We start from the raw sequence: 288,358 nt of genomic DNA, 5'->3' as shown, positions 1-288,358 counted from the left end.
AGTTATCTCTTGCTTGTTGTCTCAAGGACAACTGCGACTTCAGTCGTCGTCAAAGCCAGGATACATCAAGTCAAGGTCCTCTCAATATTCATGTGCCATTCGATTATTCAGGTGTGCTACTGTCATAATTCTGCTGAGAGAACATCTCTGTGGAGTGTCTACTGAGTGATGTATCACTTGTCAACATTAAAAATCATCGCCACAGCCATCATACTTCCCGCATCATGTGGGAGCAGTGGTGCACAGGTGCGGAGGCTTATAAGAATTCATGTTCCCTCAACCCTCTTTCGATGTATCCTGGCTGAGTGCTGTCATGGCACCTGTCATCTCTTGTGTCAAACTTCATTAAAGGGAATGTTGGGTGGACACAGCAAGCTTCAAGTGGCTCTGGATGTCAACATCACTTCTCCCTGAGGGCCATCTAGATGCTACAAAAATACTTACCTTGCCACCATCACCCTTATGTGTCCATCCTTTCTGCATAATAGCACCCCTGAAAGCCCCGTCACATGCCCTAATATATGCCAATAGTCAAGTCAGTGATGTTGTATACGTTCCTATATGCCGTGTATTTTAGCGCCCAATACAAATTTCAGCAGTCTATTGAATAGAATATATGTACTGGCCTGCATGAATGGGTGATTCCTACAGTATGGCTCTTCCATACATAAAAATCTAGCACTTCCTTGGAGCAGCCAAAGTCATAAAGGCTTGCAAAGAAAGTTGTCGGAGGCACAGTAGCAACCTCAGTGATCTATCTGCCGTACACCCTCTTATGAAAAGATGATATCTCTACACCGTCTAAACAACGCACTGGGATACAAACTAACATTATTTATGAACAGGGTTTAAAATTGGGGTCTTGCATTGGCATGGACTAATGATGACTTGCAAACTCAACAATATTCATAGAGCTTCTTGCCTCCGATGCTGGTGCAGTGCCTAGCAGATGGCGGAAAAAGTTGAGAACACGCGAATATTGGCGGAAAACACAACTCATGCTTTCACAGAAACTGAAGGACCAAGCATATAGCTTCAAGAGAAATAGTTGCTTCTATGCTACAGTAGTTTATATTCCTCATCTATCTATCCGCCCGTCCGTCCGTCCGTCCGTCTGTCTGTCTGTCTATCTATCTATCTATCTATTGGGGTATTGCTCCAGGGCTGGACCTTAAAGCACTGAGTATAAGCATAGCATTTTCCATACTCAGCTTAGAAAACTAAAAGTAAGTAAAGCGATACTGACTTGATTCGCTATTGACCTATTTGTTGTGTGTGTGTGCCTTTATGTGCCGGACTTCCTTCAGTTTTGAGCTTCCAGGACCTCAAATGAACCTGTGCATCTATTTTTGCGCTCCTTTGTGCATCTTGAGAGTATTAACTTACTGAAACATTACACAGTATTCAAAATAAAACGGTGATCAAGCTAAAGAGGACACATGCGCCGTGTTTTACTTCCATGGGTCACATTATTTCAGTGCGATGTATCTATTTTCCCTAGACTTATTGGTGCCACTCAATCTCTCCTCAACTGCGGCTGGATTCCGATATTGATTCTAGTTTCCTCACTGATCTCCCATATAAATCTATCCAGCCAACGTCCTATCCATGTGAAAGTGAACACTTGTCTGAAAATGACTTGATGGATGGCTGAACGTGTTTTTGTAGTACTGAAGCAAAGACTCATGACATGAATATTTAAACTAGTGAGACATCTTCCAATGAATTCAAATCAGTGATGGAGTGTCTCATTTCCTACTTTGTTTCCTGTCGTACTGAAGTAAGCAGTCAATGGCGACACCAACTTCCCACGGCTGAACTGGCAGCGTCGTTCGCTGATTTAGAAAGAGCAGTTATGGATTATGATCTAATTTAAATTCAGCAGACGGAACATTAAATTAAAGCAGGCTTCATATCCAAGGCCCTCTTCTACCTCTTATTATTTACTGGCTGTTCCCTTTGGTTGTCATCTGGAGGCAGAGTTATGGTTGTCCAGGTTGAACCGCTGCCCGCTACTGTAAAACACAATCTGACTCAGACTTGAGCCGAGTATATTCAATCACCGTCGCCAGCAGAAAGTGATTACACTTATTCACTGTTATTATAAACCTAATTTTGCGTGTCAAAAAGAGATATTGGGTGGAAGATGAGCTGATACATTTCAAAAACGGAAGGGCATTCGGATTGCAAAGGCTTCAGATGATGTATTGGGGACAGTATGCTACATGGTGTGACACCCAAATAATATTCTGCTTGCTGGTGGTGCAAAAAAAATACAGTGAAATGATGTTACTTTTTTAGGTATCAAGATTTTAGTTAAATCCTTCCACACTTAAATATAATAAAGTGCCTTTATCAATTGATGATGTAATACTGAAATGTGTATCAGCGATTTCATTCAAGACAGTCAGTTTGAAATTCGCTGCTTTAGAAACTCCAGGTTTATGGCTCATGGATCAAAGATAGATCTGGTGATCGAGCAGCCGACATGCTGGTACTCATGAGCACCACGTCAAAATCGATTGAAAACCTGAAACATATTTCATATAATCCAATCATAATTTTCTGCTGATCTGAAACCAAGAGCTCAGCAGGCTGGAATACCAGGGTCCCCAGGTCAACTGAGGGACATTCTTACAAGATGCCCCAGAGCAGCAGTTCTGCTTTAAGCCTCTTCCAGATGTTGGAGCTTGTCACCATATCTACAGTAGATCGCTCCATTCTTTGTCTTTCTGAACTTCTGATCAGTGGTTGCCTGAGCTAGTCAGCCTCCCCCTCACAACCAGTCACTCCCAATACAAACCTCAGCATCTTCAACTGTGGCACTTCCATCTCAGCATCTCGCTCTCTTCTCAGAGCTGCTGCCTCTAGAACATAAGCCACGACAGGCCTCACAACTGTCCTGTAAAGCTTCCCATTATCTCCTCCTACTCCGCTCTCACAGATCACCCCTGACAGTTGCCTCTGTTGGCCCAACCTTGCCTGCACTTTCCTCCTCACATCCATTCATTTCTGCCCCTGTAACTCTTGAGTCAAAGAGAAAGAAAGTCAGACTAGATTAAATATCCTTTAGTAGTCCTGAAGATGGAAAATCCCCCTCCCAAAAAATAAAATAAACATCAAAATAAAGTTGGAAGTAAACATATAGAATTTTTAATCATTGCTAAATTCTTTTTATGCTTTTTATCTGTTGACTTTACTTCTATTTTATCCTGTTTCCAGAGGCACAAGTTAGACCTTATCAAAGACCTAATAAAAGAGCGCAGCTCGGTTAACACTGCTTTTCAATATTCAACCACTTCTATATTTGATGATTTTATCAAGGTTGCAGAGTTGCACATATGGTAATGACCTGTCTGTATTTTGAAATATGCGTGGGTTCTATACCATGCAACTATTTATCTTTTCCATGGTGCAAGGCTAATGACACATTAGGTTGTATGGCAAGGATGGATTGACCCTCACACACTGGATGATCGACAGCTTGGAAGCAGAAGATATAAATATTTCAAGCACATTACAAAGTACTCTTGAAAACTGCAGACGGAGCGAAAAAAAATATGACGTAATGCTTTTATTGGAAAAGGTACATTTGTGCAGTGCTTCAAAATGACTGTGGTTTACGTGTCAAAACCAAATTAGTTTTCAAGGCAGTATTGGAGAGAAGCACCGTCGTCTCACAGTCTGAAAGACCTGGCTCGGTTTCATCTGTCATCTCCACTGAGATAATATTCTGGCAATATCTTGTCCAATCAGGACGCAAACCCGTGACAGCCACTTGATTTCAATCAGCGGTTCATTTACAAGACATGCAAACATTTTATCGGTGACCTGCTGAGAACAGAGAGTCGGATAGGTTTGATGGTAAACTTGATGAACAGTGACAATGCTACGACACAGAGAAGGCGGTGATGTGTGTCACCACAAAGGCTTGACAGGAGATGAAAAGAAACATCCATGCGAGGAAACAATGTTCGATGGAGGAAGGCAAACACCAGCAAGAAACTTTTATAAACTCGCTCTATGTGTATCACAGATCCGCCCTGTTACACATTAATAATACACGTCTCTTGTGCTTATTTAATTCATTACATGGCTTTGTCTTTGATGCCACTGGTATTAAATTTAGAACCATTATGGATGAAACATATTTCATGTGCACCCTCAGAGTTTTTTTTTTTTAGCAATAATTTCACTGTCTTTCTTGTCCATTGGCTCATCCGCGTCTGACAGATTCAGTTTCCACCAAACCGGAGCTCTTCCTTTGATCTCCTGATACTTTCACAGGGTTTTAGTCATTTAATCTTTCATAAATGGGAAATGGTTCCTAATCAGGTTTTAGCTTGAATGTGTGTTAATTTGCAAGACATGTTTTGCTCAAGTTTTAGAGATGCTAATACGCGTTCAAGGGTGCGTGTGGGGAAACAGGAGTTCTGGCAGGCTTATGTATTGTCCTGGAAGAAACACTGTGTTTTCATCAGACTGGTTATAATGAAGAATGATGAAGTACATACTCACAAGAGAGGCAATATAGGGATCGACTATACTCTAGGGACTCTGTTACACAATGGACCAAAACACAGACCAAGTTGACGGTTGAACAACGTGTCTATTGACTGAGTGATCCTTAAGAAAAAAATGACATGCAACACCAGCCGCTGCTTTTAATCCTTGGTGGCTAAATTTAGAGTGGTTATTGTTGTAGCTCCTTTGCCACAGACTCCACATCACAGCATCACTTTTCCTAGTCATCTTTCGGCAAATTTTCTTGCATCCATTTTTTTTTGCAATTTATAAGTTAAAAGAGCCCTATTGTGTTTTTCATCCTTTCTTTCTTCATTGTTTAATTCTCACATCAAAATACAAATTGAAATTGTATTTACCAAGTTTACAAAAATAGCTGCCTCCCTCAAAAACAAACAAACAAACAAAAAAAGCAAACCAAAATAAATGTTTTTACATACTGTAGACAGAGTGGCATTAGTGATAGGCAGATGATGTTTCATGAAACAGTATTGCAGGGTTGATGATACAGTGTCCTGATTTTCAGAGGGCACAAGATGGTGGTCTTGGTTCAGAAATGATGTGAGAGTTCGTTGAATTAGCTGTTCAGATCCAGACATTTTACAGCAGACATCTGGTGGTGTTTCATGAAACCTCATCACTAAGTGGCATCATAAATATTTCCAAAAAAGGCCAGCTCTTGGTGGTGATGGGCTTATGAGGCTTCATGAAACAGCGTCCTAATTTTCAGAATCCACTAGGTGGAACTCTCTGATTTAAAATCTTTATATTTCAACGAAACCTCAGGTTATTAATATTCTGAGAGTGTTACCTTCAGAGCTCTGAAAATGAGGACTGCGTTTCATGAAGCCTCACTGGCTCAACAGAAAGTCTTGGAGTTAGCCTGGGTCTTCCTTGTGCTTATATTGTATTTTTCATGGCAACATGGTTTCCTCCCACTGTTCAAAAACAGGCAGTGGTTAATTGGTGTATATTATGTATACAGTAAGTTAGTTTGCATGTTGAAACAGACAATTCAGGCACACAACCCCATTTCACCGGCTTTGCCAATTGCAGTACATTGTTTTCCCTCAGTATCATCATACAGCGCCCCCTAAGGAATCACTGCATTAAGGAATAAGTTGAATAAAATGACTGAATTAATTAATATAGTTCATTTTGCTTTCAATATGTCCCATTGATTTTTCAATTCTGTTCCAAAAGAGATAACATGGAACACTCCGTCCTGGCTGCAATTTATGAACATCCACAGCGTATGCATCATCAGTTTTTATCGGCGGAAAATTTAAACCCGTGTTCAGCGGCAAAGTTTTATGTGTTTTACCCCTGAGAGCCATAAAACACCTTGCGAGATGAGAAGTCGGGGGGTGGGGTGGGAAAGCAAAATCCTCGCCACCTGTTTGCGACATGTAATCACTTTAAGGAGGCACACCAGACGCTTCCTGTAAAACATCTACTCTATCATCCGAGTATTAATAAAGAAGGTGTTAGTGTTTCATTTCACTGCCGCGAGTGCGAAGGCGGGGCTGAACCGGTCCTAATGAGAAGCTGCGGCGACATTCTGGCTCTTCTGTTTTTCCACTCAGGTCCCATTTTTTATTCATTTAGAGAAGCCTAGAGTCCCAGTACAGCCCTTAGCTTTTGAAGAGGGGAAAACAAATCAACACATTTCCACCTGTCAGGGATGAGAAGCCTCTCCGGCGTGCAGTCTTTAACACTTGTCAAACTTCAGTGTAAAGACACGTCTCAGCGTGTGACATAAATCCCAGAATTTTTGGAGAGGAACAAGTGGGAAAAAATGAAACCGTTTTTCTCGGGTCAGTCCACATATGTTGTTGAAACAATCCAGAACCAATTCTTGGTCGTTCGAGCCGAATTGTGAAGCCAATATCAGTCGTTCACTGACTCGTAAATGTGTTTGTTTCACTGTATTTCAGACACTACTGACTACATACGTGCATCTTCAGTTAATAACCGTTTAGTCCTTTTCAGGGTTGGGGGAGTGCTGGAGCCTATCCCAGCTGTCATTGGGTGAAAGGCAGGCTGGACAGGTTGCCAGTCCACTTAGCGGCAATTTTAAGTTAAGCTAGCATGTCTTTGAGCTGTGGGAGGAATCTGGAGTACCTGGAGAAAACCCATACAGGTACAGGGAGAACATGCAAAATCCACCCAGAAAGGTCCAGAGCTGGATTGGAACTCTTAACCTTGTGGCTGAGAGGCAGCAGTGCTGACCATTGCCCCTCTGTGCTACGTGCCGATTACATTCACACTATTTTGTCAACTATATTTCAAGTACTTTGCAGTTTACATTTAAGCGTGCTAAGCAGGAACTATGAACCCAGATGTAGTTACTACTGTAGCTTCAATCTAAGCAATATCTGTGGCCATGTGGCACTGGTCAAGGAGACCAGGGAGGCTGTAGCTTCGTACCGGGAGCATAACAGAGACCTGGAGAGCAAATATGACTCCGATCCTGAGGTGGAGTATAAGTACGGGGTGGAGGCAGGGTCAAAATGGTGACAGAGAGCGACTGTGGAAACTCAAAAGCAGAAATGTTGGAAGGCCAAAGCTGTGGGAGAAAATGTAAACAATGTTGCTTCTGAGATAAAGATCGGACTAACATTTGTAAAAGTTCTGCAATTCAATATGGCTGCCTCATGGTGATGTCAAAATACACACATTTTTACATCTCATTTTCTCATTTTCAAGCTGCAGCATTTAGAAATAGTGATGCCAAAAAAAAAAAAAATCTTGATAAACTCTAAGTTGTCAAACATTTCCACTTCAACAAGCTCACACACATTCAGCGTTTCACTTCCTAACCTACCCGTTGCCAGTGTAAGATGTCGCTTCCAAACATTTGTTATGAGCCACAACGCCTTGTTTGAATTTCACAGATCAAAAGTGAGATCGACTGAGGCATGAAGTCGTTCCGAGCTGTTTAGCAGCCCATAAAAAGTGATGCCTTTAAAACAAAGTGTACTGCCATCGACTATCAAGGGTAATGTGTTTTCTAAAAGGTGATTCGGTGGTGCAGAGAGGGAAGCTGTTGGGGGAATGAGATGGGAAGAGACAGCAGTTCAGAATGATATTCGGTTGATACAAAGCATCCACACAAACAGACAATAAACTGCTCCAGGTTTGTTCCTACAATTGATTTAATGCAATAATTAATAAGTAATTACGTGTCCATGTTAGTCCAGGAATTATTATCACCGTTTTATAAGAGGAAATTTTCCAAACTGTTAAGTATTTTGGGGGTTATCCAGGCCCTCACTGTCTCCATGGCAACAGAGAAATGAGCTCAAACATTTGTTCTGGATGCCGTGTTGATTTGTTTCCCACCTCTTCGTTGGACCTTCTTACTCAAACTCTGCTGGGTTTGTGGCCGAGTGGGTCGCCTGCCTGACTCAAACAGATTTGATGAAAAGATATCGTATCAAATATCCAACTGATCAGATCCACGTTGTAGACTTTAAAGGGAACAAGAAGGAAAAGCACCCATCGAGAACAGACCTCCATCCAGCAGCTCATTCCCACCCTTGATGTGATTTTCAGCCAATATTCTTCTCCTACATCATCTTTATCCTCAAAAGATTCCTGGTTGCAAATGGAACACAAATCCATAATAATAATAATAATAACAATAATAATAATAATAATAATAATAATAATAATAATAATAATAATAATAATAATAATAATAATAAAAAGCCAAATGTTTGTGAGAAATTTGATGAAATATTTTAGTCACTTAGAAACCTACTGAAAAATGGCAGGTGAATACAAACATTGGCTACAACACTTGCCTCAAGATAAGGCCATGGAAAAATCTTGGACTGAAGGCCGGTCAGTCATTTAAGTGACGCCCTGTGCGCTGTTGGGAATTACGTGTTATGGTTTTTATTTCTTCAGCTTCAAACTGTTTGTTGTACGTCTGCTTCAGCCAGTGATTTTCTGCGATTCCCACGGCGACTTTGAACAGCCTCGGACAGAACAGGCTGCCGTGTTGTGCGCCAGTACGGAGAGTAATCACAGAGGCAATGGGTTTTTCCAGCTGAGAAAAATAGGCAATAGACGAAGGGATCGATGTGCCAAGCGCACTGTGCCCGGCCATTTTAGTCGAAGAAAGAGCGTATTTGTGAACACTAAACTGTATCAGGATGGAGTCTTGGCTTAGTGACCCTCTGTGAATGACTGCTCTGTTGCTTGTGAGCTGTTCTTCATATGGAAGTCAGATATTCACCACAAGAAATCATGGAGAAATAAGGGACTTGCTTCCACCTGAGTAAAATTTGACCATATAAACCTAAATCATATGAATGTGGCTGAACTTAAATTAGCACTTGTTGCTACAGTGCTTTGCTCAAAGGCAGCTTCCACATCTATTAATGACAGTAGCAGCTTGTATAACCCGTGCAACTGTAGCCAAATGCTCTCCATTATCTGAGCAGCATGGGTTGCTGCTCACATCCGCATGCATACATACATACTGTAAGTCAATATTTAAATTTATATGAACATGTTGGTCTATTTTTGTTCAAGTACTCTTCGCCAACAGTGGTTCTGTAGTTGTTTTCTTGTGAACGTACTTCACCTCTGATTGCATTGGTTCACTGAAACACTTGGAAAATCTGTTCTTTCTCAGTCTCTCCTGATTTTAGAGTTCGATTTTTTTGCTTAAAATGACCATTTCCTTGTCGTACATTTCAGATTGGGAGTTTGTTTAAAATAGTGATGCCGTATTTGAGCCAAAATAATTTCTTGTGGACTGACACTATAACTAGGCTGTAAGAGAATCCTCAGGTCTGGGATATGTTTGAATTTGTCCCGCTGTTCGGCTCAGAAAACAGTGAGGGCTGACAATGTTTTCTTAGTGTGTAGGAAGAGCCGATGGCTCCCTACTTGACCTGTGACATAGAACTGAATGTAACCAATCATGAAGCGATCTGACAGAGAAACAGGGAGACTGACCCAAGTGCAGGGTTGTTGTCAATGTCAACAGGAGACTCGAACAATGAGGTTAGCAGTTAACAAGAGGTTTAATACAAATAACACAAATCATACAGGAACAATAATGGAAAACTGAGGGCGTCGACACTGGAAGGACAAACACGAAAGGAAGGGATTAAAACCTGAAACAGAAAAGCAGGCGAATGACTTCAAAACCTGAAAACGGGGACAACTGAAAATGCGCTCAGAAAAACAATACTCACGAGGCTACAATAAACAGAGAGTGCTCGGTAGTGGTTCAACAAACACACTCACACAAGGAAATAAATACCACACGGTAAAACTGAAAAGGCGAGTAAACAAACACGTACACAAGTCAATGAGAAAGAACCGTCGAGGAGAGAAATGAGACAGGCGATTAGATCAAGGAAGAGTACGTGGAGAACGGAGGGTAGAGAGAGAACTTTACCATCGAACACGAAGTGACCATCTGGCAGATCAGACTGGAACTCCTGGATAGAAATCCTTTCCGGTGTAATGAGCGGAATGAGAACCTGCTGCGCTGCCATTAAGCTGGATGGAGTGAGGAACAGACAAGAAACAAGGAACTGGGAAAACAGGACGTAACAAAATTAAAGTACACAGAAACTCAAAACGTAACAGTTTTGACATTTACTGACTTGATGATCGTAGCGCTAGCTATCGTCATAGTGTCATAGTGACTCTTAGCAGATAAAAAAGATGAAAAAAAAAAGTTTTAGGTGCGCAACCTCCTTAAGAAATTGTTAAAAATGTCCAAGAATGAGGCAAAAAGACATACTCAGATGTCTGTATCTTTGTCTTTGTGGGGACCAGTCATTGACAAAATGGTTTACCGAGGTTCTCATCTATAATCCAACCATCAAAAGGAAATAAATAAAAAGCCGAACTTAACCATCACTTTAAACCAGACTTAAACACAATTACGATAGCCTTAAACCTCAAACTGTTACCGGCCAAAATGTCCTCACAAGATCAGTGTCATGTCAGGGGCAAATTCAGGACAAAAACAGCTTCCAATTCTTCTTATTATTATTACAAAATTAAGAAGTTAGTTTAAATCAGTACGGTTCATAACTGTCCAAGAAAGCAGATGCCCTCACTGCCCCTAAGAGGGAGTAAGATATGAGTCAATATTCACTTATGGATCGTTTATAAATATTATATAACTCCATGTGTCGCTTGCAGACACTTGGCAACTTCTTGTTGTTTGTTTTTCACACGTTTTATGTGAGATATTTTTAAACGTGTAGGAGTGCGGCCAGTTAAAGTAGCTGCGACTGGACCACGTCCTTCTTGTTGAAGGTTTTCCTGTGATGTTGTGATGATATAAATATAACATACGTTGACAGAGGAAGTGACATCTCTCTAAGCGCCAACACAAGAAACAATCTTTTCCCCGGCTATTCACATGGGCTTCATGAATGTGCGGAGGTGAACATCTTTCTGAGTTGTGTAATCATGCGGAAGTATTTTTATTTTGCAACACGTAGGAAAACTAAGCCAGATAAAAAAACACACCATCTGTTTTTAGGCTGTTTATTATATCGTCCCCATATACTTTAAAAACACTGCAGATGGTCCTGAGGCATTAAAAATACATTCCAAATACTTGGCCAAACACAATGAACGTTTCCGTTTTCTAAAGCTGACCATGTTTAAACAGTTTAAATAGGAACTTGATTTGTCTCTTGTAATACGAGCTGTGTGCTTCAACTAAGTTGGAAGTGAAGTAGTCAATGTAAAGCTCATTCACGACGGGCTGCTGTCCATCCTTTGAATGGCTGTTTTCGTGGACATATCACCCCATCTTTTTACAAAAGTTTATTTAACAGACAGACATATAATGGCTGGTAAAAACATGAGCAGTTTTTAGCCACTTTAATAGGTATCAGATGGTTGTCATGCTTAACAGAAACTGAGAAAGCTGGGTCAAAGTTTGTTCTGCGTTTTGGGCATTGAAGACCTTCCAGCTCAGATGAGCTCATGAGGACTGTCTCTAGTAAATATGTTTTAAAGTGAAGTGAGAAAAAACATGTTTGCGTGGATCAGCAAACCAGCGTCTCCAGTGATTCAGCGCTAGAATGTCAGAAGAAAGTGCCACTGAAGCAAATATGAATATACATATTTTATGTATGTGTGAACTAAACAAATAGGCATTTCTTTTCACACATAGTGAAAAGAGCATTCGACTTAGAACGCTCCATAGATGATTGAAGTGGCTTCATTTTCTCCGGCAACATTATCATGCTTAACACATTCCGAGTCCTTTTTCTTTCTCTTTATTTACAATCCTATCTGAGGCTGTAATCTCCTCTGATCAGCTGTAATCATGGCCTGTTGAGAAAGTTTCATTTGGTTTCCAACTCAACTTGTAATTATCTTCTATCCAATCAGAAGTCAATGATTCACTTCTTAGCCATCAATCCGGGTGCATTACTTGAAACGAGTGAGTAAAGAAAAGCTGCGACGCAACACTTGAACAAATGAATCACTTAAAACATATTTTGAGCAAAAATGAGTTTCATAGGGAGGTTTCCTACAACACACACATCCACCCAGGCATTGGCCCCAAATGAACCTTTGAAGGAACTTGTTGGTTCTTCATGAGGACAATGCATTGTAAAATAATGCACCGTCATCCCTTGCTACATCCCATTTTGCGTTCCTTGATATATACTGGATGACCTTGGATCATACTTGCTGGATATTTTAGTCAGTTACCAAATTCAGTTTTACATTTTTTATTGTTTTTGGCCCAACAATTTTTCCTCTCCCAGATAAGTAATTGCAATCCAATTGAAAATGACAGGTGACAGCAGATCTAAGCTGACTTTCAAATGAAGCACCTTCTGTGGCATACAACGTAACACAGGTTGGGATGAAGCCATGGGTTGGCCCTCCTTTCACTCTTTCACTCTTTCATATATATCCCCTCAAATGATCATGAAAGCGCAGAACCATATAAGGTGCCTCATGTACTAGGTGACATCTTGGTCGTAGTTGTGATGAGCGCTCCTAAGAGTCCCATCGCCCCCACCCCACCTTCTGGAACGGCACAGGGAAACAAACCTTTGAGTTGTTTCAGTCACTCTTGGGTCTTTGCCCAGTCTTGCACACCTGTTGTTGGATCAATCCATCCAGCTCGTCCAAACTGTGTACTGCTGAAAACATCCGCTGGCTAGTCTTTCTTGTATTCTGGCTCGCTCTACCCACAGTCCCTGAACAATGACGAAATTCAAGGTCTTGCATTCCTGGAATGAATCATCATCATGGCTAAAAGACTTTTAAAACTCCAGTGAAAGCGAAAAACAGCTGCCACAAACCCAAATGAGAGTCAGAAGCAGTGACATGCTCGGCGTGACACAGAAAGAGTCACAGAGGGGGACCCCGCTTCCTTCTTTGGTCCCTGTCTCACTTCTTCCTCACCACCCACATCCCAAACACTCTTCTGAATAAATCTTGCTCACATTTAGCACCTCATTACACATGAGTTGTGCAGAGGACACTTCATAGTACATCAGCCCCATTTCGAAGGATTAAGTCGCACTCAGCCACCCACGTGCCCCGAACCCTCAGGTCTGCTTTTACCCCCACCTCGTCCTGTCGAAAAGTCATGCTCCGTTTCATGGCTGAGGTGCTCTTTAGCATTCTCTGTCTGCTTCCTGGCCTGGAAGATGTGAGAAGAGGGGGACATGAGTAATAACTAAAACCCCAATTTCCTTGTCAGGGATCGCTTTAAAGCTCACAGCACGAGAGGAGTGTGGCTGTATCATTAAGTGAATCTGGGTCTAGTGCAATCTCCCCCTGGCTGCATAAATGAAACTTCTCCTAATGGCCCAGAGAGCCATTTTGAGCTAACAAATATATTGTCTCTGTCAAGGGAAATTTGAGAGAGTCTATTTATTTTCTGATGATCATACCACTGTAACTCTGCGGGGAAACTCTTCCCTTTGATGACACAATTGTGACCATATTATAGTGTTTTACCTTCCGGTTCCTTTCCCCAATTCCATGTCAAGACTCTCATTTTATCTGCTCTTTGTCCCCAAGATGGCCTCGTCTAGCTTCAGTTACAAGCTGCTACTGAGCTCCAGTTTTCATTGGATGTGTCAAGATTTGTAATCACACCATTACATACTTGAAGACGTGCCTTCACTTTAAGTCAAAACAGAAGGAGATGGAAATAGTGTACCATACTACACAATATGTATGCATACAGCATGTTGGTGGTGGTTTCACTAGAGGAGCTGATGGTTCTGATAGGCTCCTTATGGGTCAACGTTTGGTAAGAGTGGGCGAGAGATGTGCTTCGGAAGTCATGAATAAAATTTAAACATTCTAAAATGGAACAGAGCTCAACACAAATGTCTATTGAAACCAGTAAGAAGCCTGGGTTTTGGACAATTTTAAGCTGAGAGGGAGATTTCTCATTGAAGCCAGTGAGGAGAGAATGACAGTAATCTCGACTGGGAAAGATAGATGCATCTATAAGATATTCAAAGTTGGCCTGTGGGAGCATTGGTTGGAGTTTTTATTTCAACAGGAAGCAGCTGGGCTGAAAGGAAACTAGTAAATGGAAAACAAAAGATCCCTAAGATGAAGCTTGCGGCGCGCCACAATGCAACTTTACAGAAGTTCTCCAGAGTCGACAGAAAAGTTTCAAATTAACATTCCAAAGTAAATCTGTGTTTAAAGCTCCATTACCCTTTGGCACATAAAAAAAGTGTGGCAAAAATTAAAAATCTGGCAAAAACTAAAACAGGCAAAATTGGATCCACAAGCACATTGTTAAAGACTGTATTTAGAAATGTAACTAAATATTGCGACAGCAATATTGAATACTATACTATCTAATATTAAATACTATATATATATATATATATATATATATATATATATATATATATATATATATGTGTGTGTGTGTGTGTGTGTGTGTGTGTGTGTGTGTGTGTGTGTGTGTGTGTGTGTGTACATTTTTTTCCCTCAGCAATCTTCAAAGATGAGGATTAAAGGCTCTTAACATCTCTGACACTCACTCCCTCCATCACCATGAACGTGTGCTGATTAACCCTAGTTGTGCAGATATCTTCTCCTCAGAATCTGGTTCTCCTTCCTTAGCACCCACTCAAATGTATACATTTGCTGGTGTCAAATTAGGTGCCTAAAACAGAGTCATCTGAAGCTACCGTTTCTATAACTCGCTCCAAAAGGTTACAGCAAACACACACTCAGTGATGTGCTCTGTGTTGTTGTGAGTTCATGCTGGATGTTCCAGCATGTGGCTCCTGTGTGCACTTTTTCAAATCCCAGTGGTCTTGACACCACTGTTCACTGTTCCTCCATTATCAACACCGTATTCTTGGCTCACAGCAAAAAACAACTTTTAACTTTCTCGGAGGAAAAAAATCCAGCCGGTTATATTGTCGTCATCCATGTGATGGCTGTCATCTGAAGAGCCTTTTAACCTTCATAAATGAGCATCAGTACTGTGGAATGTGTGGATTTGTAATGATGTTTTTCAACTTCGATGGATATTGATTTAAGTTTAGCATGTCACTTGTCTCTGCATACAAAATACATCACTGGACAAAGCGGTGAAGCAGACAGAGGAGCTGATTGGAATGACTGATCAATATGCACCGTGTCACTCTGCATTTCTTTTGTCGTCTGCCGCCTCATCAGTGGATGTTTTTTGAGAGAAAATTCAACGTAAAACAAATTGGTTATTTCATCAAAAAACATTAGTCCTCTTTATACTTCATGTCTTACTAACGGAAGAGTGTCAGCTTTGACTGTTTTCATCGACAATAACACAAAAATAATATTCCCTCATCACTCGAAGAGATATATTAGAGTTTATTTATATTCATCAGAGAAGTGTTCTCCAACTCAATAGACTGCCCCAAGTACAAGATGTTGTCTGTCGCTCTCTCTTCTTCCTTTGCTATTGCTTGTCATAGCACGTCACAGCCGCGTAGTTTTTCCATCCATTCAGAAGACAATGCAGCTTCAGAGGCAGACAATAGATTTGCATGAAAGAGGTGATGAGGAAAGAGAAGGAAATATATAAGGAAAATGCAGGGAAAATGGGAGAAACGTTCTGAAATATGACAATAAGACCACAAAATTAAATAATCAAGTATATTGTCTGGTGTGTTTTCGGGTAAAATAAGTTATAATTTCAATTACTATACTGTACTATACTATACTATACTCTCTAGCGTGTCCTGGGTTGCCACCGTGTCCGAAACAACTGCCCCATGTGGCCTCCGGGACATTTCCAGATGCCTACCTCATTTGGCGCCTCTCAGTTCAGAGGAGCAGCAGTTCTACTTTGAGCCTCTCCCGGATGTCTTTGCACCTTTGAGACTCTGCAAATAAAGTTATTTTGGCCCCTTGCATCTGCAATCTTGACCATCGATGAACTTCAATAGACAGCCCCTGCCTTCTGGCTCAGCTCTCTCTTCACTACAGACTACAGAATTTTTTATCCACTACTGAACCACAAAGCTGCCGATTTGTGGGGGTGAAAAGGTTAGTACAAATCCTTTATTACTAAAAGAAGCAATTGCATTTCTGCACCCTGTCTCTGAACTCAAGCTTGGCATTGGCAAATATATCATTTAAGCACATGCATGTCTCATTCAAACCCTTCATTGGAGTGGCACTTGCACATGGCAGATGGAGAGAAGTGGATTTACCCGACACATGATATGCTTTATAGCTCGAATAAGTCAGAGAAGAGAAATACCCCTCGTGTGCAATTATGACAATTCTGCAAAAAAGGGTAGGCCAGTTTGTCATCTGCTATCTAAATGCTGTCTTTTTCCGCTTCATACAGAGGGCAATTTGTAAGCTGCATTTGACATTCAAAAACATTATGCAAAATAAATGCTTTTTCTGTGTGCGATCTGAAAACGTCATGAAAAATGGATGCATGTTCCGTCTTCTCATGCAATCTGACATAAAAAAAATTAAATAAAGAAAATAAATGTCTTGTTTTGGAACACACAATGTTTTCATTTATTTCACTAGCAAGAGATCAATTCTATAAAATTTCATTTCATTTCAAAAGCAGTTCCACTTCCCTCACTCTCAAACTGCAGACCTTCAGTAGCATTTCTCCTATTCATCTGTAAGTGGAGAAGGGGGTTCTGGGGCAAGCAGAACACGCAGTAAAACACATCATTTATACATTAATTGTCAGTCAGTAAAACCCACAAAATGGTGTGCATTACGCTGTCAACCAGAAAACAAACCATCAAGGTCTGAGTGTTTGGCAATTTACTAAAACTAGTACTCCCTTCCTAACTCTCCCTCTGGAGACTGTCGCCAAGGCAACAGTGATTCTGTTGGCTGGGGAACAAGCGTTCAAACTCAGCCATTTCTTTTCTTCCAATGCAACGTTTCCCGGTTTATTTCTACTTTCTGTTTCAGGATTCTTCTCACATCTTACCAGGGCTTTCTTTAAAATCGGAGGTGCTGAGCAAGTTCCCGTCTGACGGAACCTTTCCAGCTGTGCTGCCGTTGTTTGACTGACCACTTCAAACCGCGATTGTTTTATTCGCTACCAATACGCTTTATGAAAATATGAATGGTTACGCAAGTAATGATCATGGTGAGGAACAGAGTGAAGACAGAAGGCGACGCTCTCAGCTTTGACTTGACCTCACACAGGGACATTTTGAGTCATGAATGAAGGAGAAAGATCAGACAACCATCAGGAGTATGTTCTTTATTTTAGGTGCCTCACTTCTCTCAGAGGGAGCTGTGCGACCAGCCAATAGCGCTGAAGCTTTTTCATCAGGAAAAGTGCCGGTGCGTCAATGAACTTCTAAAGATTTCCGCTTGCTGCAGTCTTTTGATCTAAGGCCAATAAAATCTTGTTACATAATGATTTTCTCCAATTTAAACGTCGTTTATCTTTTGTACTCAAATACCGAATCAAAGTTTGATGTGTTTTCTCACATTTCTTCATCACAGATTGAGGCTTATTATCAGTCTTCTGTGTTGTTTGACTTCACATTTGAATCCCAGATGAATCATTTAAGGTTATGGAAAAGGAAAAGCACTTACTAGTGGTCTCAGTTGGTAGAACAAAGAAATGACCTGTTGGCATGCTGGGGAGAGGTTTGGCAGTCCATGACTTTACATGAAATCGGTCAGTGGCAATGATCTGCAGCAGAATCAATATCAAGAAAGAAAAAGCTGACCTTGCCAGATGTGAGGGAGACTGGAGAGTTTATATTTGTGCTTTCATGCGGAGTGGTGGGTTGGGCGTAATTTTAATGGCAGCGTCAATACAAAATTGTCTATTGTCAGTCAAGCAGATTTACTAAACTTCAGAACATACTCACAGCTCTGTGCCTGGAAACACGATTATTCTGCAGAACATCTTAACAATGAAGGTGGAGATGGTGGAAGCCACAAAGAAGTTCATCAAAAACCATAACGTTTCTGATTTATGGTGATGTTCTCTTACATTAGGACTTTTTGCCAAACATTTTCTTCCTTTTTGATGGAGTAACATCCATTTTTGTTAGAAGTATTCCGTTTCCCCTGGCAGTCCCGATCTTGATCATCCTCTCTGGGGGAGGTCTTACACTGAAGAACTCCTCGGGCAAAACGGTCTCTGAGTAACCGGCCTTCTGAGGCATACACAACTTTTTCCTGCCCATTTTTTTTTTTTTTGTATCACTATTCTCCATAAATCAACGCACAATATGAGAACTCAAATCGCTTACTAAGAGCTGTTTTGCTCAATGAAAAGCTTGTTCCTACTGAACAAACAAAGGAAACATAAGAATGAGGATTGGAATCATTTGACTCAATTGGAGAATTGAAAGCCTAATGTGTCCAAATGCAGGCTGACGACTGGGCGATCGCCAATAACTCACTCACCCAACTCACTTAGCAACCATGCTAATGGTTGAACAAACGATCAAAACTCCATGCATGAATGCAACAGAAAAATATTGGCTATATTGGAGATACTCGGCTACATGCTGGCTTAGTCGGACTAAGTAGGACTAAGCAGTGTACATGCATTTTCAACTCTCTGTGCCGTAAACATGCTCAATATGTGACGCTGCTAAAGCACTGACACTCTATACTTCGCTGAAAACACCTGTTGCATCGCATAGTTCCAGTAGTGAAAGTGCAGCATTAAAAGTGTAGAGCTGCAGCTGGGTGTTACTGCTCTATTCATAGCCTTTCAGTTTTTGACAGTGGATCGACAAACTGTGTCCATCTCGAGTGGAGTGGATCGTTCAGGGATGACGTGTGTCAATGAAAGATAATGTTGATCCGTAAAATTGATACACCATCCCCCAGCCCCACTGCCCAATCGGAAAGGCGCCCCCTCATCTTTAATAATAATAATAATAATAATAATAATAATAATAACAACAACAACAACAACAACAACAACAACAACAACAATAATAATAATAATAATAATAATAATAATAATAATAATAATAATATGTTAAATGTTCATGCCACACCCCCAAAAGGATGAAGACGTGTATTGAAGGAATTTATTGAAGTATATTTTTGCTCAAAAGGTAAAGTCGTAAGTGAGTTGGTGGTGCACCACAAAGATGCATCAATTACATTCTTGTATTTAAAATGGAGATCAATGACTGTTACAGACTGTTCAGCAGATATGCATTTTGATCAGCCCTGGACTCAAACTACGTTTACGTTTTTGAGTGTGAACTGGCCCAGGCGGGTCCTAAATGTGTTGGAACCACACTGAGACAAATGTACAGTGCAACGGTGGGAGTGAAAATGTGCAACTCACTAACAAAGGAAATGGAAAACCTAAACAACATATTGAGACTTTTATAGATACAACACACACACAGTGAGCAGAAAAACACAAAGTAAACTATTGAGGTCGTCAAAACGAATGCACAAGTATAAAGTGACAGAAACAGAGAGAAAACCAAGAAGCCACGCGGAGGAGGGAGAACAAAGGGAATCGAAATACATAAACTCAGAGAACCAGGGTTTAGAAATAGGTGAACAGAAGATCATTTAAATGACGGATAAATGTACGACGAGCCGAGAGACACGGACAGAGCGAATTACAAGTGGGGACAAAAGGCGTCGATCTGGCACATGTTGCTGGAGTCCAGGTTGATATCCAGACTGTTCACCGGAGCTTCAGCCGAAGGACAGTTCATTCAGATAATATTCTGAAAAACAAATACATACATAAACAAAGGAAACAATAACTTATATTTGCCTTCTCCACAGCTCTCTAGCATTTACTAAACCATGTCGGGCGATACACAACCCACGCACTGCATCCAAGTTACTATTATCTCTTCACAAGGAGAAACAGGTTTGCTACCGGTTTCATTACGGGTCTGACCTTAATTTTACATTTGCTATGCAAAAGAATGATCCCTTTGCCGCTTGTCACTTTTATATTTCATGCTCTCAATTAAGGTAATTTGGCTACTCATTATCCTATTAACCCTTTTAACTCAAACGACTTGGATTTTTTTGAACGAATAACATGCAGTAAAGGTTTGCTGCATGCATTATGCAAATTGATACCAATAACACTCCAACTGCAGCACACGTCGCGTGCATGTATGGAAATGACATCCAATCTAGGGCGACACACACCTGCAGTAATAGCTATATTACGGCCTTTAATAACCTGTCTGCTGTGGGCAGCTACCGTCGGCACTTGTGCTGTGATACCAATGACTGTGGAGAGAAAAAAAAATGTGCAGTCGAAAAAGACAAATGTCGTATGTTGCATTCATGCCGAGTCATCAGAAATGCCATAATGACCCAATTTTGGACAGCGGCCTGCGTGCGCCACACAAGACAATATCACAGTGAAGCTGAAACTTGAGGGATTTCTGCGTTTTAGCCTCCATGATATCGTGATTGGGAGGCTCATAAAACAAACAACAGAGGTGAAAATACACAACTATGATGAGGGAAACACTCACAGTCCAACTCACATGCCACAAACATAATAGCAGACAGATGTGCGCATGAATTATTCATCCTCTGCAGGAGGTTTGCTTCAATTTCATGAGTAATTGTTTTGTTTTGTTTTCGTTGCTTAACTGCACATCGAGGATTTTAATGATCCCACTATTTAGATGGAATGAGGGATAGAGTTCATTATATATATATATATATATATATATATATAAAGTCACGTGTATCTGCTGTTTATATATATATATATATATATATATATATATATATATATATATATATATATATATATATATATATATATACACTCTCTATCCCTTATTCCATCTAAATATAATATATATAATGGAATAATAATATATAATATAAGTAGTGGATTTATATAATTTATATAATCCTCATATAAGAAAATATATTTTTTAATGAAAGATGTGAATCCATTTTAATTCTGCTCGGTTGAATCAATAAATTCCAGCTTCCTTTTTATGATGATTATGATGATTTTTTTTTCTCTCTATACATCACCCATAAATAACAAAAAGTTTTTTTTCAATGGTATCTGCATCTGCCGCTAATTCTGCATTATTTATTTGTTTGTTTGTTTGATTCCCACTCTCTGCTTCCTGTGTGACCATTTTCTCTCGCTGCTTCTATTCACTCCAAGGCTTTGATAGAAACACACCCCCAGATTTTACTGAGATTGAAGTGTATCTGCTGGTGTGAAGTAACAACTACATGAGGGTCCATATTTGCAGCTTGGCTTGTTTAAATGCATCGATGTTCCCTGACGCAATTTTGTAGCAATGTCGCTTGAAGGGTTAAATGGTGTCCCTACTGCACATGGATCAGAAATTGAACCATTTAACCTGCTTTAGCTCCTCACTCTCCCTCCATATGCAAATATAAAAAAAAAAAATCCTGAGAGGAATCCCCGCTTGAAAAGGGAGAACATGCAGCCCTTCACTGAAAGGTCACAGGTCGGCCCCGGACAGGAATAGAAATGGATATCACCGCTGCCTTTAATTGCCTAAGGGCCACGATGATCTCCATCTCCAGCTATGCATCATTCGACAATTCATTCATTAATTCTAGATATGAAATACTTGTTATTAGTAGGCCAGAACATATAAACTCTTCACCCCCACCCCTTGACATGGCGAGATTCAAATTTTCACATTTTTAATATGTGCTAAAACAGCAGCGCTCACTAGCATAGCAAGTGTTTTTGTATCTCTTACTTCTTATTTTTCTGCCACTGGCACAAGTATATGTGAAATGAAATAGAGTTGAATTTTTCTCTTGCCATAGTAGTTTTCCTTGGAGTGCATCATCTTAAACTACCTTCCGCTTGACTCACACTGTCTATAAGAAACTAAGATTTTCTCCAAGAACATCAATAGACAATTAACCAACTCCATTCAATGCCTCGGGTCCAACTGTGACCCTTTAACCTGCCGTGGAATTGTCCCTGGCAACACTTGGAATCCCATCACTCTCTAAGCTCTGTCAGAGCTCCACACCTACTTTTCTTTCTGTATCTGCAATGGCCACTGCAGTGTTTACAGCATTGGTGGAGGAGGCTGGTACAGGAATAAAGTTGAAAGAAGACATAAACACACACAAGAAATACTGTCATATTGTCGCATGAGATGCTTAACAAAACCCCTACTAAATCCTATTGTTCACTCACTTCTCTTTGTTGGGAGGAAAATGAATCTTCATTCACCACAGTGGTGCAAATAAAGGTTGCCTAATCTAATCTCGGTGGCCATATTAAAATGACGTACATGCAGCAGTAGGGGACAGAGCCTGCCTGATGAACCAAGAAGAAACGGACACTACATTACCAAAAGTATTTGATGTCTTGGCCTGACCACAGGTGTATAAAACCAAACACCTGCAGACTGCTTCAGGAGCTCAGTGAATTCCAGCGTGGACCTGTCATAGGATGACACCTGTGCAACAAATCCAGTTGTGAAATGTCCTCACTCCGAAATATTCCGCAGTCAACTATCAACTTGACAAAACAAGAAGAGTTTGGGAGCACCAGCCGCTCAGCCACCAAGTGGTCGGCCATGTCACCTGACGGAGAGGGGTCAGTGGATGCTGAGGCGTATAGTGCAAAGAGGACGCTACATAGCTTCAGACCTCATGTGGCCTTCAGATTAGACCAAGCACAGTACACAGAGAGCTTCGTGGAATGGGTTTCTATGGCCGAGCAGCTGCATCCAAGACGTACATCACCAAGTGCAATGCAAAGCGCTGGGTGCAGTGGTGTAAAGTAGCCCCCACTGGACTACAGAGCAGTGGAGACACCTTCTCTGGAGTGATGAATCACACTTGTCCATCTGGCAATCTGATGGGCCAGTTCTGATTTGGAGGTTGCCAGGTGAATGGTACATTTCGGACTGCTTTGGGCAAGTGTGAAATTTGGTGGAGGCGGAATGATGGTGCGTTTTTGAGGAGTTGGGCTCGACCCCTTTCAACGAACTTTGAATGCTTCAGGATAGCAAAACATTCTGGACAGTTCCATGCTGCCAACCTTGTGGGAACAGTTTGGAGCGGGCCTTTTCCTCTTCCAACAGGACTGTGCACCAGTGCACAAAGCAAGGTCCATACAGGCATGCACGGATGAACTTGTCTAGCCTGACCTGAAACCAATAGGACTCCTTTGGGATGAATTAGAGCAGAGACTTCTCGATCAGTGTGTGACCTCACCAATGCGCTTTTTGGAAGCATGGTCAAAAATTACCATCAACACACTCCTCAACCTTGTGAACAGCCTTTCCAGAACAGTTGAAGCTGTAATAGCCAATAATAATAGTCCCCAAACTAGCTAAGAACTAGTCTGACTAGTTTATAACCATTTGAATCTCAGTATGTTCAAACCAGTATCATCCACAAAATACATCAAAATATCCTCAATAAAACAGCGGCAGCCTATGACTTAACATCAAGTACATTTCCTTACTGTGCTCTCATGCTGTGTCATTGTTTGGAGCCAACGGGTCATTGCCTCGGTCATAAAAGCTCCAACATGCTGTAATGGACTGTAATAAATTAAAGCAATTTTACCAACTTTCAACCAATCATCTAAATGTGGATGATGTTCCCGGCAAAGTAAGCGCTATCCACTCATTCATTACAGTAGTCCACACTCCCGTCATCTGGACTGGGCAGAGAAAAGGTTCATTAAATCACATTTCCAAATATTGGATCACATTTCTCTTGCAACTGGCTGAGCAAGGAGGAGAAGCTACGTGACGTGATTTACAAGTAGGCTGCTGGGAAGCAAATGATTTTGAGGAAGATACAGACAGATTGGGAGATGTAATTCCAACGGCCTTCTGAGTGATTAGCTGAATATTTTAAGAGCGCTGCGTATCTGATAGACTCATTTCAAAGCACGTTTTTTAAGTGGACAACGATCGAAAATATATTTTTCCATCCAGAAGCAGATGAAGATTTTTTTTGGAGGTGAGGACGGGGCTGAAATATCACTTTTTAAATAGCATTTACAAATTGACTGAAGTAAAAATGATCTTAAATATTGCACGATTGAAATGATAACAGTTCTGAAGAAGCATTCAGCTTTTTTTTGTGTTGTCTTTTTGGATGTGCCACTTGTGTTTCATTGTCTGACTGTTCAGTAGAGTGTGCAGATTGTGGTCTTTTGCTTTTCTCAGCTGTAACACTGGGATCAGAACTGCTCTGCTGCTGCTAGTCCTGCAACTACATAATATATTGCCATGTTGAACTTTCCAGCCCGACAAATGGTTTTTAGACAGCAGCTGATGCAATGATTTCACAGCAGGGCAATGGTTTTCTCTGATCTAAAAACTTTCTTTGGACCATGTAGAGCATTTTTTTGTGTGTCCGACAAACGCTCAGAAACTCAGTGACATCACTGAAGACTGAATGTATATTATAGTTACATTTGAATCATATTTGTTTTTAATTAACTTGTGTTGCCACTGGATTAGCATCAGGGACCCTGTTTCTTTAGATTAGTAAATAAATAACAAAAATGTTTTTTTTTCTTCATAGTTTTGTTTATTATTCTTTATTTCTTCTTTTTTTTTTTTTACCGGAAAATATGTTCCAATGGAACTAACTGTATTCGCTTTTTGTATTCACATTTTACTGTCCAGTTACTCTGCATTCATTTCCAAAATATCTGTAAAAATGTTATGTCATATTATGACACAGCAAGGACTGTGTAATACTGGCGTAATGATATGATAAATTGTGATGTATTTCAACATTGTTGGTTCGTAAGTGCCATTTCCCATCCATTGAAAAGATGCTTTGGTCATGAATACGGTCCAGTCAGTCTTCAGTTATGTTTCAGATTCAGCCATTGTAGCCTGGCTGAGCTTACCCCAGGCGTGAATGCATACAGGATTATTAAATATGAATTTTCAGCATTCTAGATGTCACTGCAGCCTCATTTCATGAAGTATCACAATGCTTGAGTGTGTTGTGGCGTGAGGAGCATCAGGATGTCAACCTCACCTCAACCTCCGTTGCTAAGAGTAGAATTAAAGGAGCGGCATCCCATGGCTTACCTTACCCCAACCTCCATGGCAGAAAAGGCTTCAACAGACAACCTAACATGCGATGCTGAACGCTGCCTTTGTTGTCATTGTAGGACACAAAAGGCAACTTTCCCTTCGTCAATATATTACGCCATGGGTGCTGTGTCTGTGTGGTCACATCGAATACGTCCACCTAGCTTCCCATTTACATCCAGCTAATTTGGACAGTAGGTGGCACTAGCGATCCAGAACATTCTCACGCAACAGTGAAGCAAAAGATTAGTGAAGTTCTTGATGCACTACTAGCTTTAACCGAGAGTGACAGGTTTTTCAAACTGTCCCGTGTATTTTGCACAGAACACAAATACTATGCAACAATAAAGCTCGAAGAAACTTAAAGAGCTTTTTCTCAGTTAAGTCTTTGAAAGAATATTGATTATTCTACAAGGCTGTATCGAGGAACAAAACGCAACTTTGACCGCTATAAAGCTTAACTCCTCGTCCTAGGAATCAGTCTCTTCGATGGTTGTTCAATGTCACCTTGCGTAAATACTTTGAGACAGCGTTGGATATTTTGAGACGCCTTAAGACGATGAAACTGAGGTGACACTGTGTCATAAAATCCTCAAGCAAAAACATTCTTTGTCATTTATGTTTGCTGCAAAGATGAATGCTCAAATGCTTTGAAAGAAATTCAATTTATGAATTCATGTGAATCTACAGCGAAGTTGTTGACGGCTATTGTTAGTTCTGTTTACAGTCGGCTCGGTCATGCTTCCTCCTCATCGATGATCCTAATCCTAGCTGAGTAGCACACAGTGAAGATATTTCAGTAGCTCTCCCTTTTTTTTATATAACTAACAATTTTGGGTCACGACTCAAAGAAGAAGATTAAGCATTGCAAGCGTTTTATCTTGGTGACTTATGTGAGGACGTTCATTTGCCTTGAGCAATGACTCAGAGCTTCTGAGAGTAAAAGGAGGAGTTTAGGGTAATATGCATGTCGCAGGGCACCCACATAGAGAAGGGAGAGATTTCATCAACATTCCTACTTGGGAATGTCTTTCTCAGAGAGAAGTGTGCAAACTGGGATTACCTTTGACCCGGGATTTGGGATTAAAAGGGGAGTCGGCTGCGACTTCTCGCAGCGTTTCCTGTCAGTTTGCCACAGCACATCAGTCACCTTACACTACTCGAGCCCCCTCTGCTCATTTACCACATCCATGAGCTTCAATGTTTCGCCATTGCCACCGTCACTCGTCAAACACACTCTCTCCTCTCCAGGTGTCTACAGCTTTGACACTTGGAGAGGACATTTGAGGTCCATGGAGACTAAAAATGTCACAAAGAAAAACATCTCATTCTCGATGATTCTCAGAAAGTACTCACTCAAGAATCGCTGTACTATAAGTCCAGTGTACAAGACTTGGTGTCATGGCTCCGCTTCCAGGCTCCGAGTCCTGGTTTTGCTTCTCTCCCTCTGTTCCTTTGGCACACGGCTGGAGCCGATTACCCCCTGATTACTGTCTTCAAGAACACCTGGGCTCCAGCAACGTGTGCCAGATCGTTGTCTTTGTTTCCTGCCAGTTCTCCTAGTCCCTGTGTGTTTCCACGTTCCCTGTGATGTTTCCTGTGATTTTGGACTCCTCTCGTTCCCCTGTGGTAACTCCTGGTTCTCGTGTCACTCCCTGTGTTTGGCTTCTTGTTCTGTGTGTTAGCTAGCTCGTTTAACTCCTGGTTCTTATTGTTTCGGTCTCTTATGCTAGCTAGCTCATTTAACTCCCGGTTCGGTGACGGTTCTCGTATCTCTCCCTGTGTTCGGCTCCTCTTGTTCTGTGTGCTAGCTAGCTCGTTTAACTCCTGGTTCTCGTGTCTCTCCCTGTGTTCGGCTTCTCCTGTTCTGTTAGCTAGCTTTTTGGATTTCTCTGTGTTGAACTGAAGTGCCTGAGTTAGTGTTTTCTTCCTGTTTTTTCCGTGTGCTCCCTGGTTTCTTTTGTAGTTTTCTCCCGGTTCGGTGACGCTTTCTGTTTTGACTTTACTCATGTTTGTGCACTTCTGTTAGTTTCGTTACTGTTTTTACATTCTGCGTTTGCTCTGTTTCTTCCCGGTTCGGTGACGCTTTCTGTTCTGTTTTAGTTTGTTTAATTATTAAGTGTTTATAATTCCCTCCTGCCTCCTGTGCCTATAACCACTTGCACTTGGGTCCTACACCACGTACTCTATACGTGGCTTTAGCTCCCTCGTCCCTTCGTACCCGTGACACTTGGGTTGAAATGTCACACACGTTTAGTGCAAAGCCAGTATTTTGAATAGGTCACTCTACAAAGCTGGTGCCTATTTTGTTCAGTCCATTTCATGATCTTTCAAAAAAGCAAAAAAAGCGAAACTTTTACTTGACGTAATGTCATCACAATCTAAATGTAGTATGTAGTAAATATAAACAATTTTAGTACAGATGGGCTATGAGGCTTCATGAAACAGCGTCCCTGTTTTCATAGCCCACTAGGTGGCACAGCTCTAAAATCTTTGGATTTCAACACCAATTTTAACTAAGCCACACATTATTTTTAATCTGAGAGCGCCACCTACTGAGTTCTGAAAATGAGCGCCCGGTTTAATGAAACCTCACCAACCCATCACTAATTTTGACCAAGGCCAATATCCTCTTTCAGGAAAGAGCTGCACAAAGTATCATGAAACAATATTACAGCGTTAATGAAACAGATGCAACTAGATGGCACTCTTGAAATAGAAATGATGTGAGCAAAACGCTGAAATTCAGGAGGCCGTCTCATGAAACCGCAAGGACAAAAGGATATTTATTTATTCATTGAAAGACAGCTGAAAGTGACGGCTTTTTGATAGATGACAATGTGTTAAACAAATGTAAGGACTGGGGTACACACGAAGCGCTTGAACTTAACAAAAGGAATTACCATCATTTACACGTTTTTCTTTTCACATCAAAACAAACCAGAGCTTAAACAAGCCACACTTGAATCCCCACAAGCCCAAAATAAACCTTTCATATCATTTCCAAGGTATTGTGATTAACGTGAGATCAAACAGCGTTGAAGCCGTGAGCCTGATTCTAGATATTAATAAGTAGGTGAAGCAACTGCCTGCAGCTTCCATTACACCTTGTACCTTAATTTTATACGGTGGCACTAAAGTGTGTAACAGCTACATATTTTAGGCTTGCACTGGGCTTATTATATATGCTGCACTTTTTCAAAATTTAAAGCAAATATGTGCCTCGCTTTACAAGCAGGAGATGTGTAAGTCATCGCTGAAGTAACGCGACAAGACAGAGTGAAGGCTGGCAATGAATTGTAGAGCGACGATACATTGAGGAAAACCTTGTGGATTAGATTGACAGCTATTACAGCTGGAGAACCCTTTTAAGGCGAACATGGTTAAATATTCAACTTTACTCTCACATCATCTCGGAGGGCTTCGCTTTTCCTTATTCCACTGGCCGTCAAGGAGTTTATCTGCTTTCAACAACTAGCTATTAGGCTTCTTCTTTTGTAGCAGAGCACTCACATCGCAGATGCACTAATAAACCTGTCAGAAAGTTTTTATTTGAACCTTCACTGGGAGATACTTTCCTGTCTATTATGTGTCCTTGAGTGGGTTTTGCAAAAGAAACATGGCATTTGTAACACCATGTAAGAGATGCGTTTATTGGCCCCAGGGTGGCATTCTATTGGAAAAACAAAAAAACAAAACCAGAAAGCATGTCTTCACTTCAAAACTGTGAGAAAGTCGCTGATATATATATATATATATATATATATGTATGTATGTGTATATATATGTATGTGTATATATGTATAAAAGTGTGTTTTTTCGTTACCGTATAAACACTGAGGGAATTGCTTTGTTCTGCTAATGCAAGTGAAACTTCAAGCACTGAAGGGAATCACCTGAGACACAAACAGGTAAACAAAATTAGGACTTTCAAAAGAATAATTTTCATCACTCCAAAAGGGGATGCAAACACGTGCAACGTCCTCTGTGATGTTCCAGTCCCAGAACACATGGATTGATCCTTTCCATGGAATTCGTCTGTTGTTGTGCTACTGTGACTTTGAACCATCATCTCTGGATGTGCAGTGACTCTTCTATTCCACCCACTCTTCATGAATTGAGGGACTGTTCGCATTTCACTGACAGAAGCGTATGTGCTCTATACGTAATGAAGTGAACACAGCTGAAGGCCAGTTTAGGTTGAGTATAATACATGGTGGTGAGGCAACATATTGTGAAGCTGTGACCCCAGCAAATATGTCAGTTTTTGGCATCTGTAAATCTATATTCTGCTTTGAGATGAAAAACCACAGTGTCTACTGTGTTTTGAGTGCAATGTGACACTAGCCACTGAGATGGTTCATGTGAAAATCAACCCCCAAAAACATCACATCCGGTAGATAAGTGCAGATTTAGTTTGGTCCTCGACTGAAACTGTATTAAAAACATCCCAGATTTAAACAAATGAAAGCAAGGTTTGTTGGTACTAATACATAGGCAAACCTGTACGCAGTCACAAAAGTACCAAAAATCATTTTGCGCCTTTCAATGGGGCACAGTAAGCACACCCTAGTTAGTACCTCTGGTAGGAGGAAGTGCAATATTAATGTGATGCAATGCAAAGCTTCTGCATGCAGAAATCGTGTCTTATTTCACAACATTTGAATGCATGCATATTTATAAGCATATTTATGCGCGCCATGAAGGATTCCACAGGCCGGTAGGAGTCATTGCTTCAGTTCCTTATATATTTTTATATACATTCCGTTATTTTCTTGACTCTGCAGTGGCATGGACTGCGGAGCGGGATTGTCCAGTTGCTGTTAGTAGCTTGTGAATGTGTGTGAATGGTCGAAGCTAAGTCAGTTTTCCCCAGGGCAGTTGTTGCTACAGGTTTCGCTTACCGCTACTGCTGTCGATGTGATATGAATATATGAATAAATGAATGAATGAATGAACGATTCTGTATATACTTTGGGTATCATGATTAAAAAAAAAAAAAGCTTTTTAAGTGTAAGCCCTGATTATATTTTTTACTATGAGTCAACTACTTTTTAAGAATCAGAATCAGAATCAGATTTATTGCCATGGTCAGTGGGGACCCCACCAACTAGGAAAGTGCTTTGGAATAAAATAAAATAAAATAAAAAAAAAAAGGCTGTTCATGAATTCAGATGCTGTCCAAGGTGCTGAACACAGTCTGAAGCCCATATGGATGGTTCAGCGTTTTAATTTTTTTTTTTAATTTTTTGAATGTAATGCTTTGACACATCCATCTTGACACATCTTGTGACCCTTAAGTCAAATAGGTTGCCCGCCCTTTGCTCGACACTCATGCATCATTGGTGCTCGTATTAGTTTGGATCCCTTCAACTGTTTTCTACGTTCCTTCCCTACGACGCTCAGAGAACTGCAGTGCCCATGCAAGCAGGCTTTGTTCGTGTCTTTGTAATCCGTACGTTTAAGGCTAAATTTAAACACTGATCTCAATTTTGCATGGCACAAAACTTCATTGCTCTCACTGTGGGACTTGTTCCCTTTGGCTCTGCACCACCTGGAACGTCTGAGATGACCCAGTATCCATTTGTTCCTGTAGTGGCTCCATCGCAGCAGTCTCCCCCCGGAGTCAAACATCTATGAATAATGTGATGAAGCCCGTTGCATTAATGTAACAGCACGGCCCCTAAAGGAGTGTGTGGTAGCAGGTGATTGTTTGCAGCCTCTACGGGGCTGTCAGTAAACATGTGCCCCCTGTTGCGTTGGGCATTTTAGCAGGCGCAACCTCCCATTGCCCACACCCCTCACCCTCTATCCTGGGAAATTATGGATGAGCTTTCGCTAACCCCAAAGCAGCATGTTAGTTTTTATGCCACCTCTGGCTACAAGTGATTTATGAGCACACATCAACATGAGCATTGCTTAGAATACAGTGACATTTAAAATATGAAAGTGATGAGATGTGCATCGTGGGTAATTGAACACATTAAAATATTGATACTGTGGTATTAGGCGTGGATTCCTCGCTGGGAATACCTGTAGGCTATAGCATGCTAGATTTAAGTTCAGCCGATGACTGGCAGGTTTTTATTTTCCGTGTCTCATTCAGATGTGAGTCCATGTCCGGATTTGGTTTTATATTTGGGCCATCATTCCGGGAATTTCACCCAAAGTTTGAAGTGTATCCAAATGAGCCGCTGTCTCTTGTGACACGAGCGGGCCAGGGGAAATGATTCGGAATACATCGGTCGGGCCACATGCCTGAAAAACTGATCCATGAAAGCAAAGTTGCTGGTTTCACTCTTCAGAAGAAGCGCGACACAAGTCCAGGTTCAGTAACCAGCACTGTGAAAAGCCAGACAGTATTAATTAGACTCAAATAAAAACCACACGTAACTCGTCACTTAACACTGAAACATCCACATTTTTTCATAGACTGACAATAGATTATGTTCCTTATAATCCTCTCATGGTCACCAATGAGCCCTCATAGTTTAGATTTAGTGACATCCATCATTATGACCGAATCCACTTCACCATTCAAACCACCCTGTTTAGTCTTAATAGTCTCTTGCAAGAATGTACGGTGGCAAATGAGACCAAAATAAAGAGTTACGAATGACCACGTTCTACGACTGTGCAACTGTGACCTCTTGTCTTGGGCTTTGTTTGGTGTGTGATAACAGCTACGCAGGAGAAGAGAGGCCTTTGTTCTTCATCAAATTACTCCCTGGGGATTGAATCCTATGGTTATATCACTTATGGACACTCTGACACGCAGTGGACAGAAGAGATGAAAAACTGATTTGCCTAAAACACATAACACACACACTCTAAAATGACATCATCATCACCACCACCGTCCTCCATCACCATGATCACCATTGGAACCACCATCATGTCAACATTGTCACCATCATACAAACATGATGCAATGCTGAAGAGGACTAACCACCACTCAGTGCTGTTCAGGGTTGTGGGGAGTCATGGAGCCTAACCCAGCAGGCAGTGAGCAATACACCCTGGACAGTCACCAGTCCACCACTACCACCCGTAGAAAACCCACGTGCACACAGGGAGAACATGCAAAGTCCATGCAGAAAGGTGGTCCGATCGAACACGCAACCTTCTTGCTGCAAGGTGACAGTGCTAACCTCTGGAACGCCGTGTAGCCATCATCATCATCATCACCACCATCCTCACCATCGTATGGACCACCACCATCATCATCACCACCACTATCATCATTCCCTTTGCATCGATCACCACCATCATCATTACCACCATCATCATCACCATCGTATGGACCATCATCATCATCAACACCACCACCATCATCATCACTATCGTATGGACCATCATCATCACCTTCGTATCGATCAACACCATCATCATCATCACCATTGTATGGACCATCATCATCATCACCACCACTACCACCACCATCATCATCATCATCATCACTATGATCATCCCCTTCGCATCGATCACCACCATCATCATTACCACCATCATCATCACTATCGTATGGACCATCATCATCACCTTCGTATCAATCAACACCATCATCATCACCATCGTATGGACCATCATCATCATCACCACGACCACCACCATCATCATCATCATCACCATATGGACCATCATCATCATCACCACCACCATCATCATCACCATTGTATGGACCATCATCATTATCACCACCACCATCATATGGACCATCATCATTATCACCACCACCATCATATGGACCATCATCAACATCATCACCATCATCATATGGACCATCATCACCATATGGACCATCATCATCATCACCACCACCATCATCATCACCATCGTATGGACCATCATCATCATCACCATCGTATGGACCATCATCATCATCACCATCGTATGGACCATCATCATCATCATCACCATCGTATGGACCATCATCATCATCATCACCATCATATGGACCATCATCATCATCATCACCATATGGACCATCATCATCATCACCACCACCATCATCATCACCATCGTATGGACCATCATCATCATCACCATCGTATGGACCACCACCATCATCATCACCATTGTATGGACCATCATCATCATCATCACCACCACTATCCTCACCATGATCAGTCAGTCAGTCAAAAGATTTTCTGTCGCTTCTGTTGAAGACAGCTTCATTTTATTGTAAATTCATGAAGCATGTCAAGACTTGAGCTCCTAGTAAACAACCCTGAGAGTTTCTCAAGGTGGTTTTACCTCAGTAGATCAAATCCAGTCCATGTCTTTTATATGTTTTATCTATTTTCTGAAAGAACTAATTACCAATTTAACTGGAGCAATTCATATATCAAATCATTGATATAGATGAGCGGACAAAACATTTTTCAAGGTAAACCGTCTCTCAACTGCAACAGCACAGGCTCTTTCAGCGTGAGGTCTCTAATAGATAACAGCTGCTGCCGCTTGTGTTGATTCTGTTTGCTTTGTTAGTACAGCAAACATAACAATCAGCCGTTATTGTTGCCGCAAACGAACACGTAACGGACCTTAATCCTATCTGAGTCGCATTTGAGTGAAGTAGAAAGAGCATCGCACCGGAGTGTAATGTTCAGAAAATAAACCCAATTATGCAGAATGTCTGCCTCATGGTGACAGCGAGAGCAAGTGATCCTTGAAGTCTGCCGCTCATCTCATTCTTTGACTTGTTCGTTTGCATCAATCTGCCGTCGCTTCAACGGTGAATTTGAATTTATAATTCAGATAACAAGACATGTTTTAAAAGCCTGGGTTGGTGCTGCGACACTGTTACCCACATTTAAAAGATTTCCCAGGGGAAATAATTCAGATCTAATTTTAGTTATTTCAACCCAATTGTGCGGCTCTTCCTTTAAGAAGCATGACACGGTGAACTAAAAAAAAAAGTATAGCTCTCTTCACTTCTTAATAAAGACAAATACAGGGTTAAAGTCTTAACAGAAGCTTCAGAAAAGTGCCAGCCATTCATTCTAAATAGAATCTTAAGCAAAGAATTTTACTTAAGGTGTCGGCTTCTCCCTCATCCTGGAGCCGTGAGCAAGCACATTATATCGAACAAAAGAGGACGTCAGAAGTGCGATACACGTGAAGTGCATTAACACCCCTGGATGTAGTTCATGCTCATGCTGCATATTTCAGCAGACACTAGGATTGAACTCCCTTTTATCTCTCTCGGAGCAGTTCAGTTTAAAGATGTTAGCTTGAGTATTCTTAAACCAAGAATCATAAATAAAGTTGCGGTCACGTACGATCACGCTGCAGAGCTTTGTGCAGTCCGTTCACCTTCACTTCATGTTAGCTGTCACCAGGACTCCACATGCGAGGACTCGTGAAGGCTTCCATAATGTGAAGTCATTGTATCACCTCATCACTTTGTGTTTTCGCTCGACACAACTCTCTGTTGAAACTTCTGGCACGGAGTGGGTGGGTATGTTTGGCACAGAGCCCCTCTGTTGAGAGCAGGCTCATTGAGGAGGGAACACAACCTGGAATGGTACATTTGGGACGATATTATACTGCAAGGCGTTCCATCAATTAGATAGATGAATGGCCATAGGTTTTAATTGGAACACTGGGTACACATTCTACTTCATTATTCAATGGAGTCAAACTAATGCTGCTGCCCAAAAGCCACAAAGAGCACGGCTACCCTATCAGCACTCCCTCTGATAAGAGCACCGCCAGCTACAATAGGTTGTTGAAATAAACAGGATTAAAAGACCCTCTGAGATTGCTACCAAAACACTGAACACACTTTTGTTAAATCAATGCTCAAATTTATATGAATTTCCTGGAAGTTTCCGGACATTTTGTTGTAAAAATATGATTAATGAAGAGGTCGTATTCTCATTTTAAAATGGGAAAATGGATCACATTTTTCCCCTCCTTGGATCAAGGTTTGTGGGCCACATAGCAGCTCGATTTTTCATATCTTTCATCAACAGGACAGTCATTGCAAATGTCTTGTGAGGCACTGCATCAACAAAAACTCTTTTGGTCTGAACAGCATTAAAGCCAAATGTTTACGTCATATTTGCGTTGCGGATTACACTTGGCCAGGGTAAACCTCAAGGCCTGTGGTCCGAATCTCGCTTACCAAACACTTCATTTGACTGTTTCCGAAATAGAGGAGAATGTGAATGCAAAAAATGATGAGGCTTCATGAAACAGTGTCCAGATTTTTCCACCAAGTGGCACTGTCTGCTGTATAATGTTTGGATTCGAACACATGATTGAATGAAATCAATGTTTCTAGACCATCTAGATCGGGCTTGCAGGGGGGAGTCACCTGGTATATGTTGCACCTGACATGGCTAAGTCCTGCACTCACCATGCCTTCCGGGAGCTTTGGCAAAGCACCTCCCCCCGGTGCCCCTCTATGCTCAAAGGTCCACTTGGTGACTATAAACATATCACTGAGGGAATGTGAATGTGTTGAATGAAAAAAATCCAAAAATGAACCTCCAGTGAAATACTTTCTGATACCACTTTCTGCGGTAGTGTTCTGTTATAGATTGTTGAATAAGACTAGATGTTCTTTGGCCCATGACTCAGACTGCATTTAAATGTTGCTCCCAGACATGATTCAGTTTGGCATTCCTGACTTAAAGTAGACTGTTTTGTGTGAGTTCACCTCTGGATGGCTCGAGAAGAAGTTACCTTACGTTGTCAGTGGAGTAAGTTGAGAATTCAGATGACTGGTGAGCAAGTCCTCCGGTCACCTGCTTTCATGTGGGTCGGCGAAAACTGAGCACACACAGGTCCTGAAAATCATCATCTTGATGTGGTTGTATTTCTGAGTGTGATTTGAGAAGAAGAGAGGAGAATATTCATTGATTCTCTATCAAACCAAATCTGTTTCTCACTCTACTTTGTGATTATTTCTGACAGTGTCGAATATCCATACACGTCTGCACGTGACTGGAAGGGAAGAGGAGAAACTTCAATTGTCCAAAACAATTGATCTTATGTACTAAAGACTATGTAGTAACATTAGAGGATAAAATATCACTGACATGATAGATTTTTTTTGGCATTTTCCCCCACGTCTCTTGCTACTAAAACTGTACATCATACCTACTGTTAAGCCCACTTTATGTGTCATACTGCAATGTGATATAAGGGACTGAATCCACCTCTTCAAAGTTGCTTGTCTGTTTTGTTTGTAACTTTATTCCTAGAAATACCAGTCTCTAGTGCCGGCAAGTCCAAGCAGAAGAAGGAAAGTTTTCCGGACGGTTGGTCCACAGGTGGCCAGCTCTCAGCGTCCCTGTCCAGCGACATATGCCTCATATATTACCTTTCATTACTGCAGTGAACGGCCCTCTGAGAAATTCCCTCTAAATGTGTATCAAGGGAAAACAGAATCTCTTTGTGTTCAATTTGCATTACAACCATGTCTGTGCTGAAATAAAGACATATGGCCCTGGTCCTGTCTCTGGCACCGCAGAAAGGCTCCTGCTTCACCTCATTTTACAGACAAGTTCTTTATTTAATACCAACAACAGAGTTGGATGACACTGTAGGTAATTAGATAGTCGTCAGATGATGGCTTTTTAATTGCCCAGCTATGCACCATGATGATGGGAAGCTGCAATCATCGACTTGTGTCCCCCATGCAAACACAGCACTCTGCTTCATTCTGCACTGTATTGTAAACATGGAATGCTGTTTTTTTTCCCTGCAGAAAAGAAGGGAAACTTCTCACTGGCTTTGTGCACTCGCCTTTTTTATATTCCAGTGAATCTGTCAACTTAACAGTTGTCAGTATTGTTGACAGTGTTCTTCTTTCAGTCCTTTGACAAAAATGTAAAGCTAATAATGAGAAATAGCTGAGGCGGCACGCCGGCTTCCTATTTCTTTGCCTTTTTTGTCACTCATTTTCTTGTTGCCAAATTGAACGGTGACCTCAATACTTCCTACCTCTGCGGGACAAATGCAAGCTCTGGTAAACATCGTTTTCCTTTACTGCTGTCTGGACAAAAAGTTCTGTTCACCAGAGAGAATTTATGGTTCGAGCGCTTCAGCTGTGAACCCTGAGATAAAAGGGCCGCCATTTTGCTTGATATATCAAATGAAGACAGTTTGACCATCACGCCATGGTGTCATGTTTTCTTTCAAGACTGCCCTGCAGACATGGCTAAAGTGGAGTCTGTTTCTAATGTGAAATTTGGAAAAGAATGGAATAGCAATGCTCCATTGATTTTGTGTGCTGTAGAGCTTTATATATATATATATATGCTTTTTTATTTTAATTTTTCTTTAATGACCACATGCAACCCTTTGACTATTCATATAGCTCTCAGAGATCGAAGTAAAATGACAAAACTTTGTTATGTAGAACTGATAGAAGAGAGAAAAGTCCTTAGTATTACTGTGACTAGTTGAACTTCATATCTAACTAGTCAGACTGCGTTGTTTCATTTCATGTTGTATCTTTCCTATTCTTTTTTTGCCAATGCTTGTTGTTTCTCGAATAAATTGAGAGAAAATAAAAAAAAAGAAATAAAAAATGCCTTTATATATATATATATATATATATATATATATATATATATATATATATATATATATATATATATATATATATATATAATATTAGGAAAGAAATTAATAAATAATGAAAAATAAATCATGGCACAGTTACACTTGTTTATAATTTTACTTGCATTTTCAGAATTGCGAATAACTTTTCATGACATTTTGTCTTTTATTTTACAGTCATTTATTTTTATATTTTCCCCAATTGTATTCAGGTTCTTTTTCATCATCCCTTCTTTCTCTTGGCTCAGTGGCCCTTCACAACTGTGACAGTAGAGTCATATGGCCTAGCTACTCTGAGCTTTACCGAAAATGTGTACTAGTTTAGTACTTTCAAATGTTTTCCAAATATCTTATATTGAAAAAAACGCGTCTTGTCTCCCTGATTTCTGGAGGAAGGTGACGGGGTCGAGTCCAGCTTGAGGCAACCCCCGGCTGGTGTGAGTCTGTGTCCTCCGTGTGGAGTGTTTGCATGGTCTCCCCATGCTTGCGTGCTTGTTCTCCCACAGTACAGTTAATGACAGTAAATCTTCTCTAAGTGTGAGCGAGTGTGCGAATGATTGTTTGTCCTTATATTCCCCGTCATGCAGCGGTGATCTGTCCAGGGTGTCCCCTGCCTGTCGCCGCCAGTCAGGAGCAGCCTCCTGCGACTCGCAAATGAATGAATGGGTTGACAGCTCCTCCCAAACAGCGTGACCCACTGCAAGCCTACTTTCCAACCACTGCTCTCTGGCAAGCTGCGATCCACCTATTTTAAACTCCTGTGTTGGAAGCAATGTTCTATCCAAACTCAGGTCCACTGCAGTCAAAATATAGCAAACTGAGGAAGTGCACCAAAGCCTTTGGGAGCGACCGACAGGAAGAAGGTCTGTTTCTGTGGTTACACCTACAACATTCAAGTTGATGCTTTGAGTAATAAATACATCCATAGTTGTGCCCTCCTCCTCCTCAGCTGGTCAATTTCCCGCCCTCGCACTTGTCACTCATCTTGATGAGCTGTCTACAGTCAAACAGCAGCGAGCCGCGGGCAGACAAACAGAGTGCTGCGAAAGTATGAACCGCATAAATGTCACCGTTTGACACCGAATGCTCAACTCTGAATTGCTCTGTAGGCTTTTGTTTCACTTTAACTTGCTAACTGTGCAGCTATCACAGTTGATACAGTGGTGTTCCAAACTCACTGATAAAACCAGATTGTCCTTAACATACATAAGTCTATAGCTCTTGCTATAGAATCAATCACTTTTATTCACCAGGTAGGGGCAGAAGAATTATTAGTAGTGATGATAATATCTATATATAAAATGTTCCTGTTCCCATATACACTCAAGTAAAACTTTATAAATCCCAAGAGAAATTCTCTTATGTAACTATAAAATGAAATATAAAATAAATATCTATTAAAAATCTATAAAATAAATATCTGTAAAATAAAATAACTATAAAATGAAAAAAAAAAGTATATAAAGCGCAAAAAGCTATACAAAAAATATTAGAAACAATGTGCAAGAAAATGCAGATTCAAGAACAGAATGAACAGAGTATCGTGCCAAAGAATCCTTCACTGGAAATTGACGGGGATAAATTGTACATTTTTATTGCCACAGGAAGAGAGGACCTCCTGTGGCGCTCGGTCTTTGAGTTGGGCAGTCTCAGTCTGTTGGTCCATGTGCTTCTGTATTGGACCAGGAGCTGATGGAGGGGGTGGGTGTGTTGTCCAGTATGATCCTTAGTTTCAGGAGCATCCTTCTCTCCATAACCATCTCCAAGGAGTCCACTTTCACCCCCACCCCATCACCAGCTGAGTCTGTGGAGTCTGTTAGTGTCCGCCACCGTTAATCTGTTGCCGCAGGAAACCACAGCCAACAGAACTGCACTGGACAACACTGACTCATAAAACATCCTCAGCATTGTCCTGCATACGTTGAAGGACCTGAGCCTCCTCAAGAAGTAGGTACGACTCTGTCCTTTTTTGTAAAGGGCCTCAGTCTTCCGAGGACATTCCACTAAGCACAACTGCGTTCTGGCCGAGGTACCGCTGGATTTTTCCAATGAACCAACTGTGCTCTAGCTTGAAAAAGGTTGAAAACACTTCATTGTGGAACCTTTGACTGATCTGTTAATAATGGAATCACAATGAGAATAATGTTTACAAAAGCAAAAACCACCAACAATAGCAGAACAGAAAAAAAGCAATTACATAAACAAAGCTCAGTGACAAAATTTGTGATTCCACTTATTGATTCTGTTTTTGTATTGCAACCTTCTTTTTTTGTAATCTTGACTGTATCTGTTTTACGTGTCCCTTTTGTGATTTTAATTTTTTTGTATTTGAGATTTTGACTGCGCCTATCAAATGATTGAACATTTGTCAATGGACTGAGTCAAGATCCGACCAAGGTAGTGCTGGAGTTCAAAAACATGAGAAACAACAACAACAACAACAACAACAACAACAACAACAACAACAATGATAATGATAATAATAACAACAACAACAACAACAATAATAATAATAATAATGATGATAATAATAATAATAATGATGATAATAATAATAATAATGATAATAATAATAATAATAATAATAATACTACTACTACTAATAATAATAATAATAATAATAATAATAATAATGTAACAGGGTTGATGGTGACAGTTCAACAGCGAGGGAAAGAAAGTGCTGCAAGTTCCGGAGTAACTTTCTGACCCACTTTATTGTGACTCACCCAATGAGGATGAGAAATGATGGCAAGTTTGATAAGATTATTATCTTTATTATCAACAGCGTTGCTGAATTAAAGCACAGATATGCTGAACTGATGTGCTGCTCCACACACACACACACAACCTTGATACCAACTTACATGATGACAATACGCCTTTTCTGGTCATAATCTCCAGTAGAATCATTTTTTTAAATCTCCATAAGTCAAATTCAAAGTCCAAATATATACTTTTTTTTTTTAATTCAAGTGGCAACGTCACACAACTAAATGAAAATTAAGTTCACTCAAATATGGGAACGCTAAATAATAGACTTTTTAAAACATGTTGGGATTATTTGTCGCACCACTGATAACAAACACAATATATTTGTTTAAACTAAGGAATCTGTTCAGTATTTCCGCATGCACTTATTTTCTTTGAGTACCTAAGTCCCCAGATGAATGTTAGAACATGGCAATTGCAAAAGTGAAACTGAATAAGTCGCAGCAGTGGTTTGTTCATCTAACTTCATACAGGAGCTCTGATCCTCTTCCATTCAGCAGGACACCCTCCATCCAGGATGTTCTGTTTCTGGGTGTCGCTGCCTTGCTGCATACTGTTCATGGCTTGGTTTGGAGGCCCTTATTGGAGCGTCAAGCTACGGCTTCAGATCTCTCCTCCAGCTATTATGAGTTTTAATTGGTGCTTTATGGGATCGCAGGTTGACGACTGACAGACCAACCCCTCGAGGAGCCCGCTGCTGCTTTGCGTCACTTAGTTCTGCTTCACTCAGTTTCACTGTTTTGCTGGGCTTCTCTGCACTCTGCATGCCTTCACACAATCGTAGAACTTTTTGGATTCACTGCCACCGACAAATGTTTTTCTTTTTATTGTTGTCACAGCGCAATTATAAAAACATAAAATGTATGTATGGGCTTTGTAGATTTCTTTGTTTCAGCGAATCCATGCCATTCATTGAGTTTTATTCAATATTATCTTTGTCTCCGTGCCCTGCCTCCTCAGTTCAGCTGCTGGGCTCACAGTGTCCCTTTCTCTGTTTGCTGTCTCCACCTGGGGATTTCATTTAAGTTTACTTCTAGTGTGTGGCGGTCTTAAGGATTCTCAGTTTTGTTGGACTTGTCTCACAGACTGCTTTCTTGGTTTTTTTAACTTCAGTCGAGTGCTTGCACAAAATTTGGCATTCGATAAAAGCTGTGTTTTTGGAAGTGAGCTGCATCTCAGTCCCTTGAGAATGGACCCAAGTGCCCCGTTGTTGCATTGTGTCCCAGGGAAGGGGACAATTTTTTAAATTTTTTTGTAGTACAACACCCAAGAGCGAAACCTCACACCTTTGGTGCCACCGTCTGTGGATGTCTAGGGAAAGGATGATGATGGCAACGCCCTTAAGCTCAGTGATTCTCAATCGGTGATCCAAGACTTTCACATAATTTCTAAATCAAGAGCGCCATCTAGTGGCCTCTGAAAGTAAAGACATTGTTTCATCAAAACTGCTTCATGAGACCCCAATGGTGGGCCCCAAAGCCAGACCTTTTGAGAGCCATGTGTTTTGAGAGTCATGATAGATCCACACTTTCTGAACAAAAAAAAAAAATATATATATATATATATCATTTCACCTCCGCTCAGAGCAGCTTCAAAAAGCAACTCATAAGAACCAATTTGAACAATGAGGTTTGCAAGCTGTGGGAGGGCTACACAAAAAAAAATCCAGTCTAGTGCCAGTTCCACATTTCTCAATACTGATTTCTGAGAGCACACACAACACTTTGTCACGCTCATTTTTTTTTAAAGCCTCTTATTATGGTCTTTTCATCTGTATCTTAGCCAACCATCAGAACTGCTTCAGTACCTGTTTCATAACACCAGAAGGCTTTGTATCCTCTGACGTCAGCCTTGCATTTTTCATTGCAGACTATCAGTGACAGAGTGAAAAGGAACAGAGAAATCTCACTGCAGGGTTTTCCATCGTTCCTCGGCTCCAGTGTCCAGACACATCAGTATAATGAGACGCCGAAAAGCTGCTGTCTTTGCAAATGTTTGCTTTCTTCTTTTTCTGAACAAAAGGGGATCTTTATCATTCACAAACATTTTAATTCACTGCTGTGTTTTAGTGTCACTGAACAATTGCCTCCCTTTAAGGTATTCTGCACCGGCATCGATGGTTTATCTACAAAGGAAAAAGACAGATGGATGAGGCTTTGGGATAGTAGTCATGGGTGGAGCCAAAGAGGGGGAATGCGGCAGCATGGAACACAGCTTTAGCTCAGAAATACCTCAGCAAATATGATACAATGTACCTCAAGATGTTTATAGACGCTGTATCTGATGTCATCGAAGTCAATGACCATGTCAGTGATAAGCTGGAGGCCACTCAACACATGGGATGCAATGCTCGCAGCATGTCCATCTGATCCAAGAAATGTTAAAATAATTCCCAAACTATCCTACAAGTTTGGTCATGGAACTTCGTGGAAGGATAGACGGATATCATAGAAGGATCGTGGCTGCCCATTGACATCCAGCGAGCAGACTGGCTTCAGGGTGTCCTCTAAAAACACATGGTCTGTCACTTAAAAATACAGTAAAAAAGTTAAATAGGCTGTGTCCCATTTCTCGCCCTAGCACTCGTTTTTGACCCTAAACACTCGGTTTTGCATGTTCACGTAAAAAGTGGAGTTTGTCCCAAAACTCCTAAGACCGAGGACAGTCACCGTTCACCACTTGAAATGATCCCTTCAAACCGAGGAAGCTGACTGCAAACGAAGTGGGAATATGAAGTGTGGATAGATTTCCAAGATACCAAAGTACAGGGACATTTTAGTGGCGAGGACAACTCTTCCGTTTGTTAACTTTCTCTCATATCACACGTTAGCGACCCAAATCGTGTCCGACAACATGAACAATACAACATGTATGTACAACAGTATTTTTTATTTCTTCATAACAAACAATAGTCGGCTAGCATCCAGGCTAATGTTAAAACCATCATAACTCACTACATCACTGCAACATAGCGGCCAAGTTTGGCTCCGCCCATTTCTTCTCCGTTGCCTCACCTAACCAAGTGAGATTATCAGCGCTGATGCAAGAGGTTGCAAAAACGTTGGAGCTGTCACTTCCAAAACGTCTCCAACACTCGATATGCAGGAAACAAAACCCAGCACCGCAGCCAATGACACGTTGTCTTTACGCGTGACGTCATGAAGTGTTGTCCCAATTCTTAGGGACGTCAATGACTTCACGTCGTCGTCGGAGGGCACTTCATAGTGGAGGGCACTCAAAACCAAGTGCTAGTGTAAGGGACAGAAATGAGACACAGCCTAATACTACTACCACTTCACAGTTCTGGCTTGTATTAGTCTTCAGCCATTCTCAACTGCCTCACAGTAGGTGGTGGATTGTACACAATTCAAGATCAAGAAAAGCACAACTGCGACTCTATAATTCTATTTCATTTCCCCGGTCATAATTGTTGGAATACTTTTATTTATTACCAACCAACGGCAAGTGCAGGAGTCACCCTGCCATTAAATGATTAGTTTGCCAATGTTCTCACCACACAGAGGCGACGATAAGTGCACTCACATGAGGCTTGGCAGGGTTGACCTTGATATAGTTACACTGACTTCAATGTCTATATCGCGCCTTGCTCCGAAGTGCTTATTTTAAAGACAAGAGAAAGTGAGGCCAAGCATCCTGCAGGAGAGTGGCCTCCAAATAGCCTCCTTCTACTGAGAGGCGACAATGTTCTAATATATAAAGGCTCCAACAAACAATACATTCTCCGAAGACCATTTCTACATTGTGACCTGTCCTTAAAAATGCAAGCCACAGGACGTGAGGCGTTCAAATGTCCACTCCTGCCCCGTACAGGATCCTGCAGCAGTCAGTCATCTGTGAGACTGAACTGTTGGCAGCCGCTTGAATATGTGGGAATGAACTCTGCTTCCAACACAGAGCTAATTGTAGGAAAACCATGGAAACATCACAAGCTCGCCAACGGGAATGCTGAGCAAATGATGAGGTATTTGGCGAATGATCAGTGAACCATAATTGTCTGTGGTTCTTTATTCTCATTGCATGTTTCACCCAATTGAAAAAGAATATATTGCGCAATATTAGGCAACTGGTTAGCAGCATGGTGTAAGGGCACATTTACCTCACGTGCAGATCCAGATATGGACGGAGCCTCCTGTCAGTGCTCTGCAGTCATTTCGTCCGTATTTCTACATGTTTCCTCAAACTTATGAAGACGGACCAAACGGTGCAGTACCATCGAAAACCAAGGGGGGCAGTATTGATGTTGCTACTCAATACATAGCTCTAATGCGACATGAGGAAGACATAACAAAGGCAGAAATTCTCTGTCCTCCAGTCATGTTATATTGAACAGCCTCACAGGCCACCGCCTCCTACAATGCTGCAATGCTGCTCCTTCTTTTGTGCATTGTCAATAGTTCTTCCACAGTCGCCATGCTTGTTTTGTCTTAGTCATAAACTTTTGACATTGGGCTGCTCCCAGTGGATAGATTGGTGAACTGCAACAGAAATACGTGATCAATGACTGTAACATCATTTGAAATGAACAAGAAGAATTTTGGACGTGAAGGGAGCATAAATGGGCCTTAAGTTGTGAGTCGCTTTGAACAACACTGACTGGTAAATTTGTCGTGATGTCATGTTTTCATGTTGCTGACTCAAAAACCTGAGAAGTGTGAGCTGTTGAGGCTTCGTGAAAACAGTGTCCAAATTCAGAGCCCACTAGGTGGCACTCTGCTGTAAAAACCTGACCATTTCAGTGAAGACACACATCATTTTTAAACCCAAGGGAGCCACCATTTGTGCTCTGAAAATGAGGACACAGTTTCATGAAGCCTCACCAGCCCATCAACAATGTGGAGATTTTTAGAGGAGGATTTTTTTTTTTAATTTGCCGGGGTGCTGGTGAAACATGATCCTGGTGTGGTGATCAGATTGTCTTCTTTACGCGCACGCACAATAACTCACCAAAAATGCCAGACCGTGGCCGGGGATCGAACCCTAGATCCTGATCCAGCAGGAAGCAGTAGAGTCTCTGACCAGGAATTGAGCTCAGCTCAGTGGGGCAAGAGTGACAGATACTAGCCACTAAACCACAAATGTGGTTCTCCAGCAAAAAAAACAAAAAAACCTGCTTTTTAAAGTTATTTATGTCTTTTTTTCCGGTGCCAAAAGAAGGTATCCCCCACAATGCTTTGAGGTTAAACTGACCTTTGACAATTGTGTCTCAGTGTGATTTATCATGTTATAAAATGACTATTTTTTTGTATTTATTTATTTTTTTATTCAGCTCAGGCAGCAGCACCAAGTTTTCACTGAATCCTGACAGAACAAATGCAGCAGAAAACACTCTCATCCTATTGATCCAAGGATATTAAATATTGATTTTGGCATTATGATGGATCCTGAACGCCGAAAATAAATTTTATTTGAAAAGGCATGTTTAATTCTGTGAACAAAGCCAGCACCCGCTGGCGCAGATCAATCAGTTGTTCATCATCTTCATCACCAGCAGCATCTTCATCACCACCACAAACAGAGATAGTGATCGCATCCATCTCCTCGGCTAAGACCATGTGAGTCGTACTAATGAGATCCTTCCTCTCAGGCTACGATTACGCGTCGGCTGACGGAGATAAAGTGCACTAGCACTTCAGATAAGACAACGGTTATGAAGGGAGAGGCGGTTTTGAATGCCTCTGAGCTCGACTAGGAAAAGCATTACATGGCCTTCATGATATTTTACTGTCGTGAAAGTTGACTTTACTTGTGTATTTTTTTGGACCTAGCGGGCCAACGTAAGCTCTCAGAGAGCTCTCTGCGAGTGTGATAATAATAATAATAATAGATCTGTCCATCCTCTGTGGTGCGTAAAGTGAAGTAGTTGAACTGGACTCTTTCACTCCAAAAAGCCTTACTGTCTTTCACCTTTGCCTCTGAGTTCGACTAGGAAAAGCATTACATAGCCTTCACGATATTTTACTGTCGTGAAAGTTGACTTTACTTGTGTATTTTTTTGAACCTAGCGGGCCAACGTAAGCTCTCAGAGAGCTCTCTGCGAGTGTGATAATAATAATAATAGATGTGTCCATCCTCTGTGGTACGTAAAGTGAAGTAGTTGAACTGGACTCTTTCACTCCAAAAAGCCTTACTGTCTTTCACCTTTGCCTCTGAGTTCGACTAGGAAAAGCATTACATAGCCTTCACGATATTTTACTGTCGTGAAAGTTGACTTTACTTATGTATTTTTTTTAACCTAGCGGGCCAACTTAAGCTGTGATAATAATAATAATAGATGTGTCCATCCTCTGTGGTGCGTAAAGTGGAGTAGTTGAACTGGACTCTTTCACTCCAAAAAGCCTCACTGTTTTCGACCTGTTTTGATAAGTGGAGTACCAGGAGCTCACGTCCTCCGATGACCATCTGGTGACCAGGAAAGGTTAAAGGATTCTTCCTGACTTCATGTGCCAAAGCCTCCATTTCTGTGGTGGATTTTCATTTGTGCTTCTCCAAACTCACCAAGCGCAAAACAAAAGAAACCATCACATTTGTGTTTGTGTCCCACCATTTCTCCCTGTTTGAATTTGTCAGCATGATCCTAATAAATGATCTGCAATCAGGGCTTCGGCTTCAAATTGTAGATTTAGTGCCGAAATAGGTTCATGCTGATTGCTATTGTTGCCAGTGTTTAGTTAATCAATACCCGTCTAAATAATATATCAAAGAAAAAAAAAATGTGCGCGTTTCTTTCACCCCCGTAGACATCATAAGAAGTAAACTTCAAACAAAAAGAAAAAAAAAACTGTCACCGAACTGTCACCTTGATGTTTCAACTTTCGTTTTTCATCCAAGCTGGTCGCAGAGGACGAGTGCTAAAGAAAACATCATTATGTGGGGAGAAATGTACCGGTAATAAACCCAAATGGCACAGAGAGGTGCAGTTGTCAGCCATGATAAATGACACCTATGCATCCTGAATGTGTTCGCTGCCCTTGCCATGTTGACTTCCTTTCCCGAGGGCAGGCTCTCTGCAGCTGGGTTTGGCCCGAAGCTTCAACCTTAACCTCAGCACTCTGAGCTGGCAGTAGGCAATGAGATCACCAGGAGATCTGCTAAATTTACTTTTGGCCCGGATTCTAATGCTTTGACAAATATCATTAAAGTGCTGTTCTTTTTGCTTTTATGTGGGGTTTCTCACCGACAGTAGTCATCTAACTCTGGATCATTTACATATCTTTCATTACATCCTCGCCGAGGAGAATAAAAGCATGTTACAACCCGTCAGGGCCCTTTGCAACAGTATCAAGAAAGACTGAGCGGAAGATACATTTGACGACGCATTCGGGGAGCAGAAAGTGGAGAACTCAGAACAAACAGTGTGGGACATTGTAAAATCTTCATTCATTTTCTGAATGTGTTTACCTTTCCAGATTAATTTCCTGTGAGTCGCCAGGTTCCTTGGATTACAATTCATTTGATTATATGGTGGGTTTAATATGAGCTGCCCATATATAGCTGTTATTGTCGACTTGCACAATGGGTGGGCGATGTGACACCAAATCATTAGATCACAGTTGTTTATTGATGGCAGAGACAATAAATAAGGGGCAAGTGGGATGAAGGCAGTGCTGGTTCAGAAGGGGCCACTAGAGGCAGTGTTGGTGATGCTGAGCTGCTGATTTCTAAGGGTCTTTGATGCGAAGGATGGAAGCTGCCTGCTCTTTTTCTGTTTTTTCGCACTTTATTTTTGGTTCTAATTTTAATTCTGTAATATTTAGTTGTGTTGTTTCACTTTGAATTATTGGAAATAACCAAATGTTTATCTCATTTTAATGCATGTGTGTGTTTATATATATATATATATATACCTGGGGAGGTGTTCCGGGCATGTCCTGCCGGGATGAGATCCCGGGGAAGACCCAGGACTCACTGGAGAGATTGTGTCTCCGGTCTGGCCTGGGAACGCCTCGGGATCCCCCGGGAAGAGCTGGAGGTTTGTGCGGATCGGGAAGTTTAGGCTTCTTTGCGCCGAATGCTGCCTCCGCGAACCCGACCCTGCGGCAGCGGGAGAAGAAGGTGAAGGTGAAGGTGATATATATATATATATATATATATATATATATATGCTCCCATTCCTGCTTTTTGTGTCTCCAGATTGTATAATGTGATGTAAACTGAATAAAAATCTGTTATTTGGAATGATTGGGATTATAGTTTTCAATTCATTAATACGTCTTACTCCTATTTTTAAATGTGTTTCTTGAAAATATCTCTCATCTTGCGCATGTAACAATTGCCATACCAATAATAAATATTTTATTATGATTCAAATCTCAGCCACAATGTGTAAACTGAGCAACATTTGACAATATACAAACAAACAAATAAACTAAGCAGGAATAATCAAATGAATTATATGTTTTATAACTAGAAGTTCAAAATCAGGATGGAAGTTTTCCAGGCATGAGCGAGCATCTTTTACAATGTGCTGAACAACATTCTGTGTTTCCTCCCTGAAATCTTCAAAATTTCTGTTATCCTGCGTGTTATGGTTTTGGCAACACATGTCACCAGGAATTGGTGCAATGTGTTGCCTGTGTAAGGAAGTTAGGCAACACTTATTGACTGTTAATAAACACATGCCTTTCTTATTTATGGTCAATAATCAGTAATTCTGATGGTGTTAAGAGTGAACGTTTGGTGACCTTTCCCAGGTAAAACAAGGCAGAACAAGACAGAAATAAGCACTTCACAATGAGGATTAATTGCCCATATGTAAGCAGCATGTATGGTGAAATGTGTTCCCTAATCTAAAGTCCGATATATATATATATATATATATATATATATATATATATATATATATATATATATATATATATATATATATATATATATATATATATATATATATATAAAATGAATAGTGCTCAAAACGGACCTCAAGATTTCAATGACTACATCTGTGTTTATATAACAGAATAAAAAAAATAGAGTGGAATTTGCAGAAGATAAAAAGAGAGGAAACTCACCCACACATGCTCACAGACAGCAGAGCAAGACACGAGGAACACAGCCCATGTCTGGCAGCAAAGTCCGGGCTGTGTCAAGTGAGATGCAGGGCCAAGGAAGGCTAGAGACTGAGGGTCTGTAGTCCTGACACCACCGCCAGACAGTATCCAGCACGACCTCCTGTCCGTTCTTCTTTCAGCTTTTAACCAACTGCGGTCGTGTGTTTTGAGATGAGGCACTCCTCCATTGACACACTGCTTTCATATAATTTAATTTGAATGTACTTCATCACTCACTTAACCCTGAAGCCCCTTCTACATCACATCACATCAGTATTGAATTATTTTGTAATTAGCCACATGGCGACATGGTAACAGCCTCTATCGGCAATGAATATTTACAGGAGACCAGCATGAAATTCCCAAACAAACACTGGATAAATGAAATGGGAACTGATGTTGTTCAGTGCGCTGCTGTGAAATAGAAGCCACAATAAAAGTCTCAAGTTCGGGGAGAGGCCACGCAAACAGGAGAATGGATGATTATAGAGGGGGCGAGTTACATTACTGTGTCGAATTAAAGGGACGTCTGGTATATCCAGCTGAGATAGAGGCAGGAGCACCGAGATGGGAAGTTGTTGTGCGGAAATAAGACCAATAGAGAGGACGGGGACAAAGACACTGTGAGTGAGAGATGCAGAGGAGGGAGGATGAGAGGAGAGGATAAGCATTGTGCTAAAAATAGCTTCCCACCCCATGAGTTGATATGTATTGGCATTCGGAGTGGATGGTAAACTAAGGCTGTGGGCTTATTGTTCATTTGATTTTCCTGAAGTTCTGTATTATTATCTGTTTTCTGAAGGAGAAAACAGGCTTCTCATGCCCGTTCAAAACTAATCAAAAACAGAGCAACCACTTGAAGAACAAATTAGTTTATCTTCCAAAAGGCCTGATGGTTTTGTCAAGGTAAAAGGAATACACAAACAAAACGTCCCTTAAGTGCAGTCATTTCAGGTGACGGAAGATGGATAAATATGAGCGGACATCTTTCGTTGTTATAATTAATGATGCAAATAATTTTCAGACTTCACCTCAAATCTCATCGCCATCTTGCTCATCTCTGTGGGAAGAACGGCGAAACAGAAGGTCTCAGACACAGCATTGACCCACACGGCTAATTATCGTGTTGCTAATTATCAGGTCTGTAATCTATTCGAACATGGTTAGCGCCGTCGTGGGTCTTGTATCTGCAGTGGATTAGCTACAGAAAAAAAGCAAGTTGTTTATGTCATTTAAAAAAAATGTGTAGTGAAAAACCTCCCTGAACAAAAGCAAACAGATGCTTTTGTTTGCTTTTGTTCAGGGATTCCTCCATGTTTGTTGTTGTTGTTATCATCCTAGCTGCCACGTGTCTTGTGCATCTGTGTGATCAGCGGACGTTTTGATAGATGTAGTCATCCTGAGCGATGGGAACATTAGGAAAAAGGAGCACGAGAAACTAGAGAAATACCAGGGGCTCAAAGCAGAGCTAGAGAAATCCTGGAAGGTGAAGGCAACAGTAGTGCCTGTGGTGATCGGAGGAATCGGGGCAGTAGCCCCCACACTGGAGAAGTGGTTCCACCAGATGACTGGAGAAACATCAGATTTCTCACTCCAGAAGAGTGCAGTCCTAGGAACAGCTAAGATACTACGCAGGACCCTTAAACACCCAGGCCTCTGGTAGAGGACCCGAGCTGAAGAGGAGTAACAACCACCCACCCCACCTGGGAGAGGGGGGTGGGTAAGGGAAGAGTTTATCTCTCTCTCTCTCTCTCTCACTGTGATTGACATCAACGCTATTGTCTCCATGGGCCAGAAGAACCCCTCTTGTATGTGCTGAGTAGCTCCTAGAGAACAGTCTATTTCGATCAGAGATTGTGTGTTGGCATAAGCGCATGAAGGGTTCAGGACCTTGGACAGCGCTTCTGAAGCCGGCGCTATATTTATGTCAATTATTAACCAATGGTGGATTCTGGAAGTTTCATGAAGTGCGAACCAAAGCGCTCAGTAGGGGGCGCTCTTGATTTCAAAATGTGTGTATTTCCAATGAAATAGTTCTTTAAAGCCAAAGATTTTTACATCCAGCGGTGCCATCCGGTGGCCTCTGAAAAGTAGGACACTGTTTCATGAAACTTGACCTTGACTAGTTCGGGTGCACGGTTACACGCCGTGCGCTGCCTCCATTGTTTGTCAACGTAAGAATGCGCTTCTGTTTTTGAGTCCCAAAGGCGAACACATTTGATTTGTCACACTGCACATTTCTCGAATGAACAAAGCTAGCACTGGCTAACCTTTAAATCGCACCTTATACAAGTGGGCGACCCAAGCCAAGAGAAGCATCACAACCAAATGCATTAGTTACCGCTCAGTTTTCCAGTGATTTGACAGCAGAACAAGCATGAATCCAGTCACACTGAACAAGACTTCCTGCCCAGTCAATAGAGGCATTAATGAGTGTTGAATAAATGATGAGCAATCCATTTACATTACCTCCAGAGATTACCGTAATCCTGTCATAGCCCACCACACCTCATTATAGAGCCTTTCTCTGTATGTTTTATCTAAATATAGGATTTCTCAGCTCAGCCGATAAGATGCTGATCTACTCTCTCATCTACTCACATTGCAATGTACAGGTTTGAATTGAAGGACAACATCTATTTCAGCATTTATTATGATGCGGCTTATATAAATGCCACAATAGTGTGAAGAAATATAGACATTTCTACTCCCACGTTCACTTACCTTGTGGTTGTCACTCACCATCTGCAACGTAGAAATCAATGCCACATTGGTTGTCAGCTTTCTAGCATTTTTTTTTGTAAACTTGAAATAACAGCAGTTAGTCATAACTGTTCAAATGATACAGTAACTACAATGAAAATGAGTGCAATATGGAATGAGGAAAAAATTAAATGACCCATGCACGCATGAAGTAAAACCCAATTGAAAAATTATGAAAACGCGGCACGATATCCAAGCAGCACTTACGCTGGAGCTACACCTCGAGGCGATCCAGGAATGAGGTTAATAGTTGGTTTTAAATTGTCTCTATGTTGGAGCGCGATCCTGTGAGTCTGTCTCAGGGTGTCCAGCCATGGGCTGCTTCAAGGCAGCTTTGTTGCCGCCACCGTTTTTCTTTAGTCTTGTTTTGAAATTTGAACACCAAAATTCCAAGATCCTTCAACAGTGTGTTTATTCCATCGAATATAGAACACTTGTTCTATGTTGTTCACAGTGAAGATGTTGATGAAGCATTACGTTTGGCTCCATTCAGGCGGGCCATCTATTTGCTGCGAGGGTTTAAAGCTTCAGTGACAAAAATGTGAGTTTTGAGATGTTACTCTTTCTTTCCAATTGTGACATAAAAATCTAAAAAAAAACGTATCAGTATATTTGAAGAGACACATTTCAGTGATTAATTTTAGTAACTCTAACTATAATAAGAATATATATATATATATATATATATATATATATATATATATATATATATATATATATATATATATATATATGTGTATATATGTATATATATATATATATATATATATATATATATAAACAGGGTAGATTTGAAAGGTTCCCTATATGTTCGTACTAACTGCAGGTGTCATTTGGAGTTTCATGCGGAGGAGCAACTGAGAGCAACCGTCTGCAGAACACAGGACCAAGGACAGCATCAAAACAGAGTTAATATACCTGCGCTGTGGTATGAGAATGATAAAAACTAAACACACGAAATTAGAAGTCAACTTGATGTTACTCTTGACCGCCAATATTTATTTTATTTTATGTTTTTTAAGACAAGGGTTTGGTCCTTTTCCACTCTACTTTTCACCCTCCCTCCAAACATCCATCCCACCCCTCACGAATCCACGGAAAATGAAGCAGAACAGGCCAGTGGTGGGCACTGTAATGCTCGAGCAACAATTAAGAACATGGCGTGGATGCGCCATTGTGCTCAAGCTTTTGCACATTTCTTGGGCTTTAACAGTTTCTGTCCACAGCAGGGATGTGTTCCTGACTGTTTGCAGTTGTTATTAAGAGTATTTTAGGTAATTACTGTATTTACAATAAGCTGAACAGTTGTTGCACCACTCTGAAGTCCGCTGTTATATGTTGTGAAGTCACTATGTTTGGGTAAACAGCCGAGATCGACGCCATTGTTTCCTAAACGTTGCAGTCCAGCCAACGTAGTCCTACGTATCCACTCTGGCATCTGGATACATCACGGTGACTGAGAGAGTCGGACCCATGTCAGTGCGTCTTTCCTGACACAGTATTGAAGAGTTTATGAGGTTTCATGAAACAGTGTCCTTTTGTTCAGAGGCCACCAGATGGCACTGTCAGCAGTAAAATATTTGGACTAGGAAGATCACAATCTAGTGGCCTCTAAAAATGAGGACACTGTTTCATCAACCACGCAATACTGTTTCATGAGACCTCATCTACCCATTAGCTTGAGCTCAGCTGTCAGGGAAAGTTCAACGATATTTAATAAAAAAGAAAAAGGTACTCACTTGAAAATTTTAATAAATGATAAATGAAATGATAAAGAGTAATGTCTCTGTTCACTGTTCACCAAAAGCTCAAACTGTAAGAACTTACTTTGGGAACATGTTAGACACTCACACTTTTTATTTGCGAAAGGTTGAGAAAATAAATAATGGTAGGTTAAAATATTATTTTTCATTTTCCCTTCTCTGAACCCGCTCAGTGTAACTGCACTTGAATGCCCCAAACTGAGTGCTCATTGCAGCGAAGGGAGTATACATAGGGTAAACTGCGCAGACGGAAACTGAGAAGATTGAAACACAGAAGATTGAAGGAAAATATTTTCCTTCAATCTTCTGATCATAAAACACTTAAAAATGATGAGACGAGTTGTTATTTGTAGACTTGTTTGATTAAATTATATTTAGTTTTAATTCTTTTTTTAAGCAATACCGTTCTTAAGCCCTGTTCGGAAGTATCAAACATTTGTCTCATAGTGGACACATCTACAGGACACAATGATGCAGCGGTACCAATGAGAAGCAAAACAGTGAAGATTTGTAATCATTATTTATAGTTTATGGTCATTTTCCTCATACTCATTCCAAGTACAGTTCTCCGGAAAGCAGAATTGACTGACAGGATGACGGAACAAACACAGAACAGTTGAAATGGAGTCCTTTTGAGCCGCTTCTCTCCAGTTTTACATCAGCCACATTACACATCTGACAGTGGTGGTAGTCTTTGTTCACCTCCTCTCCTACTTTGGTCGTCACTCACGATGAGAAAGGCAGTTTTTAAAAAAAAAAAGAAATCCTCACACGTCCTCATGCCGAGCTGCGTACCGGTGCCGGTTTGTTTGGAATCAAGGTTAGGCTACGTCTGGTCTCATCTATATTGGGATGGCCCTTGTATGAAAACTAACACATGTAAAAACAGGGGACTCAAGTTTTCAGAAGTAAAGAAAAAATGCAGATGTGTTCATAAAATCTATGCCTAGCAACACTTAGTAACACATATGTCTTCTTTTTGTCCTTTTAGAGTTTTATTCCAAAACGTTTGAGGAGCAGGTATAGTTTGCATCTTTTATACAACAGGCTATAAAACACCACTTTTTCACAGTCCAGAAAACACATATAGATGTGGTCTTACTGTTTATAAACATATGTACTGTTATAAGATATTTCCGCGTGCATGGCTCCTGACACTCCAGTCATCCTCAGAATCTTCAGTAAACTCTGCTCTTCCAGTCCATGTGAAATTGAAGGCCTCCAGATTTCGTACTGGCACGTAGGACTCGCTCATCATCTCAATAATGTCTTCGATCAAAAATCATTGCACAAAAGCTGCTCTGTCCGCCAGCTGTGTTCGTCTTTTGCCTCCAGGGTGAGTGCTTTGGCTGGTTCCTTGGATTTCCATCGGGTTTTTCATAGTCTGTTCTCCTTTTATTTAACTTCATTGTAAATGTTTGGCATGTTGTTATCAATGCTCCGTCATTTTTTTTTTTTTTCTAGAAAAAAAAGGGTTTAACCGCACAGACACAGGCAACATAAATAAAACCATTGAGTTTTCAATGTTGATGTACGTTTGCATCTGTGCTCCGGTGTGTGCCAGGAACATACTCTCTCGCAGGACGGCTGTCCTGTGCGTTTGCTCATCTTCATAGGGGCTCATCCAACCGCCAGTCTCTCTTGTCCAGTCTCAAGAAAGTCCATTTTTCATTTGTAGCTTCTTTTTTTAAAAAAGGAAATGACTAAACAAGGTTTGTTATTATACTGTACACACAATTGTCCTGATTTGTCATTTAATAAAAAGTTCAAGTTGGTCCAGCGAAGACCGATACTTCGACAATCACACGTAATATTCCTTGTCCTTGTTCTTCTTCCCCTTGCTCGAGGTCTTTGCCGTGTTGACTGGTTTCTCTTTCACCACCGTGCCGTTCGACTGTGCTGAGTTGCTGATGTAGTTGCGGCTCTCATCCACATGGTAGGAGCCTTCGTCTCTGTTTCGATACTTGTACATGGCGTACAGCAGGATGAGGATACAAAGCGCGGCTGCGGCCACGATGCCCACCACCATTCCTGTGGTGCTGCTAGACTCCCGGAACACCTCGGAAGTTCCTGGGTGACCTTTGGGTCCAACTCCAGTAGGGTTTGCTGCAAAACAGAAGATACACACTACTTTTACAAAACGTCTGTCAGAGCGTATTTATGACACACAAGGGCCATAAATCATAAGACTGAATGGAGTGGACAGGACAATCGTTTCATACAAAGATGTCAACTCATTTCAATATGATGGACTGACCATGCAATCTATCCGTCCATTGATCCTTCCTTTGACCTGCTCACTTTCATCCAACCATCCACTCCCTGCTACTCCCCCATCCTTCAATCCCTCCCTCCCTTTTTTCCCTGCCTCTTATCAATTAATCCATCCATCCACCCATCGATCACTTCCTCGACCCACCCACCTTCATCCAACCATCTATCTCTTTGCTCCTCCTTCAGTCCTTCTATCCCTCCGACCTTTTCCTCTCTATTTTCTGCTCTCCCTCCATCCAAACATCCATCCCACCCAACAGAACTTTCCTCTTTCCTTCCTTCCTTTCAAACCACCCACCCAACTACCCCGCCATCGATCCATCCATCCATCCCTTCCCAACTTTCCTCCACCATACCCACATATCTACCTGGCATCATTGTAACCCTGCCACCTAACCACAGCTCCTTGCTTTTCCATCCATCCATCCATCCATCCATCCATCCATCCATTCATCCATCCATCCATCCATCAGGTTCCGAGTTAAAATGTGATTTGTGTTTAAGCAGCATCTCTATTACTCTGCAATAAACAATGAAAACTGTCTCGATATTCGAAGAGAAAGATGTGAAGTGGGATGTGTGTCGCTAATGTGATGGATTTCATGTCAACTCATGTCAGCTTGCGACAGTGCTCCACTCCCTCTTAGCATTGCTAAGGATATTAAGTAGTGGATCAATAGGTGCCTGTGTTCCACTTTGCCAAAGGCGACCCAAGCTGTCAATCACACCCATCTTACTTAATGAGTTACAAACACATTAGCTCCACTTATCCAAATCGATATCCTATTATATTTAACAAATGCCACACGGACAAAAAAAAAGTTATTTCCTCAACACATAAAATCCTCATGCTATAAATCAATGTTTGAGGAGTCAACTGATCTGCACTTGACAGAAGTGCTGGTAGCCTCACATCCCTTTTGATTTGACACGTCAACATTGAAGATTCACATTCACCTTTAACATGAAAGGACTTACTCTCATTCAGATACAACTCAAAGTGCAGGTGATGTTTCATATGTTCAGCCAGCAGACTTCCTAATTTTTCACTTGGGACAGCAAAGAGGCGGTGATGCTTTAGGTAGATGATGATGGATGATGATAACAGGGATTTGCTCAATTCGCCGGCAAATCAGACACAAAGACTCCTAGACAAATGACTCATAGATTTACAGTTTAAAGCTCACATGCCGTTACATTCCATTACATGGCTTGGAGCACAGTCGTGGATGAAAAGAGCACATGTCTGAACTGTGTAAAAGCAGGATGACAGGACCACACTGAATAATACTCAAGGATAATGTTTTTTTTTTGACTCAGCACGTTTACCCAAAGGCTGTCCCTGCTTCTATTTTGAAATGATGCCATTCAATGGAGCTGAAAACACGTCAGCCCCCTGATATTATTCAGTTCTCCTGGCACAGCTTGCTGGAAGCTTTTGTAGTAGTCATCACTTCTGCTAAAGCTGTCTGTGTTGAACTTGGGAAATACTCGGTACTAACATTTGGAAATGAAAGCCCTCTGTACTGGGTCGGGACAAAACAGATTCAAGAGGTTTGAAAAGAACTTGGCGTGACAATATACTTACGTCTTAGTTCAACACAGAAAAGTCATTTCTCTGGGTTTATTTTCTCTACATGTAGTGATGTTTGCTTTCAGTTAACGGGGAAAACTAGGGAAACATCCGATATACATTATAAAAGGGCACATTTGGATGCACCACAATGGAACCTGGCAGTGACAGCGGCTAATGCTAACCACTCGATCCATTATGTTGCTGTTGGTTGGTAAGTTGCTTACAATCTTCTTTAGCAACACCAAACATTTAACTTACTTTAATCATTTTATTAATTATTTTTGTGAAGTTCAGATGAAAGCATCCATCAAAAGGAACACCACCAAAGTTCGGTCATCTGTTCAGTTATTTCCCAAATGTTATTGATATACGCTCAGAATTTTTAGTTGTTTTGCTGGCGGGCAGACAAGACAGACCGAGTCCAACAGAGGGACAAATAAAGAATAAAACCCCACTTACTATTTAAGTAATGTTGTGGTTCACCCATAAATACATTTTTAATGCAGCCATACATAGAGCGACGCACGTGTTATATGTTGAGTTTACAATAATCCCCATCAAAATATCAAAGGGCAAATGTTTCCTGGGCTGAACGCTTGCGGGGGTCATGCTCATTGACATGCTTCCCACCATGTTTCGGCTGATCAGAAGCCCAAGGAAGCTTTCTATGCCAGCAGACATTCAAGGACAAGTGCAGGGAACCACCGGGGGATTGACTGTGACTGAACGTTGTAACAGATTAGCTCTGCCGCTGACAAGCCCACTTATCCTTGTAGACAGGTGTGAAGAATGCTCTCCCCTTTTGGGCAAAAAGTCAATGGCTGATGTTGCTCCAGTGAACCTGCTCTGGCAACATAGGTCAGATTCTTTCACGTTTGTTAGGTATCCTCTGTTTAGGGTCAAGAGTTTAGCCAGAGTTGAAATTGGCGACTAATAAAAATGCTTCAAATGGATGAGAGAGTATGTAGATCCACTGTCAATACTCAGGTCGACTGATACACAGAGTTTATGTACTATTTAAATGGGCTTATCAAGCAGACACTGTTAGTGCAAGTCATTCCATTTCAGCGTGTTAGTTACTGGTCGCCTGTACCCATTAGTGCAGGTGGAGTCACCCATTGAGCAAAGATTTGGGTCATCTGTTGTCCAAGTGCCTGACCATTCAAGAGAAGCCGAGTCAAACTGAAGGGTGCAATCGTGAATTACCTAACTTCACATTGCTAACACAATGCACAGCCAGTCCCAAGATGCACTGCCACAACCTCAAAGAGTCACATGACTGAAAGGTTTGAGCTGTCCATACTACTGATGGGTAGATGAGGTGTCATGAAGCAGTGTCCTGGCCACCAGAAGGCAATGTCCGCTGTATATTGTTTGGGCTTTTGAACAAAGAATTCAATGAAACCTCACATCACTCAACCGAAAGCTAGGACAGGTTTCATCAACCCTGCAATACTGTTTCATAATACCTCACCTACCCATCACCAGTGTAGCTTTAGAAAATTTTATACAAATTTCAAGCTCTGGCTGGCCACATGTTAAGACTTGGTGGGCTACCTTTGGCCCCCAAGCCGTATGTTGCATTTATGTTTGACCCATTTGTCGTAGAGGTCTCTACAGAATCCAGACGACAGAGACACACATGATATGCTGACTTCAGCCTATGACTTGAGTCAGTATTTGGGTTTGTATTTGAGCATTGTCAGTGATCTGAGAAAAGGGCCAGCACCGGAGGCTATTGTTCTAATAGAATCATTCTCAAAAGGGACCATCTCTCCTTGTCTCGAGCTAGATGGCCCATTTATTTGGTAATTGGTAGACCCGCTTCTGGCCTAAGTGCTTCAGGAAAAACACAGGGGATGTATCTCGGGGTTAAATCACATCCGTGTTGGAGCTACTGAGGTGTTACTGACCTTCGTGTGTGGAGTTGTCTTTTGATAGGTTGAGACTGGTGGAAAAGATAATAGCAGGGAACACCTGAGGAGTCGGTTAAGAGAAGTGCATCAAGCATTTCAGATGATGAACTCGCTGCTGAGTCTAGGTTTGGCTGTCACGCTCGGTGACGTATTGCAAGTAGATTAGTGTGATTCTGCATCCTTAGTTCACATAGCTGTCAGAGGCCTCATATAGAAGAGGATCAGACTCCAGACAGGTCAGTGTATCACATCCTGCCGAGCCAAAACACTTATTAAATCCCACGTCTCTCTTTCATTATCTCAGTGTCCTCAAGAAGTGATGCACGCCATCCTGTACTTGTGACATGCTGGCCGTCGGCCTGATGGCAGCGAGCGTGCGTGGCTCTCCAGTGGGTCTCCTCACGCGGATGCTGGAGGACCAACGGAGAACCAGGAGTGCAGGAAGTTAGGTCGGAGTGGAATTTAATGAAAAATGTGTTAAGCATCTTCTTCTTTTTTTTTTCTTTCTGACATATAAGAATAATATGACAACCCCTGTGGGGTGTTAGTGTTTGTACATTGATGTCAGTTGTTTTCTGACTGCGGAAATAAAGAAATAGATAAATAAAAAGAAGATTATTCTGACTATCCTATATAATAAGTAATATATAACGTATTCAAAAGTAATATTTGAAGGATTGAATTATATATATATATATATATATATATATATATATATATATATATATATATATATATATATATATATATATATATATATATATATATATATATATATATATATATATATATATATAATTCTGGTAATATTACTTTTGAAGGATTGAATTATTTTTTTGGACCAGATGCACATTTAGACTATCATTCTATACTATACAATACTAAACCTTTTCATGCATATATATATCTATATATATAGATATATACATAAATTGACATTTTTTTTCCGTTATTGCTTTCTATTATCGCAGATAATTGCCATGAATTTGCTGTAAGCTTTATTCTGGATATATATCAATGTATCGGTAATCTTATTTAAAGGCTCTTTTCCTTTTTCTATTTTACAAATTACTCTACAGTTTTATGTCTATGGTTCGACGCCCCCTCACAACAGTCCAGATATATGAGGAAAATGAATGCATGAGTCACCGATGAATGCAATGCAAATTGGCTTCTCCAAAATAAGGCAGACAGAGAAGAATAAAAACACACCATTTCTGCTCACTTGCGCCTCAAAATTATGACCACAAAGATGTCATGAATCATGCACGGGATCTGACATTGACACAATGTGCCCTGTGTGATCTACAAAAACTATTCAACACACAAAATGTTCTGCGAACATTCCAAGACGTGTGAAGTCTCATTGCATTCCCTCTCCAGAATTTCAGTCCGCAAGATTGAGAAGAGTGAATATTCAGATGTCGTAATGTGGTCACTAATTCCTTCACTTTCATCTTCAGTTTATTAAGGCCATTTATTTAGGTATTGTCGTTCATAGAAGAAGACAAAAGCATGCATGATAGAGGACGGGTGCGGCGACTATCAAGAGAGGTTACGGTGGAGGACTTGCTGTGGCAACCCCAAATATCACCGACTCTCACATTCGTGTCTGTCCTAGTCTCGAACTAGCCTTTCTATAGACACACTGGTGTTTAAATCAGTGCATCCAAAAAAGGCGCTCAGTAGGAGAAGGAAAAGTAATTGAAAATATAAATACAGTGGGATTAGCAAAGAGAGAGACTGACAGCCAGTGTGAAATCCTCTTTTGGCTCCAGACAGTATTTGAAAGTGATGTTGAGAGAAACTTGGCGCTTCAATTCCTCAATGGAGATGGGAAGTAAAAAAAAAACAGGTGCAGGAATTACTGGTCAATATTGTTGTGCTGAAGGAGTAAGAAACCAGTTCTAGAAGTTATTACTTTAGATTGGGGAACACATATTATTTACTATAAAGAAGGCAATTACTTATTTACAGTTATTACTGTGTAATTATGATGTAGTTGAGAGTCAACTTTCAGTGACTATTCGAAGGTAAAATCTAGTAGGTCTTAACAAGACATTAATCGATACTTTATTATTATTAATTGCCAGTTAATATACTGCCAATACACATGTGAATAAGTAGTTTATTAATGGTAATGTAATAAATGTTCCCAAATCTAAAGTGCAACCTACTGGTTGACTTTATTGTAAAAAGCCGAAGCCATACAGTCTTACAATTCACATCAAAGTATAAATAACTGTTTAGAATGTGGAACAAAAAAAATATCAAAACAATAATTGATGAAATTGTGACCATAAAATAAACAAATGAAAGCCTTGAAGAGATAACAGTGGATGTTTGAACTATGTGTGGAGTAAAATAAAATAAGTCAAAATAAATCATGGACAAAATTTCAGACAAAACCAATGCTGATCCATTGATTCTTTGTAATATTTTGCAGTGAAGACACATTTCAAATGAAACAGGACTGAACAAAGGATTTGTGTATGAAACATATATTGAAAGAGGCAACATGTTTTCAAACAGTAATTGTAAATTGTAGATTGTTCAGAAAAAATATAAATTAGAGCAGTTCTGCAAGAAAAAAGGAGTTGATATTTGTACACCGGCGTAGAATTAAATTGAAAATACTTTCAAATGCTGATGTATGGAAGCTCATCTCTGCCCAGAAATGGAGGTATAAAAGGGTCAAAATATCAGGGGAGAACAACGATGAAAAAAGTCACCTTTATTTTTCATCTGCAATGTTGAATTTGAAAATGTAAATGCAGAAACTCAACTTTAAATTCAATGTACATCAAGTGATGTCACTGCCTGCTTTGTGGACAGTACCCTGAAGAACTGCACTGCTACTGTTAGTGCTGTTTTCACATTACAGCAAAAAGAGTGAGAAAAAAGAAAAGACAGCCGAAAGTGCTGATAAAGTCTCAGTGTTTACCCGTGTCGCTGGCACGTGTTTGCTCATCTCTCTCTGGCTCTGTGTTGTGGGATCAGTGCCCATGATGTCCTGAGCCGGCCTCCATTTATAGATCAGATACGATGCAACATAATGGCGTGTGTATTACTGGTATTCACAGCTATGGGAAGGATTTAATGTAGCTTGATCTAATCTCGGTCTTCCCGGGTAATAAGCCTCTGCTAGTACCAATGGGGTTTCGAGGTGTCAGGGGAAAGAGGAATAAAGCCCAAAAATAAGCAAGTCAAGCCAGCTGGTGTCACTCAGTTACTGATAGAAGCAGCGGACGGATGAGAATCCATCATGTGAGATGATCTACAGCTGACCTTGGGCCGCAAAGCTAGACCCTTCTAGCATCATTATTTCCACCCTACGAGTGGGAGCAGTTCACCTTTCCGCAAACTTGGAAGAAACTTTTTGGTAAATTAATTTTCAACACTAAATCTAAGGCTGTCAAAATGATTTATCATTCGTGGCATTAAACGGAGGCTGCTGAGCTGTAATCTGAGAAAGTGGCTCCTTATCAATGGATCAGTGTGCGTGCAACACTGTGAGAGATGTGTTTGGCAGAGCAAATAAATGGTTCTGAATGCAGATATGTATCAGTGTAAGACATCTGCCACCCTGTGAGTCCGAATCTCTGGTGTCAAATACCCCTCGCCAGAGCGGAGGGGAGGCTTCGCTCTGGGACTCCCTGAGCATCTCACGCTCGCCGCTGATGTTTTGGCAGATGCCCTTGTCAAAGAAAACATCATAACGCAGTCTGCTCGTGTGAAGAAGAAGAAGAGCGAGCCGTCTCACGTGGATGAAAATCGGCAGCAGATGAAGACTAGAAGCACCTATTGTCAAGCTGCCCAAAGGGACTATCACCTTATTGAGCGGCCCGAATTAGAGGAAGAGAGAAACTGTGGCTAAAAGTGATACTGCTAATTCTGCTCAGCGAGAGGTGAGTTACAGGAAGTGAGAGCAGCCGGTAATCAGATAGTCGTTGCTGTTGGGTAGACATTAATTTGGAAGGGGTTCCATGACTATATGCAGATCAATGGCCCCCCTGGATGAAGAATCGATGCGATTGTTGCCAGTCTTGTGATAAGGCGTCTAACTACGACCGTACTCAGGGAGGGTGGGTTTGAAAGTTTGGGCTCTCAGTCATTTAGAACATCATGAATCCATCAAGAAGGAGGTGAGCTTTTACACTAATAAATAATAATAATAAAAACTTCTGTACATCTGTATTTCTCTGTATCAGGCTTCGGGAGCAGCAGACTGGATTACTGACACGTTCCCATGACAACCAAGAGGCTGCCCTGGCTGTGGGAATTATGACACAGTTTCATGAACCCTCATCAATCCATCACCACTCGACGCAGATATTGTCTGAATTTTGGTCACCGTATTTGTGTTGTTGTGCTACTGTGATTTGAACCACAGTATGACTATAGGGCTGGGGCCCATGGTTGGGCCGTGAGAGCCTCCTAGAGGCCACAAGATGCTTGGTTTTAATGCATTAGCCACGTATGGTGGCGGTAGTGTGTCACTGAATTGACTTGACAACTGCAAATCTATGATTGTTAACAACTTATGAAGAAGTTCTTGAAAAGAAAAAAATGATGATGAAGAAAGTGGCGCCCGGCCAACAGTAAAAAATTGTTCATGAAAGCACCTGTTGAAGCAGTTTTGAAAATGAATTGGAGCATTTTATGGCGATACTTTTTACTACTTTGGGGTTTAAATAAAATATATTATTTTTATTTTAGGATATTTAGATGTGGTTATTATATGTATTTTTATTCAGAATTTTATTCAGTTTTCCCAATTGTCTCAACAGTTTGCATCAAGTGTAATTTTTTTTACTTTTTTTGGCAATTTGATGAATATGACTTGCACCTGGTTCTGCAGGTGGTTGGACTTTTCCATGACAAATACATATATTGCGATGATCACAAGGTGTCATGTCATTTCACAAGGTTTCGGTTTGTTTACGTGTAACTAGATAAACATGGTTATTGATCACAAATGAAATCATGTAATGTAATGTATCAGTTCTATTGAATGGGCTCCGGACCCATTTGTCCGGGGAAAGGTGGGCCCAAGATCAAAAAGGTTAAGAACCCCTGAAGCATGAACGTGTCGCATCACCACATCCAGCCTTTCCTACTGCATTGTTGTCAGTGCTTCTGTGCGTGTTTTTCCTGAAATAGCAGTGCTTTTTTTTTTTTTTGGAAATGCCTGGGAAATAAATTGGGTTGGAAGAGATGTTTCCATGTGGGGTCAGTCATTCTAATCTCAGGTCATCAGATTTGCCTGCGTGAGAGAGCCACTCATTAAAAGAAAACCTGCGCCAGGCAGCAATTTGTCGACTCGCTTTTCAAACTTTATCATGTTAATTAAGTTCATGTAGTGCTGGGAAAAAGAAGATGCACAAAGCAGCATCCTTTTTCAGGAGCTAATAGAAAGTGCTCTTTGATGGCTTTCGTTCAAATAATATTTTAAGCTTATTACCGCGAGAATGCTGCATCGTGATGCTTAAATCCACAACGACAGACCATGGTCACTTGTATTGTCCCGACACGCTGACGTCACAGTTGGTTGAAGATTTCAAGTAAATTTCAGTCCCTTCTTTAACAGAATAAAAGTTGCGTCCACACACTTCTAGCTTCTAACTTTGTGGGAAACATGTTCCTCTTAATATCTTTAACCTGTTGAGTTATATTTTTAAATTCTACATCATCTCAGTGGGATTTGAAACTTCAAGTTCCGGCACATTCTTATTTTAGATGAGGCTCCCAGGTGTTCTTATGTATCGACAGTAATAATATATCAATAGACCTGCCACAGAAGCATTACAAAGACAGTTACGTGTTGATGCGGGATTGAAACCCCAAGTTTGATGTGTTTGGTATCGTGAAACGTTATTGCAGGGTTGATGAAACAGCCTCCTAATTTTCAAATGCCACAAGATGGCGCTCTTGGTTTCGAAGTGATGTGAGGTTTCATTGAACAAATCCGAAACAGCGCCATCTGGTGGCCCCTGAAAATCAGGAGACTGTTTCATAAAACCTCATCTACCCATCAATAGTTTGGCGCCATCTGTGAATGTTTTTCACTTAAAAACTGTTGTTTTTGACTATTACTTATTCCATATTTTTCTGCAACGTCAATGACTTACACATGAGCTGGAAACTCATCTAACTTTACCAGCAATAAAGCTTTTCCAAGTCTGAATCTGATCTGCTGCTCAAAATACACCTTCCCTTTTAGTCATGAATTGACTGAGATGTGGCGGAAAATTGTGCACTGGCAGAGGAAACAAGTCACAAAGCAGCCTTTAATGGCTTTTTTTCTCTGCAGAAGTAAGACTTTGCCGTCACAGAAGCAGCTCTGTGAGGACTTGATCACAGCACTTCTTTGACCTAAATGCTAACGTGAGCATGCAAACATTCTCAGAGTCACACACATCGCATGCTGATGAAGGGGAAGCGAATGTATCATGGCTGCCAGAGTGGTCGGACATGTAAACATGCCAACACTTATTGCATTGGAATTCAACTTCTACAAGACACACACGTAAGATCATTAGTTTATTCTTGGAATCTTCCTTTATTTATGGAACGCCTATTTTGCTCATTGATTACTACACTATTCCATCACTGACAGCGACACGATTCCAACAGAACATGAGAACCAGTACACATTAAACAAACTTGTGCTGGCATGTGTCCACCCAAGCAAGAGTTGCATAAGCTTTGAGGTATTTTATCTTTGAATTTTTGTGAAAAAATAAAAAATAAATACAATTATAATGAATATAACACATTTCATGTTCACTGACTTAAGTATGGGATAAAATGTTGAGTTCACACAATACAAAAATAAAGAAAAACACTAGTATGCAAATAATAATAATAATAATAATAATAATAATAATAATAATAATAATAATAATAATAATAATAATATATAATATATATATGTGCCTGCCTTTTTATTCTTGGAGGCTAGATTTAGCATCACAGTGTTTTATCGCTGACATTAATCTCTTTCACCACTGGCCGACTCACAACACAAGACACTATATTTCTCCTTCTTCTGTCAGTGTGCTTTAAATCACTGAAGAGTTTGGTTTTAAACTGCAGCTCTTGTGGGCCATGTGAAATCATCTGATGGCCCAAATTTGGCCCCAGTGCCTCGAGTTTGACACAAGGGGCACGGATGACTAAACTCTCTAGATCTCACTAAAAAAACACTTTCACTTTCATTTATTTATTTATTTTCTCATTTTAACTTGGAAAGTGTTGCTACACTGCCGAACACCCTCCAGAGTCCCATGACCACCCACATGACCGCTGAACAAACCTAAGCATTTTCAGCGGTCTGACTGGGGGTCAACATGGTAACAGCGGCAGAACATCTTGGACGTGAAACTAAAGCTACATAAACTCTAACTACGCCTGAGTGGATGCTAAACTATTTAAAATATGAACTTTATTCAGCTGCTGGCACTGGAGCAAAAGTCAGAGTCACAGGTCAGATTCCCTGCCTGAGCTATTTGTCTTCCATATTGGTAATTGTGTAGTAAAAAAAATCACCCGAAGCCTGGGGCCTTGCTATTATATAATGACCAAGTGGAGGGAAAAAAAAAATCCTATTTTTCAGCTATTAGCTGCATTGTCTAGTTGGCACAGTTACATAAGAATATTGCAATTATATCTTTGGACAGTTTGTACATTTTATTATAGTAGGATTCATTTCAGCCGTGGAACCAGTGAAAACAATCTCCGTTTCAAAATGGAGCCCTTCCAAAAGGATTGAGCGGCCAGGCTCCAGGCAGCTATATCTTGCTTTCCAGAATAAGTGCTATAACAGAAACCCAATCAGCTCCTTCAATGCTGTGTGTTACCTTGGTGAGGAGGTGCTAGTGACACACAGAGAAGAGAATAAAAAAAGAGATGACTAACCTAACCCACCTGAGCTCGGCTCACAGGGATCAATGTCTTCATCATCACTCGGACACTCCGCCGATGCCACAAGCAAGTCGTCCGTCGTCTGGAAAAAGAGAGAGGGACTGAGTCGAGTGGTGAGGGCACAGGACACTTTGCTGCTTCAATGGCTGCTGTGGAGGAGCAATTGTGATGTTTCTGCTGGCTTAGATGAAGAATAGCGAGGGAGATGAGATTCCAGGGAGCAACTATCTTTGGCTGCTAGACACAATCTGTCCGACATGGTTCTTCATTCGTTCTGTGCCGAGAAACCTTCCTTTAATTGTTAATTTGTTCGTATGTTGGATTAAGTGTATGCAGTATATGGATAAGACAGAAATACATAAATATACAGTTTATTTTACATGATTGGTGAAGCAGAAAAAACAGTTCAGTCGATTATTACCATGGTGATTGTGAAATATAAACAACTGAAATTAAGTTTCTAAATAACACATATTCCCAACTCATTTTTAAAACATATTAACATTTAAAACAGTTATAACATATGTATTGTTATAAATAAAATACGCAGGAGTGTATCAAACATTTATGTTATAACATATTTATAGACTGCAAATCATAGTTGTCCCACATACAGTACACAGAAATACAATACATTTTTTATTTAATGGTAAAATAATCATTGCTAATTTTTCTAGCCCAGTTATTTATGTTTTAAGCTTGTATATATATATCTATATCTATATATATATCTATATATATATATATCTATATATATATCTATCTATATATATATCTATATATATATATCTATATATATATATATCTATATATATATATATATATATATATATATATATATCTATATATATATATATATATATATATATATATATATATATATATATATATATATATATATATATATCTATATATATATATATATATATCTATATATATATATATATATATAGATATATAGATATATATATATATATATACCAATTGATTGAACTACTGATATTCACGTTATATTATATATACTACATAATAACTTCATATTATTATTATCAGATTGATTCTTCAAAAAACAAGTGAAAAAGATGATATTATACGACTGATATTTACAGTAACTGTTGAATGCTTAGTTGAATAAGATGTTCAAACGCGGCCCAAATCTAATCTTCAACGTAGCAGGCACACATGACACTGCAGGAAAACGTGAAAGGGCAAACAAAAGAGTAGAAAAAGCGTATAGTGTAAAACACTACACCTTGTTTGAGAGTGTTGCTTGAGGCCATTGGAGCAGCTCTCCTCTCTGTTAAAGGTCGCCTCTGTTAAGCATGGCAAACTCTGCCAGGCTGGGTGGTGTTATGGAGCTCTATTTAGTAGGAATGGCTGTTGCAATACACTTGAGCTACGCTTCACTGCTTATCCATTGCTACTAATAGCTGAAGTCACCTTTTACTTCGCATCATGGTGAAGAGAACAAGAATGGGGAGTCTGAATGATGATGTTTATTAATGTACCTCTTTTCCTGTCGAGTTCGGAGTGCATTTCAAAATAACTCAGCTGGATCGGTATTGATTCAAAAGATCGCGCTGTCATCTGGTTTGACATTCTTGGGCCGGGTGTAATGTGATTTTTGTGGCAGCAACGTATTATCTCCCCTCTGTAACAGACAAATGTCTTCTTTGCATAACAGACTTGGACATGATAGATCAGACCCATTACGGGAGGAGTACAGGAGGGCTTTTTGCGGTGCATCTGTGTCGGCACAAGCCGGGGGAAACCTTCCAAATGTAAATTTCATTTGCTGCGCATGAAGCTGATATACAGTGTCGTCCATCCAGATGGCAAAACTGCCGGATGTCGGTGTGCCACATTCATCACTTCAGCCTCGTGATTTTCTATTCTTTCCCTTGTTTTTTTTTTTTGGTTTTTTTAGTCCTGGCGGGAGATTTTGACACTCACTAGGAGAGGACAGGAAGAGGAAAATCAATACTTCCCCTTCACACTTGTTCCCACCTTCGCACTCTCATTTACTCCCTCTCCTTTCATGCTCAGACCCTTTCTTTTCCAACTCTGTTTACGCTTCATTCTGGCTGCTTTTTGATGATTTAAATCAATGAATCTCTTCAGTGTTCAATGTTTGAGTTTAAATAAAAAATGTATATATGTAATATATATTTGTAATATATCCGTAATAATATATATATATATATATATTTTTTCCTTTTTTTTTTTTTATTACTACTACTAGCATTGCATTATATGATAACAACCAAGGATACAATTTCAGTCAGGATCACATTTGAATTTGGATGATCTGCACACCTGTGTTTTGACTGTGCTGCAGACAGTGCAGAGAACATTGCAAAAGGAGTCATAGCACAACAATATAATGATTCATAAATTACCCCAGGTATCTTTTTAATGGTGCTATTCTCACAACAGTGTTTATCTTTGTTGAAATTAGAGAGCATTACTGATTCTTCAACCGCAGGCTTACTGGGAATATTCATGCAAAAGACCCCTGTATACAATAATTGTATTACACGGGAAAAGGTATTGTTTCAAAGAGGCCCTTTGCAAACCGTGTTTGTTTTAAACTGAGGTGCCCTGAGAGACGTTTTGTAGCAACAGAAAACACACGTCATACGAGTGTTTTACCAGCACCACGGAAATAATGAGCCACTTTTCTCTCTTATCTATCTGTGATCGTATCAAACTACGGCCTGGACCTATACTTTAATGCATTCACGGGTGTGCCGGAGATATAAGCCTCTGGATCCCAACTCAGATGAATCCATGTGGTGGTGGGCATCGCTCTGCCATGCAGGATTAGTGTGTAGGTCAACACTGTGATGCGGTCATGACCTGGGTGAAATCCAATACCATTATAGTTTCAGGGTCCTCATCCAATGCTTGGTTTCTTTTTCGTCCGTGACAATGAAGGGTTCGGCATGTGAGGGGCTTACCATTCAATTTAGCCACAGTGATGAAAACTGACAGGTGGCTTATCTCGAGCGCCGGCAAAGGACACTGAAATGTTTTTCAAAACATTCCTGCAATTGGTTTCTGGAAAATAAGCCGGAATATTGATCCTCGGCACTATAACCACTAATTATTATATCTACCGTAGCTATCGTATACATATATGGCTGCTACAGAGAAATCCAACTGCACAAGAATCCAAATTCAGAAGCTGGACAAAATGCTGCCTCCGTCATTACTGGCTTGTTCTCCCATTTTCCCTTATACCTGCAGCCATTTCTTAGAAGTTTCTGGATTCTTTAATGAATCTCTGTCAGCTAGAAAACAACCTGAATGACTGAGCTTGATCATACATTGAATGTTGTCAAGTGAACTTGTTTGTCCATTGGTGACAGAGATGTCAGTTTTCTGCATTGCATGTTGACATACTCGGCTTTTCAGTAAACAGTGGTGACCTTTGAATGGGCTTCCAGCACGGTTGTGCGTCAAGCCGTGTGAGAGGGCTATCTACAACAGATCGCAAGGTTTATCTACGAAGACTCACACTGACGGTGGAAAAGGATCCTAGACCCAGTCAGTGGAAGATATCGGCAATTGTCTGTATATACAGTGGTAGTCCACGGTTAGAATACTGGTTCTGACAACGCAACAACCAGACATATTTTGTTTTTTTAAGTAAAAAAAAAAACTTCTGGTTTTTTTCTATGTAGATGAAGCTTTGGGTGCATTCCAGTTGTGTTTGGACAACTTGGAAATTTGGAAAAGGCATCCCGGAATGTTCAACGCTGTGTAGACTTCGCTCTCTCAAACTCGCTGAACTCAGCTGTGATCTAATTCCCAGCTCCAACTTCCTAGTTCGGAGGTAAATGGAATGCCGCACAAGATCCACTCCCATTGCCAAATGCCACTTACACATTTTTTGTGTATGTGCATTGTGAGTGGGCCAGTCTGGGAGAATTGAGATGATGTATCATGAAACATTATCGTAGGGTTAATAAAACTGTGTCATAATTTTCAGAAGCCAGTACATGGCGCTATTACTTTAGAAACAGTAAGAAGTTTCATTAAATTAAACAGTGCCATCTGGTGGCCTCTGAAAATCTGGACACTGTTTCATGAAACCTCATCAACCCATCACTTGGTGCAGTAAAAGGTTTTCTCTCACGCAGCATTTACTGTTAAGTTGAAAAAATAAAAAAGATGATCAAAAGCTCTTGTTTGTATTTTATGTTTGATGCCACAATTTCCGCACCGAGAGTCAAGATCATGGTCACAAGGTGCTAAGTATGTACCAAGATCAGAACCTTAAATAGAACCACCCCACGTCTTGACCAATACCCCACAGTTATTTTTGTAATGAAGTGTGCAGACTGGTGAAGCGCCAGCTGTGTTAGGAAATGCAGCAAGAGGGGGAACATTTGAGTCGCGTCAACAAGCCAAGCGCAAAGGTTGATTTCCACGTCACGCAGGGACGAGAAATACAACCATTGATGTGTGTGACGCCTTAGTGTTGAGGATGGTTGGATTAGGCAGTATGGATTTAGCCTCCGAGCCTTGTTCCGCAAAAAGGATCGCAGCCATAAATGGCATTGAACACTTGGAAGTTTTCCGTTCATGCTCCCTAATATGACACTCATCTTTTCTTTTTGTTGCTTTATCAACCGTCCACTACAACCAGTGCAGTTCTACCACAGATGCTGCTCAATATCATCTTCTATTAAATACAAAATCAGTTTCAGAGTCACAATCCGAGCCTCTCCCTTTATTAAGGAATACCGATGAGCCTGCTGGAGCTGATAGATTGCTGGTTTGGGATTACATTGAGACCCGCTTAATTAAAGTTGTGATAAAAGAAAAGTTTGCTTTCAGACTTCCACTCTTCCAGGGAAAGGTTGAATTGGGTGTAACTGAGGCCGAAAAGAATAGCACACAAGATGTACCTGTGCTTGGTTTGATGAAGGCATTTTCTAATTTTTTTTTTTTTTTTTCAAACCGCTTTAAGCTCAGGCTCGGGGCTCACAAGGCATCATTAATCTACTAGTAAACTGCTGAAACCATGGTGAACCTACAGCACAGCTCATTTATCTTCTCCTGCTCAGGGCAGCAGAGAGCACACTGATGAGACAGACTGAAAAAAGCCTGGATACTTGATACAAAAATAGAATGAGAAAAATGTCCTTTTAAACCCAGTTTTATATCGAAATGCATTGTTTGAGTTTCACCTTTTTAAGCCATTTTTGTTTGTTTTGTTTAAGCGTCCGGACTGGTATCCACGGTAACCTTGAATTAAAAACGAATTGAGCCGTCCAAGACGAAAATCTGACTCAGCCAAAGGAAAAGTGATGCTTCCTTTAGCACTGTCATGGTGGTTTTCGATCTCTAAGGATTTATAATAGTCCTCTCTAATGAGATACCTTGGCTGTGCGCTAGCCTGTGGAATGCTTCCTGACGCTCCGTCAGCACTTTTAATAACAACTGGACGTCATTTATTACCGGAGCTAAACGCCTCGCAGACCTAAGACGCCATGCTCCCATCACTGTTCTTCTCCTTTTCGCTCTTTCTAAGCTGGTGCGGGGGAGCGGGGCGGGGGGGAGGCTGCTGTTCTCTGCTGTCCCGTTGCTCAAGAGCAAGAGACACCTTCCCTGTGATAACCTGTCGGCATGTCTCCACGGAGAGCCGTGGGTTTTCACGTTGTTTTCTCACAGGTCTAATTTGATGAATGCTCTTTGGCACACACGCTTGTTTCTTTGGAGACAGGCTGAAAGTCGGAAGGACACAGAAGGCATCTGAAGGGTTTATCCGAAAAAGCCTCGGCTGTCCTGATAATGTATTCCTCTGAGGTTCGCGTTTGCGTCCATGTTTTCCTGTTTTTCCCAGCTGAGGCCTGTTTTTGTTCATTTCAAGGTCTTGTTTTGCAGAGATGGCTTTTTTTTTTTGATGATTGGTAACGACAGACTCAACCTTCAGAGGTAGAAAAACACCTCTGATCTTCAGAAGAGTCCAATTTGACTGTTTAAATACAGCCTTCCTCATCAAGAATGATGCTGGTTGTATGTGGCGTTTCGATGTGAAAAATATTGCTTGATCTGCTAACAACCATTACTTTAAAGCATAATTGTTTTTATTACATTCCAAATATCCTCCACACGTCTTTACCCCATTGCTATTCATGTGCCTGTTAGCTCAAGTATAGCTGCAGCAATGTTAAATATTTTACAGTGTGACGCACTGATGGACATGCATACACATCATATCGGTTGTATTGTCTCTGTGATGTTCTGCTTCTATATACATCCACTGGAAAGGCAAGTTTGAGTGGGAAAACCAATAGACAATGGGTAAGAGTGGCCTTTATTTGCCCAAAAAGCTGTGAACTATCCCAGAAATACACATGCACTCATATAACAGTTATTATGGCAGAGCCCAGCACTTTAGAAGTGAACATACATCAGGAGTAATATGGGCTTCTGTGAACAATAACTCAAATAAAAAGCGCTAAATGATGCCAGCAGCTTTACAATAGTATGTGACATGTAGAGTGATGATATAGATTTGCTAAACCCGCAGCAGTGGCGATTTTTCTATTTATCCTTATCTATCTATCTATCTATCTATCTATCTATCTATCTATCTATCTATCTATCTGTCTGTCTGTCTGTCTGTCTGTCTGTCTGTCTGTCTGTCTGTCTATCATCCATCCATCCATCCGTCCGTCCGTCTGTCTGTCTATCTATCTATCTATCTATCTATCTATCTATCTATCTATCTATCTGTCTGTCTGTCTGTCTGTCTGTCTGTCTGTCTGTCTGTCTGTCTGTCTGTCAGTATGTCTGTCTATCTATCTGTCATCCATCTATCATCATCTATCATTTATCTATCTATCTATCTATCTATCTATCTATCTATCTATCTATCTATCTATCTATCTATCTATCTATCTATCTATCTATCTATCTATCTGTGATATAAATGAATTGTTTTTGCATGTTCTCATTGACTGTTACACAGTCAAAACCCATTCATATTGAATATGGAATATATAACAAAAAGGCTTATTATTTGACAGTTCAATAGCCACAAAACCAAGCTCAACAAAGATAACATCTCTTGACTCTGTAGTGATAAAAGGCTTCAGATTAAAAGGCCAGATAAGATGATAGACAGCGATGTCTCAACCTTTATGTATTGGTAAACATTGGCGCGTGTAATTTCCTCTGCGTGCTGAGCCCTAAAGCGTTCACTGACATCTCCTGGAAACGGCGCCTGATGACATCCAAGTGTCTGACTTAGCACCCCTGGAACTAGGTCGACATTGATGAATAATTTAGTCCCAGATGCTCAATAGATTCCTGACTGAATAATGAAGGCATGCTGGTCTCTAAGACTGGTAGTTCAGATCAATGTAGTGGCTGGTGGCCGCCCACACTCCTCATACTGCTGCTCTGCCAAGCTGTCAACATCATGGACTCAGCGTGGCTGCATGACAATGGAACAGCATTACAGCCGTTGCAGCTCAGCTGCAGCCTGACGTTCATAAATGTGTACATCTGTATGGGTGTGCCAGCGTGTTCACATCTCAATTCAGAGAGCGTTTACCAATTTAGGAAATCCTTTGATGCAGAGCGTCCTGGAGAGACAGCAGACTGATAAAGCAGGGAACAATGGGGGAGAAGCGACTTGGTTAAAATAGACCTATTCTCTACTGTATCTGCTCAGAGAGGGATTTGCACACAATTCTGGGCTTTAACAAAGCTTAAGACATAAACACAAAACTAGGCAGAAATATACTGTATTTTGTTATGAAGCAACAGACTGCAGCTTCCTTTTATTCTGAAAATCCAGTGTAACAAATGTATGTTATTCATATTTAAACACAGTAAGCATTCAGAGTTTTATTATTGTTTGACAAAATTATTTTGCATGAAAAAATAAATTCAATTCAAATTCAAGGTCATATTAGAATATCTTAATTTAATACTTAATACCAGATGTGTGCAGTTAGCTTCAAATATACAATAAATGTAGCGGCTATTTTAATGAAATATGATTCTTTTAATAATTTTATGTGGCATATTATATTTTTGTTTGTGTTCCCTAACACCACCTTCTGAAACAAGGTGAAAAACACAAATGGACGACTGATAATTACAGAAAATAGCTGAGATGTTGTCAGTTTCGATCACCTCTCGAATGAAAAATGTCAGATATCCAAGGAGTAATACAGTGAAAATGGCGAGCACTAGTCCGTCACATCATTCACATGCCTGTCATGTCCTGCCACACATCTTGCTACTCTACTTACGATAGCGGGAAATTATTCCGGAGATCAATGACTGCATCACTTTTCTTTATGATGCGCAACTTTTTGCTCATAAACAATAGCACTAAAAAAGCAAATGTCAAAACATTGTATAATCCCATCTGCCGTCACTGAATACAAACACCAAATAATTCATGCTTTAGTGTTCATGCGTGGCGTCTTGAGAGAAGAGTTATAGTGAACAGCAGAAGGGCTTTGACTGTGTTTATCACGGATTCATTTAATAGATCAAAAAACTGCAAGAAGAGAGTGTCATATAAAAAACAAATATTGAGGATTCATAATGAATATCAAAACAGTTTCTCAATGACACGTTGGCAATAGACATTTTATTGAATTTGGTCACGTATTTGTTAATATTTTTTATTGTGGTGTTACAGATAGACGTCATTGGAAATTGCTATTCTGGGGTAAAAGAGCTGCTTGGTGGAGGTCTGCACTCTGTGAGTGCTTTCCAATTCACTGTGTTTTATTGTTGAAATATTGTCCTTGTCAATGTACTGCACACATATTCACAAAAATATGTGCACAAAAATATAAATGCACAGTGACTAAGTTATGGAGCTGACACCCGAACTTGTAAAAGCAAAATGTAAAAATGTCTCCTCATCCTTACCAACAGCTGTGACAAGAGAGGCCTCCCATTAGCACTGCTTTAGTTGCAAACATCCCTCCTGCAGTGACAGGCGAGTTGGAAAAAAATAAAAAAAATAAATCCCCAAAAGTTCAGTGGTTTAGCAGAAAAAAAAAATCACCTTGTCTACATTCACATTTGTAGAACAAGTCGAACAAGAACTGTGTAAAGCCAACATCCATTTCAGGAAACTGCTTCCTAAAAACCACACTAATTCGAATGGCATACGGTATTTCTGTGCACTCCAGAATATATGACTGGCTTGTTGACTGGTGTATTTACTTGCCACAATATGAAACCGCATCCCTGGTGGGAGATCATGGCTTTAATTTAAAAAAGAAGCAGCTGTTGCTGCAACTGGACCTGAGGCTGAGAGTTAAAAAAAAAGACGGTCAGAGGCTCTCCATCTCCTCCCTTGGTACCTACATGCTCCTGTCTTGCAATATATCTTTCTTCAGGCTTTTAGTCAGCGCTCCCTCGACAGTCTAACAAGGTGCTGGGAGGCAGCTTCACACACCTGCTACACGCAGCACCAACTGCCCAAAACATACAAGCTGCTGACAGAAAAATAACAATGGTAATTATGAAAACAGATTCTGCATTACTATCAATGAACTACCGCACACAACCAGGGCAGCAGGGTTCATTTGCAGTTAGCGAAAGTCACGGTGAATCAGAGCAAAATCTGATGCTATAGAATCACGGCTCTGTTCAGAGCATTCCTCACGATCCGCCTGAGGTTCCAGATTCATGTATATTTCAAGAACACTTTTAATGCCTCGACGCAAGGAGAAATTTAGCATGAGCACCACGGTAACCAGAGTTGTGTGGGAGGATACACAAGCTTCACTTCCCAGTCGGTGCGTGCGTCACACTAACACCATGTGAGCCTGTGACTCACGGTGAACCATGTGTCACTGATGGTTTACTAATATTGCTTCAGACTTGACATTTCATACGGACAGGACTAGGGAGATCGACAAACTGCGACTTCAAAGTCATTTTGAAAACAGGCACCATTTTACATCACTGAATCAATGCACTTGGTGATTGACTCACTTCATCTCATGTCTTCAGAATAACCTTCACATTCTTTTCATTCCTCATCTACGCCGGAGCAATGGATAACGCTACTGTGTCTTATGAAACTGACAACCTCATTCTTAATCTGAAATTTCCTTTTGTCTCCCCTATGATTTTTAGTCTCTCTACAATGTTTCCAGTGCGTTTTCCTGTTCTACACTTTCAAGCAAATGACGGTCCTACAGCTTGCACTTTGGTTCTCTTTACTATATAAGGACTTGTATTATAATAACTTAATGATGAGATTATAAATTCCCCAGAAGTCCAGCTCCTCAATGGGAATACTACACGAGGTTTCATGAAACAGTGTCGTAATTTTCAGAGCTCTGTAGGTTCTTGGTATAAAAATGACATGAGATTTTATTGAAATAATTCTTCGAAGCCCGATACTTTACATCTAAGGGCCTCTTTGGTTAGGATGCTGTTTCATGAAACCTCATCTAACCATCACTAGGGAATACCAACCACAGATCTCCCCACAGTGAACTGGGTCTGCCCCATGGCCTCCTCCCAGTTTGACAAGGCCAGAGCATTTCACAAGGGAGACATCCAGCAGACAAGATGGCTCCTGTAGTTATACTTTGAGGCTCTCATGGATGACTGAGCTCCTCTTACAGAGAGTCCACCCCATCTAGCCGAAGCTTGTGACCATCAAAAACAGGAGGTAGTCAAATATGCTCAAATATACGGATCAAATTCATTAAAAATGTGCGATTACAAATGAGGCATGTCCCCACTGATTTTGCATAAACAGCTTGTCGGAGAAACATATTACCCAGTTGGCTTCGTCCCTCCCCCTTATCTTTGCTTTCATTTTCCAATAAATGAAATCTGTCAGCACAGAAGGCTTTTCCCGCTGGATGGTATTTTTGTTATCTGAAATGGAATCGGGAGCTCTATGTGAATGTGTCTAGGTAGTAATCTGACCAGTAAGCTGCTCAGCCGGAGCATTACACACCAAAGATGAGGCTGGTCGGGAGAGAGGAAAGCTATTAATGGAAAATTAACTGTAATACAACACTTGCTGTGTTGTCGTCAGGCTAAAGATGCATCCGGAATTGACAATCATTGTATTTTTGGGGCGTGGCGAAGGAAAAAAACAAAATGGTTTCACTGTCTTACTGACTCCACCTGTCTTTTGATAAGCAGTCCCAGTCCCTCGGTAGGTGACAGGTACAAATTTGTCTTCCTAATATAGATGCTGTGGCTACAGAGATGAATGCACTTGGGCATAATCCCTGTGTGTAACAGAGGATGAAAAGATCTGCCCTACATGACAGGGAGCGGTCAGGTGGCCGTCCCAAAGAGGCTCCTTATGAACATGTCTGTGTTCGCAGTCTGGATAAGAAGTTTAGAAGTGTCACTGAACATCATAATTTCTTAAAAAACAGTCAGAAAACAATGGCTTTTTCTGAGATTTTTTAAGTTATTATTTACAATTGTTATGTACTGTACTTCCGCAAGAGCCTAAACAACCTCAGACTAAATGCCACAAGTGCTGATGGGTAGATGAGGTTTCATGAAACAGTGTCCTGATTCTCGGAGGCCACCAGGTGGCACTGTCTGCAGTGTAATGTTTGGACGAATTCAATGAAACATCTCATCATTTCTAAACCAAGAGCTGCATCTAGTGGCCTCTAATAATTCAGACACTGTTTCATCAATTTGACAATGGTGGTTCATGAAACCTCATCTACCCATCACAAGCGACAAGTTTCTCAACCATGTTCTTCTTTGAACCAAAATTAGTTGAGGAACTAAAACCTCAATTAAATTTTATGATCAGAAATAGCTCAGTGAATTTTAAAAGCATCACACTAAATGGATACTATGCAATAATCGCATATATTTTTAAATAAATTGTAATTTTATTTAGATAAAGGAGTTATTTAGATAAATAATAATGATGCTATTTAGATAAAATAATAATGCTGTATTATTATTTACTGTAATCGAATAAATAAATAAATAAGTCTCCGTTATAGTAACAGAAATCCTCATTGTAATTTACTGAAGTTTCAAGTACACATTCATGTATCAACAATGACAACAAGATAACAACAGTAGCAATAGGCGAACAACAGAAGAACACATTGCATTACGTTCTTTTCGTTATAGCCCTCAGGCAAAATGGAGTGAAATTTCTATTTTCCCCTCAGTATTTTGTAAACTCTCTATTTTGCTGTGTCTTTCAACACATTGTTTGACAGAAGAACAAAACCACTCGTGTCTTATAGTGGCAGCTCCAGAAATAAAGGATGATCTTGACTGTTTTAATAAGTAACAACTTTTTCCTTCAGCAGATACCTTCAGTGGTTGCCATAGAAGGTCAACCTCCCCATCTTAACCTGTCTTGACCATCCTCACTGGCGCCACATATCCCCGTCATGCCCACTTTAGCCAGGTCCAAGAGCCATAATGGTTGTCTTCCTCGTGTCTCCGCTGTTCCTTGTCCAACCTTTTCTTTCCTCCTTACTTCTTTCCTAAGTTTGTTTCCAAATTTCTACTCCAGCTGTCCCTCTGATATATTCATTTCTAATCTTGTCCTTTCTTACTTTCAATGACAAGTATATTCCTTTCTTGCTCAGGACCCTGTCTTTGTCTACATCATGGCTGTCCTATAAAACTACCCCTTCAATCCAGCAGTCGCTCTTCTCTGCCAGATCTCCCCTGGAAGTACTAAATAACAAACATTTAAAGAGACCCCAAACCACAAAAGCGGAAAAGTCTCAGCTAAGTGAAGCAATTTCAGATCATTTCCTTCTAATATCCCAGCTTTTCTCTGATATTATGTGCTGCCAATTACAATGCCTGCCACCTGTATTTGATCACATTGTTGTAAAACGTGTTGTAAGAATTACTAGCTGTTCTAAGAAGATTCACGTGTGTAATTAGCTCTTGGGTAATTTTGGCATCAAACTGAGATATCAGAATCCTGGAGGTGGTGCATTCATCTCATGTTCTGTTGGCAGCAAGTCGTGTTTGACAACAGCACAGACAATGAAACATGTAGTTAAGCTGTCAATGACTGTGCGTGTTACAAACAAGCGAAATCATACTTCGTGGGTTCAACTCACACCATCCAAAAACACTTCGTGAGACAGCCGTTGTAAAGTTGCCAGTTCCATAAACCTGTTCTTGAAATTGTTGTGAATGAAACCTGATTTTGTTCACCATGTCAGCAGATGTGGACAGGAGTCTAGCACCACACAGAAGGGCGGCATCTTTAATGGCCCCCAGTGAGGCCAACATGATGGATTTAGACTGTCAATGGGAGTGAACGCTGCGGGCCCAAGGGCAACCCTTGGTCCACAACTGGAGCTCCAATGCCATCTGTCAGCACAAGGTGTGCGACGCCCATGACCCGGCACCAAACTTGCATCTTCGTCTCAGGATGAAACTCCATGGTAACGATTACTTCTATGAAACAAATTGCGATGTTGTGAAAGAAATCTTTACTTTAAACATGCGTTGGGATTACCTCTACACTACTATCTGATCAACCTCAGCAATGTAAACCAATGTGTTGCCACGTTTTCCAGGCGCAGTAAAGGAGGGAAATAATATAGTTCGATAAGGCTCACAACAACATCTTGTCTATTAACCATGTGTTAAGTTACGTAAACACAGGTCGTACAATTATTGTCCCAAACATCCTCTTCATCGATTGCTTCTGGCAAAATAAAAAAGCAGGAAAAGGCTGAAACATCCATTTATGTACTCCGAGTCACAGCATTACGCTGGATACCGTATAGATAATGTATAGATACTGTATGGACTTTCACTCCCACTGGGCTAAAGTGACCTTGACACAGAGTTAAAGAGAAGCACAGAAGGTTAACATCTGTGTGAGTCTTGTAATGGAATGTCTAGTTCCATCCAAAGGCACTGAACACTGTCGCAAACATGTCTGGCTTTAACCAGTTAGAGGAATGGAGATGAACATTTAGATATTTGAAAGACGTTTATCTAATTAATAATTTTCAAAAACACATTTCAAAAACATGTATATTTATTGGTTATTCAAAGCCTTTTTCCGCAGGTCTTTTATGCAGAACTTACAAATGGAAGTTAGCCTCAGATCTGAGGCTGATTCTATGGTTGTAATTATGGTTTTCTGCTCATAAGACAGAATTTATTTCAGTCATTCACGCGTCAACTGCACTTGGTGAGGCGGTTTTCAATGCGCCATTATTGAAAGGTAAGATGACAGCCACCGAGAGCAGTGGTTTCTGTCAATGGGGCTGGAACCAAAGCCTCAAATTGATACCTACGGATGGCTATGTCCTCCATCACACTGATTCCTGCTGCTTGAGATTCTGAAGGGTGAAAACACAGCAAGACAAAAAGAATCTTGTGATTGTCGTTCATCCTGACACATCTGTGTTTACCATAAACTCACTTGCGAAGGCCAAAATCACAATAATCCCACCAGCTATTTAATAGAAAGTCTGTCCATAGTGGAGACACAAAAGAAGTAGCTTGTATAAAACCAACTATTTTTTCCTGTCTTGTAAATCTTAAACATATTTAGGGTTACTCACTTTTTCCTGTTTATTACAGCCTTTTTAAAGTATTTTCATATTAATTTACTGGCAGTTTTATTGCATAAAAGCTCAGGAAAAATATACACTTAAAAAAAAAAAAAAAGAAAATGTATGCAAATGATTCATGAATACTGCACAGGGGCAAAATAGCATGTTTGGTACAAGTGGTGCATTCACCAAAATGACTCCACAGGTGTTGACATGCAGTTTGGTGTGTAAGAAAATACATTAACGTGTTTCCATGAAGTGTATGAAGCTGAGTTATTCTGCGCACTTGGGCACAGTGAATGCTGTAAGAACAACCTTTATTAATTTATTTTCATTAAATACAGTACTTTTATGTTACTCTGACAAGAGTTCAGTGGATTCACTGTGGACCGTGTGTTTGTGTTGATGGTTACACGCTACTATGATGTATAACTGTCATGCAAATATCCTGTATCCTGACCTGAATTTGGAGCAAAACACTGAAATATAATCATGCAGCAGCAGAAGGCTTCATATTTTTGACTCTATTTTAGGTTTAATTTGTGCCATTTCCTTGATTTGAGTGATGTTAGTGATGAGTGATGTTTTACATCTGTCGTTGGTGGAGTGCTTTATGGTCTCTCCACACTCCTGCTGATGCAGATCAGGGGAACAAGAAACACGCTGTTGCTGACTTAAGTCAGCGCATCTGAAAAACTGTGTTGTTCCGACCTCAATGCAAAAATTGCACACGTGGTTCGGCAAACTGAAGACCTTAGCAAATGCCCCTCAGTATCTATCCTTCGATTCACTTATACACCGATTCAGACAGTCTTAAAAGGAACAAGGTGATTTGACGAACAGAAAAGCACATTTAAACATCATCAGCATTGCAGGGGAATAAGGTTTTAGTTTATTAGAACAGGATTGTAAAATTAAGAGCGGAAAATGTTGAATTTAAGTGCTCCATTATTTGGGAAAAACAGCCCACGTAATACTGATGCAAAAGGCAGCACTTGCTGCACTTGTTGAGTTTCTTTTGTGGAGCACAAACGTTGTTTGGATTCCATTTTGATGTCATCAATAAAGTACCGTAGTTTCCCTACAAGCCACTTTTTTCACGTGGTCTGAACACTGTGGCTTATACAACGGTGCGGCTAATAAATGGATTTTTACAGTCTAAAGAGTGTCATGCTGGAGCCTGGTCACATCAAACCGCTGAAATCACAGACGTTTTCAAAGTGCTGAAAATGCGCTATTTTCGCCTGCGTTTTCACAGCTCCACCAACGGAGCTAATCTCCTGGAGAATCGGAGATGAGAAGCATCAGCTGAGACCAGCTGTGGTGTCAGAACTTTGGACGACAACAGCACATTTTTAGTCAATAAAAGTTCATGACTTCATGATTCAAGTTCAGAACATTTCCCAGTTTGTTTTGTGAGTCAGTCACGATGCTGGACCCCGTTTTCAAAACTAGACTAGAAGTAGAGGTAGACATTTATTTCAACCGCACTTCAAACATGCAACAACAGCTCTTTCACCTCAAGTTGATGTGAGAGATTAAAAAGGAGCAGAGAGACAAACAGTTCTTGGAATTTCCTCCCCAATTTTGCTGTATGTTTTTTTCTTTCCCCAGACAGGTGGTATTAAAAAAAAAAAAAAAAAAAAAACAGTGTCCCAATTTCCGTGAAGATATACTAGCCGAGCAACACATGGTGTTTGCAAATCATTGTGCTTCAATCACAGGTGAAAAAAATAGACGTGTTCTGTTGGTTGAAACACGTCAAAAACAACAACTGTTTAATCTAACCGCATCTTGGGCAAAGTGAGATATCATCTCAGTGAGGAACAAGACTTAATCTTCCGGAGGCTCCACAGAAAGTGTCACTTCTTGGCACACAATTGAAACCCAGTTGCCTGAGGAGGGCTTAACTCCCAGGATAAGTCTCAGGTCTGAATATTGATGGCTGCTGGATTAGAGGAAAAGCAAGGCAGTGCAGATTTAATGCAGCCTTCGCTTGTAAAACAATAATCCCTACCAGTATCAAGACAATCACCGCGCTGGAACTTGCAGATAAAGCGTGCACGCTGCATAGAGCCGGTAATGGTGTCTTAATTGCAACTCAGCTCGAGATCATTTTCACTTCATTAAAGTGTGTTGCAATAGTTGGAGATGCTCGGCCTGAGCTGTTGTTGTCTGTTGGAGACAGTACGCAAGGCTCCTCATTAATGTGGCATTTAATTAAATATCCGGCGACAGATGTCCATGGCGAAAAACTTGAAAAACTGAAAACATAAAATTGTATTTTCCCCTCTTGATCGGTGTTCACTCTGACTTTAGGCTGTGCAGAGCAAGAGTCTGACAGATGTTGAAAGATTTTATTGCACCTGTTCTTGCTACCGCTCATTAAAAAGGGCTCAAACATGGAGTCAACAGAAGCACACAAAATTCCAGTTTGTAGAATATCTTTTTTACTATGAAGAAAAAGCCATTTTAAAGTTACCCGGAGAAACTGACAATATTCAGCGAGGTTGTTGCATGTATTCTTTAGTCTTTTTTTTTCTCATAATTCAATTATTCTTCCATTTCCATAGTTTCAAGAGTAGAGGGTTTTTAGAAGATGTTTTTTTTCCCCCATTACTAGTCTTAATCTAAGGTCAATACGAGGGCAGATATTGTGTCAGCTACTTTGGTCATCTCCTCGCTCCAAATTTAAGCACATCCGAATTGTGCAAAATGTCCTTTGGAATACAATGGCACTCATAAACAATATTTGTTTTATATCAGTGATTTATAAAATTGCCACGTTTTGATGTTTCATTTCAACACGTGGAAGTAGAAAAACAGACAGTTATGGAATCTCCGGCTCTCAACCCTGGGCTGCGACTGAAATAAAATGGCCCAGACAACGACTTTTGAATGTCCACCACTTCAACTGAACGGCCATTAGAGCCACTTCACCCAGGGTTAATTCAGAAACGGGTTTCTTGCAATGAGGTGACATGGTGGCCATTTTGTTCTCCCTCTGGACAGGCAATAATCTGAACCCCATCAGCAACTGATGTTTGGCACAAATTGAACACAATAAAATGCAATCGGGGTAAGTGCTAGGGTCAGATTTTTTTTTTCTTTTTCTGGCAACCCATTGCATCGTAATGAAAACAATGCATTGATGGTGAATTAGGAAAGTAGGATGCATCTTCAGAGCCCGCCTCTAATATTTCTACCCCCTTTAGAGAGGCTGTGTCACTTCATATTCCCATAAGTCCATTACACTTTCCACATTTCCCAATCCTGACCAACGGTTCCAGGGTTATTGGGGACCAGAAATGGGGTTGACATAGGTCGTCTTTAACTTCCCTTGAACTCTACTTGCCCTAACCCCATCCTTAACATCAGTCAGATAGTATCACATTCGGCAATGCCATTCACAAATGTACAAAAAAGCACCTCTAGGTCAATGAAATTGTAGGAGAGTTGGTTCAAGTAGTGATGAAAGCTTCTTTTGCTCACAAAGTCAATGATGGCCCATTGACTCTCTGTACTAGCAGGTGTTGCACTGTACACCCCCATCTCCGAGTCTGTCGTCACCTCTTACAGTACCGTGGTGTATTCTCCTGCAACTGTCTCAGCCCTAAACATCGATTGGCTACCCCGTCTCTGACATTGGCACCATCTGAGGCGAAACTATCGCCTATTTACGCTCCCGCTACGTACAAAAATGTACCCGTCATTTTCAAGCAACGTTACCGTCGCTGCTCACATGCTTTGACTGCTTTATGTTGGTATTGCTGTTCACCAATATATCCACTAGCATCAATAATTTCTGACCTTAATAAACTGCCATACCAAGCTTGCGACTGCGGAAGAAGTTTTGACAATGTACCTCTAGCATAAAACAGGAAAACAGAGGCAGCACTGGAGGAGGCGGTGGACGGTGAGGCTGTTAAATATATCGCAACTGGAGGTCGGAGAATTTTGGTTTCTGGTGGTACCGCACCATTTGGGCCGCATCTGCAAGCTAAGTTGAAGTGTGCAGAAATACTGACGAAATGAAAGCAGGAAACGGACAGTAGGCTCTCTTCGTATCTATCCAGAAGGTTGAGCATAAATGGGCCTTGCTCTCGATATGACCTCTGATCTACAGTCAACACATTCTTGGTTTCATCCTTGTCACTGGGACCTTAGCCTGGAAATTTAAGCGTTGGTCCAAATATTTTTTCCTGTTTTTCCAAAGTTTGTTTGAGAATAGGACCCTAATTTTTATATACAGACGTCCTTCACTATGGGATAGGTTGGCAGATAAGTGCCCTTGACAGCGTCACGGAGCAAGCAAAATGATATCTTCATCATTGAGCCATGTATAATCGTATTGGCCTACAGAACAATGCACTAGCAAACTGGACCGCGGGATGGGGAGAGATGATTTATCTGAGCTCTAGCTCCAACTGCTCCATGACTAAATAGCATATAGTTAAAAAATATATTCATCTAAGTTGTCATCCCCTGATATATTAAATCCATCGGCAACAGATGGGGGATGGAAGCGTCTCAAAATGACAGCGTGCGCTGGCGAGGGTTGATAATACAGACCACTGCTGCAGTGGATCCATCAACGTCAAGAGCTTTGAGCGGTCGCCTTTCACGACTCCTTTTCATTCCATGTGGTCCATGGGTGCCAAGTTTGCCCGCAGTAGCATCGTTTGAGAAGATCTATAATAACATAATAACTATATTAGGGAAGCAGCGTGAGCTGCTAACTCGAGCTGCTCAAAATATGAAAGACTTTCCTGACTTTACTAATGTCCCTCCACTGTTTGTTGGAGAGACCTTATCGGACCAATTACCATTGGGCTGAAGGGAGAATTGTAAGAACTATTAAAAACAATGATTCTGACTCATTGCCTGTTTCCCATGGTGCACTTCTCCTCTGATATAGAGGGCACGCTCAGAGATGTTAATATCCACGTTAATAACGCATGAGAGGACACCCAGTGGTTTGCAAATAATGGCATTAATGTAATGTTACCCATAAGTCAAGCGCTACAGAATTCAATAACAAGATGACTCTCTCAGGTCATTTTGCAGAACTTTTGATTGGTCACCTGAGAAGGAAGAAAGTCCAGTCACTTTAGATTGTTATACAGATGGTGATTAAGAATGTGTGTGGGTGGTGTAGGAAGACATTGCATTATTATGATGTCTCTTTGATAAGCCATGACAAACTTGTTCTCTGTATCAACAGGACAGAACAAAGGAGGCACTGAGGATTACTGACACTGTACAACCGGGTTTCACCAACAGGAGAGACTCAGAGTTAAGTTGTTAAACTGCCATTCATATCGGTGTAACTCCTTGCCAGATGAAAACTAATCTAAAAATGAAAGGCTTTCATGCGATGTTTCTTTCTGCCAACCTCCGGCTTGTTCTTGGAGGCAATTTAGAAAGACTATGTGGAGCTTGGCTGAAATGACGCTCCATTGTCTGATATTTTACTGCATTAGATGTTTGTGCAACGGTCCAGGAACCTCGGCCAGTCTGAGAGAAAACCATTTCACAGAATCAATACTTATGATTGTACTGTTTGTCAGCTTTTAGCGAGCCTTTGCAGAAAGCATTATCTCCAAAGTCGCCGACAATTAATATTGCAGTTTACTTAAAGACTGGATGGAAAGGATCTGAGAGGATTTATGAGCGTGGTAATATCTGCTTCACTGAAGCATCGATCGATCGGCCTGTAACTAACAATGTACAATAAATATTTAAGAAGCCTGGACTTCACTTTTTGAGCTACGTGGTATGAATTTACAACCCAGAATTGTCAACCAAAAAAAGAAAATGCAATTAAAATCAAACAATTTTCTTTTTCTTTCACTCCATAAATCCATTTCCTCCTCATGGGCCGTAATCTTCTCGCCAAATCCGATTAATAAAAATGAGTTTAATCCAAAATTATTTCAAACTCTGCTTTTAAGTCCAGATTAAAACGTGATTAAAGGGCCAGTTGCTTCGCCGTTTAATGTGTGTTTCACTGCACTTGACACATACCAATCCAGACACACATTTTCCCGAGCTTGTGTTCTCTTTGTAAATTGTTAAATGTCAACATGCGCTCCATGTTTTGGGAAATGCTGGTGAGACTTTAACATTCATATTTCCCATCAGGGAGAGTGGCGTCCTGCGCTTTCATCTGTCTTGATCATCCTCCCGAGTCACACCTCTCCTCTTCATGTCCTCATTTACTGCATCTATGAAGCTCACTTATTATCATCCTCTTCTTCTCTCCCAGGTATTTCACATTTGTATAACACTGTCTCTCCTCTTCTCATGTCCAAACCATTTGGCCTCCCTGACCTTGTAGAGCAATTCAAAGCACACTTGTTTTTATTACTTCTCCATGATCACAATAATCTATTCTCTACTGAGCCCCTGAAAACAATCATCTTCCCAACCTATTCCCTCACGTAATGGCAGGTGGAAGAAGCCTTTCCCTTTGACTCACATCACAGGAACCACATAAATAAACTGCTATCCATGCGCCGTCTGACAGACAATTACAGTCACTAATTCACTGCCATATATTTCTAGGCTGTGGGAGGAAACCAGAGTGCCCTCGGGGCAACCCACACAAGCATTGGGACAAGACGCTTTGGAACAGGCTTGTGCAGTTACATCTCCTAAAGGGGCCATCTAGCCAAAACAAAGTAATATAGAAGAAAAACACTCTTTAATTTAACTAGAATTATGTGACTTAAATATGATACATGGTGTTGGGACTTAATAATAAATAATAATACGTTGATATTTTGGAACAATGTGGAATTACATTGTGACATTATATGCTTACAACGTGCTGTTTGACACGTTTGAATTTCATTTCATATACATTTCAATGAATCCTTCTTATTTTTGGTGGATGTCTAGGGAACAGAACTATAGGTAAAAAGCTACAAAGGTGCTGCATTACAATTTCTCCAATTGTGATCAGTTTCTTTAGTTTTTTGGCAGTTCTGCAGTTTGAGTTTGACCTCATTGGGACCGCATAAATACAGGCAAAGGGCCACATTTGGCCCCCAGGAAGCACTATCCTCATAACTGCTCTGGTGTTTGGGATGTAACCAGAGGGCCCAGGGGAAGCCCACATAGAGGTGCGAACAGACAACGGCACACCTCTACACCAAACCAATTACGGACTCCACCTGTTGCAGTGCGTTATGGGACATGAGTGTGCTATGATAGCCTTGTCACTGCCTGATCTGGTTCCGGTGTTGGAACTGGAAGTTAGTGACGCGCACGCACGAGTTCTACCGACTGGTGTCTACTTGTAAATGTATTTTATTTATTTATTTTATTATTATTAAAATGGTCTATATTTAACATTGTAATGAGGAAATTATACATATTAATCTGTTATTCTATTTTTTTAAAATCCAGAATTCTAGAATCAATAATGATTTCAAGCTCCTTCATTACATTTGACCTACGCAATGGATTGTTTCTGATACATTACGGAGTGTAGGGGAAACATTTCTCCTTATATTTCTTTCAAAGAGGTTTAAAAGGGGAAGGAACAAAGTTTATGAAGCGACAGAGCAGATCAGGCAGTGACAGATTCGACAAAGTGACGACATCATATTGCGATAAACGTGTGCGTACAAGACAACGTAACAGTGAATACTAATGTATGCGTGCAGTTATCTTCAGATCCACATCTGGTTAGGTCTAAGTTGAGCAGGGCATGCGCTTTAGGATTGTTCTACAGACATACTGTATCTGAGATTACGAAAAACAAATTACGCTTGTGAAGATCTTACAAACACCCACTTTCCTTGTAGAACCAATAAAGCTATCAAAACATCACAACACAAAAGTCCTTGAAAATGTGGAACCAAATCTGCATTTGTGTCAAGACCCGGAAAGTGGAATATAAGAGGAACTGAATCACAGACAGTAGTAGAGAATGTAACAAACTAGGCGTAAGCAAATAAGAAAAAATGTTGCATTATTTAAAAGTACCTTGTAGAGGAAACCAAGACAATTTCCTTCCACGTCTAGCAAGAGACTTTGCTTTGCATATGCCTTTTTGTGTCATGCTGTGACGTTTCAGAAGTGATGTGCTCTAGCAGATGCCGCAGCACTCGCAGAGAAAAGATAAAGATGATGGACGACCTCTATGATGGTTATCACTCGAACACACACACCACGGTGCCACATCTGATTGCACGGGTAGAAAAGCTCAGCAGCATGCCTGCGGCGCTGTTCCCAATGGTGGAACAATGGACTTATTTTCTCTTCCAGCTTAGGTCAGAGACTCAAGGGGAAGAGATGTGAAGCCGCACAGACAGAAATGTAATGGGGGAAAAAAGGCAAATGACCAGTTCCATTGAATCTGAGGATGCATTGAGTATACAGAGATTCCATATTTCACAGTGTAAATTTTCCAAACATCAGTGTAAATATGTTACCATCCAAATATTGCTCATGTAGTTCAGAATGTTTACATATGTCTCATCAACAGGCTTACTGCTACATCACTACGTAGTCATGTGATGAATCATTGGATCTTCAAAGCACCTATATGCAAGAACCACACAAAGGATAGTGAAATGTAAATGCACTTAAAATGAAAATGGCCCCAACCCTAACAGAACTTGGGCTCTTCTTTCTTTCTTTCTTCCTTTCTTTCTTCCTTTCTTTCTTTCTTTCTTTCTTTCCATCCAACTATACCTTCCTTCCTTCCGGCCAGCCTTCCTTCATTCCATTCTTCCTTGCTTTCTCAAACAATCTTTCTTTCTTGGCTGAATACCTTTTTATTTTTCTTATGTTGTTGCACTGTGACTGTGTGGAGACCCAGTGGAAATGGGTGGAGCGTAAACAGGGGACACAACATCCAGTTACCTAGGATAAAGTACTTGCATCCAAGGTACAGTATGTGCAAGAAAATATGCTCAATCTTTTTTGGCATAGGAGCTGGAGACATGTAAGAGAATGTTAGTTCCAAGCTGTTGGTTGTCAGAACTGGTGTTCTCACCCTGGACGCACTAACCATTACTGATGTCGTACAGTTCCGATTTTTTGCTAAAAAAAAAAAGTGCATCAACAACTGTACTTCTGTTGCCAAAATGCACCCATTCATGAAGACGTGACATGCACAGGTGTGTGCAGTGTTTCCAAGCAGTGTGTTGTTGTACAAAGATGAGGTACATTGTGTATTTAAAACTCCAGTGGCAGGTGTCAGAACATCTGAGGTCGATGTTTTAGGGGCCTGCCAAAACCAAGGCAGCTCACAAAACGGCTAATTTCCCGGCATCATGTCAGACAATAAACTCGACAAAGAGAGGTGTAAACAAAGGTGATGCCTGCTGATGAGTTATGAAAATTACTGCCGTGAAGTGAACGACACTAAGAAGAACGACGCTGTAAAAACGCCTCCTACCTGCTGAGGCTCTCGTGGAGTTGTTTGTTTGACACGTCTGCTGGAAGCGGTGGTGGTGGTGGTGATCTCCATGATGGATGTGGAGGTCTCGGAGCGGTTGGCCGTGGTGCTCGACTGAGGCGTGATAGAAGACGGCGAGTCCCCCACTAGCCGCACACTTCCCTGGACTTTTATGTTGGGATCCCCCTCAGCAGCCATGTTGAACACCTTCAAGCCATTATAGTAGAGGCCAGAAAGCTGGCCCTGAAACGAACGACTCCGGTCGCGCTCCCAGCCTCCGATCTGTATAGTCGTTTGGCTGTTGAAGATCGTGAGCTGGCGCCCTGTGGGAAAACAACGTTACATATGTACAAACATGTTGAACCACTTTTACTAAACAGAAAAATTAAGAAAAAAAAGAAAGACAAATTATCTGCCCAGTGGTTAATGAGACCAATAAATTACGGGTTGTGAATAAAACCCCATGCAATTTATTGCAGACAGAATGATGAGATGTCTTGGGAACAATAGAACAAATTAAAACATGGAGGAAAAACAGAAGATCAATTGACATGACGCACTCAAACACAAAAATTCACATGGAAAAAGAAACACGGATTAATATGTTAACAACCAAAAACAAACAAACAAACAAAAAAAAGCCAGCAAAAACTGTTCCTCAGTTTTTCTGAATCAAAACAAAATGGTCGGGCGCAGAACAAGAAGAAAACATCGTATGACGCCACTTGCATAGACTCAAACATAAATAAAGACTGAAAAGTGACAGGGCTCATTTCACATCATATGTGAAAAAAAAAATGAATTAGTCATCAATAAAAATACAAAGCATGCACTCAGTTTAATGGATAGCACAGTTCATCTAAAGCCCTATTCATATTTACTGTTAAAGGGACTTAAAATTCTGAAGCCAATTCATATTTTACTCTATTTACCTGCCATTTAACCAGTTATCAATTTACACTTATCAATCGTACAGAACATGTACAAAATGCTTCAAATGCTATTAACGCTAATCCACCACTACGTCACTTACTTTAGACTGTATTAGTTATGTTGACAGATGCCTTAGTAATTTCTAAACAATATTTACTATTTACAGTCCCTTTAACCCGTAGTTGACAAGAAACACTTATTACAGCTAAAAACAAATACACATTTAGGTTTTTATGGTTTATTTATTTACTGTAATTACTTTTATTTCCCACAAACTACAACCTAGTTATGACCAAATTATTCTATTTGAAGTTTTAATCAGTGATTTTACCTTTGTCGAGTAGCCATTCGTCAACTACTCGACCGAGTCGGTATGGGATTCGCTGTCTAGCAATCGCCAGGCGTTCGTTATCATTGTTGCCTTTAAAGTTTAAAGAGACATTTCATTGGTTAAAATCTGTAAGGTCAAAGGTTAATGTTCAGACTTAATGCTGAGGTTAGACAACCGCACATGAGTTTTAAATTTAAAGAAAACACGTTGTTAATATTAAAAAATGCCATATTTACTCAAACATTATTTAAACAAAATGCAACCATTTTATTTTAGTGATGCAAACAATGCAAATTAGGCCTGCGTTAATTGACATAATTTAATTTAATTTATTAAATTTTGAAAAACCAACCCACATTAGCACTTAAAGAAAAAAAAAAAAACATTACAGAACACAAATCAAGATCATTTATCTGTACTTTCTGGATCTTTTTAAATGGTGTTTAATGCTATTTAAAACATTTACAACACATTTATTGCACCTTGATGATTTTATGGTTTAAAGCACAATTGACAGGGGCTATTTTAAAGACAGCAGTCATCACAGTATAGAAGAGAAAAAAGTGGAGAAAACAAGGTTAAAGCAGAAATGTACACCCAGAACATCAATAAACAGGCGCTTTGACAAAAGCTACAGGTTTGAAAGAAGCACAGGAATAATCATCTAAGTATAGTAAGATTAGCTGAATGATAAAAAGAGACCCACAGAGGATTTTTTTTTCTTTTTCAATGATGAAGTGTGGAAAATTGTGGTTTGAACCGCCATTGTTCGGTGATGTGTACGGATATGAGTTCAGTAAAATCAAAATAAAAGACATCAGCAGGAAGCAAGAACCATTTTCCTTTTTCTTTGTATCTAATTCTGGACAGTCACAACCTGAACCCACATGAGGGTAATTCGTTTTGACAAATATGTGACATTACAAAAAGTTGAAGTTAAAATCTTTAAGACAGTGCATCTTTCAAGCTAAATGTTTGCGATGGCATTTAACACCACGTGGCAAAGCCAAGGCTCTTCTGCGTAAGGGCCAGGAGCAGCGCTTCCAAGATCAGAGCAAAGATCAAAGGTCATCCCGCATGCTAATGCAGAATCTTTCAAATAAAAAAGTAACTGAAGTTTACATTAATACAATCTCTGCACTCCGAATTTTCATGAATTCCCAGCAAAGGCAACACACACCACCTCTTCATCATCTGAATGCCAAAGCTGAAACAACTTTCAGGCCAAGTTGCAGTCGAAAGCACTCTCCCAAGCTTTTGTCTGCTGTGATTGAATTCAGTCACTCTCATTCTTTGAGGAGATGGACAATATTTATCCCATCAATTCCATTAATTCAGTCCCGGGAGATAAAAGCGGCACTGACAATGATTTACGAGGAATAGGCGGGCGAGTCAAAAGGTTCATAGACTTGAGGAAACGACGGAACAGATGCACAGTGGATTTGTGATGAAAGGTCTCGCAGGTAGAAAGACACAAAAGAGATTCCATCATCTTGAATGACTTTGGAGGATCAGCAGCCGAGAGAGTGGTTTCGTAGCTCTTCCAAGGAGCACATGGAATTTGCCTGCAGTCAATTGAGTTGAAGCACAAAGCCTAGCAAAAGGCTTTTAAAAACAAAGTGAGCAAGACACACACTGGAGTGAAACCCCACACATATCTACAGCTGCCGGTATACAAAGGTTGACTGAGGTCGAAGCACAAACGACTGACTTCAAATCAGAGAGGCTGCTCACCTTAAATGGTAATGGTGACAGTTTCACGCCACTCCTCGAATATCACATGATTTTCTGTTCATACTTTCAAGGTTAATCTTTTACTGACACTCCTCCTCCAACTACTATTACTACCACTAATAATTCAAAATATCATCATAACAATAACACTTTATGGCATTATTGTTATTGTTATTATTATTATTATTATTATTATTATTATTATTAGTAGTAGTAGTAGTAGTAGTATTCAAGAACTGAACATAAAATAAATCACAAATTGTTCAGGTCTTCAGGTGTTTTCATATCAATAGAGTCAAAATGAAATAGAGAAAGAAAATTCTAGTATAATTCTAGGTTTGAATATTGGAAAAATGAAATCTGAACTCTTTAAAGCAGAAAAATAAAAGTAAAAATAAAAACTTCTGAGGACAGTGATGCTTGGTATCAAAATGGACAGATCCGACCCCCTAATGGATTTTTGTTTTTGTTTTATTCCTGTATTGATTTCTACATAGTTGTAAGAAAATAGTTTGATGCGTCTCTCATTCATGTGTCATTCATTGTTTTGACCTTTTCCCATTGTTTTTTCAAACTCAAAACAATCAACCCCAATAACCTCCAGCAATATTTCCATACATTTGTTTTTAAATTATTTCCGTCCAGAACCTTGACTTTGGCCCAAAGCTGCACTGGAAACTGAACTCCATAGTTAGGAGCTAACTGGCCATCGAGGCTCATTGAACTGACTTCAAACCTAATCCAAGGGTGTCCGCGAATATCCGTCTGCTCAACAGTAGATCACATTAAAACCGGTCACAATTTGGCGCTGAAGGGAAAGCGATGAATCCTATCTCTAACAAAGATGATTCAGAGTGAGGTTTCACCTTATTAGAGCCGTTCCTGACTAATTACATCTTATCACAATTACAGTGCGACCCCTCCCCTCCACCCCGAGCACAGAGAGCCATTATTCCCTGGGCTGGCTCGGAGTCACACTAGGGTCCGTGTAGGCCTCCAACACTGCCATCATAACAGCCCTCAGCCACTCTTAGGCCACTCACAGATCAAACTGGATGATAATAAGAGTTGACAGCCACAATGAAAAAATGATGGCGGGAGAGTGAAAACGACAGGGAGTAGGAGATTGTTTGGGAAAGGAGCAATCATTCTCAAAGCGGGGAAATAATTGCCTCACCAGGCTGATACTGAGGCCACAGTAATCTCATTAAAAAGCCGACTCCACGCTTGTGGCCTATGAAAAGTCATTGGCGAAAGGATCATCATGTAAGATGCTAAACAAGCAAGACTGACCCCCAGATTGTTCTGTTCCTCTTATTGCAGAAAAATAAAAATAAAAATAAAAATAAAATAAAAATAAAAATAAAAATAAAAATAAAAATAAAAATAAAAATAAAAATAAAAACTTCTGAGGACAGTGATGTCACCAGGACTCACTCCTCTGCTACCAAAATGGACAGATCCGACCCCCTAATGGATCTGTCTGTTTTATACCTGTATTGATTTCTCTATGGTTGTAAGAAAATAGTGTGATGGGTCTCTCATTTATTTATTTATTTACTTATTTGTGGCCTATTAAAAGTTATTGGCAAAAGGATCATAATGTAAGATGCAAAACAAGCAAGACTGACCACCCTTTTATTCCTGCCTAGATTTCTCTTTTGCGCCACACGCAGACAGCCACAAATAAAAAAAAGAAAAAAAAAAACGTCCCCTCTTCTCCAGAGCCTTGACCATGGAAGTAATACCATCACAATGGTGCGGCCAGGCCTGCAGGGTGCACTGCATTATCCTATCAGAGGACCCAATGAACATACCCGGCTCAAAAAGATAATGGAGCTGCTCTTATTCTCCGGCTGTTATCAGAACGTCGTGCACTCACAGAGGCTCCTGTATCTCATGCTGCTCCCTGCTAGCTTTCCCCCCCTGTAGCTTTTACCTTGTTCAGTTCACTGCTGCCCCGACATGTCAAACACCCTCTTTCAGTCGCAGTTTAGGCTCCCAAGTCTTCAATGGATCCCAGCTAGCCGGGGGATGTGTGTCTAATCCAGGCCTTCTCAAGTTACTCCAGGGAACATAGCTTTACTTTTTACCTTTTGCCGTACTAGAATAAAGTATAATTGCACATCCACTCATGATTTTTTTTTTCTGTTACAGACAAAAACGATGTTAATGAAGTTATTCTTTATTGGAGGTTGATCTATATTACTTGTCTTTTCTTTAATGTTAACAAGGACACAGTGTTTTGCAGAGGTGAACTTATAGTAGTTTTTAGAGAAATTATACTATTCACAGAGGCGGAGGAGAGTTTGGGGGGACGCGAAACGTTGACTCCTTCTTTAATCTGACTTTTATTAACATCAATTCAGCTCTTTATGACCTCAAATGGTGCATTTCTAATCAAAGACCCCAATGAAATTACGAATCAAACCCGACTTTTGATGAAAGTCACCTGCACTTGTCGAAGCATTTGCATTCTTGCTCATTTACTGTCAGTCTTGTAATGAGATAAAGCGCCTTATCTGACCACTTTATTAAGAAAAAGAGAGAAAGAAGAAAGAGACAAGAGCGTGAGAGCAAAAAGGGGGCGGCGGCTGGGATGGCTCTGCTGAATCACTGCTGTCTGGTGGCGGAGATAAGCCAGACGAACCCATTGCAAACCAAATCACTGCTCGCCAGCAGTCAGGCGGCCGCCTCGCGCGCTGGATAAATAGGTTCCACTGCTTCATTGAACCCAGCGGTTGATATTGTTTCACGATCAGCAGTCACAAATGAAGGCTCAGTATCCCTCGATATCGGATGATATCTTCACTTAATTCATCTTCATATATGGAAAGGCCGGAATGTGCATCTAATAACAACACATACGTAAAAAAGGAGGCCTCTTTTTTAGTTTTGGAGTCTACATATTACTGTCATTGCATCATCCAGAACACCTTTATGTGAGTCTAGTGTTATTGGCGGAGCGGTGTGATTTAGTCACCCTACTGTGGACATCTAAATTCAAACCGGCGTTCGCCATTCTATGTGTCCTGTACGTCCTTCCAGCAGCTGCAGGGAAGCCGTCCTCCAGAGTCTGACCCCTCCTCAGATGTAGTGTCAGAGGAACAGGGAGCGGATATGTGACATGACTAACACCCCATGACTGACGAACAGAGGTGACAGGAAGTTGGCAGGGAGTTCACAAATTGTTCATGGATTATTCATTAATTTGGCGCTGTCATTCGGTACAGTAAAACACGGTGTTTTAGTGAGCTGACAGTATGGCGCTACTGCTTCATGCGCATGGGAGGTTTTGCCTTTCCTCATTGGAGAGTTTGTCTCATGAAGTACTCCCCATACACCAACACATAATCGGACGATCGAGAGGCTCGCTGTGGTTTAAAGCATCTTAAAACAATCTTGAGCTCCATTGATCAGTCCATTCATGTAAGAAGATAAAGGGATGGGCAACTGGGACTCGCTGAATGAGCAGAAAAAGAGTTTATTAACCCAGAAAATTCTTTTTGGATAGCGAATTGCCTGGTATCCAAAAAAAGAGGGTATCTTGTATTATTCATGAATCCATCCATCCATCCATCCATCCATCAGTCTAACTGACCATCCAACACCCTATCCACCCATTCATCCATCAGTCCATCCATCCATCAGTTCATTCATCCATCCACCTATGCATTCGTCTGTCAGTCCATCCGTCCATTTATCAAGTCATCCATCCATCCATCAATCCATCCATCTGTATGTCCATCCACCCATCAGTCTAAATGATCATCCATCCATTCATCAGTTCAACCATCCACCCATCAGGCCATCCATCCGTCCATTAGTTCATTCATTTGTCCATCTGTCTATCAGTCTATCATCCATCCACCCGTCCATCTGTTTATCAGTCATCATCCATTCATCCATCTACCCATCCATCTGTCTATCAGTCTATCATCCATCCACCCGTCCATCCATTTATCAGTCATCATCCATCCATCCATCCGTCCATCTGTCTATCAGTCCATCATCCAGCCATCCATCCATCCAACAAATCATCCATCCATTCATGCATCCATCATCCATGCATCCATTCATCTGTCCATCCATCCATCCATTTATCCACCCATCCATCAGTGTAACTGACTATCCATCCATTCATCAGTTCATCATCCATCCATCTGTCCATCAGTCTCACATCTAAGTCCAATCATCCATCAAATCATTCATCTATCCATCAAACCATCCATCCATCAGTCTCACTATCTAGTGACTACACTGTGCACCTAAGGTCAACAGCTCTGCACAGACTCTTCAGCAATTAATGTACGGATTATACAGGCATTTTCTAATCTAAGGAAGTGTGTGTCTTAAATCCTCCAATGAGTCTCAACTCATCACATATGTCTTTGACAGTGACAGGAAATGAAATGATAGCATTCAGACGTTTTAACCTTGCTGTGCATTCACATGTCAAAACCCATTAGCATCCCAGTTTCACCTGAGGCCAGCAGCAAGTACAGAATACTTCTTTCAATTGGATGAATGCACAGAGCACCACTAAAAAGGTCACCAAACATTATGCAAACATGGAACAGACAGGTTGATTTATTTATTTATTTGCGTGTGTGTGTGAGAGAGAGAGGGAGAAGCAGTGTTCACTCTACTGGACTTAATGCGGCAATTGTTTCCAAAACAGCTTGACTGTTTCTTTAGTGAGTCACCTCCAGGGTCACTTGAAAAACACTTCTTTTTTCCTCTGAAACTTTTGTCAAAGCCTTTGCCCAGTTAGAAAAAAGAGACTTGTTACATATAAACTTAGTATAGATAAGCGTCTTTAAAACCAACACAGTCATGAAACATTTCATAGAAGAGAACGCCAGTGCTTTGGTGTTGTTTGCATTTTGGGGGGCAATACAGTGAATCTGCCATGGACGAGAACCTCGACACCACAACCATTTTAAAGGAATGTGTGAATGCGATAAACATCTATTTTAATTCGATTTTTCAGCGTGTTCAAAACAACAACACTCATTTCCTGTTTGCTTTCCAATTCTTTATCATTTTGCATTTTCCTTCCAATTACATTTCCAGCCTATTATTCTAGTAACTGTCACACAATTAATTTGTCGCGCCCATCCTCATTGCCCAATACCATAATCATATTTGGCATTCAGCTCATGTCCAAGTCTTTATATGTAGCAATGCCAAACAATTATTTAGGTACCACATCACCATTGGTTTCCTTTTAATATTTTCTGAATGATGCAGAAATAACACGGGTGCTGGTTCAAAGCCTTGGCAGTCGGAAGGAAAAATAAATCAGAGATAAAACAACACGACGGCACTGGCGTTATTACGAAGCGCTGCGAGAAACATTGATCGCACATGCTGAGGAAACATTCTGATTTAAAGGGCTAACTTTTTTTTTTTTCATTTAAGTCATCTGAAAAGCAGAAAGAGAAAAAGCAATTGAAGGAGGGTGACTCACCTGTAGGGTAGCGCTCAATGACTGGCAGGTCATCCACCTGCAGAGTGGCATTACCGCCACTCCTCGTAAACTTCACTATATGGTACTTTCCATCATTTACAAACTTTGACGTCTCCTCTATGTTAATGTCGTCGGTTCCTACGTTGAATACAACAGCAATATTTCCCTTTTCCTGAAATGAGAAAACACAAAAACATTTGGAGTTAGGACCACAAGGTCAAAATAATAATAATAATGAAACACGTGCCAGGTACGTGCCAGATGGGTACAACTTTTAAATGAGGTCATTGGTTGTTTGCGTTTGTGTTATAACATTCAGCTGTGTTGTACAGTTGTTTTGCCTCTCTTGTAGATGGCGATGTTCCACAAAGGGGACAAAATAAACCTGGCAAAATAAAACTGGAAAGGCAGTCAGACCTCAGAGCGATCAGTCTATTACCAAAACAACAAAAAAGTGGACAAAGTTTACTGGACATCTTGATAAAACGGCATTTTGGAAGGTACTCCAAATTACCATGGAACTGGGAAGTATTTCATTTCGCACAGTGAGAGAGCTAGCTCAAAAATTATATACATTGGCAGTAAACCGGATGAGTTGAAGTGTATCGAGATACAGCAGTGACGATACCATTTATTACAATAAATACTACAGAAATATAGCGTAAAAATTGTTAACAACAATCAGTATTTCATTTAAAAAATGATACACAGAAAACTCCTAATATGCATAAGAGATAGTGTATTGTTCCAAACTAAGTCCAGTTACAGCTTCAGTTCAGCTAAAATATTGTTTGTTGGAACACAAATTCGGCAGTTTCTCTGCTTCAGAAAAACAAACAAGCAAAAAATAATCACAAACTATTTTGAGTTTCCTGAAATAAAGAATGTCTACATGCAGTTGCATTTATTTCCTTACTCTGAACAACCCTGCGACAATGTCAAACTACTAATGTGAGACCACCATCAGACACCTGGTGTCATCAAACATTACATCTCAGCTTCAAAGAATCCAACTATAAAGTGAAACGTAAAAAAAAAAAAAAAAAGTAAAAAAGCAATAAAGCTATTTCGGTACAGCGCTGAACTCATGTTTGTGTGTGTCGAGTATCTCCAGCGTGGCGCGTTTTATTCCTGTTTGGGTTTGGGTGCAACCATCGTAGTGGTTAGCAATGCTCACTGTGACCATTGTAAACCAGGCTTCAACACTCACTGTGCACCTCCTCCTGTACTGGAAGGAGCCAAATTACCCTGCTTGCTTCAGACTTGCTAATACAGCTAAAAAAACACCGCAAGTATTATTACATTTATAAATAATGAGTAGTATTTATTAAGATATTCACACCATATTGCACCATCAAATGTCGTGATGTTAGAGTGGATTTTCTTATACTTATACTGTATATTACGCTTATACTTACTGTATTATAAAAGCAATAATATCCCGTCAATAATGTCTATCAAACTCATCAAAGAAAAAATATAAAGAAAGTACAGTCTCCCGACATATATTATATGAAAGCAATATAGTTTCTTGTCCCTGCAAAGTTTTGGAATTCAGTGCGGGAGCACAGCGCACTGTTAATGCGCCGCAGAAAAAAGAAGCATCTGGTTTGGGCCTCATCCCACAGTAGCAACGCAGCTCCATGCATGCCATTATCCAGTCAGCAGAGCCACTAGTACACTGCCTTTCTATCGCCCTCTTAATAGCCTCATGTATGCACAGAACCACTGTTTTTCAAGCCATTTGAAATAACAAACACTTTGATCGTGCTTCCCTCAAAGGACGGGGCGAACAGGGATGTGTGTTTTTTTTTTTTTTTTTTTTTTCTGAAAGCCAAGAGCATAAGCACAATTAAAGCCATTTGTAATGTGTCTCACCGCATTAGAAAATCTGGGACAATTGCGCGCTTTGTAATGTAATTTCAACAGATTATATAATCTAACGCATTAAAGATACATAACAAGCACAACTTATCCGCTCCTTGAGGGCATGAGCTCAAGGAGTGGATAAAGTGAGAAGCAGATGGTTCTTGTCGTCCTTTCAGAACTCAGTGGGTGAGAGGATGAGCTGCCGACGCTGATGTTGGGGTAAAAAAAACGTGTGCATGTGTTAATCTGTGTCATTCGGAATGATTTGCTCGGCTCGGAATAACCGCCACGGAGACCACAGTTCCACAGTCAAGTGCCACACGACTGCTGCGCGCAAACACACAGCACTTAATGTCACACAAGAATACCATATGCTCCGTCATAAAAAACACTGTCAAGTATCTTTCAAGGACTCACAACATTAATTGAAAACTTTTAAGTATTGCTCTTGGAGAAGAGAAGAGACAAGGAAAAAAAAAAAAAAAAGAAGGCTTCAGTAGTGGGACCAACCCAATTAAAATCTGGCTTTTAATAGCCTCCTTCAATTGACTTTTAATGTTCCCCATGGTCACGTTAATAAATTTACTACATTTAGTCACAAACTGCCAACTCAAATTTCCACAGAATAAAGAAGACTGACTCACCGCCTCCGAAGTGACAAGATGAAAGAGTTATAGATGAAGGTCAAAGAGATACATAAATACAAGTTTACAAAGCGGAAAGTAAGGAGGTCTCTCCTTAAACAGTCGTCGCATAGTTAGCTGAGCTGGAGTGAGCGAGTTTCTAATCCCGCAGCTGTAATGTGGGGCGAGCTTATGTCAGACAGTGATTGATGGCTGCTTACATGAACCCTGCCCATTACACCCTGTACAATTTCAGGGCCGCTCACTTGGTAAGAGTGGCTCCCTATGGGCCGCTCTTGTGTGCGAGCGGCTCCGGCGTCGCACCCGCAGAACTCACTCCTGCTTGACACTTTGCACGCCGCCTTGATTAATTGCTCATCAAGCAGCGATGGAGTTTAATTAACTGATGAAGTTGATCCACCGTTCTCCTCTAATCTAGTATTTTCTCATGCTACCCATCATTGCAGCTGGAGTGTGAAGTGTCTGCAGCAGCAGAGCTCCGGTCGACAAAACCCGTCACACTGTGGTCACTTTGCAGCAGAGTCGAGGGTTACTTTCATAACCAACACAAAGCACTCGCAAACAATGTGTTTAACAACAGTTTATGCATTTTGCAGTAGTTTATGATTAGTAATATAACAACAAACGTGGAGAGTCAGGATTTTTGAAAACCTTGAGTACATTTTTCAGAATATCGACTTTAGAAACATTCAAACTCAATAGATAAGGTCACAAAGTTGGAGCTGCAGTTCAACGCTAACCAACAGAGAGCCATGCCGCCTTTAACCAGAGCATTGTTTTGCATTTATTAGGCCATTATTTAAACCAGTTTTCCCTCTGAGAGATATTCGCCTAATGTTGTTTTGCAAACTTTGACCAACTCCTTGGACTCAACACGAGGCGAGCACATTTGGCAGAGAATCTCCAGGCAGATGTTCGGGGTTTTAAAACTTTCTTCATAAAGTTGCTGCAGTGTTGTTTTGTGGAACGTATCCCAGTTCATATTCCAATTCCACATATCTGACTTCAGGTTGAGGGGCCAGCAAGCAAAACAATGAGGTGGACATATATCTTCCAGCTCTTCTTGTGGAAATGCTGAGGGTTGGTTTCCTTCACTGAACACCTCAAGAACGTAGCAGTCAGGAGTAGGGTTGGGCAACTAAAGAACGACCAGAAACCAACATTTAGAGCTTTAAATCTGCTGTGTCGGTTATGTCGCTAGTTCAGAAACATGCTCAACAGAACAGAACAGTACAAAATTGAAGGCAAACCTTCATTTTCACACCAAACAAGACCCTAATGCAAATGTGTACAAATAACTGATGCTGGGCCCACGTACAGTAGTTGATGCTAATTGCAGTTAGCCGCACTCTGCTAACTAAGACGGAGCTGCTCAGTATCATTCCTCGGAGTGTGTAGACCCTGGATTTAAACCATCCTGGGGCGTATAAATGCGATGAAGTTGAATACTGAGTATTAAATCCAGATCCAGCTCTGATTTTGTCTCAATTATTGAAACAATTTAGCCCCAAAATTGCACTGACCACAGGAGTTGCTGCAGGATTCTGCAGGATCAGTGTGAAAATATGTAACACTTGAAAGCTGATTTCTTTCATCCAATGTTGGGACGAAACCTAGAATGTTTCAGGAATTATGAGAACGAAATAGTAATAGGGTTCAATTCCTGGCAGTTTAAGGAGTTTCCACAGAAGAGTTGGAGGAGACACAATTTGAAAACCACATCAGAATAATAAAAAATGCCGAGCTGAACAGCAAAAGGTTCGTGGTGGAACTGATGAAGTGCTTGCACTTTGTCATGATGGAAAACTGCGGTCCATCAAGAGATCTTGCACATTGCTGGCATCCAACTCCAACCTTCATCCACATGAAATAAAAAGATTCCGCATTATTGCACATGAAATACTTTGAGACACATTGACCTAAACTAAGGGAGAAGGTTTGGTCAGCTTTGCCCAAAACCCCCAGCGTCTTGGGTAGCTAGACAAGCCACATGAGCGAGGTTGTTGGATGACCACCTTCAAATACAGAGACAACGTATTCCGCGTGCATCTATCTACAAGATGTACTACAAGAGTAGTGCTATATATATTCATTTACAGTACATGTTTCACTGGTTTTAATATTTCATGAACACATATATTACATACATCTTCATGAAATGTCCAATTTCCATCTTTCAAAGATGAAACGGTTCCATTGAAGTGGAGCCAGAGCAGTCCTGACGCTGGCGCTGTGTTCCCGCCGTCGTCTCTGCTCTGCGAACGCTCATGTTTATGTTGTAGGAGCTGAATGTCTTCATTGAATTAAGACAGTGCTGCTCCTTTTATCTTTTAATTACCTATGACAAGCCTTTGTTTCTTCCCTTTTTACCTCTGCTTTCTTAATGGAATTTCAAAGGTAATAAAATAATTAGGCAAAAGAAAAATGGATTTGCGTTTTCTGGCCCTCAGTCACGTCATTCCATACGCCGTTCATCGAGTCGTAATGAATCACTTCAACTGGAATGAAGCTGAAATACAGTCAAGAAGAACGCAAAGGTAAACAAATTAAGTTATTCCTGTCCGGAGCGCTGAAGGTAAAGATGTTGTGACGAGAACCAGGAGCTTTGTAATGGACTGATGCGAAACAGACCCGAGAGAACGCATTATTTTCAACGACACAGTGTTTCCAAGTTTAAAAACTTTGCCTTTTTTTGGGGTGACTGACGTTGCAACTGTTTAATATCAATGAATGATATATTTAACTGTGTTGGGCTCCTTTTCAAGAGTTCTGCAACAACATGAAATAATGTAAAAAAAAAAAATAAAGAATAAATAACAATAATAATAACAACATGCAAGAAAAATGCCTGCAGAAAAACAAAATAAATGAAAAAAAAAAAAAACACACACAGTTGGAGTCGAATCCCTGCACACAGATACAAGGAGCTTAGCTTATTTCCAAATCAAGTCCTCCGGCTAAAGTGCCTAATTATCTGTGAAGTTGGCTTGAAATTGTTTCCATTGCTAGGAGACTGTATAAAGTGGCTTTCTGTAGGAGCACTTCATCAAACACCTTCAGTTAATAAATCATTAAGGCAGCTGCAGCAGCTGTTTGAAGAGCAATTGTACGATATACCGCGCCTTGAATTTTAAATCCAAGCAGCAGCGCTCTGACACTCGGGCACTTCGAATGCAAACTGATTCTCCTTATACACTGCCGCTGAACCATGAACCCAAGAGACGAACCAAAGGGGGGGGTTTGACCCCAACTTCAGATGCTGCATGATGGAGACCAGATGACACAGCATGTGGCAGAGGTATGAACTGGAAATGCAAGTCAGTAGAAGAAGCAACACTGAATACATGTCTAAAAGGTGGACTATACTGGCAGTGGAGATGGTGAACAGTTGAAGTATTTGGGATCAGTCAACTGGAGTAATGAACAGAGATCAATGGAGGTGAAGAGGAGCTTGCAAACAGGGTGGAATGGTGACGTCTGTCAAGAGGTGATCAAAGGAGTATAGAAGTCAAAGAGAAGCCTCAACAGCAGTGGTGAGACCCGCCATGATGCATAGTTATCTACAAAGCCGGAGACAAACAGTTTTGGATGCAGGGTTTTCTCACAGTGAGCGGAGATAGACAAAAGTTTGAGGTCATTTTCAAGGCTTCCCCTGAAGCCTGACCTCTCCTCTTCACCGATTACATCTTACAATCGCCTGGGCGACTTTTTTGAGGGTTTGTGAAAATGTTTGATGGAAACCATTCGAGTTGTCTAAGATTTTTGAATGCAGACGTGTGTGTGGCTACATTTGACGCTTAGGATGGAATCTCAATGTGAAAATATGTAGCACTTGAAAGCTGATTTCTTTCATCAAATATTGGGACGAAACCTGGAATGTTTCGGGAGTTATGAGAACAAAATCGTAATAGGGTTCAATTCCAGACAGTTTAAGGAGTTTCTATAGAAGAGTTGGAGGAGACACAATTTGAAAACCGCATCAGAATAATAAAAATGCCGAGCTGAACAGTAAAAGGTTCATGGTGGAACTGATAAAATGCTTGCACTTTGTCATGATGGAAAACTGCCGTCCATCAGGAGATCTTGCACATTGCTGGTATCCAACTCCAACCGTCATCCACATGAAATAAAAAGATGTCTTCCATATCCCACCATATATCCCAGGCAGTTTGTTCATTTCAGTTCAGGCACGACGTTGGGTATGTCAGACGACTGTGCTACTTCAGACCGCCCCAATTCTGTACTGCTGTGTGTATTTTTGAAAATTGACACATGCCATATGTCAGTGCTTCCGCTGCATCTTCATGTGTCCTGTGTGACACGTTCCATCAACAGTGGCTGACATAAATCTCGAAATTTGTTCTCTCTCATTTACAGAAATCAATTCAGGTGATTTTCCTGCCTGTCCAGTTTTGACAGCTGTCACACACACTGAGTGAGTCGACCTTCAGCTCTGTCATATCCTCCAATCCCTCCTAGTGCTTAGAGCATCGATGCGAAATAAGTACCAATATAATCCAGTCTTCATGAGGGGACGGCTGGGAATAAAAACAGTTTCAGGCTCAGGTAGGAGCCAGGGACATGTGCCCATGGCGTGTAACAAACGTGATGACTGACCCGAGATTTTCAGAACAAGTCTTTGACTCACTTGACACGGCAGAAAACAAAAACAAACCCATGACAAACATGTTGTGTCCTCAAATTATCCGTAGTTCACGAGCGGATGAGCCAATTACAGTGACAGACAGGCTCTGATAGAGTAACATTCGGTGACTTGATGTGGAATTTATCTCATCTTTGGGGCTAATTAAGAGTCAAGGGGCTTGTGCTATGGAGTGTAAAAATGGGACTCCACTCATAAATATTCAACTCCTTCTTGTTCTTTTGAGATCTGCTCAACGATTATCCGCTCACCGCGAATAAAGACGCATGTAATAAATGTCCACTTGAATTAAAGGACTTCAGGTAAACCATGTCAAATTCGCATTTGTGCATTTGTTCTGTTCTTGAACAAATATTTTGACATGTATTTATTAATGCTTTTGGTGGACCATTATTTTGGAAAGCTCACGTCTACATTGAGTTTCTCTTGACTCGGGTAATGTGCGCCATATTGCTCATGGAGAGCCCAAGCAACTTAGGTCCCGGGATACCATTCTTGTTGTCAATAGCCAAAGCTTGTGAGCATAGTTGGTGATAAAAACATAAATGAGTGCTTTTCATCTTCATCACTGAAGACGAGGCATGGACTAAACACTCACCAGTGAAAAAGACCCCAGGACGCTTCTCTGGTGGGGTTTTCCAGGCTACTGGGAGGAGGCCCCAGGCAGGCCCACCACATGCGAGACTTAATAAAGTCTCATTGTCCAGGGAATTCTGAAATGGCTGCAGGCGGTTCATGTAAAAGGAGAGCATTTCCACTCTGCCCCTGACACGATCTTGGATAAAATTGGACGAATAGACCAGCCGAATTGTCCAACTCGCATCGGTGAGCATTTGCCTTTTCCTGTCTGTATTACCATGATATTTGCACAGGGACATTGTTCCTCACATGCATCACTAATAGAAAAAATGTCAATAATAGTTAAACCGAAATTAATGGAGCTCTGAAATACCATGTTGAGGACACACAATTGAGATTCCTGTTATTAGCATAAAAAACACTGCTAAAAAAGTGTGAAATTGAACAGGTTGTGTGGAGGAGAATCAATTTGTTTTGGGAACCGGCAGCAAAACCACAGACAAAACAAATATGTGTCTGACCAGACATTCCTCTGTTGTGTGCATGGCCCTCTCCACCAGAGCTGTCACTATACCACACGATAACACGTAGCTCTGCTTATTAATAGCCATCACACGCCGACTACTTATTGACTGCATGATATATATTTTTTTCTAAATCGATAAGTAATCACTTCTTTTTAACGCATGACATTGTATCAGCTGGAGCATAAATAGGAAGGAGCACGACAAATGAGAATCATAGCCGTAAACACATTCTTGGAAAGCTGTCTGTTATAATAATGTTAGCATTAATAAACATTATGTATTCCCCAGTGCATGATTTCTGGACAGTGTGGACATTCTGTTGATGCAATCTTGCCACACGTCAGACCAGAATAACCCAAACAGATAAGGCAAGTGCAGAGTTTGAAAAAAAAAAAAAAAAGAATATTCCTTCAAATACACATTACCTCAAGTTATTTACTGTAATGCAACACAGAAAAACATTGTTTCATTGCGTCAGTGGACGACTCAGTTGTAGAGAAGAAGTTTGGTCATACTGGGCAGTGTTGCCAAATCCTCAGTGAGGAAAGTCGGTTTTAGAGACGATAGATGTCACATAATGAGATAGCAGTGGCTAAATCATACCATGAGATAGCAGCAAGTGCTTGGTGCTGGGGGGAGGGGCTCAGGGCAAAGCTCTAACCCTAACCCTAACCCTGCAGTATGGAAACTGAGACCAAGAAAATGTAGTGGCATCAGTGTATTCGAAATCTATTTTATTCTGTTTATTTATCGTGAAAGAGAGGGGTCAGCTCTACCGCCTCTTTCCCACTTCCCACTTACACACAAATATCAATGGGATGTTTGTACTTTGAGTCCAACTGTATGTTCACACCAAGTGTGAAACTCGTATCTGAGTAGTCCCGGGTACCAAACTGCCTCAGATTACCTAACAAAACCGGGGAAGGTCCAAAGTTGGTGGCAGTTAGCGAACCGTCAACATGGCAGATGAAGACTTATCGCCTTTTATCGACTGAGGAAATATTGTAAGACGATTTTGCGGTGCGATTAGCTCAATGAGTCGTGAATTCCCGAACAACAGCAATTTGCTTTTGTTGTGTTTCACTTCTTTTAAAAGCAATTTCCCCCTCTGTAAGTCCCCAAAAAAACCAAGCTATGATTGTTTGATGTGCCGTGACATGTTGCCTGAGTTCGGTGTTCAGTGTTTGATGCGCCAAATCTCACCTCAAACGTGACACTTAAAAACAAAAACCAAAGTGGTGGTTGACTTTCTCGCCCCAAATGTGTTGTAGCCCTCATGTCCATATTGCAGTGCTACAATTTGTAGCACAAAATCAGAGTTCAACATTGACTTAAACTGTATGTCATTCAATGCTTCTATGACTTAAATCCAGTTTGGTATGAACGTACCTTTAGTACTTCCTTTCACAGTACAGTTCTCACTAATAACCATTAGCGTTCAATTACACTGTTTTTTCCCACAGTAACTGTCAAAGACTGAGTGTCATTTGATGTTACTCACACTGAACTGTAAATGGCAGGCCACAAAAAAGTGTACGCCAGGCCACAAATGGCCCACAGACCGCAATTTTAACAGAACTCCAATAGCTAGCACAGAACATGTTTTAGTTGAAATGATTCCATGTATATTGTAATTTTGTATACATATACATATATAATACGTGGTTACAAGGTAATAGGTCGTTGGATTGGTACTTATGTCAGTTTAAATATCGGTTGTGTCAATATTTGTCAGGAGCGGTATGACACAACTCAAAAATTAAAAAATCTCTACATAAAAATGCCTTCATCCAACTTAAGACAGTCGACTTGTCTTCATCCCAAACTGCACAGTGTTTACCGAGTCTGGCAAATGTCTCCACAAAGATATGTGAAAAAGGACAGACTTATCCTCATGGCTCATGTCAAAATGTCATAAATTCATGATCACAGATTGTTTGAAAACAGAATTTTAAACACATAATTCATCATTTAGTTCCCTTCACACTTGCCATCTGAGCTCATCACAGGTCGTACCTTAAGGCTCTGAAAGTTCTTCACTTGAAAACTACAGAGTAAAAGATGTTGATCCTCATCCCTTAAATATCTGATACAAACGCAGCACTAACAGTTAATGACTGATGATGGTAACATCATCTGCTAAAGGAACTGACGCAACCCTCGGATAAGAAGTATTGCGCAACTTTGTGGAGACAAAGACTTTGGAAAACCGTGAATGAACGGCCAAACAACCTCCTATGGTGACATTAGTGTTGTCAAACATAACAGTAAATATGAATGTAAACAGAATCTGGTGTCCATTATAGTCATATAGCATACAGCTTCTCTGGTTAGTTTCAAAATACATTGACACATGGAGGTTACATGGAAGATGAATCATTTTTTTGGCGTGAAGCTGAGCATCATTCAACCATAGAAAGAGAAGAGTGACATCCTGTTTTCATGATTTATTAAACAAAACAGAGATTAAAAAAAGGGTTTCATTCGTGGTTCCTCCATTGAAATGCTCTTCAGATGATCCACACGTGCGTGAAACCCAGAAAAGATCGTTTTGTCATATGACTCTCATCCATCCTGTTTTGTGAGTGCAGAGCGGAACAGATGCTCAGGTTGAAAAAAACAATAATCTGCCAATGGAGACACTGACAGTGTTGCTGACAGCCACTCAGAAGGTGATGACAACGCGTCAACAAGTGACATAAATCTGGATGTTTGCCATCCCAGCGGAGCTGACGGGGCACTTTTATCGGGATCTCTGTGTTATGATGCCACTTCATATCTGCTGATGTCTACAACATAACAGATGCTTCAGCAAGCTGTTTTAAAACACGAGAACATGTCAGTGACAGCGGTGAAGTTCAACTCACTTATTTGGAGTTTCACCAAAAAGTGACCACAAATGCAACGGAGGCTATTTGACACTCCTCGATAGATATTCACTGAGGAAGCATGTAAGGCTGCACAGGAGTGGTTAGCTGCCAAGCTATCGACATGTTTTAATTGTCACACTGTAAGGAAGTCAATAAGATTCGCTCTCAATAGACAGGATTGATTTGGTGGCCTCCTGTGTGTCATCCCAGATGCCATGCTGAAAGAGGATTGATCTTTGGCCACTTATGACACAGCCATATCAAACATATACCATTGTCTAGGCACACTGAAGTGCAATACTTGAATTCATATGACTGCAGCGGCCAATGTCAACCCTGGTCAAAGTGCGGCTCGGGGGCCTCATGCGACCCTCATGAGGTCACAGTCAAATAGAATGTTTTGTTCTTACATATAAATCGACTGCGGTTTGGTTTCATTTGGGTTTATATAAACACTTTGTTTTCCATATGTTCCATGCTTTTACATTTTATTTATTCTGAACATTTCTTTTCTCAACGTCACATTACCATGAATATTTGTTATCCCATATATTTCTGAATTATATTGACATACATTTGTGTCTATATATTTATGAAGACTACAGATTTCTACATTAACTTCAGGAATTTGTGACAGTCACTCTCCACAGTATTTGAGGTGGCCCCACTGGAAATTCAAATGCCCACTCCAGTCCTATCATCCGGTCACTGTCACAGCCCATAAATCGAGCAGGTTGAATTAAGAGAGCAAGAACTGAATGAGATGTGCGTTCCCAAATCCCGTCCCCTACAGAGACGGAGTGATGCCCCACTCCATTGGCATATACTATATCTGACTCCCAGTTAATGCGACTAAAACGCCTATTAGTGTAACTAATCTCCTGGAACTAACTTCTGACTTCATTTCCACTGGCTTCCACAATAGCTGGTGACTTTTTACAAACACGTAAGACAGGGTAAATATTCCAAACACAAGTTTCCCCCTGAGAGTCATGATCAATGGGGGATCATGGAAATATTATGATGACTTGTGTCAGGCAAAGAGAGCTGTAACTAATGGTGCACATAATTAATGGTCTGAAATAGACTGAGAATTAGTGCTGGGCTGCGATGTTAATTGACTGTGATACTTTGGCTGGTGCTCCTCAGCCTGAGGCTCGCACCACACCCCCCTCCTCCTGAAGCATCGTTTTGCTAAGGTTTTTGGCTGTGCCCTATTTCTTCCACTCCTAGCTTCACTTTCTCCAGATATTGCCACCTACTCAAATTCCCCCTCTCGCTTCAATCTAATGTTCTCGTCTTTTCTTATCCTTTCTTTGTCACTTCATGTTTTCCCCTCCTCGAAGCTATTTGGGACTTCAAAAACAAAGCAGTTAAGGGCATGTGACACGCGGAATAGATGTTGAAAGAGTCACCTACAAAACTTTCATGGTTTAGTTACTTCTTTAGGGACAAAAACAAACGGTATAGGAGAAGCCTGCAGACTAATAACTCACATGGCATCTTTGTCTTGATAACCTCATTTGGCATCCATCATAATTCATCTCATTTAATAGATTCTATGGAAGGTGGGCTTTGACAAATATGGAAATAAACAAGGAGCCTCCTCCTGGCTGCAGGCTTCACATGCATTTCATCAGCACAAGAGTGCACATAAGCAACAGTAGGTGGGCTCAAATGTCTCCATGCTTACTCATTAAATATGATTATGAATATATAGATGAACAGGAACATGAACAGGCAGACCCCTGGTTGTGCCCAAGCACCAGCCCTTTTTCTGTGCTTGTGAGAAGTGCCCCTTGTGCCCATTTATTTTATTTGTATATTCCTAAAAAGCAATAATAATAATAATAATAATAATAATAATAATAATAATAATAATAATAATAATAACAATAATAATAATAATAATAATAATAATAATAATAATAATAATTATTATTATTATTATTATTGTTGTTGTTGTTGCAATTTTTATTTTTATTTTCATTTTAAAAAGCATAAATAGATTTAGCTGGAAGAGGTACTTTTTAGGAAAATACAAATAACAATAACAATAACAATAACAATACTACTACTATATAATAATAATAATAATAATAATAATAATAATAATAATAATAATAATAATAATAATAATAATAATAATAATAATGTTGTTATTTTCTTATCATTTTTGAAATTATATTTATTGTACTTTTTTAAAATTTCTCAACACATTAAAAGGAACACAAGTGACATTTTTTTTTCGTGATAGGCTACGGACCTAGATTTAAAAAATAAATATAAATACTACAAATACAATAATAAAAAATAAATAAATAAAACAAAAACCCCAAAAATTATGTTCACCCATTTAACTGTACATTTGTATTACTGACATTTCATTTCTACAACACACCCACTCTGACAGCATCCACTGGGCGAAATAAAAACACAGGTAGCGGGGTCTGGTTTCCATAATAGAAATCACAGAAGAAGCCTCTTGACCATCATCTATCTTTTGCCAGGCACCTGATTCATGGGGAGTGACTGAAGAAAGAGAGGCATGGAAGTAAAAAAGGAAGTGGAAGGCAGTGGTGGATGAATGCGGTGATATAAGAAAAGATGTGAGGTAGCATGAAAGATAAGAAAATGAATAGCGGCTGTGTAGGAATAGACAGCAAATTGAAGAAAGAATTTCAACATATCACCGCTACCAACGGACGTTGCCGTCACGGGAATAGACTTGACCAAAGACGGAGTCATTGTTGTATTTATTACCACTCGTCCAGTGGTCATCATTGTTCCAACACCGGAGCCCAATGGTACATCTCAATGGCAGAACTCCGAACTGCTGTCGCAGTCATTTTCCCTCAGACACGTCAACAAGGTCTCACCTGTCAGGGCAGATGAGCGTTGTATTACAGTAAAGCATACCCTGCGACGCATGTTTCTCATGTGGACATCTGTGGCTAAAGAAGTCGCTGACTATAACGGAGACATCATTGATTCGCTGCTGAAGGACAGGTGGGGGTTGGAAGCCTCAGGACGCGGGAGGGCGAGCCTGTGTTGCCTGTCAAGGTTTAAAGGCTGCCAGAGTTCTCCGACAGCCCGACGTACCAAGGCATTTATCATCAGTAAGGTAACTGGGTTCTCTGAAAGCAACTCAGGCGAAAAATGAACAGCTGCCACGGGCGCGCTTACAAAGACCCCGCCATCTTTGCTTCTGTGGTTCGCCGAAACAAAAAAAGTCAGACACGTCGTTCTTCAGATGAACTGATGTTCACACAGACAGGACTGCCATGCTCACATTAAAAAAAGAGAAAAAAAAATCTACATTCCTGAACAAAAAAGTTTATTTTCATTGTTTTTTCTGCTGCAACAACTACAGTAGGAGGGACAGGTGCCAACAGAAATAGGTGATGTGTGCTGTGAAAATGGCTGTTCAATGTTAAAAGAATCTCTGAGACTTTTTTTTTTCTATCAGCCAACTACTTTAAGCACTTAGCTCCCAGTGCTGAACCTCATCTGGCATATTTATCTTCATCATTGTTATTAGAACTAGAACCACCGGTCCAAAGATAATAGATGCTAGAGAATGATGCGAATGAATTGGAGAGGAGGACCAGACTATAGAGGCTCTGAGGCGAACAGAAATAGGTGACTGAGGAGGTTTTAACTCATAGAAATATGACAGAAGCCAAACAAAACATCTCCATAACAATGGTTTGTTGCACTGCATTCAATGCTATCGTGCTTTCCTACAATATTCAAACACAAGATAAAAGGTTTTTCACTTCATTTTAATGCTGAAAATTGACTGGATAAAGAGATTAATTGACTTTGGAGCTCTGTCACAGAACAATAATAAAACTCACCCTATGTGTACCACTGTGCTTGATGTAAGCTATGACATCAAAAAAAAAAAGTCTGGAATGTGTTTAGAACCAGTCTGCATATATGGAGTCAATTGTCTTGAGTTCACTCCATTCTACGTGGTGCACTTTTGGTGTGAATAATAATTTTGGGGATTTCCCAGTTTTTCACTTGACCTTAAAAAAAAAGCCTGGCTAACACCCTCCACAACAAAAACTGAATTGAATGGGCTTCATCTGAAGAAAAGAAATATGTAGCTGTTGATCAACAGTGGTTCCGCTGTTTTTTTCTGCTTTAGATGGTTTATCTCAGAATAGAAAAGGTTTCTGTCTCTAAGCTAGTGTTGCTGTGAGAATCCTAGTCGACTAGACTTTCAGGGAGTGGTCAAAACTGTTATATTTTTGAAAAATGAAATCTTTGGTACTAGATAGTGAATTTGTGTTGCCTAAATTTAATTGACATACTTTCCAATACTTCCCACCTTCTAACATGTTTACATTTTTCATTGCATCACATTTTTTTGTTTTTCGTGGAGGATTTTAAAACCACTTCAGAAGATATCTTATCTTGTATGCAATGCACAGTGGTTGCTCTTGAGTCTTCCGGCCATTAGAAGTGGACTGTGGTAACCAGCTTCCTCCATTACCACGGAGGAAGAGGGAATTAATGCGTGTCACTTTCTCCAAGACAATAAAGACCAATCCAATCTGCTCATTTGATTCACTATCCTGAAGATAAACTTCACTTCTCTTCTTTCTTTCTTTTTTTTTTTTTTTCAAATTCCTCCAATTCGTCGGCACTTCATTCAACCAAAACAATCTACTCTCACATAACGTCCTACCCAAGTTTCCATTTATAAATCCTTTTGAAAAGAATGTGGGCACATTTCCCCGCGAGACGCAGAAGTGGGGAGGGCTTGAGATAAAAAAGCTTCCCCTTGGGAGCTCTCACCAGTGAGATTCACTACATACGTTGTCTTTTATGGCTCTTTCCTTATTCATCATAACATAGCTTCAATTTTATTAACTTCTTCAGCCAAGCATACACCGTCGTGCCATCAGTCTCTCGCCTCGGTATTTCTGTTCTCAATGATACTCACAGGGCAGATACTCACCTGTAATCCACGGAACATATACACAAATAAGGAAGAAGATGACGGACGCCTTCATATAAATGCTGGATTTGCGTCACTGTTTCCAGACTAACAAAACAACCATCCTGTTTCAGTTGACATCCTGGAGGACTGCACAGAGATTGTGGACTCCAACTGGTGTTTTTCCAGTCAACAACAAACCAGACAGGACGGACGGAAATGACTCTTACGCTTTAGAGCTGTGATTCTAAAATGGTGAGCTGGGACCCAAAAGTGGGTCAGTTTGTTTTCATTTCATAAAACAGTTGAACTGTTGTATACTTGAATATACAAGGTTCAAATTGCATTTCCTTGTTTAATATACATCTGATCAATGAAATGACATTTCTTAAATTATCTTGGGTCATTCAGCAGTCCGGTTGATCCAGGTCTGAGGACAGCCTTCTTGTGGGGCAGTTTTCTTATAATAGCTAACCAAAATAGACTGAACAAATTGGTTGTTGTGTCCTGACATGTTCGTATAGCACTTATTCTGTGTTGAACAATTCCCCCAAAACAGATGTTTATGATAATAATAGATACTTACAGGTGAAGAACACGGTTGTTTATAGCTGCGCAGAAGTCTTATCTAGAGATTGTCTGAGGACATTTGCATACAAAACACTCTCACTGCAATCAACAGTGAAATTGAAAGTAAATTCCAGGTATGTGGTTATACTCCAGCCGTGGGTTGGCTCCAGTGATTCACACCAAAGGTGGAATAATATATACAAAGGTGCTGTCTTGCTTATCTTAATGAAGAAGGACAAAACGGACCCGAAACAGTCTTCTAAAGTCGTCTCATTCTCACCATATGCTGTGGCTTCTGCTGTCAACGTGCTTCTCAAGAGAGAGCCAATTTATTTTTCCCAGAAGGATGTACCACTTGTGACATTTGGCAATGGGGTATCAGACGTTTCGTCCAGCTGTTACAAACTCATGCAAATCACTCATGAAAAGGCAGACACAGAGTGTATGGCGTTTGTCACCATCGCTGGGAAGCAAAGCTTCTATGCAGCAGCTGACATCACTGAGAATTATTGGGAAAATAAATGAATGACTGTGAGGTATGGTTTATTAGAAGGAATGTAAATACTCAGGTGGAGGGGTGAGCGAATGGGGACAAGCATGGATCGGTAAAGAATGAAATGAAGAAATAGGGAATGGTCATCCCAGCCTTCTGCATGTAATAGAATGCTTCCATTAGCAAAGTCAGCCAGGTGTGACATGGCAATGGGAGCTGGATATCCGAGCAGGGATGGGAAGCAGTGGAGCCCTGTATGGGACTGAGCATTTCCTCTTCCAAACATTAATCCTTGTGATGGCTCAATGGACTCCTCTGGTAATTTACGTGCTTTGGGATTGTTTGGACGTATTTGTGTAGGTGTGTGTGAGTGCAAAGGTGCGTTCTCAGCAAACACCATTGAGAGAGAGTGATTTACACATATGGTCCACGTAGAGGCGAGATTCGAAGCAACGTTTGTTGCTTGTAATGCGGACGATGTTGAGCATCAAGCAGGTTTCAGGGTGATAGAAATGGAGAGAAGATGATACTAGTATTCCCTGACCCAGAAATGGCAGTGTACAAATACACTTCCGCAGCAGATAAAGGCAGGGTTCTCTCCAGTGCTTCAGCACTGAGGGATTTCACACCCTGAGGGAGTTTTCAGCTGGTTTTTCGTGTTGTCAAAATGCAGTGAAGTATGACTCACATTTCAGTGCTTCCTCACCATCAAATGAAGGAAGATTCCAACTCTTAAGGTAGGACCTTAAGGAGGACTGTGAAGGATGTAAATTTCACTCTGACACATTGCTGTCCTCTATGCTGGAAAAACACTGGATAACAGGCTACACTTATTCTCACTGCTTTGGCCAATTAACACTTGGTTTTGAGTGACCTCCACTATGTACTATCTTCCCACTTTGTTTCAAGTCAGCTCCGGAGCCCCCTAGGTTTGAAGGAATGGTTTCAAGTGATCTTCGGTCTTAGGCGTGTTGGGTCACACTATACTTACTTGTGAACACGCAAAACCAAGTGTTAGGGCCAAAAAAGCAGTGTCAGGGTGAGAATTAGGACAAGGGCTAAGATTGGCCTTGTTGCTAAAGGCTCCAGTCTCCACTTGCAGATTCCCCATCCCCTCTAAGCCTGTTCCAATGTGACCAACACTTTGTCAATGTGCATACATGTGTGAATCTGCACATTTACAAAGAGGCAGTAGCTCCAGTAGCTCCACTGACAATGAGTAGTATGATGAGGTGTCATTCAAGTTTCAGTGAATTATGTTGTTAAACATATATAGAACAAGAAAAATGATCGCAAAGACAAAAAGTAGGTGAAGAATCTAACAGCCATTCAATGTCCTTCACTCTCCCTGGGTCCTTATGACTGCATTATTGGAATACAATGATGTTACTCCAATAGCTATAAGAACATTGTTTGATTATACAACTAAAGGCCATGCACTTCATGTGTTTAACATTTTGCATTGACAGTCAGCTTCCTGAGTTTCATTCAGCCTTCGACTTGTAGGTGGATGAGAAATTTAGTTAATCCGCCCAGGAGATCAAAGTTCTACAACATTTTAATGGCTGCCTCCCACCCACCTTCCTCTCCTCCATCAGTCGTGCACATCTAAGAACCCGGCCAAGACAGCCTGATTAATCTTCTAATAGTTCCATGGAGAGATATAAAGACAGATCTCGGAGATGGTGGAGGGCAGAAGCAAACTAATGTTCTCTGCTACTGGCTTGTATGCTGCAGTTGGAAGACGTGAGAAGAAGATGAGCAACAGTGAAGGCTCACGATGATGAAATGCATTCGGGTATTGATAAGACTTGACAGGAACCCGCATGGAAGATAGCTGATGTGCCGCTGCATTTTTTTTCACACATGAAACTCGTTTCACTATTTGAAAAGAAAAACAGGAGTCTGTGAAATGTCAAAACACTTATGTCAATGGTGCTGCAGAGTTAAAGCTTGAAATGGTATCACATTTTTCTGTTGGAATGCCATGAAATGCAGTGTTTTTTGAGGCTAAGATTAGAAGTGAAACATTTGTCCTCTAGAAGAGCACTTCATGCTTGGACTCAAGGATGAAAAGGCTTCCTCATGAAGATGCAGTGTGTCTCTTTCCAACCGCCTTGATGAAAACGTCCAATCCCCAAATGCTTCATTACAATATGTGGCACCTCGAACTCTAGCATTAACTCAAATAACAGTCTGTCACTGGCCCTTGTCTGAACACATTTCCCTTCTTTCCCAGCTTGCTCCCTCCGTGAAGTGCAAGACAACAGGAAAATAAATGGCAGATTGAGAGCTTTGTCTTTGTCACAATGGTGGAGCAAATTCAGGATAGGGTTGCCATATTTCATGCACAAGGTCCTTCAGTGAAGTACAATTGAACAAGAATTTGAAGAAGCGTTGCAGCGACGAACAACTATGGTCATCCTATGGAGTGTTGCTGACCTGTGATACTGTACTTTTGGAACCATCGCCCAGCAACAGGGTAGTTAGAAAATGCTGTCCATGTTTCTGAGAGCTCGCAGCAATGGATTCCATGCCATTCACTTCATCCCTACATAGCCAGGGCTTTCTCATTAGTCCCGCCCCATCAAGTTTCAAACAAGGGGTGCTTGTTTCCGTGTGCGACACAAATCCATGTCCAACTAGAAGAGTGTTCAGGGAGTGCAAACCTCCGTCAAGCTGCTCATTTCCATTCAGTGTTATTGTCCCATTTGCTCGATACCTCAATGAGGGGATGTCGTTCTCAATGAGACTGTTAGTTGCAGCATGCTGGGAACACTGCAGCACTCAAGTGCTGTTGGAACAGCTCAAGCTGGCAGTTAGCAAGCTTATTCAGTAACTGTAAAACAAAGTCGGAGGGAGAACAACACATTCTGGCAGCACATCTGCATCAAGGGCCTTTATTGATCTGATGTTGTTTCATAAAGTCATGTTTTACGATTTTTGGCGAACGTTCTTGAACGCATTTAAATCCATTCTGATGGCAGCCTGGAGCACTGCAGATATTTTATCATCTTTTCCTGGTCTCATCCTTGTTAAGTTTCCACTCAAGTCTGTTCATAACTTTGGAGCCACAGAGAGACTAGCAAATAAACTTCGACCTCCTTGGCGGAGGTAAAGATGTGTTGGGCAGAAATCCACAGACACTAATTTGAAAGCACTGTGAGTTAATTCGGTTGTTTATGAAGACACGGCCTGTTCGAAACCACAACATTACTTTGGAAAATGTCTTCTAGTGCTATAATTATCCGCCTTGAATGATGTCACAGTTGCCATCTTCTTTTTTTTGTGGCTCTTCAGGCAAATGTATATTTTAACCAGTCCTGAAAGTCCCATGAAACCATTTTAACTGTTTGAGATTTGAGATGTTAAATTCAGAGCACCATACCAACACAACCCTTCCCCGCCAATGTAACTGTAACTCATGTACTAATAGAGTACCTCAAATACCTCAAAATAAATAAATGCCTGTATTTATGAAATGAAATCCATTTAACCTTAACAAAATGGCTGCCTTAAAACGCTTCACAATGAATCCAAAAAAGGGCTACAAAAATGGCCGCTTCTTCTCGACATTCAACAGTAAATTTGTTATTTTTGATCGCAATTTTCCTGAAATTGTTTGACATTATTATTTTTTTTACTTCAGTACATGATGTATGCGTGTAATAACTCTGCCCCTTTAAATCCATGTCGTCTCCAACCTTTTGGTTGTACATAAGCACAGTTTACTGAATAACATATCTTTTCCAAGATTAGTTTACATGAGCCTTACAAGGGTTAAATGACAAATAATCGACATTTATGTTAGTGTCGAGCCAGTCCAAAGTTGGCTGAAAAGCTGGATAGAATTTCTTGTGCAGTTATAATGCAGCATGCAGTGGTTCAGGACAGCAGTATGATTCTTGTCAGACGGCTTCATAACCTATTCAGGAGAGATTACAGATCAATATTACATAATCTGTCTGTAAGCTTCTGTCATGCATCATATTCAGTGGGCTAGTACTGCTCACTGACAGGATGCGAGTGACAGTGTGTCTGGTCTGTTGAGGGACCTGCCTTCCTCCAGTCTGTTCACATTGGCTTTAGAATGTGTTTGTTTGGAAAGAGGGGATTTACTTTACACCTCTCCAGACCCGTCCTCATCAAAGCTGAGCCATCTTTCATGTGGAAATGACGTTTCCATTAGACTCTGCCAACGTCTGACTGCGGCTCTTTGAGTTGTGGGGCGCTGGGAAAACGACGTTGACCAACGCTGAGCCTCGACGGCCAGGATGTGCACAAGGCTGGGATGTGTGTGGCGTGGCAATTGATCAGTTCACTGTCAGTCCAGAACAAACACATGAGCACACACATATAAACCATGAGTCTCAGTTGAAATCCATCCTTCCAGCAACTCTCTTTTGACATGAAAATAAGTAAAAAAGAAAGCTGAAGGGAAGTCGTGTCTCATTTCCCCTTGACTTCTAATGTGTCATCAAAGATATAAGGAGCCCAGAAGAGGCAACTGCCAATCTGGCAACACACGCAGTCCCCAAACTCGCACACGTTCAGAGCCTGAAGTTCCCTCACAGCTTGAGCATCTCTCTACAGGCGGCTGGTCTTTTTCTACCTTTTCAACCATTCCGTCCATCACAAAGACAAATGGGATGGGCAAACATTTGGGCATTGTTTCACCTATTTATTATTTCATTATTTTTCCTATTAAAGTTCTCCTCTGAACTAGTAGAAAAAAAAAATTGTTTGCACGCTATTTGAAGCCTAACTTATTTGAAAATGACATGATATCCAGGGATGAATTCCTGCCCATGAGTGGTGCACTTCCGACTCATTCAGGGCACTGTTTCATTGTTTTACTCTTTCTGCAGTGGCTTGGGGTAAGAGGCTTCCACCTCGATCATGATCTCATCAGGTCCCACTCCTTGACCTTTGTTCTTAGCTGTAAATGTCAGCTTTCTTTACGGTGCCTGTGATGAGTTTATTGAACAGTTCCTACTTGCCAGCAGACACAAGGACGTATGGAGACACACACACACACGTGCAGGATGCACATGCATTGACTCTGTGCCACGAGATCTGCCCTTCACAGCCAACAATAACTCTTATTGCTCAGAGCCGCCTGGAAATCCACGTAGCTGTGGCACTGGCAGAGCGCGCCCGGCTGGAGGCCCATTATCCCCGACAGGGAAATCATTAAAGATTTTATGAGCACTCAAATATCTCCATGTAAAAACTTTACAAGTCCACCCAGACTTACAAAAATGCTATTAAATAATCAGCATCAAAATTCAAGACATTATCTTTATGATCATAATGTGGACTTATCAAAGCGATGAAATGATATCAGAAATGTCTATGCTCTAAAACAAGAGGGTTTTCTCGGCCAGAGCAGAGTGAGTTGGTCCCTCCTTGCTTGTGACTCCACCTGGTGGAGAATAGAAGTGGGATATGGTAAATAAAGTGTGGTAAAACGAAAGGAGGCTTTCATTGGTTGGGGTGGAATGAGGGTGACTTTTAATAAGGACAAGAGCAGATGCTTGTCTGCAGCAGCATGTGGCTACTGGGACTGAATGAACTTACATCTGGTGATCTCTTACCAGACCACCTGGTTTGGAACTCATGCACGATGTTCAGTTATGAACGTCTCGGTTCTGTTCTCGTGCTCAACCGTAGCTAGTTTTAGTAGTTTTAGTTGCTTTAGCATGTTCATTCCAATCAAAGGATTTCAGACTTGATTTGAACTCATAAACGAAGACCTGAGACTTGACTTGAACTCATAAACAAAGACCTGAGACTTGAATTGAACTCATAAACGAAGACCTGAGACTTCACTTGAACTCATAAACGAAGACCTGAGACTTCACTTGGACTCATAAACGAAGACCTGAGACTTGACTTAGACTTGTAAAAAATGCCTTGCGAGCTCCAATTTCAGTCTAATAGAAGTTCTTTTTTTGTTTCCAGAGCATGGTTTGTTCCTAATGTACGACAACACTTAATACCCTCGCACCAGACATGGCCTGTAACAGTTAAGAATTCACTCTGTCATCCCATAGAAAAGCATGAATGAGCGCCATATTTAGAACTGACGTCCCTTTGAAATCCACCCACGAACCCCCCCTTCATTTCTTTCCTTATCCCTTCATCCTCCGCTGCAGACAATGCATTTGCCATGAATGAAATGTTTGGGGCCTCACACACAGGACTTACTCTTAATCTTTTCAGCCTCACCCTCTCTCTTTCATCCAACTTATCTCCCGTCTCTTCCTCCTTCATTGTCTTTGGGCCTTTATCAGTCATCTTGCAGCGAGAGGTAATAAAAGGTTAAGGCATTGAAGGAGGCTTGTTCGGCTTTGACATTCTGTTCACTTCTATTCCATTTCTTGTCTTTTCGTTTTGTTTGTGGCAGCAAACCTTATCAGGAAGATAAGCCTTGCCTGGCTCTTTGTGGCACAATGGTATGACAGACTGATAAGGCATAAGGGGTGAGGAGTTCACTGCCGCGCTGGTCCTTCTGTCACCCCTCTTTCTGGGTGGGATGTTAGGACCCCAGAGACTGTTATCGGTCAAGTACCACCTTAGAATAAATGTCAAGCGCATGCATTTGACATGTCTGTTTAATATCAGACAACTTGAAATCATTATTGAATAGACCAACACATTGTCACTCCAAAGGCGTCACATACAGACGACCGTCAAGTGGTCTATTGTGTTGCAGGGTGACACAGAAGGCAGCTTTCTGCACTGCATGCTGACTCATTAGGCTTCTAACTGAATAAAACAATGTAAGGATTTGACACTACAAGGTTCCGCTGAGATGGGTTGATGAGGTGAAACAGTGTCCTCATTTTCATTGGCCACTAGATGGCATTTCTGCTGTATGATTCTTAAGTTTTCAATGAAACCTCACATCATTTTGAAACCAAGAGCGCCACCAACTGAGCTCTGAAAATTAGAACACTGTTTCATGAAACTACATCAACCCGTCGCTAGGTTCCACTCTTGTTGTTGAGTATATATAGTTCCTCACATGTCCTTGAGCATGACTCACGGAGCTAACAACTGGCTACTATAATGTACATGCCAAGCATCAACATCACATACGTACTGTAACAATGAGAGCACACGATCGACACCCCTCAGTGTCGTCATCCTCAAACCAACCATTATTTTTGCACATCAATAAATGAGGGGGAATATTGACATATTTACATAAGCAGCACCGGTCTATAAGCCGCGGGTGCAGTGGTGGTGTCTGCTCCGTAGAAAGGTCAGTGGTGCACCAGGCTTAAAAATGCACGAGGATCACTTCTAAGCTAGTTTTGAAAACGGGCTTCAGCATGGAGGCTGACTCATGAAACAAACTTGGCAATGTTCTGAACTTGAATCGTGAACTCCCCACATCTTTTATTTACCTTAAAATGTTTCGACACCACAGCCGGTCTCATGACGTTCTTTAGCTTGTAAAAATCTATATAAAAACGTGTTGTATAAGCCGCAGGGTTCAGAATGCGAGAGAAAAGTAGCGGCTTATAGGCTGCAAATTATGGTACTTGATTATTGTTACGTAACTTGATATCAACTGAGAACAAAACACAACACCAAAAGTGAAAAAAAAATGATGACAAGTCATGTTATATTAACCATGTAGCACGGTGGAAACATGTTCCACTTACTTCATTGACTTCATTTTTAACCTTTCTAAATATGACTTGGTACCAGTGCTGACTTGTGGTATTACATATTATTCATTCACTTATTGTTTGAATTGACTGAACTTGATATATTGACAGATTTTGGCGGCCTCTGCAACGTCACTTGATATGAAGATCCTTACTTTCCACAACTTTCCTCTCCATTGATCCATCTACAGTCATGTGCTTGCCAGAGAAGAAGAGCAATACAGTCAAAGAATTAAAGACTACTGTAACAAGATACACACGTTTCATATCGGAGCCTTTGAATTATATATTTCCAGTTCCGCACCTCACATTAAGATTTAATGAAGTGGGTAAAATATTACTATGATTTCCGGCTTCTCCACGCTAGTCAGGTTTTTCATGGACCGGATGTATAGATTCAGAAGACAAACAAGCACAGACAGGCTGACTGGCTGCACATTGAGGAGTATCAGATGAACTGGTGGGCAACAGTGCGTTGCTGACCAGAAATCGCTTTCGAGCAAATCCCGTCCTGGGTTCGGCAAATAACTGAGATTAAATATCATAAACTAAAGAAGGGTGAGCGTTAAATTTAAGCTGCGGTGAGGTGAACGCGTACGTACTATCAGCTAATTATATGACATCCATAATAGTTCTATTATGGCTTGATGTTTTAGCATCATATTGGATCAGAGATTATCACGCTGCAGTAGTGAAGGGAGATTAAAACTTGGAGTGTTTCGCTCAGGCTGGATTCAAGGGAGACTTGGAATTCCCACAACAATTTTGCACGTCTTTTATCGAAGCACCTTGTCAGACACGAGGCAAATTCAAAACATGCACTAGCGAATCAAAGAGTTAAGTAGACGCAGACGCTTCAAGCATAGCTGATTTATAAGGGTCGGGAAGAAGGGAGGGGAAGGGAGGGGGAAATTAGGATTCACATGCACTTTTAATGGCCGTTGCCAAGGTGTTTTCTGCGTCCTTAAGAGCAGGGAAACTATCGACCATGTACGCCTTTGCAATTTAAAGGACATTAAAAACAAGTCGGGTATATTTCTTGCATCAGTCCAGAAGGACGGTTGGCGAAAGAATAGGGTCATGGATCCATGGGTCCTCTCCTCACCCCATGTGACTACCTGAGGGATAGAGGCGGACAAAGGAACAACATGTGCCTGTCTTCTTGATCTTCCCATATGAGGTATGTAGGCTGCTGACACGGCACGGATGGTTGGCTGCTGCACAGGCAGCACCAAAGCTCCTGCGTCGGTTCTTTTTATTACAAATTTCCTGCACGTACATCAACACACTTCTCCTTTGATGGTGAGTTAAGCTTCCTATGCTAAGACGGGAAGTGCATCAATATCAACCCACTATACCGTCTTGCAGCCTGCATCCATCTCCATACAAGGAAACTATTGAGCAATATTCCTATTATGCTGTCGCCTAAAATCGATACTTATTATTATTATTATTATTATTATTAATCAAACTTTGGTAACAGGAATATATAAGTAATTTACACTGTATAAGTAAAACTGTATGGTAGTACATTGCTATTTATCTTTTAAATTGGGTCAAATATTTGGGTATTTTTATAGACTTGTGTCAAATTTTGTCCAACTCCAACACAGAATGGCACGTATATCATAAACAATAACATCAATGCTTCCTTTAGTAGCTGCACCATCAAGGATAGTTTCAAAAATTCATTACTTGACTAAAAGTACTGGTGTAAAAATGTATTTGAAACGTGAAGTGTTGTACCTCTCAAGAGCTTTAAATAAGTACAAATTCAGTACTAATAAACAGTGCATTATTAACGTCCGATGACGTCATGTCAGAAATTCGAGCTGCAGCACTGTGCCTTAAATTTTGGCCCCTTGTGTGATTGAAATGATATGGGCACTTGACTCACTCTCGTATAGCACTTTTCTGGGCTTTCTCAGCACACAATGCACTTACTGTAACACTGAGTCACCCATTCACTCGAGAGCTGAACCATTAAGAGCAATGCCAGTGTCCTGCTCAGGGACACATCTACACAAGCCTGGCACTGCGTTCGAACCATGCCACCATCTTCACTGGAAATAAAGTGACACAAGGAAGCCCTCTCAACAATAAAAGTCACGGATCAGAAAACAAGAAGTGTGCTCAACGCTTGAATGTCAAACGCTTTTCTGTGTCTAACTAAACCCTTTGTTCCTGAGTTGGACCTGAATGGTATTGACTGGCAGCGATGAAGGATATGCAGAGGGTCACTAAATCCATTATTCATAAACCAGGGACATGCAGAGGATGAGAGTTTCTGCTGACAATGTGGTCGGCCCAAGAGAAGCCGACGCATTTGAACAGATACACCTGAACAACTGGGTTTTCAGATGCTTCTTTTATGTGATCACACAATTCATATACTCGACCATTCACAATCTGAAGTACAAAAAAAAGTGCGGGGTTGAAGTTGTCAGTGCTGAAGCCTTTCAACATAATGGAAACCAGTGTGGTTTTATGTGTGCTAAACAACCTATGGACTTCAACAGGAAGCTTGGTGGTCTTCCAATAGGAGCAGGGCGCCGGTGAAAAAAGATAATTAAGATGACTGTTTAATATTTCATGCCGCCCCACACAATGCGGTGGAAGCCATGCACATCAGGGGGCCAACAACAATTATGGAATAAAGAGCTGAGGAGCAGCACAGCGTGAGTAACTGCGTGCGAGTCATTTCAGACTCGGTCAAGTCACAATTGATAATGGCTGAAGACCAACTGTAAAATATGTTGCTGTAAAGTGTGAACAAAAACAAAAATGTTGTCATGTTGTTATAGGTCAATGTTGGGTTTGAATCGACATTTTCATATTACGAAATACACTAAAATAGCGTCCGCTTCTTATGCAGGGTGAATATCAACTCATTCACAAGGCCATGTCTTGTCTAATGATGCCATTATTTCAGTTCAACAACCTAACATTCAGTTTCCAAGGCAAATATTGACTTTTTGCCCCTCACCCATAATGGCAGATTAGTTCCAATTACTGGTTTCTATTCAACTCACATGTATCATTTGAGATTATTCTCATTATTTATCGCATGTTTAACTGGTAGCCAGCAGGTTTTCATCAGTGCACTCATTGAGTTTGCAGGAATTAACCACTTGACTACTGCATGTACGTAACACACGATTGCCCACGAGGGCCAAAGTAGATCAGTGACTGGAGCTGACTGTGCTTTCAGATGACAAAATCACATCTATTTATTTTCCAACAGCCCAAAAATAAATGCATGGTAGGACATTACCCGAGCCAAAAAGTGTATGTGTTGATCAGCTTCTCATTCCTAAGGCCTCAAATATAGACCTTCAAGTGAAGTCATGTAAAAGACGGCGGTCCGGGTTAGGGTTTAGCCGTTGGGTGGCACAACTAGTAGAGGTGTCAACAGATTATAATATTTAATCCGGTTTAGATGAATAGCAAAGTTGACTTTCAAATACTTGAGTATCAACCACATCTTGTTCTAAATGTAAATATAACTTTTTTTTAATCTAAATGTAACATAAAGGCATATTTTAAAAACACAAGAGTTTATTTTGCGACTGAAATCCTAACCACTACCCCTTGTAAGCGCCATGTGGGAGGGGAACAAATGACTCCAGTGTAACATTGGAAGCAGAAGGCACATATGAACATACAGTACAGTAGGACACCAAAGCCCACATGATGATAGTCACTGCATGAGTGTAAGAGTCTGCTACAATAACTTATAATAAATAACAAAAATGTCATGTTCAGCAGATATTATTTTAGATTTGTTCAATCTAGTGCCCACAAAAATGCCTCCCCAAACAGGTAAAATATTCCAAATAAATCAATACTGAAGGCATGAAGGCTCAAAGAAACTGCAGGTGCAGGGCCTTCAGGCCTCTGTTCATCATCATGAACTCAGCATACTTGTGAAATCTGACTCTCATCATCATCTGTGAGCACAACTCCTTAAAGAACGTGTGAAAACCGAGCTATCTATCTCTGGCTAATCTGTAAGAATCGACATTTACATAATTACACCACTTATTATTATAATTATATATGTATTACTTTGAAGGATTTCATCAATTCAAGCTATCACCAACAATAACTGTACTATTAAATTTTCATAAAACCTCCAGTCATAGCTTCCCTGAAATGACCAGGGAAGGTAGGGTATTAATTCCTGGAGCATTTGAATTAATAAAAATGCAAATACAAGGCTTTATACAAGAGGTTATGATTGATCATACCCATAGATGGTAACTTATGACAAGGTTGTAGCATACCATGACGACTCAAGAACCCTAAAGCCTAACCACTCTGTATAATGTTATTGCAAATAACACTTTACCCTCGGATTTTGCGTCTTATAACACTGAAAAAAACCTGTGTAGATAGTGATACATGATTTAAATAACATTTTATATGAAGTTTTATATGAAGTACTTAGACCTAAAATAAGATAAGATAAGACCTAAAAAGCCAATAGAAACATATGTGATCAAAATGGAGATGCATATTGGTGGATTTAAAAAAAAAATACAAAAAAATATAAAAATAAAATCATCATAATTAAAAAAGGACACTGTATGTCGTGAGTAAATACTTCTCCACTGATGGCCCACTCTGTGTGTGTCATCAGAGAGACGGCGAAACACTGCTGACTGGATGGGAGCAAGAAAAAGTGATGCTATTTTGGTCTCACCCTGAGGCCGGGGGCAGCTGTGTCAAAAGTCAACAACTCTGCTGACTCCATGCTGCATTGCCCCAGTCCCCATCTGACACACACACATACAACAATATACACACAGGCACACTTGCGCGAACAAAAGTCCTGCAGAGAATAAGAAGTGAAACAACAACAAAAAAGAAGCAGTCAAGCGCAGACCTCGACCTGATTCCCGCCGATATTATAGTCCTCTACTTATTCAAATAATTTAAGCGCTTTTTTTTTTTTGCATATGAAATATGACTTGTGTATTCAACGTACAACCCCATAGAAACCGAAACAAGACAGAGCTAACGCTAAAGTGCGTGCACGACTGCGCTAAGGTGTAGTATCTCAGCGTTTCCTGAACTTTTCATTGAAATATGATCAGAATTTTACAGTTATTTTGGTAAAAAACAGACAGCATTAGCAGAGATATACAAAAATATCTGATAGAACTGGTTCAAAAAGCATAGATGACTCCCTAAAATAGAGTAAAAGCTTTGGGCACCAAAGAGGAAGGGCGGAGCAGCACATACAAATGTATCATTACAAGTAGCAAACAGAACGTCAATGTTTTTAACCTTGTAACCCAGATGTAAGTGAGCATGCTGGGCAGTGCGACAGTGGCGATAAAATCAAATTCACCCCGTGTTAACTGTGGCATTATTGCTCTGCACAAGGCACCGGCCATAACGTATTGATGTACAGCTTTGGAAATGACAAGATGTACTCGCCCTGATTTGTTACGTTAATAAAAGGGTAGACAATATTGTCCTGCACACTCAAATACACACGCGTCTCTCTAGCAAACGCACATGCACACACTCATCCCTCTTCATGGACCACTTGGCTTTATAGTGGTGAAGAGCTTGAACAAATTGAGAAATGATTGGAATTGAAAGATGAGTAATGGTGATTCGAGCACTGTCCTCTCGCAATATGGATATGATGAGATTTGATTCTTTGAGGTCAGGTACATCATCCGAGCCGTGTGGCTGCCCCGCATGTGAGTAAAGGAGGTAGGAGACGATTCGATCTCACATTTAAGATTTTGACTACCATCCATCACGGAGGACATGGAATCAATGCTAGATATAAACCCTGTCATTTCCATAGGAGCTCTTGTCTGCAGCAAAATGATGTGTCGACGTTGTAAAAGTCATATGGGATCAGTGGTTTCCTTAGCTCCAGTGTTTTGAAAGAAAAGGAAGTCTCTCCATCTGTTCCTTTCACTGCTGTTTTAACGTCCCGCTCAGCCGTCTACCTCTCCATTACGTCCTGATTTTCATAGCTGCACCAAATAGTGCATTGTAAAACTTGAAAATGCAGTGATTTAAACACTTTAAATAAGAAGCCGGGACACGCTGTATGGAGCTGAGACGGAATATTTCACCTGCAATGATCCCTAGTATTACAGCAAACCTGTCACTTTTCGGACTAAAACGTTCTGTGGAACGCTAATCTGTTGGTAAATTAAAATTACGAAGAAATCAAATATCACAGTAGCATATGGCATTTTACATGAAAATCCTATTTGCCGTCAACAGAGGGCTTTAGTGGAAAACGACATTTTCCGACAGGTCTTTACTGTCGGCCGGGAATCAGGTTAAAAGCAGAACCATATGCCATATGCCATGGCTGCTCTATATGTCAGAGTAAGACAGCATACATGGGTATAATGTTATTGATTTTTCCTCCCTGTGGAATGGAAAAACAAATTTGGAATTTTGATGTTCCCCTAATGCACCTGCAGTCCCAATGGCTACCTATTTTTTATTTACCGTAATGTCCAGACTATAAGCAGTTACTTTTTTCTGTGGTTTATATGACACAGCTAATACTGTATTTGGCAAAATAGTGAGTCTAGTCACATTAAGCAGGTGAAATCACAGGTGTTTTATTGACCTTGAAACGCTCAAAATGCGCTGTTTTCGCCCGTGTGTCCGCAGCTCCGCCAACAGAGCCGATCTCCTGGAGGATGGGAGACATGAAGCAGCAGCTGAGACCAGTTGTGGTGTTGGAACTTGGGACACGGAGGCAAAAACAGTGTGTTTTTAGCGCTTTATTGTAAATAAAAGACGTGTAGAGTTAATTATTCAAATTCAGAATATTCCCAAGCTTGTTCCTGAAGTCCTGAATTTATGGTGCCACTGCTATGAAAGAAAAAATATTGTTTATATTTGTACGACAAATGAAGAGTGAGCTTCAAGGTTTGAATTTAAAATGAAAAGCAAGTAATAGCCAGATATTAAAGTTAGCATTTTCTAAAGGTGAGAAGGTGTGCATGGGTAAACAATTTTGAATCGGTGCTCAGGCAGAGAAGGGTAATGCATAATCACAAATAAACACCATTATGGGTGCACTCACAAACACACCCCTGCCCCCGAGGGCCTTGTCAGTATATTTTGCTATAGCAACAGCTGAGAGGGCTATAATGTGAATGCAGCTAGGTGAAACTAAAAGCACAAGTGAAGAGAGAAAACAGCCCCAAATTCAGCCTCACTGGTTTGATTCCATAATTCTGAAGATATATATTTTGCCAATGATGTGCACGTACCCATAACACAAAAATGCGGCTCACTGTTTAATCCGGTGGGCATCACAAGCAAGCCAGAACAAGGGTAGTAATTACTGGAGACTTATCTGAAGCTAGGGATGAAGAATAGAGCCTTTCTCCTGGATGGTGTTTTAATGGGTGCACTGGGGATAGCATGAGACCGGTTTCCCCAAAGGCCCACTGAACCTACCTGCAGGTAACAATCACACCTGTAGCCTTAAACCAGACTGTTGTTGCCACTTAATGCATCACAAACTGCTGCGGAAGGTGAAGCACAAGTGCATGATAGATGGTGCCTCCTGAAGGCAGCAATTGTCAGGTTCTGTCTCATCGAAAGCCATTTTGATGAGATGAATAGCGTGAGGAAGGAATTGGAACCGCAATTAAAGGTGAAGCTTTCAGGTAGTCAGAGAAAGACCACGGGGAGCACAAGGGAGTCATTATTTCTCCACCATCCACCCTGCTACGTGGACTTCACTAATTCCGTGGCATAGTCGGTCAATTCCTTCCATTGTTTTCGTTTTATATAGTCATTTTAATTGTCTGTTTAAAAGAAATTAGAAGACAGAAAAGGAGACTTGAGCAGCCCCACTTTTGGAGTCTGGATTGACTGCCATCAGACAAAGGGATCAGAGTCGCCCTTAGGGCCTAGACGGAGGCTGAAGAGAGGCTGTGATCAACTCTGTCGCTGCGGCTCGGCCAACACAACAGAGGCAGCAAAAACAATCCCAGGTCATTGACAGTGGATATGCGGGGGGCAAATGGTAACACAAGTAGCCGCACAACAGTTAGCAACTTCAGTTGAGATGTGGCCTTTGTGTTTGAGGGTGAGCAAAGTCAAGGTCAGTGGGCTGAACGTGGCCCTCTGAGTAACTATTAGAGGCCACAAATTCTTCAGAGAGAAAAGAGACTCTATAATTTCAAATAGAATTGCGCTTCATTATTTACGGATGATATAGGAAATACCTGTTATGAAGCTGACACTGTCTGAGGAACACAATCATTTAAACGTCTGTGATAGTAACCCAGTTAGCACTGCTGCATTTAGACATGTTTACAATAAACAGCACATGAAAATGGCACATGCCCTGCAATCCGCTACAACAACGTTTGAATTCTACAGTAGAATACTACGGTACAATACATCCCTCCACAGGGATACAAGCTATCTTTCTAGGTTACCCGTATAGCTGAATCTGCTAAAGACAGAGATAAAGGGCTACCTGGAAGGGAGTCTGAGTACGGTAAAGGGTACGCTTCTTATCATAGAAAAAAAAAGCTGTACTTTTAGAGGGCTTGTGTGATCAATATTGTACAGGTTTGTATGAAATCCAAAGCTGAATTACTATTAATAGGCGACTCTCCCATCTGCTGCACAGTAAATGGGCTTGAGTGAAGACCATGACTCCCAAACATTGGATGGCTGACTGACTTTTCCGTCATTGTCTTTATCTGCAATCGAACGGCAGCGGTGGGAGGAGGGAGGATCACGACTCTTTGAGGTGCATTTAAATCACAATCTCCACATATTACACAGAAAATTCCCTCTTGAGAGTGTGAGCTGAGATGGCGTCCTTCAAGCCCCGCTGGGTTTCCTGTCATCATGAAATGGGAGCAGGAGATTAGGGGGGTGAGGGATGTAGAGGATGGAGTAGGAGGGGGGTAAATACTGAAATCTGCTCTAATCCTATCTCATACAGCTGAAGATACACTCCACCTCCAAAGACATTTTTGCTTTCAGCCCAAATAACACTGAATTACCAGAATACAATTCAGAATCAGCTTTGGTGCGAATGTTTGGAAAGCATCTGAAGAACATTCATACATTATTATTGCAAATAAAATATTATCAAGGATTGTTTCAACCATCGCTATCATTCAAAATTATTATTAGACACACTGATATTCGTCTCCATTTATATGGGACCAGGATTATTTTAAGGCCCCATCGGCTCGTGAAAGTTGTGGTCCATTTTAGCGGCCACTTCATGTTCCATTAAATTTCAATTTAACTATGTATAAAATGGAATTTCCTACTGCGGGAGTAAAGCAAAAGTTCCAAATCTATCAGAGAATATGCATTTCAAACAAAGCACCTACATAAACATAAATGTAAAAATAAAGAAGTTTCAAAATTGGTATTTTATGTGTAAAAATCTCAAAATAAAAGGACTCCATTCAGTTTTTGCCACAAAAAAAGTTTTTTTTTTACTTTTTAATTCCGTTTCAATATATAAGGGGCGGCATAGCACATTCCATTATTCGGGTTTAAAAGACTCCAAATATCAAGCAGAGATGAAAGTGATGAGCATAACCTTCGACCTCTTCACGAGTTCCATTTTTCCTTTTCATTTTCTCACGCTTCTTAATGAAATGCAACATTCACCCCCAGATTAATGCCGAGAGGATACATAAATAAAATAAGAGCATGGCTTCGCAGTAACAGCTGAAGAGTGGGTGGGGGGATGTGGGAGGGGGGTTCTCACAACCCACTGCCCCTGCGGTCAAAAGTTGCTTTATCAACATTTTCTCTGGATAGAATGTCAATAGAATGAAAAAAAACATAACCTGCGGAAAAGCTACAAGATGCTTTTGCTTTATTGTTACTTTGACTTTTCACAGCTTTTGCTGCAGCGTTTTAGCAACAAGTTGTGATTTTTAAAGGGCATGTTTATGACAAAATTCATGTGGTTATTTTCGAACATCCTGCTCTGCCATAACTAACAAGCATTAAATAATTCCCTCCTTTATTTTTTCAAAAAAGGAGCAGGTTATTTATGCGCCACCATCATCTGTATCTCAACATGTTATGATTCACGGTATTAATGTTCAATTTATGAAGCAGTGACTGCAAGAGAAATTGCCTGTTTTACATGTTTTAAACAGAGTATTTCCGTCCGAATTCAAACATTTTGTTTTTCTTTGAGTCTAGTTTGTGTTGCTCACATTTAATAGCATTTTATTTTTTGGTACATTTTTATTTTTAACCAAGCAGACCAAAGACCTTCTAAATGTGACAACCTACTTTACAAGTGCACTTACTGATAATTTGAATTCATCGGCTAAACTCAGTACAAATGGATCATTATCCGTTTCAGTACACACGGAAATGATAAAAGATTTGTTATCTGCCTGAACACATCTGCCTGTTGACTTTTGGTGTCAGCTTCAGGTTCTTAATTGTCTTGTTCTCATCCCATCCTTGATAGATGCACTTGCGTGTTCTTAAACAGCCTGCATTGTTCTGCCCTGAAGGCACGAGGAGAAAACTCATGATGATGGAGAAGATTTGTCATTGAATTTTAAGTGAATAATAATGTGATAAAGTCACTCTCTTTGTCTTTCAGATTTGCTTTTGTCATTATATGTTTCTATCAGTGACAACACATTTTAAATGGTCCCCTCTGTCTCTCTCTCTCTGAGTGTGTGTGTGAGTGGAGAATGCGTCTGGCCAGTGTCAGTGCTGTCTGTAAGTGGGTGTTTAGCAAGAGAAAGGTCATGAGGCTGCAGACAGAATGATGTCCACACTGTATGAACCGATACTCATTAACACATCATTTCCCTCAGTTCCTGCTGAATCCGGCAGACGCTGCTGCTCGGAAAACAACTATCATTTGCTGGAAATCGCACGACGCTACATTTAGCAATGCCAATAATTGAAAAAGTCACTTACGATGTGGAGTTTCAAGAAGTCCCCAAGACCCGAGGAGCTATCCACCCTCACCAGGACGGCGTCCTTCAGGTGTGTGCTGAAGCCGATGGCTAGCCGGTCTGCTCGTGTGCTGGGTCGGTCATTGGGAGGCCATGTGTACGTGATCAGTCCGCCATCTCTGCCAAAAATGTACATCGTCCCCGCTGCGGAAGAAAGAGAGAGACCCCTTCAGATATGTGCTTCAGATCCCTCAGTAGTTCAACAATATTGTGAGGATGAATTTGTCATGCAGTAATATCCACATGGCGACATATTGTCCGTGTGATATACATGTTTAAGAAGGGGGCGCCGATAATGTCAAGCTGGACGTGTGCTAGCAAAACCAGGGTGCTCACAATTCTCCCCGGATACTTAGCATTCTCTGCTCAGAATATGCGCCTGTGCCCTGAGCAACATATCAGTCCTGAAGAGCTCCCAGCACTTGTCTGAGGGTTTAACTACGCTCATGTAAATTCATGAGTAAGAGAATTAGGGAGGGAGAGCCAGTTCCCTTATAATGCAGCACAATTACTCACCTCTGGCGGCGAGAGAACAAGTGAACACGTGTGAATTCGTCTGCTCCCTGGTGCCCAGGTAACCAGCGTGCGGGCACCTCCATGCTTCATTAACCGCCTCAAAGGCAGACACCGTCAGCAGCATTATTGACCGGCCGCTCCAATTATAACCTTGCAGTGACCTCCAAACAAGCCGCTTCCCTTCTGACCACACTTCTCTGTTGTCTTTAGCAGCCTTAAGAAAGGTCCCAACATGACCCCGTCGACGGACGGGCCTCCTAATTATCTGCCTCTGTGCTGAGTCTGAGCCTTGGGGTATTTGGAGAGTGACCTCCTGAAATGCAGGGTGGAGGGAAAAAGTACTTTTCAATGGACAGAAAACGGTCCATTACGAGGGTGCCATGACGCCAGTCAGTTGTTTGGCAATGGGTTTCTATACATGACAGTCTGACTTCCACACAAGAAATCCACATAAGAAAATAAATAAATAAATAGCGTTGCCATGAATAACCGTGTCATCAGGAATAAATGCTTTCAGGAAAGTCTGGAAATAAATGAAGCTGTCAGATTAGAGTACGAAAAGCAGGCGCCGGGAGTTGGTTTATTTACATATGTGTGAGCCAGAATGAGCAACTGAGCTCAAGAAGGAGGAAGACGGAGTGAGGTAATATCCATCGGGATGGGAGCTGAACAACCTCAGCCGGAACAATACATTATAAATCACACCGACTGTAATTCCAACGTTTTCTTGTAAACCAATTCACACAGGGAGATAAAAACTATCGATAAATAATGCATTTATTTATATATATTTGAGTTATTTTGTTCCCCCTGGCTTTCCTTTGCAGATCTATTTCTCTGCTCAAGTTGCTGTGTTGTAATTTAGCTTCCTCATTATTAATATAAAAAGGTGTCTCGCAGTATAATACGACAGACGTAGTTATTGACTGCCTTCAGCAACACTCTTTCTGGACTTTTCCAAGAGATGTGCGGCATGGTAAACTTGGGCAGCGCGATGTATTTTCCACAGTACGTCGGTAAAGAGACTGAAAGGGTACACCGTGCCACGCCTTGGTACTAAACAGTAAACATGTCTCTTGCCAAATTTGTCATGAACCATGGCACGGAACTGCATCTAAGTGACGTGTATCTCCTGGACAGTGGACTTTTGCGCTCGTGACGCAGAACTCAGCTGCACTTTGGCAGTGGCACTGTGAGGGTCGCTGAGGGGAATTCAATGTGCGAGACATATCAAGTAGCGTCAGAAGTGTAGCAACAACAAGAGCTTACGGTCATCCCTTGCATCCTGACTTAAACATTTACTGCAACAAACACAACATTGGACACAAAATGTCTCTACACGATCATCAATACGTGACGTCTAAAGGCCAATTAATGCTCAGTGTTACATACGGATCTGGATACTTCTCACATTTCCACAAAGCTTACGGACATGGGCCAAATGGAGCAGTACCACCGGAAACCGTGGGGGACAGTGTCGCTGTTACTACCCGATACGTAGCTCTCATGAGACACAAAGACGATAATAACAATGGAGGAAATTCTCCGTTCTCCTGTGGCGATATATTTATCGGCCTCATTGACCACCGCCTTCTACAACGGTGACTCTGTTCCATCCTTGGAGCAAGAGATGCATTATCAATACTTCAATACTACCACAGTCGTAATGTTTTGGAGTTTGTTGTTGTCATAAACTTTTGACTCTGGACTGCTCCCCCTTCAGGATATATTGGTGAACGGCATTACCAACTCAAACAATGCATCGAAGCTCGTGATCAGTGACTGGTACAATATCGCACATAAAGGGAACATCCATGGGCTTTAAGCAATGAGGGAGTTCAATTTCTGGCCCTTTTTTTGGAGTCACCACGTTTCTCGTCGACAGAGAGTCGCATGAATCAATGTCCAATACACAGAATGGCCCCTCCCACTTTTGGCAGATTTGGACTGAAGTCCTTTGCTAAAACCAATCTGTTCCCAATTGCGCCTAAATAAGCCCAAAACAGCATGATGAAACAACCCCACATTTCCTTTTGCATAAAATATGACCAGAGTAAAAATAAAATAAAGCCAATTTGTGTGATGTATCAGTAGGTGGAGGCATCGACCCTTTTCGGAAAGTCTGCAGGCGACCGATGAAAGCCATGTCCTGTTCCGCTGGCTTCCCTTTAATGCATATCTGATGTCGCCCACTCGGCAGAGCATCTCCAATTCATGTAGTTCGTGGTGGACCGACGTCGCTGTCTGAAAGATTCCCCTGCAGCCACCAAACACTTGCTCCCTGCTCCAGCTTATGATAATTAAGCTCTTTTAAACTATGTCAGCATCGGAACTCGCAGCCCCCTTAAGCGCTTATTTCCCCCTCTGTCTGTTCATGCGATATGACACCCACTGACAGCTTATTTACTGATGGTGACCTCCCAAAATATTATCATACAGTGATAACTCATTTCACGAGACTGGTGTGTCGATCTTGTGCGTGGCACCCTTAAGCTAAATGAATGAACAGCAAAAATGTCAACTCAGACTGCCTGGAGTCGTTGTTTATCACTCCTGACAAGCGCCGCTTACATAAACCGTTACAGCACAGAATTGAGGACTTCACATGATGGCCGTGCCACTTGAGTGAAATGGAAAACTCGAAGAAGCCAGAACAACATGGCTAATGCCCACCTACATGGCTGCGCAGTGGCACGGATCCTGCAGACGGTGTAACTCCAGTGGTGGGAGTAATTATGCTCTGGCGCCACATTTGTTATTTCCCCCTTCTCATGGGACTCGCTGCACAATATGGATTTGTTGTAGTCATTAGATATAGTGGTGTCCTGCTCGACTGTTCTCCCTTTAATTTGACAAAGGTTTCAGCTTATTCCCAGTCCACTCACTGTCTGGGAGAACAAATAAAAGCACAGGAACAAGATACAACATGGGGAGTTTGAGGTACAATGTATCAGAGGACCAGGGGCTTACAAGAGCAGGCAAACAGAAGGTAATTAAGATTCTGCTGTGTAAGGTATTCCCATTAGACGCACGCTCTCTACCTCCTACGGTTATCCGTTTTGCTGGGAGGTCACCACAGGTCTTAACAAGATGAGCTAAATAAATACAGCTTCATTCAGTCGCTGTTGAGCTAAATAATAGCGTAAAGTGATTTGCCATAAACTATGGCAAAACAGCATGACTTGGTTTTCATTTTCCTTTTCATGTTATGGTTTATTTTAATTTAAAAAAATGTAAATATGTCAACAAATCAAATGCATTCTTAGTGGAGAGAAGTAGGTAACAATTTAAGCCCCTGCTCTATTGAGTTATATATATTCCGTGACTGTTGTGAGGGGCCGACACACCAAAACACCGGACAGAAGAAAACAAGTAAAAAAATAAAATAAATAAAAATAAAATAAAATTCTACAAATAAATAAAAAAATAAGTCAATAAATAACAAACCAAAATAATACACTCTCATTTTTTTAATATACACTCTGAAGGCTCATTTGAGTGTGAATATCGTGGCTGCGGAATTATGGGTGAAACATGTAAATAGATTTATTATTTTAAATATTTTTATTATGCTGTATTTTTGCAATGTATTTTTTTACAGACAAAAATGCTGTGAAAATGAGTATTGGTCATTGATACGTTCTAATTCATTAAAGACTTCAATATAATTGATAATAGATATGCAAGAAGAAAAACACAAAAATACACTTATTAGTGTAGTTATTTGAGGTCTGTGGTTTCAATGACCAAAAAAAACAAAAAAACAAATGGGTTACACATAGAGTCCAAGAGAATGTTGCAAACAAAAAGTGCAGTATATTTTTTGCAGGTTTTGCTCTCTCATCATGAAGGAATTAACAAAGGCCTGTTTGTGGTCCTTGTGCCCAGGTGTGTGGCAGGATCATGATGCGCTGACTGGGTGCCACCAAATATGTTGGAACCTGAACTCACTTTCTGACAAACCAAACACTCTGATATTATTAACATAGAGACAGCGTTTCACTCTCGCTCTTGCCTGGATGCTACTTTAAACAATTCAACTTGTTATTTTTAGAAACATTTCCATTACATTTTGTTGTTCCTAATCGTCCTCATTTTAGTCATTTTTTGATCTTAATATTTATCATACGTGAGTCGGCGAGCTTGTCTTGAGTTACCACATCAGAACCAATGAAATGTATTTAAAACTCCTGGGAAGCGTAAGAAATGAATTAAGAGGGTGGAGTTTGGCCCCCGGGGCTTTGAGTTTCACAGGTGGCGAACACACCACCTTTGTATTTATTTATGTTTTATTTTTTTTTTTTTCAGTTTCATGTGTCGTACATATAGTCTGGTCTCCAACTACCCTTGTAGACCAAACATTATTAAGAAAGAAGAAGAAAAAGATCTTACCCAGTGTGAATAAAGACCTTCATAAAAATGTATAGAGGAATCAAGAAAATAAAGAATTTGTTTCAGCAATTAAGCATTTAGTAAGACATTAAATATGTGGTGACAGCGTATTGATGAACTGTAAAAAAAGAAAATATATCAGCCTTCATGATTAAAGGCCTTATAAGAGCAGTGAAAGACATCAAAAGACATACTGACATCCTACTGATTTGCATCTTCACTTGCGTGTTCGTAGTGTAGTGTTAGATTAGTGTTAATAAAGAACCATATGGTGAGAAGATTCTCAGCCGCAGGTTAATTCTAGTTCTCTCCGAAAGCGGTCGTATGATAAAAAACACACACAAAAAAAACCCCAAAAAAGAGAAAAAATTTACATTGGGAGAGTGAGTCAAACTGGCGGGAGAATATTGATAAGACGGCTGCATTAAAACACTACACTATCATTGAAGCACTGTATCCCTGACAACCCGTCTCACCGTAAACCAACCGAGGGCGAGACAATGAATCACAGATCGGCTCAGAATCAAGTGTGTCTTTCCTTTGACCTCGATCGCAGTCGACAGAGCAAGCCTCATATTACTACTTCTGCCGAGAAACTGGAGGAATCCAATTATAATTACATACTTGTGATGGAAATATGAAAAGAGGAGATGACATTATGGATCTGCTTTCTGTCAGCAGCCAACACTTGCACATCTTTCTATTTGCTGCCAAGGCTTCCTGTAATGACTGCAGCACCAAAATAGATTAGCCAAGGTGTTGTACAATGGAGCTCTCAGTTTCCATCTTTCTACGAAATACTCCTGAATAAAATCAATAATAAAAAGTGTGAGTGCTTTTTTTTCCTCCCAATACTATTATGCAACTTTAATTACAACATTAATAATGATAATAATGAAAATATTGACTATTATTTTCATGTATTTACTGTCTGGTTTGTTTTTAACCACTGAGATAAAACGCCCATCATTTAGGCAACCAGTGACATCAAAACCCAATCGAAAGACTGACATCACTTTCGACTTTCCTGCCGGGTAAACAATTAAAAAGGGTTTAATGAGTCTTATTGGATTACCATTTCACTGTCCTCCAAAATCATTACGACAATTTGAGAGGACACTACTGTCCAGTCATGACCGACAATATCTGGTCGAGGAGCTCAGTCTGATCAATGACCTTGGATTCTGAGCCAAGGGGGACGTTTAAGAATCAATTGTATCAATATTTTGCTGCGCTTCATCCATCTGTGCCGCTTTATTTCCCTCTCAGGACAATTAAACGGTGAAGTAAATTGGAAGATTTCAAGTTAAAGGCAAGTCCAATTTTCCAACCTACAAAGATCGTTTCTATATGTAAATAATACTAACAGGCTGAATTCAGGTTAAATCACAGGCAATGAAATCAGAGGCTTTTTATTTTCCCTTAAAGCTCTCAAAATGCGCTGTTTTCGCACACGTGTCCACAGCTCCGTCAACAGAGTCGATCTCCTGGTGGTCTGGACTCCAGAAGCAGCAGCTGAGACCGGCAGTGGTGTCGGAACCTTGGGTTCATGGGTGAAAACAGCACATTTTGAGGGGTTTAATGTGGATTACAGATGTGAGACACCGCCTCGAAACAAAGTGCGTTCGGCTCAAAAGTCCGCCGTGAACACAAGTGAGTCGGGTGTTACCCGCTGACTTGATCCCGGCTGGAGAGCTGCACCTTGTCTATTGTGAGAGCAGCGTGGATAAATCAAGATGCTCCACATTACGCAGCTTGTTGCCACTATTTCCTCTCTCGATGCTGGATCAAAACTAGTTCTGAAAAGTGTTTTTGCACGACTGACCTGTCTACAGCACAAACAGCACGACTGAACCTGTGCCTTGTAGACCAGTGCAGCTTATGTATGAACAAGATCGATTTCCCTCCTTACATTGAGTGGGTGTGGCTAATATTCAGGTGAGAACTATAGTTCGAAAATTACGGTAATATGATTTGCCAAAAATAGAGTAGTTATATTAGACTTATTTAGATCATTCTTTATGTTATGAAGCACAGAGTCAATCAACCAACATATTATAACACTTGTAAACTGACCAACAATGTCCTGGTTCAACTCATTTACATGCTATTTATCAATTAGCCGATGCTAAATTTCACATGGATTCACTTTATATGATGTCATACCGTCCACCATCTTCATTTAAATCCCTTGACACTCCCACAGCTAGCGCGTCTGCTTCTCCACAAACTAATGAAATCTTAAATGCCACGTAAACATGGCTGTTGGTAAAAAGCTTCCTGGGAATTGCAGCGGATCATAACCATATAGCTCACGATTAAAATACAGCCCAAGAGTTTGCTCCCCATCCGTATATAAATTTACAAATCACTACACATTTTCCCTCTTTACTGAAAAGTGCTTCCATGCTTTTCGTGGCATCAAATACACGACAACAGAAGAAAAAACTTGACCTGTTTAATATCCACTTCAACTGAATATTTACCGTCGACGCAGGCCAACAAAAAGGACCAGGTATTTGTTCCGACTGAAATGTAACGTATTTCATGAGGGTTCATTCAGAAAACCCTCACATGCCACTTATAGATGCATAAATTAAGATACCCAATGGGAATGCTTCTAGCACCACAAGTAGGGCAGATAAGCCTTGCATCCATCGACTACAAACCCTCTTCCTTCTTCAACTTTCTCAGCAAAAGTGTGTCACTTTAGGTTTCACAAATTTTCAAAGCGTTCACTTGATAAATAGGGGATATTTCACCACACACCAGACCTGCAGACTTTTCTTGCAAGACAATTTTTCTATGAATTAAGATGAACCTTCTTTTTTCTACCCTTGTTCAGAATGAGATGCCGCAGTAGCCTCTGGTGAAGAAAATAAATACATTCCAGCTGGACAGTTAGAGCTGAAAAGTGAGGCAGAGTGGAGTCAGAAAAGGTCCCTGTAGCCCCCTTTCTTCCGTTCACCGGTTCCCCACCCAATCTCCAATTCTATATCTGTTCATTGTTCCGTCACCGCATTGCTCTGCACCTTCGACGATTTGACCCGTGTTTCATAGGTGAAAGGCAAGATTCCATCTTTAATGGTATGTGAGCAGCCCTTTGGGAAATTAAAAAAAATCTATGGATCGTACATTGATAGGCAGTTTAAGCAGAATAGGGTGTTATGAGGAAGAAAGAGTGGAAAATAATATTACAGTAGGAACAACACAATGCAGTATGAGCTGGTTCATCGCTCACATTTGAGCAAAGAAAAGAGTCCAGATTAAAGATAACTGTGGGCGCTGAGCGGTAAAACCGATCCCTTCTGCTTTAGTCGTGTCAAGGACCCCCAAAATTCATTCCTCTGCACCCTCTGCTTTGCTTCCACCCTTGTATTTTAGGTGATAAATTTCCCGTCAGTCTTTATCAGAGAGCTGGAGCTGAGCGATTCTCTTTGCAGTCAGCAGAAAGCGCACGGATGCGGCCACTAAATCAAGGCAGGACGCCGACAGCCTGCTTACTTTGGGTTGTCTTAATAAGTCTGGCTGTATTGGCAGATATGCAACGCGATCAATAGGAACTTTTACACTTCACTGGACTGAGACTTAATCTTCAGTCCGGCGGGTACCAGGTCTATCAAATGTTTGAAAATGAAATGGAATACCCCGACGTGCTTAAGCAGCAATATCATACTGATCAGACGGAGCTGCTTCTTTTTTGCTTTACATGACTGACAATCATCGTCATAATACATCAAATATGATTCAAAGTGTGTTTATTTCAGACGATTCAATACTTTAATTCGCCTTCTTGCACAGTCTTGTTTAAACAGTATCAAGTGACCTAAGAGCATTAAGCCGTCCTACTGAAGAAAATCCAACAGCAGCATTATTGCACATAGGACAGCAGACGCCGTCCAACCTGCCCTCATAAGCCGCGCGCCGTTAATCCGCTTTGCCTGCTCTCTGCCCTTCTCACTTTTGCCTTTGCTAATTTGATGTAATGAAATTAAGGCGAGACCTAATGTGGGGCGTAGCTGCGTGCCCCTTTGATTGGTCATCCCTATTTGTCCCGGGAGCAGCAAACTTAACATGTCAACTGAAAGCAGAGTAGGACCAACACTTTTTTTTAGCCCGTCTCATTGGCTAAAATTTTCCACCCTGTTAAAAATGTTAAAAAAAAAAAAAAAACTGTGATATTACCTGCACCACCTTGTATTGGCATAACAAAATGATTTGCTTTTAAAACAAGATGGCAGCTTAAGACACTATGGCAGTTCGCGAAAAAAAAAAAAAATCAGTAGTCAGACTTTGATGTAAAAGTCATCTAATAGGAATTATGTATATACATTATATAAAGTATATTAATATATTTTATATATTTTTTAAAATGTTCTTTCTTTCTTTACACAGATACACAGATAACATTTGGTAATTATTATTTTGGTAATTATATCTCTTAGGTCTTTCCCATCCAAGATACAGTGGATAAAAAAAAAAAAATTCTATTACAATTTCAAAACGGTGGGAGGGTTGTCGGCATCGGCTCATATCGGTGTTGTGTCCTATTTCAAAATGCTGAACTATATATATATATATATATATATACAGTATATATACTGTATATGTATATATATATATATATATACTGTATATATATATACAGTATATATACTGTATATACTGTATATACTGTATATATATATACAGTATATATATACACTGTATATATATATGTATATATATATATATATATATATATATATATATATATATATATATATATATATATATATATATATATATATATATATATATATATATATATATATATATAAATACAGTTTTAAACATTGAATGTCAAAGGCCACATATTAATATATGATAATTTCCTGACTATTTTGCTGAGATACCATATCATCATCCATATCAATCATGCTTAAAGTCTTTGTCACACACAGCAAATGTCATTTTTATTCTTACCAAAAGGGCAGAGACAACAAGTGCCGGCAATTGAAATGCTTAGTTGAGAAAATTTGATGCAGGCAGAAGCCTGTTTCATTGAAGAACGGGAGGTGAACGTACTCTAATGAATTAGAGCATAACATAACAACCAACTCCATAGCTATTGCTTCCCAGCTTCTAGGATTTATCAGCTAAAATAAGAAAAATCTAATCTTATAGGGTAGCATACCAACAACACGCTTGTTTCTTCCAAATCCCCCCAGGTGGTTGTCATGTATACACTTTGTCATGATGTTATAATGTCAACTTCTGAGGCAAATTAATGCTGCGCGGATTTCGCTGCCACCAATATGCAAAGCCATTTGTCGCTACACCTTCAGTGCTCAGAGGATGACGGATGGATCGTCACGGCGGAGTTTCAATGCAAAAGTACGGACCGCTCATCCTGTTTTTGGTCGCCACAGCTAGGGTCCAGCTCTCTGGGTGCAAACTTCCTTCCCCTGAAGGCTCAAAGTGATGCATGTTCCCATCAGACACCCCTGGCCCATCTCGCCGGCGCTGACAAGACTCAGTGTCTTAACAGAGAAATACACCAAACGATCCTCTGTTAGTACTACCAGCTGCATATCTGCTCCCCGAGCCAACAGCCTTGGCTCTGATCGAGGTGTCCCGCGGTATCGACAGCGTCTAATTTACTCTCTCATCATCACTTGCCTCATTTGCTTCACAGACACAACTCTCCCTCTCTGTCGTTGAGGTCAGCCATTTTGTTTTCCAGCAATTTGTGGAGTCGGCATTCTTTTGTATCCCGTGTTTCATATTGCAGCAATCGCTAATCCCTGTGTTGCTAAAGCATTTAGAAGGCGATTCTCTGCATATTCATTTCCACTTAAAAGCATGTTTGAGTGATTTTCTTCCATCAGACCTCTGTGTATTTACTTTCAGTCAGTGTGTGTGTGTGTGTGTGTGTGGCGTGTAATACAAACATCACAAGAGCCAAATGGTCTCCAGAAGCTGTTGTCTTCTATGTTAGGGAGCCAACAGATGTGGAGTGTGACTGCAGTTCTAATTACTGGAAAAGACAAGTGTGCTAGATAATTATACCGCGGAAGGGCGGAAGAAAAACCCAGTCCAGAGCTGTGATCTGAGACCAGAGACAATTCGGACTGCCCATCACCAGCTGCACCCCACCCAGCATCAGCATAAATATCCCTTCACACAAAGGCACATTAGAAGGAAACAGAGCGGATATTTCACCACACAAGCAAATGAAAGTTAGTGGAAACTGCCAAGCACAAAAAAATCTTTTGATCTCAGGAGAGCGTTTATGATGAGTTTCATTCCAATGCTGGTAGTTATAAAACATGTTCCGCTGTTTCCGTCTGGTCATGTAGAAGCGAAACTAAAGCTGAAGCATTGTGATTCTCTGTAAGTACAATGAGTTGGCTACAGTATCTGACTCACATGGGGCTCAGTCTGAGCCTCGACGTTTGATGCTGTCACATGATTTATATGGACATTTCCTTCATGATTTTCATGATGTTTCAATGGAATTGTGTGGTCAGTGACGGGTAGATGAGGGATCATGAAACAGCAGTGATGGGTTGATGATACTGCGTACAAATTTTCAGAGCTCTTTAGGTGCCAAAATAATGTGAGGTTCCATTGAAATTGCTGCCTATGATTATGCAGCAGACAGTGCCATCTAGTGGCCTCCGAAAAATAAGACACTGTTTCATGAAACCTCATAAACTTCATTACCATGTATATGTTATTACGGTTATTTTGGAGCGGTCAGTTCTTGCTCTAAATACTTTAATATACAACAACAATTGTGACCTTTCGAGATATTTAACCTGAATATACGCAAAGTAAGGGATGAAGGATGGGTATCTGACGGAAAGTGGGGAGACGTTTGAGAGTATATTTTGTATTATGAGGGAGAGTGGTTGATGAAAGAGGACAAACAATTGTGACTGAAAGACAATATCACAATCGGACTCATATTCCCCAGTAAACATGCAGTTTCTTTGGCCGATTTGTTAAAGATTTTGCCCCCCCACCCTTTGTGAGCTTCACCCCCACCATGGATCATTGCCTCATTGTACGTCAATATAAACCTTTTAAAGCAGTCGGTCAAATCAACAGCACTTGTTGAGACACAACTGATCTGTTTTCTTGAAGAGGTGATGTTCCTCTGTTTATATACAGGTTTGCAAAGGGATATTTTCCCACAATACACCTACTGGTGTTTTGTTTGTTGCAGCTCCTAATCGAAAAGCAACGTCTGGGCACAGTCGGAAAATGGCACTGTCCTCCTCACCACACAGATACTGGCTATCTTCCATCAATAGGGGACAGGAAGCAATACGCAGGGCTGTTTTGTGACACTATTATCGTGAAATATATGCATGCTAATATTGGCTTGTACTTAGGTGTCAGGCAGGCATGTTTTTATCAGTGTTTGCCAGCAGGCCGAAGGCGCGCTAAGATGGAGGGAGCAATGAGAAAGGTGAAATCCCACACAATCCTATTAGGGTGGATTAGGGTGCAGCTTTCTTTCTCAGGCCACTCTGCAGCAGGTGAGCAATTGTAAGCTGCGGGAAAGAGAATAGTTATGACATGGTTAGTTATTATTGTGACCTGCAATTGTTACTCCCGGCAGTTTTAAAAAGCACTTTATTCACCGGTGATTGCCATCGAGACGGATTACATTGTCATTGCCGACTACAATGTCAGTCAGTTTAGTCACATGGGGTGAGAGGAAGTGGAGATTCCGCATTGATCAGTGACTCTCTGGCGTTTGGTTTTGTCCTGCAGTGAATGGGGGAATGATTTCTACCATTTTCTCCATGGATGTTGTCATGAACTATAACTGTCCTCTCAGGTGCGGCGGGTTTGTCAGAGGAAACCACAGGGTCCCAGAAGCTGTCAGAGTGAAACGCCTCCTCCACACTGCGACCGACACCGTATTTGAATCAATCATTAGCGACCAAAATGAAACTTTTGTGCACATTTGCATATTGCTTCAAAAATACTCACATTCACAAGCCGCCGCCTGACAATGACTGAACGAGATCAAAGAGATGAAAGATGATTTGTGAGCATGTGCTTCATTGTGTGTGCAGGGAGCATTCGCGAGGAAATGTGTGTGTTTAAAGACTCCATGGCTGATGCCTCATTATGGCGACGGAGACTGAATCTTCCTGGGGGTGAATGACCTCATTTCAGATCAGATAAAAATGTTGGCCTCGTGTCTGTAATCTCTACTTTATTTATTTAAATGCACTCATTTGTATTCTGTCATAATGCTTGAAATCCAATGGGGAGAGGAAAGAAAGAAGATTAGTACTTAATGTATATCACTTGGGACTTGAACATGTACAGTCAGGCATTAGCATCCACAACGTTACAAAACTACCATTTTGTTTATATATATATATATATATAAACATTGTCGTCGGCAATGACAATGAATTTCCTTCATGATTTTTGAAATGAAAAATGACTGGGTTATTGGGGTTTCATGAAACAATGCCCTCATTTTCAGAGTCCTCTAGATGGCACCGTCTGCTATATGATCTCTGAACAACTATTTACATTATACCTCACATCATGTTTATACCAAGAGCGTAACCTACTAAGCTCAGTTAAACAAGGCCACCGCTTCCCCAATTGATCGCAACTGCTTCGTAAAGCCTCATGAAACTTGTATCACTTGTATGAACACTACTGCAGTGACTGAAAAAGTGACAATAGATATTTTCTCTATTGAGTCATTTTTGCAGTTGTTTTCTTTTTTTTTTTTGATTTGATGTCATATTTATTGTTGTCTTACTTTTTGGATGTATGTATACCACTTATATTATTCATCCTACTCATACTAATACATTGTATTAAATTCAATCGAGCGTTATATGCTTTATTCATATTTTAATTTAATAGACAAAATGAAAATAACAGGGAGACTAGCGATGGCTAATGAGGCATCATAAAACAGTGTCCTTATTTTCTGAGCCCAGCAGGTGGAGCGCTTGGTTGAAAAGCGATGTGAGGTTTCAAAGATTTTAGAGCAGAGAGAGCCATCTCGTGGAGGCTGAAATGAGGACAGTGTTTCATGAACACTAAGCCCATCACTACTTTACACCGTGTCAAAAAACAGACACATTTCAAGATGAACTGCAGACACTGAACTAAGGAAAGAGCTGCATTGGGAAAGACAATATGGATTAAATTTTATGGTAACTTCTTGTGAGGAGAAGAAATCTGAATGAAAGGACTCACAATTTCTTCATAAAAATATATAAATGTTGTTCATCTTTCATGAATATGTTCAGTATGATATTGTTAAGTGAACAAAATGAGCCATCACAACAACATCCCGCAGACAGGGGCAGCAATGGAGCGGGTTTCTTAAAGAAGACAGAACTCTTGATGGTGATTCACCAAAGTGCCTCATGGGTAAAAAAACAAAACAAACCAAAAAAAAAAAAAAAAAAAAAAAAAAAAAAACACCCTGATGCAAAGTAAGACTAGACCTGCACGTGTAAGGGGCACAGACATTCCCTTGAGTCAGACCTGAGGAAGGTGGGGGTCTTTTAACTCCCCCTTTCTCCATCATCCAGGTCTCCAAAGTAAAACCGGACACATTACTCAGCTGAACCCACCGCACGCACAGTCAGGTCTCATTTCCCTTCATGCCAACCAGAGTACGGTCACCACCAAAGCCACACAGACCACTGCAGGCAACAAAAGCTGACCACTATGTCCGCTCGAGTGGGTTCCAGCGAGTGCGTGGGGGGTGGGTAAGTCAGTTCTGTGTGAGAGATAAAGTAGAGCGATTTGAACCAAATATATTGGTCAGTAAATTCAGTAGAGGCTCCAGAACACACAGACGGGTTTGTTCAAAGGAGAGAAATAGATAAATAACAGCAGTATCATCCCTGGGTCAATAACTGCCGATGCTCCCTTTAGAGATGAGGAACATGTACTCTGATTCTTATCTGGGCAGCTATCGTCCCCGCTGCCTCAGAGAAGCTGAGATACTGTCATCTTCACACTATCGCAAAATGACATCAGCTTGGAGACATGGGAGTAATTACATTACACAAGATGGCAACACACTGGAAGCAGCGTGACGTCAGAGAGCTGCAACTTTCCCTGCTCTCCTCACTCTTTTTCATTCTCTACGTTTCTCTCTTCTTTCTTTTTTCATCAACATTATTTACCTGCTGAATATGTCCTCAGCATTAGAGCTGCTACAGCCCACTCACGTCGCTGAACTCAATCTTTACAAGGTCCATTATAGTATTACAGTTGGATAATTTGAATATATATATTCTGGGACAGAAATGTTGTCTAATATTTACAAATAAGTACATTCATGAAGTAGTACTTTTTTATCACAAGTTCAGATATGAAATGGCAGATTTTAAATTTAAAGACAGATATGACTCAACCATCATCTACATTCCTCTCTATTTTTCTTTCATAGCTTTTGAATCTTAATCTGCTCCACATATTGAAATGAGGTTGACTGTCGCCGACTGCACCCTCGGGTCATGACGGATGATACTACACAAACAAGTAGTAGTAGAGACGGTGCGTGAGAGGATCGGGAGTTCTATTTCGGGGCGTGAGAAAAGCTAAGACACTGAAAATAATGAAAAACATGATTAAAAGCTTTTAGAATTCCCTGCTCGAACAACAAAACACTATCCGCTGTTCGTCTCATCCGTCAGGTCCCATTGAGTAAGAAGAGCAGACAGCCACAAAAAATAACCTAGTTATCCAACATATCCAGTATCATATCCATCTCCGCAAAGAAGACCATCACCTCTGGGAGTATTTTCGTGATGAATGGATCGTGTGCTACTCAGAGTTGATGCTGTCTGAACCTCATTACTGGTTGCCCTAAACAAACAATGCATCACACTCCAACTCAATTTCATACATCCTGACCATGGTAATTTTCTCTTTCTCCGGACATAAATCAATGACAGACACCCCAATGGAGATTTTTTCTATTTTTTTCTCAGGAAAAATGCTGATGTTCAATATGTTCATTGCCATAACAGCACATGCTTACAGGGACAACATGCTTTGACTGGAGACAAAATACAACTTATTCTGAGGTGAATATTTTTGTTTTCTCCATGTGGTTTCCTCAACTCTTTAAAGTTCACCATTATTCTCTGCAAAATAGGTAATGCTGGTACGACCATGTGCAGTCTTTGGACAGAATTCATTTCAGATTTAAGGGTGGCACTACACCGGATGGGAATCCAGGAAACCATAGTTTCATTAGGATCAAATTCTCTGAGGATGAAGTCCAGATGATGCAGCTCTTTCCAACTAACAGAATTATAAAGACGTTAAAAAGAGAAACAGTGGACCAGACTCCGCCCACCCTTACCGCACTAGTGACAATCTGTGATTTGTTTGTTGGGTTGTATCATCGTTCTGAAGTTGAAATGGACCCCAACAGATAGTACATGCCATCATCTCAAAACCCCAACAGAGATCGTGCTTCCTGATGGAACAGAACTCTGCACCCACATCGGGACAGCAACAAAAACAAAAGTAGAGTAGAGAACCTGCCATTTATTCAGGGATCATTCATGGGCTGAGTCAGAAAAGGGGCAGGGAAAATCACCCCAGAAAGCTCTCATCCATCCACCATCCATCCAAGCCCATACCATCGGCATTACAATGCTTTCACATAATTTTCTCCAGTCTCGCAGTATATACCTTTGATCTATGAAAAAAGCAATAATTAAAATGTACTCATGGTAATCTATAAGAGAGTGAGACTTTAAAGCCTCAATCTATGAGATTATTAAAGGGGAAATGATGATTTGTTGCAGCTGACAAGATAAAATGAACTGCTGCACAGCAGCGTCTTCAGCTTTTGGGCCATAAAAAACACTGTCCCCGAGCTGTGTATATTGGGAGGCAACATTGAGTTTTTATGATGAAGCGCGAATGAATTCACATCATGACTTTTGCACTGCACCCTCCGAGTTCTCCACTATGACCTGGTAATACAACTTCCTTAAGGCTATGGTGATAACTCTGATATGAAGCCATTGGAGCCGCCAAAAAACAGCATATGCCCTCGGGGTCCTTGGGGAGAATAGGAGGCACGCTGAGTGTTGTCCACTCCAGACAGGTCACAGCAGAGTGGCTTAATTGCCTCCGTTCATGTCTCAGTAGGCCAGAAAACCTCCCATCACTCCCACCATCAGCGAGGGTGCGTCGGCTCCCTTGTGCATGCAGGTCGTCTCTGTCCTGTGATCCACGCTCTGGCCTAGTTTCTCAATGGAGCTTTCAGAAATATCTGACAAAGAAAAACACCTCCTGATGTGAAATGGCACGTATGCCAACAGCAAGTGCAAAAAAGTGTAAAAAATGAGTTCATGGTTTGTGATTGGTTGAGATTTGACCAAGATAAATTGAAACATATATTTAATGTAACACCGATATATGTGAAAATGAATAGTACAATCTTGACGTCTAATCTATGGCGATGATGTCATATGCTACATGGAGCCGCATAGCTGTGCGATCACAAGCGCACACATATTATGGTAGTTTATATTTTCATGAATCCCTTTACCACAAAAAGACAAAAGACAAAAGATAAAATGAAACATATATATATATATATATATATATATATATATATATATATATATATATATATATATATATATATATATATATATATATATATATATATATATAATGAAACTACGATCACTGCTGCAGACTAAAAGACTGAAACATCATAGTACTTTGACCGAAAAAAGCAACTGTATCCGAAAAACAAGAGTGTTGCTTGAAATATGGTAAACACTGCCAAAACCCCATTTCACAAGGGAAACTGTCATATTTACTTCACGATACGACAATGTAGTTAATTTGTATATCAATGTTTATTCGCTTTTTCCATTTCTAAATTAACAACGACGGCCTGTTGAATCATTTCAACCCCCGCCTTAAGTAAACTGTATCTCATACGAGTCGACTGAAGGTCTGTGTAGGAACTGAAACAAATGATTTCCAAACAGACAGAAGCGTGACGACTGCAGTGCACAGTTGCAATGACGTTATGCACAGAAGATTCCTGTCTGCCTCTTCACGCTACTACTATGAACTTTTAATATCCTGGCACACGTTCGCAATAGAAAAAGCGTTGTTGCAAACTGGGTAGGGGCCAGAAGTGGATCATCGCCCAGTAGAGCTGGAAGCAACGCAACTTTTGTTTCATTTTAAACACCCAGGGGCAACAAGGAGCTACACAATGTTATAAGCCTGTCTAATCTGCACACAGTGGAGCATCTGGAGATAGGGATATGGCTAATCTCAGACATGGAGACAGAGGGCACTTTGCTGAGACAGAAAATAAGGGGATGTGTCTAAGCTGCTATTCTAGTCCGTCATTTGTGTCTGTATGGGTTTCAGGGTCATATATATTGCCTTGTCTTTAAGGGTCAAGCCAGAACTCTGCAGCAAGGACGTCTAACTACTTACTGTGCCCAGCTCTTAGGGATGCAGGTGATCTGTGGATAGCAATAGGCACATTGTGGTGTCGCTTGTTTCCATGGGAGAGATGGATATTGTGTAGAGTCTCCACAGGTTCTGTGTCCAATCCCGCCACAAACCCTCGAGCCAGAGCAGAGATCCACAAGGCCAGGTAGAAAAGTGAAGCAGAATTCCACTTTAAGGGCTCGGCAAAGGGCCTCAGGAGGGAGAATGTTGTCCTCCAGACTCCGGACATCTTCCTCAAGTGGCCAGATGAGGCTTCAGTTCTGGTAGGAACTCTAGTGAGCTTGGTCACCCATGCTCTTCACCGTGTCACTGTTTATTCCAAGGGAGGGAAAGATCCTAAAAGCAGGAAGGGGATGCCGGGCAAAATGTCAGTTGTGAGCTCCACTTGGTTTGGAAATCCGTAGCAGCAACCACATAGACGAAAAAGTCGCATGAAACATCATCAAAATTTTGGAAGCGCCTCTAAATTAGTCTTGGTTTTGATGCTCACCAACTAGTTTGTCTCGGAAAAAAAATATTCCAGATAAAAAGCCAGGGGAAAAAACAAAAGCCGGACCAAGAAAGATGAAGACTTCAAGCCGGTCCTCAAGGGAGACAGACGGATGATCTAAGTTTCCTTTCTTCTCCCCCTGCAATCTGTCCAGAAGCAAGGACCCATAGTCCAAATCCAAGGCTGACTTGCATGAATCGGACAGCTGCAGCGAGTCTCACGAGTCGTTTGGATTGCACCTGTAAGTTGTGCCAAGTTGTGCGCCCGTTCTCCATCTAGAGATCTGTGAACTCAACTGTTCCGAGCGCCATCAACGGCAGCACCTGGGAGAAAAAAAGCCCTAGGCAGAGACACGCACGCACACACAGGCAGCAGCAACACTGCTCCAGAAGATGTGCGCAAGAGGACTCTGGGAGAGAAGTGGAGGAGGAGGAGAGGAAGGAGGAGGAGGAGGAGAGAGGGAGGGGGAGCCTGAACAGCCAGCCAGGAACTAGCAGGGAGAGTGGCTATGCAAATGGGCAGCATTCACATAGCGAATCGCTGGAGCCTGAGTGCAATGCAGAGGAAGAGCCTATTTAAGCAGAATAGCTGGGATTGAAGCGATGTCCCCCAGCACTGATTCCTTTCACCACCTCTCCACACTCTCTCAGTTCTGTATTTTTCAATCTGCTCCCCTGTGTGGACTTCAATAAGCTGAAATAAAACGAAAGCACAGTTTTCCATTTCTGTTCTGGGTTCTGTGCAGATTCTCCTTTTCTCCCTCTCTTGTCCACCTTTGGTGCACGTTCACAAACCCATTCATAAAGCCGCGGAAACTTTTTGAAGCTATTGACTGATACACTTTTTTTTTTTTTCCGCCCTAAAACTGATCAAGAGTGATGGTGCCACAGCTCATGCCGCTAATCCTCTTGTTTCGCTCGCTCACTTCCTCGCGTATCCCGAAACTCACGCACACTCGAGCACAGATGCATGAACAAAGCGGGCAGTCGAGCGCTGTCCACAAAGGAGGTGCTGAATCTGGGCAAGTCTGCATTGCCTGCTAATAAAAGACCATGCCTCGGAGGACAGGCACTGCTGATCGCAGGCTCACTCCGTGTGGACTTACATGAATGTCGAGAATATGTCGACACAAAGGAGCCCGCAGATTCACAAATCTGTCCACTGATTACGACATTAAACCAAGGAACTTCAGAGGGGAAGGCGACAAATCTCAGCTCTTATGCCTGCTGCCTTTCACATGCTGGCGATTAGAGCAGGGGAGAAAATATGCTTCTGGTTCCTCATAATTTAGTGGGATTTGAGAGGAAAGGATGGGAAGTGCTGCCTTCCTAGTTAGTCTATGACAAACATTGAAAATAAATATGAATATATAGCCAGTAACTAGCATTGTTTTTAACACGTAAATTATTAACTTCTGCCCCTAAAATCCCTCCAAAGTGTGACTTGTGCAAGGTTTCTGCAGATAGAAAAGCAAAAACTTTTTTTTTTTTTTTCCTGCATCGCATGCATTTGTTTAATGTAGTTAAGTGTCTGATGTGTAGTTCTGCTACAGTTGGGTCCCTAGGCTGTTCTGTTTCATGTCCTTTAAGGTGCTTCTAACATATACACTGCCAAGGAAACACACGTCTTCAATCACAATCATTTGGGGAAAAAAGAAAGAAAGAAAAAAGTGAAAGCACCATACCATCTGGCTCTAGTTTCTGCGTTCTGTCTGCAACTGTGTCACTGTACACAAAAAGTTAGATCCTCTAGGCCAAGTCTGGATCATTATGAACCTGCGTGAGGCTCGTGTTGTACACACTCCACAACGTTACTTAATGCAGACACCTGGTGCTGAAGAAAAAAAGAAAGAAAGAAAGAAAACCAGTGGCATCGATGTTGTGTACTCATCTGCAAAAGTGAGAAGGATAGCTCCAGCTGAATGTGTTTACACTCAGAGAATTATCAGCACTTCAGCTTGTACAATTACTCCGAACAAGGAAATCTATCAGGGCTACTTGGAGAGTAAATACCTGACTTTAACGGAAGAGTAAAACTCAAATGATGAAGCACCAAACTGGCACATTGCAGTCGTCATATTGTAATTGGCTGTGTATCAATAGCTTTTTTCAACAAGAGATGTGTCTTATTTGGAAGCACAAATGCAGCATCGCTGGCAAATGACATCATCCGTGGATACCACTGTCCTGCTGCACGTTGAGAAACTTGTTCATGTGTGCCCCCATGTGGCGTGTGGGTGAACTGCGAAGAAGAGCTGCACGTTTTGACATTAAGAATGATTGACATATTCGATTCGAAGTGTCATGACTGAGAAAACACCACGTGCACGGCAGATTGAGCACAGGAGTGTGAATTTGTACAAATACAAATGCAAAATACTGAGTACTGTCATAATACTAGGCGATAGAAGGAGGTTGATGGGTGCCGTAAATGAAGACATGAAGTGGATCGGTGTCGCTACATGATCAAGACAGGCAAGGGCGGATGCTATCTTTCAATGGCACCACAAGCGTATGAAGTCACTGTGTCACAATCAGACGCTACTTTCCAAGTCGAGTGTATCAGGAGTGAATGACTGAATAGGTACTTCATCAGAAAAAAAGAGCTTCATCGAGCAACTTTATCCCGCAGATGCAGTTTGAATTGATGCACACAATATCAGTCAAATTTCCTTCAGACGTTCTTCACAGCGGTGGAAGCGATTCGAATAACTGTAGCGCCACACATCATCAAACGGTGTGAATCAAACCAGCAGATGTTCGAGCCCTGGTAAAGAGCGAAACAAGCACGCATGGACAACAAGTCATGCATAAACCTGCCCTATACCTGTCATACACTGGAGCGACACATCTGTGTCACACTGCAGAGTGTGTGTCTGCAGAGGCAGCAGCACCAGGAGGGAATTATTCCTGGTGACTTCACATTAGATAAGCAATTATTCCTGCACAAGTGTCAGGTGGATAACGGCCAGGGACTCTGGGGCTATTAACTTGGTCTAATGTCCACACATTTAGAGACACAAAATGACTTGAATTTTAAGATGCTGCGCTTAAAAAAAAAAAAAAGCTCATTTTCAATGCTCTATTAAGAATGACCTGAATGTGTCAGGCATACCAAAGGGGACTTTTCAGTCTCTGATATAAAGCAAATGTCAACCTGGGATATACAGTTAAAAGGGACTGGACAAAGAGAACAAAAACTAAAATCAGAAACTGAATTCTAGTCATTTTAAATAAGGTGAATATAGCCACCATTGTGATTTATTGTGCTATTGTCAAACTGATGCAAAATAAACAATATATATATGTATATATATATATATATATATATATATATATATATATATATATATATATATATATATATATATATATATATATATATATATATATATATATATATATATATATATATATATATATATATATATATATATATATGTATGTATATATAGATATAGATATATATATATATATATATATATATAGATATATATATATATATAGATATATATAGATATAGATATAGATAGATATATAGATATAGATAGATATATAGATATATATGTATATATAGTGTCACACTGGCCTCATTGGGCCCCATAAATACACACAAATAAATCTATATCGAATAAATAAATCTAATGGCCACATGTGGTCGCTGGGCCGTACTTTACCCTGATCTGACTCCCAACCATGATCTTTGGACTTCACATCAATAATCATCGATGATCCTTGCTCCATCCATCAACCGGCATGTCGCAGCTATAGAAGTTGCAGTATTGATTTTCATGCTCTCCTTTTCATTGATGAACAATTTATTTGGTGTCTGCTTCACACCATTGTCAAAAATACAAGCCGCCATCCATTCCTACTACGAACCAGGCCGCGTCACACTTGTCATGGAAACATCAGTGATATTGTGCTGACATACAATATTAATCCTGAGCTCCCTGCCGAACTGTCAGTGCTGCACAAATATCCTATCTGTCAGCGCTCATCCAAATACACTGAAGGAGTAAGCGGAGAAGGCAATTCAAATGTGTGAGAGAGGATAAAAATAGGAACGTTGTCTTAGTCATTTTGAGACGTGACACGATCAGATCAGGCGTGTCAACTCACACACTGTGTACAGTACACAGAGAGCTGCCAGTGTCAACACTGCTTTATTAGGAGACGGTAATGCACCAGGGTGCAGGTCTGTTGACCTCTACTGGTCAAAAAGGCATCGACTTCAACTCCTCGCCGGCATCACTCCGGTTACATGAAGCTTGGGTTTTCAGCTGTGGCCATTTAGCAACGGCTGTTATTATCTCTATTTTCAAATTCTTCTCCATGCTCTTGCACAGTGACTGATTATTGGATTAAAGAAATAGAGCATACACGCATGCAAGCAGCAACCGTCGGATTGTTGTGATTTGTGGAGAGCGCATCAAAGCCTGTGAACTGTGCATTGATCTTTGTGGCACACTGTTCATTAAGGAAATGGCAAAGGCACTGAACGTCCACCTAACACGAAGATGTTAGGTCTATAAGTCTTTATATATCTATCTATCCAACCATCCATCCCATTTATTTCCCGGTATGTCTCACCCAGGCGGCGTTTCACGGCCCTTTAATGTGCTACACACTTTTTTCAACAGATCAATTTATCTCAATAAAGGCACACTGAAACAATGCAATGTTTGGAAAATATGGAATGAGTGGTCGGTGTTGATGTCTGTGCCGGTGCAGGACAGGGCTCTTTCTTTAGTTTGAATCCAAGGTGTCAGCAAGACAGAGAGGGGACACAAGGCGTCAGCTTACTGGAGCCTTTCTTTCTTTCTCCTGACAGATTCCAAGATGCACTGAGCCACTGGGGCAACTGTCTCTGTCTTTCTGTCTCTGCAGAAATCCATCTTTGAGTGCTCCATCGTAAACAGGTCAAGGACGTCCTTCGATGCAGCGCTGCACCCAGCTTGGTCCAGAGCCAGGTTTGTGGGAGAACAATGGGAGAGCGCTAACTCGAGACATAAAAACAATACCCTTAAAAAAAGCATGTAAGTTCGTGCAAATACAAATGAGTCGACAGAACATTGTCAGTTTCAAACACTTATCCAAGGCATTACCAGTCGTTTACAATCACAAAAAAAAAACAAAAAGAAAAAGTGCCGTCATCGATCAAACAATTGAGAGCTACTCCAAGCCTTTGAATAAAGGAGGTGGATTTGTTCATCTTCAGATGAGGATTGTCCAGCCATGACTAAGTGGTATCCACTGTACTCTAAAGAGAGGTCTTCATTTTTCCAATAGGTCACCCAACCACAAAACCTCAAAGAGGCTGAGCAACATTGGACAGCGTTCTCTTTAATGCACTGGTCTTTTCCGAAGGTTGCAACTGGCATCTGGAAAAACAATAGTACCACATGATCTCTCCTTGCACTCTGAAAGAACTGGCTGTCTAAAGTAAAGAGGTGTCACTTCCTGTTCAGCTGTTTTTTTTTTGTTTTTTGTTTTTTTTTTCGAGCGCCTCCTGGATCCTCTATATTTTCTGAAATTGATACTTGGACTCTTTATTGTTTCCTTTACCAGGTTTTGCCAGGGTCCTTCTACATGTCTTCACTGTGTCCTTGTGACGTATTTCATCGTTCGGTCAAAGACACCAGGCAGGACAGTCGCAGAAGTCAAAGCTCCTGAGCTGCTAACAGGACATTGAGAGAAAAAAACGAAGGTGTGACACCACCGTTACAAAGAACAGTGGTAGGAGTCTGTTGGAAACTCTGAGGAACGGCTGATCAGAGAAACGCGAGCTGTTGAAATTATGCTGAAAAGGGCAAAATAAATCAAGTGTATCAAACACGATCAAAAAGATTCATGATTCACTCGCATGTTAAAGTGATCAGCTCCTGTGCTACTGCGGTATCTTTCAATTTACACTCGAGTTTATATACTGGACTCAAAATCTACCGGTCTATAAACCTGTCTGGGAAAAGAAAACACAAAAAGGGGCTCTTCTTCTCTCTGATCCTTTTTGATCCCTAAGATTAAGTTGATGTTAGAGTTGTTGTATGTATGTTGGATATAAATGTTTGAATAACTATTCAGGTATTCATTCAAATGTTCATTCATTCATTGTCTTTTGGTGCTGGCAGTGTTGTCCCCAGCCACTTAAAAAATATCATCCTAACAGTTCTGGGCTGGTGAGTCCAACATGGAAGCCGTGGTATTATCAGGCTCCAGAATGTCAACCACATAGACCAGGGGTATTCTACGTCATCCAGGGGCAGGACCCTATCCACAGAGGGTAGTGATGGATGGATGAGGTATCATGAAACAGTACTTCAGGTTGGATGAAACAGTGTCCTATGCCGTACTAATAGACATTGCGAAAGTGGATTTCAGTGGCCTAGTGGGCTGCCTTTTTCATCAGTATAGGATGCAAAAGGCAACTTTCCCAACATCAATATATGACAGCATGGGAGTGAGGATGGGTTGGTTTCATGAAACCTCATCTCCCCATCACTAATATCCCACTGGCTTTATGCCAAAACTGAGAGTCCTCGCTTTTATTGTACGAAAAGGACATTTTCTTTTTCTTTTTTTTCAAATTTTGAACAAAGAGGAGCAGTTGGATGCAAAACTAGCAAAGCCGAAGGGTCACACAGTACCCAGAGGTGGTAATAGGTCAGGCCAAGATATTTAAATAGAACATTTTAACATCTGCAGGGAGCAGAGACCCAACAGTGGAGAGGCACTTTAGGAGGAGCTAATGTATTCCGGGTCAGGGAATAATGATTGAGAGCAAAAACGCTTCTCGAGGAATTCTATTTGGTTTGTTCCTACAGAAAGAAAAGGCGAAGAACAAAATGTTCTTTTAAAGAACAGTGTGTATGTTAATGATAGGAATGCCATAATTCAGACATTCATAAGTAAAACTAAACAGAAATGAACAGCAGTATTTTTTTATTTTATTTTAATTTTTTTATTTTCCCACCTTCATTTCTGTTCATCTGTCCTTATTTATTCCCTCATGTATTTCCAAATGATGACACTCCTATTGTTCCAAACAGAGTGGATAAATTATGAAAGGTAATTTAGAACTCAGTTTGAGATTTTCCTGGAAAATAAATATTTTTGTACCATAATTATTTGATGCTATCTCTTCCCCTGAGTTCCCTGATTGTGTAATGCGTATCTTAAAATTCCTAAAGGAAAAAGTTCAGGTGAACTATTGATCCGCACGCAGGTGAAGAAGACTATTGTCCCTAGAAAGTTGCTTTACATTTACTTCTACTAGAAGTAAGCACCGGAACTGATTGGGATCATGACTTCTCCACTTGGTTCAGCGCGACGCTCATAACATATTCATCACATTTAAATTCTTCTGGTACTTGAACAGAAAGAAGTAGTTCATCATCATAATAAGATGAAATATTCCACCATGGCTTCTGAATCATGATCTCCGGAACATTAAAAAAAAATGTACAAGTCACTTATTTGGAGTTATTTGTTCTGCTTTGAGCCGGTCACTTCAGAAACAGAAAAGTTTGAGACTTCTGTAGTGTTGGTGGTGATTTAGTTTTGTTGGTTGTGAAACAGACACGATCAACACTATCTGTTTCATGGATCAAACAGGAAAAAAGACACTATTTCTAGGGAAAGAAAACAAGTCTAGGTCACCTTCCCATGGTGAAGAAAGCCACCGAGTTTGCATTGTGTAATCCCTTTTGTGAATATTTTAATATTGCTTACAAATTCGCAGCAGTACTCGGAATGTCTAAGCACTTGTTTGTTCGCTTTGGGGACTGATTTGTAAGCTGAACGCAGACAGAGACGTGCTTTATTGTGCTTGGAGAAGTAACTTACAAGCAACAGATGAATTTGCTTTGTGCTCAAAATATGTGGAAACTTCTATCAAGTGGAAAGCAGGTGATTCACTTTCATTCACTGCATTTATCTGAGAGACTGGCAATTATAGAGACGTGTTATGAAGACTCTGTAAACTGCTGGAAGGGTTGTGATTCTCTGACCGAAAACATCAGAAAGGGTTGGGTTGGATTCGTTTCCTAGATGGATGTGGGGCGAATGAAAATTGACCAGCGGCTCCAGTCTCTTTTCTATGGCAACAAGACATTCATCAATGCCACGTGAGGGTACAGCAATATTACCTCAGGTGAGTCTAATCCAGTAGGAATCGACCAGCAGGAAACGTGTGTTGATGTTAAGTATCTCAAGCAAGTTGCACAACAGGGAACCACAGCATTGAACTGCTTTGAAAACATGTCAAAGTCAAACATAACATCGGGGTTCAATCCCTGTTAGACTGTACTGTCACACACACGATGACCACACTTGTGGTACTGTCGTTAGACTCACATTTTTTAACCAGTGTGAGTGATCAACTAATACTGGTACTTACTACATATGATGAAAATCATCTGTACTTTTGTCCTCTATAGTTCACCACACTGGTCTATCAGTCGCATACTTCTGTTGTAGCAGCCCAAGAAAAGTGGTGGTTTCAAAGTGGACCTCAGTAAAAACCAATAGAGGGAAACGCCTTAGTACTTAAGTTACATTTGAGGTGCTCAAGTTCTGTTGACAAGAGATTGTTTTAGCTTCTGCTCCAAAAAATATTTTCATGTACTTCTTCCATCTGATTTACTTTAGCTGTGAGTTTATTTTGTAAAAATACTACTGCAAGCAACTTTTTCTCTGCTTGTGTTGAAGATGTTTCCCAACTTCTGGATTTTCGTTCGAAGCAAAAAAATCTTTTGTTTGAACTCAGGGACGTTCGAAAACCGAGGTACCACTGTACATTGTTTTTATGAAACATCAACCGATCAGTTCTGGAGATAGTAATAAAATATTATTGTTGTATTTAATCAAGTAAAAATGCAACAGCTTTATTTCAACTGAGGAAGACACCTCACAGCACTTCGGCCTTTTGCAGATGATGTATCGCTCTGGACCTCAGCAGGCCAGTGAAGCCAACAATAGAACAACACAGCAACAACAAGAAGTGAGCTGTTGACCCAACTTCCCCACCTCTGAGTAGATAACGGGTGGATGAATGGATCTTAAATATGACTGGGATGTGTGTTTATATTGATCATATCTGTACTGCCATAGATCAAAGCAATGGCTCACAAGCTAAAGGTCTCTTCACTAGTCACTTTTTTCCATTATCCTCTCACGCCATTTGAAGTCTGAACCCATAAAGATGTTTTTGTTGGAGCAACAGCGCTTCTAAAAATATGATTTTTTTTTTAAAGAAGAGGGCACCTTCTCACTGCAGTAATCTCAGGAGTCATGTTTATTTGTCTGAGCTACGTGAGAGGAGGATACCCACGGTGTCAGAGTTACACCCGGCGGGGTAGTTGAGCAGACGCTTCGTCTTTGCCTCAACACTTTAATTAGTATTTTTTATTTTTTTATTTTTTTGTGAGGAAACAACTGCTTCTTATTTCCTGTCAACGCTCTCCTCCAGGCTACCAATTATTAAAAACACTGAAGAATTACTTTGTCACAGACACAGAGTTTGTGATGAGACTTCGATTACTGAACATCATAATGAACACAATGCATGTTTCCTCAACCAGGGAACTTTGACGGTGAACAAGCGCCTCACGTGTCAAAAGCAGCATGAAGTTAATGAAGCAACGCATCATAATCTCCAAAACTTCAGTCAGCATGAAGCTGCATCAAACAATATGAGACCATTATTCATCCTCAATTCTGTATGCTCCGCTTCACCATCACTCAAGTGGGGTATTAAGTCATGGACACGTGTGTGTGTGTGTGTGTAGCCGGCTACGAGATGGTACTGATTGTACAGCGCTTCTTGCAGCGAATCTCATCTGCTGGTGCGGAGTTACAGATGTGTTACAGCATTCACACTGAGAGCAAGGCAGACCAGGTTTCCATGCCAACAGACTTACCCACATTTGGCCATAAATTCTTTGCACAGAAACCCATTTAAATTCGATAACTCTATCAGCATGAAGAAACTTTCTGTATAGCAATATGATGTGTCGAGCCAGAAGTTAGGAACATTCATAGAAAGTATTAATAGTTATGTGGCCTAAATTATTATTATTAGCAATGATGGAACAACATATAATATAAAATATAATAATAAATTTAAAAATATTTACGCTGCCACATGGCTTTATTTATCAGCGCAGGCATACGTGCACATTTAAATAAAGTCTCAGAGAAATAAACACAAGCAGGCGCTGGAGATCGTGCCTCTTACATCTCAGGGCACAATGGCTCTTCAAAGCTAGGCCAAGCGTTCAGTACACATTCATGCTCAAACATTTTCAGATCCTTGGATTTGACTCGCTCAACAGCATTACGGCAAGGTCCACAGCGAGGGCAAAGAGAGCATTACTCCATGTGACAGCAGGCTGTTTACTCAAGTGTTTTACTCGTCTTGGCAACAGTGGGGCGAGTGGCCTCATATTGATTGAACTGAGAGTCCAGTGCTAACAGGAGGCTCTTGCTATCTTCGGAAAATGGACAGCAATACTGCATGCAAGCCTGGACTTGACCGTACACCTGAAACATGGATACCTTTAAAAGATAAAATAGCAGTCTTAACCTTCCCCAGCGATGGCGAAGGTTGAGATAGTGGTTGTGCCCATACACTTGACTTTATGCCCTACATAAAGTCAATGTTTTTGGTGTCAAGGAAACCAAAACATTCCAGACCATAGGAAGCAGATTGAAGGTTGATCGCCTACATTCAAACCAAAGCCATTCACCATCTCACCAACCACTTCAGTCATCTCCAAATGAGGGATCCATATAGTCCTGCCGCATTTGTAGTTGTCTTAGTTAGCCCCAAAAGTCATGTCTTTATGAAATAAGTAACTCCTAAACAACTATGTCACGGTCCATTAACGTAGCCTTCAGGTGCCCCGGGGCTCAGACAGTCCACTCGTAAGTGACCCTCACAAGTACTAGCATGAACTGAGTGAGCATCAGCGGAAATCCAATCCCTCTCTCGTGCAGTCGATGGCACCAGACCAGGCCTCCTTCATTGTTGATACAATATTGACATGGCACTAATAGCTCCAGTTGTATGAGCAGCCAGGCGAGATTAAGATTGCGTGAAGGCCGGCGTAGCCCCCGATATGGCCTCTCCACGACCCACTTAAATCCAACAGCAAACACCATTCTTTTTGTCCGGGTGCATTAAACTCAGAGTTGGAAACGACAGGCCGAGTGCCTCAGGACGTCTAGACAACAGTTCAAGTCGAGACCCCTGACACGCACACAAGGCTGGTCGGAAAGTAGAGCACATAACAATAGTTTTAAAGCTAGCAAGCATCCAGCACAACAATGTTCTGGCCTTTACATGACGAAATCTCACAAACTGAACTTTGAGATTCAAAAAATATAAAAATAAAAACCCATCAATATGAGTGTTATTTCACTTGGAAGTGATGCAATTCTTTTGTGTTTGTGTTCTACAACCATTTGTATCCATTATAAGTACTTTAATCTAGTGAGGTTACGACAACGTTTCTGAACACTTTCATATGAGGTCAGTCAGAAGCAATTCTAATCCATCCTTAATGCTTTAACCCCTGCACTTGTATGCATTTATAAGACGTCAGTCACATTCACTGAAGTAATCTAGAGCAGATAAATCCAATTCCATGAATCCATTTTATATACTTACGGCTCTTGTTAAAAGTTTAATTACACTTCAGATGAATGAGGTCACGATTTGTCTCGCACCAGTTTCAAACGTGGTTAGGAGGAACTTGTCTTCCATTCTTAACTCTTTAAACACCATGTCCGCTTCAGGGGGGTTGAAATTGGCATTAGATGCCAGTGGAACATTGTTGCAAGTTGATTTAATACATATAATGCAAGTGATGTTCAGGAGAAAAAGGATGTTTTCCTTCATCTTGTTTTCAAGTCAGAGCCTCCTTGAATGCTGATGGAAGCAATAATAATGTGTAATGTGATATGCACTGGGCAGGACATACTAACAGCTATTATTTTCACGACAGTGCTTCTCAGTTACACAGTGGGAAAAATCTAAATCTAAGTTATGGGTCAGATGGAGGCAAAAATACTTTCAAATAGAACTGTAAAAGGAGCACAGGAGTCAGTGTGTGCGTGCAGCATGGCAGAGATTAAAAGTAATAAATGTAATAAATCCAATTATTTAGGTCAAAAAGTGTTGATCGGACTTTTGTTGATAGAGGTGCTATCACAGCAGAACTTTTCTAAGTTTATTTTTATTATTATTATTATTATTAAAATGAGAGAGTATGTCTGCCTCAGGCGACAGATGTTGATGTTAATCTTAAAAGAATAAATCGTATGATGTCCAAAGGCAGATGGTTTCCCTGAAAACGCAGTGTCTGTAATCAGCACGAGTCCTGGCCGATCACTGTGGACGCAGTCGGGGAGATGATGAGACCATTGTTTTCACATCGCTGTCATCATTTCAACAACTGCCCCCGAGTGATAGGTGCAGCACTTTCCTGAGAGGTTGAAATACTTTCATTATGTCGTACTTGAAGAACAATCACAAAGTACTGAATTGCTTTAAAAGATAAAAAAACTGCCCAGTGGAGACAGGCTCAATAAGTCATTTTGAATCTGTCAGAGTTCACTCATATACTTTCTGACTGCATCTGATCCGGATGCCCCCTGGACGCCTCCCTGGGGAGGTGTTCCGGGCATGTCCTACCAGGAGGAGACCCCGGGGAAGACCCAGGACTCACTGGAGAGATGATGTCTCCACTCTGGCCTGGGAACGCCTCGGGATCCCCCGGGAAGAGCTGGAGGAGGTTTGTGCGGACCGGGAAGTTTGGGCTTCCCTGCTTCGAATGCTGCCTCCGTGACCCGACCCCGGATAAGCGGCAGAAGAAGGTGAAGGTGAAGGTGATGACATTTTCCTCACAGATTCATCCCTTAAAGAGTCAATATCCCCAAGATGAACAGTACAGAAAAAAAGACCCCAACATCTTCATCTTCATTCATTCATCTTCACTTAATAATAATAAATCCCCCTCGGCAGAGCACTTTCTGTGAGTATCTTTCAGTGTTTCAGTGTTCTTTCAGCCACACCACCGTCACCTCTTGTGTCCTTCATCTACCACATCCATGAGAATCATCGGTTTGCCTTCATCTTCTCCACTTTGTGAGCACAAACTTAACCATCAGCACCAAACCGGAAATTCTCCTCCAAAAACAATGTAGTTGAGGTGGTAGATGAGGTATCATGAAACAGTGCTGCAGTGTTGATGAAACAGTGTCCTAATTTTCAGTGTCCACAAGGTGGCGCTCTTGGTTTTAGAAATGATGTGAGCTTCCATTGAATTAGTTGTTCAAATCCAAACATTTTACAGCAGACAGTGCCATCTGGTGGTCACTGAATATCAGGACACTGTTTCATGAAACATCTACCAATCACTAATTCCTTATCTTAAAATACAATTGTATTTGACTGTGTTTTAATATCCATGTCATTTCATTTATTTAAACTGGGAGACTATATCAAGCATAATGTATCTGTCTTTATACTCCATTTCCCAAGCATGTTACTTTTGTCGTACCTCTGTACTAGGGCTGGGTCTTTATGGGAAAAACATGAATAAAAACACAGATCTATTGTATGGAAACTTTGAAAAAGGAACATTTTCCAGTGCACCAATTCCAGCTGCTCCATATTATACATCGAAATCTCATCACCGACACATCCATGATGAAGTAGACTGAGATTGTACTAGTGGATAGAAATTATAAGATGGAAAAAGTTGAGGCTAGAAAAACTATTTTCGTAAAACGTCCTTCCAGTTTTCACATTCTTCACTTCTGACATCTACAGACAAGAAGACTGTCACCGAACATTGAAGCTTTGACATAGTGGTCTAGTTTCTCGTGCATTTTTATCTGCCTGCTCAAAATATTAAAGCTGTTGCGGGCCCCAACAAAAACAACTCGAAGGGCCAGATTTGGCCCACAGGCCCTAACTCCAATATGTATGTATGTAACTCCAGCTATTGTGTAAAAAAAGTTAGTTATTGTATTAAACATAAGCATCCAAGTCAGAAAATGAGCTCAAACCCTGCAACCTAAACACATGTGATGCAAATGCAAATCCAATATTGCACCACCATATTCTTTCATATTCCAAAATATATGATCAGGAATCAATAAGCATCAGCATCCTCATCATCACAAGTGCAGTATTTTATCACAGTCCCTCAAATTTCAATCATTTCAGGCCGATGAAAATGACACAGAATCCATTAACTCTGACAAAAGTTCTCCTCCTGTGCCCACTCCATTCTTCCCTTCCTAATGCACATCCACCCCTCACTGCGTGAGCCGCTGCAGAAGAAAATAATGACCAAACAACATCCCCTGTGCATGTTTTGCATATGAGAGCAGCCCATTTTCCGAGGTGGAGCAGACATTACCCTAGTTTCCTCTGTAGCCCGGCATTAATGAGAACACACTACCAAATCCTCATTTAACTGTCTTTAAGAGAGATTAATGGCTCATAACTTTTAACCGATGTCACGTGGTGGAGATAATGTGTCGCATTGAAACATGTCGTGTTGATCCAGTGCGCGGCAGCTGATAAAAATGCATTCATATACAAGACTGTGTACTGTAAGTCGTGATTTATCATGGCAGAATGCAGGGGAGTGTGCTCCCTCCAGTGGTGAATCCATCGAACTTTCATGCAAACATCCGCTGCTGGGAACAGTTGAAGCATCCTACCGTCATTGCACAGCGGTCCCCCGTATGTGGTCATGCTACAGTCGCAGCTGAAGCCCTCCCACTGCTGAAGACACACCCCCTGGTTGGCGCAGGAGTCCTCCTGGCATGTGGTGCTCGGGCCTGAAGGATGGAGACAAATAGCAACTGGTTGGACAGATTCTTTTGGCGGATGCCAGAGCGGTTTGTTGCGCTCTGTAGTGAACATTACACAAAACACACAAACAACAGCTTTCTGCAAAGAAAAGAGGCGTACGCAGAGTAAATAAACGTATGCTGAGCAAACAAGCCAACAGCATAGTTTATACTGAACCAGCCTGCGTGTCAAATCCACCGTCATGTGTCAGAATTCAGTTTCAAAACATCTTCACATCGTGACATCTTCAAATGATGTTTACATTACCGTTGAATTTGTTTAGGATTTGTTCATTCAGTTCTCTGATACAAAAATAAGACAAAAAGAGTAAGAGCAGCAAATACATAACAGCTCATGGTGGTCGTCACTTTTTATTCATTTGGAATATCGCACACCTGAGGGAGAGACATTTTGAGCTCCCCATATAATCACTTTTATGTCTCTATTGACATAGAAAACACAAAGTCACGTGCATAGGAAAAATGCCTTTTAAAAACTGTCTCTAGCGTTGGAATATTATTCAGGTAAAATATCTCATCATGATTGTGACTAGTGGTCAAATGCTTGTCTTCCCACTATGGTGATCTCTCATTTTGTATTTCTTAGATGCTTCATTGTTACTTGTCGTCCCTTAAGGTCTGGCGTCTCCATGATTATCTATTTTCATGTCACAAAACGCACTAATGGAAGCTGAAACACCCAAAACATCACCTCATTATTCAAAGGTCAAGTCTGCATAATCTCGCTGGGTACTTAATTATCAGCTTTTTTATGTATATTTATTTATTTATTTGCACTTTTTTTTAAAGTGTTAACAATGAAATATCCATTTCTTTTCCCTTCTTCCTCAGCTGTTGTTGCCTTCTTTATCCCATCATCAACATTCTTTGTTTAAATAACACAATGCTAATGCTTATATTTATTTCATTTTAGAAAACAAAAATCTATGTACAGTCACTGGGAACTACAAAACAGCATAGAACACATTTACAAGCGTCAGCCAGTTCAGGACTCAGGCACGTGTTCTGTCAGTTGTGGATCATGATTCTCAGGCGTAGGTACAAGCTTGTGAGTTTGTAAACTTTTTCATCAAGTTTGTGAAATTGGTTAAAGAGAATTTTAAACTTCCTCTGTGCATTTGGTGCATTTTTTTCCCCAGTATTATTGGTTTGTTGATTTGTTTTGCACTTCTCAGGTAGTGTGCAAATGAGATGGACGAATGGTTAAAAAATACATATATAAATATAAATAAATAAATAAAAATAATTCACATTGTCATTGCCATTTTAATACCTGATATACCATGTTTGAATTTTATTGTATTTTTGCTGTCAAGGAGAACAATTATAAACAGACAGATTAAATATTAAAAGCATACATTTATTTTACATTGAATATATTTATACAATTATTTATAAAAAATAAGTAAACACTGGTGCAATTGAAATAAGAACCGTCAGAAGTGGATGAATAAATTTGTGTTATTTTGCGAAAACAAAACAAAAAAAAACAAAAACACTAATCTATTAATCCAAAAAAAAAACATGCACATGATGTGTCATGCATGACTATGTTTAACATAGACAATGTTGACAACAATATGGCTCAGTAGTTAGTACATGCAGCAAATGCTAATAAATAACATGAAGAAATGAATCAGAAAAATAAAATGTGACCCCATAGAATTCCATTCAAGACCGCGATCTTCCTGGTATTCTCATGGGACTGTTGTCATTTCCATATGGTTGGTGGGTGAATGTCCAACTGGTCAGTCACCTTGCTCAAGGGCATGTGGACAGTGAAGGCAGAGTTGGGGCAAGTGGGAGTCGAGGCATTGCAGGTGCAGAAGGGGGGGTTGGGGGCGGGGTCTCACACGTTGTCAGACACACACAATCTATCTACCTTGCAAGTCAGCTTTCATCAATGCAACTTTTGTCAGCAAAATCATAGGGAAGGAAAAGTATAGCAGCTGTTAGTAAAACACCATGAGACACAGGCGAGAGGAGGGAGATAGAAGAGAAGAGCGAGAGCAGAGGGGCGAAGAGCTTTTGCCGTCACATGAATAGAAAGATCAGTGCGATGTAAAAGAAAACGCAGCCGCTTGTTTTATCATGTTTACGATAACAAGTGCATGTGTGCTGGTGATGGGTGGATGAGGATTCATGAAACACTGCCCTGGCTTTCCGAGGCCACCAGATGGCACTGTTCAGTCTTCACCAACTAATTCAACGAAACCTCACATCATTTCAAAACAAAGAGCGCCATCTAGTGGCCTCGGGAAAACAAGGACACTGTCCCATTAACCTCACCTGGTGTCCACCAGCTTCTCTGCTTTGAGCCTCTCCTGGATGACTCAGTAGTTTCAGCTCATACATGTCCCTTGAATCTTGTGAATATAGATGTGTGTAAAAACATAATTTGAGAGCTTTGTCCTTTGACTTAGCTGTTTTCTTATAGTGTAGTCGAGACCACCTCACCTGAGACCGACAGTATACAGAGACCCACTCTAAGACTTTGAGGACCTGAGACCAAGTTGAGACCAAAACCAACGAGTGGGGTGAGTCCGAGACCAAACTGAATATGAACTCAGTTCTGTATTCAGCAGGGTCTTGTCCTTGGTCCCGACTACTGCGCTGAATATATTCCTGACTCTTGCAAAGCACCGGGTTTGGTGCAAATGAATTCCATTTATTTGAATGCCAGTGTGTCTGCCCCGGACAAACAGCTCAGTTTAATGTATTTGACAAAAAAAAAACAAAAAAAAACGGATCACTTTTGTCGGCCCTGGCTCGAGGCGAGTGACTTTAAAATACTTTTACATTGAGAACAACCTCAAGTGTGGCACGCCGCCACACAGAGCGTTAAATTTGATTACCCATGTGATGCCGTAACGTGAACAAATCAGAAGTGGTGCACTCAATAGAAAAGAGCGTGTGAATTGTGAAATGAAAGCCATGAGTGACATTGTGAAATAAATCAAATATTGTCAGTGGATATGGGGAACACATTAGACTGGGCAAATGATATTCATGCAAGCAACAAAGGCCTCATACATTATTCAAGAGGATCGCTTCTGGCAAACTCTCACATCGTGCAAGCAGGCGTGGCACAAAACACTGATGGGAATAAAAGGGGGGATATCACTGGCAGCACAAATATGGCACAGGAACTAATCAGATTATGGGCGAGGGAAACAGAAACCACCGCCTGTGGTGGGGTGTCGTCGCTTGGTGCGTTCCAACACAGCCGCGACATGGACGTCGAGTCATCAGCTACAGGTGTCACAGGTGCCTGTGTGTCTTGATGTTGGGAGTGAACAGGCAGCAGAACTCAAACGTGCCTCAGTGCCACCCTTAACCTGAAAGTCTTCTCACCGTCTTTTTGTTTCAGCGACTCACCTTCACATCCTCTTTCTATCTGCCCTACACAGTCCAGAGCGTCCGACATCAAGTCTGGGAGTCGGCCGTTCAGATCCACCGACGCCAGACAACCCTGGAATCCTTCTTTGGCATGGACAAGTTTGGGAAGCTCCTTGAACATTTCCTTAGCCACACCACCAATGTAGAGGTTTCCTGGAGACAGTGGAGCAGAGTGTTAGAATGCAACAACAACGACCCCTAGTGGCCAATATACCCAATGACGTATTTCGATTTCGTTTCTTGTTTACAGAGATTTTTTATTCTGAAAATATTTTTAGACTATTTCGTATATTACCATCTTCAATAATTTCAATAATTTTGATGTAAATGAAATTCAATGTTCAGAGCGAGGAGTTACTTTGGATGCAGAGATGACTTTTCTGCATTACATTCACCAACTCAACTGTCATTTGAGAACATTTGAAAAGGAAGACACTGCTTTTCCATCATAAATTGCAAAACAAATCCTTCTCAATTGGCTTGTAAAACTGAAGCCATCGAGCCATCAGTGCAGCAACACATTCTCATGAATTAATATTGGCAAACTGATGCTGATTTTTAGATCAACAGAAGCATATTTAATTTTCATTTTCTCTTTTGAAAGGTCCCTCAGAATCTGCAACCTCTGTGTATTTCTCTTTCTTTTTAGTTTAACAACAGTGTAAATGTAAATTATTATAGTAAACTCTTTTTAAGCAGTTTCTTACCAAACATCCATGTCACCACATAGACATTACTTTCATGTATATATTTGTAGTGCACTTTTATTATTTATATAATTGACCATCATTTTCCAGTGTAATAATAATGATCCAGTGTAATTCCAGTGTAATAATAATAATAATAATAATAATAATAATAAAAGAGTCAACTGTTTTTTAATAAAATAAATAAATAAATAAATGAGATGGCACATGATAGCTATTCATGAGTCCAAAGAAGTTCAGAAGTTGAGGAATAAATAAACAATTACACAGTATTGTGATCATGGGCAGTACTTTCTGTGTGTGTGAAAGTCAACATGTGAATGAGCCTGGTGACCTTCATACTTCATACAAAGGAAGTCAGCTTAGCATTCATTTTCTGAGGGAGCAGATGGTCATTAAGGAGCCTGCTCAAGGGCATTTGAGTGGCAGGAGAAGAGATAGCAGGTGCAGTTTGCCTTGAGACCCCAAATGGTAATAACCGGATATATATCCACGCCGCCTCTCACCTTTGAGGTCCAGGTTTTTCGCTCCGGTGGTGGTCTGGGTGGTGACCTTGGTGTCGATCTTGACTGTGTGAAGGTTGTTGGTGTCTCTGGAGATGATGACGTTGTGCCAGTGGTTGTCGTTTAAAGGCTTGTTGGAGTTTCCCTTGATCAAATGGGCTCCGTTGCCGAGGTCGGACACATAGTGCAGGTACCTGAAATAGATGGCTTTTCTTTAATATCAAAAAATGACACCAGAACAATGTTCCAAAACAGATTCAAGTGCTTAAATGAAGCGGAGAGCGCTCTGGCATGTAAAGCTCTAACATGTTACCACCACAACCGCCCATGATAGAAGGCAACAATGGAAGAACAAACAAAAAAGGAAACTTCGAAAAGTGGCTAATGAAAGCAACTTCAGTCATGTGGAGATACGTCCCATTATCAGACAGTGCAGCCGCTCGGCAAATCAGAACAAATTGGCCTTAAATCCTGGTTTATGGGCAGCTTACGATTCCCACACGCGTTTTAATTAAAATGTAAGACTTTAATGTTTTCCACATTCATTAATACCTTTGACCTCGGGCGCTGCTTAAAAGAGGACTGTTTTATGGCGGCAGTTCAGCGTCAAAAACATGTCCTTGTGCCGTCGATTCTCTTTTATGTCGGCTACTTTATGTGCATTCCTGAAGATTAAAGTCACACCAATAGCCAAAAGCTCTTTCAGTGAACATTCTGGCATGAAGGTGATAAGGGAGGAATGTAAATAAGTAATGACATGAAAAAGTTGTCAGAAATCATATTCAGAGGGGCCGTTGGTTTATTGGTTTGATCCAGTTTTCTGAGACATAAAAATCATCATGTCTTTTGTCTTTTTCATTGTGTGAATTGTTTCATTAATTCTTTTTTCTACTTTTTTATAATAATAATAATAATAATAATTATTATTATTATTATTATTAATATTATTATTATTACATTAATTCTTGTTTTTCTGCCTGTTCGTAACATAACAATATATGAATGGTACGTTAATATTTTTTATTAATTAATTTACTTATTTTATTAACTATTTAAAAACTAATTTTAGTATTTTTTTTTTAAACCGTTCATTGTCTCTGTTGTTTTTCTTTTTGTATTTTTGTATTGTAAACAAAAAACACAAATAAAGGTTTTAAAAAAATACAAATGTTTACTCTTGTTTACCACTTTGACTGTAATCGGGAATGAGTTTTTTTTTTTTTTTTTTTTCGAGCACCTTATTTGACAGCCGAGTCACCCGATGACACTTGTTTGGTCACTTGTTGAAATTGTCAGTGAGGAAGAAAAAAAAAAAATGGGGTGATTTGTCTTGAGGTTACGCCTCAGGTATTTCAGAGGTACAAACAGGAAAACAGGAATAAAGAGGGATCATGCTGCGTTTCGCTGCAGTGGTTTTGTGGTTCTGGATGCACAACAAAGATTCCTCATTTGCAAAACACCTCTCCAATAGAAATTCTGTCATTGCACAGCCGCCACGTTGTCCTTAAAAACTAATGCTTACTTTCCAATGACAGCTTGGTTTACATCTCTCTTTCTCTTGTTTTATTAGGTTTATATTCAAGCATGACTCATCATGAATATCATCTTTTAGTGATTTATTCTTCTTATTATTTTGAACTGACATCATCCCTGTTAGTCTTCACATGAACAAGCCACTGAAGCATCCCTTGATATCAGCTTACCCTTTCACCAGCTCCACCACGATGAAGTCATTCCCATCCCCACTGTTGTAGAGGATGAGCCCGTCGGATGACGTGGTTTTGAACTGAAAGAAAAGGTGCATGGAGTAGTACGCCTGCAGGGTGGTGAGCGTCACGTAACTGGCGCGCGACTTGAAGGTGACGGGGTCGGCGATGATGTTCTTGTAGCCGATCATGGCGTTAAGCTCGCAGTAGTCAATGTCACCATTTTTACAGAGGTCTATGTAGGCCATGCCGTTGAAGGAGAGGCTCTGCAGGTGGCCGATGTAATTGGACGGAACCATGGACATGAAGCGCTTCTCAGTCACGATGCCTGTCTCAATGTTATGGAACTCCAGTTGGGTGTGGTCACCTGCCATTTGACCTTGGATCAGCAGAAGGGGAATGGTGGGAGAGTTAGTGTTTCGGCAATGGCGGACAGATACACAGATGCAAGGACAGAACCGATAGTGCTTAATACATGTTATTACCCTTTACCTGTACTCTGCTACGTGTAGTAGAGTACAGGTAGTACACATATTTGATGTCAGCTTGTATTTCAACATGTAACTTTTACACTTAATTTGAAAAAAGTTGTCACTTTGTTAGATGAAAATAAACTCAGAGAGTTCAAACATGATCAAATGGAGCTACACAGAGACACATCTTGCAAGCTCCACAGTTTCACCAGAACTGTGCCACAATTATCTTATATTTGCCCCAATTTCTTATTCAAAAAATATCTTATCGTAACCGTCCTGATGATCAGCTACAGTATTACCACCCTACCGTTGAGGCTCAAGACAAGTATCATAAAATCATCATAAAATTATAAGAGATTCTTATCCTATCCTTATGCAGAACCATGAGACCCCATCATGTGCTCCTTCTAAAGTGAAACCAAAGAAACTGTGTGGTATAAACACCTCCCCGCAGCCAGTGAAAAGACCCTGCAGCGCACAGTCAGAGCATCATCCACTCCCCCCTCTCTTCCCTTCAGGAGAAATCTCAGCTGACCTGCAGAGCACAGCAACCCTGCTCTCTCCTTGCATCACCTTTTTAGCCTCCAACCAGTTAGGAGACAGCTGAAGGGTGAACAAGCAAGCACCAGCAGGATGCCCTTGCACCCCTACTGACATTCGCCACCACAAAGCCTAGAATATCACCACCCCCATCACCATGGAATTACATTATTATTATTATTATTATTATTATTATTATTATTATTATTATTATTATTATTATTATTATTATTATTACTAGTCAGGGGCGTATCATTTGACTATACATTCCTGAATGTGTGTGTGTGTGTGTGTGTGGGTTTGACAGTATTGTTGTGTACAAGTGAGGCTGTTATGGAACATGCTGGCTGGTTGCATGAATGGAGATCACAAAGTACCTTCCACAGATGGCAGATCGTCAACGGTCAGTTTCAAACTCTTCCCCCTCCTGAACACTCGCACCGTGTGCCACTCATTATCGTTTAGATTCTGACCAGCAAAAATAGTTTCTGGACCTTTGCCTGTAAACAGTCCAAACACAGGTTAACAAACATGCACAGAGAGAACAGTACACACAAAAAGAAGCAGGAACATAAAAGCAAATACAGAAAAAAAAGTCCATAAAAAAAGGTCATTCGACTTGCACAGGTTGCAACACTTCTGAGTCCTCAACTGAGCGGAGACCAGTCGCATCTACCAAGAAATCTGAACTGAATTTAGTGCACACCCGCTTCAATAGTGAAACGTCTGCGACCGCTGAGTTTTGCGTTCACACCACTTGGTGGCAGCAAGTATCTACGAATATTGTTCGACTCGGCTTCAACCAACCATTGAAGCCAAGACACGTTCGCCGTCGTCACCAGCCTTCCAATATTAGGAGGGAAAAAAAGCAATAACACTCACAAAGAAATGTTAAAAATAATAATGAAAGCATCATCATTGAAAATCGAAGACTTCTGTTTCATACTGAACAGATTTAATATTCATTATTTACTGATATATTCCTGTACTGCAAGGGTGACCAGTGGTTGATATAGACAAGAAGTGAAGCAAAATGTTGACAATTAAAATTGCTATTTGTTTGTGCGGAAACATAACCAGTCTATGAGTGAAGAAAATGCTGTCAAGTTTAAAGCTATTTTTCTTAATTTCATTAATTATTCTTCCTTTTTTTTTTGTCTGTTTCATAATCGTCGTCCTCAAAGTGCTGATCTGAAAATGCCATGATATGAGAGAATAGATACGGACATAAAATGACAAGAGGATTCATTGCTATTTGTTTTAAGCATCGTATTGCGACTTCTTTAATGAGAGATTGTGGCTGGAATGACAATGGCATTGCAACAGCGCAGCACATCGGCTATTAAAGGCCCAGCCAGAAGAGTGTCCAGTCATCTGTGGCCCACTGATGGTGATCTATCCACTGGGATGGATCCTCTCGTCATGGCCCGATGACCTGGAGACGCGTGGCTGGGGCTCGTCAAATAAAATGGAATTATCCAGTCAATCAACCTCAGCAGTGCGCTGAGACTACTTCCTCTGACCAAACAGCTGCCTTTATTTGCTCATAAACAAACCACGAAGTCACAGATCATGCGTCTAACCGAGGACGGATCAATGCCGTTCCAGTGAGCAAACATGTCGGACACATGTAAATCCTATTCAAGCCGTGGATGGTGATAATCGATACTAATCTGCCGTCTCCATTTGTCCTGGTAAATGTTTGAAACCAAACCTCGTCTCTGGGGAGAGGTTTTGTCGCTAAAACAGCACTTCACTCGCAACTGCTGTTTAGTGTGTCATTTCAGCTACGCGTGTTTGTTTCAAGGGATGCGCTGCTTTTTTAATTAAAGATGTTTATTGCAGCGGTAAATAATAAAACCATAATTCGGCATGAATTCCAAGCCCTATTACATGCTCCGTGCTGTTTCCCTTCCCTCACTGATGGTCTACAACAGCATAATCCCTGCACACTACACTGGAAATAAAACTGAATTCTGTGGGAAACCACTGTCTACTCACTGATATCTAGTCACTAGTGATGAGGTTTCATGATACAGTATTGAAGGTTGAGTGTCCTGATTTTCAGAGGCCACAAGTGCCACTGTATTGCTGCACAATGTTTGGATTCAATGAAACCTCACACCATTTCTAAACCGACAGCGCCATCCTGTGGTCTTTGAAAACTAGGACACTGTTTCATCAACCCTGCGAAACAGTTTCATGATGCCTCATCTAGCTGTCGCTTCTACTCAGCCCTATCAGCACATTTATTCAGGTTCCTGCCAAATATCGTTTCGCTACACACTCTACAACACAAATCGCCTTCACACACAGACACACACACCCATATATAGCACTCCAAAATCTCTCTCCATTCTTCATGCACCATCATATTTCTCACAAAAGCCCTGGAGCCGTCTTGTCCACATTCATCCAACCCATCTTTTAGTCACTCTTCCCACAGACTGCGGACAGCACCATCATAACACACCTTCACTCCAGGTTTGCGTGCCGCTTATGCCGTGTTGTGCTTCACACACCTGCCACGTGTCGCCCAGCCCCGGGCATATGATTTTAGTCCCACCACAAAATATAACATTTTTGGTTCGCTCAGATCTCAGAGCCCTCGACAGGCGAGAGTCAGCCCAACCACAATGTCTCCCTGACAATTTGTTGCTTCCGCTCTACAGTTTTAGCTCAAAGTTTAACTGTATTACCAGTGGAATCTGCAGCTCCAGCCGAATAACAACCAGGAGTGAGATGTGTCAAACTTTGAGGCACTTGGGCCAAACCTGTCCTATCACTGAGCTCCATTTCAGTCAGTGCAACTTGTCCATTGTCAAAGAAGTATCTATTGTTCCCTCAAATATCCTTTTTGTTTGGCCAACCACAAGCTGTGTGTTTACAATAAATATCCGCCCATAGTGGGGTGGAGTCAGACTGAAATGTGACGGTTCAACTTCCCCTTAATATTCTGTTTGTGAGTGTATACATCTACACACATCTGTGTTTGTTTTATTTTTCCTTTCTTCTTCTTTCCTCTTCGATGCTCAGTTTATTAAATTAATCATGTACTTTTATTTCATGTGTTTACTGAGTTATTGTGTCAAAACATTGTAATTCATCGACACCCTGTTTAATACACAAGATTTAGCAAACATCTTGTTTGATGAATATATTATGTTTTAGAAACAAACATGTATGCATGAACAATGAATGTAACATCAAATGCTTTTACCAGATCTATAGTAAAATTAATTTCAGGTACATGTCATGATGAAGAGGAAACTACATTTATAATACAGCTATTTGCTAAAAATGTGTCTTTACATTTAATATTCTCCTTTAAATATATATTTAGTAGCCATTTTTCCTACAACATGCATTTGTTTTCAATGACTAAGTGTGAGTACATTCAAAATGGACATGACAAATGTATAATTCTAATAAAGTTTTGACAAAGAGGGAAAACACAAATCAAAACATAAAAAAATAAATAAATCTACTGATACCCGCTGTATTGCTTGACTGTTATCCGTTTCAGAAAATGACTACTATCACTTGCTCTACACATTTTTTCAGATTTATTATTAGTTTCCCTAGTTCTTGCTTGATGTCATTCAGGGCCTGTTAACAGCGTTTAAGTGGAGGTGGCAGCGTTCAACACAGACAGCTCTGGGCAGCCGCAGGGACTCCAGGACCCTAATTGACAGTGATGTGTTCTTTGAGTCGGTGCTGAAATTCTTCATCCACCAAGCTGACCAGAGCCGCGGTGCCTGACAAAACACATTCATTAACATGGGCACAAAGAAAGAGGACGGGAATAACACGAAAGGAGAATGAATATTTCACCGAGGAAATAATAATAATGATTTACACTGTTGTTCAAAGTATGAATCTGTTGAATGATCATGAGAAGGTCTAAAGGATCTAAAAATACACCCTCCTCCTGGTTATATTGACACAGCTGGTGCACGAGAGTGCAAAACAAAAATGCACTGCTGACCTTATTTATCGGTGAAACATTTGCTCTGTGCCAACATATTTTGTTCGATAATAAACTGAAATGACAATTTGAATTTAATGTATTTAACATTTTAAATCTGTCCATTCAGGATGAGTCCAGATATTTTCTAACTCAAACACAGATCTGGCTGAAATTTGGCCAAACAGGATTAACATTTATAGAATTTGACTTGGCAGTGCTTGGGACGTAGGAAAGGCAATGGGTATTTTTTAGCAATGGACCATGTGTAACTGCGTTGTGGGTCTAATATGGCCCTCATGACCCGGAGATAGACATAAAAACACTCCAAATTCTCCTGTTGTGGGAAGAATAAAGGCAAAATTGAGAGGAAGGGAGGCCTGAGCATGTGCTAGCAACATTATCCTGCAGTTACTGTCATGATGGGTAAATAAGGTTTCACGACACAGTGTTGAAGGGGTGATGAGGTTTCATGACACAGTCTCCTGATTTTCAGAGGCCACCAGATGGCACTGTCTGTTTGGACTTGAACAACTAACTCAAATCTGACATCAATTTTAAACCAAGAGCACCGTCTAGTGGCATCTGAAAATTAGGACAGTGTTTCATGAACCCTGTAATACTGTTGCATGATACCTCATCTACCCATCAATAAGTTAGTGTTTGAATCATTTATGAAGTTATGTAATATTTATTGATATTTAAACGAAACAAAAATCGCTGTAAACTAGAATCATACGAGGCCATGGAAGGAAAAATTTATGCATTACACCATAAAATGGCAATTTTAAACTTGACAGCATTTAACTGTATTATTTTATATTTCTTCAACTCAAAATCGTCTTCGATATCTCCAACACATTATGTATTTCAATCTACTTCAAATCCATTCATGAACTGCAGCGCCACGGTCAAAGTCAGAGTAATCTTGGTTCTATTTTCAAGCCCGAAGTAGCTATATAAGGTCACCTTCTAACACCATTATCATCGCACAATGGAGGTGTTTCCAGAAAAAGAAAGAAAAAGACGAGCGCATCCATATTACCACGTGGTATCATCATAAACCAACATTGACCTTTTCAAGTATTGAAGGTGGGAATTAGAGCTCGGTGTTTACATTTACATACACAAACAAGGCGTGCACTCCACCGCGAGGAAACTGTACTATTTAGCATTTAGAAAGGTGTTAAGATGGTCCGGTTCAACTTGTCTGGAGGTCGCGTTACTGTGTGTGGGGGTGTTCTGTCCTGTCAGGCAATGACCTTCTCATACTACAACACTTCCAAAACAAAGAACAAATATTGGGAATAACAGAATATTCCAGGCGAGACCATTAAACTGTCTCCCTTTCTCTATTATTTTTCTCCTATTGACAGTATTCCGGACAGAATCATTAAACAGGAAGAGGGTTTGTGCATTATGAGACCAGGGAAGTGATTATTAATTCATCAGGGCTCCTGAATAATAAATGTCAGGGATATTTACCTCCCAAAATATTGCTATGTTACCTCCCTGCTGGAGCACCCAGACACATTCAAACAGACAAACCCACACAGAGGCACACAACACGAGATCCATTCCCACTGCCGCTCTCTTCATCCCTTTCTTTCTGCTCTGTAAAGCAGGTTAATGAGAATAATAAAATCACATTCTGTATTTCCTCCTCTTTGCATTGCCTCATCAATTTACAACAAGCGTGACATTCTGAAGTGAAATGAACGTAAAATGAGAAGAGGAGCGCGGGGCATGTCCCGAATTGCATTTATACTTCTATATTTTGATTTTATGGATGAAAAGGTTTTACTAGCAACCGCTCCTGTTCCTCCTCCACATGATTTATTATTCAGCAAACATACAGTTTGCCACGTCTTATGCAACCATAACAGCAGCTAAGACAACAGTTTATTACTGCAAGGTGCAAGTCGCATTTAATATCACTCAGAATTATCCAGCAACTTAATAGCATAACAGAAGAAGAAAGAAACATGAGCAGCAACTTACTGGAGGTACAGTTAATCCTGATACAATCTAGATGGGGAAGAATAGATGAGAGATAAATTCATCTTTCAATGTTACAGCTGCAGACATCATAAAAGCAGACAGTCCACCTCTCTGGGGACACACACATGGACACTGTCTGAAACTCTGAGGCTCTCAGCTGCCGCACCGGCCATGTAAAAAATTTGAATATCAACAGAGCACTTTAAGTCAGTTAAAAAAAGCCAATCGGAATTATCGTAAAGAGTGAGCTTTCATGAGAGCAGCAGATTTTAGTCAGCGTCAAACCGAGCCAGTAAGGGGATACTTTTGGTCATGTACTGTAGGTGAACATTTTCAGTGGGGATTTGGAAAATATTACATTAAAATTAGGCAACATCCACTCAATTGTTCTCATTGGCATTCAATAAACCCCACCCCACCCCCGAAAAAAATAAACAAAAACTATCATAAAAATAACTAAATAAATAAATAGCCCCTAAAATGTATCCAATCCAAGACATTATTTTATATAAAAATTTAGCACAATACTACAGTAATAATATAATTATTAATGATACTATACTACATTAATTTACTACACAAATACATATATATATTTATTTATGAATATTTTTGTCGCTCAAAAATAAATTTAAGTCAGTTATTGTAGAAAAAAATAGTTTAAAAAATGTGTAATCCTTACACATGAAAGAAATTTGGAGGTGAAAAACTGAACTGAAGTGAACTAAAGAATGATTTATGAAATACTTTTTGTTGCACTTGATGAATCAGAAGTAATATTTTTACATGTATATCATTATTACTGTCATATTATATTTCTGTTTCGTTGTTTTCATGCACAACAGATAATTCAGGAAGCAGAATCAGAAGCAGAAATGTGAAACCTTAAAATTATCAGGCTTATTTTCAACAACGGAAAAAAAAAACAAAACAAAAAACATAATAAATAAATAAATAATTAAATCATTAATAATAATATTAATAATAATAATAATAATAATAATAATAATAATAATAATAATAATAATAATAATAATAATAATAATAATAATAATAATAATAATACGTTGAGTGGATAAAGATAATTTCAGAAATATTTCACATTTTATTTTAGCAGCATTGTAAATGCAGATACTTCGAAAGTCAAAACAAATATTTTGCATGGTCCCCTTCTTCCCCATTTTGGCCCTGTCTGTCATGTGTTGTCAACCGCAGCAGAAAAGTGGTAGCAAACAGCCAGAGACCAACACATGGCCACCCTGGAAGGGAATGCTCTGCTTCTTTAAAGGACGAGGGCAAAGCAGGCGTCACACACTGACGATCGGAAAATAAATAAATAAAATGACCCTTAAAGAGAGTCAAAGCAAATTCAAAAGAAAACAAAACACGGCGACCTGTTATTTATTTATTTATTTATTTTTTTGCTCTTTATATCACGGGGCATTTTACTGTTGTACTGATCTGACGCGTCAGCCTGTCAGCGAGTGCACTTGTTGTTTTCAACAGTGGGTGCTTTGTGCTTGACAGCGCTGCTTTGTATGCGCCGCTAAACGACTCCGCAAAGGGATTCCATTTCTGTTCAGCCGGATGGAAAGGAAGAAAAGATGGAAATCACGCGCCGCATTTAAGAGATATCAAACCTTGAAGGCGTCAATTGATTCCTCCCCGAGCTAATCTAAAAACATGTAATATAGCCTCATGGATAAAAGTATGTTCCTGACGCTGCTAGCTTATTTGAAAGAAGTGTTTATCTAAGCAGCATCAGCAGGTCACCATTAGACAGTGCATCGTCTTCGGTAAGCAATGGCTCCAAGCGCTTGTGACAATAGGAGAGTCCTCGCGTTCTTTCTGCTTCTAATCCTCAGCAAATAAATGCTAATTTGGCTCCCTCGTAATAAAAGCGCCTCCAGAAAGAACGCCTGGTAGGAACATTTGTCTTTAGAGTAATTGCAGATATACTGAATGATGGAGGATCGCGAGCATTCCCTGCTGGGCAATGGCATCTGTGTGCTCAACTGGCAGTGAGCAAAGAGCCGCAGACTCTTGTCATTGAAAGCGTTCACAGCATCTCTTCCTATACAGAGACACAGCAACATCCTCTGTATAACAGAATGGGGTAAAGGGAGAGTGAGGCTATGGGAATTTTGAAAGACACGTCAAGTGTAATCTGTTTCCTATTTGACGCGTGGCTTTACTGCTGCAGTCAGTGTGTGACCGTTGTGTTACCTAAATTGACAGTGAGGCGGACGCGTCCACTCTCCAGCTCGAGACGGAGGGTGTCAGCGGAGTCGCGGGACGTGGTGGTGATAAGGATGCCATAGGCCCGTTGGGAGCGGAACCGCAGAGACACATCTTCAGCTTCTGTGTGCATCACCACTGGCAGCTGGACCTTCATAAACTTGCTGCCATCGTAGCTGAGGATCGTAGCCTCTGCAGGGAGATTGAAAATTATTACACATATATTTGACAGTGCAGGAAATGTTTGTCAATATTTTTTGTTGGCTTCCTCTTCTTTGGTGTCCACATTAGTTATATTATGAGATAAAATGTCTCCTTCATAGCAGGTCATCCGAGCCAGGCGGACACAAAAAAATCACATTGAATCCTCCGTACAAAATGGAATGGATGTTGCCAAGAAGCAAACCTCAGGTGAACTGTAAACAGTTAGGTTTTTGAGGATTAACGCACCACATGGAGTCCTCAAATGATCCGTTACAAGGTTTGCTGATGATGCTTTTGTGAAGCACATTATGGTTAGAGGTGTAAGAAAACATTGATACACCCAAATATCACGATACTTAATCGCCCAATATTAAATCACTATTTTTGCAACATTTATATTTTCAGTCAGCTATGTCAGTATAATCTAATAAATAGCTATTTGGATGCACCTCTGCATTAGAGAGTGTTTTACTTTTTTTTTGTACACTGGAGACATTTTGTTGATTAAGGGAGCGATTCTTTAAAAAGGAAAAAGGAAAAGCTTCATCATTGACTGTATTCAGATTTTTCTCCTATGATGCTTAAGACTGCATGTGCTATTTGAGATTGTGTATTTCCTGTTTTGCAGCACAGAGAGTTCAGAAGGACACAAGAGCATGATTGGAACTTGAACCATACAATACAATACAATACATACAATAACCAATGCAGCGTTCAGCACCTTGGACAGTTCCGAAACAATGCTATTGGGCTGTTTCTGGCCACTTGGTCAACCTACGTGTGGAGTATAGTAAACTAAATGTAAGCAAAATTCCTAACTGTGTTACCACGTTACTTAGCCCATTTAAACGACACAAGCCATGGTGTTCTGCCCTGTTAAATTGCTCAGTGTATTTTTACAACCCATCCTCACCCCATGGTGTAATATTTTGACATTGGCAGAGTGGACTTCTGTGTCCTATACTGATGCCGAAGGCACATATCAGCGTTGCATGCTGGGGCATTTGGTTATCAATTGAAGCACAGCATTCCCTAGCATATACTGATGCTGTAGGCAGCGCTTCACGTATAAAAATAAATAAAGCATAAGGTGGAGGTTGGGGTTAGGTGAGCTCCGGCATGGCGCTCCTTTTGTTCTATTTGTAAATATGTGTCGATCGTATTTTAAGCCCCTCAAATGGCCATGCATTTTAGTCACTGTAACATTCTGAGTTTTTTTTCTTTCTTTTTTTTTTTTTAGTCCAGTGAAACATGGAACATGGAAGGCTGCCTTTGGTATCAGTATAGCACTTCCACTTTCCCAACGTCAATATATTACGGCATTGGAGTGAGTATGGGTTGTTTAGCATGCGCAGTTTAGCACACATCAGTTTCATCGGGCTTGTGTTTAGCTTGGATTGGCAAAACGCAAAAACAACTGTCCTCCAAATGTAGCAGAACCATGTTCATTGATACTAGAACAAGGGACGGATGATTGAATTTGGGTGGGATTCGGGACGGCTATCTGATCGCAAACTCAATTGACTTTCTCGACCTCTACTAGGTTGTGCCAGCAAGTTCCACCTACTCTGTGTCCAAGCTCATTTGAATCTAATTAAAAATACTGATCAAATAACGTGCTCAAAAAAATCAACTTGCTTTGATTCAGAACAAAACGATTGAGAGCTTCTGAGTCATCACACTGAAGACTAGGATCCACCATCATGAGGACTCGGAATGTTATTCGCAGGCTTTCAAGTGCACAGCTCTACACAGTTCTAACTGAAGGATGCCAACACAATCGCACACTAAAGAACAATTTAAATGGAACCACATTGACCCTTTTGAACCTTGTAAAGTAAACATGTGCATGTATTTAATGTAGAAGGCCATAGTCTTATGATGCTGTAAAGATTGTTGGCTGAATAGAGCAACAGCATTTCCTGGAATGAAACCCAACCACAACCTAATAACAAAGCCATTAGTGCTCGTGCAGTGCTGAGACAGAGAGAATGTGAGTTGGTCGTCGGGGGGAACGGAGAGCTGCGGGATGATAGGGTACCAATGTACACACACCACCTCATCACCACTTCCTTGTCACACTGAGCCAATGTCACATCCATTCCCCTCGGGATGACTCCGTCACATTCCTCACCTAAATCCAATTTCATCTCACCCTCCTGGGGTGTGATGCTGATGACAAGGGTGTGTGACAAACCAGACCTCGCTGGTAAAATGTCTGGGTCCTGCCAGGCAACTAAAGCAAAATGCTGCGTTGGTGAGCAGTGTAAAAAGGGCAACCCAGCTGCTAAAACATGAGGTCATAATGCACATATTTAAGTCATACATTTGAGATGATCCAATTGTTTTTTTTTTCTTCACACTCACAGATGGAGCGTTAAAATCTCATCTGTCGAACAATGGGTGGCCGATCTGAGTCATCCCTCTATAGCATCCCTGCTCCTGGATAATCTCCAGCTCTTCTGAAGACTCACAGGAAATATACCCACTCGCCGAGGTAAAAAGGGACATATAAATAGCACGATTTCTCAGTACAGATTTTGAATTTATGGATCTAGCGTAATCCTTTCTGCCTTCATTCATTCACTAAGTTGATCCTTCAGCTTTGTTACAATGCACAGGTCTAGAAACACTCGCTCACTTCACCTCAGTCATCTCATTTTGTGGTCATTTGTTTGTAGGAAACAGAATGGTCCAGAGGCTGCATGTGGCCCATCGATACCACCATCTGTGCCGCAAGTGAAATACACGATCGCTTAATGTGCTACTGTAGATCTGCGCGATACGTTTTACATAAAACATATTATTGAATACATGTCAAACGTAACATGCAATAGAAATGTTTATGAAAAACACGTTTGCTTCTTGTCAAGGGGGATCAAGTGCCTACAAAAACAATAACTAAATAAAGCGAATATATATAATGCATATTAATCTTGTACTAGATACACACAATGGTTGCGATATTCAACTCTGAAGGAAAATGTTTTGCCTGGCACTGGTTTAGAATTCACCTATAATGCTATCTTTATTTCTCATCTGTCCATCCAAACACACATGCAGCTACTGAGGGGTAGATGAGACTTCATGAAACAGTGACCTGATTTCAGAGGACTTCCCAGATGGCACTGTCTGCTGTAAAATGTTAGGATTTGAACAATGAAACCTCACATCAGTTCTAAAGAAAGAGAACCATCTCGTGGCCTCTGAAAGTTAGGACACTGTTTTGTCAACTTTGCGATATTGTTTCATGAAACCTCATCTACCCATCACTACATTCAGAAGTTCTACTGGATCCAAAAACTGATGGAAAACATTTCCCTTAGTTGTGTGCCTGTGTGAATGGTGTATGTGGACTGGCGAGCTGTCCAGGGCTCCAGCACTCCCCGCTACCCTGAACAGGGCTAAGCACTGGTTGACTGAAGATGTATGTACGGTATGCATCGTCTTAATAAGGGATCACCATAAAGCGCTTCGGAGAGATGACCAGCAGCTCATGAACTTGGTGTTTCCTTTAATGTAAAGTTATTGATTTTTTATTTATCAATTTGTTTATTTGCATAAAATCTGATGTTAGGGTTGTTGTTTTCCTTGTGCTGAATTATTGCAGCCTGAAATTGTTTTAATTCTAAACAATCCGAGAAAGTAGTTTTTAGACAATTCTGTGAAATTCCTTAAATCAAATTTAAAACCAGTCAGTTAAAAAGCAATGCTAAAACAGAAAAAGATAAGTATTAATTCAAAACAATCCATTACTTCACTTCATAAATGAACGTCCGATAACCAGGCCAAACCACAGCTTCTTATAGCTTTCAGAAACAGGGAGGCTGAAGTCTAAGGCCTGAGACATTGCCTGTTAAACAGTTAAAATGAAGTAGATATGCTATAAAAAAATGACTTTTTTATGAGAGCGTCTTGCTGGAGCCTCCCTGCTCTGTAACACATGGATGAAAAGACTGACAGCAGACTTACTGATTGAACAGGAAATTCAAGCTCTCAGAGAGAACAATTTTGGTTTCGTGGAGCTTAATGCAAAAGCCTTCCGTGGGATTTTACAAGAAAACAGGGAGGGATGTTTACTGGAGAGTGGGAAGGGAGGATGTGGGGAAGTAATAAATGAGACTGTGTTCATAACAAGCGCGAGTAATGGCAGACAGCACTCGGGTCTCCCCTGCGGAGAACAGGCTTCGCAGGAAAGCTGACAGCTGCATGTCACAGGATTGTGATGAGTCTCCGCGTCACGGCAGCAAGCCCAATCCAATTCCCCATTTTCCAGAAGACAACAGAAGACGGCTCTCAAACGACGTATGTGACAAACACTCGTAACAATGTGGAAACTGCTATGAGATGTTAAGCTTCATTCTAAAACACTAACCATGAAGTCCGCATTGAACATTGAATAAAACCAACCCTTTTAAATAAATGCATAAACCTGTGTGAAGACAGCAGGTGATACGCGGCTTCAAATAATGTATGACTAATGTGTATCTGACGGTAACTACAACATCCGACTTACGACCTGCTCGACTTAGGTCCACTTGTACTTACAACCACAGCCAGCAGATGCTTTTTTTTTTTTAATTCAATTTACATAGCAGCCCGGCAACACGTGCGACAGTTATGGCAGCACAGAATCCCAGCATCTCACTCTCACCTAGTACCTATAACCCTCGTGTCCACTATCTTGATCGACTCACGTCCAATCTCACTTACGTCCGGTTGGTCGGAACCCATCCCCATCCCGTGCTCCCCAGCTGGAGGGAGTATTTATAGACACTTTTTCATTCATATTCCACCTCTTATGTCCTTATGGAGATCGCCCAGGGGAGTGGAGCCTATCTTTGGACGAAAGACGTGGGGCCCCTAGAACACTAGCCTATCACAGGGCACTGACAAACACTCACTTCCTATTTAGAGTAGTCGATCAAGTAGTGATGGAGTACTGTGGGAGAAAACCGGATGCAAGCACCGGGAGAAAATACCATCAGTCTTTGCGAAAAACAAAATGTTTCACCGATTCACATATTTTGTTTCAAGTTTAACAGGAATTTCCGAATTTAAGTTTGGATACGGAGCAAAAGTGAACTCTCAAATGAAGATCACTTAAAAACACGATATCACTATGAAAACATTGGATAAATGTTATGGCAAAATGAAGGGTAAAAATAAAACAGCGGGACCAACATCACGATTAATGAAGCAGCATAGCAACATTCTCTTCCCATGGATTTCCACCCCTCATCCTTAGTGCGCTGTCAGTGCGGAATACCGCCATGTCATATCTCATTAGGGAACATGTGCCTGAGCCGCAGCACACCTTCACAAACATCTGGGGGTCGGCCTTTGTCTCACACCGCAAAACAAATACGCCGGCTAATTAGCAAGTTCAGGAACAAAAAGGAGGAAGACATTTGGGATCCGGGGGAAAATTGCTCAGCTTGGCTTAATTAAAATCCTTAGAAATAGGCTAAAGAGTTTTGCGCTGCTCAGCTGCGCTTCATGTTCTTCCAAATCCAGCGCCATCATCCTCTAAGACCATATGCAGTAGCTGTACTTTGCCACCGGGTGGTACACCATGCATGGTTAAGTGAATGGCGGGCTAATTCTTTTGACAGCTCCGGTGCCTGCTGGTAACTGCTTGATGGTAGCAGCACTGACGCAATCTGGATCCATCAAAACAGCTGGCAGCGAGCCACGACCCATCCTATGTGCCACGACTCACCCGCTCACCCTTCGCCAGCCTCGCCCGCAAAGTAAAGCCGCTTGTTAAAAAGTGCATAACAGCCAAGAGTCTCGAAACCATCCAGTCTTAAAAGGAAGGAAATGGGCATGAGAGTTCAAAAAAAAATATGCATATGCCATATGCAACACTTCCTGTGAGAAGTCTAGCAGCCTGTTTTCTGCTTCAGTTTCTAATTCCACGTTTGAGCAGATTCTATCATTTACAAGTTCAAGAGCTCACTGGCTAATTACGTTTCTAAAGCGCGGCGATCTGTGTCCAATGCCGACGCCTCCCTCACATACCGAAGCCATATTCCTGTCAAGCCATTACCCTGCCTGGAAGAGCACATGTGGGAAACCTATGCAATTTAAGAGGTGCAAATCCCACAGATTACCAGCAGATGCACACTCAAACTGTCCTGTAGTGTGTTCAGTATGCTAATACTGAACCATTCAATTCAATACCCTCTTGAGTCAATGCAACAGTGACAGTGGAGAATCACAGGCATTTGAGGGAGGTAAGAAATGCCTTTGTTCTTTCAACAAGACGGCAACTATGACACAGATCTTTAATAATGGGGTTTCCATCATCATACATTTTTAGGGAATTTAGTGAAATTGCGCAACAGGAAAATTCGACTTCTTGCCTGTTACTATATGTTTTTGTTGTGCGATCACAGAGAGGAGAGTGCGCCAAGAGATGATGTCATCAGCGTGCGTCTTCTCTGTCACGAACGCAATTTGGTTGACGTTTCTTGTGTGCTGATTTTCAGAGGCCTCCAGATGGCACTGTCTGCTGTAAAATATTTGCACTTCAACAACTAGTTTACAACTAGCATTAGGCTACATCCACACGGAGCTGCGCATTTTCCTATACAATTACTTTTGTCTCGGCTTTTAACACTTTGTCGTACTCTGATCAAAACTGAATTTCACACGTGATGATCAACAAAGCTATGTGTTATGCAGCCACTGTGCAGTTCATTCCTCCATGCGTTTTTCATGTCTCTCTGTCTCTCGCAGCACAGTGTCTTTCTCAGTTGTAAATAAAGAGTAAAAATGGCGACCAAAGCCCATACTGCATTGGAAGATCACGTGCCCTTTTGAGGCCTATACTAAACTGACGTCTACTGCACTCAGCCATTCTGTTCACGTTTGAGAATTGGTGGCGTAAATGGTCAGTATAACTCGCTCCAGTTGCTGCTCAATGTTTGTAAAGGCCAGAAGTGCATTGAGGGGATTTCATCGGCAATTTGGGAGCAGTTTGAGGCAGATCTGCACTAGGAGAAAGTGATTCCGTCCCAAAGCTACTCCAGGCAAGTTTCTAGGAACAGTTTGCTTTGCGTGGTAGACGTGTCAGTTCTACAGTTGTGTGTCATTTTATGAATACTGGAAACAGAGCACAGCATTGTACGTGGGGTCAATAAATAAAGTGACCTCTCACCTCTCTCGCAGGAGCGTCCCAGGTATCCAGTCCCTGAGCAGTCACAAACGTAGCGGTTCCATCCCTCCCGACAGATTCCATTGTTTTGGCAGGGGTTACTCAAACACTGCTTGGGTGGTTCTTTGGAGCAAGAGGGCTTGACCCCGGCTGCTTTCTGGACTTCAGCCAGGCGCCGTACGTCCTTACTCTGTCCGTCAATAAAAAGATCCCGAATGCAGCCAACGTAGCCGTAGTTGAGGAGAGCGGTCCACACCTCGGTGGGAAAGACCAGGCCCATTTTGTTCTCTGGCAAACCCCCAAGGTACAGGTTATCATCCAAGTCGAGGATCTCACTTTCCCCTGGTGCTGTATAGGCGGTGCGCAGGGTGTTGATGGAGATGGTGCCTGGGCAGAAAAACCAGCAGGTTACTGCAGTGCATTCTGTTCTGGCCGGCAATAAATCATTCATCACCACTCAACTACCGCTAGGTGACACAACCACCATAAACATGCCGGCAAGAATGGTGCGATGAAGACGTTTGCTTAATTACTGTTATCTATCTAGACGGGGTCAGGATTCTGTTCATTTGAAATGACGGATGAGAGTTGATACGACGCATTCATCAAAGGACAGGACACAGTCTATTAGCAGCCTAATCTGGGATCCCGATGAGTAGCCTCTTCATTTTCTGTGGATTTCCTCTAATAAATCTACTTCATCAACGGAGCGTCCACGATAAAAAAAATAAGCTTTGTATCACTTCAGCAAGAAGACGAACCCAAAACAAAACTCGGCAGCCATCTTCCTGAACTTGAGTAATGAACCTGCTCAGTTTGTTTTTTTCACCTCGTCTCTTTACTTTTTCAACACATGAGCTCAGGACAGGACCGTGTGTGTGTGGGTGTGTGTGTGTGTGTGTGTGTGTGTGTGTGTGTGTGTGTGTGTGTGTGTGTGTGTGTGTGTGTCTGTGTGTGTGTCTGTGTGTGTGTCTGTGTGTGTGTGCGTGTTACCCCTTTGTGATTTATTGCTCTCATTCAGGTTTAATTCTCGATCTGGAGCCCGGTAAACAACGGTGGACATGACTGGACTGCAAAGCCGAGCGAAGAGGGGCCACAGTGTGGGACTCAGACCGGGTGATTAATTTGTATATGGATCTATTACTCTCAGTGCAGAAGCAATAGTGGATGGTTAACTATTGGCATTCCACAACCCCCGTCCTGGAATGCAGGGCGCATGGATCTCAGCTGGCCCGCAGAGAGAGGCGAAGAAACAGCCTGGGAAGTTTCATAAAGAAGGAAAACTGCTATAAAATGAGTGGCAGATGCAACCCATGACAGATATGAAAGAGCTATTAGCCGATGGCCTTCAGCAAAATGGCGGAGTCCTAACTTGTATGTGTAATGGGAGCATAGCTTTAAGTTACTCTTCCCTGCCAACTGTTTATGTTGGCAAACAAGCCTGGAGCCACCCAGGAATTGTTTTCCTGCCATATTTTAGACAGTTGTCAGACGTTAAACGGGGCGCTTAAAATCGTGTTACTGCCAGGATTACCACACAGACGGGCAATATTTGATTATATCTACTTTAAAGTGTTCTATTGCTTTATGTTAGTGACCATTCAAAGATAGAAATTGGTTTAAACCCAGCTGTGTGAGACAAGCATTACTGGTGTTGTTTTGAAGAAGACCAGTAAAGGGGTGAGGCACCGTTATTGACCTGTTCCCGATAAGAGGAACCGGCTCTTTCTCAAGGTCTTAGCCCCAGGCATCTGTTCCAGATACTCAGCTGCCGCCATCCGTTGCCCCCTTCCGCAGCATTCACATCTGCTGCGACTTCGAAGCTTCACATGCTTGGCCAGCCGTCGCGCAGCCAGAACAGCTCCCTTCAGGTTATAGCTAATGAGCTCACTACATCAAACTCATTTGCGAGAAAAGTTTTCTCAAAGTGAAGCAGGTGCCAGGCCGAGAAATAAGTATCATGATCAGTTAGGGTTTTCATCGAAAATATGCCTATCAGCTCCATTGTCTCCCAATATAACAAACAGTAAGCTAAACAAGGAAATTCTGTGGGGAATTGGGAGAAGTGGCCGCCTGCTTGCCACGGTGCTTGTCATGTATTTGCAGAGAAAGCTGTCTAGCTCACAAAATGTTGGGAAGGATAAACTGGAGCATTACTCATTCATAGTGTCTGGTCTGTGTTGAGGGTGGTCTGAGTGGCAAATGTCTCACTGGTGATCACGTCAGTGTCCTTTTTAGTAACAGTGAAGGAGCTGCTTGAACGCGGTAGGTCACAGGTCTCACCCCAATAGAATTGAAATTGTTGTATTGAGGGTAGCGCTTGACATGCTGAAGCATCGCTGATCCTCCGAACTCACCAAGGTGTCGTCGTGTACTCAATGTGCTAGAAAAGCTCTGTGACACCTCCGCCAAGATACTCATTTCAAATGGCTTCAAAAAATACATCATACAATCAAATTAATAGAACAATATCTATAGCTGAAAACATATGTTACCTTAGCGGTATTCAAGAGTTCCACAGCTCAAGCAACCTTAGTTAGCAACTCTAACACTTGTCAAATGAAAACCAATACATTTTGACAATAAAGTCACACCGAAATTAACTATTTATTTTTGTGACTGAATGCTTGTGATGTTTTGTGAAGTCATGTTTTCCATTTCTGATTCTAAATGGAGCTGTGAGTAGCTGCAGTGAAAAGCCATACAGCTGTATAATACGGTGGCCCAGAAGGGCCACTGGCAATCTCATAAGAAACGTGCAGGAGACAATGGAACCTCATTTAAAAAAAAACAAAGTGCAAATTAAAAAATTAAAAAAACATGGAATCACATAAAAAAAAAATAAACATACATTATAAAACTGAAAGTGCATATACAAAAAGTGTATTAATTATAAAAACAAATTCACTTTTACCTACTTTTCAGGAGATTTAAAACATAAAATCTGGAATTTTGGGTTCTCAAGACATGTTTCCATATCAGGCTCGGAAATATTGGTACTGATGGCAACTTACTACTAATTGGTTCCATTTTTGGTTGTCATTTATGATGCCAAGGAAACATCCAAGTGATGGAATTGCTTTGACCATGTGCCAAAACACTGGCGATACGCCAGCCAGAGCGCCACCATAAGTATCATACAGGGGCATTTTCAGCATACAGTGCGGATGTCCTTATGATCTGATGTAAGCAGCTAAAAAGAGAAGGATGTCAGCATCTTTTACGGATCTGCTTCGACTGCTTCGCTTACTTGTCACAGTCGTGCGAGGAAGTATGTGAACATAGTCAAGCTATGTTAGGTCAGAAGGCACTCTACCTTCCCATGGGGATGTGTGCCATCGTCACAACCTCAGCACACAATATAGGACTGTTCGGAATTCTATTCTTAGACAAAAGGAAGAGTGTCTGTGAAGCATGCTGAGCATAAAAGCGGGAGGGGACGGACAAAATGTGGAGATAAGGATGGGAGGGGTGGACGATGACAGATAAGGAAGGAAATGAAGAAAGAAAGAAGCAAAAACAATATCACCAGAGACAAGCGTATGATGTTAAGCATTGAAGCAGCGATCAAGATAAAGCCAGGGCCTCTTGTAAACTTAAAATACAACATTTAAGTATCTCCGTTTTTTATCGAGTTGAGATGCTCTGTTCCCCCTGTTCTCCTCTATTTTTTTTAAGGAACAGAAATGTTCCCCAAAACACTTAATCAGTGCGTTGTGCTTCAGTATCAAACCCGAAGGCGAGCACAAGTCAGCAGTGGCCTGGTGTTCCCTCACCCCACTCACATATCTCCAAAACAGGTTGGACAGTGGATTACTCCAATCCAGTTAGGCCAAATCTCTCTATGTGATTGGATTCTCCTTACAGAGAGTCACTTTAGAAAGCTCTGGGGATATAGAAGTGTGTGTGTGTGTGAAGAAGTGGTGTGCTTGCCACAGCAGGAAGTGGGGCTACAAAGAGCAATGTCCATGTAATGTCTCCTATGAGTGACCCACGGCACTCCCAGCTCAGAAGCTCTCACTTAAAAGCAAAGTGTCTCTTAGCGTCCCTAATGTATTGAGGTTAGAAGATGTTGTCTGAGAGCCCAAGTCCATTTGCAGCTTCCTGCAGGAAGAGTCTGCTTCACTAAAGAGGGGATCGTAATCCGCTATTGTCGTGGTGAGGATGGAGGAGCGCAAATAATTACGCCTGGTGTAGTGTGTCACTTTTGCGTCAGGAATTAATACAATATATGATCAACATGCAAGAAACGGCTGTGTGGCGCACTCGCAGGGCACTTGAGCCCAGGGTATGAAAAAGGGCTTTAATCCTGTTAAATATTTGATGTAGTAGCACCCAACCACTGAAATTGTCATTTCCTGAGAGTTTCGGTGCGTTTATTTTTATTTCACAGCACTCTTTTACACGTAAACCTGTTTAGTAATAAATATATGCAATTGGCATTTATAAATTAAACATACATACTGTACCTAGATGATAACTTATTCATAATTTATTATATTAAAGAACTAACAAAAATGTTTCGTTTTAATGGGTTACCACAGTTTGGAAATACTTCTGAAATATGCTCATAAATACTTTCTGGCTTGGATGCATTTGGATAGGAAGGAGGTGAAGAAGAGAGTGCAGGCAGGTTGAGAGACATCAGTGGCCAGAGTTGATGGACAGCAGAGACCTGACACTTTAATGTCAATAAAACGCATATAATTTCATTGGCCTATGTGACAATTTTGGCAGCATTAAGCTTGTTGCGCGTAGAAATCCATGTTATAGTGATACATACTTTCACATGCTTTTCAGCTCATGCATACCACAGATAACATGGCTGACTCAAGTAGAATGTATATATATAATAAAGTCGGGGAGTATCAAAACTTGTTTTTTTTTTTAAATTCTAAGCAGTGTGTAGTCACCATCTGAATACTGGGAGGGTCCACCTCCTGTTTCCATGGAAACTTAAGCATGGAAACTTAAGCAGGGCACAAAGGCAGAACACTGAAAAGGGAGTTTTTTTTCCCATAAACTCTTCACTTCACTTGTTTAAACAGAAGTTTCAAAATGCCATACTGAATTGGTGAAGTTGTTCATTTGTGTGGCATGTACTTGAAGTACAAACTAAAACACGCTGCTTTGATAAGCAAATCAACAGAGAACAGGGCGTCCTGACCGAGAGCTGATGGATAGACGGAAGAGATGGAAAAATTTAAATGTGGGGAACAAGCTCATGTTCCTGACGTTTGAAAGACAGTGGCTGTATCAGCAACATTAGGTACAAATTGACTGCAAGTTGTTCTGAAACTAGTTTTAAGATTTTTTTTTTTGTCTACACGAATGTTTCTGAGATGAAGCTCACAGACTAGGGCACATGTGAGAGAGGACAACAGTATTGTTAGCAAACAGAACAATAAACAATAATTCAAGGGCGTCTCATCACTTATATTTCCTTTCACTGACAGTTACCTGATCTGCCGTCCCGCTGGAAATCCACGTGGTACCACTCTCCGTCATTGACCTTCTTGTTCACAGCCCTGGTCTTGGTGGTTCCAGAGCCCATATCCAGCAGGAGATACAAGTGGCCATCCAGCATCTCGATGGCAAAAAAGTCCACCTTGAGAGCTTGGGGACTCTTGGAGTCTTTGGGCTGTTGTTTGGGTTTGCCGTGGCTGAAGAGGAGCAGGCCGTTCGGCTCCGTGGTGCGGAAGTCGAAGGAGATGGAACCAGTCTTTTTGGCGTTCCACTTGTTAAGAACGATAAATGACTCAGGGGTCTCAAAAGTGATGGGGTCCAGAGTGGCTACGTTTTCACATTTGAATGCGATGGTCCCATGAACCTTCATCTTGGGGTCCCCTTGCTTGGCCAGTCTGGAGAGCTCCAGTCGCACATCGTTGTTTTTATACACCACCTGACCAGACAAAAGACGGAGGAAACCTTAATACCTTGGATTTGCCTTGCATTGCGACTCGAGCTCAGTTCAATGAAACAATACTGATTCAGTTACAAAGTTATCGCTTGTCTTTACATGAACGCAGCATAAAATCCAATGAAAAAAAAAGCTTACATGACAAGAGAATTGCAGTGGCTCACAGGAAAATGCATGACATATACATTCCGAAACTCGATTCCGTGACATGTGCTGCGACTGCCGTCCACCCTGGGGAATTGCTTATAAATATTCTATCACAATAGCCAAAGGAAAAATGATATATTTTGGTGATTGAACTTTGCGTTGTTTTTAATAACATCTTTGAGTTGGTCATGTGACGCACTGCAGAGCTTGTCCATTAAAGATTGACGGGGGATGGTTCAATACAAAAAAACTATTTGGCATCTAAAAAGTGACTTGGAAAAAAAAGAATAATACAGATTTGAAAGAAAAAAAACACAACAAATACAATAATAATAATAATAATAATAATAATAATAATAATAATAATAATAATAATAATAATAATAATAATAATAATAAATGAATATGAGTCCTGAATTAACTTGGATTAAGAAAAATTTATAAATCATCATCATGAAAATTTTGTCAGTTTGGGAAACACCATCAAGAAGAAGAAAAAAATATCTTTATACACAATAGGATAACCTGGTCAATTCAAGATCTACATGTAGTCACGCCCATCTCTCTGCCACTCCTGTCCTCCTCTATTGCTTAGCAAACCTTAGCTTCGCGGCTAATTCAACTCCACAGTCAGCCTCACCAATATTGTTCTTTTACTGCAACACAGCTGATCAGTGTATTTGTTATTTTTACGTTTGTACTGGATGTTGTACACAATGGTGCCCTGCTCGTCCAACAGTTTTAAATAATAATAAATAATAAATAATGTTTATTAATAATAAGGGAATAATAATGTTCTTAACTCTGACTATTTCAGTCTGTGAGTTGTTTTTAACTTCAAGCCAAGGCTGTAATGTTAGGTCTGGAGTGCACATCTTAGAAAACATGACTCCTAAGTTTGCACCTAAATAATCCCGGGGTTGCTGAAGGACAACCATACGCTTCACGTACACCTAAATAATAGAGTGTCACGTTCAATACACAGAGAAACTAGACGAAGCAGCCTTAATAAGCCAGGCGCACGTTCTGTGACGCGTGGATCACACATGGTTAGAACTCGGGCTGTCGGACTAAATGAAGTGCGCTTGTGCTATGACCTTGGTGGGTCGGTGCCAAATGATACAAAGCAGAGTCACAGGCTCCGAGCGGCAATGTGGCGCGGCGCCTAATTAACAAGGATGACAATCATTTTCACAGATGAAAGCCACAACTCATTTGTGAGACTGAACAAACTCCTGCTGCAGTTTGTTTGAACCAATATGGCAAGGTTTAAGAGAACTTGAAACCAAATTCCGACTCAGATTGAGATACGAATGTGCGTTCCTGTCCTTCCACATAAATATTGGACGATCAATGCTGTGTTTATACATATCTGGCTCAATACATGGCTTCGAAAACGGCACCCTGGTTGCCGATACACAAACAGTGACAGCGGAGTTTAAAGACTATTTTGTCCTGTGGGTAATGTGCATTGATGGCTTACCGCTAAATGGCATTTGTAACATTTGTGGGATTTTAAAAGCCGGCCACGTTCTTTACATGCGTCGATGCCAAGTGTCCACCTGAAAACCGGGACAGCTCCGATGGGAGTGCATTTGCACGGAGCGTTGAGTTTATCACTGAGCAAAATATGCTGTGCTCAGGTAATTCAAAGTAGTGAATGAACATGTAAATAACCGCCTGAGAGTCTATTTACTGAGCTAAATGGGGCAGTTCTTCTTTACGAGACTTCTGATTCATTTACACAAAGGGCCCTTTTGACTCAGAGTAGCCTCAGTCTGGCTGGCGGTGCCCTTGAGATGTTGCGCTAATTCATCAGCTAGCTCAGGCTATGACACCTGAGCGATGACTGCAGTATCTGTTCAGTCATCACAGCCAACAGGTCAACGTTTAATATTGATATGTATAGAGCTAAATCACCGTAAAAAAATTTGGTTACGCTCCAGATTAGGGAACAGAAATTAACTAATAATAAGATAATTACCATCTTATTTACTGTAATAACAATATATTAATCAGTAATTACCTTGTTGTTTAGAGTGAACTTTCAGGGACCATTCCAGGGTAAAATATTTTCATTCTTAACAAGAAGCTTATATTAGTCACAGGCTAATTCGTAGGTTAAACACACATGAATGGGCAGTTTACTTACAGTAAAATCATTGAAATGTGCGGGCATTTTTTTAAATTCACGTTAAGGTTTAAAATCTGACAAGAAGGTTTTGTACCTGAAGTTTTTGAATCTGTAAGAAAAGTTTCGAATCGAATTATTTTTTTATTTTTCTTTATTAAGTTTTGGAATATTTTATTATCTGTCAATTAAAACTACTAAGCGTAATTTACCTAAATGAATGAAAAGCCTGAGAGCTGTATGTTCATTATTTTGTCAAGGCAGCCATTTTAAGTTTACGATTCAACCGTATAAAATGTTGGTGCAAAGATCCTAGAGAGTTCTAAGAAAACTTCATTAATCATCACAGTATCATTTCAAAACAATGTGAAGGACGTTTCTGAGCATGTGGTGTCTGAGGTGCCAGAGCAAAGGGGTGATGGTATCTTAAAAACGCTGCATGTTTATCACTCTATCCCTCAAGGATCTGCTCAGAGGTGTCTTGTATATTGAGAGCAATGTGTTCTCAACTTTCCAACACCCTCTCATCTTCCATCACCCCAAACGGATTGAGTGAGCATCCAAGAGGAAGCACTCTGTATCAGACGACACTCACTTGCCTCCAATTGCCTGTGAAGTTATTTATATCTCACAGCAAACACAATACAACTTCTTTTGTTCACCATTTAAAGCAGCACAAGAGGAAATAAACAGTTCATGTTTAAGTGAGCGCCCAAATGACTGGTGTTAGTGTTCTCTTTGTCAACACATCTGTGAAATCCCATATTCATGGACTGAACAAATATAGTGCATCCGACTTGGAGAGCTCTAATGAGCAGCACACGGCATGTGGACATATGGTACCTACGCTGACTGCTCATTAAACACGCCTGCCTCACACCCCTCAGACTGGTTCACTGACAATGAAATCCTGCTCTCCAGGGGAGAGTTGTGAAGGAACTCTACAACAGTGACAGATTACACAGAGGATCAAACTGTTTTTTTCTTTTTTTTAATTTTAAAATTCCTTTTCTAATGACATTGTGTGAAGTATTTTTTTCTTTAATTTCATTAAGACATTCAAAACATGGATATTATTAGGATATTATAATATAACAATACTACGACTAATAATAATACATTTAAAATAAATTAAATAAATAAACAAATACCTTGTGAATTACAAAGCTAAAAACTAGCGGTTTAACGCATGTCAAAGGTATTGATGCAATGTTTACAATATAACTGGAGCAAATATAAATAATCAGATGACAACAGTCACATGTATTGAGAGAAGTATGCACTTCATATGAGCATAATGTTACACACTGTCCTCCTTGTTCATTTGCTGATGTCACTGTGACACACGTTACATAATACCAAGAGTCACATGATACCTGTGACACTTGTGCGAACCTGTGACCCTGTGACATATTTTATTTTTTTAAGACTTTCTTTTCAACTCCACATTTTGCAGATTATTTCTGCAACAATAAAAAAACAAAAAATCAGGACATATTATTATTATTGTTCTTCTTCTTCTTGTTATTATTATTGTTATTATTAAACATACGTGCAGTATTTTAACAGCTATACTGTACTTCCTCTTCAACCACAACATGCCAAACTCAATCCATCCTTTTTTATATGCACAAGACACTATTTAGTCTGCAATGTTTGAGGCAATATTGTTCGTGAGGGAAAACAAACTCAAGGAAAGTCTAAAGGATGAGACAGGGTGAATGCGTGGGCGCAAGGCCTCATTGTGAAGTACTGAGGTGAACCCAGTCATATCCTGAACACCCACCAGCCGCAGAGTGCAAACAGAAGTGGATCTCACCTCCTTCAGGCAGCCCATGAAGTTGTTGCTAACTGGAGATCCGGGCAGGTCAGCGGTGCTAGGACTCCCTCCAACGTAGAAAAAGTCATCAGAACCTAGCATGGTGTAGTCTTCCTGTGTATACCCTGTGGTGGTCAGAATCCCGTCCACGGATATCGTAACCTAGACAACAAAGCACATGGAAAGAACAGGCTCTACTCAGACAGCCTGAATACCACTGGACTCCAAGCTTTCCGTTCTCATGTCTTGGCAGACGTCCCTATATTGCTCCTGAAACCCATTTTCATGTCTGTTTCAAGTCTTTTTTCTTGTTTTACTTTTGTTATTTTGTCCAGTTTGATTAGTTGGAAGACAGCAAGCCCCCCAAAAACAATATTATTCTGGTTAGCAAGTGTTAGTGAATAGCCCAGAGAACAATGTTAGTATTGCTCAGAGAACAACATAAAAGGTTATTTTGCAGACACAAAAATGGTGTTAGTAAAGTGTTAACTTGGTTTTAATCAAAACCCTTTATTAGTAAGAAAACAAAATGTCTTCAAAAAAATAAAATTTGATCGTGCTACTTGTTAGTAAGAGAGCACATGCTAAATCAGGTTCTTCTCAGGAAAGGAAATCAAAAGGCATTGGCTTAGAAAGGAAACGCATGCCTTCGTCTTTTCTTCTCATTGAGATCAGCGCTTGTGTTTAGATTTTTCCGCCAAGCTATCACATCCATGCAGGACAAAAGGAACACAGCTAGGCCACAAAAGAGAGCCGAGAAAGAATCAGAGAAGCACGACCCACACACGGATGGACTGACACACCCATCTTGACAGATGAACACAAACTTCACATCATGCAGAGTGGATGGAGATACAACTGGCTGAGCCAAAAGACCAGCCAGACAGGAGAGGATCCTCAATATAAACCACAGCCTGATGCAAAAGGCTTGAAATGATGCTCCTAAAAGGGTGAATCAAAAACAATTGGACAGAATTGAAAAGTGATAATCGAGGGCGAAACCAATGAATGGTCGAGAAAAGAAACTTTGAAAAAAGGTAAGCAGAAGATTACCAACCGCGACTTCCCTGTTTTTTGTAAATGACGTCTACAGTTTCAAACAAAAGGAGGAAAAGACACGGCAAACCCAAACTAAGAAACAATTAGAATGATATCTACCGAACAATGTAGTTTGTTTACCATAGCGTGTCCAATGCCTGAGTGCTTTGTGGAAAAGGGGGAGAAAGGAAATTAAAAACTGTGAACAGAATAACGATTGTTACTCAAATCATATATGATGGTAAGTACATTGTTAAACGGCAAAACCCAAACTGGTTAGTAGAATGGCACATTCCATGAGTGATGTTAGTTTTCAAAGCATGTTAGTAACACTGAGAGGGCAAAAAAAGTTTAACAAGAAAAAAGCAGACCAGGTCAATCGCTAGACGTTTTTTTTTTGCAGGACCATCCCAACACAGCTGGAGCTGCAGGACCAAATGAAATAATCCCCGTCCGAGTTCAAATCAAATATGATCGACGCATAATAAGCAAGAAGTGCCTAAAGCACATCAGTTGACCTTCTGTGACTGGAGCCCCCACTTTTGTATTTAGTGGTCCAATCTGGATGTGCCCTTACAATACTGTACCTCGTCTTGGTCTTATTGATGAACTTTAGGATCACTTTACTGCAATGAGACAAAGCAAAGACCCTGGCACAGAATGGGAAAGGATGGTAAACTCCATCTAGCTGTCAGTGCACGCACTGGGACTGTTAATCGCTGAAAAAAGGAATTGTTATTAACAAGCACGGATAATCCAGATAATCCAAAATAACCAAATAGGTTTCCACCAAATGAACAGGGAGATTCTAGCTTAACCCCATTCTGAAAAGGTAATTATACTAAATAATTAGCTCTGAAGAAATAACTGCACGGAGCTTTTATTGAGTTTAGTATTCCATGTGTTATGGAAATGGAACACTTTGGTTGCTGACTCCAGTCTAACTCATCCATCCCTCTTCCACTGCTTAAGTGAGGTCGGTTCATGGGGCCATAGAGGGCAAGACTTCCCCTAAGAAGTATGAGGGAATACCACAGTCTACTGCGTCTCTTACACAAATAATAAGCCCCAAGTCTTCTCTTGATGTGGTGGACCAGTCGTTGTCCTCTGAGTATCTCTCAGATGACTCATCAAGGCGGAGTCCATTTTGGACATTGACACCACCATCTTTCTTGCACGTCTGTTTCACCAACAATCCCTGTGTTTACCTTTCATAATGTTAGTGCCAGTGTATCACACTAGATTGATATCACCAACTGATGTGTAGATGAGGCTTCATGTCACAGTATTGAAGGGTTGATTTTCCTGATTTTCAGTGGCCACCAGGTGGCACTGTCTGCTGGATAATGTTTGGATTTGCCAAGAGCGTCGTCTACGCTGAAAATTAGGACACTGTATCATCAACCCTGCAATACTGTTTCATGACACCCCATCGACCCATCACTAATCTTAGCTATCCTCCCTTGCAACCCCTGTCCTTTTATGTCATTGAGCCACAATGGTTGTCTTCCAAATCATCTGTTGAGTAGCTCAATCATAAGCATTCTTTGTCCAGCAAACACCAGATCTCCATGCATCCAAACAACAGTCTGTGGCCTCCAAAACAAAAGCTCTCACTCTGGGAGACTCATTTCTTGTTTTGTTTCCTGACACTCTCAATGAAGCCCAATGTCACTACAACTCTGGTTCCTGACTCTCTGTCAAAGCTACTGTCTCTAAACTATAGATCATGTCAGGTCTCACTACTGCCACAATTGCCAAGAATAGTTCTCCCTTGGATAACAGAGCTATTTGTTTATGTTCTTGAACATCACTTTGTGATCCAAGATAGCACAGTCTTAAGAGTTATGATTCTGAGAGAAATGAGAGGTTATCTGGATGGCTATAAAACACAATGGTGTCGGTAATAATAAGAAAAGGAACATCAAAATATGTATTTTGTCTATATGGTGGGCATTTTTAGATCTATTTTTTGGACCAAGATTAAACAAACTATTTGATTTAATAGGCAGAGCACTTGGTCCTTCAGCGAGCTGTCTCAGCAGACAAGTCAGAGGAGAGATACACAAGCAGTCACACAAGAGGATAGCGTGATGGATCTGATGTTTTTGGAGCCCTCCTCTCAAGCAAGTGAGCCAAAGTGGCACGGAGTGCTAAATAAGGGATTTTCAAAAATTGTATTCCATCTGAGCTCTGTCGTCTGAGTCATCGTCTAAAATACCTGAGAATTATTTATGTAGTGATGAGTCACAGGGCTCGAGCACAGTCAAGAGCCCATTATTGTCAATATGTAATGTTCAGGGATTACCTGTGCATTAGCAACAGCAGCTCTGGTTCACCCCAGTCCAGAGAGAAGCAGCACTGGCCTCTTAGTTCCTCAAAAGCATGGAACAGTGGCAGTACTGTTTGGAAACTGAAACTGCTGCCTTGTTTCTATTTTAACTTTAGGTCAGGAACCCTGAAATTGTATTATTTAATAGCAGCCTCATTCATGGTGACAACTTTAGTGCTCCATGTAAAGGAATCTCAGTCACTAGACGCACATTTTTTTTCAGGTTTCAGTTACAAAGATTTTTGAAACAACAAAAATACTTGCTTTCTGATGTTTTCGAAATTTTGGTATAATTAAAAAAAGCAAAAAAAAAGCAGACGTTCAAGTGTCTACACTAGCAAGCGAAAATGTGCAGTACACATGCCAGGCCTGTATATGGCATCGGAATGCTCCACTGTAACAAAGACGAAAGCCTGGCACATGCACACAAATACATAGTAGACACTGTATTCAGAAAGGAAGACATTGGCAAAGGAGGATTTGAGTCAAGTTCTTTGATTCTGGTTCTGCCACATCATTGCCTTCCAAAAGGCACCTCTTTGGCATCTTGCAAGCCATGACTGCTTGTTTCTGAGTTACTGATGGGCTTATGAGGGTTCTCGAAACAGTGCCCTTATTTTCAGATGACTCCAGTAGATGGCACTCTCTGCTCTAAAACCCTTGTTCTAGAACAACAATTTCACTGACACTTCACATCATTTTTGACCTGAGAGCTCCACCTGCTGAGGTCTGAAAATAAAGGCAGTGTTTCATGAAGCCTCATCAGCCCATCACTACCAACAATTGAAGATCAGCAGATGCCGCAGAAAGAGCACTGCTTTGGAGTCCACAGTTGTCGTGTAGCTGCAATTTCAGTTTTAAATCCATCTAGGTCGAGGTCTAGTTAAAAAAAAAATGCCAGTTCACTTCATGGGGATAAAAAGGTCTACACTGAATTTTTGCTAATGCAACTCCATTCCCCTTGTGGACGGGGCCTGACTCAGCGCGATGCTTAACCTTACCCCAATGACCGCCTTCACTTTCAACAGAATCATGGTCTCCCTGCTCATTTGTGGATATAATGTGTCTTCATTATTTAATGCTTCATGAGGCAATTCCGCTGCAAACTCTTGTAAAATGTTGGCACACGTGATGTGATGGTCATGACCGCATTGGTTTGTTTCGTTCACTGCATCTAGGCATTGCCCTATGTACTGTTACCTGACGTAGATTCCTCGTTACTTTGACATCATGCCAATCATTGTCATTAAATTTCCCATTGACCGGCTCCACCAGAGCTTCAAAGGCTCCAGAGCCCAAATTAATGACAAGAGAGACTGCCCCGTTTTTCAGCGCCAGGTTGACGTAATCGGCAGATTTCCCCGTGTGCAGCATCAGTCCGTTCCTCTGGAGCGTCTTGAATGACAATGTGATTTCATCACTGCTGCTTTGAATCGGGTTCAAGGACAAGTCGTAGCAGAAGAACTCGGATCCTTTGAAGGTTGCAACATACTCTTCTTTTCCTGCCGAGACAAAGACGGAGAAAGCGATTTATTAATATCACAGGCTATTTGGGGGAGCTAAACAGTTGCAACCAGATGGAAACACTTCAATAGCTCAAAGGGGACCGTTGATTTAAATCCATTTGTTGAAGTGAATATTGAGGAATAATACCGTAATTCTCATCCATCTTCACCTTTTCCTTATCTTCTGAATCATTATTTATACAAAGAGAAACACAGAAGCCAACACACTAAGGGCAACGCTCAGAGACACAACAATCTAAGGAACAAAAGAGTCCGCTGTCCACAAGAATCTGTCACCCCATTGATTCCCCCTTAAAAGCAGCAGAGAGCACCTCTGGGAAAACGACAAGGGTCCGTAATTGAAGTTGACTGGATCTCAACACTTTTCGGCACTTCCTTCAACGTCTGAGAGCCCCATCAGTGAAAATGAAAGACCTCTACCCCCTTTACTAAATCTACCCTCCCCCTCCTCGCTGCGCCGTGAACACATAACAAATTGAGCCAATAGTTTGGGGTCAATCTCATCTCTCTCTCTTGCTCTCTCTGCCGCTCTCTCCAGTTCCACTGCATCACCTCACATTTAATTCCTTTAAGTAATATAAATTGAATTGTGCAAAGAAGCAGCAGATACATTGCAGCACTTCTGGGCAGCAGGGTTGGTTACCAATGATTTAGCTTAGCTTTTTCTTGTTTATTTTTGAAACATTCTGACATTAAAGAATACTATGATGATGGTGCAGCCATTAGACGTGATGTGACAGCAAGCACAGCTGCATCTATTATTATTGCAACCGCTGCTAAGGCTATGTTATTGTTGGGGTTTACTTCCCTGTCTGTTGGTGGAAAAAAGCTTGGAGGTGTGTTATGTTATGTTGTCTTTATTTGTGAAACAAGTGGAGACATCATTGGTGTTTAATCACTTTGTTTTGTCCACTGTTTGCCTTTTTTAATGCCTGAGGTACCCAAAATAGTATTGAGCATAAAGTCTATTCCTGACATCGAGTTTGCAATTTTAGCATTGTGGCAACTAGCGATGGGTAGATGAGGTTTCATGATGCTTCGACTTGAACTTCCAATTCAATGAAGCTAAAGAAAGAGCGCCATCTAGCGGCCTTTGAAATTTCGGGCGCTGACTCATCAACCCTGCAATACTGTTTCATGATACCTCATCCACACATCACTAGTTAAAACCCTAGTTCCATTCACACTGTCAGCTTCCAGTTCAATCCGCACTTCGCTAATCTAGTCCAGTCTAGTCTGAATGATATTTCTAATGTGAAAAAGCTATCTAATTATAAAGATGAACTATATGAAGGAGTCATATATTTGTTGAACATCTGTGCGGAAAGGAGCTGCACATCTGCTCAGGGCGTTGTAGCTATTATTTACTTCCAGGGTGAATCAAGTACTATTCGTTCACTTTAAACAGTTACATTAAGAGTCTGTTTACTCTGCTCAACATGATGACATGGCAGTGTTTGAACAAGATGAAAAACTTTATTTATAAAAGCAGCTCATCAGGATTTGAACATTGGCAAGCAGCTCAAAGCCCCCCAAAAAAAGTCACATTTCTGAAAAAAGGATTCCGTCAATGTGTATATTTTGGCGGTGGAAAGAATCAAACACGTCCTGCCCGAGGGAGAGTGAACTACAGAGAAGACGTTTTATGACACAAATCCCTTTCCACTTAGACACACGCCACTTTTTTAGAGGACATGAAAACTCAGTACTTTTAATACTTCACATGGAGTGAGACTGAAAAGCATGGTGGAAAAAAAAAAGTAAGAGCCTTATGTGCCCCTGCTGTTTTTCATCTTCCACCTGACGCTGGATACTTGTAAACATGCGCCAAACACCAATTCACAACACGTCGTGATGACAACACCTGTGGTCGACTAGCAATCAAACCTTGGCGAGGCGCTGTCACCTTAATGTCCTTGAGTCACGACACTTGAAGAGCGGACAGATAAGAGTTGGCTGCTTTAGCCTCAGTTTCTCCCAGAGAACAAAGAGCAGAAAAAGACATGAACAAAGTGATGGAATAGCTCCTCGGGCACAGCCATGAATAGACACACCGGTAAAAGTTGTCACTGCCTTTTGTTCCCAGCCTTTCAACCCATTAATAACATATTAGAGTCCATGTCAGACGTGTTTCATTAAGTGTGACGTTTGAATTTCTTTACTCAAAAGAGAAAAACTAATGGAAATTAATGGCTTGTAGCTGTGGACACAATTAGAACATCTATGCTTTGACGTCGGAAAAACAAGCCACGTCTCTGACACTCTTTTATTGCCCTACTAATCATTCTACCATTTAGCACGCTGTCAGATGAGAGACACTCAAAAATCAAGATGGACAGAGGGCACAACACAACTAGGTCAACAAATATTAGCTTTCTCATTGCTAGCGTCACCCGTGCCGACATCTTAAGATTCTCTATGAATTTTAAATTATGTTTAACAATTCAACACAACTAAATAAATATTAAAACACAAAAGAAAACAGCACTCACTCACAGTATTTCACAGAGAATATTTAATTGCTGAGGTTTTGATGCAGACTGAGACACCTGGTTCTTTTCCCAACATCGCACCCCAATTTTAGCGTCGGAATCTTAAATATTTCAGTGTCTTTTGGTGAGTCAAAGCAGGCAGTTTGACCGAGTAAGAACACCTCAGACTTTTGCATTCCTGAAGAGATGTGAGCGCAGATTATATGAATACCAGCGTGTATTTTCCAAAACACAGTATGTACACAGCACCAGCTAACATATGCATCCAATGCCTCCACTGTTATTACTGCAAATTTCATCCACAGGAGAAAACACCCTTGTCGTTTTCAACTTGTCACAGTTGTGTCGCAGATACTATAAACAAATGTGCTTAAGAATGTGTTCATACAAGAGGGGTAGGTGAATAATATTTCCAGCGTGCCAGTGGGAACCTGGGGACTCCACTTCAGTCACATCCCTCTGACATTACTCTGGCATCTGCTTCACGACTGCAGTTTTTCAAATTAGCTAGCACCCAGGGGGCCACTTTCCCTGTCCCAGTCAGATCATGACAACCCTCTTAAACCAACTTAGGTAGGATGTTAATGTCAGAGGAGGCTCTTGCTTTAGTTCAGAATGAATTGGATCGCTATAAGCCTCTCTATAAGACGCGGAACATGGGACGATCGTTTTTTGTAGAAGTGCATTCTGGACTTTGGGACGGATGTGAGATGATGTATAAGCCACTTCAGAGTTTGACTCTGACGGTACATGAGACCTGCATCCATATTTGGCTTCTAGTTAGAAGAGGTTTTTTGGTTTGTGGACCAGATCGACACGAAATGAGGATCAGACTGTTTTCGTTGTTCTCAGCGGTGGAAAATGGTGGAATGTAGTTGGGTTGCAAATCAGATAGCATTGTGAGACAGAAAATGTAGTTGTAGTTGTAGTTGCAGGGTCAGTTTTAGTTTTGGGAAATGTGGACAAAAAAGAAAAAAAAAAAACCCACCAGTTTTCCAGATTACCACCCAGTGCTGGATTTCCACTATATGTAAACAAGCCACGGTCAGATCTTAAATGAGAGACCCCATGTTCCATCTCCTTTTATAAAGATGAGATCTCACATGACCAAATGTATTAAAACAAAGTGGAAACATCGAACCATGGGGAAGACAGATAACACATCATGGAGGTGGATATGATCATGGTGGTTTTTGGCGTGTTTTTAAAGTAAAAATCCAGAAAGAAACATTACAATGACAAAAGTCTGCTGCTCACGGAGCCATCTGGACAGCATCCAGCCGGATACATGAAGAGATGGACCGGGTGAGGATGGCCGCAGGATAGAGAGGGATGTACTTCAAGATTAAAAACTGTGGAAAGGAGGAATGCTTCCCCCAATCTTTCCAATGTTGTTGGTGGAGTGAATGTAATGTCAAGTTGGTTAGTCATACAGGTGGAGTGTATCGGAAGAGTCATCATGGAGGGGGCTGAGAGTTACTTTTTTTCTGTCAACCATGTGCAATTCATATTCTGTATTTTATTTATTATCACCTTCATTCTAGCTATGCCAGGTGCGCAAATCTAGCCGGGACCAGCTGCGTGTAGTTGTCTTAAGGTGGGTGCCACCTGGGTCTTTTTTTTTAACACTTTTTAACATATAAGAGCTTGGAAAGCAATTCTGGGATTCCCCTTCTAACTGCTGCCCCTGTAACCCAACCCATCATTTCATAAGAAGACAGCAGTCACAGCTAATAAAGGATCCTATTCTCATCCACTCTTTGTGCACAGACAGCCACTGAATGTGGTTGATATCTTGGAGCTTTGACAATGACATTTTGCTTCAAGAAATCAGGTTAAGCTTCTTATGACAAAGTGAAGATTTTGTGGATTTAATAGTAATATAATTCAATAAATTAAATCCACTCACATTTGCATCCTTTTTTTTGAATATGTTCAACATACATAATGGATTGTAGCAGCTCTTTAAACCTCCTTCTTTTTCCACATCAGTATGATGCTGATCATTTGTGTAGTTTCACGTTGAGCTCAGTTAAATGCGCGCAAAGTAATACATTAAATTATGTCAGAAGTCTTGCTGCGTCGAGTTAATGTAAAGCAAGACGAAGGTCTTGTGTAGAGAAATCTCTCTCCCCCACAGTCAAGCATGCAGCCGAGATTTGAAAGCAGAGCGGAGTTTTAATGTTGCCACAAAACAAAGGCATCGTTTTGGTGCAGAAAAAAGATGATTTTGTCTTGTGTGTACCAACATTTGAGGAGTCCCACTCTTAATCCTTTGGATCAGACACCCATCCGCACAATGCTACTTCCTGTTCTTCCAGGATTAACACAATTCCTGGAACTGCAGTCGTGATAAGGTGCTCACGGATTGAGAAAACAAGCTACTTCATGGTCACCAGTAAGTAAATTGTCTGTCTGCGGAGAAAGCTTTGAAAGTGGATTAAAAGTTTCCTCTTTAAATCCTTTGGATCCAACACTCATCAGAACAAGACTACAGACCCTGTTCTACCTGGATTACTTAAATACTTAAAAGGCGCTACGATGGGAGAAAAATCATCCGATCCGCTTTAAATGGATCTACACTGTCCGCAGGAAGGACCAGTGGCCAGGAGAGGGTTTTTTGGGGGGATTTTCTACCAACAGGACTTGAATTCATTGACGTCTAATTGGCAACCGTGTTTGTTTGCTTCAGTTTATTTCATCAAAGCCATGCAACTCTACAGAAAAGTGGCAGCCTGGGACGTGTGGAGAAAAATAAGGGCCAAATGACTTGAATCACAATAACCAGTATTGAATGTAATTCAAATTGTATTTATTTATTTATTTCTAATTTTAAATGGACACTTAAAACATGATAAGGTGATTTATTTTGACATTATTTTTTGTTTTCTGTGGGTCAAACTAAGTATACTCACACATTGAATGCCTTCATTCCATTCCATTATAAAGTGCCTTATTGTTTTTCTCAAGTCCATACAATAAGATATAATAATTGGGTTGTACTTAGGCTTGCTGCACCGCCAATGCGGACCAAGTTGACGTAATATGGTTAAATGGATGACCAAAAAGCGGGGGACAGTGATGGGCAGATGAAGTTTCATGGAACGGCAGTGACTGTTTGGTGAAACAGTGTCTTATCTTTGAGAGCTCAGTTGGTGGCACTATTGCTTAAAAAAAGACATAAGCTTTCACTGAAATAGTTCTTCGAGGCCAAAGATCGTAAAATCGGCAGTGCCATCTAGAGGCCTCTAAAAATTAGGACACTATTTCATGAAGCCTCCTGATGTCATTACTTCATGGTGGTGTAATAACTACAGAATCCACAGAGGGTACCATATAAAACACCATCATTCATGGTGTTTGGAATTGGAGACCTCATCCAAACATCACCAGCCAGGTGCAGGAAATCCTGGAAAGCCAGCGGTTTGTGAGCAAGCGGGTCGTATTGATGCAGTCTACAAGAGGAGATTAAGATCCTTCACTCTGAGTGGTAGACATTTCCAGGCCTTAAATGGTGGAGTGGAGAAACAGCAAAAAAGTAATATATGGTAACTAAATTGTGCACACATAACACATGAACATGTGTGATTTGTTATTAGATAGTAAAAGTGTTAACACAGTCATTTGCCCCAATGCTTCTTCTGCAAGTTAAATATCTGAATTCTGCAGTGATCCCTCATGTTTGAAAATCCCTCTGAAATGTGGCTGCCATTAAATGTTCCCCATGTTTAGTGAAATAAATCATCTTTAAATAAGAAATATAAATCAAACATTAGTGGCCGGGTATTGCAGACAGCAGCATCCATTCGACCGAGGCGCATTTAAAGACGCAGTTGTTGATTCATGCTGTGCTGATATGACAAACGCTCAATACAAAAGGCCGGGAAAGGAGCGATGTGAGCCCTGTCCAAACCCAGGGGATATCACAACAAATATAGGTGATGAAAACCATTTATAGGAGGCAGCATGGCTATTAAACTTGATGATTTGGGGCAGCTCCCTTCAAAAAGAACATTTATTTGACGAGCTTTAGCAGATAACTCCCTTGAAAGCGTCATCTTTAGGACGTAATGGCCTCGAAGCATACAAGGTAGTTGCTCTTCACAACACGTGAATCGCAGCCTGTCTGATCGAAGTGAAAAGGCATTCCAGGACAAAAAAAAAAAAAGATGAATTAATAACTGACGAATATAAAAGATGAGACCCAACATAATTCTAAAAACACTGAACACAGATGACACACTTTCAGCTTTGGGCCTCTCATTTGCTCACAGCCCATTACAGAAAGACAACAGCATTACAGTGAAGAGGGAATGTTATGTGGTGAATACTAATCTGCAAAGTACAATCCTCGCTAAATCCAGAGGATAATAATGTAAGCCTTGTGGAGATAGGAGGAGGGATAGCTATCAAATCCTCATCAAATGAGAAGCACTTTGATATAAATGTGGAGTTATTGTAGTTAAAGGTCAGCAGATAATAAACATATTTTCTTCCCCTCGGAATGAAGCCTCCTTCATGGCAGTGTGACTATAGTAACCATGTGGTTCTTCTTAATGGCTATACATGAGCAGGTGCATTGTAAAAACGGGAGGCTGCTCTCTGGCTTTACAGGCTGAATTTTGAAGTCTGCAGCAGCCAATGGATCTTTAAGTATCTGAACAAGATGCTCAGTTTTGATGTGACCTCGTCAAGGTCGTCCGTGAACAACGGCTGAGAAAGTTTAAAGGTCTATTTTTCACGACCGCAGAAAGTGAGACGGCAAGCCAGCTTGACTGCACAGTCCCGACTGTCAGCGATATAATTCGGGCCATACACATGGTGACATTTCTCAGACAAAGGCAAAGTCAAGAAGTGGCAAGGCATGCTGTTACTCAGAAATAATTCATGTGCTAATTACATTGGAAGTGTCTCTCTGGATGACTTCTGTGCTGCCTTTGTCTGCCCTGCTCTGGGCGCAGAGATCCACGCCTGCTCTGACACTGCATGAATCCTTGACAGCGAGCCAGCGCTTGGACGTTCGGCAGACACACTTGCTCACAGTTATCATCTGTGCTCATCCCCTATTGCCCCGTGCACTCGTACATCAAACTAATAAGCTTCAAACTCAGGTTCTCCCTTTTTCTCTGCACTTGTTCGGAACCACAATGGTGCGGACAGCTTCATCGCCAATTAGCGTACATGGTGAAATATGTATTGATTGTACAACGGTATTTGCTTTTGTTAGTTTTGAAAGATGAAATGGTTCCTCACACAAGACAGGCTTGAAAAGCAACTAAAAATGTGTGGAGATTAGGCCTTTTTTAGAGTCTGGTGCTCGAACCCTCGACTCAACTCGCTGTTCCGTCGAAATCCTGAGGGTTAGCAACATGTGCTTTGCACATGCCTTAGCTGTATCTGTGACCTTACTCACAGTCTAGAGCTGTTTCATATTGTGCATGCTGTTCGTCAGAAACCATGTGTCTGGCAGTGGTCAGTCAGTCTGCTTCGCACTACTGCTTTGCCCAAGGGAGACCAGCTGGTGAGTGACGTCCAGTTTGTGATGTCATACGTTGCACTAGAAATGTGAGGTGACCTCTTGACACTTTCGGATGACTCTAATCCTTTAGTCTGTGGAAGTGGCGTTTTAATAGCTCTTGTGGTTTTGCTACTGAAACACTATGTTCATGCCACTTTGCATCTTTTGGGGCTCTGCGTGTGCGTGAGTGGCTCTCGAACTCAGGTGACGCTGCCTGTGGTGTGACATGATGTCATCACCATGGAGACATTCCCATTCAGACACCCGCTTGACACGGGAAGTACCCTTCCAATCCATCATGTTCTGTTTTATCGTCACGCACAAGAGTTAAAATAGGTCTCTCTGCAATGACATGCATTGGGAAAACCTCTTGTTACACCTGTGTTGTGATAAACAAACTACTTATTCGTAGGTGTATTTGGAAACTTATTTTCCAATAATAACACAGTAATAACTGATTATGAGCAGTAAATAAGTAACATTAATATGTGCTCCCCAAAGGTAAAGTGTTACTAATTTATTTTTTTCTTTTCACTGCAGGTTGTAGTAGTAACTTCTTTTTATGTGTCCTCAGTGGATCTAATTCAAAACTAACTTGAGCAAAAAGTAAGTTTATTCATGTATACTTGTTTTATACTAACGCTGAGGAAGTATACTTGAAGTTTACTGTTGACCTACTACATTTCAAATATTATAAAAGTAGCACACTGAAGTATGCCTATACCTAGTACACCAGTAGTACAGTATAGTTCTTGTATGCAGTATTTACTGAACACTTGAAAATATACTAAGCTAAAAATGCTCCAATTTAGACTGTATACTATTTACTTATGCTCAAGTATACATAATAAAAGGAACTTCAGGTAAGCTAGTTTTTGCTTAGGGTACTGACAACCACAACTTCATGAAGAGCCAAGTACTGTCGTGTCACAAGCTTCAATCTAATCGCATTGATGATCATGTGACAAACCTTTATGTTACTTTAACTTGTCATTTGTACTGTTGAATCCTTTGTATCATTTTTAGCTGTCCACATACGCTGTAATGTATGTCCCAGTACAGATCTGCTATATCTAATCTGATGTCAGAAGTACCCTTTTCAAAGCAAGAGAGGTGCCCTCATCGATCAGTCCACTCTTGTGAGAGAAATGTCGTCCCCATCACCACAATAAAGGACGACCCCAGTGGCATCATTTGCCGTTGACATTAGAGGTGTTACGATAAACTACAGAGCAGTTGGAACAGACCTTCAATTAACATCCACGCGTGACCACATCACCTGTGACCGTACCAAGCTTTGTATGGTCTAACCAGACATGCAGTCTAAAAGTTGGGATAAACTTCCACCAGCAGGATTCCAGCAAAGTGACTTCACTTTGCCCTTCAAGCCATCCCGATACATAGCTGGTTAAATGGTCAAAATATCCCAAATATTCAGGTCCAGTTGTACTAATATTTTTCTTGGCCAACAAGTAACACAATTTAATATTTCTCCGCAGTGTCCGAAATAATCACGGTGATTGTGTTTTAACTGTGTGAAGGAAAGGCGGTGAAAATAATGGGATCTTGTCAGAGTTATTAAATATTCAACATCTTCCGCAGTGACGACGCCTAAATTAATCCGCTCTGCTGGGAAGATTGATCGCAGAGTACTACGTTGGTTGTAATAAAACAGGAGCGTTAATAAATGTGAAAGTTTACTCCCCGGTCAGACAACTTCATTTCAACAACATTAGAAACTATGTGCTCAATATTAATGTACTCATTATTATTAACTAGCCATCATTATTACATTCTCTTTTGCTCTATATTTTTCAGAAACTATGTCAGTGAAAGAATAAAATGAAACAATGGCAGTAGAATGAAATATTCTTCCAGCGTTCTTTGCTTTTCACTCCATGGGTTTTACCTTTGCAGCCTACGTTACGTGAAGGGTTGTTGAGGCTTCATGACACAGGCTCCTGATTTTCAGAGGCCACCAGGTGGCGCTGTCTGGTGTGTAATGTTTGGATTTGAACAACTGATTCAATGAAACTGCACATCATTTCAAAAACAAGAGCGCCATCTAGTTTACGAAACCTAATCTACCCATCATTTGCATTCACTGTAATATTTTCTGATGCTTTTTGAACTCAGTGGGTGTGAAACAGGACTCAACACTCTTGATCTTCAATAGTCCAGAGTTTAGAGCTGCACCCAGGAGATGCTTGGTTATTGCCTAAAATGTGTTTGCTGAGAACTGAAATTAAATTATATATATATAAAAAAGAAATCTGTGTGGAAAAAAAGTCTGTTTTGATGTTTCTCTTCTTGTATATCTGCTAGTGAGGACAACTCCATTTTTTTTTCCACCAAGCTCTGATGTCGGAGCAGCGAGATCAGAATGTTCATTCATGCATTTTATATTCTGATGCTAACCAAGTGGCCTGTCTATCAAGGGCAGTTCTTTCAGGTGCAGTGAGCCAAACTTGAAATAAATGTATCCTGAATCTCAACAAAATCCTTCTGGCACATCAGAAGTGGGCACCCACACAGAGAGAAGAAACAAAAGAAACCTTCAGTTATGTCACGGGCACGGCGTCATCTCACATGATGGTGTGTGTTATCAGATTGGTAGTGGTCACTCGGAACCTGCGTGTGAGCGCACGTGAAAACTCCCCCGTGGTGAAGGAATAGAGCACAGCACATTTGAGCAGCGTCATTGCATGTTTAGAATTGTGCTCCACTGAGCAAAATCGCTGTAGGAAAGTGAAGCTTGACAGAATCCCAGCATCACCTCAGCGAGCTGCTGGGTAAGGTCATCACAACCCGGACGGGGCTTATTCTCATGTATCGGATGGGTGATTTCAAATATATGATATGCATTTTCAATAAGAGAGCGCACGGTCCTGATCCCCATTTTCCATTTTAAATCAAAATGTATAATGTTTTTTTCTATAATCTGTCCAAACCATCTGTCTTATGGTCAGCTACTTCTTGTCTTCTGTCGCTCAGCTATGCATAGCCAGTCCCTATAATGCTCCTTCTTCTTGGCGCTCCTCCTCTTCCACACCTGCTCCACCTAACCTGCACTCTCTTCATCGCTTCTTCACTCTTCCACCTGCCTCCCATTCCTTTCACAAACATATTCTGTCTTGCTTCAACCGACTTCTCGTCCATCTCCTTCGAAATCTCATGATAACTATATCATCAGCAACTAGAAAAGTACTCATAGAGTGCAAACCTCCCCCAAGCAGCTTCAGTCCAATCCCAACACAATCTCGCTATGATAGTCACCTCCTTGATAGAGGTGGTTTATGAGCTCATACATGAACATGAAACTAAATACAAGTGCATTCGAACCAGAGACTTTCATATCTTTGGTTTAACATCAGTCTAACTTCCTTTACATACATGTAGACTGAGTCACATACAGTTTAGAAAGTAAAACTTCTTGGATCCAGGCTCAAATAGATGAATCATTTGCTCCTCCCAATTCACAGCATTCCTGAAAAAACTCACCCAAATCTAACCATAGCCTTTACAGACAGACTAACCAAGGCAGACGAAAGCAAAACCAACTTGGCATGCCCAAATATTCAAATATATTTAAAAATATTGTTTAAAAAATATAATATTTCGGTTTAAATTAAAATTTATTTTTGTAAAATAAACTGTCTGTACTGTAACAGTACAGGGTGAAGCCATCACTGTACTTCTGCTCTAGAAATTTCCAGTTAAATAAATAAAAATATCAAATCACCCAAAGCACGGTTATCTATTATTTACTAGCTTCACTTATTGGCGCAGTGATGAATAATTCAGGATCACAATTCAGTTTAATACACATACCAGTACGTTGTGAGGAATGTCCCATTTATCCAGTGTTTTAATTTCACATCACTATCTTTTCCTATTACAACAAGACACAACAGACATTACAAACTTTTATTTCATCCATCTATGAGACTAACTGTTTAGCTCTGTGAAATGGGATTGACGTCCATAAATCTGGTCTGTTTTCGGAGGCCATTTTATTTGTCGAAATTAGCAACTGTGATCATATTTACTGATGTTTCTGTTGTTTCAAAAGCTCGATGTTTGCCACCAATCCCGGTCTCTGAGCCATGACAAATTCCCTCCCACTCTTAGCTACAGGGAGAGATTGTCCGTCACTAAAGATGCTGACCTATGGAGAGAAAATTACTCACTTTAGGGTATTACTGTTTCAGTTGCGCTGTCGGCCTGCTGACACTAGACCAAGGTCATTTCATAATGGCTTGTCCAGCTGCCACTCCGCTGTCAACAGGCCTGAGTGATGAAGGAGAGTGTGGCCGGTTTATTGTGACAAGAGTCAAGGCTGCACGAGCATGATAAAGATCCGCCAGTATCAGGAGCCAAATGGGCTAAGAAAGAGGGATAGATCAAAAAGATGATGTTGCATTTTGTCCTCCTAAGCCTTCAAAGTGGTGACGAATAGATCTGCTTTGTAGCTTGCGTCTGCATCGCGCTGCTGCTTTGCATTCTGCTGCCAGCAGCATCAGTCGACATGCCACAGGAATAAATGCATGTGATTGGCAAGTGCAGTCACCACAGCGCAGGAACGTACTGGGAACTGCACTAATGCTATTTCCTCTGCTTCCTGTCAATCTTCCCATATGCACGCATTGATCAATACGGCAGCCGGCGTGCTGAGGAGCTACGCTTCCCTCGCGGATAAAGTCACATAACTCTATTATTCATGTGTGTTTTTTAATGTGTTACTTTCACTGCATATTCCATTTCAATATTCTATTTTCATTAGTACCACCATATTTGCCATGTGGCGAACAAGATTCTGCTTCATTCTTATTCATTTGATCTGCAACTACTGTTGAATTCACATAGTATTCTGTTCAACGCATTTCCCTTTTCCATTTGCAAGTCCGAGTCACGGTAAATTATCAGCCGAGAGGCTTAATGGGATTTCCTTGTTTCAGCAGTTAAAAGACAAACGGATGATTCACTACGTACACAACCTAATTCCATTGTATTCATTGTTCTGTGACAAATTCTTATACAAAAACTGACACGCAAATAATTTGCGAAGAGCACCGTCCTAAAACATGCGGATTGCTCACTGGGAGATTTCGCTGAACAGCGCGCTACATCTGCCTGGCATGTTGAAATAAAAGCCTGCAAATGTACAAATGGATTAAGAGAGCTCGAAGTGTACTCTGGCAAGACCCAGCATGTGTTTCATCTTTACTTCTATCTTTAGAGCACAAAAATGAACCCAAGAGGGACCAAGACAAGCTTGACTATTAACCGCCTTAGTTACCCCTTTCACTTATGCTCTGCTACACAACACACAGCTTAAGTGACCTGAGAAGATTCCTTTTACCCTTATTTTCCATTATTTATTGAGAACTTATGTGGTACAGTATGGTTCAGTCTATAAACTCAGCAAATTCTTACACATCATACTCTACACACTTTTCAACCAAGATATTTGAATTACATTTCCATTGTGTTCCTGAAATACACATGTTAAACATCATCGACTACAAAGGGGAAGTAAGTAGGAGATAAGCAGGAAGTATTTTTTGGTAACAGTAGTAGTCATAATCTTATGGTTCCAGGTATGTTTTAAGTGTGCATCACGATCCTTTTTGTGATTGATGACTGGTGAGGTTTCATTAAGACGTACTACTTGGGTTGATGAAACCGTCCCCAAATTTTCAGAGTTCGGTAGGTGGCGCTCATGGTCTAAAAATGTTTCACTGAAATTGTTGGTTAAAGCCAAATACTATAGCGGAGACATCACCATCAAGTGGTCTCAGAAAAGTATGACCCAGTTTCATGAAACCTCATCAACCCATCACTACTTTCTGTGTTACTTTCTGTGTATCTTCTATGGGAGCTGTCATCCCAGAAAGAGTTAAATGACTGATACCAAGTGAAGTAAAATGGGTAAATCGTGCAAGTCCTGAGCTTCGCATCTCAGTTTTTGTACCTTCATCCCAACAAATAGGAATGATGCAACTTTCATGAAATCGTACATATTTTGAGTGGACTCTTACGTCCAAGGTTGATTTGAGAGTCAGCCTTCCGTGTTGCATGTTGACTCTGGTGTTTAAATGGAGTGGAATGTTTCCCCTCACGTGGTACTTTGTGACGCTCTAAAATAATGGTTCAGGTTGAGGACACGATGATGTGACAAATTCTTGCTAGAGCAGTGAAAGGCGATGGTTGCTTAAGGACGCAACATGATGGAAAACAGTAGCCGACTAGACATAAATAGCACATTGCCTCATCTAAAAGTCCTGGTTTCACCCTCATGAGTTCCATCAGTTAAGGTGAAATCGTGCTAAACAGTGGCCAGAGTTAAGAAGAAAACATGACTAGTTTGCCTCTTTCAGCAGAATCTCTCTCACACCCTTTGTCAAGGCCGTCGCCCAGGGTGCCTGAGCCTTTTACCGATCTGCAACATCAAGCCACCTGCCATGGAAATCGCGGCTGTTTTCGCCATATGCCTGGATGTTCTGCCAAGCCTCCACAGTCTGTTCTGCCTTCAGCAAATTTCATTATGGTATGGCTCTTGGCACAGCTCATTAAGACTATCAGTGTGGCACGTCATCATTTCTAACACAAGGGATGCACAAGGTTCAACGCCCCCAGCATCATGGGGCACTTTAAAACTTTTTGCTGTCTCATACTTTTTTTCCACCCAGGATGGGCAAACATATGGTGAGGTCTAAATCACACATGGGAGGTTTTCACACAAACTAGTAAAAGTCTAGTCTAAAAGTCTCTTTAGGCATAACTAAATAGCAATGAATGGAAACTTGAGAGGTAGGTTTGGTCTTTAAATGTGACCACTGCCTCACAACAGAAAGTTCCCAGCCAAAATCATCCGTGTGGCCCATGTTTGACATGGTCACATGAAGAGGTTCTTTGCGAGTCATCTTGGCAGCAGACAGGGGAGTTTTTCATGCACAAGTCAGCTTTCTGCGTTGCATTTGACAGAAGCTTTTCAGATGTTTTTTAGTCCCGCAGCATTTCCCGATGGTCGACGAAAATGGCTGGAGTTAGGATGAGGTTTAGGGCAGGACTGGGACAACTGTTCCACAAAGGGCCGCACTGGGTGCAATTATGAGCTCCCACTTTTATATTAAAGGTGATGTCAGAACCCTATGTGACCATTTATTTTATACTCACGCTGCCACATTTTGTGCCACACCAAGTGATATCACATGATGTTGCACGATCACAATCTTGTCTGCAACCTGTGTGTCAATGTCATGATATGTTCCACGAGAAATATGAATTAATTTAACAATCCTTGTGGAATAGCATAGGTATTTATTGTCCACCACGGGGGAAAGTTCTCCTTGGCTGAATAACTATTGAAAACAGTTCTAAAAGACGAAACCAGACAAGTGACCAAACCATGCAGCGAGTTGAAACAGGACACACTTGATACGTGTGGAGTACACACGCTACAGCAGGCCTGGCCAACACCCACATGCGGCTCTTTGCCCACTTTCATGAGGCTCTTCACCAAAAGAGCCGTGGTATGGAGCCGCTGAACCGCCTGGCTCTTTGCAGCAACACAGTAAAACAAAATGTGGCTCTTAGCCTCTGACTGGTTGGCCACCCCGGGGGCTAACACCATCAACATGCAATGCTGACTTCTGGGTCACACTGGGACAAAAAAGTCCACCAACCATGTGACACCTTAAGAGAGAGAATGTGACTGAGTTCCGATCAATGTAACTGCGCTTTCCAAGGTCCACCTGAAGCTCAGATGCATGAACCTGTGAATACACACGTTGAAAATATGCAAAAGTATCCTACTTATAATAGTGACGTATTATAAGTACCGAAGTATCAATACCGAAGTGCTGTATATAGTACTGAAATACTGTTCAGTAGCTGATGTGTCTACATTGATACACGAGCTGATGTACAAATGTCTATATGTCCACTAAAGTTATTGGTTGATCATATGTCGTCTTTAAGTTAAATTAATGACCTGGTCCACAGAAAAATCTCCCTCCGTGCCACAAAATGGGTTTACAAGGACACTGGTGTTTCACAAAAAGACACACTCCCCTGGCACACATGAGCCAGTGTTATGGCGCCACGAGGCAGAAGCAGTTGCCCACTAACATGGTCAGCATAGCGCCAGATGGAGCGAAGCCACAGGGATCAACTACAGAGTCCTGCCACTGAAGAGTTCCTGCCAGCCGACATTCTCTGGCATTCCTACGTTGCAATCTATAGCAGTTCAAGGACAAATCCGGTTACACCATTCATTTTGTTCAGGAGTAACAGCTTTCCGTACAGTGTGTTCATATACAGCAGCCCAGTAAGGAAGGCCAAAACAAGGCAGCGCTGTTCTTTAACATGATGTTCACTCAACCTCACTGAGGCCATGCACCTCGAGCGACCATTGTGCATTAACCCTCGGATGATGTCTGGCACCATTTCACAAAACTTCCCAGAGTCCACAGGGTTTGAAGACCTCAAGATATGAAGTAGACAGGGTCAATAAGTAGAGGGAAATAAAAGAACTGCAAGGGGCCGCTCTTGTGGAAGATAAATAAGGGCACTTTTCTCAATCTGACAGGAATAGCTAATTGTTATGGTGTGTGATGAATGTCGAAACAGCCATTGATCCGTTCTCAATAGCCGGCTGTCAGAGATGGATGAGATACAATGGGAGCTGATCAATGATGCCAGTTATTTACCGGCTGCAAGTGTCGATAGGCGTGTGCATCAAAGCCCTTTTGGCCGTGGTGTTCTTAACCCGAGATGCAGCCAGAATATTGAATCCAGGAATGAAAGCAAACGCCCTAACCCCCATCTGTTTAGTGTGCAGGACTTCAGTTCGGAATAATTTCAGCAGTCTCAGACCCAGCTGTGAGATGAAATGGATCTGCTGATGGATTAGTAAGTGCTTAGGTATGTCATGGCTCTCTTGTAACCATCTTTTTTTTTGCTGCAAATGACAAAACATAAAGGCAATGTGATGCAAATGACTGTGCATTGCAATTCTCAAATGCTGGCTGATGGAATATTTTACTGGGATGAAAGTGTTGATATCAGTATCACAAGGGGAAACGAAGAAACCATATAGCAGCTTGAACGTCCACCATAAATAAGGAGTACCCTAATTCAACGTTTCTCAAGCGGTGGGGTGCATTCCACTGGCGGGTGCATCCCCCTAGGGTCGGTATAACATAACCTCAAAAACATGACATTTGTGACACATTATCACTCGTGATGCATCAAATAGTGTCTATTTTCATGTGGATATTTGTGCAAGGAGATGGAATAGTTGTGTTGTATGTTGATGCAATAGGGTTCCAGTTCCAGCTTCACGCCATTTTAAAGAAAGAAAGAGGTTGGGGTGCGAGTTAAGCCCTTTTCACTCGACCAACTCACTTGCGTCACTTGGTATATCGCAGTCCTTCTCAAATGGTAGCGAGGGGGAAAACAGAAAATATTAGACAAGCAGTGGTATATCAGGCAAAGTATGCCAAAACCCCAACCCCTTCTTTTGGAACATCATACAAGAGGAGAAACATTTGATTTCACTGGAAGCCCTATGCATCAACCTGCAACGTGGAAGGCTGACTTCAATGTTAACTTCAGACACACAAGTCCACTTGAAAGTAGTGGCTATTTGACTCCTCGTGTACGGCATGATGACTCTCACATTTAACCAACGAAAAGAATTTGGATGCCTCAAGTGTGAGACAGCATCATTTCGCTTGCTACCATGTTCCTTAATTTATCATGGTTGTTTAGCAATGATTCTTTTGTAATGGTTTGAGATCCACTGCTCTACTACCAGACTCGTACTCTTTTATTTCAGTTGACCTCACTCTGTCAGACTTGGGTGAGGAAAGTAAGTAAATAAGATATGATATCAAATGGCTACTGGCGATAAATAAACACCCCAGTTGACAAACTGCTTCTATGATCCCCCATTATGTTGAATCATTTCAGCCCAGAAGAAGTGACTCTTCAATGTTTTGTGGTGGCCGTGAAGGAGACTCGCAGAGGAGGCCAAGTGATTTGCAGACTGTCTGAGGACCCTTTTTTATTAAATGGATCAGTGAGGCTACTTCAACTTCATTGGTACAACGAGGCTCTCGGATCCATGTTCACTGTGTCATTCTTTTATATCTATTGATACAGAATATAACACATACAACATTTAGAACAGCAAGTTAAATGTAAACCATGAAGCAGCTTGTTGATTCATTGTTATAAAGATTTCTTAGATTTCACTTGTATTTCACTCATATTCCTGATGCTTACATTCATCAACTGTATAACAGAGCATATTCACCAGCAGCTGAAAAATGAAAAAAAAAAAGAAAACCGTCTAAAAACCTGTTGTAATGTGCTCCATTTGTGTTTTTGTTCCCTTCCATTAGTGAAAACATTCATAAATCCTCTAGTGCCAATTTGCCTGAAAAGTAATTTTAAGCATGTTGGTATTTTGAATAAAATGCTGCTGAAAGCCTCAGAAATAACAGTATAGTGTTGATCATGAGATCATTTGATAACAGCAATACAACAAGCGGTCAGTGTGGCTCTGTTTTGTTGGCTGATTTTCATTAGAAAACTATATATGAAGCGGTTTACATAGCTTTAGTACTGTAAATGTACCTCAACATTTGTTTGAGAAGCAAGGGGATGCATTATTTAAAACACCACCAGATTCAAATAAGGGGGGGAAATAAATATTTAAATTCGAGCCACAGAATTTAATTCATAATGGTCAGTAAACAGCGATTGTCTGTAGGGCTATTAAAAATTTGATAGATGTCTCCATCTTTTTTTCATGTAAATATTTTCCGTGCTTCCAGCCCGAGGTTACCTGCATTAGCCTTGGCCTCAGATCCCTCCACCTCCTCCCTACTTACTTAGTATGCCGGCCGTCCCTGCAGCCTTGCAGAGCACAGCTCACTGTCAGGACAGCAAACAGGCTGATGAAGAGAAGGGCTGGCCAGCAGCTATAAAAACAAAATAAATGAAGGCAGGCAGAGGGATAGTGGGGGGGCACAAAAGAATATCAGGCACTGGATCGTAAGAAAAAGCGTCCGACCAGTTGGAGGGATAGCATGCGCACAGGCAATGCCCCCTCCACACTGAACACTGACATCATCAAATAAGGGCACAGGTTTTGTCAAGTTAGAGGGAGGAAATGTGTCATTTTGTCATACAAGGCCATAGATCCTTCTCCTGGCTCAAACAAACAGCTGTGATATCAAAGGGTTGCTGACGGGGTAAAATTGAACTGTAAAACAAAGTGGCACGCCTCACAAACAGCGGCTTTCTAATGCTTGTACATCACACATCATGACACCTCATCAGACTGAAATACAACCACGGTGTTTCTACAATAAAAGCAGCAGAAACCTGACTGAGAGTTGGAGGAACACGTAGTAACGCCACATGCTGTAATGAATTCAGGGAGGGAGACCAGAGGGTTCCGTTGGCTTGGAGTCATTTCTTTTTAACTGTCAACACTCAGTTAAAGCAAGAAAAAAGAAAACACTTTTGGCTCACCACTGATCTCAATTCTGCCTTGCAAATAAATATATGAGACATTAAAGATGTAGCTTTTTTTCCCGTCCACTTTACCTCCTTTGTAGTTGGCTACACAATGAGAGAAGATGCAATGCAAGATAAGTAGTGAACTTGGGTTTTCCTTCCTCACAGATGGCTCCTTTGGCTGCTGAGTTTCAGCCGTAAATGTGTTTTTTTTGGCCGCTATCAGTGCAGCTATCAGTGGAATGGTGAAACATCTGGGTACTTGGTCCAGCGAAGGCTTGAACAGGGCACAGCAGAAAATGTATTTCATCTTTTGTGTACTGCTTTTCTTCATATACAGGTTTATCCATTTGTTTCAGTGTAATTATTCTGATGTTATTTTGACTTCAATCAAATAGATCAAGATTATGTGTGGGTAAATTAAGTGGAATCTGTTTTATTCTAGGGATTTTTCATCACAGGGATAACAATCCAGAAACGTGCAGTGACACCATGGGGATGTTGGGCGTGCTGTGGGTGAGTGCCTGCAATCACCAGCAGCAGATACCGGGCACAGAGCTCATGAACTCCAGCCATGCGGGATATTTAAACCGACTGTGAGAATGCTCCTAGATGACGAAACCATAGTGACATACAGTAGATTTACCACCAGCAAAATACAAATTCTATACTCTTTAACTACATTTTCAAACACATTTAAAGTGAGATTAAAATTTGCTGTCTGACGAAAGCCAAGGAACCATCGACTTTATCCGCTTGAAACCCAGGACTCACATAAACTGAGATATGACCAAGTATTCACATGTGATGTGTCTTAAAGTAAATCTTTATTTTCCTGGTATTACTTCCTGGTCCAAAAGCCAGTAACTTTAACTTTAAAAAAAATGTTGGCCACTTTTCATTTTGTTCTGTGAAAGTGTGTGTTGGATTTCTCAGTTGTTTGGAAAAAGACAGTCACTTTGGTAACAAAAAAGAGAGAGATCCATGAATAAATAACGCAGGATCACTTGAAGATCATAATGATGGGCAGATTGATTAACCTATTCCAACTGATTTGCACATCTATTGCGTCAATCCCTTTGTCTGTGGGGGAAACTGCTGATTCCGCAAGTTGGTCCCAGGCTTTGGCGAAAACAAGAGTGAGGACACACACCTTCATCCTTGTTTTGAAATTTTTGTTTATATCTGTATCAAAAAAAAAAAGAAATAATAATTATTATATATATATATATATATATATATATATATATATATATATATATATATATATATATATATATATATATATATATATATATCCAGAACTCAAACGCCCCCGAAAAAAGACGGAAAAAACATAATGTGCGCGGACCGATCAACTGACCCTTGATGCGCTTTGTTATTGTGTATAACGCAGCCTCTGTATGCAGACGTGTCCCGTTAGCTACATTTACTGACTGTTTTTTCTTCATATTGAGGTGTAAAACCTTTCCTGTCTCCGCACTGGACCGTGGTAGAGTGTCACAGGGGAGGTGCTCGCTCTCCACACCTCCGAGGCTGGAGCGCACACTCCAGGGTTTGATGTCCTGTTGTGGGCTGGACAGGGATGAGGCGAGTCTGGGACAGAGCGTGACTTGGTTTATGAGCGTGACTCGGTTTATGACTATGACTCACAGCCAAACTGCACAGAAGCGCACATTCAGAGCTGGACACGCACCGGGCACCTCTTCACTTCTGGAGAGACGTCACTCACTTGGCAACCCCTCCCACATGCAGCGGCCACACGCATAGAGGAACAGCGCACCTGCAGCAGACACTCTACAATCGATTCAGATTTCGAACAAATCGCTTCTCGAACAGCCGTCTGGAACGGATTGTGGTCGAGAATCAAGGTACCATCGTGTGTGTGTGTATATATATATATATATATATATATATATATATATATATATATATATATATAAAGGCAATGTATTTATTGTTTATTACAATAACACAATAACGTAATCTGTCAAAGGACAAGATTACAGCTGGGTAAGTGGCGCTCATTCTACATTACCATGACAACAGATAAAAAATGATCTATGATCATTCAGCTTGGCAAAAACAAAAGAAAAAAAAAGATACTGAATCATTGGTGAGAGCCTCTTCCTGGTGCTGCTTTAAGAAGTAAATGATTTAAAAAAAGAGAAAAAAAGGGACTTAACATGAATAAATCGAGATGACATCCCGAGTTAGATGACTGGGGGGTGGGGGAAATTGTGCGAAAACCATAATTGAGTTAATGGGTGAGCTGAGACACAAAATCTATGGCCTCATTTGAGTCATGAAGATGTAATTATTGTCTGAAAAATACTGAGCAGTCCCCACCATAAGCATGTTCTGGAAAAATGCAGATTTATTACCGTTAATGGAAATATAAGCATGTATTTTAGAAACGTCTCCTGCTGCCTCCTTGGTCGATAAAATGTATTCAATTGACAAACTGCAGTTTCTAGAGTTCAGCGGCACAAATGTGTCCAGAACACCCAAGTTTATCCAAAGTCTAACATCAGACTGCAGCCGAGCAAACTTGGTATCGACAGTCAGGCTCTGGAGAACATTAACAGATCAACCTGAGAATAGGCCCAAAGGAGCAGCCAATGGATTTGGTTAAAGCAGAACTGATCATGCATGTCCAAGCTAGAGACATTCCAATACAGGACTTGGTAAATTCTCGACAAAATGAAAGCTCCCACTTTCAAAGGAGCCACAGAGAGAAGTATTTGCATTTGCTTTATCTGAGTTGTCTTCATGCAAAGTGAGGCCAAATTATAACAGGTCACAGCGCAAGTGATCCCTAAATTCTCCCAATACATTCCTTCAAATAACCGACTGAGGAGCGCTTAATTAAAGTAGAATATGCTGCGTTCAGGAGTGATAGGTCTGAGCCTAATGAGTAGATGAACATCTGGGAACATAGCTGGGGGCACGAGCGTGTTGAAGTCTAATGACCGAGCTCCACTGCTGCATCACCTTTGCAGTTTCAGTCCAGAAAAAGTGTGCATTTGTTCCATGGCGCGGAGTCGGACTGGACGCTTGGCTGCTTAAATCACAATGCGAGAGAGTCTCCAGGTGACTGGTACATCAATCTGACATGGCTCCGGAGTCGGCCGAGAGGAGACAAGGCCCTGCCAACCACTACGGTGTCATGTGATTCATTATGCCAGCGGGAGGACAGAGGATGGGGGTAAAAAAAAAGAACTATTTTTAAAGTAAAAACAGGCACCTGAGGAGAAGGTTAAAAAACAAGGAAGGCATGTGGTGTTTGAAAAAGCAAAAGGTGAGAAAGTTGATGTCGATGGAGGAATCGTACTGTGTTTGTTGTGCGGTTGGTTTTGCATGCGAAAAGATGGATGCTGTGACTGTTCTCCTCTGTGACAAGGTCATGTTTACCTACTGCTGTATGATGCCATGGAGTCAACATTATTACAGTGGGATGGCTGTTCACATAAAGGAAGACTGGTCCAGAGGCCCAAATCTGTCATGCGCTGTCAAGGTGTCACATGCTTCAATCTGGCTGAAACTATTAGTCTTATGAAACTGTTATCTTTCCACCGCTGCCGCCACCATGTTTGTTGGCTGCAATGTATTATTGCATTTTTTTTTTTTGTTCGCATCCCAAATTCAACAACAGCTGAGAGACATAATTTGGGGCATTTTAGTGTCAACTTGGAGATGTACTGCATATACATCTGTTTGAAATAATTCAGAATTAAGTAGATCCTTCAAAATCTGTTGCATCCACAATAGAATGCTCACGACAACAAGGCTGCAATGAGGACTTTCCATTACAATTTTAGGCTTTTGTCAGCCTACACTTCTCATTTGTCTCGCCTTTCTAGCCAAGTGACTCAATATGTGTATATATACTATGAATGCAGTCGGTGGCATGCTTCCGAAATGGCACTGTAGAGTGACAGTTGGCTGACCAATGCAAGTATTGTGTCTTGCCACCGTCATAATGTGGGAAAAAAAAAACCCAAAACATTCATGGGACAAATATTGACATTTAACATTGTCACAAAAAAAATTGTGAAAACATCAAGAATGAATTTTCCCCATCACTAGCATTAAAGGAAAGTGTCATATGAAATACAACAATCATGATTCTTTGACTGCGTTCACAAAGTTGAGTGTGGAAACCTGGCTTAGAATGAAATCCGACTCAAGAAGCAGCATCGTAATCCCTGCAATACCTTGGGGATTGGCGCCAAAAAAATAGGCTTTCATCTCACCGATGAATGGATTGTGGCAATTGAAGTCCAAAGAACTGACTTCTCATGGTCTATAAATTTAGAAAAAAACATCAGAAAATTTTAAGAATTATTATTATTTTTTGTTTTGTTTTGTTTTTTTTCTGAGCTCAACACATCCCCTCTTATGTTGATTCAGACTTTCTTCCTGAATTTCTGTCAGTATAACCCGGCTGCTGCTTAATAACACAAAGCACAGCTATGATAATACCCACTGTTTGACTTGAAAGGAGTCTTCAAAACATTTCTATCTTCATCAGCACAGTCTGGAAGTAAGAATTGGATTCTTGACCACAATCATATTTGCCTCCACAGGGCTTTGTCTCTGGTTCGGTGACAGATCCAATATGCACCTCAATATAGACCCAATAACTGAGCGCGCATTGCAGTCGCTCTGATATGATTTGATTCAGCCCTGTCACAGAGATGCATACAACAATATAATGCAATGTGATTTGTTTCAATTTACTTCAAAAATGATCGTCTGGCCAAGTGAAGAGAATTCCTGGGGAGATGCTCCCAAATTCTCTGGAGACCGCTGCAGAATTACAGCTTGCTGGTGCGGTTCGGTGGCGTTGCAGAATACAATTTGATTGGACTATTAATAAGCACTTTACATTATCATTCATGACACTGCAAATGTGCGAAAACCACTGGCGTGTGGGGAAGCAGGCCACGCTATTAGCTCGCAGAGATGCTCTCTATTAACATGCAATTTTGAATAAACAATCTAATGGTAGTTGAATAACTGCGTGGCTGGTGATTTAAAAAATGGATTTCATGTCATCATTGTGAAAAAGACACAAGGGGTTAATTCTGTGTTTACTTCACCCCTTTGTTTGGTCTCAATTCATCAAACACGTAAATGTTTATTTCTTTAAAAAATGTTAGTCAAATTGAGCATCAGCATCTCTAAAACAAACTCTTTTTTAGTTGTTGGCATTTTTCTTTTTACCCAGAGCCAACATGAGTAGCATCACTGTACATGTAAACATGGACGAGACTCCACCACACTACCTCCATCCATTTAGAAATAAACCATTCACAAGCTAGCAACAACTTCCTGAGAGGAATAGTACATTAAACTATTTATTCTTTTTTCACTTTTTTTGAATTACTTTGAAATGATCCTTTGGTAAGTTTGTTTAGAGTAGGAGTAAACATTGGTGGTAACACAAAACTCAGCCAGGCACCGCAGAGATGACTGGATGAGTACTGTACATGGACACCATCCTGGTCAATAAAATCCACCCCCCTCCATCACACACAGCATGAAATGAAGCAATTTCTGGTGTTTCATTGTTGTTCATCCACATTGTTTTAGACCTGCTGAAGAACATTCCTGGATGTAACTCCAACGTTTATACAGTACTTGAATGCATGGGTGTTCCCAGCATGCAGCCTCTTAATGAGGTTGAGAGTCCCTCCAGGGAATTGTGATGTTGCACTTGCAACGTTTATTTCAACCAATCCAAACACACAATTATGCACACAAATATTACCACAAGGTTCACGATTTGCACGTTGATTTTGCACTCTGAATTTTCAATCCTCAAATGACCACAATGCAAATATTTAAACAAACAAACATGGCTGACTGTACACCCTGACCCCTTGTAACACTTCACCAGTTACTGTTTTCATCGAATTAAATTTTATGAATGAGCCACTGAACGATTCTGGTCACTCACACACAAGCATTGCCAACCTTTATCTCTCAGACTCCACTCATCTGTCAGTCTCCGCCCTGGTGAGGAGCACCGTAACAAAACAGTGAGCGAACACTACGCACTGCCTGTCTCGAAAGTACTCATGGAACATCATTAAAAAAAAAACGATGTACTGCACTTGATCGTCATATTTACTTAGCATTTACATAAAAAAATGAAGAGAGGAAATACTCATTGCGTTTTGAAAGTATATTTTGTGATGATCATTGCAGCCTGGAGTTTTTCACCAGCTACTTTGCAAAGGTACTTATTTCCTGTCATGTTGTTCCAAAGCCATAAATGATTCCAACTTCCACGACAATTAAAAAATAATAATAAACATAAAAACCTGCTGCAAAATCAGCCATTTTTGGCCTCAACAACCAAAAAAAATCAAGAAATCCTAATAGGACTAGGACTTTTTGGAAAAGATCTGCTTAAAGTGTTCTGCACTCTCAGTTCTTTTCTTCTGTGTTATTTTCAGCACTACTTCTTTAATCACTTCACAGAATCGGCTCTAACTTTCCCCTCTCCTTCCCTCCCTCCTGTTGAGTTCAGTGATGGTTTTATTTCCACCTGCTCCAAGGTGAGTGTGTACTCCGTGATCAACAGGGGGTTTCCTCTTGCAATACACTATTTACTAATATACACAACTTCATCCGCCGGATGGTACTTAAGGGAGAGCAGGCTGTGGAAATGTGCACAGTGGAAGCAAATAAATTATTCTACACCACAACCGTAATGTTGCGTACGACACAGTGTGAGCAAAACTCTCCGTAGCGAGGTAGAAACTTTATGAGAATGCTCATGGGTTGACAAAACCATCTGTGTAACCTGGCCAGGTTGAGAAAGCGGAAACTGAATGAGATCTGAAAGAGAAAGGTGTATCGTTGTTTGATCGATGGATGGTAGACCATTCAGTTCTTCGAGGTATTGCATTCACAAGCTCAGAGAAGGGTTTGTCTCACTCGCCCTTCAGTAGTGTGTATCAGCAAGCATCGCTTGTGTCACTATTGTGATGCTCTCAGGATTTGTCGTGTCACACTGCCAATCCTACGCAGGATAATAGAGTCACAGACATATTTTTCTTCCTGACATACTGAAACCAGCTTGAAATCTTTCTGTGAAAAGATAGAGTCAATAACTGCGAGGCAAAGTCCAGTACATTGGATTTCTCACAGAGAGGAAGGCTCCCACTAGGGAGCTTCAAACACAATGCCTGATGGCAACAACATGGGATCCTTGTCAAGACGAAAGGATCTATCAGTCGCAGAAGTAAAGAGAGTGGCATATCTGAGAAAATAGAAACATCTTCCCAGGTTACCTCCTGCCTGCCAATGAGCAGCAGCATAAAATACTTGTCTGATTAGATAAGCAACTCCCGGCACACAGTAGTAAGTGGATATTAATTTTCCCTGGAGTGCCCATTAGAGACCTGAGGAGTAATGATCCCATTCCTCATTTCACGATCCTTGCGGACCTCTCACCTGTCCTCTCAGAGGATTCCCACTTCAAATTCAAATGAAAGTCTGACTGGAAAACAAATGACAGACATGTTGTTTTACATATTATATAGAAAAAAAAAAATACTGTCTATCCCCCATTTGATGTTTGTGGGGGGTCGTAATTTAAGAACAGTTTCATGTTTTTGTTTCGCAGATGCACTTTGCAGCGGTAGGGAGAAAAAATGCTGCATTCAAGGACACCTTCCAAATATGGACCAAATTGTGTTTAGTAATACTTCAATTTACTTCATTGACATCGAGGGAGAACCGCTCCAAATATTTCTTTGCTAGACCCCACTGTCACTTTTGTAAAGTAGTGATGAGTAGATGAGGTTTCATGAAACAGTGTCCTAATTTTCAGAGGCCACCAGATGGCACTGTCTGCTGTATAATATTTGGACATGAACAACTAATTCAATGAAACCTCACACATCATTTCTAAACCAACAGCGGCAGTCAGTGCTGCCATGTCCATCAACATTGCAATACTGTTTCATGATACCTCATCTACCCATCACTTATATAAAGTAAATACTGCGATTAAGAATGTAAGCAGAGCAGCTTCTTTGATCTGCTTTATTTTGTTGTGTTGCATCTAGTTTTGGTCATTGTGTTTTCCTGTTTGACAGGTGTGACGGGTGTGAGTGGAGGATTTTCCTTTTCTTATAGAGTATCTCAACCCCGCCGCCAGATTATCAAGGTCTCCTGATGAGATATGAGGGAAATCCCTTGCTAATGTCCTGCATCCATGGATTCAACCACTGTGGACAAAGTTGTGTCAGTTCTCTCTTTATATCTGACGGTGACAGTCCCATCTCCACCAGGCTACACTTGGACTTTCTTAGTTTAGTATGTCCATTTGGACTATGTTATGAATTTGCAATTTTCTTCATGGACTTTAGTTTATTGATAACTGTGAACCATCATCGTTCTTGGTCCACTGCTGAAATGTCCCATCACGAAAGGGAGAGTCATAAAATCTTTCAAAAGATTTTTGGATGTCAACTGGAAACATCTGTTCCTCGTCTTGTTTGCAACATTCCAAAAACTTCAGCGATGAGTTATTGTGAGAGACAGACATTCTTAAAAATGTCATCTTTAGGCTCTTTTTCATTGTGTAAATTATGTATATTTCATAAAGTCAAGCCTCATAAGTGGGGCTGGGTCTTCAACCAATGAATTTTGACAAATCACAGCACATCGATTCCAGGTGCTTCACATTGTGATGTCATCGTGTGTAGCTCATCATTGGAGCACCTCCATCCTGATGTTTAAGTCTGGACAGGTTCAACTTAAAGTTGATCATTCTGGTGTCAAATATAAATATGGATTGATTTATTTATAAATGGAGTTCCACCCTTACCTACAGTATAAGACTTTACTTTGGCAGAGTGAGTGTAAAAAGATTAATGCAGAGCTTAACTATGAGTTCAATGCCCAAAATTGAGCTTCAAATCACCTCCAAACTAGATCTGCCAAACCATGTCATGAAGCTCCTATCAATTTTCACAAAAGAAAGTGCCGATCTGAATTCAAGTACGGTGCGTGGCGTGCAATAGTGAGACATAGTCGGAGTCATTAACACTCAACAAGCACAGTGTAGCCCCAGGGCACTGTGCTTTCTGACAGTAATGCATTCTAATCTTGTCAGCCCATTGAGAGCTTCAGCTACATTACAGATAACAGGACTAGAATCAAACACGGCTGCCTGTCAGCATCTCCGATCAATCAGGATTAAAAGTCTGTGGGGCGGAAATGCACACCATGTCACTCAGGCCAAGAAGAATGGCTCAACTTCAGCACAGTGCAGTGGTCGACAAATTCCAAAATAAACACGGATCCTTTCATTAGGGAAAAAATAAATAAAATAAATAGATTTACTACATGTTTAATCGGAGGATGAAGTGCAACGGGGGCAGACATCCCAGAATCACTTCGCCCTTCATTCATCCCCGCCAAATACGAATCAAAATCGAAATCATAATTCCACGATTATGATCACTTCCTCAGTGGAAAACTCAGCCTGGACAATAAACCAGTTTGAGCTTCCTCTTCCACTGTCAGTGAGTCATCTGCTACATCACACATCAGTGTGTGGGCCTGGTGTGAGCGCGAATATGCTTTCATCAGAAAGCAATTGTTCTTTTTTGCTTCCCAAATGCACTGCCACGTTTTACATGTCTACTCATCCCGTATATGTACATACAGCAACGTTTCAGACCACTACATCGATACATAATTCATACAGAGAGTATTACTTTGCTGCTTCGCTTCCCATAATTGCTCGATATTTTCTTTCCCTCAGACTCCTGGCATAGGAAGCACAAGTGGAGGAGGAACAACATGATAAATAATCCACAAAGGTGTCATCAACACAAACAGAATGCAAATATGTCCGAAGGCTGACAAGTGACAATGAGAATGAGGGAGTAAATAATGTGGTCACTCCGGACTTAAGCAGGAGAGCTGGAGGGAACATGAATAGCTACACAAATTCTGGGTCAACGGGGGCGTTAGGCATGACAAGACACAAGTGGGGTCATGTCCTGAGCAGCAATGTCCTCGTCCCGACAAAGTTGCCAAAGAAACAAACAAACAAAAAAAGATCTTTCTGAACAGACCCAGGCAATGCGCTGCCCGGGGGCCCTTTCCACCTTGATGCATAGTGCTGGTAGGGAAATGATTCCCTCATGAACTCAAATAAATAGATTCAACCTCAGCTCAACCGTGCAGCTCACTAAACAACTGAATTACTTTGGTCTTCAGTACCTGTTCAGCTTGCTGTATCATGTAACAGGACACAAGAGTCCTTACTTTCAGAGGCCACTAGATGGCGCTAGATGTTTCATTGAATTAGTTGTTCAAATTCAAGCATTATACGTACAGCAGACAGCGCCATCTGGTGGCCTATGAAAGTCAGGACACTGTGTCATGAAACCGCATCAACCTATCACCAGTATTTACCTAAAAGCTTTGTCTGCCAAAAGCTCAGACAAAGTACACCCAGATGCTACTCCCTCGCCGAAAGGATCATGTTGCTTCGTAAATAGAAGAATGTGTTGCCCGTTGAGAAGTGATGTTTCATGAAACAGTGACCTCATTTTCAGAGGCAACTAGATGCCGTTTGTTGTACAATATTTGGCTTTGTGCAACAACTTCAATAAATCATTTTAAAACCAAGAGCGCCACCTACTGAGCTCTGAGAATAAAGACACCCATCAGTAATGCTTTATGAAACCTCACCAACGCATCACAACCATTCAGAGTGCAAAATGAGTCGACCAAAAACTGAAAACTAAAACAGAATTACATCATTACTTTTTTTTTTAGCAATGCAGAAGTAAGCTTTGTGCAACAATTTCAATAAAAGTGAAGATCATTTTAAAACCAAGAGCGCCACCTACTGAGCTCTGAGAATGAAGACACCCATCAGTAATGCTTTATGAAACCTCACCAACGCATCACAACCATTCAGAGTGCAAAATGAGTCGACCAGAAACTGAAAACTAAAACAGAATTACATCATTATTTTTTTTAACATTGCAGAAGAATATTAAAGCAAACAAACAAACAAACAAAAAACAAATAGATGAGATGTTTTTGCCCAAGAACTAAAATGGAAAACAACATGTGTCTGTGGACTAAGTGCTCTGCTGCTCTGACTTCCCTGCTTGTGCTTAGAAATGTCATGAGCTGCGAGACTCCCTGGGTGGCTGGCAAATGCTTCTCCACAATGGCCCTTGCCATTTTTTGGTTGAGCTGGCAGATAGATAGTATTCAGTGGTGTGTACTTTTGGTCGCCAGGAGACAGCGAAGTGCAAAGGTCTTTATCGTAGACTTAACCCATGTGAGGATATTAGTCTGCAGCCACTCATGGGAAACTCATTGTACGGCAGATACAGTCTCTTCACTCTCTTTGGAGGAAAAAACACCGACATGACCTGAGTGACCCAAATTGACCTAAAATTCTCAAACTGAACCTGTCACTGGAGAGCTGAAGCGTTTCTCAGTATGTTGAGCACATTGCAATCCTTGAGGGTTGGAAAATTCGGACATGAATGAAACAGGCAACATTTCTTGCCGTAATGTTTGCTGTGCCACCATGACAGGGACTGTTCAACAGTCACCTCCAGCTGAAAACACCACTTTGGACCTCACATGCCTCTCATTAAATGCTTCCCAGGAGAGTCACCAGGGAGGAGACAAGGAGACAAGAGGGATCACAGGAGCGTGAGCCAATCTGAGGGCCTCCAGGAATTTGACAACATTTTCACCAAATGAGATCACAGGGGGACAATTCAAGTGAAGATAAAGAATGTACTGAAAGTGTTATTTTCATATACCATGAAACTATATATATATATATATATATATATATATATATATATATATATATATATATATATATATATATATATATATATATATATATAGTTAGTATTATTATTATTATTATTATTATTAAGACATCAAGGCTTGAATATTATTATTATCATCATCAATTTTGTGGGACCCAAGTGTATATTTTTCGGCTATAAAAATGGACATCAAACACAACGCCAAATTACAGGGGTCAAAGGTGATACCAGATTCATGTCAGACCTGATTTTATTTATTCCCTGAACCTTTTTCTCTTAAAAATTACGATTTATTCACATGATCCCTGAACCAAAGTATTTTCCAGTAAGTACAGAGACTGTTTCCTGAAGTGACATTGTTTTTATTTGGAGTTCATAAGTGTGTTGTGAGCAAGTCCTCCACGCCACTAAACAAAAATCCAACACAGCATGAATGTCTGAGTGATGACATTTTTTTTTATCCCATCATTAATATATCATGATTCGTATTGTCACCACTTCCAAGTGGACCACAATGTTTTGAGAACAACACAGCGGATATGCAGTTAAAAAAAAAAAAAGTAGGCCTTTCTAAATTGACTTGGGGACACAAGTGGAGATGCAAAATAACAAGGAAGAATAACTGTCAGGGGCATGGCTCAGAGAGGAAAAATAAGCAAAAGAGAACACATCGGAAAATGTCAAAACTCCCCAGTGGGATCCAACACACTTCTGATGAGATGTGGGTCACAGTGTTCGCAATAACCGTTCCAACACTTATGGACATGTACGAAATCTGTTTAATGCCACTCTATAAAGATACAGCCACAGAGAATTTGCAACCATCCAAATGAGAAGTGTAGGCCACACGACAGCTTAATGTACTGCAAAATTTAAGCGCACAGTAAAAGAGAAACATTGACCTACATTAATGACTGAAGCTGACGCCTCCTGTTAACACACAACAGTGGCAAACTAATCTAAATAAAGCGTTCGTTTTGAGAGTTTCCACAAACTGTTTGTGAAAATATTCCAGAATATGCCATCACAAAAATCTTATATTGCATAGAGGGCACTTTATTTCAACCCAACGGAGCCCACTTTATGGAGCGTGTGTGTTTTATTACAGGATGCTGTTAGTTAGCCTCGGAATTTATGGAGTCACTATTGACCACCTGGTACTCAGTTGAGGTTTTATAGGTCACTGATATTGGTTGCAGTTCATGAATTGTGACCAAACAAGCCGCTGTCAGAGGCTCGCTACACTTGAGGTATGAAAATTAAACGGAGAAAATCGCAATGTACTGGAGTGAATTGTGCTGCCTTTTTATTAACGCCCATCAACGCCACATTGAATGGCAAGAAAACATGGAACTGGAGTCGGACATCGGAGTGTATATAGATCGACTGAAATATCGCAATACAAAAAAATATCGCAATACAAAACTACTGTGCAGCAGAGCATGAAACTGCTGTGGCAACCTGTGTTCCCTCAAACCAGACACAGTTTTCTCTGATCTCGAATTCCCTGCTTTAACAATGAAGCTATGTTTATTGTTACTGCTACTGAGCGGGTGGTAGATTACCAATCCCTCATGAATCTGACTTTAATATTATCAATGTCCTCTGGTGAAGTGATTTTATCTTAACCTAAAAAGTCCAAATGACAGAAGTGCATCAGTGTCCTTTTTTTCTAACTCATCTCACCACCTCTATTTCACCAGCCTTGAAACCACAGAGCATTATCTCCGCTCAACACTTCCGTATGCAGCCAGGCATGGAAGCACTTTCTCACTTCGCTCCTCCAACCTTCCATTTCATTTGTCACATGACTGAAATCTGAAGACACGTCCCAGTATCTTGCCCATAGTTGATTCACTGTCATGTGCGGGACGGTGATTTATTTATAATACAACCCTCAAGAGAATCGACTGTTATTGAGCCCTTCCTCCATCAGCAGATGCAATCTCACCACTATGTGGCTGCTGCAATCTGTCTTTATTTAAGACTCTATTTACCTTGTGCATCACTGCTGTGTGGGTCACCGTGAGGCAAAGCTCACCGATGCCTCAGAAGCAATTATTTCACTTTTGATGCCTAAAGCACAGATGATATATATATATATATATATATATATATATATATATATATATATATATATATATATATATACTCTTTTGAAAGATTAAAATATTATGATTATCAGGCTTCAGTAGTCGTGGTTATGAAGTGGTCTTCAGTGACCTGAAATTTTAGATGTTATTCATCAATTTCTTCAATAATTTGTTCAAGATTTAACCAGTGCTCACACATTTTAAAATGCTGTTTATCATCCTCTCACAGCCGTCAAACAGAGGAATGTGGACCTGATGCCGTGCATCGGTATTGAGGATGAATGAACGAGAAACAAATGAAAGAGTTCATATAAGCCACTCCACATAGGCATTTTAGGTCCGAACAATGACATAGTTAATGATTTTATCAGTTGTTGTTGGAGTCCTTGACTAGTTTTGTCCAGTTTCATCCACTTTCCTATGCAAGGTCAGGTCACAGGGGCAGCAGTCGGGTCAAAGGCAGCCAGCCTTTCCTCTCCCCTGGACCCTCACTCAGCTCTTATGGGACAATACAGAGGCATGTCCAAGGTCAACCAAGAGTCTTTCCAACATCCAATAAAAACAGAGTTGACCAGTGTAATAATATCCAAACTCTAGCTGCACAGATACATTTGGCCGTCTTTCTTTCAATATTGAGAATTGTCTCCTCTGCCCAGACACAGAAGAAGTTGACCGTCAAAGAATAAATCCAGTCTGCGCTTGTGTCTTCCTCCTCCTGTGGTTCCACCTCCCAGTGAGGACCAGGCATCTGACACAGAGTGCAACATCTCCGAACTAATTACAGATGGTGTTGCTAAGCAACTGAAGCGGTCGGTTCTCCGAGGGTTCCGAGGATGGCCCTATGGTCCAACTGGCCCGGCCTGTGGTGGATTTTCATCTGGCCCTAATGACTCACAGGCCGGCTGTCTCGGCCAAACCAGTTATAAAGAAGAACGAGGCGGCAGGGGAATACATGCGATGAAATTCATAAATTTAATAAATATCCTGGAGATGAAAGAACATATTGATCACAACTGAGAGGGGAAGTGAGCTTTTACTGCCACTCCTGGCTGATATTTTTCTTTATTTGTTCCAATAAACTTTCAGAAATGTGAACGTCTTGCTCACGACAGAGCATCACTCAACAACTTCATACGTGCAGTTACAGTTTTGCTTCCTGCGACAGCACGAGTGCATTTTACACCTCGCTCTTCCCTCTTCTCATTGTCTTATTCCCTGGTGAGTCAAGACACAGGAGACAGCCGCCTAAAGAACTTCAACTCATAATTACCACGTTGTTTGGACCAGAGAGATGCCAACAAGCTAATTACAGTCGAGCGGCTGCATGTTTTTCCAGGTCCCAGCAGTCGACCTCATGTCAGCTCCTCATCCAAATGTCCCGCACCCAGATTAGTACAATGTTTATCATCCAAGAACAACTGCGAGACGATCTTGAGTTGATTGTCAGCCTCATGTTCTGTTAATGACTCTGACAAAGTGCAGAGGCCTCGAACGCATGTTGCTTTACCAGCCACCAGCTTGATATTAAGCATGAAGTGGCTTCTCACGTGAGGTGTGATCATAGAAATGGAAATTACTAGACATGACATTTGCAGAGTTAAAACACTTCATCATTCCCCATGAAAATGGTTTAAAACATACCTCCTCCTTTATTGTATTTAACACGATCATTGCGGATCTATTTCCGTGACTGAATGAGGACACATTCAACTGCGATTACGTTTTACTAAGATTAATTATTTATATGTTCAGATGTGTATATCTTTGGATGAAATCTAATGGTAATACAGTTTGGTTTGTTTGTTTAAATATTAATATTCAATATGAGTGGAACAGGTTTTATTTTTTAGCTATTTAAAAATTGTTCTCAAGAAAAAAAATTGTTCCCTTTTCTTTTTGTACTAATGATGACTTAGAGTATACTAGTGATGGGTAGATGAGGTTTCATGAAACAGTGTCTTGATTTTTAGAGGCCACCAGAGGGCACTGTCTGTTATAAAATGTTTGGATAACTGAGTCAATGAAACCTCACATCATTTCTAAACCAAGAGCAACTTTAAGTGGCCTTTGAAAATTAGGACAGTGTTCCATCAACTCTGCGATACTGTTTCATGATACCTCATCTACCCTTCACTACAATATACAAACAGTACACAAAGGGTGCGATTGAGTCGTGCTTGGAACTCGGAAATTCCCAGTTATGTCCCCCAGTTGCTTCACCTGATGTGTGATTTCCAAGTAAGGAGGGTAAGAATCCTCACCATCATGTCTATACAATCCAAGATGGCTACCCCGAAGGTAAACAGGAAGTAGCATGTATTTACCAGGAAGTGTGAATCCAGACAAGGCATGTGTGGGAATAGATTTTGTGCACATCGCTATCTTGTTTTCAGAATTTGATAACTGGAACGTGCTGAAGTCGGTGGCAACGTAAGTCCTGCCTCTGCAGCAACACTTCAGAAGTAAAAAGTAAAGTCCAAATATTTAAATACATCAGTGAAACCTAGTTTATTTTTCACCATGACCAGCACTTCTGCATGAATACATGACTTGATCTGTAAGCCCAAACTGTGTGGCTTTCACTTGTGTAAACAGGTTTCCCAACAATTGACCCTTCCTTGAGAGACCAACTTATATTGCAACGTGACTCTGGGCAGTGGCCGGTGGGAGCCGTCTGCAACTGTGGTGACAGTTTTACTGCAAAATTTACAGTTCTCTCCTGAACAAGGGTGATATTTCAGCATTTGAACAGATTATCTTACATCCACAGTGACTCACCACTTACATCAGCGGGCCCAGACCTGACACGGCGGCGCCAAACAAGCTAACAGAAGAGAGGGAATAATTCATGAAATTATTAATATATTTACAAACTTCAATATCTTTCATTTATTTGAAGACCCGGGGTTAGGAAAACGTCATGATTTATTTGTGGGGAGATTCATTTTACATTGCAAGGGAATGTGAAGCATCTGTGTGAAGTCGTGTTTGCTGGTAGTCAGCCAGCCGAGGTGGCAGACTCCTGAGAGCAATGCTTCCACTGATGCTAAAGAAAGGTCGTCCTGTTGAGGATGCACTCATACAATATTTCAGACAAATACCATTTTATATAATGCAGATATAAGATCACGCTGCAGTTCCCTCACGGCGCAGTGACGGATCGTTCAAAGATGTATGTATGACTCCAGATTGGTCCACACAAAACAATGGTCAGGAATTGAGTTAACAGAGAGGGTAAAATAAATGTTTCAAATTCTGAGAAAAACAACATATATTTAGCATGGCACAAAACCAAAGCAAGGGCTTTCACATCAGTACCGGTTCCTGAACATAATTTTGAACCTGTTCTGAGGGGAATAAAACTGGTTCGGAACCTGAAACGTCTAGGACACACCAAAGTCGTATCAAACAGAACCATGACATCATTGGTGACATCACATGTCATAGTTATATTATAAATAATTATATTATAATTAATGAATTAAATATATGCTTTGTTTGCTTTGGCATTATCCACCCAGTGGCATCTTCAAAATCGCCCCTGTAAACACACCAGGTACTCCGACGTAATCGCTGCCTATGTCTCCTCCTCACCAAAATATATCATGACTGTTGGATGAACGAACAGATTCCGACTTATTTTACCGGAAACACTGCAGATGATACTAAGGTTATTAGCTGACAGTATCACTTCAGCGAACAAGGAAAATAGCACAGATCAGTTGTCCATTATGTTTCACTTGCCAATGTGACTTGCTAATGTAAATAGCATGTAAGCAAACTTTACAAATATTTAACATTGATCTGTGTGCAGAGGAGCATGTGTGAAGTAAAATTGTCCAAGTCAGTTTTATCTCAATAATTAGTTGGAAGAGCGGTGACACATGTTTTGCCCTTCAGGGTCACTGTCTACACACAGCTTATCAAGGGGGAAGCTGTCCAGATTTATCTTGACCTTGTTGATGACCATGACCAAAAAGACAGGCTGACTTCACACGGCACCAAAGCTTCAGTGCGGTAAGATTTATTTGTTTAAAGGAAGAAGCTGCCATGTCAGAAGCAGACCCCAAACTAGAAAAGCGCTCTGAGAGCACAAACCTTTGGCAATAAAGAATCCTTTCAAGAACTAAATCTTAAATCCATGACCCCGGCCATGGTGAAGAGAGCACAGATTCCTAACCTAACCTCTGGACCGCTTGAGAATACTTTGAGACTTTGAAAGTGTATATCTATTTTGTACTGAACGTCCAAATTGACAGCTTGAGAAGCGATCCGGATCGCTTCCAAATTTGTTCCTCATCCCACTTCACACATTCCCAGAAAATTTCATCCAAATCCATCCATAACTTTTCAAGGTATTTTGAACACAGACAGAAAAGCCAACTCTGTCAAAAACATAACCTCCTTGAAACTGGTTATTCTTTGTTTAAGCAGTGATGAAAGTGAATCATTTCATCTGGAACACTTGTACGTAAAGAAAGTGTGCTCTAAACTCATCACATGCAACATGAGGTTGGAAATGACATGTCCTCTGTGACCATCTCACTCTAGTTTGGGAACAAAAAATGATGGTGAATGACGCTTACTAACTTGCTTGGTCTGATGATGCATTTTTTAAACAGGAAACCAAACAAATTTCAATTATTATTCAATATTACGGAGTAGCGTCTCAACTACGCCAGTACTACGCCACTCATCATCCTCGACCAAGTCACGCAGGAGAGCCACTATTCAAATCAGAATGCTTCAGGCATCAAAACTTAGAGTTGCTTCCCAACAGAGCAAAAGCTCAACGTACGTCACAAAGAGACCTGATGACCGACAAGACCGCGACTTCGATCAAAGCTTGTGTAACTTAAATTGAAAGCGCTGAAAGCAGTTCAAACTCTCGTTACATTCCATTTGGGTTTCACACTCCAATATTCTTTTAATGTTTTTCATCAGAGGCTTTTTGAGTTTCCTCAGACTCGTAATATTGACAGTTGAGTTTTTTCTAGCCAATAAGAAAGAACAGTGAGAAAAGCAGGAGTGTAAATATTTCATGTGGAAGTGCAACTGTTTTGCAAAAATTGCAGGAAATGGAAAGTGATGGAGAATGAGAGGCGCATGAGAGTAAGGCAATAAGTATGTTGATTTTTTTTTTTTTCTGGACTGAAATGTGAAGGCAACACAAAGGCGCTCAAGTGCAGGTGGTGTGGTGTCTCACCCATCAGAAAGAAGCCTCTGCAGCCAGCTCATTATATATTGCACTGCAAGGAATCACACACAGAACATGAAGTGCTGACCAGTGGAAACCTCCATAGGCAACTCCTCTCACTGATCAGCTTCTATTGAGAACGCACTTCATTTTTTTTTTTTTTCAGTAAGCACCTTACTTTCTTCCTCTCTGTCCCTGAGGCTCACCTCCCTCCGTCCTGACCTCCTTCTGAGCGACTGTGGTCCTTGCTGTCCGCGTCTAGTCATTAATAACGCTCTGCTCTGTTTTTCCTGCCAAACAGCCCAGTGTTCTGCCGTCATCCTGACACAAATTAATTCCCTTATTTATCTTCTGGCACCAAGGCCGGCATTGGCGGAATAACTGTTTATGGAGGGGGGGAAAGGACAAAGAATTATAGATGGTGTGCAGTTGACGACAGGGCCATTTGTTTCTCAAATAAGAATGTAGATAAAGTTCATAATGTTGTCAGCTCCTCCTGCCACTGATTTATCTCTGACTGCTGCATTTGAATCTTGTTCTCATAATTACGTCTCAAGACGGTGGCGAACAAGTCAGTTTAATGGCTTCTAATGCTGAGACACATGATACAAAGTCTTCTTACACTTTCAGCATGAGCTTTCACTCTCATATACTAACTTCAAATCCTGCTAAGAGATGCTTAAACCACACATCACAGCAGGTTTCACTACTGTCCCGTAAGCATCCCTACCGCTCCCTACCTGCCGCAAACCTTTCCACCTCGCATGCACTCTCCTCTTCAACTCCCTTGGTATCTGTCCATGACTCCGTGTGACTGAACCCAAATACGTAACCTCATCTGTTTTCACGACCACTCCTCCCTCATCTTCCTCACTCTCGTTTATTTCCGCCCACACATTTCGTCTTGAATCTACAAACCTACATTTCTCTCCTCTCAAGCCTCTCCACCAACTCAGCGAAACCATTGTCCATGAAGACCTCTAACTAACCTCATCTGTTAGTGTTGCAGAACTCCAAGCCGAAACCGTTGACTAGATTTTCAAGGTGTCGCTCTTGTCTTGCATTTTCCAAATAAGTACCCACCAGTCAATACAAGCCCTCCAATTTGACATCATATAGAAGTGAGGGAAAGGAGAGATCCAAATGGCAGCAACTGAATGTCAGCAATAATTTGATCTGCACACCGTAACTACAACGAGTTAATCTGCAATGCATCTGAAAAGAGTGTGACAGTGGACAGTGAAAGCCACTTCGGCTGAGAACAACATCAAACTTTTAACGTCAGCTGGAACATAAACACAAGTAAGGACTCGACTGCTGGTTTCAGGTTAGGTGCTCTTGACTACAACAGTATCATCTGTGTGTTGCCAAAACACAAGAAAGGCCTGAGCGTTGATCCCTGACGTAACCCTCCTTTCACCCTCAGTCACTCGTACTTTACTGGCCTCATACATTCCCTACACAACCTGCTGGCATTGCTGCTGCTCTCTCTCAAGATCAACCGAGTCTAAATAGAAGTGTGTTTCTAAACCTTCTTGTAACTGCCATTGTCACAGCATCCCCCACAATGCTTTCACTGGTGCCGTACCTCAGCGACAAAACCTGCTACTCACTAATGGTGGCCCCCTCCTCTCAGCCAGGCCTTAACAACTCCTTTGGGTGACAGTAGCTTTACAGAGATGGTAGGTGAGTACCGGATTCAATAATTGTTTTTTTCATCTTGGATCCGTGGACCAATTTTCAGCAAAATCTTAGTGTTCCAACTATAGCATGTCAGCTTGTGTGGCTCCTATCCAGGTTGAGAAGTCACTCGTACACTGCCGTAAGTGACGGATGAAGTGTGAGATCGACAGAGTCTTCAGTCATAAGGAGATGTGTCGCTGTCATACTTCCTCGAACGGGAAACAAAGAAAACGATGACTGATTCTAAAATGGACCAGAAGTGGAGTAGCAGGTGACCTTTTAGCATTACAGGAGCCCTTCAAAGTATAAATACAATTCACAAATATCTAAATGTCAACCATTATTTCATGGCGCATTGTGGGAGGAAAAAGGCCTCAGTTCTGTGACAATTCCATGCTAAATCAGATTTAAATCAATGCACAGCATGGAGTGTATCGCCATCAGCAATATGGGTCCCACAGCGGCAGGAGCAGCAGCATCTCTTCATTCAAATCTAAGCTGCTCCTGTTCCACTGACAGTGAGAAATGGATTTAATAGCCAGAGAACAGCCTGTCAGCATTCTAAACAAAAAAAAAACACAATGTTTGGAAGCCATTTTCCCCGTTGAATCCTGGTCTCCTGTGTTCTGCAGCAGGAAGATATTAGATAGATTGGAAAACGCCAGTGTCAACATAGTATTTGATTCATGGGCTCCGAGTAAGGTGATATTTTCTGCTACTACAGTACATGTTTCACTTTGTATTGATATTGAAATAGTAATACCTCTAGAATAAAAATAAATACACACCTTAATAATTACAATTAACCAAGTTTCTTTCTTGCCTGTGAGGCCATTTGGTTTCCACCCAAAGGCATGTTTTGTTCTCCAGCAGCAAGGTGGCTCGAGGCAGAGCAGTCACCCAAATAGAACTGCATCTAGTTTAATCTTTTATATACAGCATAGGAGCAAATCACGTCTGGGACATCCAAGTCTGCCTTCGACGTGCTCCGTGTGTCTCTGTACTGCAAACACTGTTTGAAAGTAAAGTGTAGGGACTGAGGTCTGCAGCTCTTTCACCGTAATTGTGCCGAGTCCTCTCTGCTGGTTGTCTCTTGGGGGATACAGGAGGCAGCTCGGGGAGGGTGTTGCTATATCGCACCCTTAATGATGTGCGAGTTATCTTCTGAATTTTCTGCAGGGCTTCTTAGGAAAAGCGCAAACTGCACCTTTATGTTTGTTGAAACCCTTAAGTGGTACTTGAGGTCCATGCCTCAGACAAGGATGGATCTTTGTTGACTAATAATTATCTATAAACAGATGCTAACTAAGGAGGGAGAGAGCTCCGACTGGGTCGCTTTGGTGCTGAGAAGATCGATCCATGTAATATGTAAAAGGCACATATAACCAATTGGACTTAAATAATTTCCATGGAGAGATCGGAGGCTCTCTATCAGCTCATTTCAGCCCCCCACTCCCAACCTATGAATTCAAATACTCATTCATTACTGTTAAGATCAGCATTAAAAGCAGCCAAACTGAGTCTCCCCCCCCCCCCGTGACTCAGAAAAGAAACGTCGCCATTACACTTCAAAACAGAGGATGAAGTGAGTCCGCATTTCATCATGTTCCCGAATGTAATGTCGATACCTTGATGTGGCCAAATGTTGGGAGGGGGATGGTAACATTAATATGTCAGTCATAAGGTGCCGGAACACAAAGTACCTGTGACAGGGCAGGGGTGACGAGACGGGCACAGGTGCCGGGACGTATGCCGAAAATGGTGTTCCAACCAACATGCAAATGCTCTGCCGTGCTGTGGGAAAACCTATGTATGTCAGGGGCATGGTTTGTTGGTCTTGCTCTTCCGTGCATCAACAGATCACTGACTCCTCAGTTGATGTTAAATAAACAACACGAATTTCTTGGGATTTGTTCTGTAAATGAATGCATGCATATTTTCAATCGGATTAGCATATAATAAGCGCTAAGCCAATTGCATAGAATTTGCTTAAACACTTGGCAAATGAATGATTAGTTACCGGCCCCTTTCGTAAAACCTGAGGACGCGATCGACTGAAATTGAATATGACATAGCGCAAATTCCAGATTTTCAAATTTTGCTCTCATAGTGAGGACTCAAAGTTTCCAAGGTGTTATACATTGTGTTCAAAGTGAGTTATATCACCAAAAGGTGACAGACAGGAAATAAAAAAAAACGGCCCTAAATCCTTGTGAAATAGAAATGGAATATTTCCAGTTAATTATAAGAGAAGATTGTGCTTCCTTTGCCAAGGGCAAAAAAAAAACAAAAAAAAAAAAGCATAACAAGAACAAGAACAAAAAATAAAAAATAACAATGTTATTAAAAAACTAAAAAAAAAAAAAACAATAACATAGAAGCATGACCAAGCCATGCACATGCTAGTTATTTTGTGAATATAAATTCTAAAAAAAAGTCTAAAGCAATTTCGTAATTTTATGAAATTCATACACATAATGTCCATTATAATTATTTAATAAAATAAACAGGTCAGAAAATTAGGACACTGTTTCATCAACTCTTTCATCACTACTAACAACCATTGGGCATTTAAATGTGTTATTGAATAGCTTTTCTGCAGTCAGTGATGAATATAACCGTGCAGTCGGCTTCATTCACGTGAAACACAGTGGAATTCAGGTGTTTCAGTGTTTCAAGTTTGCCCAAATCCTGCCCCATTTCCCATGTATAGGAACCTTTTCAGTAGATGGTAATTCTGCTCGTGGGAGCCAGTCCTCAGAAGCACAATCTGAAAGCAATTTGCAGGTAATGAAATTACCCTCCTGACACAACAGTGTGCAGTAATAAGTGTGAGAGTTGAATCTCCAATCGACCATTGTCGTTCCGACGGAATTCCCTGAAGTTGAAACCTAGTCAAATATTAAGAGGTGATAAGGGAAGGTAGGCTGCTATGAATAGCAAAAGCTGGTCGCGAGCTGATGTGGGAGAAAGCGAGTAAACATGAGCAGCGCAGGAGCGTTTTTCATGATACGTTTTCTATAAGAAACTTAAGACAAGATGAAGTAGTGTCAACAAGTCAGCATGAATGCCACATAAAGGTGAAAATAATACCTATCTGGCAGCATTTTAGAATGAATTTCTGCTCCCTTTTTTTTTACATATGTAAAGAATATCTACAATAAACAACGGTTTAGGGGTTTAGGTCATGATATTTCCAGCTGTTATCATTTATCTCCTTCTAAGAAACTGTGGCCAAGACGCAAGTGATTTCTTTTAATCCTGTGTCGAGAGAAGATAAGCCAAGATCGAATATGAGACACGAGGGAGGATGAATAACACAGCAGGCTGTTTATTTTGGGTAATGCGATGACCCAAGCGCAGACAGCAGTCGTCAGACAGACACGGAACAGTCTTGTAAAAAATAGATCACAAGTGTGACGAATAGGAGCTTGTTGAACAGCAAACAGACATTTAGTTGGGTTTGCAGTCACATTTTTTTCAACTAAATATGGATGGATGCTACACAGACTGAGAAATAAATGGTAGTTTAAGTAGATAAAAGTGATAATAGAATATGAGATCAAGCTGTTTTCTCATGGACACTTGCAAAGAGAAACATATATATACACAGCATAAAAAAAAGTTAATAGAAGTCTCTGTTTAAAGAATCGTTTTGTCCTGAGGGACAAGTCTGTCTGGAGCATAATGACTCTCAGTGCAGACCTCCAGTGCAGGAAAAAATTGCCACTGACCTCCATGGATTTTCCAGGGCACAGTCGATTGGAAATGGACTATTCAATTTCCCACAGGGAGCATTGCCATTTCCGAGCAATGCATCTTTAAAAATGCACCCACTTTAAGACTGGCTTGTCGGAGGAAAGAAAGAAGGTCTGCCATATTAATCGTCTGGAAATGGTCCAGGTGATGGTTAAATCGTGCATTTATTTCAATCTAAGAATGATCCAAGACCATATGTTTTTGGTGTCAATCAAGAGGTGAAGACTGACAATCCCAGCCGTTACAATGAATTAGTGCTGCTTGCTCCGGTGCCTGCCGCCCACCGATCCGATTTGAATCTCAAAAGTTGCATCCATTGGCTCTTCTGTTTGAAAAACTGAGGATATGTTAAGCAAATGCCAGTGTCTCCTCAACTCCGAGCCTCTTCCTGATGGATCTTTGGCTACTCTCATTGTCTGCTACTGGCCTCAAACTAAAGATCAGGAGTGTCGACTACCGGGTAAATGTACAGGTACGAAATGGCATCTTTACTACAGCACTAATCTGTCTGTCACTCACGAAGAGCCAAACCTATCTCCACGCCTCTCATTTAGTCAAGCCAGGAGGTCACCATCATGAATAGAAAGTGTCTGGTCACTGTGCTCTTCTCCACAAGTTCCTTTTCCTTGTGAAATGTTATACTTCATCCAGTAAATACTTGGCAGCAACCCACTCCCAAATGCCAGTAAAAAAACTGTAATCAATAATGCAAAAGCTGAACTCTAACTAAACAAACAGCAAATGATACATTTCACCGTGAATGGCTCCAGTATAGGCATCTACCTCTTATCTATTTTCTGCTAAGATTTATCCGCGCCCTTCTGTTGGTAAAGAAATAGAGTTTTTCATCACTGCAGTCTCTCACCGGCATCGACCGAGGCTATTGATCTGGGGCAGATCTTCTTCCATCCTACCTGGGGAGCCAGATGAGCCTTGTTCTTATCGATCCTATTTTCTACATTCTCCTTCACCCTCACTTTACGTTGGAATGAATGCGCCTGTCACCTTATATGATGAATACCATTTTGGAAAATCTTCAACAACAAACATTTCATGATTCTCATTTTTTTGGGAATCACCAATAGCCTTAATAAGAAAAGAGAGATGATACAAAACCTTATTTTTAACTTGTCTATATGACACGTCTATCTCGATATTGAACTAGTATCTGCTGTATAAACATTAAAGATGCTGAGCAGAACAGTATCAACAATGGAGGCTCCTTAGCCACCAGAATGAAAACTGATTAAAATTACTATTATTCAAACATTTGTCCCGGGGGTTGGTGCTTTGGATTTAGCTGCAATTGAAAAAGAACAAAAGATGCTAGCAATGCAAGCAGCACCAGCAACTGCGTAGGAAATTGAGCGCAACACAATGAAAGACAGATAGAATGAAATAAATAGACAATACGACCCAAATGCAGAAGGCTATTGCATGGTCAACATGGTCAAGGAGAACACTTCTGAAGAGGGCAGCCAACTGTCACTCCACAGTGCTATTTCGCAAAAACACCACTGGCTGCATTCACAATATATATACACATAAAGTCACTTGCCTAGAAAGGTGAGGCAAATGGGAAGTGTGGACTGACAAAAGCTTCTTTTGCGAGAGCTTAATCTCGGTTACGAGAGAATTGGCAGCCCTGTGCTAACATGTTAGCCCTCTCTGCTAACCGCTGCTCAGTATAGCTCTGGAGGATTGTATATACTGGAATAACACCATCTATATGATTATAATCGATACATGATATTGGTTATTTAAAGACGCTTTCATGGCGTCTTTCACCTGCTGCATCTGCGCATTGGTCAGTGATAACGCATGATCTCAATCACTGACACAATTTAGCCCCAAAATATTACTGTCACAACCTGTTCTGGCACCTTGTTATTGCATATGAGAGATGTGCAAATGTGTATATACATTTTGGAATGTGTAAATATTAATGGATGTAGGCTAAAATGGAAATAAATGTATAGTCACGATTATTACCTTTTATTGAAAAGTATATATCTTTTATCTCGTCATTTTGTCACTACTGGTATTCCATACATTATACGTAACATGTTTGCAATGTTTATGTTTTGTTATTCAGTATAATCCTTAGATCATTATCTACATCGTCTCTATCTATTGAGTACTGTTTAAATGACATGTTCCAGTACCTGTATTTCTTCACTTTTTTATTTATTTCTTTTTTTTTTTTCAGATTCTATCATGCTCGGAAGACACTGAGAGGTGGGGATGAAGGGATATGGGTCAAGGCTAGGTGTGATTTGTTTTGCCATCCAAAACATGACTAATAATGGTCTTTGAAAAACAAGTTTAGCATATCTAAAGAGGGATGATAAGAATAAGAGAGTCTTGGTGACACCAGAAATACTTGATACACTTGAAGCCACACCCTTCCTCACTTTATCCCAATCTGCACCGCTCTCCGCGCAAAATTTCCTTCCACGCCCGGTTCCTTTGCTCTTTCTCTAAATGTCTCATTCTATCTGCTTTAATTCCTTCACTCTCTCCCAGTCTTCCCTCCGCACCCGCAGGAGAAGAATCTGTGGTAATGTACTAATCTGCGAAGCTTTAGTGCAGTTTTGCCAATCTGCTATGTCAAGATACACAAATCGCACTCCAGGCAATTCCAGGATTTCATTCTCTGAATGCCGCAAACAGTTTCCTCGTATCTACTGTATGGGGGAAAAAAAATCCCGTCTTCATAAACCTTTAAGTTTTCAGGCTGTTGAGATGATAATACTTGCATAATTTAAAGTTAATTGTGAAATGTATTTGAGTTCACACGTCAATACGCAAAACAATATTTTAAATTAACCACACAGTTTACTCTGTTAAAACACATTTAAAGTCTCATGACCATCTGTGCTGTGAATTATTTAATGCTACATTAGAAACAAACATGTTCTTAACTGTACACTTCGCCAATAATTGGCTTTAAAACTAAATATTGACGCTCAAGAATTCTTTGCTGTGTCAACTGTCATCAGCTTTATTTCAGGGCCCGACTGGAAAAGTAAGTTTTGTGCCCCACGTTTATAGTTTTTCAGTCTAAAATGGGAGATTTTCAATGCAAAATACATGGTTTTAGGGGTGCATCCGATAAATTAAGTGATTCATTTGGTATATTATTTGGTATATTACGGAATCAAATGATGAACCCATAGATACATTTAAACAACAAAATATTGTCTATTTTGCATCACCTTATTTAAGCCAAAGCTCTTTGAATGTCTTGAAAATATTTGTATGAATTTCAATTTTATAAGAATTTCAAGTACATACAGAGTAGTGGAAACCCTGGCAATTGTGTAGCAAAAAAACATCCCTGAACAAAAGCAAACAGATGCTTTTGTTTGCTTTTGTTCAGGGATTCCTCCATGTTTGTTGTTGTTGTTATCATCTTAGCTGCCACGTGTCTTATGCATCAGTGTGATCAGTGGACCAGGAACTTGTACACTTACAAAGGATCTGTGTGGTCTGGAGTATGTTTTTGTGTGTCTGTGTGTGTTCAGTGGAGCTATTCTTATGTAGTTTACATCATTAGTTCAAAAGTACCTACAGCGCTGCTGCAGTGCTTAGACAAACCGGCATGTGTCACAAGCAAGCTCATGCTGCTGAAGCCTGTCAATGTCGATTAAACACCATACATCAACACCATGATCTCAAGTGCGTGTTTGGCATCATCATTTACAGATGCCACCTGACAGGTTTATTTTCTTCAAGCAGAAACAAAGCATCCATATTCTCAATATCAAACGTTTAACTTGAGGAACTACAACGAGTCAACAGAGCTGAAAAGATTCCTCTGACACTTTACCAGGTTTCGGCTGCAGCTACAAAGGCAACAGCTGCTGTTTATTCGACATACAACACATGACGTGGTACCTGTCAGATGAAAGAGCTAGTTTTGACAGGTTGCATTCTCAAGACCCAAGCAGGTGTTTCTTAAACAAACACATTAGGAAGCGTTGGCTTCGCATGGTTGGATTACAGATTTTCAGTTACAGCAGTAGTTGGCATGTCGAGCTATTCATCAATCCAATGTACATATCGAAGATCACCTCCAGCTGTCAGCCTTTCGATGCAGGAGATTTACCAGCGAGAAAACGATGATGATCCTATCACATCTCTGGGTTTTTAATTTCTTGAATGACATTGTGCTGTGTGCTAAAAATAGCCATGTTGTCAACAAACAACTGGAGGGTTTTGCTGTATGACACAATACACGTTTTTGAATGACAAGTTGCACAGTAAAAAGAAAATATCTTGCCCTATGGTAAAAAGAAACTTTTACCACTAAGGTGTACACAAGTCTTTAAGGTTTTTCTTTTGTGCGTGTCGAGCTATAAACACTTTTATCAAGCAAAGTGCAAGTGATTCTTAAAGTAATGCAATGAGAGATACAGTGACTTCTTTTTCAGATGACCAGATTTGGAAGCTATGTGAATGTGAAATCTGTATCAGTGACAGTGTGTGATAAAGAATATGAAGAAGGTGAACACAGAGTCTTTATTTCCTTTATTTTGCCTTGTCTGTCTCCGTCCTCACTGTAACTGGAACTGTGCAAAATACTGAAAAGCAGTTCAGCAATAATAGCAATATATATATATATATATATATATATATATATATATATATATATATATATATATATATATATATATATATATAGTGCCATCAAATGCACAAAAAGAAAAATGAAATTACAACCATACCTGTGCTGTATATTAAATATGGGCTATTTGTGATATAAAAAATTTATATGGGTTGTACAGTTGTAGCTGCATGGTTCTGTCTACAGCTGACTCAACTGCAGCTCCGTTGATAGTTTGTTGTGAAGCTAAAAATTAAATACCCAGACGCACTGTGTTGCTGCGGGTTCATGAAATTCCTGGGTGTATGCTGTGCTTTTTTGGGCTTGAAAAAAAAAAGGTGTGGAAGCAGCAAGGAGACAAACTAAAGCAGGCAAATGCTTCATCACATATCCGTGTGAGGTTCATCCCTGTCCTCTGAGGGTGAAAGGAGAAAACATATACTGATATTTTCAGCCCATGAATCAGTTTACAACAACGTAAGCTGCTCACTGCGCAACTCAAATTCACTGTTGGGTGCTCGGTATACTTTGCTTCATCAGCATCATCTCATCTTCTCCACGTGGTTTTCCAGTCGTACTTCGCTGTCAAAAAGTCATTTTAGTTCAATGTGCTTGTAAGTCGATATTTAGCTTATTATTATTATTATTATTATTATTATTATTATTATTATTATTATTATTATTATTATTATTATTATTATTATTAATATTATTGGTTTCAGGGTTTCATGACAGGTTGAACAACATAACATAACAAATAACATTTTAAATCTAGAGAACACAGCTGAAACTTGATATTTCAGCAACAAACATGCCGCTGCATCCCTCTTCATCCAACCAATAAACTCAGTTGCACACTTTTAACTGGTGAGGTATCAAGAAACAGTATTGCAGAGTTGCTGAAACAGTGTCCTAATTTTCGGAAGCCACTAGATGGCGATCTTGGTTTAGAAATGATCTGACCTTCATTGAATTGCTATTTAAATGCAAACATTATACACTAGACACTGCCATCTATTGGCCTCTGAAAATCACAACACTGTTTCATGAAACCTCACCCACCCTTCAGCACTGTGTCATGAAACCTCACCTACCCATCACTAATGTTAATCTCTTAGCCCATCATGGAGACACAAAAAACGCACAACTTAGACTGGGAGTACATCAAGACTGGACACACCAAACTTCCACACCGACATTAAAATAACTCTTTACAGCTCTATTCTAAGTAAAATACTTAAAGCCCAGAACTGATGGAGAAGAACCAAAACCACTGCTTCAGTCGTATTGCATTTGACTCTACGAACCCTGAGAATCACAAGTGAACACTTCCTGCAACGTTTAATTCGTCACACAGACTAGTGAAACGTCTCAAATGCAGGTGTTGCAACCACGGTTGCTTCACTTTTCAGGCCTGTAATTCACGGAGAGCACAGAGTTGGCACTTACCTGGGAGCAGAGAAAACAACAAGTGAGGACACTGACAGATTTAGGTGCTGTATGTGCTGGAAGTGAATCGCAGCGTTCGCTCACAAGTGTCCGAGAACCTCTTTGGGAGCAATTATTGACTTACCTGTGCTGATGGGGAGCCACATGCACAACATATAAACATTCACAAAGCCAGTTGTATGTATCGCAAGATGGCAGTGCCAGAAAATGCATGGGAGCTCAAGTGCATCTTTGAGAAGGAAGATGAAACAGTGCAGTGTTGGAAGCTAAATCATCAATCCAAAATCAGACGTGGGTGTAACAATGCATGTCAGCGTCGGTGACAAACTTGTACCTCCTCTCTAGCTCCCTGAAAGGAACACATTTTTCACAGGAATCCCACAGTTAAGTCGGTACATTCTATCAGAGAGCGATGCCAGAGACATAAACTCAGCAGCACTACACCTGTTCCTATAGTTTGAATATTGTATGAGCTTCTTATTGACCTGCAAAGTTCACAATACATTGCAAAGATTTGGCTGCAGTCTTGAAAGCGTTTGTTGTGCTTGAAATTACCTTTTTTGTCACATATTAACAAATATTTTCATGGTTTTAATGAGTGTTTCTATGTTTGTCTGTTGTTTCTTTAGGATTTTGAAAGGTTTTGAAGGAGATTCACTTGCAAGGCATCGCACTACTACTGCTGCAGATAGCAAGAGCCCTTCAGAGCGAGCAAAGAAAAAATGGAACCTTATCTTTATCATTTACTAAAACATATCAACCTTTATGTGACAGTAGTGACGAAATACGTTCGTTCTACACTGTTTCATCACTGTGGTTTTCGACGACTTGGGAACACTGCATACTAGTGACGGCTACACTGTTGAGGTTTCATGACACAGTCATGAAGGGTTGGTGAGGTTTCATGAAACAGTTTCCTGACGTTCAGAGGCCACTAGATGGCACTGTCTGCTCTAAAACACATGAAACCGCACATCATTTCTAAATCAAGAGTGCCATCTAGTGACCTCAGTGTTTCATCAACCTTGCAATACTGGTTCACTAATTCATGGTACCTCATCTACCCAACACTACTGCATACCAAACAGCACTGGTCTTATAATGGGCTTCTACCCACGGTGACTACTAGAATTTTGTGTGAGCCGACACTGTTGAATCTCAGACATTGTTTCAATGATTTAACTGTATGCTGTGTTTTATAATGTCTGGCGAAAATGTCTTTGGTGGAGGTATGTGCTGTCTTGCTGCTTTACTATATATATATATATATTCATTTATTTATTGCAGCAAAAGAATGAAGGACAGTATATATTTGATGTGATTTCATGTTCTGTGAATGAGCTTATGTCCGTCCACATTGTGATTTTGAATATTATTGTCTTATATTTATTTTATCGATACAATAAGATACCTTTTGAAGCAATTGAAATATCATTAAAAGGTTTTTACCGTGATATTTCCAGAAAATGTTGTTGAAATCGAATCATATCTCTTCATACTCCTACAGGAAATTATATTCTGTTCAAGTGTTAAGCCTAAAATCATACATGAACATGTGACATGACATGCATTGCCACACCCCTGTTATTTCGTCGAAGCCACCAATTTATTTGACATTTAAATTCACCACACTTCTCAAAGCCAGCCAAAGCTGATAAACAAAAAAAAAAAAAAAACATATATATTTTACCTTGAATGCTCAGCAAGGACCTTAGAAGCCAAGACTCCCCTCTCTGCCCTAAGGAGGAGAGTGAAATGGTAAAGATCAGAAGTTCACTTACCCCACAGGAAGAAGAGGTGAGGATCACAGCCAGGATAGGAGGACCTTCACACTATTATCACCCCTAACACCATTCACACCATTTGAAAAACGGCTATCCCCAGGTGGCCGCCATGAAGTGGAGCAGGTTTGTTAGGCCATTGTAATTGCCATGCAAAGCAGAAAAGAAAGCAGTGCAGCGCCATTCGTGTACATGAAGTGAAGGTTGTACCTACCTGATAGGGTTTTAGATTTAAAACACAACACAATCCAATATTGCTAGTTGTTATATAAACATGTATGGAGAATCAGCAAGGCGTGCAGTGAGTATTAAGTGTAGTACCTTTACTTTTACCTATGAGATTTGATGAGATGGCCCATGAAGAAAGAAGAGTCCAGACAAAAAAAGGGGAAAAAGGAGAGGAGAGACTGATAAATGCCAGAAGGTTTTTGTTGGTTAAATCCAGGTATTGGGTGAAGGTGGAAACAAGTGGGGTAGATAGAGAAAGAAGGAATGCAAAACATGCGCGGCAGTGTTTGTCTGCATGACATTTCACAATGGAAATCTGTGGTATTTTCCACCACCATGTATTTTAACAACTAAATAATGACTTAACCAAATGACTACGCTGGATATGAGTGCTGAGAAAATGAGCATTTTTTAAAAAGAAAAAAAAATAAAAAGAGTCACAACCAAGCCAGCAGTGTTGGAAATCAAAGAAAGTGAAAAGGGGTCATGAGAAAAAAAAAAAAAAAGACAGAATAAGGAAATCAAGTAGGTCGTGGAAAACAAGCGGAATGACAGCGTATAGAGAAAGCGTGAAGCCAGAACACTGCAAACACGTTGAGAGCGCCTTCATTTGTGAGCACAATGGGATCAGAGGGACGTGAGGAATTAAGGAACAGAGCTCATACCTTGGTCGCCCATCATCAAGTGTGCCAGACCTTAAAGGAGAACAAGAGCACAGTCAGAAGAGAACAAGGGATCATGGGAAGCTGTGCGACACAGACCCACAGGCATCTCTGTGAAGGGAGATGTCTGTGTTACGGGGCTGGGGAAGAGTGGGACGGAAAGTGGAGGGAGGAGGGTTGAACGGACAGGGTAATCACGATGAGCATTCGGCCAACCGAAAAACAGGTTGCAATGCACCATCAGGCACTTACTTGACATCTTATAGAAATCTAAATTCAAGTTGCAGGCTTCAATGACAAGTTGGGCCGCTGCCACACGGTTTTTGGTAAATAACACGGCAACTACATGACAAATATTTTGGATTTTTTGTTGTGTCGTGAGGAATGTTCAGGTCATATTTTTTTATTTTCTACATGAATTACATCATATTTAAAATAATATACTCCTTTGACATCACTCTGAATCCTTATAATCTCAAAAGGAATTTGTAAGACCAGTTTTTTTTTTTTTTTTTGGTGATGATGTTTGACTGAAAACATGAAGAAGGACAAAAATGAGCAAATTCAGTTCCAATGTTGATGACCATCATATGGATGTAGAATGTGAAATGTACAATTGAAAAGAAGTTGGCATCAAGATTATTCTCATAAAAACACATTTTTAAATGGGTTATTTACAGAGTGGAAAGCATTACTCATTTCTGCTCTATAAACCACTTACCGCCAACAATAGTTTGCGTGACATAAAGTAAACATTGAGGCATTAAAGATCGACAGTTACACTGACTATACCCACCTTCAGTATCATTCTCTTCTGGAAGCACGGACAGGCAGAGAGAAAGAGAGGAAGACATTCATTAAGCTGCATGCACACTGGTACTAGCCATTGCATGTCGACGCCATGCAAGGCATTGAACATCACATGCAAGTGACCTATGGTAACCACTGCAGAGGGACACCTGACAGAAATCTCATGTTTAACTTGCCCAACAATTTCAGATAGCATTTTGAGCGACCTGTGACATGTCGAGAAGCTGCTGTCTTTGACTTGTTTTATCGACACGTTCGAACACGTTTCGCACTGGAGTCTGGAGTGGTTGAGCTAGGAGTGTCCCAAAACAGGCTGGCGACGTGATGATGCCAGGTGGTTTTGTTAGCATCACGGCAATCGAGCGAGCCTGCACCAATTGTTGATATTGAAGTGTGAGTGCCAGTGAGTCCTGTGAGGTATTTCGCTCCAGAGGTGAATAGCAGGTTGGTCGTATGTGGGAAAAGACATGCTACACGTGGGAAAGTCAGTTGGCTGGACAGAACAATGTGGTGTCATGCATCTGTAAATCCCTCAGATTAACGTTCAAAATTGAAGGTTTGCTTCCTTTTTGATGCTTTATTTTGTCTTTTTAAAAAAATTTTTATTAAGTTTCAGAACTGCATGCAAGGATTTTGTGCCTTGGTTTTCCTTTAACAACAAAAATAAACTCCTACCTTTCTCAAAATGATTTCTTCCCACATTTTCAAGGACTTATTTGGCCAACAAATTAAGAAATTAAAGTCAAAAACTTACCATACACACAGGCTGACGTGTACTGCTGCAATCTTTTTTTTAAAATTGTTTTTTCTTGGACATGCTTTATAAACGTTCTTAGTCCAGTATTTGCCCTTAGCAACTGCCTTGTGACATAAAATAAGGTATTTTTCTCCACATCCAATTTTTCATTGAATGAAAGCATAATGAGTAATATTTAAATGTGACCCCTAAAAATGCTTCTTTGAAGACAAGATGGTGGTGTAAGATGAAATGAAAAAAGATGATGGAGACCAGACATTGTCTGGAAGAGCCATTTGTTCAGGGTCTGATGCAGGAATCTAAAGTCATGTGAGTGCAGACCTGCTCTTGGCTCAGCTCATGAGCAGATCTCCGAGCCTTCAGATAATAAAATGTCACCTGCCTTATTTACATGAGTCAGAAGGGGATTTAAATATTTCTTGTATTTCAGGCCTCACCAGACTGAAGTTGACTGACTCTCTCTTAACACACACAAAATGAATATTTCCTCTGAAGCAGACAGCTGTACATTGAAAAACCGAAGCTGTAAGTGTCACATATCTCAGAAATTAGCAATTAAACGTAGCTTCAGAAAGTGTTGAGGTACGACTGCTGAGTTAACTCATGGAGAAATGAGCCATGAAAAATCAACTTAAATTATTCATCTGTCAGAAGAGGCTCTCACTAAACAGCAGAAGTTTGACGGCCCTTAATTTTGAGTCCTAATTGGAATCCAAACCAACATCCTTGTCAAGTTTTTTGTCAGACGCAACACAGCCGTCTCAGAAATGTTGTGGACGGCGGAGGGAATCTGTTGGCTAGGTCCAGTGATAACAGACAGTCGAAAGGAAAGAGAGTCAGTTGACAAACATGAAAAATAAAGGAACAAATCAAATCAATCAACTAAATACACTTTAATACTGGTCTCTCCCAAGTTTCATGCGGCTCTTGATCTGGCTGCCATTTTGGTCAAGTTGCTATTGAGATGAATGTTTTAATACAGGAAGACGAAAAAGTAAGAGCTATGCCGTCGAAATGTCAAAATATTGTTCAAAGCTTGGAGGGTTGGCGCACGTTCAATGCCGATGTGAGTCGCGGTCCTTGTCATTCCCTAAACTAAACGTATGCCATGTGTTTCACCTATTATTCATTGCTGATCGTGGTGAAGTCCAATTCAGTGGAGTGAATATGAGATGTTCAAGTCTGCAGAGTCGCTCACACACACAGACCGGGCCGACGTTATTGGTGGGATGAGCCACGTAAAAAAAATTTAGAAAAATTTGAAAAAGTAAAATAAATGGCGCACATATTTAGATTTATGCCCCTTAATATTTCGAGGAGGATCGCGGTAAAATGTATGAACTTTAAAAATACATGCTCAAGAGACATACGCCGGATGCGAACCAGCAACCTTGCGACACACAGGGACGTGCTTTGCTGCCGCTAAGTCACATGACCAGCTGTTCAGGTGAGCCTCACAGCCTTACATATTTGTAGGATGTGGCTCTTTTTAGCAACACAGTAAAACAATGTGGCTCTTAGCCTATGACTGGTTGGCCACCTCTGATCTATAGTGACTGTAATATGGACTAAAAAATGGGATTCAATAAGATTTATTTCACCTCATTTATTCATGTGTCTGATTTGTATTCAAAACAAAATAAAATTTGACAGTAAACTTCCCACCTGTAATATGACAATGTTATATTGCCACGACAACTACCTCAGGCAGATTCAGGTGAAGGTAATGTTCCTACAAATCAGAATTACCTTAAAGATTATGCCTCTGTCGCGACCTCTTTAAAATTTTAGAGCGCACAGCTGCCGCTTAATTTCTCGGCAGCGCTCCCCAAACAGCAGCGAGAGACCATTTAAAACAAGCAGCCAGTCACACACGCAAACAATTCCTTTTACAAATGTACCCAGCTGGTCACGATCTAATCCAGACACACAAATCCATTTAATCCCCACGACAAAGTGCTCCGGCGCTATTGTGTTTGTAATACTACACTGAGATGCGCCGAACTGCCCAAAACTCTGCTCTCACCATGTAAAAAATAACCCTCATATTTAAAGAAGGCATTGCCTCCGAGAGAAATGTTAAAAAAGGATATAATGGGTCCTTGTGTTTGTGGACATGACTCCCCTCTGAGTCTTGGCTCTGAACTTTGACAAGTGATTCACTCTGAAGTGACAGTGTGATGCCAAACTACCATCAGTCACTCCGCCGTACACACCATGTTCCCATCAGCCAGCTTGACAAAATGTCATTAGGGCATCCATGCCAGTGTCGGCGCGCTGTCTGCAGAGACGACACGGCAACTGCCGAGAGGTTTATGACTGACATTACTTTTCACTTAACTAGCCGTGTGTCAACTTCACTTCGCACAATTTGAGGTAATAGATGGAAGTCGTTTCCTCTTTAAGATGGTATCATCTCATCTGCTTCTACCTGTGGCTGTTTTTCATCACACATTTAAACTGCCCACACTGAAACAGTTTGGCTGCAAATTCATGTGTTTTTTAATCATTTTTTTTCTAAATTTAAAGCATGTATTATGGTAATTTTTACAATTTTTATGTACTCTGAATTGCTTTAGTCAGCACCTACTATATATATATATATATATATATATATATATACATATATATATATATATATATATAGGATTGGACATGTAGAGAGGAGGAATAGCCAGTATATTGGTGGGAAGATGTCGAGGTTGGAACTGCCATTTTTTTCTATAAATTGCTCACTCTTCTATCTTTTTTATGTATTAATTATTATTATTATTATTATTTATTATTATTTTTTAATAGTGGTTATTTGACAACAAGTTCAACAATCTATGTATTTTTAATGGCTGAAAAAAATGGCATTTTTTTTTTAACTAACAAAAAAGTGGTGCCCCTATAGGACCTCCTCAAAATTGCATCCAGTTTCACAGAAATGACATATTTGTCACTCATGTTTTGACATGAAATACAGAAAAAATACATCATTGAATATCAGAATGGATTGAATTTAAAATATTTATTTGTGGTATTTATTTACCACCAATCCACCAAGTAATAAACAACAGTGATCATTCATGAAAATTAACAGTTCGGGAATTATTCGAGTCAGAAAAGAAATAAAAAAGACTGAAATTGTTAATCAAAAACAGGTGATTAAAAATGAAATGAGCTGTGACACGTGTTGTGACATTCACAACACACGCGCCCTCTTCGTGTTGAAGGAGTTGGCTTAACAAAGCATTGCTCTTTGGTGTCTTTGCTTTCACAAACCATCATCATGTTGTGAATTCTGATGTGCCGCTTTCATTTTGGAAGCAAGAGCTAATTTGGGGAAAACGTACATGAAATTAACTGTCAGCATTTTTCCATCTGGCCAAATTAATTAACGTCAATTCATTAATGCAAACTGCTGAGTGATTCATTTTCCCGAAAACTGTCACATCCTCCTGTGAAACAGCGGCTCATCTGCGTGTGGGATAACAGCAAAATGTGCGGGGAAAACAACAGTCATTTGAAGACATTAAACTGTTGGCTGAATATGAGCAAACAGGAAGGACGGTGTGCGGCGCGGTGCGGCGGAGGAGGAGGACGCGCTGGTCGCCCTGATAAAGGTCACAGATACAGGTGGGGATCGATCCGTTGTTGGATTACAATTCAGGCCAAATAAAGAGTAATGAGCACAAGTGAGGACTCATCTCTGGGAAGCACAGCCCCAGCCTTTGTGCAGCTTCTTCCTGGAGAACTACATTACACAGCTCACCATCTTCCTCATTATCTCCCTGCTGCGACAGTCAGAGAGTCAGTAAGACAGAGAGTCAGTAAGAGACCAGCAGAGCTGATGGGACTGGGCTGCACCCTGAGCCGGAGCCATTCATATTTCAAGTCACTTGGCCAGCAGCCAGGGTGAACACCAAGGACCCACCAACATGTGCGACACAGTACCACAGTTAACATCAAAAACGATGGCATGCTGCTCCATACTTAAATAATAATAATCTGAGCTATATGTGGTCTCAAGATTAAAGTTCAATAATGTCTCATGGAGAGATCACATGGCATAAGCTGATTGTAAAACAAGATTATCCACACAATGTTTGTATTACAAGCTTTTTGTTTTACAAAAGATACACACACATATGTAAGTCTATATATATATATATATATATATATATATATATATATATATATATATATATATATATATATATATTAAAATGCCCAAGTATCACGTCTATACTAGATAAAACGAGGTCCAACATCAAGACTGACTCAGCAATGTTCTGAACTTCTTTTGAGCATTTTTTATTGACATTAAAGCTGTCAATATGGGTTGTTTTCGCCCCGTGTCCGAAGTTCCGACACCACAGCTGGCCTCTGCTACTGTTTCTCATCTCTGCTCCTCTAGGAGATCGTTGGAGCTGGGCACACGCAGGCAAAACAGCACATTTTAAGCGCTTCAAAGGCAAATAAAACACCTATGTTTCATCGGTTTGATGTCATGACGCTTAATACCTTTAGCCTGCAAAAATCTATATTATCTATATGTCTATTAATACTAAATATTAACCGCACCATTGTAAGTGCAAATGCTCAGCGAAAGGAGGTGAGAGCTCATCGATGGCTCTCACTTCATAAGAAAGATAAACAAATGTTCTGAAATAATGATTTCAAGTGAGTACTGCACCTCTCAATAACCTTTCAGCTCAGCACTGTCTCTCCGTGAGCCACCAACCTTCAGGTTCACACCAAAGTTGAGATGCGCTGATGTGTTTACCTCATGCGCTGTACAAACTCTTGGAAAGGTTTGGTGTCAAATCATTTTACAAACATCCTTTGACAGCCTGTAACAGTTGTCTTTAAATAAGGGGATAAAAAAATCCTACGGGAAAATCCCTTTAATCTTTTGATCCCAATATCTGTCTTTGGACTCCGAGACAGACAAAAGCAGATTAATACTGCGCTGCTGAGCGAAGCCGCAGCGAGCTTCTCCAAAGAGTGACACCATTGGAGAGTCAGTCACATGGTCGCTGCTCGTAACGTTGATGGATTGCCACTCAATTTTGGAAATCCTCTTCCGATAGCATGTCTATTTTCTCAGCTAATAAATGAGTTGTCAATCCAATGAACCAGAATAAATATGCAGAAGTTCTGTGGAGTCTGAAGATAGGCTGCTGGAAAAGATACACACTATTGGCTGACAGTTGTTTTTATCCCTCTTTTGAAATGGAAATAGTGGAGGCTCTCAGCTCCTGTTCCATCACTGTCTGGTTCATCATAAGTCCCCCACCATCAGGGCCCACCGGCAACCTCCCTCCACACGACCCAGGGACTGGTGGGGTGTAAGAAAATGATGCACTGAGGCACGTTCTATGGGTATTTCAAGTGTACATTTTAAGTGTGTATCAGTATTTACTAAATAAATCGATGACGTTGTTTGTTTTTTCCAAGGTGTTTTAAAACTCCCCTTTCAGCTCCAAGTAACAGACTATGAGATCACACAAGCCTAGTTAAGAATGCTACAATGTTTGACTCTGAAACTGTGAAATGCAACTGAAGGTCTAACTGCAATGAGTTTATGACGATTAGCTAGTTTCAATGCACATACTGTTGTTTGTTTTCTATATATTTGTCCTGAATATAATGACTCTTGGTTACTGTTATTGTTCCATTGAAATATCCTGTTGTACTTTCCACAGCGCAGCCCTAAGAACTTAGTGCTGCCATGGGCTGTCGCACCCGTTCAAGCGAGTTTCCAAACATGATTCTATTTCCATGATTTGTTTTAAGCCTGCCTTGGCGCACGTTCATTTCATATAATGCCATATAAATAAAGTATTTGCTCTCTGACAAAGGGTTGGGACACCAGGTTCGTCTTCATCCAGACTGAAAAAACATTAACTGGAGCAAGTCCTGTTATCTAGGTTGGTGTCGAAACAGACTGCACACATAAAATAAATAAATAAATAAACCAGTTTAAATATGAACTGCATCCCAGTGCTGCCATGAATTGGCCACCTTCTCAACAGTGAACTTCCAAAAATGCAGCTCAGAACAGACAGTCTTTCATGTTCGATTAAATCAAGCCTTTTTAATATGTCGATGTTCTGAAGCTTTGGAATTAATTTAATCCATCTTAAGTCAAAATATGAACAGTTTAATAAGCAGTAGAGGAAATTAATAGTGGACAAGATAACAGAAACCATTGATCATCCTAGCAATATTGTTGCTCTGTTGCTGGCAGAATTTAATTTAACGTCCCTCACAGTGTCCAGGCATCTTCCAGGAAGATTGGAAAGTATGTATGTTTATTTTTATATCTCGAGAAATCTTAGAAGAGCCTTAAATCACAGGGCACACAAAACTTGCCTGGCATGTGTGATTGAAGTGCTTGAATTTCCACTCATGTCTGGGATGAGGTTCAGTCTTAGACAGGAAGTTGTTTGCACTTCATGACCAATCAAACCATGAGTCCTATGACTCACTACATCTCCTACTTTTCAATGTTAAGGGTAGAACTATTATAGTGTCCAAGCCGAGAGGAAGGACGAGTAAAAAATAAATCCCTGTGCTTCCCATGTGGTCGATGCCAATGAGACAGCTATGGTTAGCAATATTAGCAAAAAAATAAAGCTGTCATCTTTGTAGAAAAAAGAAGTGAAAAAGGAACATTTGTGCAGAGGTTATTGCTCTTCATAAGGCTCCAATTTTCACAGCCTAGTGGGCACATAGTGTACGATGTGAGTGATGATAATATGTCAACGACTAAGAAGAAGTGCCTCTTAATCCAACCTTCAATTTGCATGATCTTTTTTTCCTCTCCTCCTTCAGAGTCATTTTGTCATTAGAAGCAGGTGAGCAGTTGCGCTCCTTGCCTACGATGTGGAACCGTTCCATTATAATCAGATAATTGCGGCAAAGACTGTCTTCAATATTCTGCTTTGAGACGTTTAACGTCATAATCGCACGTTAAGTGTTTCACGCACACTTGACTTCGAAACACTTTCGCCTATGTGAGATCAGGTCACAACTCCTGAGACTTGTCGAGATGTATTATTACAGTGATGTTTCATTTTTTTTATACTGACATGGAACAAGAATAGGGTTGATACATGTAATAATAATAATAATAATAATAAGGGCAGGCACATTAGTTTGGTGCCCAATACAGGCCTCAAAATACATATTTTTGTCATTCATTTTAATCATATGATCAACAAACAAGTCTTAAAGTAGGTTTAACAGCTCATGAAATCGCATCGGAAATCACAGGACTGACAGAGAGTTCAAAACATTAGCCACATTAGGTTTGTCCTGGTTGATACAGGTCTGCAGTGCAATGACCAGTGTCACAAGTAAAACAAAAAACAAAAAAAAAACGCCCAAGTCACGAAACATTAAAGACATTACATGTCTAGTGAGCTACTTCAGTTACCCTTGACCTACCAACTGTACACACTTTTGACAACCACTCTTGTTCACGTGTGAATGAATTAAGTAACTAAGGGAGCCTGAGCTAGTACAAAAGCAACATTGACAACTCACATAGCCAACACCATGCTTTAGAATCACTGAGTCAACACATAGAGCACAAACAGAACAAACAGAGAGCACAATGACTGTCTTAAACTACACTTTGTAGTACTAACAGAACCTTCCCTTTCCAGCATACTTTAGTTCAGAGTCAATAAAAAAAGCACTTAAAGCAGTTGACTTTGATTTAACAGTCGATGCTTTTATACAAATCCTAAAACACTAAAGTGTAATTACACTCAACACTACGGTGCCATCCCGCACATTAGGCGCACCAAATACCGAATAAAACGCTCCGAGCTTCAGCTTCCATGCAATGAAATAACATCATTCGCTTTTTATCAGAATAAAAAAAAAATGATCCCTGAAATGCATCTATGTCATCTCTCTGATGAAAAACAAGAGGACAGGTTCCAGCCATACAGCGGTGCATTTCAATAATTGTTTGAGGCGATCAAAGGGATTTGTGTGTGTGTGTGTGTGTGTGTGTGTGTGTGTGTGTGTATGGTCATGCGATGTAGACAGGGGAGAGTTGACAGGTCTGCTGGCAAAAGCCTGTAATCCCTTCATCTAATCAAAGTAAGACAACAGCTTTTAAATTATTTGGTGACAAGGTCTTGCAGGTTCAACCGTGTTGTTAAACATCAGGTCACTCTTAGTTTACCGTTTTGCCCATTTATTTTATCAAGTTGTCAAGTCCTGGTGTGACCTACATAACAATGAGGCGCAAAGAGCAAGAGGTTTAGAGAACAGTGATGTCACTACTACAACCCCTGGCAAAGATTCTGGAATCACCGGCCTCAGAGGATGTTCACTCAGTTGTTTTTTGTGTGAAGAACAAACATGAGAAGTCTTTTCAAATGGCAACGTTTTGGCTTTGAGAGACACTGATAGAATTGACGTAAAAAACATTTTGGTAATGACTAACTTACTTTTTTCAGCTCAATCATGAAACACAAACAATAAAACGGACATTTCAACACACTACTCGTACTTTTCCAACGACTAAATAAGTGACAAACTACTCTTCCGCAGCGTGGAATCCAAATTTCTCTTACTGCTGAGGCCAGTTGGAGCCTTGTCATGGACCACTTTCCTCCACTTCCACAACAGATCTGCAGGCCAAGGCATTGACTTTATGTGCCTGTCTTCAAGGAATGTTTTCACAGTTCTTGTTCCACGGCAAGATGCATTATCATCTTGAAAAAAATATTCCATCGTCCCCAAACATCCCTTCAACTGAAGGCAAAAGAAAAGTGTCCAAATAGTCAACATAAACTTGTGTGTTTATTGAAGCTATAACCGACAGTCTTCTCTCCAGTGTCTTTCATTGACATCCAGCTCTGGATCATCAATGACTGTGGAACCTTGTATGTTTTCTTCAGGCAATGTTATTGGAACCAAACAAAAGTTCCTGCACCATCACCTTGCCCCATGCAGATTCATGATTCATCACCATGACTTTCATCCTCAGTCATGATTTCTTTCCCTCTGCCCATTGGGACCTTGTTCTTGATGGTTAATGGGGGCTTTATTTGTGGCCTTCCTGGGGTATTACCTTCTGTAGGAAGTTTAATATTCCTGTCCTTTGTTTGAGTGAATATCTCCCATGATGGCATGATTCATGTCAGTCACCATGGAGCAACAGCGCTCCACAGTGTTATTATTACGCTGTCATTACAACAACAGACTCATGAGCTAATGACCTGCTGATGCAGGTGCTAGCGTTAGCATTGAAAACTTTATTCCATAACTTCTTTTTTTCCATCTGCATGGTCTGAAAAAGTAACCACTGCTGACCACAACAACTTCTTTCTTAATGTTTTTTTGTGTTTCTTAAATCCAGAAAGTTGCCATTTGAAATCCCTTCAGTTTTGCGTTGTGTCAATGGGCTGCTTTTGTGTGTCATCCAGAGTTTGTGCAGGTGTTGAAGTCGACTTGTGAGCCCTTCAGTGACAAATGAAATCATCATCGTGGGCTTATATTTTCAGTATTCACGCCCTCACCTTCACATTGTGAAATAAATGAAGAGTCAGCACAAGTTTAGAAAACGTAAGACACCAACGAACAGTATAAAAAAACTACAATTCACCATCATTGCTGATGTTGCTATGGTTACCAACTTTATTGTCTTCACTTCATTGATAAAGATTCATATTTTCCCCTCAGTTGGATCATCTGCGTCTTCTTCGGGTTGAGACTAGACTTCCTCATCTCCTTTTGAATTTGAAGTGTTTCTTTTCAAGTCTTTTTTTTTAATACTCAGACTGTACTTGGCCTTCGCAAGGCAGTCTAGTTCTGGCAATAAACACAATGATCCATGTGTTTCAGGTGACATGCCCAAGAAAAAATTCCAGTGCTTTGATGAAAGGATATATAAAAGCAGTCTTAATCAGACAGTCTAATGTTAAAGAAGTCTGACGGAGGAAGAAAAACTCATCAAAAGAGGATAAGTGAGTGGACAGAAATAGATTTGTACACATCTTAAGAGATTTCAAGGCAATGGTGCAATTACGTCCCAGTAAATAGTGTGTTTTTGTTTTTTTTCTTTTAGTCATTTATTTTTTTGTCCCTGTGTTTTGCGCTGCCTCTATTTAAATCGTGTGTCCTTGAAGCACAAAAGAACACTAAAGAAAGCTGGATCGATCGTCATGAACACATTTCAGATGAAATTTGGTTGTTTCAGAATTGACCCAAATTTTTCCTGAGGTTTCCTCCATGAGATAAAATACAGAACGGAACAGAAAGTAGCCAATGAAAGTGCGATACTGAAACATCGAATCAGGGTAACGTTTTCACATTTACTGAAATAGTGACAAAAAAAAAAGTTACATTTTAATCGTGAGAAGTACATCTCTATCCAATCACCAGCGGTCTATATCCCAATATGTTCTCTAGGAATGCGTGACTTCAGTTCTGCAGTCAACAGACTTCTGTTATTATGATGTTTCTTTTGGGATTTATTCGTGAAATACACTCAGAATACTGTCACATTCAAGTCCACCTCCATGATGTGTTATGTGTTATCAGTTTGTTTCGATGTTTTCACTTTGTTTCAATACGTTTGATCATGTGAGATATTTTTTCTGAAGGCGTGACAGCTCTCATTAAGGTGGTGGCGCTGCACCACGCTCCTTTACATGTAGCGGAAACCCTGATCTTGTCACCCAAATCACATGGCATCAAAAATCTACCATCCTCATGATAACATTTGTCACTGTGGCACGGACACGCACCAGTTCAACTATTTAGAGTCCTATATTCAGGCCGGTTCACTGTACCTTTCAAACTGACTTTTTATTGAAGATAAAAATTTAGCAGATTAGCAGGAAGTGAGTGCTTTTGGTTTATACATTCATTGTCTCGCAAAGAGAAATCGTTTCTTTATTGGAATCCTCTGAGTTGTACTTGCAAAATTACAAAGCAAGCTAAACAAACAACATGCTGAGGACTAACACTGCATATTCAACAGCAAACCGAACAGCAGATGTTGCCAAATAGATGACATCATCCATCTCTGACAGGACTGTCCCAACTGTCTCTCACTGAGAAGATCAGTAATAACACCTCTTCAGTAGTTGTTGCTCCAGAGATTCGCAAAACTGTGAGTATGGTGTTTATACTATGTGTGTATGTGTCACATGTCATTCTCGTTTGGTGGTGACACAAACGACGAAATATTTGAAACAACACGGATTGATTGAGTTTGACCTTCAAATAGGAAGTGGTGATAACATTAGCCCCACTTCTTTTTAAGCAATAAGTAATGGATTTTCCAAGTTGTTTTCTGGCTTTCACTAGGCTCACAATATCGTATCAGTGATTCCGAACAGCAACAAATCTGAAGCAGAGTGAGATCCAACGTTCAACATCAAACCTCTTTAAAAGTTTCTCAGTAACGCGAGTATGCTTCATATAATCCATTACAACTACTTCAGCTGTACACTTCATGACTCGATAGGTACGAAAACCAATCAATAGTTTTGCCGACCAAAGCATGGTACCGACTCATCCTCTAACTCCCGCCATTACCATAATCGTGAACTGGGTGGAGATGAAGACGCACCATCATGGATGCAGTTGTAATTAGAGGCATTCAAGCTTTAATTCATTTCTTAATAACTAATGACAATCCACCGACAACAGCGTCCTATGCAACCGTAGTCAGTTATCCGATGCAAGTATAATGAGCTTAGTGTTAATAAAAGATTCATGCGCATGAATACAGATACCCGATTACCAAATGTAAATGACATAAGGAAAGAAATCACATGCATGTTAAATAATCCTGTTGCTATTTAAATAGATGAATATATGAGGGAAGAACATTTGCACAGCACCCCCACCCCCGCCCCCGACATGGGGCCTGACCAACATACCCGCTCCCTCTCCTCTGCCAACCTGTCTGAATCACTGCTCGCGCATCTTCGCTGGACGCAGCTATGGGGACGATATCCAGAAGGAGATCGTATTTACATATTCAGATCATTGCTCCATGTCATGAATGGTGATATTACAATATGGATCTCAAGACATATTTGGAGCTTCCGAAAGAAGACGTTGCTTCAGCTGTTTTGTTAAAGCTTGGGTTGAGGCTTACCATCTCATTTGTCTGACTTGGCTCAGTGAATTTGCATCCACTTGTTTGTTGCCAATCTACTTTAACAACAGGGTTTTTTTTTCTTCATTCCAATTGTTGCTATGGTGATGTTTCTCACTTTAAAATTAACATCAGGATTTTCTCAGATTTAATTGTACAGTGAATAGATAAATGCGCAATTAGTAATTGACTTCCATTGAAGACTGAAAATTCAACATGCATGACCTTGCGATGACTCTGCTAACCAAATTTCCAGGAAAGAAAAGTCTCAGACATTTTAGTTTGTCAAATGTTGAGGGGAAAAAATAAGTCAGCGATTGTTCGTTGGTCTCAAATGGTGTCTTTTGCAGTTTTTTTTTTTTATTTTTTTATATTGTATACTGAATGTAGGTGCATCAAAATGACAACAACATATGTCCAAGCTGTGTGCTACTGTTTTGATGCTAGCAAACATTTGAATAGTCCTGCCCAACTACACCTTTGGAATATATATATATATATATATATGTATATATATATAGTATCCATATATTTCAATGCAGCAATTACCATCAACTTAAATCAGATAATTCTACACAACCTGCAGTTAAATATACAGGGGTTGGACAAAATAATGGAAACCCCTTAAAGCTATATATATATATATATATATATATATATATATATATATATATATATATATATATATATATATATATATATATATATATATATATATATATATATATATATATATAAAATGTGTTCCATTATGTTATATATACGTTTTTATATAAGTTTTTTTTAAATATATTTTATTTTAACCTATTTAAATGAGAAAAATGAGCATGTTGAAGTCTAGTGAATCTGTCACAAAAGAATGCCTGACACCTGTCTTATTCCAATACCATAATATTCCATACTATATATATATATATAAGAAAAATCTGGTTTCACCTTCAGAATCTATGTTTCAAACAATAGTGATAGGTTGCTTGCTTATGTGTCGCCAACACTTCCGTGTTGAACTTCCTGTGCTTGGCCAATCACAACAAAGGGGGCGTGGCCAGAGGTTGGTGAGTGCAAATCAGCAAGTATTTTATCATACAACAGAGTTATACCAGTCCACAATAGATAAATATCTTTTGGACTTAGCTTTATATGGAGTCATTAATATGAATAAAAACAAAAAGAAATAAAAGGGACGATTTATAATGGTCAATATTCAGGCATGACAATGATATATAAAGTGCGCGAGAGTGTGTTTATGCTATTGACATGATCCACTGGAGAGACTGTTTCATAGGTCAACCGCTCCCCGTGGGCTTGCAGGATACGAGTGGAGGACCTATGGGGACGGAGAGCCCCGGCATGTTTTCTTAATGAGCCCTTGAAGGAGCTTCACTCATTAAAAAGCAACTATTTTCAAGGATCAATGACAAACATGTCACATCTAAAAAGGCATCACGACACGCCGTTCCATAACTGATGGGCATGGGACTAAGAAAAGAGCAGGCAAATGTATGGTTGACGCTGAGCTCAGGTGTCTTACCTTCACTGCAGTCACTTCCTTGGAAGCCCGTCTGAGTGCAGTCGCATGTTGGCTGGTTGTTAACTAAGCTGCAGACTCCTCCATTCAAGCACATGTTGGCTGCACCACACAGGTCCGCTAGGACTCCGTCACTGTCGATCATGACAGACTCGGTTTTGTTGACCTGAACGTCTGTTATCCATCCAGCAAAAGGGGGTTGATCCTTGATTACGTCTGAGGTCAGTCTCAATGCCACGGATCGTAATTCCGGCGGTATTCCACCCACAAACAAATGGCTGAAGACAGTCATATCCCTCCGCTTGGACTTCACCTCCACCCATTTGATCTCACTGTCCACCACCAGGGTGGTGTTCTTGAAGTTTCTCCTGATGGTGACGGCGTGCCACCGGCTGTCGTTGACCGCCGTGTCGGAGACCACGGTGGCGGGCTCGGCGCAGAAAATCGAAAAACGCAAGCTGAGTTTACCGTTCAGCAGGAGAAGCTCAAGAAAGTCACAAAATCCCTCGTCGTCAAAGTAGACCAACAGGCCGTTGGAGCTTTTCGTCTTCATGTTAAAACTCATCTCACTTTCACAGCATGCATTCCACACCGGGAACCTAGCCCACTGACCCTCGGCACCTGAAAACTCCAAACAAGAGCTGATTTCTAGGCAGCAGCAAATCATGAGGCAGACCCAAAGCACATGGGCGCTATGTTGCTTTTGCAAAATCATGTTGCAGGTCGACATAGAAAACACAGCAAGCTGATAAATCTAGGGGCTCATGCACAAAACACTAAACAAACATCGACGCATAGAAAAAGCTGAACTTTGCATCCAGAAGCAAATGGCATGACTCAACTAGGCCCCCGGCCAAACCTCTCGGTGTTTGCTCTAAGATCCTATCAAGGTCCTCCCTTCCATGGCTGCTTACAGGAAACACACTGAGCCTCAAACATCTTGCTGGCACCCGTCTCTGTAATTGAGGAACAGTCCAGTCTGATGGGAGTCCACTAGAGCAAGTGTGAATGAGTACGGATGGCAGCTGTGAGCTTGATATTCATGCCAGCATAATGTGGCTGGTAACCGAAAGCCTTGCTCGGGGCACTTCATCCTCCATCTTCATGGATAAATGGAGACAGACAAACAATCTTCAGTCCTTAAAATCTGTGGGGAAAACAAGAAAAAAGAAGAAAAAAAAAACATCAACATCATCTCTGCATAAATCTATTTTCACACCAGCAAGAGACCATCCATGTTTCTCCAAATCAAAAGCACAGTCTGCTTGTTACCACGCATCCTGTTAGTAAACTCAGCATGCACGAATGGGTGACGTATCACTGGATATTGAAGAGAATCACTTGAAATAGCTGAAACCATGAAGAGTAATTGAGATAAAATGCTGTTATTTCCTTTCTCTTCTGCACTCACGCTAACTTCTGCAACATATATCTGTCACCATCGGGATTCCAGCACAAATGCTTCGCCGGGAAAAACAGCCTTAAGTGCGTCATTTCATTCATAATGGTCGAATTGTGCGAGAGAACCATGCGGGCTGCACGCGTCCGGTTGTCGTCGCTGCATTTCCAGACTCCGGCGTCAGTTCTCACGGCAAAATCGGAACACGCAAAGCCGCAAACGAGATGAAGGAAGGCAGCGGCGCCTCGGTCCACACGCAGCGAACGGAACCACCAGCTGGATCTTTCACGCGTGTCAGAATCAGCGACTCCCGAAATGGGACATCGAATCCTCGCATCTCTAAGGTCGCAACGACGACAACTTTTGTGAAGTGAAGAAGTGGTAATAGGCTTGTAATTACCTTTTAAAGCAGGGTACTTCTACGGGACCCCAAGTTGTTGACGCAAAAGAAATACATGTCAGAGAAGCATCCGCAAACCGAGACAATCCATTCCCTGCGTTTCACGCACGAAAAAAGAAAATCACTTCGGTGACACGTTCACTTGAAATTCTGTCTTCAAGTGAATCACATCATCATATCGGCTGGAGAAAAAGGGAGATGAAGAGAGAGCGAGAGAGATAACGGGTGCGGGGGGGCTGTACTTTCGCTCAACTCAAAATAATGAAATAATCACCTTAAATATTTGATTTTTTTTTTTTTTTCTAAAGAAGAACAAAGCCAGGAAAATTAAAGTCGCAGCGTGAAGTGAAGTATCCAGCAGTGTTGGAGGAGAAGAAGGTGCAGTCTGGTCTCCTTTTCGAGCTGATCCAGCGACTGTCAGGAGCCACAGACGCGATCATGTGACTCCGCCGAGTCTGCCAGGGAGGGGCAGCATGCAGCACCTTGGACAGCGCCGGTGCCTCCCACTGCCATCCACTCATGGAGCGACACTACAACCGTCCGCCACCGGCGAGGGAAGCTCCTCTGTTCCAGCACCACAAGTCCCAGTCAACTGGGTGGTCTGTGCAGAGGAAATGAGATCAGGGATTCAGCTGCAACATATTATGATACCATGTCCTCAATCAATAGAAGGATGCGGTCATGTGACACAATAAAGAATAGGAGATTGAATTGTTGGTAGTGTGGAGAGACACAAGCACATTCATTTCAAAATGGCACATAAGCATTCACCAACATAGACTTAAGGATGAGAGCCGAACTCTCGCCCCACCACTGGTGCGGGCTGAAGACGACTCCTCCAAAGTTCAGTGTCAAAGCAAAACAAAGCTATTGATAGAAGCCACTTTTAAAATATGAAATATGGAATCTTTTGTCATGTGATGTCCAGAGACTGATCTTGGTCTCTGTGAAGCATTAACATCACCAATGATCATTATATTATAAAAAAAAGAAAAAAAAAAAAAAAACAGAGGAGACACAGGAAAGAGAAGCTGAAGTTCAGTTGTTACGTGAACAATGTTGAATATTACACCCATCCCCCACATGGTTACAGGATATGACAGATGTATACACAACCTTCCCGACATCCATCATGCATCTTTCATCACTTCTTCTACCAATTCACCCTTAATAGCCCTAAGAGATTAACTCAACTAGCCACTGTGACAAGGTGATCCAGACTAAATCCAAAGGGAAAAGGTATCAATGTCTGAACTATATTCAATTTCCCTAAATATTATATCGGCAGCCACTGAACAATTTGAATACATTTTGAACCAAGAACGATATACCGTATAATATATATATATATATATATATATATATATATATATATATATATATATATATATATATATATATATATATATATATATATATATTACAATACATATAGTATATGTATTATTGGGCATTACTCATTAAATGAATATAACATTTTTATGAAAAAATAAAATAACGACATAAATAACTAACTAACAAATAATAACAAAAACATAATATTTATGAATGCATATTTAATATCCAAATATAATGAATAAAAATCCACACTTGGTATAAAGGGATTGAGTTTACTATGTTGGGCTGTAGTGGATAGGAGTCAATGTCATTCCATGATATTATTAATGGGTTAATAAATAGTCTTTCAGGGAAGACAGTTATGTTCGGTTTATCAGAACGAATGACTACATGTAATATAACTTAGTGAGAAAGATGCCAACAGTTGCAGTGACTTTACCAAATCACTCAGCAAAACAGTGAGAAGGTCAGTTCCAAACTTAACTCTCTGGATGTTTGCCATCCTGCCTTGATATCAGTGGAACACGAAAGGTCAGATGATGGTACACTCCGAGGAACATGGGAACTGTGGTGCAAAATAATACAAGACCTTGAAATCATTGAACTGTTTCTTGGACGTCCTGGAGGACCAGTGGAGCATGGTGAGCAACATCCCCCCCAAGCTAATTTCCCTTTTCCCAGACTAATTTAAGACACCACATATTTACTCGTTGAAGACCTGCATCTGTTGGACAAGGACATCACTGCTCTCTTGGGTGAAGATTCTACTGGAGATGAAGCACTGGCTTCTTCTTTATAAAACTGCTGTTAGGCAAGAAGGTGATGAATATGTTGATAAGTTTATAACACTCCCCAATTTAAATGGTATATAAAGACCTCAAAAACAACCATTAGTTGTTTACTTCACATACAAGCGCACAAACAAGAGTGGATTCCTGAGTCGTCTTGCAAAGTAAACCTTTTAATTTAAAATTGTTTGTTCGAGAGATGTGTGTGTGTCTCTGGGGAGTCATTTCAGGTGGGCGTATAACGCGGCGAAAAAGTAAATTTTCTCCTAGTTTGCTTGCACTGGATTCTTCTGCCAAGAGCGGATGATACCAGGCTGATGCCAACTTCCAAAAGGATATGAGACAAGGAGCAGGGAAGGATGTGAGACGCCAGAAAGTCGTGGAATGAAGACGTAGAAGTTGGGTTGCGGGGAATGAAAGGGGGCGGGCTCGCTGAACGTGATGAAAAAAACATTTAGAGCTAGTCAGTCTGGTGTTTGAGGAAAACCATTGCCAGTGTCAGTCCTGTCGGAAGCAAAGGAAGCACGTCTGAATGGTCTTCCAGTGAAAACCACTGTCAGAATCAGGGAATCGCTCTTCTTAGATTCACCTATCTTTTGAATGTTTATTTGACCTGTCCACTTGTGTTTGATGTACTTGTCATTCACTCCTTGTTCCTTGGGGTAGTATGCAGTATGGAAATACTTTTATGGAAAAAAGTTTCAGTTTGCCTCAATTTCAGACCAGGTGCTGTATCGGTTAGAATGTCCTCTAAAGGTCATGTGCAATATCATCAGACAGACAGAGGATGAGTGAAGTATTGGTGAAGAACCAAAATACAAAGCTCTTACTGGCCGTTTCATACTCTCACCTTTGGTCACAAGCATTGTGTAGCAAGATCAAGAACAAGATTGTGATTTCCAGCAGTAGAGTGTAACTGCCAGTGTAACAACAGGGTAATGCTTGATGAGGTTTCATGAAACAGTAGTGATAGGTTGATGCAATAGTGTCCTTGTTTTCAGAGCTCTATTGGTGGCGCTCTTGTTTTAAAAATTGTGTGATGTTTCATTGAAATTGTTGTCCAACGCCAAAGGTTATACAGCAGACAGTGCTACCGACTGGCCTCTGAAAAACAGGACACTGAATATCTCACAAATATATCTTGTATTAGATCTTTTATTTCTGAGCAAATAATTGCAAAGGAATAATGGAAAAATGAAGTAGTCATATGCAGTAAATGTGACATGATTTGCAACAAGTTCCTAAATATTTAAAGTGGCTGCTGTGCGAGCATCGATGTGGTTTAAGGAGCACCTATGGAAATGGCTGCGCATGATATCATGAAGAAGAACATCACAAAAAAAGTTTGGTATTAAATGTTCGCAAAGGCAGATGAAACTTGTGATTTTTTTCATACGATCATTTTAAAATTCAAATCTGAAGTGCTCAGGTAAACACGTCTAGCGTTTCTCACACTGAGTCCGATTGGCACATTTATCTTGCAACTATACAGAACAAAGTGTGTAAATAAGACATGTATTTAGGTAAATGCATTGCATGCTTGTATGTCTTCTCCAAAATATTGAATCACACAGCTTGAATAAATTCTCTTGACGTTACTTTGATTGTTTCAGTTGAGTTAGCATCTTGACAAAAGTGCCCGCTCATGCATTTATCTCCAATACGGTCAAAGCCCTCCTACCTCCGAAGTTGGGCTGCAGCAAATTTATGTGTAATAGACAACATTAAAGGTAATTCGATAGCCTCTTCAGAGCAGAACATTCTGGAGGCGGTTCAAAGGCATCGCTGCCTGGAAATTGATGTTGACTTTTGAATAGCCCTTGATGCTGCTTAACACTGAGCTTGACAACTTCCAAAGACATAATTTTGACTCGTTTTAATGCAGGCCGACAAGTGAGGAACCTTAAAGGGAAGAATCTTGCTGTACTTTGGTTTAAGCTGCTCTGTCAGATTAAAAACTGCCAAGGTTTAGAAAAAGAAAAAAACAGTTCAGGGAAGTAAAACAGATAATCTCTAATTTATGAATGGTTTTCTTTATTCCAATTTCAGATTATCAGTTTAAAATGAAGGGCATTTTATGGGATTCAGTGTATTGAAGTGATATTAAAGTGACAGAGGATCATTAACTCCAGGAGCAATTGAAAAGTAAAACGCTACTGTGCCATGAATATTATCCCATTTGTGGATTATTTCCTCCAGTTTTCGAGACATGGAGGCCCAGTAGAGGCTCAGTCCAGGTAGCAAGCAGACATGCTCCTTGAATAATTCATCTCATATGCACTGCTGCATCAGGAAGAGTGTGTTTCAGTTTGAAGTGAGAGGCTGCTAAAGTCATGATGGAGGATCAAACCGTCACACCTGGACTGTGGGGAATTCAACTTAGACATGGAGTGGCAACAACTAGGTGCCATGATAGTTTGTACATCTTCTGTAGTATTTCATGGCGGCTCATGATTCAAATGTGAGGTGTGACAGTCGAAACTCCTTGTCTCAGGGGCGCTCTTCTTAATTCGCCTTGACTGCTTGTAACAAAAATGGGACTCTGATTCAGTGTGTGAAACCCAACTTGTCATTTGATTGTTGGCTAAATGCGCCCATTAGCGCGTTTCTCAAAAAGCTTGGGTTTCTCCTGAAGCATCTCCTCCTTCCTAATGATCGAATCTATATCCTCTAGATTATCCCTGATTGAATTTATGGATCGGCATCATTTAAAGCCATTGGATTACGCGACCGGAAAAAGGGACATTGAGAGTCCGAATTTAATTTCTGGCGAATTAATGTAAGAGTGCGGCGGGAGGGAGCGGGTCGCATGTCCGGTTAAAATGAGGCTGCAGATTGTATTGACTGGCACTTAATGACCTCACTGAAGATGCATGAGAGAAGGCATTACCATGCTAGAAATCGGATTAAACCCAAGATCTCCACGCCTAGTCACACAGACTGGGACAAACTGTCAGATTTAGTATTGACACATGATGGAGGATTATTGGAGAAGCGGAATTGCCAATACTTTCAATTTCTTTTCTTCAAATTGCCTGGTTTAGTCGCAGTGAGTTCTGTTCTCTGAGGAGACCTTGGATGTGTTGTATCAATGTCTATAAACATGAACATTGACCACATAAAAGACAAAAACGTGAGTCTGCTCCTCCGACGTTGGTCAAACTGCACTGCACAGAGATGAAGGGAGAACATGTTCATAGGGATTCTTTGTTTATTTTCAACACCTCATTCCATTCACAGGAGCTAAAGCCAGTCCCAGTTAGTTGGGGCTAAAGGCAGGAGACACACAGGAAATAACTAAATGTTTGTATGCTTTTAGACTGTGGGAGGAAACCGGAGTGCCTGCAGGATTCCTGATGCGAGCAGGAGAACATATAAGCTCTGGAAAGGGAAGACCTAGGTTTGCTCCGAGGGTTGCTCTGAACAGGAATCAAACCACCGACGTTCTTGCAGTGAGGCTGCAGTACTAACCACCAGTAATAACCAGTCTGTCTTGCGGTACATTAACTTCTCCCTGAGCGAAAGACCTCCCTTTGAACCTGTTTTTTACTCCAGAAAGCAGCTTCTTTCTTTTTAATCTTCTCGCCGGGACACTTGTTCCAGCGGGTCCTCACAATTGGACTCATGACATATTAGGTCTGCAAAGCACTCGAGATCATCGCAGGCAGCTAGCGTGTTGAGAAACTATGAAAATATTTAACCCCTGGGCCTTCGTCGTAGTTATTTTTGCTAATTATGAGATTCAGTGTTGCTTTGGGGGAAACATATAGCCCTGTGCATCCAAAGATACGCTCACTTGTTTACCAGTAATGATGGTTTGAATGTGTAAATTCATTCTCACAATGAATAATGGAAAGCCTCAGTAAATAGTATTGGGTCTTCATGTAGGTCATCGCCCTCACTAGAAGCCACGTTCCTCAAGACTGCTGCATAAAAGGCTGCACACAGACATTTCTGTGTTTGAAATGTGACTGAAAAAGTTGATATATTTGGTGTAATCGAGTCTAATTTTCTGTCATCCATTTGTTCCACTTTATCGGTTTTAAGATGAATTTATGTAAATTGTTTGTTAGACTGATATGTGTTTCTGCATACATTTAAAGTACAGAGCAGTTGCAAAGCCCATGCACTCAGACAGTGCAGACACCCTCCAAGCAGCTCATATTGTGATTCCTCATCTGATATTATGGCAAAGGGTCTTGCTGTCCATGTTGGGTCCAGCATTTCCACCTCACAGAACAAGACAAAAAAAGAAGGGCGAAGGAAAAAGAAAAATGAAACGCTCAACAGCGGGAGCTTCTTGGCAGGTCATACGGGGCCCTCTTAAGTTTTTCAGGCTTTAACCAAGATGGTGCTGGGAGCAGCGTCGAAAAGTGTGTTAGTCTTAAATAGTGTTGCGACCCGAGCACAGATTTGGTGTCCTTTTGTTTACGAGACCAGACAAGACTTCCTTTATTAGTCCCAGGAGGGGAAATTCTCACCGTCTTATCTGAACCACAAAAAACTCCACTAACTCAATGTCTCTGTTGCTCTTCGGTCTCAGCACCCACTGGTGCATTCAGGCATGTCCAAATTATTTGAGGCATATTCAAATGAAGAAATGAGATTGAGTTTAAGTCCCTATTTGAAGGAGGAGAAACAGGCCACAAAAATGTGGACACCTTTGTTTTGAAAGTGAGTTTGTGTAAACATGAACTCTTATCTGTTTTGATGTCATTATTAGTAAGACTCAATGACTCTAAAAGTAACAATGTATCTACCGTCCTGATCGTGTCTTTATGATGCAATCCGATTATAAATTGCTGATGATCATGATTTCCGTAAAGAGGGCGAACAATATATTGAAATAGAATTGCATTTTCACATTCAGCTGACTGCTGTGAAACAATATCCTGTATGTGCTTTCTAGATTCACTTAAAGACACTGTGAGTCACATTGTGGTCATGGAAACATACTTGTGTGCGTCACCTGAACCGCATGGAGGCAAGGTTGTTGTTGGATACTTCATGCCTGCATTGTCCTTGAGCACCATTTCAAATATGCATTTGCTCCTGGCGTGGTAATGGAAAACAGTGGATTTTCCTTATTATGAGTTGCAAGCAGCATGTCTCACTACTTTTCTTCCCGTGTTAAATAACTGCTATATAACACAAGCCAAAGTTGTTAACAGCTAAGTTTAACTCTCCCTGTTCCTTAATCCAGCAGGGTCAAAACAAGAATGTAATTTCTGTCTGAGAGGAAATTGAGAAATTAAATAATAAAATAACGTAAAATTACGAAGATGGTCCTTTTTGTATCGTAATTTTAACTATGGTTTTTGATATTTGATGAAATGGAAAAACATCATTACCAAAACAATTGCAGCAGAGAACCAGATGCTAATAAAAAAAAAAAAAAGCGGTCAATATGTTTGGTTGGTTATTTAGCCAAACTTGCCATTCAATATATATATATATATATATATATATATATATATATATATATATATATATATATATATATATATATACCCACTACACATCCGCCTGCAGGCTGGATGTTCTCCATCTCTCACAGTAAAACAATAATTCAAGAGAAAAGTTAGCAACACATAGAGATTAAATAAAAAATGATAAACGGGAAAAAAATGAACTGAAAGAAAAATTAAAAATTTGCTGGGGAAAAAAGACTAATTTGCTCAAAAAACAGGTGAAATTAATTGCTCAGTAACAAGAAATGGATCACGTCTTTCTGACTCTTTTGGCAGTGGAACTGAGACAGCACGGCGAAAACACACAGAATTTGTGTAGTTACTAGTGAATAGTGACAGGCTGATACATGAAACAGTCGTGATGGGTGAAATTTTTTTCAGTGCTCAGAAGGTAGCGCTATTGGTTTAAAAACGATGTGCAGTTTCATTGAAATAGTTTTCTAAGCCAAGGTTTATACAGCAGACAGTGCCAGCTAGTGGCCTCTGACTTTTATGACACTGTTTCAAGAAACCTCATTGTACCTATCACTACCAGTAATGACTATACATTTTGTCATGTAGCTAAACCTTCTAAATTGCAAATTACGACACATCACTCACTGCAAGACAAACTGAAACATTTAACAAAGTGGTTTTAGTCTTTCTTTTTCCTATATTTGATTTAGCTGGGACAGATCTGCACGAGCAAAAGTGCTGTTTCCTTCCTGTGGTTTAATGCAGCAAAGCATTTCGTTGTGGTCTGTCCATATCCTGATAGCAGGCACTTTGTGGTCTGGCAAAGCCCCACTCGCATCAGCACTGGCACTTAAGAAATCTGAAAAAAAAAAAAAAAAAAAAAAAAATGTATATATATATATGCTGCTGCTGCATGGGCGAGCTGGTGAATAAAAAGAGAGTCTCGTCTCTTAACACTGCGGCTCACAACAGGTGAGTGACTAACCAGTAGCCCTTGTGCACTGTGAAAGATGTCTACTAGTTATGACTGTTCCACTTGAAGTAGTTCAAAACACTACCGCAGGCTGTTTAATGTTCTCTTGCTGCCTCATTTGAATATTCCGGACCCTTGGTGGGGGAGTCATAACTGCTGAGAGCTCTTTCTCTAAGCTCAAGATCATTTATCATAAACAATTTGAGGAGCACCGTGGGACAGGGCTGCAGCGTGGATGGGCCATCTGGTCAGTTGAGAGCAAAACTTGGACCTTGGGTACACTTGATGACTTTGCAGAATGTTTCGCTTGTTCAGTGCCCTTCAACCGGCTATTGGGTTTTGGGCAATTTATGTAAATGGATTCAGAAGAGAAAATGAGGAGGAAGTCAGGTTAATGCTAGCACACAACACACATTTATCACATGTCTGAAGATTCACCACAAGCTGAAAAGCTAATCACGATGGCTTTTAGGGATTTTTTTATTTATTTAATTTATTCGAATAAAGATCAGTATTTCAAATTTAACCATGTGCTTAACTGATCCCGATGTCATGCCATATACTAGTGGGTCGTGAGGCCTCACGACACAGTGTCCTGATATTCATTGGCCACCAGATGGCACTGTCTGCTGTATAATGCTTGGACTTGAACCGCTGATCCAATGAAACCTCATATGGTTTCTAAATCAAGAGCGCCATCTAGCGGCCTCCGAAAGTGAGTACAGCGTTTCATGTACCCAGCAATACTGTTTCACAATAGATCATCTACCCATCACGAATAAACAGCACCTCAAATGGAGGCACAGTGAGTAAAGGGCAGAGCTACGTAAGGCGCTACACATGCCTAGCGGCGTCTAACCTATAGATGGAGTGTCACACTAAAGGGGAAACATTCCAGTCCATTGAAAAGGCAGCGCATCAACATGCACTGTAGCAGGCAGACCGCCATCAATATTGGATGCAAACGCACACTACAAAATAGCCACCATGTGACCCTTTAGGAGTGAAAATAACTGCAGCTGACTTTGCACTGTAGAACAGTTTAGCGTTCATTTGATCCCAGCAGGATCTGGGTACTGAATTTCATAGTTCCCGAAGTATGGCACCTTCTCTAGAGCAATGTCTCTGGACAGGTTTGAGAAATGTTCTTGTCTCAACCCAATAAATAAGAACTAAAAAAAAAGAAGCATATTCTTATTTACCTATTTAAATGATATTTGAATAAACTAAACATAAATGTATGAGCTGTCGGTTCAGCACTTGTTCTTCCTTTTATTCCCATTCAATGAAGACGTTCACATTGGAAACACATTAAGTTTCTGTTTGTAAGACTGGAGACCGAATTTAGCCGTAGGAAAGGCGGGCTTCTCGTGACTGAAACGGAAAATGCTAATTTTATATCTAATGTAATTCACAGCCACTGTCCGCAAAATTGATTAACTTTTAAGGCGGAATATCCGTCCTCTTAAAATATTTAATTTCCCATTATTCTAATCGAGGCTGGAAGTAATGAGTGTCTGCCAAGCGGCAGCCTGAGTGAGGGAACTCACCAAGTGATGAAGAGATCATGGCGAGGAATAGAAGGATAAGAGGAATAATTGCCACCCCAGCTGGAGTCAAGATTACCCAGATGCACATTTCTAAAGGAAACACAGCCGTGATGGATATGTGTGACAGGGAACCTCATAGACATGAATATACAAAGTGTAGAAATGAGGAAATGTGTCATTTGGTGGTGTGATATGATGAGTGGGTGAGTCCGGTTGTGAGAGCCTGAACGTCTCGCGGAGGCAGCTGCGTGTTCTGAGAACATTTGCCACGAGCGGGTTAATCGGATTGAAAAAGCCATCAATTACAATTACGTGGTTATTGTCTGTAATCCAAATTTGGAGCCGTGTTGGCTGCAGGTAGTCAAACTATTTCCTCGGGTAAATAATAGCTACAGATGTTGAGGGGCAAATGAGCTGCAGATTTATTTTGGCGTACGGCTTTTGGTTGGAGGTAAAATGGAACCTCGCCAGATACAATGTTTCGGGAGAGACTCGAACTTAAGGAGCGGAGGAAATATTCCTCCCGAGCTGTTTCACTTACTGTTTAGCTTTAAATAGATGTAGATATTTAAAAATGAAATACAACTCTGTTTTGAATTGTGAGATCGTGGCGTCCCTAGGAAGCGGTCGCATGGAGAGATTATACGGCAACAATTTCTGTGGACACTCAAAAACATAAATAACTAAATAAAATAATGGAAGGGATGTAGATGAAAGATGATAAAGGAATGCGTGTGTTCAAGGAGATAAAAACAAGAGCATCTCTTGTGTAACAATGCAGAGTCAAAGGTGAAGGAGTAACCACACAGATGCATAATGCCAAAATTAGCGGCTATTAATTAAAA

The 288,358-nt window shown here is 40.7% G+C and overlaps 1 protein-coding gene across 36 annotated transcripts; it reads right to left on the bottom strand.

Annotated features, from left to right (window-relative positions):
• Positions 1–54,504: 54,504 nt before the first annotated feature.
• Positions 54,505–277,862, bottom strand: LOC128764562 (neurexin-1a-like). Of its 36 annotated transcripts, none has more exons than XM_053874382.1 (23): positions 277,713–277,862; positions 275,643–276,786; positions 261,214–261,231; positions 260,421–260,450; positions 259,437–259,484; positions 207,240–207,541; positions 203,849–203,872; positions 202,670–202,831; positions 198,113–198,554; positions 192,656–193,039; positions 185,275–185,478; positions 183,049–183,075; positions 177,458–177,580; positions 176,062–176,443; positions 174,362–174,552; positions 173,128–173,301; positions 169,597–169,716; positions 135,923–136,104; positions 100,134–100,305; positions 92,927–93,016; positions 91,663–91,985; positions 67,693–67,780; positions 54,505–56,112 (listed from the first exon to the last, which is right to left on the bottom strand). In XM_053874382.1, exons 2-23 carry the CDS (start codon positions 276,367–276,369, stop codon positions 55,808–55,810), a joined length of 4,518 nt encoding a protein of 1,505 aa, XP_053730357.1. In that variant the 5' UTR covers positions 276,370–276,786; positions 277,713–277,862; the 3' UTR covers positions 54,505–55,807. The 36 variants fall into 36 exon arrangements, with proteins under 36 accessions (XP_053730357.1, XP_053730364.1, XP_053730365.1 ...); XM_053874389.1 differs by lacking the exon at positions 259,437–259,484 and adding an exon at positions 259,849–259,860 and having other exon boundaries at positions 277,439–277,854; XM_053874390.1 differs by lacking the exon at positions 259,437–259,484 and adding an exon at positions 259,849–259,860 and having other exon boundaries at positions 67,702–67,780; positions 277,439–277,854.
• Between the last annotated feature and the right edge of the window lie 10,496 nt (positions 277,863–288,358).

This window comes from Synchiropus splendidus, chromosome 9 (assembly GCF_027744825.2).
Source record: "Synchiropus splendidus isolate RoL2022-P1 chromosome 9, RoL_Sspl_1.0, whole genome shotgun sequence".
In the NCBI taxonomy this organism is placed as follows: Eukaryota; Metazoa; Chordata; class Actinopteri; order Syngnathiformes; family Callionymidae; genus Synchiropus; species Synchiropus splendidus.
This window is presented reverse-complemented; position numbering and strand designations above follow the sequence as displayed.

Bases quoted from the DNA above. Each gene is read 5' to 3' on its own strand.
- LOC128764562 (XM_053874382.1), bottom strand. From the start codon at position 276,369: ATGTCGACCTGCAACATGATTTTGCAAAAGCAACATAGCGCCCATGTG. The intron at 183,076-185,274 runs GTAACACAACGG...TTCCCCATCTAG, and splicing joins CCGCCTCACTGTCAATTTAG to ATTGTATCAGGATTAACTGT. The intron at 91,986-92,926 runs GTAAAATCACTG...GTTTTCCCACAG, and splicing joins CGAATGGCTACTCGACAAAG to GGCGCCAGCTCACGATCTTC.